The 288,358-nt window shown below is 36.8% G+C and overlaps 5 protein-coding genes and 11 non-coding genes across 16 annotated transcripts in view; 11 read left to right on the top strand and 5 right to left on the bottom strand.

The window, feature by feature from the left end:
* Positions 1-42,022: 42,022 nt before the first annotated feature.
* LOC134790075 (mid1-interacting protein 1A) lies at positions 42,023-44,058 on the bottom strand. Its single transcript, XM_063760839.1, has 2 exons — positions 43,859-44,058; positions 42,023-42,645 (listed from the first exon to the last, which is right to left on the bottom strand). Exons 1-2 carry the CDS (start codon positions 43,900-43,902, stop codon positions 42,183-42,185), a joined length of 507 nt encoding a protein of 168 aa, XP_063616909.1. The 5' UTR covers positions 43,903-44,058; the 3' UTR covers positions 42,023-42,182.
* A 30,668-nt stretch (positions 44,059-74,726) lies between these two features.
* Trnap-ugg (transfer RNA proline (anticodon UGG)) lies at positions 74,727-74,798 on the top strand. The gene has a single exon. It is a non-coding gene; the product is annotated as a tRNA-Pro (tRNA).
* A 2,567-nt stretch (positions 74,799-77,365) lies between these two features.
* On the bottom strand, positions 77,366-77,437 carry Trnap-ugg (transfer RNA proline (anticodon UGG)). Its single transcript has one exon. It is a non-coding gene; the product is annotated as a tRNA-Pro (tRNA).
* Positions 77,438-78,553: 1,116 nt separating this feature from the next.
* On the top strand, positions 78,554-78,625 carry Trnap-ugg (transfer RNA proline (anticodon UGG)). Its single transcript has one exon. It is a non-coding gene; the product is annotated as a tRNA-Pro (tRNA).
* A 141-nt stretch (positions 78,626-78,766) lies between these two features.
* Positions 78,767-78,838, top strand: Trnap-ugg (transfer RNA proline (anticodon UGG)). The gene has a single exon. It is a non-coding gene; the product is annotated as a tRNA-Pro (tRNA).
* A 141-nt stretch (positions 78,839-78,979) lies between these two features.
* Trnap-ugg (transfer RNA proline (anticodon UGG)) lies at positions 78,980-79,051 on the top strand. Its single transcript has one exon. It is a non-coding gene; the product is annotated as a tRNA-Pro (tRNA).
* A 5,641-nt stretch (positions 79,052-84,692) lies between these two features.
* Positions 84,693-84,764, bottom strand: Trnap-ugg (transfer RNA proline (anticodon UGG)). Its single transcript has one exon. It is a non-coding gene; the product is annotated as a tRNA-Pro (tRNA).
* Positions 84,765-86,077: 1,313 nt separating this feature from the next.
* Positions 86,078-86,149, top strand: Trnap-ugg (transfer RNA proline (anticodon UGG)). Its single transcript has one exon. It is a non-coding gene; the product is annotated as a tRNA-Pro (tRNA).
* A 1,365-nt stretch (positions 86,150-87,514) lies between these two features.
* Trnap-ugg (transfer RNA proline (anticodon UGG)) lies at positions 87,515-87,586 on the bottom strand. The gene has a single exon. It is a non-coding gene; the product is annotated as a tRNA-Pro (tRNA).
* A 135-nt stretch (positions 87,587-87,721) lies between these two features.
* On the top strand, positions 87,722-87,793 carry Trnap-ugg (transfer RNA proline (anticodon UGG)). The gene has a single exon. It is a non-coding gene; the product is annotated as a tRNA-Pro (tRNA).
* A 6,898-nt stretch (positions 87,794-94,691) lies between these two features.
* Positions 94,692-94,763, top strand: Trnap-cgg (transfer RNA proline (anticodon CGG)). Its single transcript has one exon. It is a non-coding gene; the product is annotated as a tRNA-Pro (tRNA).
* Positions 94,764-95,736: 973 nt separating this feature from the next.
* Trnap-cgg (transfer RNA proline (anticodon CGG)) lies at positions 95,737-95,808 on the top strand. The gene has a single exon. It is a non-coding gene; the product is annotated as a tRNA-Pro (tRNA).
* Positions 95,809-110,771: 14,963 nt separating this feature from the next.
* Positions 110,772-205,919, top strand: LOC134790165 (homeobox protein dve-1). Its single transcript, XM_063760977.1, has 6 exons — positions 110,772-111,217; positions 158,529-158,685; positions 197,796-197,984; positions 198,744-198,973; positions 203,959-204,765; positions 204,849-205,919. The coding sequence occupies exons 1-6, from the start codon at positions 111,128-111,130 to the stop codon at positions 205,506-205,508; spliced, it is 2,133 nt and encodes a 710-aa protein (XP_063617047.1). The 5' UTR covers positions 110,772-111,127; the 3' UTR covers positions 205,509-205,919.
* A 61,169-nt stretch (positions 205,920-267,088) lies between these two features.
* Positions 267,089-269,714, top strand: LOC134790067 (leucine-rich repeats and immunoglobulin-like domains protein sma-10). The gene is made up of 3 exons (XM_063760826.1): positions 267,089-267,270; positions 267,789-267,952; positions 268,117-269,714. The coding sequence occupies exons 1-3, from the start codon at positions 267,261-267,263 to the stop codon at positions 269,431-269,433; spliced, it is 1,491 nt and encodes a 496-aa protein (XP_063616896.1). The 5' UTR covers positions 267,089-267,260; the 3' UTR covers positions 269,434-269,714.
* A 1,409-nt stretch (positions 269,715-271,123) lies between these two features.
* Positions 271,124-274,541, top strand: LOC134790066 (insulin-like growth factor-binding protein complex acid labile subunit). The gene is made up of 2 exons (XM_063760825.1): positions 271,124-271,371; positions 271,467-274,541. Exons 1-2 carry the CDS (start codon positions 271,177-271,179, stop codon positions 273,552-273,554), a joined length of 2,283 nt encoding a protein of 760 aa, XP_063616895.1. The 5' UTR covers positions 271,124-271,176; the 3' UTR covers positions 273,555-274,541.
* Positions 274,542-281,254: 6,713 nt separating this feature from the next.
* Positions 281,255-288,358, bottom strand: part of LOC134790065 (protein windpipe) — a 66,717-nt gene continuing 59,613 nt past the window's right edge. Inside the window, exon 3 of the mRNA XM_063760824.1 lies at positions 281,255-284,359. Coding sequence (XP_063616894.1) covers positions 282,279-284,339 — 2,061 coding nt within the window. The 5' untranslated portion in view covers positions 284,340-284,359 and the 3' untranslated portion in view covers positions 281,255-282,278. The remainder of the gene's footprint in view (positions 284,360-288,358) is intronic.

Raw genomic sequence — 288,358 nt, 5'->3', positions numbered from 1 at the left:
TTTAATGTGTCAGATGTCTACGGACTATGGACTGAGTTAATACTGTTAATAGTGCAGTTATCTTCGGCTGTTATCTATCGAATGTTGTGACTACTTTGAAATTAGCTCTCAATTGTTTTAATAAAAATCCGAACGATCACTTTTAAGTACGTGCTTTAATATTCTTGTTACATTGCTAATCGGGCAAAAGGTAAGAACCCTGTAACCTTGTATTGAGTTAATTGGCTCTGTTAGGAAGGTATTGTGGCTCAGCTCATATAAGCGAAGAAATGACCACGACAGATGCTATAAATATAGCAGACAGAGGAAATTTCAACCTCGCACCCAACGCCCATAATTTAGGAGACGCATTGATAATGTCAGTATTACGCCATTATGAACATTGAGCTAAATATATTTAGATATTATAAATACAATGCAAGTAGCTATTTATAGTGACCAAAGTTTAACAGGTTTCTTGAATATATATTATTCATTATTTAATCTTACAATGACAAACATATCGCACTACGCAATATGTATAATCTAGCTTTCAATGAAACAACGTCAAAAATACTACCGTATATATCGAACATATAGGCTAATGTGGCTGGATAACCAGTGTCACTTTTAATAACTAGACTCGGGAGCAAAGAAACGGAATACTTCACGTGTTTGACTTCTCCGTTCAATAATATAATAATAATATAACTTATTGAATAACAATAACTTTAATTTGGTGTTTTAGTTCCTGATTTGCTTCGCATACATCTTTAGTAACCTAACCTAAATCGATTGACGTGCTAGAACGACAAATGCATATCAACACAAACGCGACCTACAGTTTTTATTTCTGAAAGTCTAATTACATGGTCGTTAAGGAAAACTTTACGATAACAAAGGCTAATTATACACTTGGTATTCTTAAGCAAACGCAAGAAATGTATGAAAGTATTACAATACTTAAAGCCTTTTGTGTTCGTAGCTACTTAATGGGCATAATGGTATTCATTGAATGCCAATAGAGTGGACGGTGGTGAAGGGTTAAGAATTTGACCCCCCGTGAAGAAAACAGACGTTAATTATTCAATCAATGCAAAGTATTGTGAGGTGTGATTACGAGTACAATATTATTTAGATAGCTAATGAATTTTCATTTAGTAACAGATGTCAATTGATGTCGGAAAGCGTACCATGACCTGAGATAACATTAAGACAACCGAGATAAATTTAAAAAAGAGACTTTAGATTCTATTATATGTTGCTTTTTTCGTGTATACTTAAATTTAAGGGCATGAAAATATGACCCCGAGCGGTCGAACAAAGTTACTCCAGGAAATGTCGACGCAAAAGATACACTTACTCTTTTACTTTACGATTTGGTGGTTTATTTTCAACTTTTCTTAAGTGTATCTAAATTATCGTACCTACCTACAGTCTTCCGTATAACTTGTTTAAACAGTCACAGGTTATTTTTACCTGCAATTAAAACAAAACTGACCGCCATGAATGCAATCCGGAAATCTTTATAATTGTCAACACAATTGGAATTGGCATAGATGGTATCACAATAGTCTCTCCGGAACGTGACCGTATTGTGTCAGATTCGTCCGATGTGCTGCTTTAGCAGAATATTGTCATTATGTAACGACTGATTATTTGATGTCAGTAATATCTACACATATTTCTCCTTATTACAATGAATTAAAGTGCAACAGTGTAGGCATATCTTTGACCTAAACTGATCAATGAACAGTTACGACATTTTTCTAGTGAGAAACGAGTTGATGGGTGCAAAAAATCCGTTAAGTTTAACGTTGATCGTCGAGTGCAAACTGTATCGAGGTCACGCTGTAACTAAATTTATAAAGCATTTTGGCTCGCCTGTGAGTTTGTAACTAGTATAACTTGTCCCTGAAGTACGTGCAATCTCTACTCAGACTTATAGTAGTCCGTCTGTATGGAATGATGAATAATCGTTGTGAATAACTGACCAGGCTGTTGAGGAACCAGACTGCATTTGACTGCCGGAAGGTAAGCAGGTAGTGTTTTTTTTTTTATAATTAGCAGTACCTATGCATAACGGGATGTTGAAGGAGACTTCGATGGTTCACCTTTGCATGAACCATGCGTACCTGCATTTATGCATGTATGAATGTAAACCCGTTATTGTACTGTAAGACAGGTTAAAACAGGTAGGTATAGGTTATTTATATGGCATATACACGGTGTAACATGAGGAAACCGAATAATTTTAACAGCGTATTCCTGAACATATTTAGAGACAAAAATGTCCTATAAACTTTTTTGAAATTCGCCTAGTTTCAGAGATAATATTAATTAAAAAAAAACAGTTTTAATTGTAACATAGTGTAAAAGGCCTTATTGATGGTGATGTTGCTGCTATGGGACGTAGTCTAAATAACTAAAATATCCTTAATGATAGATGTCAAAAAGTGACAAGTGATTTTGCAAAAAGTAGGTTTTACGGAAAAAAAATGTAAATATCAATTTTAAGTGACAAGTTTACCAATAATATTTATTTTTATGTACAAATACATTCAAAAAATTGAAAAAACAAAAAAAAAAAATTTCTATTTTTTGGCGAAATTGACCTAATCTTATTACATTTGTTCCTTCTTTTGACCTCAGAAATGCGTGGTTAAAATTATTTGGTTTCCTCATGTTACACCGTGTATTTACTGAATAATTAACTTAAAACTGGTTTAAATAATATTTTTCTTCTTTGGGCAAATTTAAAACCTGCATCCTGCATAAGGATGTCATAATTATGTGAAATGTATTATCTAGATTAGTTATCCAGTTGTTAAGATGGAGTAGTCACAGTTTGCGTTAAAGTGGATAAAAAACATACTTCTACCTATACAAAATATTGACTAAAATCTCATCCGAGTCAAAAGGTGTCGAGGATATTACCGACTGGACCAACCGGCTTCTGCTACTTCTCCCACACTTTTCATTTCAACGCCTCCCAAGATATACCACTAGGAAGCTCAGTGCCCGCTAACCGCTAATCCTAAAATTTGGTGTTGATACTATTTTTTACGAAAATGGCTGCCATCTGACCTTCTTATTGGAGGGAAAACCAGCACCTCTTCACTTTCGGCACAATTTGAAAAGGTTAAAGTCATCTTGGAAAATCCAAGTTCCTGCGGTACAGAACTTGATTGGAATGTTGTTTCTCGAAACATGTTATTGGTCAATCAATCACTGCGATTAACATGTTGGACATCTAACAAAACCAGTCTTATAGCAAAAAAGTCCGTTGCGTGCTAAATATAGAGATGGGAGATGGTTAAACCAGTCTCGGCAATCTAAAATTTGCAAAGTCCGACGCGAACTTGCTCAATGATTCATTGCCTCATGCCATGCCTCAGCTGGCTGATTTTAACATTTGAGAGCTTTAAGAAATTTAAAAATCTACCCTCACATTAGCCCTTTTATGATGATGTGCAAATATAACTACAGTATCACGTGATAGTCGTGGTGAACATACAGTAATACCCTTAGCGACAGTTGTGATTATCCTACCGAAAACGAAAGACTCCACAATCCGTGGAATCCTTCCGAGGTTTTCTTGAAAGTTTACATTATGAAGATCTTGTAAAGAGGAGTATTGAGGTTCAGGTGACGTCCTAGCAGCGGTCTCAGAAAGTTTACTCTAATATCTCGCCGCTAAACGGGTCGCCAGAGTCCAGCTTGTTAGCTATCGCGTTCAGAATACAGAAAAAATCGACTGAAATTGGCTGCTGTTGGGCTTCGGACTGCCAAAGGAGTGTTTTGTTTTTTTACTCACGCAGTGGGGTATCTCCAAATCTAATGACACGAAATTCGTATGTGTATATAGCCTGTACAGGACGTGTATAGGACGGAATTCTAAATATTAAAAATGGCACCTTAAACTTAAACATACAGTGTTGATAACAAGTCATAAGATCAAGGGCACGCGATAAGAACTCGTAAGCACTATATTGATTCCTTTGTGCGATAACAACATGCCTTACCCTTGACATCGAAGATTTAATCAAATCAGAGAAGCTAAATTCCCTTCAATGGGTTCCCCGCATATACATAATCGGTTTGCTTTCTTTCTCTTTCTTTAACCCTTAAGTAGGTGTGTATTTATTTATTAATATCTATTTATTGTTTCTAATAAAAAAAATTCGCCAAGATGTAAAAAGAAATAATGTGTCGTGTGCAAAAAACTAATAAAACATTTTTTGCTCTTTATGACCTCAGGCATGCGTGGTTAAAATCTGTCGGGTTTTACCAGCCCACGGTGTTTAGAATTAAAGTAGAGGGAATCCGGGCAACAAACCACCATGGACATTCGCAATAAATAGTAGATTGTACAACAAGGGCATAAAGTGACCCCATTTTTCCCGAGGCAATTTTTTGGTCTGAGCGAAGCGAAGACCAAAATAGTAGACGAGGGTAAAAATGGACATTTATGCCCTTGTTGTACACTCTGCTTTTCACTTCGATTGCGAGGAAAATATACAAAAAATCAAATATTTTAGGTTTATTTTAACGTATTTATTCAAGACTAAAGAAAATTGTTCTTGGGCCGGTCGGAGGCGTGGGGCACGCCGATCGGGAGAGCGCCGGTCGGGGGCGCGCCGGCAGGGCTGGCGGTTTGTATGGCAGAATTTGGACTTTATTGCTAAGTCAATAAGGGTCGTAATATATGATTTTACTTTATGCTCTAGAGCATAAAATGCGATTTTATGTCGTCTACGCACGACATAAAGGTGCACTTTTTGAGCACGAGAAGTGAAAACAATTTTTTTTTCTACTTTCTCACCTGGACCACCTGGGTCGGTTCCCCTGACCAAAAACGATTGTAATTAAACTGTTTCTATAATTGTGATTATTTAAATTCCATAGGCGTATAACTATTTATATTTTCATATGCTAAACATGTATTACGTAACGCGAATCTCACGGCCACAATCGAGGCAAATAGTGTGTTTGTATCACGGCGAGCCTGTTTACATTTTGGCGACACGTAATCCTTGTTACTTAATCAAGGTAAATGAATTACGATTTTAAGGTAATTGCTAACACAAATACTTACTAAGTCATATTACATCGGAAGAAAAGATGCAAAAAATACGGGCAGCTGACGCAAAATCGAAATTGTGCTTTGCCAAATTTTAGCCTGGTATACATATACCTACTCGTAAATAAGTATAAAAACCCAAAAAAGCTGGTATATAAGTTAGTCTTTTTATCAAGCAGATACAACTGCGAGGGATACTACAATTTTTTATATAGTTAAAAGCGCCTTTAAAATCAAGCGTGTAAATAAAACTGTTTGCGAGACATAAGCACGAGAATTTAACTAAATATCTCTTGCTAGTCTAGCATACATAAACATAAATTTAAACTGTATTTTATAAGCAATATGATATAACTAGCATAAATTCCCCCTATTACCACTTGCAGCTCTACTCATAAATATATTTTCTATGCGCAAATAGAATATAATGATTAAGTATTCCACTTACATGGAAAATTACATACACAGCCTTTAAACAAAGACTTCAGAAAAAAGATCGCAGATAATTATGCCTATTAACAACACAATAACGTAGTCAGTCGTTGTTTTGTTCTCGATATACTACATCTGAATGCAAATGACGGAATATCGATAGAATTAAAATATTTTGGCAGTGGGTTGCTGGGGTCACGTCTAGAGGCCGAAAATCAACTTCTGCATGTTGTTTTGCACTTGGTACATCGTCTAATTTGTTTATAATCGTTAATAACAAAAATACGCAGTTCCACAGTCCAGTCCAAAATAAACAATCTGCCGGCAGCCAAGGTTACAATCGCTATCGCTTCGACAACGAAACGTTTTGTGTCTCTCTATCATTCTTCCACATTAACTAGTGCGACAGTGACAGCACGTGACAGTTGCGTTTCGATCGCTACGGAGCGTAAGCGATTGGCATGTTGGCTACGCGGCCAGGGCAGATTTCAAAAAAATTAAGTTGACCCAAAGCCTTGTTATTTCTACTTGGAGCTCAACATAATTAGAAAAATATTTAGACACATATTTACATATTTTAGTGGAACTTTAATTTGGACCATAGTTACCTAAGTTTACCTACTGAATTTTCATCAAAATGTCATAGACCATTAGAACCTATACTACCTAAGGATTGGTTGGCTGTACCACTACGGATAGTAATGAGTAACAAAGATAAGGAACCTTATCTACCTATCAACAGAGCGAGTCTTTCGCAATTGTGATAAAACGGAAAGACAATGTTGTCCACGTGTTTGACTGCGTACAGTATGACTAAGAGGGCATCCTTTGTTATTTACACAAATATATTTAATTCCCAGTATTCCTTTGAAATATGTAGGTATACATACTCAAACCGCAAGGCACGCCCCTTCGTCTTTCACTAGAGTTTGCGCGGAAAGAGAAGAGTCGTGGAATGTATGGGACTGGGGCCTAAAACATTCCACGACTCTTTTGTTTCCGAACACTAATTACGTGTCATGTTGCTTAACAGAAATTCTACAAATTCCTAATTACCATTAGTAAATTGTTAGTTCGATTCATAGGCTAAATATTGCGAATAACAATATAGTTCAATTAATGCTATTAACAGAACATTAGTGGATATCATCAAACACAATGAGAAATTAATGTTTAATTCAAAGGAAAATTTACTGGGAAGATCCCTATACAAGAGGTGATCAACATTTGGGTCGATTAATTAACTGTATAAATAAAATCTGAAATATTCCATTAATTATTCTCGTTGTTAATGATGATAGAAACGTTGACATGACCTGGCAGGGGTCATGTCACAATATCGCCCGCTTCAGCTTTTACTTTCTGACATTCTTTGTATTAGTGCTTTGGAGTCCAGTCTATAACCTAAATTTGTACCTATAGTTGGGTGGCAAAAAACACAAATATTAGGTACTATTTGTCGTTCATTGAGGAGACCCTTAAGGCGCAGGCCTTTGTTGCAAGACGTTTTTCCTCTAAAACGTTGCTTTCTTTTGCCGTAAAAAACGGCAATGAGCATTATTGAATCACGAAATACTTTACATAAGCGATAGGGATTCGCTAATGTGACAGTGTCCATACTGTGGAGTCTACTGACTTTACCGACATGCGCCGGCGTCGTGCACTATTGCTGAACGCCTATTCTCAATGGCTGCGCTTACGCGGGCGTGTCGAGCTCTTGGGTTCACCAGTGTAATGTGGCCATTAAGTCTAGACAATTGTAGCGTAGTAAAATAGCGCTCTTATACTGGTTTGCCTGAACGGATAGTTGACCCGTGTACATCAAGTGAATGGAATAACGCTTCTGATTGGACACCATTATCTGCGCATGACACTATCACACTACATACCCATTACGAAATATTTACAACCAGAACTACTCATGCGTGGCTAATAACTCAATGAATATGTACATTGTAGTTTATCTGGTATTTACTGCCTATTAGGACATTTAACGTTAATGATAGGTTAAATGAGGTCATCGGAACTTAATAGGTAAAGGAAAGTGTACGGGTCAACTGGCACGAATTGTTTACGTGACTTCTAATGACTAATGACAAAACGAACGACGAACGATCCTGAACCTTTGGTTAATATTAAAGAAATTGTAGCTACTTTCTCAATGTAGGTATAAGAAGTTATGTTATGACGCAGGTATGGCAAAAAAATGTAGCTATAGGTACATAATATTATTACATGTACTAAATGTAACCAACCAACAACACTAATTCCAAAAATAATGACACATGTGAATTAGAATATCTATCAAAACATGTTACTTAAATCTTTTCCCATTGTTTTGTCATTTGTGACCTTTATGTTTATACCTACAAATACCTCAGGTTTCAAACTTGTTTGTTTTGTTAAATTAGTAAAAGGGAGGTATACCTATACAAAATTATGTTACTTTAAATATCTCTCATACTGTACAAATACATTCCCTTCAAAACGCGATTAACAAATTGTAGAATAGTCCATATTACTAAACTATATTTGTTTTTTTTTTACTCCACCAGCCCAAGTCAAAAGGACCACCTATTAGCTCTACTATTGTTTGTCTGATTGCCTGATTGGACTAGACTAAAACTAAGTGTCAAACAGGAGTACCTACTTTATAAGGTAGGTATTTTAAACCTGCTACCATGACACGTGTAGCCATGAACTCCGGGTTTTGCATATAATACACGCATGTTGCTATTACACACCTGTAGATATACAAACTGGGTAATAAATAATGATTTATTCCTATAGGTATATCGAGATTCTAGTTTGTCATGCGACCATCGATTAAATGAATAATTTTATTGTTTAGAGGTAGACTACAGACGGAACAAGCTAATTTTACAGAGGCAATTTTTTATGAAAATATTACGTTTATTTGATGGCAATTTTACACTTTTATACCGCGTAATCACCCAACAGGACAAGAATATGCCAACTAGGTACCTACCTAATTAGGGTGCGTAACGATCCATATAACAACTTTTGATATATTTTTAGTCGATATAACGATTGAGGGACATAATGGACTTTTGCTATAACAATACATGGTATATTCTTAGAGAGTCTAACTATCGTCAAGTATAATGAACTTCTAATATAACAACTTCTAATCTAACATTAACAGCGTATAACGTATATGTGATATAATTATGTTCGATATAACGCTCAGTTGGCATAATGTAGTACTGGTATAATTTGTAATATTTACTACTATTATAACAACCTACGTATTCGAACTTAAGGCAGGTCTCAGTTAGGTACGACGACGAGCGAAGCGAGGAGGAGTGTTAGGTAGAACTGCGACCCTACAGCGCGCGAGCCAAGCGAGCGAAGCGAGCGTGCCGCGGTAGCGGCTGGCGAAGCGCCAGGACCGACTTTTTTATTACTTTACTTTTTTTACAAACCTCAACTTATTTTTATACATTAGAATACATTATACCATAAATACTTATAACAAATATTCATTATATCCAGTAAACGTTATATCGAATAACTTTTATATAGATTAAGCATTATACCCCATGAAAATAGTTATTTTGTTGTTATATCAAAAGTTCATTATACCGCTTAAGTGATTATACACCATGAAATTATATCAAAAGTTGTTATATCTTTTGAAAATATATCAAAAATTGTTATACGGATCATTACACACCCACCTAATTACCTACCTATGGTCCAAAATAAACTCGAAAATCTTTGTTCAGGTGTAAATATTATAAGATTTATAAGGGTTTCGCAGATCTAAGGCAAAATATTTCTACAAAAGGAACTAAAGGAAGAATAAACTCAGGCGACAACAAAAATAAGATTGGTATTGATACTTAATTACGTTTTGAATGAATGAATGAATGAAATTAATTTATTCCAGAAATAATCCATATGTATTGTGATTGGTTGTGGGCCATAGTTGTACCTAGTACGGACTAATAGTGTTACCTACTGTAAACTTTAGGGTTGTTTCACACGTACCACAACCACACGACAACCACAACCACACCACAACCACAACACGTGGTCGGGCGCATATTTTGTATGTTTAATGAATAATTAGTACAATTCACACGTAACCACAACCACAACACGTGGTCGGGCGCATATTTTGTATGTTTAATGAATAGTACAATTCACACGTAACCACTGCTTGACCACATTTTAACGTTGCGACGTGGTGTGGTTGTGATACGTGTGAAACAACCCTTACCGGTCAGCTGATTCGTACCACCCGTTGAGAACCCCTGGTGTAGGGTAAGTTCATGTCTAGAAAGGTACCGCGTCAGAACTTAATTTTAAATCTTTGTTTCTTTATGATTTTTATATTGTTCTTGTTTCCGTTGTTAAAAATATAATATTAATTAGGCTCGCCTAATTTATATTATACCGTTACAGTTTGATTTGGAGCCGTAGCCAAAATTATAATTATAGTCTGGCAAGCAATTTGAGTCAATACAAAACAAAGGTATGGAAGTTTGTATACCTACTCAGCATGCAAATGCATAATACCTATAATATAGGTCCTTATGATATAGGACCTATATATACATTGCTGGCATGTGACAAAAAACATGCAACGCCTCCTACAGCTTGGCAAAAAAGAGAGAAATTAAAAAGTGGCAGTGTCGTCCCGTTTTCATAAATAAATTGGTTTGAAAGGGACGACACTACAGTGTTGCCACTTTTTAATTTCTACTCTTTTTTGCCAAGCTGTAAGTTCGTTTTATTTTGCTTATATGTAAGTATATAGGTATATGTAGGTACCTAGGTAGGTATATGAATAAATAAAATGAACAGGAGCACGATTCGGATTTAATTTCTTGTTTTAATATTATTATGGATTTGATTTGTCAGCTGTCAGTGGGGTCCAAAAACAAAATGTATACTTAGGGCATAGTGAAAATTCCGTCTGGCCACTTAGAAAAAAAAGTCTTCTCATTTATCAGAATCCAGAAACTTTCAGTATGGCCCACGTATCACATTCAATTAGGGATATTTGTAGCTAGGTCAGGCTCTCCGAAACATGTCGCGCGAGTGGCTTAAAACAAGTGAGTCTAAACCGTAAAATGATTCAATGTTAGTATGTCTCACAACTATTTAAATTCGATATTTGTATACTACTCTGACTTGACTTTTAATTTGAATAATCTGTTGACGTCTGAGTTCATGCCCTGTATTCATTCATTTATTCGCAACTTTCGAGAAAAAGCAAAGAACAATAGATCAAGTAAATAAAATCACGAAACTATTTATTTACAAATTTTATTCGACAAAATAACCTTTGCAGTTTGCACCGAAATTTACTACGCCTCGGGCGACATAATAGGTATACCTACCTTAATATTTCTATTACGTTAAAATAAATTAAAACTAAAGACCTGGGAATAGAATGTAATGTTATACGAGTAGGTAATTAACTAATTAGGTATGTAGGTACCAACTTCTTATCTATTGGCCTACCACCATAAACGGAGATGTGATGCGTAAAATTCATTAAAAAATATTGCACATAATGCATTCATAATTTCACATAATGCAATAGCCACTTAGGGCCAGTTGCACCAGCCACAGTTAACAGACTGATCAGCGTGACACAGCAGAGATTTAACTGAAACTTCACAAACAATAAAATTTAGCGAACGCTTTAATGGTGACAGACCGGTTAAAAAAGATGCAACCGACCCTTTAGTTACGCGCGCCCGATGCCAAGTACTTACTTAATGCCAAGTACGCCAAGTAGATCAGGGATGTAAGTAGTAGTCCTTAATTTTCATTTTCATTTCTCAAAGTTAAATTTCAATATTTATTTCTCTCGATAAACATTAAAAGAATCTCTCAATCTGCCGATACAGAAACTTCGGTCAAACACTACCGAAAAGCAGACAGGCGCGATTGAAACGTTCGGCAGTTATTCGGACGAAACCGAACGTTCAGCTGAAACATGATTTTTATTCCGAAACCGTAACTTCGGTTGGACACTAGCAAGATTCACAAAAGAGATGTCATCAGAATTAAAGCAAATACCTAAAATAGTTTTCAGTGCAAACTGTAGTTAATACTGTATCTCATGCATATTCCATTTTTTATTGGGACAAAGGCACAATGCATGCACTAAGTACAATGTAGGCCGCATAATAACACTATTGGTATTGATTATCTGGGGATCAAGGAGCAATATGATTTTATGTATTTAGGTGTGTTATAAGAAGTCTATAGAAACAGTTTTAATGTTTGCTAAAGGTAATTAACTAATTACTTACCTATACATTATCAATAATTCGAATTCATAGTGGTTAACTTTTTGTCAACTTCTTAAGCAGGGTTTAACACTTACCCGACATTTTCAAGCTTTCCGTAATTTTTATTTCATTGGCACATTTCTTATTTAACAAAATTGACATTATAGGTATATCTGTCATGAACCGTTTCTCCTTGTAATTTTCTAATGAATTGATAAAAAGGATAGCCTAGAATACACAAATTCCAGTAAGTTTTATCATTTCAAGGATCATGATTCCGTAAACATCAATGAATTACGTTCACGATCAATGCCATTACTTAGATTATGTGCTTATCAGTTATCAGTGATGGCACTGATGGCACGTCAAAGAAATCGGATACGGCTAATTAAACTTCTTTATTAATTTTGGATTGAGTATAAACGTCTGAAACAATACCACAATGCTTAGAAATAAAGTGGAAAAAGTGTCTCGAGCGATAGGTACTCAAGTCGCGAGACTACCGAGACTTGGCAGTTAATATTGACTGCAAATATTTCCACCATATCCTTCATAATTAGGGTGTAATGTGTAATGCACCTAAGGAGAGTTCTTTCAGCTAGACAAGTATGTGATGTGGGTGCCTATACTAAGGTCTGTTTCACAGTCTGAGAAAGGTATTGGATGATTATGGAAGCTTTTGACACAATGTGAACGCTCGATTATATGGTCGATTTCAAAACGAAAGAAATTCAACTATATTTTTTTCACAATTGATTTCAAATTCTGCCAATGTTTTTGTATGGTGTTCCACAGGCAAAACTTTCGCCGAAGGTGATTACAATTAAAATTGACTATTTACTAAATAGTGCGAGTTATGATGATACTGATAATTGACTGGTAGAGAACGCCATTAGGCATTAAGTAAGTATTTTTTTTGTATTTTGTATTGTGCAATAAAGTTTAAAGAAAATATGTAACAGTGCCTTTATTATTAAATAAGAATGATCCCAAATGAAATAAAAACAAAAACACTGTCTGCTTATATTAATGGAATACGTCAGTCGATATTTTTTGCCATGCAAAACTTTCAACAGGTTAAAAACTGGTTGGACACAGTGCCGATTTGCGTCACAATTTTTTAGTTGTTTATCTTCGTAACCGGTATATTTCTTTATAAACTTCAAATCTACTTACACAAAATTATAGAATCGATAGGAAAATGTTAATTACTTAAATGATTTATTGTATTACGTACAAACGCTGCTTTTTGGACGTGTTTCAACTTTTCGATTTTAGATGACCTTTTGTAGGTAGGTACATCAGGTATGACGTAAACAGTTCGACTAAATTAACATAAATAAGAAATTCAGCATAGCAAATATTAAAAGTGATAAATAAACCCTTTTACATATAGGTATATCACATATGAGTCTTTCTTATTTATTCCATATGTATTTTATAATACAATGATGCACTAAGTTAGTAAGTTAATTGAAAAATACTATGAAGTAAGTGTTCATCGTATAATAAAATACGATGAAGTAGAGCATTTAATAACCGGAGTCGCCTTTAAGAGCTTACCCCTCTGCCGAAAACCTTGCACAATTGTGCCAACTTTTGTATGGACTGAAGTTTATCTGACATGGCTATTTGTACGTTACGCACAAATCAAGTAGAAATAGCCATACATTTGACATGCCCCTCCCCCGCAAAAATCGGCAGATGGTCCGTTCGACTATTTACTTCTCTATCGTTTAAATATGCACGAGCATTAGAATGCAGATACTTAGCAAAATTTTGATTTTCGATGTTCGCGTTCACTTACGTTTCCAAAGTCACTATCAACGCCGGATAAAATTGCATCTTTTGCCCGCTGAATCATTAGCTAAATATGGACGACGGCGATTATTTCAGTGGGTAATTCGTTAAAAAAATATAAAACCAGTTACGAGTTCATAATATGAATGATTTAGGAATACCTACTCGAGTGACGAGAATTTTATTAAAAAGTTGTGATGGTTCAAGGTAGTCCGGCAGCAATACTTCTCGTGTTTTGATTAGGTAAAACAAGTAGGTATTACGATTATATTAGAGCGTTATATAACAATTTTAACATGTAAACATACCAAAATAATTCAAAACCGAAAACAAAAGTTTAACATTAATAACTATTAAAACCAATTATATTTATCCTATAAAATGAATAATAGTACTATTGAAACAGTATTACTTCACAAAACATCCTGTTTCAATAGTTATACATAATATACAGACGTCATTCATGCTTTTGTTTGGACTTTTCCATCGCAACGGTCCATATTTCCATAAACAAATACATTGTTATTTTCAAGTAAGTACCTTCCTTTTAATTAATGATTAACTATTTTTGACTCAATGACGCAAAGCCCATCAAAATAATAAGAGGTACAAATAGGAACTTTTTTTGCGGCAACTCGAAACTGATTGTGATTAATAATGAGGATAGAAACAGAATTTCATCAAATCTCCGGCGGACGAAGAAAGAATATATTTTTCACGTCAGCAGCTCGAACAAGGGTACTTTGCTTCTTAAAAACAGTGAGCAAAATGCGATTTTGCTCACTGAGTGAGACAAAATGACAGTCAAGTGACCTTTATAGTCAAATGTCATTTCAACATGCGGGGTCTAATACAAGTTCGAAATACTTGGGTTCTATTATCTCTGTCCCTTTCACACTGTTAGCAAAAAGAAACACAAAAAAAAGTTCAAATGTCATTCAACGGTATATTGACGGTTTATATAGCTGGTTTGTTACTGCCCACCGTTGTATGGGGACCTTGCACTTTGAGACTATGCGCTGAAACTTGGCACAGTTGATTCGTAGCTGGTCTTGAGCAGATACAGACCGGGAGCCGTCGAGAGCCACCTCTCATTTAGTGGGGGGGGAGGGGGAAAGTTCGACGCTGTCGCGCTTCACTTGGAGCAACATTTCTCTAAAACTTTACCTATTAGGGCATGTAATATATCATTTTCGGATAAATAAAGGATGAGGAATCTAGTTTTAGAACAAAAACAATGCACTTTCTAACAAAAAAAAGCATAAAGTAGAAAAAACTAAAAAACGTATTTTTGATTTTTTCTTAATTACCAATTTTTTTTTAAAGTGTACCAGGAATCTGAAAACAAAAAATACAGTCGTAAAGCTACACTTATTACGTTTAAGAAAATATATATTTTAATATACAAAACTGTTGATAAATGGGAGATAAAAAATAATATTAAGCGTGGGTCAGAGTGATCTCAATACAAAATATTATGAATGTGGGAAAGTTCCTTATAATTTGTTCTACAATCGTTTATTTTTACTTGTTTTTCGTAATTAACTCGTAAACGGTGCCCACAGCAAAAAAATATCTTTTATGTAAATAATCTATTTCAGATTTCTTATAAAATAAGTACTACTCTTTTTCGCTACCATCAATATTAAAAAAAATATTGAAGGGAGAAAATAAATACTTAGGTCCCCTTTTTTAGTCATTCGTAAATAACTCGTAAACGATGGCCAATAGCAAAAAAATTTTTAGTACATGAATAATTTACATAAAATTTCCTACAAAAAAGGTCATTCAAACTTTTTCGCTAGGATCAATATTAAAAACGATATTAAAGAGAGAAAATAAATTCTAAGGCCCCCTTTTTAAATATTGATCCTAGCTAAAAAGTTTGAATAACCTTTTTTGTAGGAAATTTTATGCTAATTATTCATGTGTTAAAATATTGTTTGCTATTGGCCATCCTTTACGAGTTATTTACGAATGACTAAAAAAGGGGACCTTAGTATTTATTTTCTTCCTTCAATATTTTTTTTAATATTGATCTTAGCGAAAAAAAGTAGCACTTATTTTATAAGAAATCTGAAACAGATTATTTACGTAAAAGATATTTTTTTTGCTGTGGGCTACCGTTTACGAGTTATTTACGAAAAACTAAAAAAATAAACGATTGTAGAACAAATTATAAGTAACTTTCCCACATTAATAATATTTTGTATTGAGATCACTCTGGCCCACGCTTAATATTATTTTTTATCTCCCATGTAACAACAGTTTAAACTATATATTTTCTTAAACGTAATAAGTGTAGCTTTACAACTATATTTTTTGTTTTCAGATTCCTACTACACTTTAAAAAAAAATTGGTAACTATGAAAAAATCCAAGATACGTTTTTTTGTCTTTTCTACTTTATGTTTTTTTTTGTTAGAAAGTGCATTGTTATGGTTCCAAAAAAAAATTTTTTTACTATAGTTGACAAATAGACACGTATCCGTAATTCTGACCTTATCTTACCTACAATGATTTTTTTACAAAAAAAAGTTGTCGATTGAAGTGTCCATTCCATATTATTTTACTGAAATGTATTATTACGTTTTGTTTTTGTGTTCGATTGCGGTTTTTTTAAGTTTTCTAGTAGGTATGTTCTCACTGCTCCCGTGAAAATGTTGTGTACTACACGAGGTCAAAGTTATTTACATCTCGTGCGCTTTTGAGTCCCTTACTACGCTCAAGATTCTATATTATAGAATCTTTCGCTTGCACGGGACTCAAAATAAGCACTCGAAGAAATATCAAACTTTGATCTCTTGGTGTACAAATAACTAATCCACTCACATGCTTTATGCAACTGTAGTTGCACGCTGCCACCCTTATTTTATCATAATAATAGAGGTCACTGAAAAATATCAATCATGTGAGTGGTTAATGTATAAAGTAATATAAATGTAAGTTTATTATAGTTATTTATCGCTATATGTTTTGTTTTAAGTTATTACCTATTCTGTTTTTTTTTGTTTATATTCCTGCAGCGTGCGCCCACTACTGTTTCTGTTTTAGCATGATGGTTGACTGGTTGCCTTTAGGAATTAAGTGCCATTTGTACTTTATTTGTTATATTATGCCATAAAGTTTAAATTAATAAATATGTTAGATATCCAAATTTAAGTGTCTTATTTTTTCATGTAGGTAATACGAATGCATGCGAACCATTATTTTCAGCAGCAAAATAATGTATGCTCATTAAAGCTTCGTGCATTTGGATTTACATTTTTGAACTAAGGAAAGCTGGAAAGTTTATTTAATTACATAATACTATCCATTATGAATGTATACCTAGTAATTATTACTTTTCACCTATGTTTTCTCTGATGAATACTGCTTTGTTTTTAACACCATCGTCACTGTCTACACGTAACGGGTTAGATTTTATAATAAGTGAGACACGAAATTAATAAGTACTTGTTTACTTACTTATATGTTAGCATGAACAAGCGGGTTCTAACCAATATATTTTCATCTAATTCAAGGAAGCAATAAAATGGAAGAAAGGCCCACATGAGGCGTAAATTGGTATTAGTTAGGTGTATTTTATGTTTCCGAATACACTCCCAGGTGTTCATCTCATCAACTCTAAATATACATGAACCGGATTATTTGAGGCATAACGGGCACATCATCCTTAGTGAGTGGATTCCTAATTAATTCCACAAACTCGTATTTAACTGGTTTCCGAAAACGATGGTAACCGGACCAGCAACCGGTTGTCTGCGGCGCACCTACAGGCGAACTAACAAAACTCAGCATGACAATTGCAATGTCAAAGTGTTCTGTCATCATTAATATCAAATTTTTATAAAACAACATGTTGTTTATAATGACACTGACAACGTAGGGGAGGTAGGGGACCATTGGGCAGTCGGGAGGTTCGGGAACCCCCTTGTAAAACGTCCCGCGGCGGTAGCACGGTCGCATTTTTATCGCTTGTCACTATGCCTGTCACGTCCTAACAAGTATGTAAGTACGAAAGTGGCGGACATATATTTCAATTTCAATTTCAATTTCAATTTATTAACGCAAAATGCAATTTTACAGGACTAGCCTAAGTCATTACATTTCTTATACCTAAGTTCAATTATAAATAATACTAATAATAAAAAAATAAAACAAAACGATTACATACAGATCATGTCATACAATAGATCGAATTTAAACATTTAAATCATTTGGTTAGTAACTCGCATATTTTCAAACAATCTTTCTCAATAATCTATATACTCTGTATCTTTAGGTACTTAAATAAAAGTAAACAAATAATTTTTACATTTACGGGTAGTTATAAGATTTATTGGTTAACAAACCAAATACAACACCGCCTGGATCTGTCACTGAACAACCTGATTATTAACCTACATTATTTGATCGTCTAATTTTTCATCTACCCCCAATTGGCTTAAGAAGCCATTTGAGGGTAGATTTTGTTTACTTTTAATTCAAATAACTAAAGATACAGAGTATAGTTATAACCTTTAATGTTTATGGTATACAAATTTAGAATGCCAGTTTACCTCTCTACAAAGTTACCCGTCACTTGAGTAAAGGCGAACGGGTCAAAATAACCCGATGCTTAAAATGCTGCACGTTATTATTTTTGCATACATAATTACCTTAATTTTGGTACCGGTATGAACTATGATCTGAAGCGAACCTACTCGTATTCATTTTATAAGGTCTTATTGGGTATGTTCACTATTGAAGCTCCAGGGACACAAGTTTTTTGACAGATGAAAGTCTTTAAATTATATGAATATATCGCTAATTCTCTTTTTTATCACTTCGAGCGCGCTAATCGCTTTTTAGGGTTCCGTACCCAATGGGTAAAACGGGACCCTATTACTAAGACTCCGCTGTCCGTCCGTCCGTCCGTCAGTTGAAATTTTTACAGATGATGTATTTCTATTGCCGCTATAACAACATATACTAAAAACAGAATAAAATAAATATTTAAGTGGGGCTCCCATACAAGTGATTTTTGACCGAAGTTAAGCAACGTCGGGCGGGGTCAGTACTTGGATGGGTGACCGTTTTTTGCATGATGGTACGGAACCCTTCGTGCGCGAGTCCGACTCGCACTTGCCCGGTTTTTTTTAATTTCATATAGTTTGCACATAATAACACATTCACTGCCAACGTTTTCCTAGCGCTAACACATGGCCGATCCCAGCGTTTTCCCGCTTTGTAGAGGAACCCGGCACTCAATGTGTTAAGCAATTATTATTACTATAAACTAAATAATCCCGTTTTCACAGGTAAGCTTTCAAAGCTCGTTGTCTCGTGTATTAGCCACTGCAATGTTTGTATCAGCGATTTTTGCGATGCCGTTTTTGCCAACTCGTCATTTTTGGCATTCAAAAATAAAATATAAGTAAAATATAAACAAAACGCATCAACGCGGGCGCTGGGCAGTTTCCGCGTATCGGCCTTCGCGGTTTGCGCAAGCGCGCGAGTTGCCTGCGCCGGCGCTCCCGCCTTGCCGTTTGACACACTTCAAGAATCGAGACTTCAACACAGCATGCTGCATGGTGTAATTTTTTAGCCCAGTTGAGATTTTACAACGCTTACTATTACAGAACACTTTCACGTTTATTAATGGACTTGTTGTCCGCTATTGTATAATTAAGTTTTTCGACAGAGACTGGCTAAAGTTTATATAAACAACTAACTACGTTAGTTTTTGGAACTACCCGCACTTGGTTTCGTTTATTCACTTGAACGTTTTGTTTACTGGGATAGAGATGTCAGATATTGTTGTAGATGTATGGATTAAGTATAGATCTATTATAATAAACCCTGTAAGTATTACTTTGTAGATCTACATATACAATAGAACTAATCATCATATAATATGAATTCTTATAGATTGACATGCCTGCAATTTATAATGTAATCTGTATTAAGAAATAAATAAATCTATCTATCTATCTACAAAGGCACAGAGGTTCCGTCACACATAAATATTATAATATCATCTATAATAGATCTATTTATGCAGCTTTCGTGAGTGGATCTCTGGTTCGATATACGCCTGTGAAATCTCAGAATCGACTACTTAATTTTGCGAAATAAAGTTGTACTTACCGATATAACGTAGGTTGGCGTTAATTGATTGTTTTCCGCTTCGAGTTTTGTTGACACTAATGAATACGTCATTAAGGTTCAAAAGTTCAATACCCGGAGCTTCACCCCTCAGAAACGGTTTGCATAACCAGCCAATCGAAACAATTAGGGTATTTTTACATATTACCTATTGAATTAAGAACGAATTGTTCAGTCAATCACAAAACGAAAAAAATCGCCTTAGCATTTGTACAAGTAATGTACTTATATTTGAATTAGGTACTTTTTATAAAGATTTGAACACTTACCTACTTTATGTGTTTCAATTAATCAAAATACCAATGCTAAATTTAAAATCATTTTACCTACTTTCTTTGGTCAATTTACTTAAATAACAGCTCCCTAACATACTCATACTGATAAATATGTACCATACATATAGAGTCTGTGCGGAAAGAGAAGAGTCGTGGAATGTATGGGGCCCATACATTCCACGACTCCTCTCTTTCCGAACAGACTCTACATACGTTGGCAGATAGGTATCTTCTTCCATCCATACGCCAGTCGTATATTTTTATTAATACATATTATTATTTTATTGCGATCTGCATCAGGTAATAATAGTAAAATTATTTGCTATTTGTATGCGTCTTTGTTAATATTCATGTCTCATAAAGCAAAAAATCTATTTAAATTTTAAATAGATTCTTGATGTCAAACCCGTTACGGTACGAATGCCCTACCAAGTACTTAGGCTGTGACGTGAAATGACGTCTGCATAAGGCTTCGCGAACCTTCCAACCCCGCCAACATATCTGCGGTATTATCATACAATATTATGCTCTATATCGTTGAGTTACAGGTTTGTGTGTGTTGCAGGTTAAGATGGCAGGCTGTCGATGACGATGCCGGTCGCAACGCATGCGTGGTAAGACTTGCTTCAACTGCGCAACTCGTGCAGTTCTTCTGATTCTAGGAGCTTCCACTGTTTTCTTGTTTTAAGGCTGGTTACTACAGAAATGCGAATGAATCAGGCGATAAAAGTCGTTAGTTAGGTCTTTGTCATAAGGGCTCTCAATCTGCGGGGAATTTTCCATGAATTCCGTGGATGACCGGTGCGTGGCGTCTGCATCTCGTTCGACACTTTTGTTGTCCAGTTGGTATCTGTGGCGAACATATAAATTGCAGCGTTATTAAATATCGAAGTTAAGTAGGCGCTACATAAGTTACTACTAACATCAAAATTCAAAAAAGCTTCGTTTTTTACTGAACAGTAAAATATAGATTATTGATATAATTACCTACTGAATAAAGGTTAACAACTGACAAAAAAACTAGCGGTAACAAGAGACCCTCGGATCCGTATTGTTAAGAACCTTTTAAGCTGATTTTGACACTAATTTGGTTGTATTGTTTTTTTTTTTGGCTATTTTCTTAAATAACTTCTAAACTATTTATTTTAAAATTACAAAAAAATATATTTGAGATTCTCAAAATGAGCTCTTTCATTTGATATGTAACACGATATAGTTTAAAAAACTTTTTTTTTACAAACAAAACAAAACAGTACTTATTTAAAATTTTCTCATTTACCCCCCAAAAGTGGCCTCCATGTTTAAAATTCATTTTCATCCCAGCAGCTCGAACAAGGGTACTTTGCTTCTTAAAAACAGTGAGCAAAATGCGATTTTGCTCACTGAGTGAGACAAAATGACATTCAAGTGACCTTTATAGTCAAATGTCATTTCAACATGCGGAGTCTAATACAAGTTCGAAATACTTCGGTTCTATTATTTCTGCCCCTTTCACACTGTTAGCAAAAAGAAACAGACAAAAAAAAGTTAAAACGACATTCAACGGTATATTGAGGGTTTATAATAGACCCCCGAAAACTTCAGACCGCATCGTTCCAAACCACGTACGAGTAGGTTTGAATTCTTAATAATTAATTAATAAAAATAAAGTTTAAGATTTGATAAAAACTGATAAATAATAATATTTTAGGTATTTTTGTACAATTAAAATAATGAACTCAAAAATACACAGATTATCAAGCAAAATTAATTATTCTACTTTTAAGACTTTCTACTATAGTTGACAAATATGTAGTACGTATCCGCAATTCGGACCGTACCTTACGTAGTTTACAAAAAAAAAGTTGCCAATTGAAGTGTCAGTTGATGTTCGTTATTTCCATATTATTTTACTGAAATTATTCTCTTTATTTATTTCTCATCTTAAGTTAGGTTATTTATAATATATGAATATAAAAGTAAAATATAAAAACACTTACAAAACAATAAAAATTAATATAAACACATTATAAAAAACCTAACCTAGGGTGCCGCCAGCAGCGGGGCAAGGCCCAAGCTACCGGTGGTCAGGCAGGGCTGCAGAGAGAGGAACCGGCGGACTATCCGCGCCGTGTCCAAGATCACCGCCTTCTGCATCTGACCCTTGATCCAACCACCTAGCGAGAGTCTGTCAAGGTGTTGGCGAGACTCTTCGCTATTAGACCGTTTACTGAAACGACTATCGGGACAATGATCGTCGAATCAACATCCCACATGGTGGTTATCTCGTGAGCCAAGTCTAGGTACTTACTGGATTTGTCCTTCTCGGCTTTCACGAGATTCTCATCATGGGGGATGGTGATGTCAACGAGCACGGCCCGACGTTGCGATCGATCTATTAGAATCACAATGTCAGGCTTATTGGCTACAATAGTCCTGTCAGTGATGATAGATCGATCCCAATAGAGCGTGGCACGACCATTCTCGAGAACAGGCGCAGCAGGTAAGTACTTGTGGTATGGTACTTCGCGGTCCACAAGGCCGTATAGAAGAGCAAGTTGCTGGTGAATAATCCTGGCTACGAGATTATGTATGTGCAAGTACTCGCCGTTAGCAAGATGAGAACAACCGGAAATGATATGCCTGAGTGACTCTCCGGGACGGCGACATGCCCGACAAATGTCGACCGTAATACCGTCCTTACTGAAATTTATTATTAGGTTTTGTTTTTGTGTTCGATTGCGGTAATTAAACTTAATTGTTAGTATATCTTAAGAAAACTTGAGTGCATAGGTATTAAGTGACGAAGAAGGATTACATTTTTCAAGTTGTCTAATAGGTATGTTCTCACTGTCCGTCTTTGGGTCACGAATTATACATTTGTGTACTAAATTTCAACTTTATTGGTCCAGTACTTTTGGAGAAAATGGGCTGTGACAGACGGACAGACAGACAGGAAAACAGACGCACGAGTGAACCTATAAGGGTTCCGTTTTTTCCTTTTGAGGTACGGAACCCTAAAAAACAATACGTCACAAGATTGCGTAACTGCCTCTAAGCTAATGTGGTGAAATAGCCGCGGCCTGTGACAATCCGGTCTAGCCTCGCCTATCTCTGGCAGTCTCACCTTGAACCTGAATTACGTTATTCTTGTGTAACTAGGGAGCCCAGTTACTTAAGAATGAATCGCTTCCCACACTGCAGTAACAAGGTAATAACCTAGAGTCAAGAATGCCATTAATAAGCGCTTGTAGCATTCCACTAACCCTGGGTTAACCGGTTAAACCTGGAGTTATCGTGGTTACCAGTACACTGTGACACTGAGTTAACAGTTTAACCGGTTAATCCAGGGTTAGTGGGATGGTGCAAGTGGCGTTAAGAAGAATAGTATCGAACTCAAACCGGATCGCAAAGCAAAGTGTGTTGCTCTAGCGGTTTATACAAACCTTATAATTAATACCTATGTTTGTTCTGGATGTTTTGACATTAACAACTCTGACGTGGACAGAACGGCGACTCGTTGGAGGTGAACATGTGACCACTTTGCTTTAGAGAAGATTTATCATTTATGACTGTCTGAATTTACCTGAAGTAAATATGCCCTTTATACAAAATACCGACAGACATGACTCTGCCAAAATAGAGTTCGGCATTGTGGCAGTCTACGGTAAAGATGGCGGAGTCTCACCAATTACGATTACCAAAGAGAATAGAGTGTAATGGAGGGTTATTGTCATAGTAAATTTTGTAGTCACAGTAAATTGGCTGCCATCTTTCGATTTTCCGAGGCACGTTTTTTTCTTAGACTTTACTTATTTGATCTTATTATTACATATATATAATTATTCATATCATGTCATATTCCTACATATATACACAATAATATATAATGGATATCCAACTTAATTTGCCTCACTACATTACGCATAGGTAGGTATACTAGCTGATACACCCGCTGAACACCCGTGTCACGGTCGAGGTGATGCAACTGATGCAAGCGTCGTAACATCTGTATCAATTTAAACAGCAATTATCCCACTAAATACCTACGATCTTATTCGTTAGTCGTCTGACTTTAATTGAAATTGTTATTACATTGATATTGGCAATGACAAGCGTAAAACCAGTGGTGACGAAAAAGAGTTTAATAAGATAAACCCGGTATTAACTCCTTAAGTTGCGAGTGGGACTTAGGTACTTACTAATACTGTCGTCTATAAAGGTAGGTAACTTCCATTTTAAGCAATTATCATGCCTTTAAAATGTCGCATGGTTATATACAGCGACAACAGTTCTTATGGCAATAAGTACTGCCTTTGTACTTCAGTAAATATCTAGCCGATCAAATCTTTCAGTTGTTACAATCTCTGTGTACAAAGATAAATAATTTTTTTTTTTGGAGGTAATAAATGATACTGTAGTGGTTTCTGCCTATACTACATACAGTGACAGCGGCCTCTGGTCACCCTAAGTAGATACCTAACCTACGTACCTACATCAAAAGTATTTAGTTGAAAAGTTACCGTCATCTTGCGATGACGTTCTCATATTTACGTTTTATGTTAGAATAGAAGGCTTTGGCAGGAGCAAACCGATTACAATGTGACCTTTGCCGTACAATTTCAACTTGTTTCCTTGTGGCTAGGCACATGACTGGTGTGATATATTACAAACGATTATCAAACATGGATGAGTCGAACGTTCATATGATAGGTAGAGTTTGTGCGAAAAGAGAAGAGTCGTGGAATATAAGGGAACCAATACATTCTATGAGTCTTCTCTTTCCGCATAGACTCTAATACCAACGAACCTAGTCTACCCAGTCTACTGCGATAATCGAAATTAGTAAATCTTTCTTCCCTCGTTCGTAAATAATTTTTTGGCCATTTTTAGGGTTCCGTACCCAAAGGGTAAAACGAGACCAAGACTCCGCTGTCCGTCCGTCTGTCACCAGGCTGTATCTCGTGAGCTGTGATAGTAGACACAGGTAGACAGCTGAAATTTTCACAGGTGATGTATTTCTGTTGCCGCTATAACAACAAATACTAAAAACAGAATAAAATAAGGATTTAAGTGGGGCTCCCATACAACAAACGTGATTTTTGACCGAAGTTAAGCAACGTCGGGCGGGGTCAGTACTTGGATGGGTGACCGTTTTTATAAATAATGGTACGGAACCCTTCGTGTGCGAGTCCGACTCGCACTTGGCCGGTTTTTTATTCACAGTTGTTTCAAAATGTCCCAATATGTCAGTGCCGGTTTGCCACGTTTTGATTGAAAAACAGCCACAAATAGCTTTAAAAAAATGTAATAATGACATTGATGACAATCTCAATGTTCTTTGTATTTTGCATCAAAACATATGACGAAATCGTATCTGTTTATTGCTGCGAGGCTCTCGTTAGAAGTGCAGTGCAGCAGCCAAAGTTGATTACTCTTTAGCACCACCCAGGGGACACGTGCAGGGTATCTAAGGTAATCTTCCTGCGGACGCGAGTAATCGTTGTCCCCCTTGCCATACGATTAAATAAATCAAAACATATTAAAAATTAATAATAAAATAGCTGAATTGGAGATAATTAATGAAGAAAGCAATGTAAAGCCAGATATATTGTGTTTTACTGAAACATTTCTTAAATGCGATGATGCTGAATTGACAAAAATAGGTGGTTATACTATGGCATCTCACTTCTCTAGAAAATGTAAAGAGAGAGGGGGTTCTATAATATATGTAAAGAATAATCTTAAATATAATAAAATAAACTGGATCAATGAAATATCAGTTGAAAACCACTGGTTTACTAACGAATGGGCCAAAAACGTTTCCCAAAGTATCACATCCCAAACTATGTTTCCCAAATTATCATTTCCCAAAAAAATGTTTGGCAAAAAAACTTATCGCAATTTTTCAGTTAGCAATAGTCTTTTTTGGCAAGTTATTGCTTAGCAAATAATTACTTGGACAAGTTTCATTTTACCAAGTATTATTTAGTCAAATGTATCATTATTATCATTAAGCATAACATATTGCATGGCATACAATTTACATACCAATGGATATTTATTTTTGCTTTTATTTGAAATACTTAATCCCGACCTTGGTTTTTTTATCATTTTGGTTATGTTTTACGCATACGGATGTGATTAGTTGAACCATAAACATTATAATTTTTAAGAAAAAAACCGATTTCTATGGGGGCCGGTGAAAGATTATTGTAGATGGTGCACTAGGTATGTAGAAAAAGAGGTAAAACCACCCACTTTTTTAGTAGCATTTCGTTTCTGTAAAGGTCGTAGTTCTAGCCTAACCTAACCCACTTCTCTGATAGCAGTTCGGTTCTGAGAGGATCGCAGTTCTAACCTAATCAAACCCACTTTTCTAGTAGCAATTCGTTTCTGTAAGGCTCGCAGTTCTAACCTAACCTAACCCACTTTTGTTCGGTTCTGTGAGGATCGCAGTTCAAACCTAACCTAACCCACTTAACGGCTTTTTTGGAATATAAATATTAGCCAATAAAAAACGTTTGCTAAATATTTTTTTGTCCTAACAACATTAGACAAAGTAAAATCATGCCAAGTGATAATTTGACCAAATAAATTATATGCGAAGTGTAACATTGCTAAAGGTTCCTTTGGGAAATGAAACTATTGCGATAAGTTTGTTGGGAAGTGACATTTGGCGAAAGGTATTTGGCCCAAACGAAAGTACACCAAAACCACTTTGAAGCATGTGGAATCTCAATTCCCGATTTGAATTACATTATAATATGTATTTACAGAACACCCTGTAGCAACTTTACGTTTTTAGAAAAATTAGACTCGATACTTTGTAAAATATTTAACAAGGACAAAAATTCTGTAAAAAAAAATATTGTTGCCGGAGATTTTAATGTAGACCTTTTAAAAGCATCTAATAAAAGAAAACATTTTCAGGACCTGTTAGAAATATATAAATTGCATTTTGAAATAAAGGATCCCACAAGAATAACATTAAGTACCCAGACGTGTATTGATAATTTCATTACAAATATAAAAAACTGTCAAACCCAAATTATAAATAATGGACTTTCTGACCACACAGCGCAAAAAATTAATATAAAATGTAAAAGGAAAACCTATATCAATAAAGCAAAATTTAAACTACTTAGAGACTACTATGAAGAAAACATAAAAAAAATTATATCATGCATTTCAATTCTACAATATGAAGAAGTTTTTAATACTAAAGATGCAAATGTAGCTTATAAAAGTTTTATAGATGAATTTAGTCTTTACTATAATCTTTGTTTTCCTACTGTAAGACTAAGGATTAAACCAAGCGTTTTTTAATATGTGGAAAACAAAAGGGATATCTATTTCATGCAAAAATAAAAGAAAAACTTACCTTGACTTACACAAACAAAAAAACAACCCTAATTTAAAAGAATACTATAAAATGTACAGAATTATATTGAAAAAAGTAATTAACAGATCTAAACGAAACAGCAATATTAAATATATACACCGCAGCGAAAACAAATGTAAAGCAACCTGGACACTCATAAACAGTATTACTAATAATCAAACAGACCCCAAAAATATAGAGGAAATAAAATGCAACAACCTTAAAATTACTGATCCATCGGAAATCGCAAATGCCTTCAATGATATGTACGTTCAAATGAATTTCGATGCTGACTTTAATAGCAATAATTATAATCATTTTACAGAAAATGTAACTTCATCTATATTCTTGTCACTGTAACCGAAGAAGAAGTAGGAACAATCATTAGTACTCTGAAAAACAAGAACAGCACGGGACATGATCAAATTACAATACAAATTATAAAACGTAGCGCTCCTTATATTCTGAAACCTTTAGTATATATAATTAACCTGTCTCTCGAGTATGGCATATTTCCCGATAGTCTAAAAAAAGCAGTAATAATTCCAGTCTTTAAACAGAGAGACGCAACAGATTCTAAAAATTACCGCCCTATCGCTCTACTACCAAACTTCTCCAAAATTTATGAAAAAGTTATTTACACGAAGTTGATGTCTTTTTTCGACAAAAATAATATTATTGATGATGCTCAATGTGGATTTAGGAAGTATTTGTCAACTGCTCATGCTCTAATGAAAATAATGAAAGGCGTGGGAAACGAAATCGATGAAAAATCTCCTGCAGTAGTGCTCCTACTAGATATGTCTAAGGCATTTGATTGTGTAGACTACCAAACATTACTTAACATACTTGAGAAGGTGGGCATAAGAGGTATTGCGCACAAACTTATTAAGTCTTATTTGCTGATCGGAGTACCACTGTTTTTTCTCATTTATATTAATCAATTCTCTAGAATAAATCCGCATCTCAGCACACTTTATGCAGATGACGCTTTTGTACTGATATTGGGAAAGGGACTAAGCAGATCTGAACACGAGGCAACGATAAATAAGACCCTAGAAATAATTATACATTGGCTTTCAACGTTTAATCTTAAAATAAATCTCTCTAAAACTAAATATATCCAATTCAGACCTCAACAAGCTAAACCAATTCAGCTGAATATTAATTACGAAGGTACCCAAATTGAAGAAGTTTCATCATACAAATTTCTGGGCGTCGTAATTGATAGTCATCTGAATTGGAAACAACACATTGAGATGGTTAATAGTAAAATAAGAAAATTCTGTTATGGACTGCAAGTACTTGTAAATGTATCAACCACAAAAACTGCGACTTTAGCATACTATGGTTATATCTATTGCATTCTAAACTATGGTATCATTTACTGGGGAAACTCTGTAAATGCCTCATCGACTTTCATCCTACAAAAGAGATGTGTTAGAATTATTTTTGGATTGAGAGACGACGATTCATGTCGGAATATATTCAAGACCCAAGGTTTACTAACCCTAACTAGTATTTACATTTTGCAATGCTGTATTTTTATCAAAAACAACGCCTCTGAATTTCATGTTAAACAAACAAACAGGCCTGTTAGAAATAAGTATTTGCTCAACTTACAAGTTCCTGACTCAAAGTTGAGAATGGTACGTAAAGGGATGTATTACACTAGTATTAAAATATACAATCATTTGCCAAACTACATTAAAATGATGTCAGCAACAACATTTAAAACTACATTAAAGAACATACTCATAAAAGCAAGTTTTTATAATCTAAATGAATATTTTGATTATAATTTTAACGATCTCATGTAATAATTAATGTTCCTCTAATCTAAATGTAAAAATGCTAGATATTATTATAGGTATTATTCAGTACTGAAGAGATGAAGGAGATGAACCTATTGCATGCTCTGGCGGGTAGATTATGTGTTCTGATAAACATTGTAACATCTTTACTTTACTTTACTATTGTAAATGTACCATAATCTTGCAATAAAGACATTTTTGATTTTGATTTCATTTTGATTGGAACTTTTTGAAAATGCAAACGATTTGGGTTAAAACATAATATAAGAAAAAATAGGGCCTATTTTAGATTTAAGCTCGTTATTAATTTAGTAGCACCACTGTATAAAAAACAAAAACAATAAAAATATTGTTAGGTACATATTAGTAGGCGAAGCCCTTAAATTTACTGGATAGCTTGAAGGTTCGACTTTATAAGCGATAGTTATAAGACGTGGTTGGATGACTTGGAAGGTAAGTCACTGACGCAGAGACACCTATTTCGTAAATGCACGGCATTAGAATAAACAATGCAATTACTGGCATTACATTATGTCAAGGAAAATGGTAGCGTCGTCGTACAAAAGTCGCTCTACATAGAGTAAGTTTAGTACGATCTACTCGTAGTCATAGAGGTAGAGACATCTGACATATTCTGTAAGTTACAAAATAAACGTAGCTTAATCATGTTCACCCATTACCCAAGCTTCACTCCGGGCAACGATGCAGATGGGCGAAGATCTAGAGGCCTGGAGAGCAGTGATAGGAAGAATACCCCATAGGAGTCACGTCCCTCAGACATGAGGTCACGACCATGAAGAAGAATGTTCACCCACGCCTACCCATTGTCATTTGACTGAATTCACGATCCAAATTAACAGCGTCGAGAGCACCAAATTGATGGTCACCGACAAAATAAATTCGTCCGGTTATTTAAGGATACGTATTAAAAAAATTACAAACTGCCGTATCTGTTTGTCCTTCATGATATTGCATAGAAACAACGAGCTCGCATTGCGTCTAAAACACGTACGAGTATACACAGGACAGTTTATTAACACCATGGCACATATTAAGTATTTTTAGGGAGTAGGAACTTAGCTCCATTTTTCAGAACTTAACTAATATGCCCCAGCATGATATTATTAGGTCAGGTATTGATAGAAAAATTGTGGGTCATCCATTCAAAAGATAAGACTTTCACTAATCTTTGTTCGTAATGAGTTGTACGTGCCTATTTAAAGGAAGGAATGAAATAAATCTAGTTAAATTAGTGTTTTATCCTTAAACGGTAATGCCATTCATCTTTATTTTAACCCGGAAGATCGGTCGTCTCCTGCGCGCATTATATAAATAAAAATGCATGGAACTGAAATAGCTGCGCTATATTTAGATTGCGTTCATCTAGCTATTCTAGCTAGATTATAAGTAGTGTGCTCTAAAGAGTTGAATGCCAGTAGCTATGGTAATTTTAATGGGGGTCGACATAATGTCGGCGGCCGATCGTGGGATCGGGCATATCGTGAAATTCCTAGGCATATCGTGAAACGTGAAAATCTTTGACTCGTTCCCTGAGTCGACGGAACCCCGCTACGCGGGGCTCCTTTTTCTGGGCAGTTTGCCCTTCGGGCATCTGAAGCAACCTAACGAACCTATCCTACCTATATATTGGTTCAATGTGACTATCGTCAAAACATTACACAGGAACATTACGATCTGCCTGATCTTACGATCGGCCGCCGACAGATGACACACCACTAAAATTGAAGTAAAGCTTGTCGTAAAAACTGTTTTATGTCCAAGGAGGGGTCGAAGCGCTTGTATTATTCGCCATTTAAGTTTTTGTTCTGTACTACGCTACGAGTAAACAACAACAAAGTACGTATGGAGTTAGGTAGTTACACAAACAATAGGGGGTTATTATACCTAAACCTAAGTTGCCGAAGTCTGAGGTCAGTAGGTTATTCTTCATTTCTCTCAAATCTCTGAAAAGAACACCTGTTCATTTTAAAACAAAATAGTGAACATTTAAAAGGAATGGAAAAGTTCAAGTGAGAACATGAAAGATAAAGTCCAAAGATCAAGTGGAACGTGCTTAAAGCAGTGTCAATCTTGAGTAAATGTTTACATTTTTCTTTAACCAGTTTGACGCAAATGGTCGGTTTTGCATTAAGAATTTGCATCATATCGGTCAACATATATGATCCGAGAGCAAACAGAATGAGTTTTTGCGAATTATGACGACAGTATGACGAGGCATGTTTTAGAGGCGTGTTTACCTGGTCGTGGTCAATACGTAAAAACTGTTAAGTATTTTTTCTAACGTCATTATCTATGCCACTGAGGAAAATATTTTTAAAATTGTAGGTACTCTTGACTTGTTATGTGTGAATCAAAGGGTCAATCCACTGTATGAGTGGGCGTAGCCCGTTTGGGTATGGATTCTTAATCAAATTCCTTATAGTAAATAGTAGATCTGTTTACGAGTATTCTGTACGAAGACTACGAAGTAGAAGAAGAATTTAAGTTACATTAGTTACTAGTTTATATTTATTCAGGGTAATTTATATTGGTAATTTTAATAACAAAACTTCTGTGAGACACAGACATATTAAATATATTAAGAACGGGTCACTCACGTATTTTAGGTCGAAAAACGCTCGACATGTTTCACTCCGTACAGAGGAGTGTAATAGGTACGTGAGTGACCCGTTCTTAATATATTTAATTTATATTGGTAATTTAGAGTTTTGAGAACAAAAATCTCTATCTAACTCATTTATTAACCCTGCATGTAAATACGGACAATCGATACAATCGAATGAAGATGTTGACGTTTTTTCATTGCCCATAACGAGTACTAACGCTGTCGATGAACAAATAGAAATAAAGGGCTGGGCTATGACCATTGTTTCCTAGTTTTTAAGGGGCTACCCCACGCCAATGACCTTCGATCTGAATCCCTTAGTTTTCTAATGTTTTTTGTAGCTTATTATATTAACAGCAACGGCTTTAAGCAATACTTATATAGTATCCCATATTTACTTCAAAGTTCATTGTCTTCGAGATATTTGGCATCAAAGTTGAACAATTTTAGGCTAAAAAACTGGTTTTCCGGCCATAACTTTTGTGTTAATTAGTTTAAAATTAAAACCCTGGACACGTTTTTCGAGACGTCAAAGATGAATCCAAATATGTAGATTTCGTACATGTAAGATCTTTCACTGCAAACTAAGATACGAAAAAAGTGTTATTTTAGACAATGTTTAAAAAATTCATAAAAAAATAAGTATTCATTTTTTTCAAAATCCGGTGGACAAAACCGGAGATAAAAGATTGAAAAACCGATAGCCGTTTTTCGTCTTATAATTCTATCTGTAGTGCAAAAAAAGGAGATACGATTCAAAACTTGTCAAAATTCGATGAAAACCTCGGGTAGCCACTTAAACAAATTCCTTTGAATCGAGGTTAATTATTATAATAGGGTAGGGTGGTCTAAGACTGTGCGGTCGATAAGAATGCGCATACGTCATAACTTAGATTCAAAGTGAAGTTCGTGGCTAACTTCGAAGTTGTTTTGAAGTGTAATGGCACTTGTTATTGCTCCAGGAATTAATTTAGTTTCCTGTGAAAAGACGACACTCTAGGTGAGTTTGAAGTATTTATCACATGATGATCTTATTTTTCTTCAATTTAAATGTATTGTCACTAAATAGTTTTAAGTAAATTAAAAGATGAGATCTTGAATTTGCATCGCGTATGCGATTGCGCGTTTGAATGGGAGTCGCTAGTTCACGTCATTTTGCATAGGTGGCGTTACTAGTATGCTTTAGTGAAAATGAAGGAATGTGTAAGAATGCGCATGGTACAACCGTGTAAAAATGCGCGCGCAGTCTTGCACATCCATTTCCACATGAATGTGAAAAATGGCTCAGAAATAACCCAGCAAGAACTATAACTGTATTCCAAATGTGTAAAACCTTCACACCAGCTTGTCTCAAAGCTGCAAACCCCACGTGTGAAGCTGAAAGTTTTAAAACTACAGGAATATCGCCTTATAATCCTGAGGTATTCACTGAAGCTGATTTATTGGCTAAATCTGTAACCGATATTATAGAACGATATAACGAGGCTAATTTTGCTGAAGGCAAAGAGACACATCAAGCGCAATCTACAAGCCAAGATATGTTGTTGTAAATCATGTCGACCCTCTTGGATATGCCCGTGATGTGGCGAGATCTGTAAAGATCCTATTACTGAAGACTGGATCGCGTGCATTGCTTGTAATGAATGGTGGCATAAACAATGCACAGCGTACACGGGTGCAGCCGCCTTTGCTTGTGACTTATGTAAATAATTAAAGCCTTTTGGGTATCGCGCATTCTTACCCTACCCACGCAGTCTTACACATCTTGCTGCGCATTCTTACAACACAGGTAGTGTAAGAATGCGCATTTCTCATTTTTCAATTATGCTCTAATATACCAAGATTGGTTGATCTCATCTACAAATAGTGTTTAAAATCATGTTGTCTTGTTATTCGGGAAGAAAATAACAAAAGTTGGTTTCATTTATACCGTTTGTTTTTATTTTATCACGACTCAAACCTTAAGTGCGCAGTCTTAGACCACCCTACCCTACCTAGTGTACCTACGAAGTCGTCCCGCCGTTATGAATTCAGTCAACAGGTACTGGATTACGTAAGTAACTGTCACTGTATTACTGTAAGTTACAGTCTGTAACTAGTTCATTGAAACCAGAAAAATAAATATGTGCCTTTACATATTTATTTTTCTGGTTTCAATGAACGGAGTTAGATCTACATAAACTTTATTCCTATAGTATAAGTACTACAATTGTACCTACTTAGATGTGGACCTGTCAAATAAATATGTGCAGATAGTTCCTGGGTTCTTGATACCTTTACAAAGATAATGATATTGAAAGAAGACCTCTCCTTCACTGTATAATAATATGTACATAACATAGCAGCGGATAACCCGTTTACAAAAGGTGACGGTTTTCGACCTAGGTTCCGCCTAGTTATATACCCAGCCTATATAGGCAGGGGTCGGCGGGTCGCCCTTGTTTCGTGACCTCATTTAATTAAATTGTGTTACGAGGTGATATGATATCAATTCAGTACTGGGTCTACATTAATTAATAGTTTATGACTTGATAATTACTGACCTGAGACCTCACCATAAAGAGTCCCCAACCATACAAATGAAAAAAAAAACAAAATTTGCCACTGACATTTGAACCTATAGTGTAGGCATTAGGCAACAGAGTTTGCATTTGCATTGTTGGAAAATTGAACGAAACAAAGCTAAAGCGACTCTGTCCCTATTGAATATGATTTAAATTTCATCGAACTGATGACTTCTTACTATAGGTAGGACCTTGGGCTTTAGGAGGATAAAGAACAAACAAACTAATAACAACTATAATTAAAATTTAAAACGGGGTGTTAACCAATATCAATGAACGATCATCTGCTCTTTTCTCCCTAGAACAGGGTTTCTCAAACAGTGGGGCTCCAGATTTACCCCCTTATTCATAAAACTTAACAAGGCTCAATTAGTTGAAATTTATGTACTCTCCTTTTTAACCCCTAGGGGGGCGTAGTGTTTTAGCATAACGTTGGGTGACGCACATAAGGTAAAAGGTTGGGAACCCCTGCCCTAGAACGTGCGTAACTGGCAGTTATTCCGTAAAAAGTAGTGGAATGGTAGCTTAAAAAAATTAGTACTTAACGACAAGACATTATTCAAGTAGTTGCCACAATTCCTACAAGCGGTACTTATAGTGCATCAGTAATCACGAGATAGTTGATTGAGCGCGCACGAAGGACTTCTTATCGCTTTTATCTCGGCAAGATAGCGCGGGTTTCATTGCAGCACCCAGCCCCCCGGTAAAATACACGATAACCCAATAAAGCAACACATTTTGCGGTTATTTCACGACGACGATATATTTATGTAGGAAAGTGTGGAGATGTGGACCTGTCAAATAAATAGGTATACGTGCAGATTGTTCCCGGGTTCTTGATATCTTTACAAAGACAACGATATTGAAGGAAGACCTCTCCTTCACTTTAATTTGAGCTAGATTTCAAACAGTTAGCCCCGGTTCTAAGGTAAACGTACTGGTGCTCGACGCGGTCCCAGTATACATGTCATCTTGAAACTTAAGTCATTGTCAAAAGAGGTGACAGCAATGTGTCATCTATTGGGCATTAGCTTGTCGAGCACTAGTACGTACGTACGTACCTTACCCCAGCATTTCTTTATTTACGAATTTTATGATTATGTGGTGTGTTGTGGATCATGTGGGTGTATAACCGGAAATTACTTTTCAACTTCTTATCATTTAACACTGTCACGCGATCTCGAAGTATGTAGATGATCATTTCAGCAGTGGCTAACTCTTAGAAGAACTATTATATAACCTGTGCTCTCAGTCCAATCACCACCTACACTGAAGCCAAGCAATGTTCGAGCTATTACCGCAAGGCCAGTTCACTTCCAGTCTGCGCGCTCGGGCCATTGAAAATTAAATGGATGTAGTTGCCTGCGATGCGATATTCGTTTCTGGAAAATTCGCAACGCTTCACGTGAAATTAGGGCATCTAAGTAACACGTCTATCCATTTCATATCGTTTAATTATGATTTAGCGCTTGACGGCATCAGCAGAATGGCGGATTACAGAATTTTTAGAGTTACTAATGTAATAGATGTTGCTGTTGAATGCTGATGACTGCTAGGAGATTAAAGTATCGAAAAAACAACTTATACTATATTATAAATATATAGGTACCTACATGAATTCGTGAATCCAGTTATCTTTACATTATTTGTGTTTTTATGTGGGGTCCCTTTGTTTCCCATAAAGTTTTAAGTCATAATGTATTGTTTGTCATATTATCGTTAGTCATAAAACTGACACCGTTAACTTTTCAGGATTTTCGTAAGGTTATTCTATAGATATGTTAGGTTAGGTTAGGTTTGTTTTATGGCAATCCTGAAAAGTTACGCGTTTCTGAGAAAAACCAATTATGACTAACGAAAATTCGGATAAACAATACATTATGACTTAAAACTATTTGGGAAACAATAGAGACCCGTTTTATGTTTCTTATACTTCAATAACTACAATGGGCGTCGTCATGCACTAATTTAATGAAATTAGATCTCACCCTCGCTTGCGATATCGCGTAGGTAACCACAAGACTTGTGTGTACCGATTTGTAACTAAGAATATCTCACAAACAATCAGATAACGTTTGAAATTTGAATGAAATGGTAATGAATAGCAAAAATTGTTGCCGAGTCTTGCACACAAGGTAGTTACTATTACAAATAGTTTTCCTGCTGTGCATTTTTAAACATCTTTCTTAATTTATTATTATCGTATGTACCTACTTACAAGTTTTAACTTGTTTTGTACAAATGTTTACAAACAAACCATGAAATTGCAAAAATATTCTCCTTTTCCTTTCCTTGTCTTTATTTTATTAGGAGCGGCTGAATCACGATTTGGCGTCCTGCCTCATTGGGCAAATGAGGCACGGAAAATTCTGAGAAATTGTATTAAACATTTGAATTTGAATCATTCCTGATACTCCCACGGCAATACAATGTGCTGAAAGGAAAAAATACGTTTGGAGAAGCTCTTCTCTAATCTCTCTGAAAATGTATGAAGTGCTCAAAGTGCTGGCTGAAAAGCTTTGAAATGGCGACCACGAAACCCGTGTGCGTGGTTAGATCTCCTAAACCAAGGTCCAACGAATGACCCAAAGGGGCGTTGACATTAGGCGAAAAGCCGGGTATCGTAGTCGGAAATGTTTATTTTCCGCTCAGATTGGTTCAAGAACCTTATGTTAATGGAGTGGGCAATAACCATCTTTCAGTCCTTTGTTTGGAAAATGCTCGTGATATTTGACCGCAATAGAGAGGTACTATTAAGACTAGCTGTGGAGGAAGCAACTAAAGCACAACCAGCAATCATATTATTGCAAATGTAAATGCGCCGAGTGATCGATACTTTGATAAGTGGTTTCCTCGTCGGCCATTGGCCTGCGTCATTGAACAACCTACGAGTATGGGTAGATTGGGTATATCACTAACAACGAGGTAAGTTAATATGTTTCAACCACATGTAAGGGGTTTTTTCATCGTACGATTTGGTTGTTACACATTTATGTGTTCACAGGAAAATGTAGCATTAACAGTTAATACAAAAATATGAGCAGGTACCTACTCGTATTACGTAAATGCAAACAATATCCCTATTGTTTCTACAAAAAATTAAATGCTTAGAGTAAGTAACGGATGCGTCAAATAAATAAAAATGTTACGAAAACAACTAGGAATCATGTTTTTTGGATAGGTAAGTACTGCACATTTTAAACTTAGTTCTTTTTGTTTGGAGATTTTTTTTACTGAATCCTACACCACCTTTGTCTGTGCTGACCTGTTTAAGCATAAAGCATAAGTTGTTGTTTGGTTGTTGCTTTTTTAATCCTAAGTACACATATTGGTCAAACATTTGCTCCAATCCAGTCTGCTATGTAAGGGCTATGTTGGAGTAGGTACATAGAGCGAATAAGGTATAGATTCTTCTAATACCTACAGTGTTCCCTCTGCCTCGACCCGATTAATAACTGATCAAACTGGGTTAAGTCTTGTTCTCATTAAAATTATATTATAAAAAAATCGATTGATTAAATTTTAGTTACGTACTTACTTTTCCCACTTATTGTCGAACTATCGGATGAACCCAAAGATTTCTGGTGAACTAATGTAATGCTCTACTTACCTACCTAATCGTCTTATGTGTATTTCACACGTTACGAGGTACATAATAGCCAAGCAATAGGATTATGGTTATGTATAACTTATCGCGCTCACCGGTTACACTAACCTAGACTGTTGAGCCGTCAGACCGAGGAAATCGCTAAGAAAACCAGCAAGAGTGAACCGCGATTCTGCATAGTTGTTGTGAATACTGAGATCGGTAACACTGGCTCAGATCATTCAGTAAGCAATGTGAACAGGGTTGCAGTCGCCTGCGGAGTTCTCATCGATTTCTAGACCGTCCCGTTTTAGTTCACGGTCACAACCCTAAGTATGCGTAGACTTCTGCACGCGAATTACCTTTTTAACTCTAACTTACTAGAACATAAACTCCTATGGAATAATGGTGTACAAGCCGGGGTTACATAAAGCGTCCAGACTGTTCTTTGAACTATTGTTTTTTTTTCTGAATTTTATTATCTAATGACGCTTGTTTCACTTGTTTGTGGAATGCAATGGCTGGAACGTCACTTAAGTTTGCGTCATAACTTGGTATGGTAGGTATGCCTAGCCTTAATCCTATAGTAAACAAGTAGGTATCTAACTAGATGTAGATACTTAAGCCAAGCACTGACGAGGTAGACGTTGATAGTGATAGACGTTGCTCCATTAATAAAAGTTTCAACATCTTTATGTACTTACTGTGTAGATTTCAATCCCTATTCTCTCAACAACCTTACCTAATTCATAATCATTTCTCACTTTGATTAATACATAAATCATATTGCAACAAGTTTACAGCGCACTTTCCTACAAGTAAATTCAATCAAATAATACCTACTTGCAGGCAAATAAAAATAGGTACTGTGTGATCTGTACTTAATCAATTTGTTAAGAGTTGGTTAAGAGCAACTGATGGAATGACAGATTCGATTGAGTAAATCATTTAAGTAAAAAATTGACGACCGGTCTGGTCTATTGGGTAGTGACCCTACCTATGAAGCCGATGGTCCCGGGTTCGAATCCTGGTAAGGGCATTTATTTGTATGATGATACAGATATTTGTTCCTGAGTCATGGTTGTTTTCTATGTATTTAAGTATTTATATATTATATATATCTATCGTTGTCTGAGTACCCATAACACAAGCTCTCTTGAGCTTACCGTGGGGCTTAGTCAATTTGTGTAAAAAAAATGTCCTATAATATTTATATTTATTTTAAAAATAAAAAAGCTTTTCATTTCTCAACATCGTTACACAAAAAATATGATAATTTACAAAATAAATAAAGATAAAAAGAATGTATGAGAACCCCTTTTTTATAGGGTGTAGGCCTCCTCCAAGGTTTTCCAGAGCTCCCTGTCTAAGCTGCCATGTCGTTATCCAGTTTGGGCCAGCGACCGCCGCGCTGGTCAAAGTAAATCATTACGTAACTCTAATTGACTCATCCGTCAGATAGTATCTTATCGAATTCGATTAGATGTGGCTATAGGTAGGTACTTGACCTCGGAATACTATTATAAGACATTTCCCATATTGACTTCTAAATTATCTTTGCTATTTTATAGGCAAAACCGTTAACAGGTTTGACTTCCTTATCGATTTAACAAGTATTTATCAGTATGCTTGGTTTTTATTTGTCTCTAGATACCGTATCTTCATATTATATCATATTGTATAGATGTGGTGTCATTGTAACATCAATGTTTTACTTATCTTCTATCTTCTTCTTATAAAGGTACTCTACATGATGTGACCCTGGCCTCTAGGCAGACAAAGAAAATCCGTGAAAAATGTTTCCATTCATATAGCTTATACCTACATACCTATTTGGTTTAAGTACCAAATAACCGTTGTTCCGCAGGTCAGGTGTAAGGTTGGTTACTTACGACTATGTTTACCTACTCGTAATAAGTTTAAGGTGATTTTTTAGTCGTGAACAGTAACATTTCTATACCTAAACATACAGACTATAACGCGGAGCGCTAAATCAAATGACAATGAATTAGGTCCTTCATTAATTACCAATTGAAAAAAAATATCCCTGCTTATCAACATTCATGGTCGCCCTACTACAGTTCGTTTTTTTTAGCATTAGAAAGAAGGTAAGCGATCTTGACATGTCTTTTAATTGAAAAACGCTTTTAAAATCAATTACTTATGAAAGCAGAAGAGTATATGATCGTATTAGATTCATAATTGTTACATATTTGCCGTGATTTTTAAAACGTGTTTTTCAACTAAAATACATCAAGATCGTTTACCTTTTTTCGAATGCTAAAAAAACGAACTATAGTCACGTGATTGAATTGCAATGTGAACAACGTAATGTTAAACTTTCGAGTATGAAATTTGTCAATAGGTATTACTTTTATTAACCTTTAGGTACTGTACTACATATACCTACCTATACTGCCGACAACGGAGTAAGTACCTTTGGCAGGTGGTGGTACATGTGCCTCTATCACTACCTAATCGATCATTTATTGACAATTCTGTTAACAATGGCTTAATAATTTGTTTATAACTTTGATAAACTGGCAGACATTAATAGACAATCAAATCTACATTTTATCAGATTTGTAATCAGTTAAATTTAATAGGTATGGCAATGGCAGATACCAACTTATGGTCGACAATTATTATTTGTATAAAACATTGACTCAGGAACAACTTTTTGTTAGGTTAGTAGGTACTATTCTAGGCATAAGCTTAGTTATTCTGTGGCATAAGTCCCACATTTTCATATCCCATATAATTAATACCTACTTACGTAAATACTAATTTTTAAAGTAACGCCCTTTTAGATTTTATTATGTTATTTGGATCACTGTCATTTTTACACGTGGAGGGTAAATGGATCGTAAAGCCACAGTTACCTAGATAAGATTACCACCTAATCAGAATCATGCTGCGCCGAGCATAATGCTCACAATACCTAGTAACCTTTATTATCGCTTTTATTACCATTCTTGATACTTTCATTGGAAACATAAAGGAACAATTTCTCCGTAGGTATGTCCTTAAAGGCCTGTGCACACCGGCTTGCGTGTGCGTGACGTGCGCTAAAATGTTGGAGCCGCACACGTCACGCAAGCGGTGTGTCGCCTCTCATAAGAATCTGTATACTACAACGCCGCACGCGCACGTGCACGTCACGCACACGCAGCCGGTGTGCACATGCCTAGTCTTTATCAGTTAGGTAGTTCCTGTTTACCTCATAGATAAACAGTATAGCACTAAGTCCACCATTTGTAGGTACTTTTCGTCTTCATTATGTTAGAAGCAAGTTAAATTCAGGCTGAGGGAGATATATCTCCTACATATGTCACTTTAATCATGTGATCTAGGTTTAACGAGTAGAGACTGCCAAGTGCCAGGTAAGTAGCTTGGGTTCGACGACGGTGCCGCCCTTCCACATATCGATTGAAACCCCTTTTCAACCCTAAATTTTTCAATTTATATTTTACCTATGTATTATTATTACTTAAATAAATGTATGTATGTCCAAAAAAAGCCTGACCTTTGATTTTCATTTTGGAACTTGCAGCCTGATGATAAAGGATTCAAAAATACATGTCTATAGTTCGTTTTATTTAGCATTAGAAAGAACTTGAAAGAAGGTAAGCAATCTTGACATGTCTTTTAATTGAAAAACGCTTTTTAAAAATCAGTAACTATTACTTATGAAAGCAGAAGAATATAAATGATCGTATTAGATTCATAATTGTTACATATTTGCCGTAACTTATTTTTAAAATGTGTTTTTCAATTAAAAGACACATCAAGATTGTTTACCTTATTTCTAATGCCAAATAAAACGAACTATAACTATGGATATAAGTAGCTGCTCGGTGCTGTAGATGTGGTATAAATGTCATAATCATAACTCTCCTAGGTAGGTACCTACTTAAGAAATACCTATGTTAAAACCGATTTCAAAAGAAATTATCAACAAATGCCTAGTACTATTTACAACATAAATATGTTAAAAAGCTACCTAGTTTTACTATGGAAATGCAAAATTATCAAAGGTTTAGTGTTTAGTAGGAGACGCTGAAAAAACTAAAGAATAATGAAAATTAATATTTATTAAATAATAACCTCGTTAACTTACTGAGATTCCCAAACACGTCCAGCCCTTTAACCTATATTTACAGTTCGGGCCGCTTAATACTATATTTACATCACGTTCGGGGCAGGCTTCGGATCACAGGAGAATGCTTGTTGGGTCTATACAGGTGCTCCTACTTCCTCCTGATATGACCTCGTTAGGTGATGAGCAGCGGCTGTGAGTGCGCGCAGAGAGCGGCGGAGACCACGAAGGTGGCGCCTGCAGGCGGCGGCAGCACGGACAGCGGACTCCCTCTCATCCTCTCCTTCAATGCCGGAGTCACCGGCAGCACTCGAAGCATCACTCTCTGTGTCACTCACATCCGACACTCTCCTCAGCGGCTGCTCTGGCTCCTCGCTATCCCCCGCAGACCACAGCAACTCAGTCTTCAGGTCATTCAGCATAGCGAACATGCTGAATGGGTCATCATCCCCTTCTTGTGGCAGATTCATGAGACGGCTGGGAATCAGCACTGTGTCATCCATGGTGTTTACCATTTTGACAAACTTCTCCATGTCATTGAGGATACTCTGTTTAGAGAACTCAGTACCATCATGACGAGCAATTCTTCGCAGGCTGTTCCTGTAACAATAGGAAAAAGATATTAGTTAACTGTTTATTTGACACATTATTCCTGTTCAGTTGAGCTGCATTATTTTTCAGGCTACCTTACATGTGTATAAAAATGCAATTGAGTTAATATCTATTTTACAGATAAATAAGTAAGTAACTATAATTATTCGTTCATACTAAAAATTTAATTATTTCAAACCTAGTCTTTTATAGGATTGGAATGATACTACCTTCATGATACTAACTTCTATCTTCATTTTATTTATGAAAAATATGAATAAGTAGGTAATGCATGTAGATATCTTGACAAGACAATAATAGGTAGGTACAATGTAATAGACTATTCACACATTAAATGTGACTGAATACAGGTTAATAGGAGGAAATACTTTTGAAATAACATTCACAAAATGTATGATCCATGATACTATTGCCAGCTAACCATTCATAACATAATGAGCTTAAATAGTATACGCCCTAAAATAATTATTTGATGATTATTACAGAAAAAAGGGTAGGTAAGTCCTATCTTGTTACTAGCCACATAACGTTGTATGGGTTCAATATCTAAATTGAAGTTGATTTAGCCATCAATTGAATTTAATTAGATAGAAACCATCCATTCAGTGCCGGTGTGAGAGAGAGTTCGCGTTGTGTTGTAACTATGCGAGCGGTGTAGCATTATTATTAGTTTACTCCTATGATGTTGCTTAGTCATTAGTAATAGTAAAAGTCAAATCATATTCGAAAGGTAGGTCGCCTCTCTGTGCTATTTAGATTCGCTTCGACCATGGTGATCTTATACATGCATATGCAACGATTATGCCACTAATATTTTGTCTGAGTCACGGCTGGAGCGACGCGCATGCTCAAAAGCATTTAGGAATTCCCGGATAACCTCATTCACGGTCATAATGATTTAACCGTTGAAACATTAGGTAACACATCGATTTGATCAATACTAGCTACTCATCATTTAAAATCACGGTCATATTGTGTTTTAGAAATAGCAATGCCATGAGTAATGGTGTCATGATGTTGCGTTGGGTTTGTAATGATTTTAAACCATGGTCAATTTGTGCTGGTTCTCTAAATAGGCGACATCGACGCTCCACATAACACAAGTCATTTGGGACACGGGAATGCAACACTCGCACACTGGTACTATTTGGGATAGGGACCCGGGTGGTACCCGAACAATCGGCCATTAAAGACCACGTACCTGCTGTTTTCCAATTTAGTAGAAATATCGGTGTTGAAAGACATATTGTTGTGTTATTTAACCGTTTTAAATATCACTGAGCACACACTCTTCAAATAATGCTGTCACCACAAAATTGACGTTTTTAATCACGACACGAAACACTCGAATGTAAAGCGGCCGTACGCTTCCACGACAGTAGACGATTTGCTAAAAGAGGAGGGGAGCGCTCGGAATTTATACGAGACGCGTCGTACGATGCGGGGAATTAAACTTTGTATTTATTTATCACTACGGAGGAATACTACATAGTTGATAGATATTTAACAAGCCGTAGAGTGCGTATCAATAATAACACGAGTTTAATTCATGATATTGACCAAAATATTTATAATTTCATTAGCCGTATCGTACAAAAAATTGAACTACAGCCAAACGAAACGTCACAACCCACCCGAGTCACACCACATTTGCGGGCACTGTGATTGGTCGGTTCAAACCCGAAGCATTTTTTATTGGCCGGTTCAAATTATTTTATGCGCGGTATTATTTGAAAACTTTGTTTTCTGCATGGTATAATAAACTCCGACTGGTACTCTCTTCCCGTCTTTACGTGGTTCGAAACGTTCGCTAGGAAACAGGTCTAACCTCCAGAATGCGCACCCGAAAAACCGAAATGTAGGTATAGATCCGCTGGCCGAATATTCGGCCAAACAACTATCCGTTGCATCTCTAGAGAAGACCATGTTTTATTGGACTATGGTTTTCTGGAGGTTTTTTATCATGAAATTATTTGAGTACTTACCTATTATGAATAATTATCCTTCTCATTTAAACAATAAGTACCATTCCTGTTTTACAAAATAACCCAGATTATATACCAAAATATATACTTACATGGAGAAGTATACTTGGTCAAGCAGATCTTGTCAGTAGAAAAAGGCGGCAAATTTGAAAAATGTAGGCGCGAAGGGATATCGTCTCATAGAAAATTTGAATTTCGCGCCTTTTTCTACTGACAAGATTTGCTTGACCGTCTATATTTTTAATTTTTTTTTATTTTCTAGACCGTTAAGAATCGACCCCTGATTTTTTTTTCAGTGAGGTCGACAAAGGTCTTGAAATGTTTCGTACCTACGTACGGTGCATTGTATGTAAATTTTTCTATTGAGGTTTATGTATTATCAACTTGATAGGTGAAAAATTACTTCAGTACGATTATAATTACGATCGTCACCGGTCGTTAATGGCGTGTATTTTCGTACTTTATTTGCCTTCCCCACTGCAACACTTGTTCGTAACAAAAGTACATAATAATTTGATGAATAAAAGTTTTAAAAAAGTTATATGTAGGTACCTATTTGTTTATATAGCGTGTCAAAAATAGATTCTGATGTAAATGGCTCTGGTCTAGATAGTTATCTATAAGTATATACTTACCTATCCTATACCAATGAGAGTTGCCTGCTGAATCACACGCTATCAAGAAATTTCTTAGGGTAAAGACCGCAGACGCAGAATTATAAAATTTCTCTGCATTTACCAAACTATGATGATGAGTGTTTCTTTTACTTTTTGCCATTTTTATACATTGTGAACTTTTTGTGTTATTTCTACTCAGAATCACGAGTTCTTTCGATCCTAATAAGATAAAAAAAAACCGGGCAAGTGCGAGTCGGACTCGCGCACGAAGGGTTCCGTACCATAATGCAAAAAAAAAAACAAAAAAAAAAGCAAAAAAAAAAACGGTCACCCATCCAAATACTGACCACTCCCGACGTTGCTTAACTTTGGTCAAAAATCACGTTTGTTGTATGGGAGCCCCATTTAAATCTTTATTATCGCAATCTGCAAATTTTGGTATCGGATGAATTCACTTAGCACAGATGTAATAAGTATACGTAAAGCTAAGCTAATTGAGCCCGGTAGACATCCGCCGTCCCCTGGCAGGTAGGCAGGGGGGAGGGGGGCAGTCAAAGTTATTATTTGCATGGTATAATAATATACTCCGCCTGGTACTCTATTCCGAGATTCGCGTATGACCTAACTGACACGGGCCTACGTCATCATGCTGTTTACAGGTTCTCAAACTTTAAAATGTGGGAGAATTTTAACCAACGGTGAAAATTATGTTAACGGCATTAATTTTAAGTTATTCATGTAGAAACATAGTAAAATAAAACAAATCTAATGTATTAAATTAAACTTTATTTATCTATACAAGACAAACGTTTGAAAAACTAATTCACAGTTACACATTAATTACCAAGCTTACGGCGTGAAAAGTTTGGAAAACACTGCGACTGCTGACACTGAGCGAGAAGGAAATAACAATTAACACGCGTTCGACAAGGATGACGGTCAGGGCATGAAGTTATCTAGATCCGAATTGTCAAATGTGACAGCGCTATCCTGTGTTGTCAGTAGTGTAAACAGAATTACCCGAACGTCTGAAATTTCTGTCGTGAATCGGAAGATATTGCTAACGAATAATTAAAACCGGGCAAGTGCGAGTCGTACTCGCGCACGAAAGGTTCCGTACCATAATGCAAAAAAAAAAAACGAAAAAAAAAGCAAAAAAAACACGGTCACCCATCCAAGTACTGACCACTCCCGACGTTGCTTAACTTTGGTCAAAAATCACGTTTGTTGTATGGGAGCCCCATTTAAATCTTTATTTTATTCTGTTTTTAGTATTTGTTGTTATAGCGGCAACAGAAATACATCATCTGTGAAAATTTCAACTGTCTAGCTATCACGGTTCGTGAGATACAGCCTGGTGACAGACGGACGGACGGACGGACGGACGGACGGACGGACGGACAGCGAAGTCTTAGTAATAGGGTCCCGTTTTACCCTTTGGGTACGGAACCCTAAAAATGACGTGTTATTGTAAAATTTAAGATAGAATACATATAAATGAAAATTATAAAATTATAAAGAAATATTTTAACTTATTAACGATAGGTATAATGTACCCATGTAACATGTTATGTTGAAATAAAGTGGCAATGTTATTGTGACGTAGGCCCGTGTCACTCTGGGAATAGAAGACCATGTTTTATTAGACCATGATTATTTGTAATGGATTCAAGCTTTCAACTCCTTTTTAACGCCATTAGAGGATGAATTTTTAGAAACGCTGAAATTACTTTTCTTGCATTCTAATAATATGCGCATATAAAAAGTTTCAAGCCCCACACTCGAAAAAAAATTTGATCTCCATACAAATTTTCTACCCAAAAATGCTGAAATTAGTTTTCTTGTATTTCAATAATATATCTATTACTTAATAGCTTAAAATAAAACATGAACCCCATAGCTTAAAATAAAACATGAACCCCATACAAACTTTCATCTCCTTTTTAACCCCCTTAGGGGTTGAATTTTTCAAAATCGCTTCTTATCTCTTGTACACATTATAAATGTAATCTGGTGTGTAAATTTCAACTTTCTAGCATTTGTAGTTTCGGCTGATAATAGTAATAGTTGAATAACAAAAATTGCAAACCGATTTTGACTTGTTCGTCAATATTTTTATTTTTGTCTACTAAACTGTACATTAAATGTCTCAAAAATTAATTCCTCATGCCCGATTTACCTGGAAATGATACCAAACTCGAGGTGGTAGGTAAATAGAAGCTGATATGCGGCGTGTAACTTTGGATGCCCCCCTGCCTACCTACCAGGGGGTGGCGGATGGCTACCGGGCTGGATTGGCTTAGCTTTACGTATACTACATCTGTGCCAAGTGAAAAAGTTTGAAAAAATGTATGGAAATTTTAAGACACAAAAGGTCACTATATATAAAAATGGAAAATAATAAAAGAAACGCTCTGATATGTCATTTCCGTCAGTAGAAATGTAGGCTCGAAGGGTTGTCCTCCCATAGAAAATATGAATTAGGCGCCTTTTTTACTGATAAGTGGGTTTGCCAGAGTATAGACGAAGTTGTTCCTAAATTCCTGATCACGCTATCAAGATTATGCTAAGCATAATTTAATAATAACCCCAGTCTTTTATTACTGAAGGGCATTAAAGTCCCGTGTTTGTGGGTTGACTCATAAAAGTTTTGCTTGTATACTCCATACGGGTGATAGGTACGGGACGGACGGGGCAGTGCCAATCTCTGGGGGTGTGCCGAGAGCAGCCGCCAGGTCGCACTTTAGCGATATAAGACCGCCGATTCACATTTTTATATTCTTTTAACTATTTTTTTTTAAGTTTATGATTTGTACCGATTGTTTTTATATGTGCAATAAATACTATTTTTATGTTATGTTTGTAAGAATCTTGAATATCGGTTTAAAACCTCTTCATTCTCATAAATAGTAAGTAGGTATTACAGTTTATAATTTACAATTAAAATAGGTATTTATTAAAATAATAAATTTATACTTTTGTATGCAATTTTTGTTTAGTTGAATTAATGACTTAGTACGGTGTAGTGTAGGTAGATTAGATATAAACCACGCTGTTAAAATTTGACCTGACCTAACCTGAGAGAACATGGCGGTGGCACTAATAAAATAAGAAATAGGTAGGCATTGTAGGTAGGTAGCTACGTTCTACAGACCCGGCGGTTGAAGGTTGTAAAAACCTGTTCCGAGATTTTCCGACGGGGCACCCCCTTATTTTGTTACATTTATTATGTTGATAAAATACCTATGCCAAGTTTTGTAACATAATCTCATTTACACCACTGTTTAATGTTAAATTAAATAAAAAAAAAAACATTTTTTTTTAGATTTTTATCAAGCCGTTGTTTTTGCGTTATTTGAACATGTGATTTATAAGTTTGAAGAAGAAAATAATTTATATTTCTTTTTTTTTAATTTTATATGTATAAACATAATAGTAACAAAATATAGAGGTGCCGCTTCTTCTGGCTAGAGTTTGAATTTTTCCCATATAAACGTGAACCACCATAAGTCTGCGACCTTATATCATAAAAGTCTGATATCATGGTGACAACGATTCTATATCACCCATCATTTCCCTTTATGAAAATCTCATGAAGGCTCAGAAGGACAAGTCCATTAAGTACCTTAAGGTTAATTTAAGCTTTTTTTATTCTTATATATTTTTTAGTTTGGCTACTTCTGCAATCCAAGTTTTGCGCTTATTAGTTTTGACATATACACACGATACAACTTGATACAACTCAGGCATATAAGTACATAATTAAATTGACTGTTAACATGATAAATATGATATGTCGTGACTACAACTGAGATGAAAACTGGGTTGATTTCCAAGAACAATAATATTATTATTTAGATCCAGTATCACATGTTCTCATTACGCATCGAGATGAAACTATCCATGGAAACATGTAGGTTTCATCAGCTCTAGTTGTCAAGTCAACATGTTTTCGCCGGTTAGGTTATCTGCACGCTGTTTTCTATTAAATCATGTCACTTAAGTAATATACACCAGAGACAAATCATTAAAGACTGATTGGCTCCATATTAAGTAGACTTGGTGATAAGTTACAAACAATAAAATGGTTTGTTACTGCCTGTCCTGGACCCTTGGTGCTAGGTTACTGCAGCTGCTTCTTATTTTATTGCCTACATCGACATTACGTATTATAACATTTATAACGACCAATATGTAACCGATTAGCCGATCCTTTATTAGCTTAAAAGTACTATACCTACCTACGGTGTTCTATATGAGCCGATACGTGATGTATGACGCGCGGTGGCGCCATCCAACAACAAAGACGAGGAACTTACCTTAACCTTAAAGCCATTGACTGTCTTTATTATTTATTTGTTTCAATATCTACGTATTATAACAAGTATAACGACACTGACACGCCTCCGATCTGTATATACGAACTTCATATTATATCCTATTGGATTTGTACAAACTTAGCGATGCTGCTGGAAAATTGCATAACAATATTTTATCTTGTACTAATCCTAGGAAAAGTACTATTAAAACGCATAATTTACATGCATGAGCAAATTTGTAAAACAACATTCTGTGTACCTACTAATGTGACCGTCATCGTCACCTCGGGTCCGGTGGCAGTTTGTTTTTATCAGCCAAAGTAATTTCCGTCAATCGTCATAATAGTTCTGAGGAGTGACGTTAATCATCTGTTTGTTGCAGTAAATATACAGACACACCCATTTTCACCCGAATATTATTGCTTGTAGATATTAGTGTGTTCCACTGTGTTTTAGGATCAAAACTGAGTAAGGTAAACGTGTCCCAGTGCTCGACGCGCCAATGCCCAATACATGACACCTTTAATAAGAATGATGTAACTTCAAAGCACATAATTAGTTAATGAGGTACCTCTTTAATATTTTCCGTGCTTCAAAGATGACTTGGACGGATAGGTGGTAGTTTTTGGTAGAATTCTTATATTTTGCAGTTTTTCTGTTTTATTTCATTTAATTTTCATTTTCATTAATGTCTTTATAGTGTGGCCGTCAACCTACAATAGACAAATATCGATCTAGGTATATATAAGTAGGTACATTGTAATATAAGACTAATGGCAAAGATAAGTGTGATTGGTATACGTGACAATGAGCCATGTTATTATTGATTATATATAGGTATTTACATATTTCTATTTATACATATCGTAGTTAGTTGCTAACACAACTTTATCATCTTTTAATACCTTGTTGTTTATGATAAGTAGGTACTTTTAATATTTTTATCAATCAACATAACAACTACCTACATTTAAGTAAGTATATCCTTGTTTTGATTAGTTGTACGGATATATACATACATGGGAATGTAGGTACCTACCTAATAGACATCGTATCACTAATAGAAGAACAAAATCAGGAGAGGGGGGGGGGGGGGGGGGGGGGGTTCCCAAGTAACATTTTAGTCCTATAATTTTAGTTTTTATCGCTAAAAGCTTGTATAGACGTCGTATTAAGGTTTCAGAGGTGACCACCTGTCGTATAAAAGCGCTTGGCAACACCTTTTTGCTCTATAGGCTTATACAGCTAATATATTCTATAAGCAATTGATGTAAAGGTTTATTTCATCATTTTATAGAGCCGTTATAGGCGTGTACTATAACAGGTTCAAATATAACCACTATAGAGCAATATTACTGTATAATAGTATTTGGAATCACTTTTATGCAACTAATTTGCGCTATTAAGGTTCCCTGCCAAGCCGCTATAGTTTTGTGTTTTAACAGTGACAAAAACCCAACTATACAACGATTTTAGGATATAGTGGCTTTAGAGATCACTGCTATAGTACATAATACTTTAGTAGTTTGCGCTATTAAGGTTCCCTGCTAGCCGCTATAGTTTTGTGTTCTAACAGTGACAAAAACCCAGCTATACAACGATTTCAGAATATAGTGGCTTTAGAGATCACTGCTATAGTACATAATACTTTAGGAGTCATATGAACACTATTATAGAACTGTTTTGCTCTATAGTAGCGTTTTTGGGACATATTTATAGCGTTAAGAAGCGCTTTAGTAGTTTTTAAATCCCTATTATATCTCATCGCTGTAAACGTCACAATGACTCTTTTATATCACAAAACTGTTGTATAGTGGTTTTGTTTTTTCTTTTAAAAGACAACAGCGTTATAGTTGAGTTTTTGTCTTTTATAAACCGAGTTAGATACATAAAGGTAGAAAACGACTACTTGTAAATGATAAATTTGATCTGTAATGGCTACTTATATATCTTGCTTATATAAGTTCAGGCCTAAGCCACATAATGTGGTTCCGTACAAAATATTTTTATATTTTAATGAATTGATAAAAAAGACCCCAGTGATATTAGTGACTGTAGGTGAGATTTATCATCAATGATTTAAAACAAGCATAAAATCGTGACGGTTTAGATATTTATCGACATCCATTAATAGCACATTTTTTTTACCAATCACACTGAAAAAGAAAACAACAGTAATGACTACATCTAAATTAAAAAAACATCCTATATCTTTCTAAAGAGTTTGTAGGTGTAACTGGGTCACAGCAAAATTCTTTTGGAACCCTAATTTTAATCATGATGGCGGTGAATATTTCGTCGTAAGTTCTATAGTTAGCCTATAAAAGCGTCGGATTTACTTCTTGGCTGTATAGTAGTAACTATGGTGAATATCATAATATTTTATTAAATTATTTTATTAAAAACATAAATAAATCGAGGGGGCATTTAAAATTCCTCATTAAACTAATACTATTCTAACAGTAAAACTTCCGTCCCATAAACTTTTTACACTAAGGACCGAATTATTCGACATCTAAATGGCGCATATTAATATAAAGTCTTTACTTATCACCATTTTACTTAGTACCGTTTTTGTGAAGTAAACACACAACAAAACCACTCACAACAGTTGATGGAAAACTTGATAGCAAATTTCGTAGTAAAGGAACTATGAATTCTACAATAGTATAAAAAAGCACTATAATACAATTTCAAATACTACTATAGTATAAAACAAGCACTATAATGGAATCTCAAATGCCACTATAGTATAAATTAACACTATATTGGCGTTACTGACAACAAATTAGCACAAAAGTGATCATCACATCACTTTTATAGACCTAAAACGTCACGACTGACACTGCTACAGGTCTACTATATCACTGAATGGCACATAAGATGCGCCATTTCGGCTTTATACAATCTTCTTTGGTCTTTTATAGGACCTTAGGTGGTATTTGGGAAACGTTCTATCGACTACTATAGAACCACAAATTGTTACTTGGGTTATCCGTAACCTTTACCAATGTTGACTGAATTTAGCTGGTTTGTTACTGCACACCGTTGTATGGGGACCTTGCACTTTGAGACTATGCGCTGAAACTTGGCACAGTTGATTGTTAGCTGGTCTTGAGCAGAAACAGACCGGGAGCCGTCGAGATCCACCTCTCATTTAGTGAGGGGGGGAGGGGGGAAGTTCGACGCTGCCGCGCTTCACTTGGAGCAATATTTCTCTAAAACTATACCTATTAGGGCATGTAATATATCATTTTCGGATAAATTAAAGATGAGGAATCTAGTTTTGGAACAAAAACAATGCACTTTCTAACAAAAAAAAAAGCATAAAGTAGAAAAGACTAAAAAACATATTTTTGATTTTTTCATAATTACCAATTTTTTTTTTAAAGTGTAACAGGAATCTGAAAACAAAAAATACACTCGTAAAGCTACACTTATTACGTTTAAGAAAATATATAGTTTATTGTACAAAACTGTTGATAAATGGGAGATAAAAAATAATAATAAGCGTGGGTCAGAGTGATCTCAATACAAAATATTATGAATGTGGGAAAGTTATTTATAATTTGTTTTACAATCGATTATTTTTCTTGTTTTTCGTAAATAACTCGTAAACGGTAGCCCACAGCAAAAAAATATATTTTATGTAAATAATCTGTTTCAGATTTCTTATAAAATAAGTGCTACTTTTTTTCGCTACCATCAATATTAAAAAAATATATTGAAGGGAGAAAATAAATACTTAGGTCTCCTTTTTTAGTAATTCGTAAATAACTCGTAAACGATGGCCAATAGCAGAAAATGTTTTATTACATGAATAATTTACATAAAATTTCCAACAAAAAAGGTTATTCAAACTTTTTCGCTAGGGTCAATATTTAAAAAGAGGACCTTAGAATTTATTTTCTCTCTTTAATATCGTTTTTAATATTGACCCTAGCGAAAAAGTTTAAATAACCTTTTTTGTAGGAAATTTTATGTAAATTATTCATGTATAAAAATTTTTGTGCTATTGGCCATCGTTTACGAGTTATTTACGAATGACTAAAAAAGGGGACCTTACAATTTATTTTCTCCCTTCAATTTTTTTTTAAATATTCATCCTAGCGAAAAAAAGTAGCACTTATTTTATAAGAAATCTGAAACAGATTATTTACGTAACAGATATTTTTTTGCTGTGGGCTACCGTTTACGAGTTATTTATGAAAAACTAAAAAAAATAAACGATTGTAGAACAAGTAATAAGTAACTTTCCCACCTTAATAATATTTTGTATTGAGATCACTCTGACCCACGCTTAATATTATTTTTTATCTCCCATTTATCAACAGTTTTGTATAATAAACTATATATTTTCTTAAACGTAATAAGTGTATCTTTACAACTATATTTTTTGTTTTCAGATTCCTGCTACACTTTAAAAAAAAATTGGTAATTATGAAAAATTCAAAAACACATTTTTTAGTCTTTTATACTTTATGCTTTTTTTTTGTCAGAAAGTGCATTGTTTTTGTTCCAAAACTAGATTTCTCATCCTTAATTTATCCGAAAATGATATATCACATGCCCTGATAGGTATAGTTTTAGAGAAATGTTGCTCCAAGTAGCAGGAGATCTAAGGTCCCGTTTTCTAAGGGGACCTTGCATTTTGGAGACAAAGCAAACCGCTTGGAACAGGTGTTCCTGGGGGTGACCTGAGCTGATTAAGCCCGGTTGCCAAGAGGTTCCCCCCAGTAGGTGGGCAGGGGAGGGGGGGTAAAAGTGCCTCCGGCGCGCCTCACTCTAAGCTTTATATCTGCATACATCTCGCAACTATATCAAGTTTGGTGTCATTTTCGTATAATTCGAGGATGAAGAATTCATTTCTGTGACTAAATTTTCACTCACCCATAAAAAAATTCGAAAAATTCAAAATTCAAAAAAAATCTTTAGATTTTTTTTTTCGAAAATCCTCTACAAAATGTATACTATGAGGATTTGCTCTAGAAAAATAATACCTGTGAATAGCCCAGTTCTCCTACTATACAGAATAGTAAACTTGTCAAACATTTTTTTTCATAACTCTGTTAAAAAAAATGTTTTGTGTCGCGCGGCGTACTTGCATTGTAAGAGTGGTATGCAACGTTTAGGATTTTTAAGTATGTTTAGATGATTTCTGATAAGTTGTTATTCTTCTGGTGGTAGATTACATTAATAAATTACTTCTGGACGTGATATATATACAAATATAAATTAAATATATAAATAAAGATGTTGGGAAAACTTTCGCTAATAGAGTTAAGTATTATAAATGTGATAAAATTAACATAGGAGATGTTTGACAAAAAATGCGGGTTAAAATAAGATATTATATTGTTCGTAATTGCCATTACATGCCCATGGGACTGTGCATTTTAGGTTTTTTTTAACGCAGTTGCACCTCCCTGCGCATTTTGTTTTGCAGCGGCAACAAATAAGCTCTAAACAAGCAGCAGCCGCCGCAGGTAGGCTTGTCCATATGGGCTCCCAATAACCTTGTTGTTTGGACCAGCCCCAGTCAGCAGGGCATGGTGGCTGTTGCTGAGGGGCTATAATCTGTCCCCAAACATAGACCAAATCGCGCCGTGCGCCAAAAACCGCCGTGTCGCCGAAATAACTTTCAACCAGGTTGACAAGGTGCAGAAAACCCTAGAGGCAAAGCAAACCGCTCTATGTGCGTTCCCTGATGTTGAAGGTGCTTTTGACAATACGCCCACAGAGACCATACTCAATGGTATGAAATCAAAGGGAGTAGACGAAACCACCAGATGGGTACATAGCATGCTCTCAAACAGAGTAGCCACTCTGACCATCAATACTATATATAGAGCATGAATTTTATACCACTAAAGGGTGCCTACAAGGAGGCGTTTTATCCCCACTATTATGGACCCTAGCAGTGGACCAACTTCTTGCAATCATGTCAGGCCAAGACTTTGATACACAAGGATATGCCGACGACCTTGTAGTCATCGTCAAAGGCCCTTGCCTCAACACAATATCCAACCTAATGCAAGGAGCTCTAAACACAATATTCAAATGGTGTAGAGAAAATGACTTGTCCATTAATCCGAGCAAGACTGTAATAGCCATTTAACCATTCACAAGGAAACGGAAGCTCGATAAACTCACAAAACCAAGACTTAATGGACAAATAATACCGTTCTCGGCAGAGGTCAAGTATCTAGGGGTCACCTTTGACCAAAAGTTAACTTGGAACCCTCACCTGAGAAACATTATACAAAAAGTGAAAATGGCCATGTGGTCATGCTGTCGAATGGCAGGAGCAAGATGGGGCTTAAGATCCAAATTGCTATGTGGTTATACACAGCGGTAGTGAGGCCAATTGTCACCTACGCCTCCGCAGTCTGGTGTAACAAAACCAGCCAAAAGACAGCAATAGACACTCTAAACAGCCTGCAACGCACGGCTTGTTTAACAGTAACAGGCGCCTACTCCTCGACACCGGGAGCGGCCCTAGATGCACTGCTGGACATCATACCACTGCACTTGCAGGTGCAAAAGGAGGCCAAGCAGTGCGTCTACAGAATATGCACGCTAAACAGGCCAAAATGGCGCTCTCAGGCATTAACCAATCTAAAGGCCTGGGTTTTTGCGAATAGAGCCCTTAGCATGCCCACTGATGACGCTCACACCGAATGTCATCTCACCAAACTGTACACAGTAGAAAAACCTCCTAGAGACAAATGGATCAACAACCAAATGTACGTCGAAGAGGGAAGCCACATCTGGTATACAGATGCTTCCAAGAAAGGCAATGATGTAGGATGTGGGATCTATGGTGAGAGATCTAAGCTCAGAGCTAGCGTCAGCATGGGCACATTGGCCTCAATCTTCCAGGCAGAAGTCTTCGCCGTCAACAAATGTGCGGAGATCAACCTGGATAGAAACCTAAGACACCAGCTTATCTACACAATATCCAACCTAATGCAAGGAGCTCTAAACACAATATTCAAATGGTGTAGAGAAAATGACTTGTCCATTAATCCGAGCAAGACTGTAATAGCCATTTAACCATTCACAAGGAAACGGAAGCTCGATAAACTCACAAAACCAAGACTTAATGGACAAATAATACCGTTCTCGGCAGAGGTCAAGTATCTAGGGGTCACCTTTGACCAAAAGTTAACTTGGAACCCTCACCTGAGAAACATTATACAAAAAGTGAAAATGGCCATGTGGTCATGCTGTCGAATGGCAGGAGCAAGATGGGGCTTAAGATCCAAATTGCTATGTGGTTATACACAGCGGTAGTGAGGCCAATTGTCACCTACGCCTCCGCAGTCTGGTGTAACAAAACCAGCCAAAAGACAGCAATAGACACTCTAAACAGCCTGCAACGCACGGCTTGTTTAACAGTAACAGGCGCCTACTCCTCGACACCGGGAGCGGCCCTAGATGCACTGCTGGACATCATACCACTGCACTTGCAGGTGCAAAAGGAGGCCAAGCAGTGCGTCTACAGAATATGCACGCTAAACAGGCCAAAATGGCGCTCTCAGGCATTAACCAATCTAAAGGCCTGGGTTTTTGCGAATAGAGCCCTTAGCATGCCCACTGATGACGCTCACACCGAATGTCATCTCACCAAACTGTACACAGTAGAAAAACCTCCTAGAGACAAATGGATCAACAACCAAATGTACGTCGAAGAGGGAAGCCACATCTGGTATACAGATGCTTCCAAGAAAGGCAATGATGTAGGATGTGGGATCTATGGTGAGAGATCTAAGCTCAGAGCTAGCGTCAGCATGGGCACATTGGCCTCAATCTTCCAGGCAGAAGTCTTCGCCGTCAACAAATGTGCGGAGATCAACCTGGATAGAAACCTAAGACACCAGCTTATCTACATCAACTCAGACAGCCAGGCTGCTCCGCTGGCACTAGAATCCCTTGAGTCAAACTCAAAACTAGTCCAGAACTGTAAAACAAACCTAAATGCACTGGTTTACTCCAACAAAGTTACACTTAGATGGGTACCAGGGCACTCCGACATTAACGAAAACGAAGAAGCGGACGAACTTGCTAGAAAGGGCGCAGACACACCCCTGGTCGGCCCAGAACCCTTCTGTGGAAGCACAAAACAAGATGCATATTCTCTGCTCAGCAACTTAGAAAAACGAGAGCAATCGATTGGTGGAAGTTCGTTAAAGGACAATAACACTCGAAAGCTCTGATCAAAGGGTTCAACAGCAAAACTGCTAAGGAGCTTTTAAGACTCAAAAGGCACAAAACCTGCGCGGTGACCAGAATACTGACTGGACACTGCAAGTTGAACAAACATATATGTTTCAAATTGGCAAGAAACAAGATGCGACATGCAGGTTCTGTCAGGAGTCAGAGGAGACTGCAATGCACATTCTCTGTTCTTGTGGACTACTAATGTCAAAAAGAAGTACCTACCTAGGGCGACACGTAGTGCAACCCTATGAGGTACAAAACATTACGGCCCAAAGAATCTGGAACTTTCTGGATGCAACGGGCATTAGTAATGAACTTAAAGGGCTGTCACAATAAATCAATGCTGGTCAATGCGACACTCAAAGGCCCACAACACCACAATAATAATAATAATGTCCCGCGGGGGCAGCTTGTGGTGAGCTGACGGTGAGTGACGACACCGCGGACCCCTATTCCAGAGGGCCCTGTCATCTGGCCCTCGCCTCTGTGCTTGCCTTGATTGGCCGGCCAGAATGGAGTCGCAAGAGCGGGACCTATGCTCCAGGTTGGAAGTGTAAAATGTCATAACGCCGGCGGCCTGCTGAATGGATTACCGGGATCTGGCTACCGCAGACTCACCTCTCGACAACCTCACAGCCACTCCAAAGTGTTGCCCTGTTGTCGCACTGTGCGTGCGGCCATTGCGGGGCCCACTCAATGAGTTGGCGAGTCACCACCTGTCATTTACAATTTTGAGACTGATTGTCACGGCAGGTGTCCGCTAGTCTCTCCCATAGCCCATTATCCAGTCCATCCAACTTTCAAATCTATAGCCCATGACCTTAGTTCCCATCGCAGCACAAAAGTGCTGCACTGTAATAGTCTTTGCACCTGGCGGGGACCATCTCCGGATGTATCACATTGTGCGTTCGGGGATAGTATCCACCACATGTATCACTTGCTTTTAGATTAACGTGCCTTAAAGGGCCTCTGCGCTGTTGGCTTCGTCCCCACGTACGCCTCCCAAAGGTCCGGGACCCCATGGTCCCGAGATATGGAAAAGACATGCAAATAATAATGTTAATTTTATCACATTTATAATACTTAACTCTGTTGGCGAAAGTTTTCCCAACATCTTTATTTATATATTTAATTTATATTTGTATATATATCACTTCCAGAAGTAATTTATTAATTTAATCTACAACCAGAAGAATAACAACTTATCAGAAATCATCTAAACATACTTAAAAATCCTAAACGCTGCATACCGCTCTTACAATGCAGGTACGCCGCGCGACACAAAACATTTTTTTTTAACAGAGTTATGAAACAAAATGTTTGACAATGTTTACTATTCTGTATAGTAGGATAACTGGGCTATTTACAGGTATTTTTTTTCTAGAGCAAATCCTCATAGTTAAAATTTTTTAGAGGATTTACGAAAAAAAAAATTAAAAGATTTTTTTTTAATTTTGAATTTCTCGAATATTTTGTATGGGTGAGTGAAAATTTAGTCACAGAACTGAATTCTTCATCCTCGAATTACACGAAAAAGACACCAAACTTGATATAGCTGCGAGATGTATGCAGATATAAAGCTTAGAGTGAGGCGCGCCGGAGGCACTTTTACCCCCCCTCCCCTGCCCACCTGCTGGGGGGAACCTCTTGGCAACCGGGCTTAATCAGCTCAGATCACCCCCAGGAACACCTGTTCCAAGCGGTTTGCTTTGTCTCCAAAATGCAAGGTGGTGGACCTTAGATCTCCTGCTAAAGTGAAGCGCGGCGGCGTCGAACTTCCCCCCTCCCCCCCACTAAATGAGACGTGGTTCTCGATGTCTACCGGTCTGTTTCTGCTCAAGACCAGCTAACAATCAACTGTGCCAAGTTTCAGCGCATAGTCACAAAGTGCAAGGTGTCGTGCACTAACAAACCAGGTAATTTTATGAAAGTACCCATTAAAGTAGGTAGGTGTAGGTGTGTTTATGTTAGTCATGTTAGTGTTATTTAAGTACATATGTATTTCGTTTCAAAATAAAGAGTGAAGTATCACAAATTTTATGCTTAATTGGATCTTCATCTAGTTCGAAAGTTGGGGAATCAATTTTGATCCGAGTTTACATTGCTGATATCGTAAAAAAAATCCTACCTACTTGGAAAGTAAAACTTGCTAGTAACGTCGAAATGCATCACTTTAAAGCCGCTTTAAAGGTAAACAATGAGTCACTTTCAGGTTTCAGTGCATGAGATATGAAAAGCTTTCTTAGAGGGATTTGAGATGAAGGTTACACATTTTAAATTTAATTTATAATATAAATTGTGATACCGCGTAACACAATTGTTACCTACGTGTTTCTTAAGTGCAAATATCTACTTACACACCGTTCCCCTGAATATTAATGAGGAATATAAAAATATTTTGGATTTGTGATCTCGTGACCCTTGTGTGACGCAAATTATTTAAGTAGGTACTTACAAATAACAGCAGCACGTTATGAAAAATCATTTCGACATAACACGAAGACACCTTTAACCTATGTGCCAAGTGACTTTTCAGCAATGTAGAAATTATTAATGTAATCCATATGCGAGTAAGTACCTACACCTAAACCTACCTACTCGTACTTTAACTTTATTTTTTTCGACTACAGCAAAGTCGAAAAAATGGTTTCGAGTTACGAGTATGATTTTAGCAGTTTACGTCCTTTTACCATTATCTCTAATAGCTTAATAAAAAGAGACATGTCTGCGACAGATACTTTTGAATACGAACTTAGAAATGTACCTCTATTTAGAAAAGTATTCCAGCAGGAAAGACAAATACCGTTAGTGCCGGCTATTGATGCTTGACTGCACCTTTTCGTACCTAGGACGCAACATTTAAACTATTCCTAGGTCGTATTATGACATGTATTGTACTGTTGTGAATAGGCAGGAATCCATTCGCAGTATCTCGTATACGTTCATGCCTATGAACAATCGCATTCAACTGAATTCGATGAAGGCTGAATTGTTTGTCCATACCATGAATTCATATTGAATATCTACCACGAATGCCTTATAGCTGTCTGGTTTGAATATTTCTTTGTATGGACTGATGTACATAATTGCAATACGCGTTGCACAGCCTAAGGATCTTATTGGAGAAAAGAAGAGAAATAAAAAAAATACGTTTATCAGGATCTCGAAATGGAATTCGACAGGATTACCACGGCAATTAATGTGGCAATCATTGTGGTCACAAAACGTCCCAGAATACTACATAAAGATCGTAACTCACATGTACTTACGGCAATGCCACCATCAAAGGTACGATGCCCAGCAAGATTCAGCGATGAATTTGAGGTAGCAGTATTATTGTACATCAAGGGTTAGCGCTGGGTCCATTGCTTTTCAACACTTTGATGGAGCACGTCACAGCAAAATTTTCAGAAAGAGCCACCTTGGGACCTACTCTTTGCGGGCGATGTGGTCCCATAAGAGATATAAATTCGCACGTTCGAGAGAGGTAAATTCGTACAATCCTTCAGTAATAAAAGCATAAGGTATCTGGTAGGTATACTTTTTACTGAACATTTTTCGCCGCCAGCTCAAACCGAAAAGTGCACTATTGCAGGTAGGTACTGGCTTCTTCCCTGAAGGACATAATGTCGTTTCCACCATGGGGTTATGAATCGCAAAATAAATTAGAATTAAACAGGTTCTGTTAGGCTTCATTTGCGATTGATAATTCTCTATATAAGTTAATGTATACAGTTTAAATGGGTTGAACATTTGATTACTTTGCTACAGAACAATATTATTGTTTGTAAGAAATTAGTCATACATAAGGTATACAATAAAATATTAAGTTATAATAAGACATATTCGCTTACATATATTTGAAATGACCAGTTGTTAAAATATAGACAACTGTTATAATATTTACCAGAAAGACCAGTCCCACTAATAAGATTTTCATGTAAAATGATGCCAAGACGTATTAAACCATAAAGGAAGAACTCACGTTAGACCCGGCCGTGTCCGGGCCTGAGCCTGAGCTTCCGGCTCTTACTTTTCTATGAACTGACAGGCGACGCGTGATGCTGTCCATAGAAAACGATGCACCGGAAGCTCCGGGTCAAACACGGCCCGGTCTAACGTGACTCATCCTTAAGGCTCGCACTGTCAAAAAGTTATCAGATCTCTTGTAAAGCCAAGCTGCTAACTCTTCAAGCCCTAACTTCAAGAAAACGACGAATCGCTTCGAGAAAATGTAGGTAGTGAGTGCCCTTGCGCTTCGCTTTGTCGTCTTGGCGGGGGCACTACCGTACCCTCAGATGGAGTTTCGAGGTCATTACTTACGCATTTACTGCAATAAATAATTAAATAATTTAATTTCTATTTATGTAACATTACATTACAACGTTGCCTGTACATCTGGAGGTACATTGTACAATCCTTCAATAAATAAATTCGCTACTTACTTCAGCACAATACCTACATTCTTCTCTTTTCGCATATACTCTACTTTATTTTATTTATGGTATCACCCATCCATATAAATGAAATCAACATACACCAGATTAAACTAAACTACTAAGTAATCCCTGATAAAAGTTCAGAGCATTACATACAATAAACTAGGTTTTTCTGGTAACTTGTAAACAGCCAGTTATGAAAACCGGTTTTGTTTTTAAAAGAGTTGTGATTTGTGAGTGTGAGTAGATCGTACCTAAGTACCAGCTACTAATTAACTGCTATTTATGTAACATTGTGTTTAATTAATAAACACAAACTTACAGATGTCCACTGTACATCCGTATACAGTACTTTAGTCCTTCAGTAAAGTTGTAGGTCTGTATGTTATCCTATAGGTATCCACACCTTTCCAAGTTTCCACACCGTATCCCTCGTAATTGTCACAGCTGCTATTAACTTTTTATTTATAAGACTTAATCGTAGGTATATCGACCGGGATATGAGCCGGGAATATCGGGAGCTCGAAAACAATACAAAAGGTAAAGGATGGGCTCATATCTCGGTCGATATAAGTCTAGTGAAACTAACCGTGAATCGTTTAAAACTGTTTTTATTTATAAGTTTTAATAAGACTGGAGTTGTAGTCACGACATAACAATATCGTATAATATAATGACAGGGAGTTTTTGAAACTAGGTAGTATTCTTACAAAATGTGAACAGTAACTAGTAAGTACATTTTTCATTTCATATAGGTACGATCAATAAAAATACAACACTGCGTCATTATCATCATCATCATTAATAAAAATACAACACTGCGTCATCATCATCATCATCATTATTCTGCTCTTTTCCCAACTTCATTTGGGGCGGGCCTTCTTGTGCATCTGCGACAATCTGTCCCGTGTTGTCAACGGTGGGATGTTTTGCATTTTCAGCCGTGGCAGCATAATGGTTACATTTTTATCACCTGTCACTATGCCCGTCACTTTCGCACTTACATACTTGTTAGAACGATAAAAATGCGACCGTGCTACCGCCGCAGGACAGCCGACTTTTGACAGTGGACCACCAGGAAGCCGGAGGTCTGCCCCATGATCTTTGCTTGGTGGTGATGTTGAGCACCCTACCCGCTGTGGGACTTCGTGTCAAATTATCACGCCAGTATTTGTTATTTATTATTGAATAATTTAAATTTTAAAATAAAAGACCACCAATTTGCAGTCCCTGATTTATAACAATATTTTCTATTAGTAGCGCCATCTTGTATTACTTTTAAAATAATACAGACGTGTTCTTCTGTTCTTGTTTGGAACATTGTCAACAGATGGCATGCAAAATCACTTCAGCTTTGCTTTAAGCGCCATCTATTGAAAATGTTTCCCACCCCACCTTAACCAGCACCTTAGAGGCATAAAAGATACCTAACAATACCAACAGATGGCGTTAGTAGGCATTTATGTGCTACGTTATTGGGGATTTGTAATTGGTTTGTCTGTACGTTTTTGTGTCCTAAATCCTAAATTACTGAACGAACTTTAGTTTGTTAATTTTGTTATATCCGTATCCGTCCGTATGTCGCACGTCGCACGCATTGATGTTGGAACATTGTTTATGGATGATAGATATTTGGAATAAAGTACAAAGTACTCAGGTACCATTAAACTTTTATCGAAGCCTAACAGTAGTAACACTCTTTTCACCACACCAGCTCGGCAACGATTACTTTGCACTTCAAAAACTGATAGCAAAGTTGCATTTTATTCACATGTGATGTGAGGCAAAATAATCAAATGCAAATTTTGAGTTGTTTTCTTATGTTTGCTGGTAGAATTGACTTTTAAATGATGATTTTGGATGATAAATATTTAATAACATTCATTTGGATTTGATTTGGTTTGATATTGTTTGATATTTTACATTTAATATTTGCTTCGGGTTGGTGTGGTGAAAAATTTTGTGTTTCACTCGGGGGCAAATTTTGTTTAACCCTCGTGTTTTGAAACCCTCGCAACGCTCAAGATTTCATTTTTCCAACCACTCGCTACGCTCGTGGTTCAATTTTGGAAGCTTTCGCTTGCTCGGATATCAATATTAGCACGAGCGGTTAAACAACAACTTTGCCCCCTTAATTTTAAAACAAATAACTATTTCTTCAACCAGAAATTAACTGAAGTTGGTACTTTGTAACTTTCTGACACTTTTCATATATCCACTCTCTTGCTTTTGGTAGCTCTAATAGTATATAGAAACCAGTTGTGATCCTTAGTTCTAAGAAGATAGAGGCCAGTGAAAACTGCGGAAATAAACTTGTTTAGCACTTTCTATCACTTTTACAAAGTGCAAATATGAAGCAAGCAAGGAAAGTTATGATTTTTCCCTTCTTTTGTCGGCATTGACCTAATTTTCTAAATTCAAATTTCTGGGTAAAGTCACCTGGAATTGTCACGTTTGGAAAAGCATACAAAAACTGACATTAATAATTATTTCTTAAACAAATGTACGTAATTGTCAGTCTTTTTTATAATCAGGGAGCTTAAACAAACATATTAATATGTAACTGTCAATATTTTTATAGGGTTCTCGTAAATTGACCTGTAGGTACAGGTCTCAGGTCTCAGGCTTTATGCATCAGGCTAACCAATCAGTTTAGACAACACCACAAATATTAGTTATATCTATCAAGCAAAAATATACCTTTTGTGATTGACTTAAGGAGCTCGCCGTGTGATTTACTTTCGTGGTTTGACGTAGCTCATCCTAACCTAGCCTGTACGACTGCCGGCAAAGTTTGTCCACCCCATCGAGCACACTCAGTCCTGTGGCCGGTAATCAAATTGGTGCGGATAGTTTAATATGGAAGCTGTAACAGGCGACTAGCAAACGATAAATAACATGTAAAAAGATTGAAACTTGCTAAGATAAAACACTAAAAGCATGTTAGAGTCCGTCTAAACTAACGACTAACTCATGAATAAGATTTCTTTCCTTTTCTTTCGGGTTTATAAATCTATACACCCAAATGGGATGCAATCCGGAAAATCATAAAATTCATAAAATGTCTATTAAACTAAGAAGCACCTTATACTCTGGCAGAACTCAAAGGCGTCTTTGGCACGCGTTGCATCCTTGGCAAGTAAGTAGGTATAGTGTCGCTAAAGCTTTCTTCTTGTCTTATAGAAATTTATGATTTTCGAATTGCATTTGAAATCTTTTTTTGGATAATTATATTCAAATATGTTATACCTATGTGGGACACTATGTTTTTATTCTTAATTCGCCTGTCCTGCAGGGTAAAAAATACAAAATCAAATTTGATTCCTTTTATAAAAGAAAGACTCCGTCTCCATAACACGTTGCCGAGTGGATACTGCGGCGATTCCAGTCAGGATGAACGAGAGCAAACAAAAGCGCTTTGATTCGAGCTCTCCACATTAACGGCTTTAATCAAATTAATTAATTACCTCGGTGCGACGCTGTTTGCTGACGGATAAGTGGAGGACTTTTTAGTGGAGTACCAGAAATGTGAGTTTTTAAATTGCATGCTGTGATTTTTTTATGAATAATCCAATTGACAATACGGACAAGGAAATCGATTTGTGTACCATTTCTACTACGTTACTCGAAATATTACTGGTACTTAAACATCATATGATTTTACGTAAGTACATTGTTTAGAAAAACGCATTACGAGTCCGTTGCAAAAGTTGCTAAGCAAGTAAATGTTCAAAAATAACTGAACTCAACCTTATTGTTAAGAGAATAAGAGCGTCTGTACGCTACGTACTTTTGCTGGTGACTGTAGTATGAATCGGGGTTCAGTTCAGAGTATGACTTACGATGTGGGCGTTGGTGGTTGATAGATTGTTACTTAATACATATCATATGTAACATAGGTGATAAATTTTATTATCTACTTACACATGAAAACTGTAACAAGATTAAATTAAGACGTTGAAAAGAATAAGTCCACAAAATTATACAAAATCATCAATAGCTATTCAGCTAAAAATATATAGAAGTACTCTGCGCGTGTCTGTCAACGCAAGCCCCTGATAATACTACTCCTCGGTACGAAGTGAAACATGTCGAGCGTTTTTCAACTTAAAATACGTGAGTAACACGTTTTTAATATATTAAATAAACATACCTACCTATTACGAGTGCGAAGAGAGTGCGAAACTGCCAGAGGCCCAGAGAGCAGCCTTGCAAGAGTAGCATAAATATTTGCCGCTAGTGTATAAACGTTATCAGAAGGAGAAAACGGAATAATAATAGAGTAAATTAATTATTCCACCCCGAGGGCCGCGCAATATCGGAGCCCTGTAAGACGCCTTAAATTCCTTAAACCCAGCTAAAATGAAATCGCTTCTCCAAGAAAAAGGGTTTCGGTTTTAATGCCCATCACAAAATAAATGCTCAAAGACAATAATGTGGGATTCGCTGCGAGATATAAATTCCGAATAAAAATACAGTCGGCCGAGTAGAACGGCGCGGGTAGGGCTGTGCGCGTATGTATCGAGTGTTTTGCTTTTCTCAAACCGCCTCGGGGTTGGTCTGTGCCCCCGAGGCAAAAAGAGGGGTGTTTTGCGATTGACACCAATGTCTGTCTGTGTGTCTGTCTGGCATCGTAGCTCTCAAACGAATGGACCGATTTCGTGCGGGTTTTTTACGCGTAGGTATATACAGTTTGAAAAGTATCAGTTCTTTTTTAAACTGATTGATGTAAGGCATTTTTGGCATAACATGGTTTAAAATATTATGATTAGCGTAGGGGATTTTTAAATTTATTAGTTATTAGTGTTACAATCTCAGTATTATTAACGGACGGGCGTCAGACCGTCAACAACTCCTGAGGATGCCTCGTAGAGAGGCGAAACACGTGTCGAGGATTATTCTTTTGGTGGTGGTTTGTTATATTTATTTGCGTATTTATTTTTGCGGTGGGAGGGTGGGAATATTAATTGCATGTAAAAATACGCAAGTAAGTATAACGGGTTAGCACTGATTGACTAGCACGTTATCTTTTCACGGATTAGCAAAGTAATATTTTCGTTTTAATTATTAACGGAACGTAATCAGTAGATGAAAATAATTAGAAAATTAGACAGTTGAAATTCTTACACAATAAATAAAAAAAAATAAAAGGGTAAAGAAATATAAAAAATACTAGGTACCAGGTTTCCCGATATTTATATAAAGGCCCCTGTACACAATGGGCCAGCGCCGGCCAGTCCAAGTGACGCAGCCATGCGGTAGAATGAGATAGCAATATCACTTGCTCCATATAACGCATAAATGCGTCCCCCAGACATCGTCAGAAATCGTTAGAGCCGTTTCCGAGATCCCCCAAATATATATATATATATATATATATATATATATATATATATATATATATATATATATATATACAAGCATTGTTCGCTTAAAGGTATAAGCTGAAAACACTTTCACTGTCACACTGTGTGTGGAACCCCTCTATTCAAAACTCACTGCCCGATTCGAACTTTAAGATACGTTAGTTAATAGATCTAGACACGATATGGATTAGATGTGTTAGTGTCAAAAGTGACGCTTTTGGTTGAAGAAACGTCACATTTGACACTGACATATCTAATCCATATCTTTTCTAGATCTGTCAACTGACGTATCTTAAAGTTCGATACGGGCCGTAAGACTTGCTCTTGGTCAGTATTTCCGTTGGTCCGTACTCGCCTTAATCTTAATTAGCCGCTTAATCCAGGATAAACGGGCCGTTTTAATGCTTTGAACCTTTTTGCCCTGAAGAACCGCGCAATCATCTGCCTGTTTAATATTTACGTATATGAATATTAGATTATAATGAAAAGGGTTACATTTAATAGCCCGCTCACGCTGGCCCATGCTGGCCTTAACAGATCAAAAAACACTTCGAAGTAAAAGTTAAGTAGACTAAAATACTCGTTAAAACAGCTACAGATTAACCTACATTTTTCTTTGTCTCTATTTAAGGGGCTATTCATAAATTACGTCATTTCAAATTAGGGGGGGGGGGGGGGTCTGGACATCGGATGACGGTAGCATGACGTAGGAGGAAACGGGGTCATTTGAAGCATGATTTTTGGATGATTTTAGGGGGGGGGGGGGGGGGGTCAAAAATCGTCAAAAATCGATGACGTAATTTATGGACAGCCCCTGTAAGAATTTTATATTACTACAAAAGAATGTAAAAAGTAAAGTGTAAGATTTTTAATCATGGGATCTATCGACATAGTTTTACGGTGTTGTGCACTTGAATGGCCTCTGGCACATCCCTAGCGCAGGGCTTCCCGCGAAAGAGTTGCGACCCGCATAAACGTTAAGACCGGATCAACAAATAAATGAACCGCTCGATCGCTTTTACAAAATAACGCAATTCCCTACAATACCTACTCCGACGTTATTATCGGAAATTTGTCCTTTGTTCGGCCTCTTTGTCTTAGATTCGCCTTCTATCTCCTTATTGTTTGCGAAAATACTCTCAAATCTTACTTTCCGTATCTACTTACATAGGATTATACTTAATGATTGACTTCTGTTATTGACTGTGCGATGATACTGAAATAAAACATACTGAAAGCCTCGGGGAATATCGAAGAGGTTGTATTGTAGGTTTTTAGGGTTCCGTACCCAAATTACTAAGACTCCGCTGTCCGTCCGTCCGTCCGTCTGTCACCAGGCTGTATCTCGTGATCTGTGATAGCTAGACATCTGAAATTTTCACAGATGATGTATTTCTGTTGCCGCTATAACAACAAATACTAAAAACAGAATAAAATAAAGATTTAAGTTTGACCGAAGTTAAGCAACGTCGGGCGGGGTCAGTACTTGGATGGGTGACCGTTTTTATAGATAATGGTACGGAACCCTTCGTGTGCGAGGCCGACTCGCACTTGCCCGGTTTTTTTGTTTTGCTATAGTAGGTGCCTTGGAGCAATACATATGCAAGACAAATGCAAATTTGATTTATCAAAATTAAGATTGATGATAAAATATACAATAGAAAAAGATACCTTTTTTTATATGCCTTTTTTAATTAATAGAAACTTATTTGAATTCAAACAGCGGGCGCCCACGGGTGGGAAAACTCGAATTTTCATCATACATATAAATAGTAACTAATTTGTGTGTTTTTTTAAGGAGTAGGAAATCATTTATTTACAAACAAGATACATATATACAGTGGTATAACTAAAATAAATTAATAACTAGCTTCTAATCTAAAATAGGCCCTTGACCCTTGAGGCATTGTACCAAGGATGCTGGCGGCATTTCTTCGCTGTATCGCAATGCTGATACGTTGTGCGAGGTAACCGCCAGCTCTTCGGTCACCAGTTAGGTACGTCAACCAGACGCTTCCCGATTTCTACGAACAACTTATGCGCGCTGGGACCCCATGGACCTAGAGTTTCAACTCCAAATGGTACTCTCTATCGAGGCTATTATATTTGTTACGTTTTTTAATTGTGATATTGTATTTCTCGTTTAGGATTTTAGAAGGTACGCTATGATGTATTGAAAAATAGGTAATCACATATTTATGATCTCGACTGTACGCAGTACACACGCTCGTTTCGTAAGTAAATTATTCAAGCGCGCAATTTCTTTCCTCGAGTAACCAATGAAATGTGAATCAGCGTATTTATCAGTACTCGTGAGTATAATTTGATTCGAAATTAAAATAAAGTAAATCAGTGAGAACCGACACGTGGCCGGAGCGGCGAGACGCGAAAAAATACCGATTCGCTCCCGAATACTTGAACATTGTTGACACAGCTAAGTACCACCACGCCTCGCTTCATTTGCATTTCTCTTAATCTCCGTTATGAATAAAGAAAAATTCTTGGCGATGTTTTTAAGCGCCCCGGCGGCCTTAGCGCCCTAATGAAGAGCAGTGGCGGGATTAAGCCGGCCCGCGCACTTTCACGACATTACACTTTTAATTTGAACGAATCTTATTATTTTCTTTTGTTGATTTAAGCCCCCGGCCGGGAGACGGGTCGAGACGTGACCTGCAGTGGAAAAATGCGATTGCCATCTAAAGCCAACCGTTTAAATGAACGAGATTGGAGCTTAAAAAGTATAATGGACGAGGGGGTAGAGAGGCGCGCGGGGGCGATCCCGGGGGCGCAAGATGGCCGATTTGCGATTGAGATGAGACGCCCCCCCTCCCCGCGCCCGCCCCGCACAGATCAAGCCATATAATTAAGTCGTCAGTTTCATAAGTATTCAGCTCTACCTACCCCGTGTCAGTAAGTAGGTACAGTTATTAAATGTCTACTTCTCCTCTACTTATAAAGTCAAGTTGTCTCGCATGGAATTGATTTGCTGCTCGTCCTCTGTAATGCTTGAGAAACCCACGCATATTGGAGGTCATTCAATTATGTTACTATACAGATTTATGACGAACAGAATGTTAAAACATTTTATTTAGCGTATTGTAGATGCAATACTGCTCAGGAGGTTTTAATATAAAATTACACACGAAAAAATAACATATATGTAATTATCATTAAATTATATTGATCAAATATTAAAATCCTGCCTAAGTACAATACCTAACTATAATTTCAACGCAAAACCAGTAAAATCACTACCTATCAAAATAGTAATCCAAGTTCTACGCCGCTACGAGCACTCGTAGCATGCGTCGTAGCAACATACACGAAAGAGCAATGAAACGGGTCACTTTGTAAGAAAATAACCATAAACAGGTTATGTTTTCATTGACTCTGAGTGTAAGTTCAAATGATTTTTCAAAGAAACAGGTAACATAATTATAGTTAGTTTTTTTTAGCATTATTGCATTAGAAAGAACTTGAAAGAAGGTAAGCGATCTTGACATGTCTTTTAATTGAAAAACGCGTTTTAAAAATCAGTAACTATTACTTATAAAAGCAGAAGAATATAAGTCATCGTATTAGATTCATAATTGTTACATATTTGCCGTAACTTATTTTTAAAAGGTGTTTTTCAATTAAAAGACACATCAAGATTGCTTACCTTATTTCTAATGCTAAAAAAAAACGAACTATAGGACAATGAAATGTTATCTGTAATATTACTTTAGGTGTGAAGTCATTTGCCATAGTTCCAAACAAGATGAACTTACACACACTGAAACATCTAAAATTAATTAGTGTACATATCTCTGATTGGCTTTTGATCAGTTGTTTGAATGACTAGGCTTCATACTTGGGCAAATTCCTTTTACCGTATTTTTCCGTACAATAAATAATATTATGCCTATATTTTTCGTATGACTTGAGCAAGCTTGGTGCTCGGATGTTGACTAGATACTTTAAAAGTCGAGCTTGCAATATCAACACTTTTTATACCTAGGCAAAGCTTGATCCAACGTCTGCGTTTAAGTATTCATAGTAAAATTCCAAGTCTTACACGAGCACCACTCTTCGTCTAGCAAGGAGTGCTTTACTTAACCTTTCCACTTCCTTAACGGCTTAAAACGAAAAATTATCCAATGGATAGCACACTCTATGCCTCGCGTTTTAAGGTTTCAATTTCTTTGCATTTTCGTGGTTTGTTGTGTTGATTGTGTAGGAGGTTGGTAAGGCTAGCTCGGAGATGACAAACCTGATCTGGTCACGTAATGAAAAATGACAAAACTCCTCGCTATCTCGGCGGGGCTTAGGCTGGATCGGCCAATGGGGGCTTACCTTCGGGAGGTGGGAGTTGCAATACCTACTACGTTCAGGAAAAACTGCTTTACTTTTGGCACATTATGTGCGAAAACTAATTTGAAATAAAAATAATTACACATATACTTTGGAAACAGGACGCTTGGTTCGAAAGATTGAAGGACGCTTGGTAACTACAAAAAAGATCATAACTACTACTAGCAATTAAATTGGAATTGTGCACTTACATTCAAGCAAGAATCATAGTCAGAGCATCAAGTCACCTTACTGATTACACTCAGTAATTTCTTGATTTAAAAACTATTGCACCAAAACAGGGCACGACCGGGATTTGAACTCGGGACCTCTCACACCCAAAGCGAGAATCGTATGATTCGCTAGACCCTCAAGCCGCTTGTAAGACTTTTTTAAAAACCTACTTTCCTAAAAAAACGTTTATTCTCTTAAACACTTTAATAAATAAAATATCGCGTCATATTATTTGTTAAACCGATCAAAATATAAAGATGTGAACCTTTTGGAAGTACGAGGCATGATGGTCTAGCGCTAGCGGTGTGTTTCTCGCTTTGGGTGTGAGAGGTCCCGGGTTCAAATCCCGGTCGTGCCCGTTTTTAACATAAAACATACTGAATTAGCCACATACGTTATTCATAAATTATGTATATAGGACTTAAAAGAAGTGTTAAAACTGGAAAAAATACATTTTAACCCACCTGCGTACACAAATAAAATTGTGATCTATCTGGCAATATCCGACGTAATAATAAAATTAAAATGCTAAAGTTAAAATGTGCAAGATGCGTTAGTCGTCTCTTAATCTTCACTAGGAACAATTGCAAAGAACATTACATCAATATATGTACTGAATAATCCAACTTCAGTAAACTTTAACTTTAGGTCTTAAGGTACTGTGGCGGCAAAAACGCGGATTGGCGAAGACGAAACAAAACGTAATAAAGCATTTCCTTTGAAGAGTTCTAGGAATAAGGAAAAGTTGAGTATCGGAGGGGGTGCGACCGCAACCCCACCTGGCGCCCAAAAAATATGCCATAAATGAGGGGCCGCTTCAGCCGCGATATTTCAGCCATACTTCCAAACCTATAATCCCTTATAATCACCTTTACAAAGCAAAGATTAAAAACGATTCTCGCGCCCGCCCGCCCGCTTTATATGCGCGGCAGCGAGAAGTAAGATTAAATCATTATTTTTCTTAAGCTGCTCCCGTTTTTTCCACTCTAGACGAAGTTTTTTGCTAGGACTTTTGATGCGCGCGATCAAAGACTTGTGTTCAAATTTACATAACATTCTTAAATAAATCGGGGGGAGGTAGGGACCCAATTTAGCGGGACGTGATCAATGTATTTTTTAATGCCAATTCGAAGATTGCCGCTTAAGTACCCCTAATTATTTATTCTGCGGATTAAAATGGAGTTTTTTTTATGGCTGCATTAGCCAGATTTGTAAATGTTGTACTCGTAGCAACGCTTGATGAATAACACCTGAAAATGACACTTGTGTCATTGTAATTATTTTATAATTTTATAAATGTGAGGGATTTCAGTAAAAAAAGGTTTTTTTCTGCAATTTCATATATGATTCATCACCTACTCTAGATATCTTCATCGTTCTAATAATTATGTATTATAAATCAATTTGATGTGTATGTTTATCTACGTAGGTATGTATGATAATTTTTTTTAATAAATACAAATAATAATTGTCTTAGTGTGCACCTAATTAACACTAACGACTTGACTGTCAATGCCATACTTAGTCCGCTAAATACTAAGTTCTTATGATTTATCAACAGAGAAGTTTCGTCTGATAGCCTAATTAAAATTTTCATAACTTTGCAGTTAACAATCGGCTTGAGTACGAATGTTATAATTAAGAAGCATTCATTAAGAATTTATTCTTTAATTTACACGTAAGATGTTGCAGCAAAAAGTAAATAATTAATTAAGTTGTGTTGTTAAGAAAAAATAACTTAATATTTAACGATCCCATTAATGACTTCAAATTGAATTGACAAAAACACGAGGCCAAAATTATAATTTACATTCCGATTTCAAAAATCATATCATTTTGATATTATTCGCCCGTGCGTCTCACTTGCGTCACAGAATAAATAATAGTACTAGGTACAGAAGACTCACTCTCTAACAAAACGCGTCTGTTACGATCAGCACAGATATGGCCGCTAGGTGGCGACAGCGCCACGCGCGGCTTATGGCTTTCCCCAAAATTGGGGCGGAACGGATGTACTTTTAGCTACCTGTAGCAAAGCGACTCGCGAAGTGAGCCACGCCTGCTTACGTCAAGACATGTCCAAACAACGGACTACGACTTAGGGCATTTTTTTTTATCAATAAGCTTTAGTGTTTTTATTAAGTTGTAAGAATGTTATTAAATAAATGTTTAATACCAAACAAGTATGACATCACTTTGATATCGGAATGCAATTTCGAATTGGCCTCCAGAGCAAGACCGGGATTTGAAGCCGGGATCTCTCGTACACACAGTCTGAGTCATACTGCTAGCCTACCATGCCTCCAAATGCGGGTATAAAAATTATAACTTCAAAATTAATAAACAATAACAGGACGCGACCGGGATTTGAACCCGGGACCTCTCACACCCAAAGCGAGATTCATACCGCCACCTGAATTGCTTCATTAAAAGCCTATTTAGATCATATTAAAAACACTTGGACAAACATTTTTCTGTATAAAGTTATAGTAAAATTGTCATATAATATCCGTGATGTTCTAAATACAAGGTTTTTATGGTAGTTTTAGCACGAGGCATGATGGTCTAGCGGTATGATTCTCGCTTTGGGTGTGAGAGGTCCCGGGTTCAAATCCCGGTCGTGCCCAGTTTTAAAATAAAAAAAATACCTAATTAGCCTCAATCAGAATTTGTCACCATCACCGAATCTATAGACATTCATGTTAAATTTACTTAGAAATGTAGCGTATTATATGCCATAATTATATAATCTGCGTCCAATTTATTCAAGCCAGAAAGGTCCCCACCATAAAACCATACCCACATGATACTCGTATTCATAGACAAATACATGAATCGAATTAATATTTACTACCCAATTAATAAAGAAGACGACATGCTATGTTATTTGTAGATCTGAAAGTAAAATAATATCACATTAATTTACACAAAATTTGTACGTAACAATTTGTCTTATACCAAAGTACCCACCTGTTACGGCGTATAGGAATCCACTTATGTTTGTTCGGGATCTAACTTATCTAACTTAAGCCGCACTTCGTATTTAGTTAAACCTAAGCGGCGCTAAGTTCTTGTTTGCTTGTGCCAAGTGGCAGTTTGATTGTTTTAGACCCAGAGGTGATATTCTGAAGGTTACTGAGCACAATCGAGAATAAATGGTTAGTAAAACCAACTTAAATGCGCTCTCCGATTAGGCATAGTTGATACAGATCTCGCGGTCAAACTTACAGTGGTTTTTGTCGAGGAGCACCTGGTATGCAATTGGAAAGATATCTCAGGTAGCTGAGCCCGTGTGAAATATGTCGCTACTTAGTGTTAAAGCCTAGTTAAACTCGACAGTTTTACTATGTATTTACATGTGAGATAAGTTGCTGTAGATATTTGTATGTAAGCATTATTGTAATTTGTTGTTGAGCATACGTTTAAAAGAAAAAGGTTTTTAAATACTCCAGCGGTTTAAGAAAAGTTAACCTTATAATATAATAAAATATGAATCGTGTTATTCCTTAAGACCTTAAAATCCTTAAGTTTATTGATGTTTATAAAAATAATACTACATCAAGTGACATACTATTGATACGAATATAGATTGTAATATATTTTCTTAATTGTTTTTTGCCTAATAATCATTATCATAATATTCATTTTGATTTCAATTCAATAATATCACTAATATGTCGTCGCGTAAGTATTTGTACCTACTCGTATAGAGTCTTGCACTGCGATCACGCAATACCTATTTGTTTGCATCACTTTTCATAAGTGCTGTATGTCACCGTATCGATTTTGGCGAGGCATCAGCGTAATAAAACGAAAGCGGCGCCGCCGTAAAACTTAAAGGCTACATTAGTCCCAGCAGAGTTTTAATTTACGAAGTTACAGGCAACCACGTCGATTGCCAATAAGTAAATACGGAGGCAAAGTCGGTGTATTTAACTTAATTTTTGAGCTTCCAGTGGGGTTAATTGAGAGCGGCGCAGCGGAATGTTCGTCACAAAAGAAGCACTTAAATGAATGAGGAACGAACACTCGGGCGGCTCAAAATAAACTTATCTGTGTTGGGCAAGGGTTGGAATCATTTAGAGGCAAGGTAATTGTCAGGTGGGCCGGGTGAAGCGGGAGCTAATTCGATCAGGCCTCACTGTTCCGCTAATAGGGTTATTTGCCGAGTTTTTGAACGCACAGGAAGCTCGCGTCGCGTCTCGCATGCCGTTACGTAACCAACCTAATTATGTCTGAGTACATTTTTGCTCCAGTAATCCTGTTAGCTCGACTGAGCAATTTAGGAAATATTCAAATAATTGTGAGATTTTGTTTTGGTACCTAAAATAATTCCGATTCGGTCCGTGAATAACTACCATCGACTGACCGAGTCTCCAATAAGAAAGACTTCCATTAAAAGGATCATATAATATAGGTATATATATGTACCTCAATGTATGTATGTATACATTTAGGTACTGTACTCTTATCAAAACATCTTTCCGGAATGAAATATGTATCATAAAAATTTCTTAACGTTCCTATAAAAATCTGCTAAATTTTATAAGGTGACTCTTGACCTACCTACCTAAGTCGATCATCTATGATTTAGGATTCACATTGCTTTAATGTCATAATATTTCATTTTTTCACCGCACGATGCACTAACAGAATTAAAATAAATATAAAATAGGTACCACATTTGCATGTATGGTCTCAACTTCGACCTATTTACCACCGCTGACTACCTATCTATAAAATCAGCAGGTTTATCTCGCAAATGTAGCTCACGTCAGTTTCTTGCCAACAAAGGCTGTCCCAAGTTTATCGACAACTAGGTATCGGCGTCGATATCGGTCTATTGTAGAGCTGGCCGTTCCGGGCCGTATTGTGTTCACGCTGGATTGGCAGCGGCGAGTTGGCGGCGACCCTTCACACCTCAAGTCTAAACGTCTAAATACGCTTACATGAGCAACTATAACGCAGCAGTGAGCAACTAAGACGTATGTTCACGGTGTAATCTGGTACAATAGCGAACACCGTAAAATATAAATCCTGAAACGTAAGCTAGCTTTTGGCTGGCTGTCGTGAAATACGTGAGATTCGGTATCCGGTTATAAAAACGAAAACTTAAGTATAAGCATTACATTTTTAGAAGGCATGAATAAGATAATTATGTAGGTAATGCGTAATAAAATTGAAGTACAAAAAGGGCACGACCGGGATTTGAACCCGGGACCTCTCACACCCAAAGCGAGAATCATACCGCTAGACCATCATGCCGCGCTTGTAAAGTTACCTAATAACTCTACATTTCTTCGGACGTATACATATATTATAAGACACCTAAATAAACAAATGTGGAACATCACGTATCACGTCATATTCTCTTTTATATTTTTGAACAAATCTTGGCAATTTTCATCTCATCTTCATTATTGGTGGTGGGTGAATTAACATACTAAATCTGTGTCCTTCATCAATCAGAGGCGACTTCTTTTAAAGGGCTTCATAAGCCCTCACTTTCATCTGTCCCTCTGCAATAATAATAACCTGTCACGGAACGCTTTAATTATTGTTTTAAAATGAACGATAAAAAATAATGAACGATTTTTGAAAAAATATATGACTTAAAAACTAAACGCTAAAATTATGGTCCCTAAATATTCAATAACTAAGCTAATAAATAGGTTACAATGAATTATTAAGCATAAGTTAGTAGACTCACAAACATTTCCTTAAACATTTTCTGATCTAAATATTAGTAACTGGAACGTGTCTTTTTGTGATAGTTCAATAGTTATAGCAAAGAGAATAGATAGTATAGAGGGGTCCTGTCATAGTAAATTTTGTAGTCACAGTAAATTTACTGCCATCTATCGACACACGACTATAACTCAAAATGAAAACATATAAAACTATCGAAAAAAATTATATATATGGATAAATGATTTTATTATTTTTATATCATTTTGACCCATGTTCATTCACTGATACATATGTGTTAAAATTGTTAAATATGAAACGGTGTCGTCAACGCCATCTAGCCGACCATAGACCAAAGGTCTGTGCGCCATCTATCCGAGAATGACATTTTTCTTGATTTCCGAGGCACGTTTTTTTCTTAGACTTTATTCATCTTATACGGAGTTACATATGTCTTTGGTTATAGTTAAGATAGTTATAGTTTGATGAACACCAAAAACAGAACACAATCTGGATTTGAACCCTTACGCACCTACCTAACTAGATCAAACATTGTGCCTCGTGCTTAATAAAGTCCTCAGTAATTTCCTCTTGATGTTGAATTGTTCAGCAATCTATATTATTCGATATAAATATGTTTATTCAAGTGTTTCAGTTCTCAGGAAAGTGGGCTTTTGAGGAAGCCTTTCGAGCGGCATGATGGTCTAGCGGTATGATTCTCGCTTTGGGTGTGAGAGGTCCCGGGTTCAAATCCCGGTCGTACCCTCTTTTTAAGGTGAAGTATTGTTAATTAGCTTCATCATCTTGAATTTGAATTGTTTAGTAATCTACATGACGTGATATCAATATGTTTATTCAAGTGTTACAGTTCTCAGGAAAGTGGGCTTTTGAGGAAGCCTTTCGAGCGGCATGATGGTCTAGCGGTATGATTCTCGCTTTGGGTGTGAGAGGTCCCGGGTTCAAATCCCGGTCGTGCCCTCTTTTTAAGGTGAAGTATTGTTAATTAGCTTCATCATCTTGAATTTGAATTGTTTAGTAATCTATATGACGTGATATCAATATGTTTATTCAAGTGTTTCAGTTCTCAGGAAAGTGGGCTTTTGAGGAAGCCTTTCGAGCGGCATGATGGTCTAGCGGTATGATTCTCGCTTTGGGTGTGAGAGGTCCCGGGTTCAAATCCCGGTCGTGCCCTGTTTTTACCATCGACAATATTTCTTTTATATTTGTTCTTGACCTTTAGGCCAAGCGCGCACCACGATTTTAATTTTTGCGACACGATTTTAGAATCGCGTTGTAATATATCGCAGAAAATTCACTGCGCGCACTGCGATGAAAAAGTCGACGATTTGTTCATTCTCAACATGGATTTCGTACCAGTCGTTTGTCATGAAACGTGTCTTTAATATGCGATCGCCGTATAACTTTGAGTATTTATACCACAAAGGTGATCTCCTTCTATTTCCATAATTAAATGGTCAACGTCTAGCGTCTCAGACTCTCGATGAGACTCCATCGGAGAAGCAGGTTCCGACATGTTGAGGCTTGGAGAGCGAAGTGCCGACTGAGGTCCGGGGTGCGATTTTATTATCGCAGTGCGCGCAGGGCCATACAACTCCGTATGCTGCAATTCACTTTGCGACAATCGCGTCGCGAGCAGTCGCGGAAAAATGTGACAAATCACAATTTTAAAATAGCTGCGATTTTTTTGTCGCATATGCGCGCACTGCCATATAAACACATACGTTACATTTCTGCGACTAAATTATCGCGCGACAAAAAGTCGTGGTGCGCGCTTGGCCTTAATGGTTATTTTCATCTAACTTCAAAACTGTACAATAGATAAATTAGACCGAAATAATTAGTATTTTATCAATAATGGTACATTGATGCCTTGACTTATTAATAGGTATATAGTTTTGTACTAAAATAAACTTACCCGTCGTATTAAATTAATTTTGGCCAACCGTTTTTATGCTATTTCCCGAGTTGAACTACGTTTCGTTTTATTCATTTTGATGCTTACATATTCTTATTTATAACACGATAACACGGAAATAATTATAAAGAAAGACAGGTGTTGCCACTTTGTTTCGCCTTAAATTCCATTTAATTTAATTTAATTTCTACAATTTTATGTACTTACCACTGTAAGTGTAGTATAATATGACGCACTATCTAATGATGTAACTTCTTGAAATTATCTATAAAAACGAAATTATAAACGAACGTTACAATTACTGCCCGAGCGTTTAACATCGCTGCGACTACTGAATCCATTTGGGAAGGTTCGTTTAAATTTATGTACCACTGTAAGTGTAGTATAATATGACGCACTATTTAATGATGTAACTATCTACAATTTTATGTACCACTGTAAGTGTAGTATAATATGACGCACTATCTAATGATGTAACTTCTTGAAATTTTATATAAAAACGAAATTATAAACGAACGTTACAATTACTGCCCGAGCGTTTAACATCACTGCGACTACTGAATCCATTTGGGAAGGGTCGTTTAAATTTCTCCGTTCGTTGTGGTCGCTCATTTATGTAGTTTTAATTCCGCTATTCCTTAGTTCAGAGCCGGGATCTTATTTCATTAGCCGGCCGCGAGCGCGATGCCATTTAGCTCGCAAGCTGTATTGTTGGCAGCGGGCGTGGCGTATGAGTGGAGCGGTTCGCGGAAAAGCGCGATTACAAAATAAGCGCGCAATAAGAGCGTATATACAGAGTGGCCAAAAAATTCCCGTTGCCAAGGAGGTTTTGGGATTATACTGAGCAACTTTTATTATGGGACCAACCCCGAGATCGCGGAAAAAAAAATTGGCTGTTTCATACCTACATTTTGGCTGATTCATTTTCTATCGGAGGGTAAATTTTTTTTCGCGATCTGGGGGTTGGTCCCATGGTAAAAGTTGCTCAGTATAATACCTAAACCTCCCTGGCAACGGCAATTCACTTATTTTTTGGCCACCCTGTATAATTAGTAATTGTATTGATCAAATATGTTAATAAGGAGCATATTTCGATATTTTAATGGATGCAGGATGCCTGCCAATACTCCCGAAGAAGATCCTACTAAATGATTTGCTCTGATCGTTTTATTAATTATGTAACTTTTTTGTATTTCTTTAAAAATGTCAGATGAAATTAAAGTTGTTTCTTAAGGTTTAGATGTATGTAATTAATGTAATATAAAAATTAACTATATGAAATATTAAAATGATAACTTCAAACTAAAATATCCAATTATGAAACAATAAGGTTCAGTTTTATCAGCATGCTCCACTCGTTACTGTAAGCCGACCTTTACCGTTTTGGTACCAAGTTACGTCGTAATAGCACAGTTAATAGAATACTTGCCTTGATCTGTCCATTTTTATGTTGAGATGCCACAGCAGAAGCTTCTTGTTGCTTTCGAAATTCTTCGTTTTAGTCAATTCAAGAAAAATAAAATGAAAACTTTATCGACAAAAATCTCATGAATCAATACAGATTTTTTATAGGTACCAAATTATGTATCATATCATAATCACGCCATTGCCCACTTGTTTCCGTGAAAATGTGTACCTATACATATACATTCTTAGGTATCCATAAAGGCTTCGACCGCAGGCCGTGAAATAAGTTACTATAAATTTATAGTAAACTTATTTTTATTAGGTACCCAATTCTTTATACAAAAACTATTTTAGTCGGAATCGGAATAACGTTTATAACAATAACTAGGTAGAATCAACTGTGTTGACAATGCATTTACGTTTCTCGCAATGCAAATATGTACATATATACATATTTTTAAATTATTGATATTTTCCTCATCAAGGCACGGAAAAAGGAGGCTTAAGAAACCATTGTGCCGCAGACCCACTGTCAGTCCTGATTGATATCACTTTAATTATATTTTTAATGTCAACAATCCATTAATCTTCGTGGTTATGAAATTGAATAAGAAAGAAGTGCTTTTGAATTCCATTAATTGTTTTGTGTGTCACTTAATTCTGTGTGCAAACAATGATGCTTTCAAAACATTTCGGCAAAATGGATCGACAATGTGCACAAAAATATGAATCGAATGGTTATTTAAATAAATAAAAAGATTTGTTTAATGTAAACGCGCATAGTTCTATAACGATAATATTTATTTTATTACCGTAAACCGGGGTTACTTTGATTTGCGGGTCGACTTTGATAGCAACTTCTCTCCGCTACTAAAGTCCTTGTTTTAACGAGTTGAAAAATAACTTCGCAGCTATTTTTTCTTTATTGGCAACACTGATAGTTGTTTCATCGCGCAGTATGCGGATGCGAGTGTACTATTATTATTTCGTCTAGAAAAAAAATATTGATGGAGAGTACGCTTTTCTTCCTGGTTTTATTGGTTGAAAAACTTTGACTGTATTTGTGTCAATAATAAATACATGTAATTTTATAGTCTCTTAGGTTAATCCGTGTTTATTCGCGAGTTTATAAAAAAATACCTGAAATCGACAACCTCCACATGCGCACGTAGCCAGGGAATCCATGGGTCGGGGTGTCTTTGATCACTTATACGTGGTGAGATTGATCAAAAGATTAAAGCAACACCATGAATTATTTTGACAGTTTACGATTTTTTTACGTATTTTTTTAATAGTTATATAATAAATAGGTATCGTTTGAGTCAGTGGAAGAGGTAGAGGTTGTAGGATTGTAAGTTTGTGTGTAGGTAGGAGTTGATTACCAAATTTACTGAACGGAAAAGCTTGCAATTCAAAAATGTGTTGTCTTAGCGATTTGTTATCGCACTTATGCGATGATAAGTTAAATTCCTACGTTATTTATAGTAAATAATCTAATAAGCGCTTAATTTGTATCAATTAGTATGATATCAAAGTAACCCCACACCTTAAAAATATAAATAACTTAAAAAGTACTTGACCGATTTTATTTTTTTATTTTTTACGGGCTTTTTAGCGGGTCTACTTTAGATTGTCAGCAAAAAAATTAGTGGTTTCAAAGTAACCCCATTCTCAATATAACTTTGATCGCGTTGTTTTTATTTATTTCCGAAAAAAATATAAGTCCTAATTTTTTTTTATTTGGCAGGCAGAAAGAAGAGAAAAAACCGATTATTATATTTTTATTTCATATTTTTACGTATATTTGGATTGTCAAAAAATGGCGCCAAACTCTAAAATTGATCAAAGTAACCCCGGTTTACGGTACCTAACTTAAACGCGTTCCATTGCAAAGTTTCTGTTAGCTGGACTAATTTTTATTTCATTCTTTCTTTCATTTTAAATTTTATTTTCGATTCTGATTGTAATTCAAAATTAAATAAAAAACTGAACCAACATCGCAAAGTACCTAAATGAAGCCAACAAGGTTAATTAAAATTCTAAATCAAGTACAAGTTAAAAGTGCCATAGGAATCCCTTAAGAAGAGTGTGATTATTTCCATGGAGTGAAGTTGACTTAAGAATTGCAAAGAAGGCTTTGCCGGGCAGGAGCACAATACAGAAGAATGGGAGCTACAACCCGGCTGCGGCGGGTCGCTAGCACGATACCTGTTTTTTTTTAATACTGTAAAAATATTTTTTTAGGTTTATGTTTTATACATGTACAAATTTTATATATATACTCATGAACAAATTTAGAGGAATACAAAAAAAAGGTTTAATTACTGGATTACAGCACCTAAAGTAATTTCAAGATTAGTAATTAAACTTTTTATTTTGCGTTCCTGTAAATTTGTCCATGAGTGTTTTACGACTACTTTTTTTTATGCATATTCGCTTGATTATAGTACATTTATTGTGAAGAAAAGAATCCGTATCCTTTAAAAAAAAAATGTCCTTTATCGCGTTACGACTTACTCGTAACACCGAAAATATTGATTAACATTTTGTCTGCTCTAAAGTGTAATGTGCCAAGGCTGATACGTGAAATTTTCGATTCGTTTTCTGTTAAGGGAACTTTAGTTTAGGTAATCGTTTGACCATTGAACAATATCACTAGTAAAGTTCCAGCTGTAGCTAATTTGAATGATGATTTATACCTATTAGGTACTTATTATTAAGCTTTGGCGAAAATAGCTAAGATTACATAGATAAATAAATTGTTATTTCAATCCTTAATAAAATATAATCTGTAAATATTATTACCCTTTCACATTTCTTGCGCATAACACAATAAACAAGCAAACAGCATAAGACACTCAGCATGCTAGCGCTATCACACAACGACCAACGCCTACGCCCCCAGAAATTTACGATTGTAAATAGGGCATTCCGTTTATTTACTTATGACCAAGTAATTCGGTGAATCCGTATAATTACCGACATTAAGATGATTCTCGCTCCCTCCAACAACGAACTCGCCTGATGCTGAACATTTAAATGTCCGGAGCGAGTTTTAAAGTTGCGGTTATAAATTTGCTCTGTCTGTTTCGGGAGATTAGAATTTTGCCAAGTGAATAAATTGGTTTTTGAAAGCGTTACGGCGGGCGTGACCTCTTGACCGAAGTTGGGCTACGATGAATACACCTGTCGCCAGGAAGTATTACGTCTATAGCAGTACTTCATGAGATACACAGTAAAAAAAAATTGTACTCCCTACCAGAATTACTTTTCTCAGCCGTAGTTTATTAGCGGCTTTTTTATATCTACAATAAATGCGACTTGGAAGATGTGATAACGCAGCAAATAATTTAGATTTGGAACCACGCAAACGTCATAGTCAGTGAGAAAAGCTTTTTAAAAAAAATGTCATAAGTACATGAAGAGTTGTTGGGGTCAAATTGATGAATAACGGATGTGGCTAATTAAGTTTATTTTATGTTTAAAACAGGGCACGACCGGGATTTGAACCCGGGACCTCTCACACCCAAAGCGAGAATCATACCGCTAGACCATCATGCCGCGTAATTGAGGCTCTATAAATGTTTATTAAAACTTGGAACTGTTCTACATATAAATTATTTAAACAGTTGTTTGAATTGTTCTTCAGTGTGTGACATTATTAAGTAAATACAACTGAGAACATACCTAATATATTATATAAACCTATTCTACTTATAATTGAACCAATTCAGAGTTTTTTGTACATTTTTTATCATTGCCGGATTGTCTATACAATCAAATCAAGATAATTAAACAACTATAATCACTGTGTTGTAAATAACGCATGATATAAATTATTAAGAGCAGTAGAGTACGCAAATTTTTAGCTAAAAAAGGCTACTTATCTGTATAAATAATAGATTGTATTATTGTAGTGAGTGTGTGTTATTTCCATATATACTCCATCGTACTTAGATAGTTTTCATGCGCGAAATAGTCGCACCATTCGAAACGTACTTAATGATTACCAGATTCCATCAAAACCTCTTCAGAAGTCATTACTCTCTATTAGCCGACCTTATGAAAAAACCGCAACTGATATCAAAGCATTTAATCAGGTAAAGTGCGTTCCAAACGAGTGGGGGCCAATAATAAACCCAATCGACATCTGGGCCCATTGAGAGAGGTTTGGTTATTAAATTATCTGTGGGGACGGTATATTAATCGTGGTATATCTATTGGAGATGACAAAATGAGATGGGCAGGGTTGCCTCGACTTTGAACAGAAAGGTTTTTATTGCAAATATTTCTATTTTGTGGCTAGACCCTGAAATGAGTTTATTATTTACAATTATTAACTTCCACTAAGCGGGAGGAGTCAAAGAAAATATACTTAGGAAAGGAATCTTACTTAGGTCTCAATTCTCATAGTAGTTTTAGTAAACATAAGAGCACCTTTAAACTTAAAATAAAAATCGAAATGGCACCGTGAATCTCGTCCATTACAGAATCAGAAGAAATATTAATTGTTTATATACTCTTTGTTGGTCACAAAGCAACAAAACAGGGCACGACCGGGATTTGAACCCGGGACCTCTCACAACCAAAGCGAGAATCATACCGCTAGACCATCATGTCACATGTAAGGTTTTCCAAAAACCTACTATGTCGAAAATATTAAGTTTAAATCACTTGAACCAACAACTATGCACAATAGGCTTTAACACATTTAGTGCCAGTGACTCCCTAGGGGAGTTCACTGTTCGTAGGCGCTTTTCGCTACATACGGTTTTTCCCGTGTTATCGGCTACGCTCGTAGCGCGTAGCTCGGGCTGGCACTGAATGTGTTAACCGTTACGAAATATTTAACCAAAATGAAGGCTCAAGAAAGAGGCATGATGGTCTAGCGGTATGATTCTCGCTTTGGGTGTGAGAGGTCCCGGGTTCAAATCCCGGTCGTGCCCTGTTTTTATCAATTAAACGTAATCTAATTAGGTGCAAAAACACACGTACAATAAAAATATGTACGTTTATGGATGCATTGAGCATATTAGCAAGCATCTCTAAAAAAAAACTGGGTGAGTGCCTTTATTATATTAGATTAATGTTATTTGATACTTTGATTTTTGTTTGAAGAAACGTCATTTTGACACTGACATATCTATTCCATATCGTATCTAGTGGAAATATTTGACGTACTTTTCTATCTTAAAGTTGGAATCGGGCCGTTTATAAAATGGTAGGAACGTAAGTATTTCAAAAAGAGCAAGAACACAATAAAAAGACTTTACCTATACCGTTAAACCGTTATACCGTTAAAAATCAATTTGAATAAGTTCTCTCATGTTATTGAAATAAAAAGATAAATATTTGAGATATTTGTTCCTGAGTCATGGATGTTTTCTATGTACTTACATATCATTTATATCGTTGTCTGTATACCCACAACACAGGCCTTCTTGAGCTTACCGTGGGGCTTAGTCAATTTGTGAAAAAGTTTCGTATACTTAATAATTATTTATTTATTCATTTGAAATTATTTTAAATTTATGATGATTTTTTTCAGTGTTTATATAATTATTTAGCATTTATCACTTAAAATAATATTTATTAGAAAAGGTATTGATAGTAAGTACCTATTCGCGTTTTTATTACAAACGTAAGTTCACTTGTCGATTTCGTTTCCTAAAAAAAATCGAAGCCCCATCCCTCTGTTTGCCCTCGATTGATAGGAACCGTCGTGGTCTGAGGCAAATGTACCGGCTAATGATTTGCTAACGACGATATTTATAATTTAATGCGTCCCAGCCACAGATTATTTCCTTTGAAGGGCCGATCAAGATCTGTGACTGGGTTCTTACGAGTTTTCGTTTCAATGTTAAAAAAAAGTATTTGCGGAATAACGATGTGTTTTAGACACTTACAAGACTGTGAATTGTCGCTATTATGCTTTTTAACTTTCAATTGAGTGTTATTGAATATCTAGTGACATCAATGGAGAGCAATCATAGTTAACAGTGATACCTGGGTTATATAAATTATTGTTTAATAATAATTTAGCATTAATAGGTAACTCGTAATATTTACCTTATTACATTGAAAAGTATGTATTAAAATTTTACTATTAGGTATTTAGCAAAATTAGTGAGACTAGTGGTTACAATCGAAGAGTATTAATAGTTAGAAATACATATTTTATGTTAAACATTTAGTATTTGTTAATTACTAAAATTTATGTTAAATATAAATAACTATTTATCCTATATGTAAGACAGCGATATAATACTTATATATTATGCGGGTCAATATCGGTTAGGTACAGCAAAACAGGGCACGACCGGGATTTGAACCCAGAACCTCTCACACCCAAAGCGAGAATCATACCGCTAGACCATCATGCCATATATGTGAGAGCTTACCAAAAACATAGCGAATCGTTAACAGCCATCAAAATAATGGCCACCTGGTTAAACAAATGAACACATCACGTAATCAACTTTGTTTCATGAAGGTTTTTAAGGAAACCTTCTTCAGGTGGCATGATGGTCTAGCGGTATGATTCTCGCTTTGGGTGTGAGAGGTCCCGGGTTCAAATCCCGGTCGTGCCCTGTTTTTGTCTTTTTGGTGGCTTATGATACAACAATAATAAGGGATATATACGGGAACATAATACATTTTTTTAATAAGATAGGTACATGAGTGTATTTAAAATTGATATACTTATTTATTAAATTTTAGAATTAATTTAGTATCACGGCCAAAGGACCAAAGTAAAGACTTATCCTTAAGATCCTTACTATAGCTTTGTGGCCAATAAAATTTTGTAACCCCGTCTGCTATTCTAAGCGTTTCGGTTTTATTCTTATTACTAATAGAGTAGAGCTTAAAGAAATTCCGTTTAAGTATTTCCAATTTGTAGTTATTGCTGCTCGTGACGCGAATTTATTCTAAAATTTCAGTCGCGTATTTACCACACATAAAATACGTTAGATTCACTCCTACATCTTCATAGCGTGGTATCTGAATATTATACGCGGGCACAGCTGCGCCTCGCTTCTGAAGCTCGCTTTGGAAAATAATAAAGTTCCTTTTAAACGCAATTCGTATGTGAAGTACAACGAATGAGGCGTAATAAAACGTATTAGGAAAAATGTATTGCAAATAGAAGAAGGCTTAAGTGAGTATATTACAGAAATTACGCCTACATCGTGTTCGGCTGGTGGTTTTCCTTCTGCGTCAGAGTTTTTGGAGTAAGTAAACTTAAGATATTTTTAGGGCTATTGAGTAAAATTATATATTTTACACGTGTCATGTGAAACTTGGTGGAAAATAATCAAATCATGCGTTAATAATTGAAACTTGTACTTTTATAATCTTTGACAGATTTTTTTTTGTTTGCCCACTTGAGATACCACCAGAGTGCAGCACTAATTTGTTTAGTAAATCATAGAGGCCTTAAACAGTTATTTGACAAGTTTTCACTATGACATTGATGCATCAAGGCGGTTTGATTACAGGTGGCCTACCGCGAAACGCGAAAATCGAAATTCTTTATCTGCCTCTTTATCGATCGAATAAGCAAGAGTGATAGAGGCAGAAACCGAACATTCGATTGTCGTGTTTCACGGTAGGCCATGTGATTGACTTAGTGACGCATGATGTGTCATTGATGATGTCAATGAGGTTTGTTTACTGTATGTGCTAGTGGTGCCACCTACGCACAGGTTTGCCTAATATTCCCTATTGACGTCTAGCATTTGTAATACAATACTCTAGGGTCAGTCTAAACTAGGAGCCGGATTCAGTAATAACAATTTGTTACATTTTGGAGCTTATTGATGCATGCGAATTGAAATGAAAGTCGTGCGTGAGGTGCGCAACTGCGCGTCAATCACCAAGACGATCGTCCAGGTCATATCAAAACCACTTTAAATAAATAAGAAATTGTTAAATTAGAATCGAAGATAAAGATTTACCCCCTTATTCATAAACGCGCTACAAACCTCAATTAGCTAATAATCTTTTGTCCTTACCTGTCATTTTGACTTATGTCTTTGTAAGAAAGGGATAAAAAATAATTTAACTATATCAGGCCCGTAAAGTTTTATGAATAAGAGGGATAATTATTTGCAAAAATGTAGTGGTAAACATAGTTGGACAATAATTTGAAGTGCGTACATTTTACTTCAAGAAGCATGGAAATTTAGCTTATTGACTAGGTGCTATACCTGGTCCAAGCTCACTCTGCAAAGCTGTTATGCTACTTGCAAAGGGACTGCGTGGAAGTGTCACCACCAAAAACGTCAAATTCCTTCGGAAATATGACGTTGATAAAAACATACTCTGCGCCTCGTAATCGGAACAAAGCTTAGTCGGACTACAACTCTAGTAATGGATTTTCCTACAATAACTTTTAGAACATGCCTTTACGGTAAAATATCTAAAATATATTTACCAACACTTACTAATGTAAAGTCTTATGAATGATGACAAAACTATTATCTATACATCTATCTATCTATGTCTATCTATCTATACATATAATAAAGCTGAAGAGGGTCGAAAGTCTGTACATGGAAGATATTTGAAAAAAAAGTTGGCTGGGGATACTTAGAATCGATAACAGAACACGTTCCAACAGTTTTTAGAATTTTTGTCTGTTTATCTGTTTATCTGTTTATCTGTTTGTCTGTTTATTTGAACGCGCATCACGTGAAAGCGGCTGAACGGATTTTGATGAAAACTTTACTAATCTGTCGAGAACATCCCCGGCCTGGTTATAGGCTATAAAAATTCAACCCCTTAAGGGGGGGCGGGGGGGTTGTAGCCACAACACTCGATTGAGTTAAGTTTGCCCCTGAATCTTATGGCGCTACTTAGGAAGGAGGGGCAAACTTTTTCAAATATGTGCTACCACTATAGAGTACCCTGGTAAACTAACAGATGGCGCTGAATTTAATACGTTGTGACACGAATAAGCCACCGAGGAAGGGTTTTGCCAAATTAACTCTAGAAGAGGGGGTACGGATATCAACAAATTTAATTGAATAATTGTGTTGATTTAATAATACAACAAAATTAAACGACAATAAATTAATTGCCACACATTGCACAGTGCCATCTTTTGGGGGAACTGAGTAAACATTAAGTAATCAAGAAAACTAAAAATGAGTTTACATAGTTACGTAGTGGTGAAATAGACACACATATCGACACGCGTATAATTGCATAATTATTTAAAATTATTAATTTTCTCCGTCATGAATTATACCTAATCGTAATTATGTCGCATCCATATCAAATCCATAGTCGTACTTTGGTCATACGTATTAAGCACTTAATAATGACCACGAAGGTGGGTACTTTGAAAAAAAAAAACATTGACCTCTGTCATTTGCAGTGCCGGATTAACCCTTTTAAGCAAAATAAGCACTTGCTTAGGACACCACGTCTATTAGGGGGCACCAAAACCGTAGGCAAAAAAACGCGCAGGCTGCATCAGCATTGCAGCGGTCGTGGAGTAGGTACGTACATGAAACTTTTATACGTGTACCTACAAGTACCCATCTAATAACGAAGGGTCAAGTAAGAGAGTGAGGGTACGTAAGAACCTCCAACGTAGGCTTTCGATTTGACCTTACGCGGAGGCCCTTAAAGTCATGGAAAAAATCTTGCTTTCGGGCTTGCGGCCAGCCGATATTTTCGACATAGGTTACCGATTTTATAGCGAATTTTGCTCTCTTGAACGCCAGATTTGTCGGCCAAGCCGAGTTGCTCCTTAGCCGCGTTCCTGAGACCTAACTATCAAAGTGTTATAAGGGGCCCCGTGAAAGCCGAAAACTTAGCGCTTTTGAGTGAAGCCAAAGAGCGAGCAGTAGGTATAGAAGAGTCGTGATTACATGCATAGATTCGATTTCAAGCCACTCTTTTGCAGTTCGGCGTTAGGTCTTATGCGAGGCCTTCTGCCTTCGGCAAAGTTGACCTTCTGCCTTAATTATACTTGGGCGTGGATCCAAATCCAAGCTTTCCTCTTTCACAGCTGGGCCTTCTGCCTTGCTCACACTTCGCCAATTCAATTCACTTGGTCAATTCCAAGCTCTGCTTTCTTGCATCTTTTCTGTATGAAAACAACCTCGCTGAGACCCATAAATATCGAGCCCCATGCGAAGCTAGGCTGATAGAAAACTGTCCCATCCCTTATCTGTATGAAATCCTGTCTTCCCGCCTGGTTGGGACTAAAAGTAAAAATGTACAACTGTCTAACAAATTGCGTTTTTTATATCGAAAATTTTTCGCGCTCGCTTCGCTCGCGTTTTCAATAACTTTCTGAGATGTCATAAAGGTGACATTCGGATGGCGACTGCAGCAGCATTAGATACTCTGTTGCATCGTTACTGCTGCAGCACTGTCAATTTGCGTGATAAAATAATGTGACTGATTTCAATACTAAAAGTAAAAATGTACAACTGTCTCTCAAATTGCTTTTTATATCGAAAAATTTTCGGGCTCGCTTCGCTCGCGTTTTCAATTACATTTTAAGATATGATAAAGGTAACATTCGTGTGGCGACTGCAGCAGCATTAGGTATTCTGTTGCAACGTTACTGCTGCGGCACTGTCAATTTACGTGATTTAATGATGTGACTGATTTCAATACTAAAAATAAAAATGTACAACTCTCTCTCAAATTGCGTTTTTATATAGAAAAATGTTTCGCGCTCGCTTCGCTCGCGTTTTCGATAACATTCTAAGATATGATAAAGGTGACATTCGGGTGGCGACTGCAGCAGCATTAGGTACTCTGTTGCAACGTTACTGCTGATGCGGCACTGTCAATTTTCGTGATAAAATGATGTGACTGATTTCATTTCTCAGCTGTAATGCGGCAATGAACGTCACTCAATGTACCAAAAAAATTCAATGTAATCTTAATGACCTAGGGAGAGGGGGCACCATGGTCTAGAAATGCTTAGGGCATCAAAATATCTTAATCCGGCACTGGTCGTTTGCGGAGTCAAACGATTTGGGACTCGCATTTTATACGCATTACCAGGCATGCCTTCCCGAAAAAAATCGAATCATTCGCGACAGTCTCGCAACGCATTGAGTTTACAAGGGGCACGTGGTCTTCCTCAGGAGTCTGTAGGAGACCACGGTGACTGGCGCTCTAGCCAGGCAGGTCGCATCGCATTCGCTCGCGCGCGTATACTCGTACCTTACTGTATCGTCTGATATAAGTACACCTACTACTCTGTTGTTTAAATCACGTGTAAATAAAATTTGAATAAGGGCGAATAAACTATTGATTTTGGAGTGTAGTTTTATTTAGTGGTACCTATTGTAAAATATTTTATCTGGACTACAGTCCTCTAAAATTCATAAATTTTATGAAAAACTCTACAGTCAACACGAAGAAATGAACCAAATAGACTCTTCTTCAAAAGGCACGAGTCGTACCTCTCCAGTTCAGAAATTCACGGAATCTGAAGTTTTAAAACAAATAACAAAGCTCAAGTCAGAAAAAAGCTCAGGACCTGATGGGATCTCCAACGAAAGTATTAAGTTCGCAAAGACTCTACTCTTAACACCTATAACACTACTATGGAATAAAATACTAGACGAAGAAGTAGTTCCGCAGTCATGGACAGAATCAGAAATCGTACTGTTGTATAAAAAAGGCGACCCAAAGGATATTGGAAATTACCGTCTTATAAGTCTTATGTCCTGTCTCTACAAGTTATTTTCTTCAAGCCTCTTAGGAAGAATATCATCGGACATTGACTCTCACCAACCCATCGAGCAAGCCGGTTTTAGGAGCGGGTTTAGTACAGTAGACCACATACAAGTAGTAGACCTAATAATTGAAAAATACTCGGAATTTCGTACACCATTGTATATAGGTTTCGTTGATTACAAAAAAGCTTTCGACTCCATATCTCATAGCAGCATTTGGACGGCATTACGAACACAAAATATCAATGAAAAATATATAAACATTTTAAAAAATATATATATAGCAACTGTTCGAGCCGGGTTAGACTAGACAGATTAGGAACAGAGTTTAAAATAAACAGAGGCGTGAGACAAGGGGACCCGATTTCCCCTAAACTCTTTATAGCCGTGCTACAACATATAATGGCGAACTTACCATGGTCAAAACGAGGCATCAATATAAAGGGAAAAGTTTTAAGTAACTTAAGGTTCGCTGATGACATTATACTGTTTGCAGAAAGCCCTTTACAATTAAGCACCATGATAAACGACCTTAATGAAGCCAGTATAAAAATTGGACTAGAAATGAACCTTGAAAAAACGAAAGTTATGACGAATTCACACACTGTACCAATTTTAGTAAATAATATACCTCTTGAGTTCGTCGAGAGCTACGTATATCTGGGAAAACAAATCTCTTTCAGCAAAGATAGAAACTCTACGGAGGTCGACCGAAGAATAGCAATCAGCTGGAAGAAATACTGGGCAAATAAAGAAATTTTTAAATCGCAACTCCCTCTGCCTACCAAAAAAATAGTGATGGATTCGGAAATACTACCATGCCTCACCTATGGTTGCCAAACTTGGACGTTCGATTACACAACCAAACAAAAAATACAAACTACGCAGAGGCGAATGGAGAGAAGCCTACTAGGCATAAAATTAAAGGACAGAGTGAGGAATGATGATATTAGAAGAAAAACAAAAATTACAGACGCTTTAACATTCTCACTCCAGAGAAAGTGGAAATGGGCAGGACACGTTGCCAGATATAGAGACGACAGATGGACCATACGAACAGTAAAGTGGTCTGGGCCGCAGGGCTCAAGAGGCAAAGGCCGACCACGTGGCAGATGGTCAGACGAGCTAGTAGAAACGGCGGGTCCAAAATGGCTAGAGACAGCCCAAAATAGAGAGGAGTGGAATTCCTTGGGGGAGGCTTTTACCCGAAAGGGGCCCACATATCTTTTAAGTTAATTTCTAAGTTATCTTTTACTTTACTGTTATATATCTATTTTGTTTGAAGTATGTGTGGTAGAAATAAAGCTTTTTTATTTATATTATTTATTTATTTACAGTCCTCTAGCGTATCCATCTGTCAACTTTACTTCAAGTTCCGCCTCCAGGGGAGAGGGAGAGAAATTAGGATTAGATATTAGCCGCTTACAGACACAGACCGAATTCCACGCGGGCGGAGCCGCGGGCACAGCTAGTTAGAGATAATATTAGAGAAGACATACCTCGCAGTTGATCGTTGAACGTTAATGAATGATTAGCATCTTGTATTGTAAGGTACCTGTAGGTAGTAGCTGAGTTCTTACTTGCTTAAGTAAACCTCATAATTGTAAATTCAAATTCATCCTTAGGTATAAACAAAATTCATACAACGTGCGACGTGTGACATTTTAAAACATGCTTTGTTTCCGCATGATTGATTACTTTTCCAATATGTATACAAGTGTTATTCAACGAGCAAGTATAATTGACTAGATCGAATTAATAGCAGATCTTAAGTGGCATGATGGTCTAGAGGTATGATTCTCGCTTCGGGTGCGAGAGGTCCCGGGTTCGATTCCCGGTCGTGCCCCGTTTTTTATTGTAATGGATATATATATATATATATATATATATATATATATATATATATATATATAATGTTGGTTTATATAAATGTATATATAGGTAATGTTGGTTTCTTATCGTAACTGTATAAAATCTTCCTCAAGTGGCATGACGTGACAAGGCGTCAGTAGCGTCCTGATGATTGAGATATAATTTTGGCATCGGGTGCGAGAGGTCCCGGGTTCAACTTCAGGTCGTGCCTTCGTATCATTTTTTCATAGGCATCTTTGATATCTCCGTAACGTCACTAAGTTAGGACATTGTCCTCAGTGAGACGCGTTACTGGAATGTCGACTGCTACATCAAGTGAAATTGTTATTTTTTTAAATAATATAAACGCCGTGATTTCATGATTATAACAAAAACGCTCTGCAGCAGCTGGAATATTTTGGACTTGCTTGAGACTTTTTAATTTATGGGAATGCAGCTATTTGCTAAAGTGCGACAAGGTCAATGGAAAAGATCGTCTATAAGGGAAGACCATTTACAAGCTCTTTCATCGCTTTTGACTCTTGCGTTTGTACACAATACACAATCCATACTCTACTTACAGAAGGTCGGTAGAGTAGAAGGAGTGAAGCTCTTCCTTTCTGACTGTGTCCGAGCGACAACGAATACGAGAGTTCTTGCCCTACGACGATATTCCCCGCAATAAATTTATGCATTACCTATATCGGCGGTCTTCCCCACATCGGTCTTAAGTGTCTCTTAGTTTGGCCTAGAGCTGCGTCTCTCACTAGATCACTGCATCTTACAAGTATCAATCCAGCCTTAGCTATATCATAAATTTTAACAAAGGAAAGTGACATTATTTATCAGTAACGGTAAAACTATTGCTTTGTTTTTGCGTGAATAATTACTTCCTTACATTATTTATACAGTTGTTATTCGATAAGCAAAAATAATTGACTAGATCTAATTAATAGCAGATCCTAAGTGGCATGATGGTCTAGAGGTATGATTCTCGCTTCGGGTGCGAGAGGTCCCGGGTTCGATTCCCGGTCGTGCCCCGTTTTTGTTTTTTTATTAAACTTATATTATAAAAAAAAACAAAACCAATTTGCCACAACTAACCTGCTGTGGCACAATGGATGTGTGGCGTTAATATCCAGGGAGGAAAATGGGAACTACGTGTTTGGAGAAGCGGTCACGTCCCCTTTCGTCTTAAGGACCACAACGGCTGGGACCGTTACCTTACCTTACCTTAAATGTGTAAGTACGAGAAAAGCAGTGAGCGGACCACATTAGACAATAAAATTGAAGACATTATTATACATATTTCTTCTATTAAAGGCACAAATGTATGCGAATTTTATTGGCACATGCATTTCATACTTAGAAAGTTAATTGATTCTTATGCGGCTTATATGGTAATGAAGTATGTAGATTAGCAGATTATTAATCAGTGTAAACTTATTCATGCTCGTTTTTTACTTAAAACGCATGTTAGCTCCTTACGGAGCGATCTTGTTATACATATTATACTTACTTTGTAATAAGTGCGGGATATCGATGTTTTGCATATTACAATACCTACAAAAATATGGTTGCCTGTAAAGTCGGTTTACGGACGATAATTTTGCGTGATAACGTCATAAGAAAACATTGATGAAAAATTGCATACTTTGGCCGTAACATTACCATGGAGATCTGTCCACAATGTGACACTTTTTCGTGCGTGCTACCGGTGTTCATCGATTTATAAGACGTTATCATGTCAAAAAATAGTAGTTGCTTAAAGAACCGAAGATTTTGCTTTGATTTAGATTTTGAAATATTACTACATATTATGACCAAAGTATGCAATCATAGTTAACATTATGGTCATGTTTTTTGTCCGTTTGGGTGTATCATGTGTATGCTATTCAATTGCGCGAAACACAGCTAAACGAATTTTGATGTATTGCACCATATTTAAATAAATAGTTTGTCGATATTTTCGTTTAATCGGAAATTTAGAGGTGGTACGATTATACATGGGGACAATATGACCTACTCTGCAGTTTTCATTTTGTGGTGGTTTTATAACTAATTTTAAACTGTATCAACTTTAAATCATTTTATTTAATTGTCAACCGAAAATCAAAGATAATTATAGAAGTAAGTATATTATTTTAATATAACACATTTAAACCAAAGTGATCTTGATGTTTTTCTTAGAACCAAGGGCGTTAAGTAAACATGCAATAATTTCACGTTTCGAGATATTCGCGTGTCTGTTTGTATGGAGGCAAGAAATAGCACCTTATAAACTCTAATGTACTATCTACTTATTTCAATTCAGAGCAATTTAAATCCTACTGCCTGTTCTTAGAGTCTAAAATGACTGTAATGTTGGTATCATGTACAGCTTTTTGTATACGTTATGAAATGGCGGGGTCAACAATAACAGAGGATGCACAAACAGCAAGTCATAACTATTGTAGGTGTTGCATAGAATATCAAAATATTCAGAATTGGCGCTACTTATAGAACTGAACAAGGTTTAGGTACTTTGATACAACCTTAATGTTATCAGTGATCTGCATTAGTAAGTAAATAGGTAATATTTATTTAAACTTAAATACTAACATGAACATTGCCTAGAACAAATAATTTTTTGCCGATATAACTGCACGTTCATCTACGTCTACATTTGCATGTCTCTCCTTAATTGTAAGCACAAAGTAGCATATTGACATTTTTTTTTATTTGTCTGACGACAACTTACCAGTAGTTATTCTGCAACTGTCAACAACCACAGTAGGTACATATTCTGTGTTAGTCTAATCTATATTTAAACTTGTACGTAAAGTTTAGAATTAACAGAATAAAATTGGCTATCTACCTATATTTAAACTTGTAAAGTTTAGAATTAGCAGAATAAGATTGGCTAAAGTCCTTTGAAATACTTAGATTTAAGTATTAATATGTTACTAACACGTTCTGGACTTTGTTCAAAATAAATAATTTATGATTTCGAATTGAATGCTCACTTTTAGATCCAATAAAGTCAGAACGTTCTTCAAAAATGTGTAACAGCCTATTTTTTTATCGGTTACTGATAATTTAACATGTACTTATACATTTTTTGATATCCTGCCATATCTAAACATTCTTTTGGCTATTGCTTACCTGTAAGGGCAGGTATTCATGCGGGGCGAATTTCCCGGAATCCGGCGATGATCCGGCGCATTCGACAATGCTCGAGCATCTCCATTATCCTGCCACATTCAAAACTGCACCTTATCTCGTACTAACAAGGTATAAATTTACCCGGAATGGTTATAGGCGGTTAAGGTGTTTTGTAGTTGTCGAGCTTCATAGTTGCCTCGATAAGATTGATCGAGTGGGCTAAAGAGAACACAGATTATCTGGGTACGGGGTAAAAAATCAGTGACTTGTCAAATTCGTCGCATTCTAAACTACGGATTGACCGCCGATCTTTCGGTCTCGGTTCGTATAAATGGATTTTATGGGATAGAAAATTGGAATTTATTGGTTTTAGTATTTTTGTTCGTTTCGTTGGGGTGTTAGTTAAAGGATTAGATTAATAAACGAGATTCAGCAGCAGTATAGAATAGCTGGTCATTGAATTGAAAAATATGTCTTACGTATAATTGAACTATGTAGGTTAATCCTTAAACAGGTTGTGTATCTATAAGTACCACATAGCAAATGATTTTTTTTTGGCGAGCTGAGTAAATACAACGACCGCCAAATGTCATTGCCGTAAAGTCTATTAAGTGGGTGATATCGGAACGTAAAAAAATTACAGGTGTCAAAACAAATTTCTTTGAAAATTTAGTTGTCAAATTCAAATCGAGAAAAAATGGCAGTATTTGTACGCCTCTCCCGCTGTATAAGTTCGCTACGCCCAAAAAAAGTACTGTAAGTATTTTGTTTTGTATTTTTATGGTAGATTATTAGATAATGTATGTGTAGTAAGTCATAACTTACCTTAGTTATTGTTTTCTGATAAAATATTCGATCTAAAAGTTTGTGGTTCGTATGAAACCTCTGCCCGTCTGGGGCACGTTCGAGTGGTTTATAAGTGGCCTCTGCCCTGCAGGGAGTTTACATGACATTTAAGGGTAAGATTAATTACTATGAATGAACCCTCATAGTACAAAAGTAATATATTTTCCTTTGGTTTATAAATTAAATATTTATTCATTTAAATAATTAAATATTACGAGCCACGACATCCATGCGAGCCAAGAAAGTGTTGGCAATTAGTGCATTTTGTGACGCAAGTGTAAATGTGATGTGCACATGACTTGTCCTTAAAACTACTCTGTATGGCTAACAAGGCAGTGGCCATATAAGGACCACGTAGCACCATTGCTCACGAGCAGTGGGCATATAAAAACCACCGGGTTTTTTTTTATTGAATTAGGGATAATAAAAAAAAATCAAGAAATTACTATTCTTTTTAAGCTATTACCTACCCGAATCAGTAATCAAAAGTAAAAAATGCGTCAGGCCTGTTTATGGTTAAAAAAATATACATATTACACTCGAGAACTCGAGAGCACTGAAAACGTGCAACTTTATTAGAAAATGTCCTTAGATGAGACAAGCAATCACATTTTAATAAAATCTTGAAAAATAATTATAATATAATAATTAAATATTATAATTTAAGGCAGTTTTGCATGTTTCTGTGAGTGTTCGCATTAGGTGATGGCAATAGGTACTGCTAATTTACAATTACAGTTGTAATTTTTATAATAATTAGGGAACTATTCGAGTGGTACTTTGGTCATATTATCCATAGCTAACAAAAAAAATGTAAGACAACCTAATGCTGTAAATTAAAAAAAAAACAAAAGAATGCAGGTAAAGATTGCCATCTCATACCTAAGCGGCCTAAATCTATTGTTTAATTTATTGGATTTGGAGAAAACAAACATAAATAAGTTGTAAACAGCGTACTCTTAGTCGGGGTTAGTAGCTTTCACTAAAGTAACCGACGACGAAAGGTAGAACCGCTCCTTTACATCAGTAAGTAATAGGATTTGGCTCAAGCTATAAACAAACTGATTTAATGTAACTAGAACACTTGTAAGTAGGTATTATCCTTACTAGTAACTAACAAACAATGTCATTAAATCTTGCAGTCGATTTTAACCTAAGTACTTTTAATAGCCGTATTGATTGACAATACAATAATCTGGCACCATCAAGCTGATCTGATGATGGAGCCATAAGATAAACAGTGGAACTCGACTTTGGGCTTATATGTTTGTTTTCACGAGTTCAATATTTTGGGGTACTTATTAAGAACAGTGACTAAATAAATGTGTGTTTAAAAATGTTTTTTTTACCAGAAACTTATTTCTCCTTAATCACACATTGATGATGGTGAATGACAGATTTAGTAGCATTTTAGGAATCGGTACCTACCGTACCAGTACCTATTTATTTTTCTTATTTAGGTTGTACTGAAATTGAACATATAGGTACTCGTATCATAAATATGATAATGAAATCACTTGTCGTGGTAAAACTTTAATTACTAAGTAAATTTTATTATTATAACCAAATTTATTAGGATCTACAAGTACCTACAATCTACAATCATATACGAAATTGCCAAATCTCATGATTTGAAATAAGAATTAAAATATCTAAGTAATCAGGCTTTATGGAAAGCCTCAAATCAAGGGCCACCATTACTGACGTTCCATTAATTTTAATCTCAAAATCCTTACGTTGATCAGCGATTTGCAACTGCCCAAGCGGCTGTCATTTTGCCGCATAAAAACATTTCGAATAACTTTCAACCTTATGAATGTTATATTTGGTACGAATATTTCTTGAGGTTCGATTGATTGTATGAATATCCTTTTGTGTAATGCGATAGAAATCCGTATCTGTCCGTTTTTGTGTGACTAAGGTTTATTGATGATTATAGGATTACGATGCGTTTGAGGCGGCGTGTTTTGGTGACTTCTTAACTGGCTTGGCTGTTGTGTTTTATATTCTATTAGGTAAGAATTTAATAGAGGGCTAAAAAGTAGCAAAATTATTTCCACTTGTGGTTGTTGTTTTGGGACAACGTCGTTACTAAAAATCTCCAAAATATTGTTGATTAAGAGCACCTTCGTAGTGGGCAAATTATTCCCTTTGTATGATTCTATTTTTTCTGATTATTGAGACATATTACTGATGCGCTGGTACTGATGATTTCCTTCCCTCCAAAGCTTCTCCTTTCCGTTCCATTTTTAAACGTTTACGAATAATACCTAACATATAGACACATCTCAGACAAGACTTCCAACTTCCAAGACACATCCGATCGCGCGAAGTGAAGAGAAAGAACCAGAAAAGCAGACCCACAATCAGATGGCAATAATAATGCTACGGAGAGAGAGAGAGAGAGCCGTTTAAACAAGATACAAAAAGTGATTCTACGCAATTTCATCCTTTACAAAATTTCAGTATCTATTAATGCCTTTATTCTTAATACTACGTCTAGACAAAGTTAAACCTCTTAACATATTCTGAAGAGTACATGTGTAGGTTACTTGATAAACTGATAATCTTTTATATAGGTACCTTATACCTACAAAAGTATCAAAGGCAGAGTAAAAATAGAGTTTTAATTAAATGATTTTACACCATTGATGATTGACTGACGATATAACAAATTATACACTTAAACCTTCCTCAAGAATTACTCTATCGATAGGTGATGGAAACCTTATGAAATTCCGTTCAGTGTTTTTTGAGTTTATCGCAAACAAACATACACACATACAGACGTGACGGGGAACTTTGTTTTATAAGGTGTAGTGATATTATAAAACCTTTCTATCTGAATTGAATGAACGGTATTATAGGTATAGGTACCGTAAAACGGGGTGAGTTGGGTGAAATTTGACTTTCAAACCTCGATAAAATTTTATTTTTACATGTGAAAACTGAATGGTGTATATAATAAGTGGTTCGGACGTTTGTATTTTATTTTGGGTAGTTCCATTTCATAACTTTGACGATAAAGAGGAAAACCCACCTCACCCCGTAGTGCCTCGTATTTGGGGTGAGAGGGTTTTTCATACAAAGGTGATTTTGGAAGATTGTTGGATCGATTTTTTTTTAATATGCGTATTACTATAGCCCCATTTTAAATTGGAATACATTATTTTTGTAGCAGTAGCCTTAAAATCCCTTCTCACCCCCCTCTCAAACCTTCTCTCCCCATTCATAACCCAACTCTCCCCGCGAAACCTACTCACCCCGTTTTACGGTAGTAGGTACCTCTACAGGCACGTGTAAGCAACTCTCTCTAACAACCTCGTATTCATACAGCTAAACTTTACCATCTTACTACAAATTAATAGACAAATTCGCATGTTAAAGGAATTAATCTCCATCGCTTTACGGAGGAGATAACAAATTCATATCGGGGAGGTCCGCCCGCCACCCCCCATTGTCTTAGTTCTAGCGGCACAAAGTACAGGTTCGAAGCTGAGATAACCTAAATTATTCAATTTATGAAAATAAGGATACGTAGAATATGTATTAACCTCTTTATTATTATTTGTATCTCCTTAGATAACACGGGCCTATAAATCTCGGTCTTTTGATAGGCTTGCGTGGGGATATAGATCCAACACGTAGATGCTCTTTGGAGAGCTTTAATGTCATGTAGAACGCCTGCTGGAACCCGTTCACAGGCGCAACAATAGACACCCATGAACCGGTCTCAGCAGGCATTGGGACTATTGTAGAAAAAGTGAACAGTATGCCGGTCTATGGATTGATGTTTGGGTGGACAATGAGACTGGGCTATTGTAAAAGAGGTCCGGACACCTGCCATAACAATGTTAACACCGTCATGGAGGCAGGCGGTGACTCGCCGCTGACTAGATGCTACTACTAGGGCCCCTGAAACTGCCGTCGTAAAGACGACCAGGAGCAACACCGGTGTGAGCGGCTCAGGGGTGTCGAGAGGTGTGCGCCGCTTTCTACCCAGTGGCTGTTACCAGCCACTGTGCCAACTCGCGTCTTATGCATCTTTCACTTCCACCCCTGGAGCATATAGCTCTAGCGACTCCTCTCTGGACGGCCAATGAAGGCAAGCCAGAGCTGAGAGTCTTGCGGGTCCCCTTGGGGTCCACTCCGACCGACGAAGACACGCCGGAGACGGAGACCCTGACCGACTCTCGGGAGCACTCGGGTCCGTGGGGTCGTTACTCCCCAACAGCTCGCCACAAGCTGCCCTGTTATTATTATTTATATTATTATGAGCCTGTTGTGACCCACTGCTGGGCAAAGGCCTCCCCCCTCTTCTTCCACTCGTCCCGGTTTTGAGCTACATCTGGCCAGTCTCTCAAAAAGGAGTCCAAGTTATCCCGCCATCGCCGACGAGGTATGCCGGATCCCCGGTGTAACCTCTTATTTAAAATTTATTGCTATTGGCGGTCTTAATGCTAAATGGCATTATCGACCAGTCAATTAAAAAAACCGGCCAAGTGCGAATCGGACTCGCGCACGAAGGATTTCGTACATTATTCAGTCATTGGCTCAGTTTCTATGTGTAATAAAACAAGTAAACGTGTTTGATTATTTCGTAATTAAGTACTTACTTATAATAACAATTAGTAACAACGTATTCATACTATAGATATAAAACGCATTAAGAACATAAAATGCTGCCAAACTGCCCGTTTTATCAAGATATTGCATGATGATGTGACGTCAGCGTCATCCATCAGAAAAAAGCTGTGTTCTGTTTCATAACTCATCCTTCTTAAAAATAAACAATTCAATCTATACCACGCGCCACCAATACAAGGTTGTTCTCGCAACTCGCAAGTGCCTAACTATCTACGTATAGCAACAATTGACGCTCGCACGAAAAGATAATACTTGTAAGGTGTGTTCTAATTATAAAATTCTTACAAACAAAAGGCGATCTATGATTACGCGAACACGCGTATCTCGCTCGTGGCAAAGCGGTCGAGTCCGAGCTGTCACCTGTGCGATGACGTCACGCCGCTTATCTGTGCGCGCCGGATCTCCTCTCGGATAGATAAGCGCACAATGAGCGCGCCACCATCGACCGGTGGGCGTGGCGCGGCCCCGCCCCCAGACAGAGAGGGCCTAATCTCGGATAACGGATAACCCTAACACACCCGCGGGGAGGTGTGCGAATGTCAACGCCTAGCCGCCTATTGGTATGGATTAGGATATAAGGATGAGCGGTTATGTGAGGAAGGCCGTATCCGAACTTCAGGAGGCTACATAACGGAGCCGAAGTAAATCCTTGAAGATTCAGCCTTAAAACTTCCTACCCTTCGCTCTATAGCTTCATGGTAGAGATGCCACTGGCATTGAATTGTACCTCATTATGTATTGTGTGTTAAAGGGAAATTTAAATTATATTTATTTATTTAAAGTTTATTGGATAAAACATAATGTGTTTCAAATTGTGGAATACTATTTCGTATCTAGATCAGAACTACTCTATATTATTCGTAAAATTTACAACAACTTGTATCTACATCTTTGTATCACCTCAGTATTGATCTCTATTTATGAAGATTTATTGTATTGCTTTTATGAATCCATTTAGGTACATTCACATGCATCACACTTCGAATAGCTTTCTCTATTCTATTTCTTGCTTAAGATTCACTTCGATATGTACTTACCTCTCTATTCCACGCACCTTATTCAACTTCAGACCTTACGCATCCGTTATTAAGGTTGAGTTTAAATTGGAAGTGGAATAGAACAAAACCGTAACAAGATTGACGGAAATGGCGTCTCCTTGAAACAAATTAAGGATGAATTGGAGACAAAAGATCGTCTCGTGGTTCGCGTATCGCTTGGCGAAGTAAGTACGAATCGGATTGGTTTAAAGGTTTTACGTTAAGGCTTAGGTTACACTGTTACTGTGGTTAATATTCTTAATATTAGGAATTATTAATTTTAAATTACTTGACAGTAGGTTTAAACATCAATAGTAGCAGATAGAAATACAGCAAAAGTAATGACGCCAAGGGTGACGATTTTATTTATAGTGTTATGGTTTCTGTTCTCTTTTGTAGTTCAGTTCAATATGTCTCTAAAAGGTTTAAAACAGGACTAATCCCAATAAGGCCTAGTTTACCCTCTGGGTTGGAAGGTCAGATGTCAGTCGCTTTCGTAAAAACTAGTGCCGACGCCAATTCTTGGGATTAGTTGCCAAGCGGACCCCAGGCTCCCATGGGCTGTGGCAAAATGCCGGGACAACGCGAGGAAGATGATGTCTCTAAAAAGTTTCTGACTCAATTTATACTCTGAAGCACAAATGATATGAGCGAGTTACAAATGATGTAAACTCCCACATTAGCGCCTCGTAAAGCGTTTTAAACTATTATTCTCAATCAGCAGATTGCTTAGAGGAGCGCTGTATGCGATAATTGGACTATTCAAGGATATCAGCTCGTAACACGAACTATTTACGTCTTTAATGGCGTTTTATAATTGTTTTTTGTTTTTTTTGCTAGCCTATTATGGTGTCCTACTGCTGGGTCAAGGCCACCCTGTCTTCCACGACTCCCGACATAGCGTCTGCTCTGTCCAGGCCGCGTAGCCAAGATGCCAATCGCTTACGCTCCGTAGCGATCGAAACGCAACTGTCACTGACACCCTAATATGTAAGGGTGATAAAGAGACATAATGCTTTTCGTTGTCGAAGCGATAGCGATTGTAAACTTGGCTAGGCCGGCAGTTACTGAGAAAGGTGTCTATTAGGTCTTCCCGCCATCTCCGTCTGGGCCTGCCGCGTTCGCGCCCTTCTTCTGGCATCCACTTGGTAGCTACACTAGCCCATCTGTCTGGATGCATGCGGCAGACGTGACCGCCCCAGTCTCATTTGAGCCTAGCAGTCGTCTCATGGACTGGAAAACCAAATAAAACATTATTCATTCGAAAACCTCTGTTCGTTCATTGGAATAACAATTAAAGGTAGAAAAGTGGGTTGGTTTGCAGAAAGGGTTCAGTATTTGGATGCTTATAATAAAACGCCTTTTTTATATTTGTTTAAGATATTAGCTATCTTAAATAGTTATTTGTACAACAAGAGATCAAAGTTTGATATTTCTTCGAGTGCTTATTTTGAGTCCCGTGCAAGCGAAAGATTCTATAATAGATTCACGAGCGTAGCGAGTGAATCTAATTTAGAATCTTGAGCGTAGTAAGGGATTCAAAAGCGCACGAGTTGTAAATAACTTTGATCTCGTGTAGTACACAAAATTTTTCACCCTAAGCAGTGAGAACATACCTAGAGGGACAGAGATAATAGAACCCAAGTATATCGAACTTGTATTAGACCCCGCATGTTGAAATGACATTTGACTATAAAGGTCACTTGAATGTCATTTTGTCTCACTCAGTGAGCAAAATCGCATTTTGTTCACTAAGTGTGTCTCACTCAGTGAGCAAAATGCGATTTTGCTCACTGAGTGAGACAAAATGACTCAGTGAGCAAAATCGCATTTTGCTCACTGTTTTTAAGAAGCAAAGTACCCTTGTTCGAGCTGCTGAGGTGAAAAATATATTAACGCACCTTCAGATTAACCACTGACTATGACTAACAGAACTGCTGTTTGACTATATTAGGTCACTATTTGATGTCGTTCCTTTCTTCACGGTTAAAACGTTATTTTATAATTGGATTTAAATACATGTGATGATTTAGTGTATTGTTGTTGCTGTAAGTATTTGCATCTTGTTCATTACCTAACTGACTATAGTGTGTGAGAGTAGGACACTGACTTCTGTAACACAGGTTTTTACTAAGCTCAAGTCAGGGCTTTAAAACTTATTTCTAATCGTAATACTAAAAAAAATACTAATATACATACCTACTAAAGTTAGATCAAGAAAAGTGCAGCGATTTTGATAGTCTACGCAGTGCAAGTGTTATTTGCACGTCATAATTTGACGTTAGACGTTTAAAATGACACACTGCCTGGGCTATCAAAATCGCTGCAGACTTTTCTCGATCTGACTCTACATTATTTTGTTGCAATTTAGAAAATGGCAAATATGTAAGCACTTTCTACTGTACCTAGGCACAGTACGCGAGATGACGTGTTGACGTGGTAAGCGTTGCAGGAGCGTAAGTGTTGTTAAAGTACGAAGTGCTTCTGGTTTTCTAGATATTTGCCATTTTCAAAATTATTCCGCTTTCGAAGTTACTCCAATGCACCTTAATAAAGTACACAAATGATCCATCAACTGTGTAGAATTAATCAATTAAATATGCAAATCAATCAAACATATGACTTACTACCTTCTGCGCGCGACTTCGTCTACGTGGGATGATGATGTTGATGACAAAAAGTATCCTTCCTTCTTTGCTTTTCTTTGGGCTTCAATTTATCTCCATATCAAATTTCATCTAAATTGGTTCAGCGGTTTACGCGTGAAGAGGTAACAGAGAGACAGACAAAGTTACTTTCGCATTTTATAATATTAAGTAGGGATATATGTAACTGTTTAGTTAAAGAATACCGGCCAATTGCGAGTCGGACTCGCGCACGAAGAATCCCGTCCCATTACGCAAAAAACGGCAGAAAAATCATGTTTGTTGTATGGGAGCCCCACTTAAATATTTATTTTATTTTGTTTTTAGTATTTTGTTATAGCGGCCAAATTTACATCATCTGTGAAAATTTCAACTGTCTAGCTATCACGGTTCATCAGAAACAGCCTGGTGACAGACAGACGAACAGTGGAGTCTTAGTAATAGGGTCCCGTTTTTACCCTTTGCCCTAAAATATTTTACCCATCTGTTTCAATGTTTGCCACAGAGACAGAAGAAGATATACTTACGACACATATGAAGACTCGGGCAGTAGTCTTTAGCACCTTTGTTTTAAATCTAGTTCTGAGTAAATTAGGAACCCGTGGCGCTAAAAAGATAAAAGATTTGGTCACGGCGTTAAGTGGTAACAGTTAGAGTATGTGCATGTTCGATTCACACAGTTAAGTGACTAGTCTTAAACCTTAATACAAAGGCCTAAGGTTCATCGAAGGTCAGCTAAATGTGTTGCTGTTAGTTCATTTAACACGTCACATACAATAATAGAGTGACTGTATGTTTCTAATGTTTCTCTCCATTCCACTAACACTTTATAGAAAATAAACTATTCTCTTCTATTCTATCCCGTTATTTTCGTCACTTTCGTCAGTTCAAATAATTCCGCGTATCCAATAATTAGTTAAGTACGCTAGTAATTTGGTACAATGGTCAGATTAATTATCACTCTGGTGTAATTTTATTACTGAAATATTATTTTAGTACCGAGCTAAATAAAGGTATGAAAATTTACTAAAAACAGGAAAGATTTTTTCAAAACCAGTCGATAGATGAACGTAGGTAGTAAACAAGGTGATAAATAGTATTCCTCGCATCTCGCATCATTGCAGTTTTCGGGTTGGATACTAAACGAGCGCAAAGTCTAGTTGGCAATCTATTCGATTTATATATGTATTACGAGTAGGTAGAGAAAATTTGAGAAAATGCCTCCCCAATTATTTATGAAACGTCCATTTTGTACTTCTTACGAGTTTGTGCTTTGGCAAAGCATTGTGCATTGTTAAGGGTCCTGTATTTATTAACACTAATATTCATTCTATTTAGTTCTTGTTTTATTTTGAAAAACTCGTGATTGTTTTGGTATTCCGCCCAAAAAAGGAAAATGGAACAATTACTTATTGAATCAGCTCTGTCTCCACCTGTCCGTCTGCTACAAACGTTTTCATTTCATTTACTTATTGGTATGTAAATATTTTCTGCCTGATAATTTAAATATGCTCATGAGCCTTTAGTAAAGCTATAAACAAAAATGGAAACGATAAACAATATTCCGATGAAGCGGGCTTGTCATTGTTCGTCCTATTTCTAGGTCGCCGTTTATTGATCTCGGCAAATCTTCTAAGCACACAGCTTTGCACGAGTTAGTACCTAAGTCCTGTCTAATTTTATTCCGTTTAGTGTGATCAAAACTAGATATAGACCCGTTGACCTTTTTGGTAGACTGGTTTTAACCCAATTTTAGAACCTTTTCAAGCCGCGCAAATAAATACAAATATATATTTGGGTACCTACAGACGCCGTTTACGACGTCCATAGAATGGCCTATTTTTACCCTCACGGGGGTAAATACCCCCATTTTAATTTTCATGAATTAAATTGTCTTGACCTCATTGGTTAGTTATGGTTATTTTTTATTCTCTAAGTAGAATTAAGGTTGTAAATGCTGGTCAAATTTTATTGTACTTGTTTTTTGAGTTTTCGCTGTTCATTGCGAGTCCAACCCCTAGGCTCGCTTGCTGCCCGATTCAGATTTAATAATTTGTTATGGGATTGAATTGGTTTTGATACGACTTTGAAAATCGCTCACGCTCATTGGTGCATGCGAAATGAAGTAAAAGTCGTGCTTAAGATGCGAATTTAATTTATTTTTAAGGAGCGAGAAAAGTGGCGCTGTCTTGTGTCGGAGGCCAAGTCTCATTTTGGGTCACGGAACTCACGGAGCCAACGGAGTAAGTAGAAAAGTATTATAATTCAATGTTTTGTGCAATAGTATCTTTACTGTCCCGTGTGTTAATGTACCTAATTTCTATTACTTTCAGACTGTTAAGAATATCTAGTCTACAAACAGCAAGATAACAATGCCCATTATCTTGTTGTTTTTAGTCTTCTTTTTAATTATTAGGTAATAAATAAAGATCTATGTATACAGTAAAGATCAACGAGAACGTGCTACTTTATATTGATTCCATACAAAGTGATATACTTACCTAGGTTTATTGCTATTGAGCATAATTTAAAAATGGGTGATGGAATCTCAAACTACATGTTTTCATGAAACGAGTCTTCGCTATGTCAGACTATTTTTTTAATAATGTGATTTTTACGTTTTAGAAAAAAAAAAACGCAACAAACACTTGTTATTATAACAGTTTAAGTGTTTTATGTTGGTTAGTACCTACGTTTGCAAACTCAACGTCGTTGACAGGTGAAGTTGTTTTTATATCTCATGGTAACCCCTTATGCATTGTATCATCAATATGTATTTTTTTTTTTAAACCCACTGCCGTATCCAATGCAGCGTTATGTTGTCATCATTTGGACAGGACTACAACCATGACAACGTTTTTTATTATGATCTACTTATTAAACAATGGCTTAACTAAATATGTAAAATCTTCATGAGGTTCAAAGCAATCATCAATCCCTTAGAATTTCATTGGGATACCTACTTAAACTGATTTTTTTTTTCATTTTATTATAAAAAGAATTAAAATACCAAATCAGCTGTTTACACGAAGCCCTAACGCTCACATTAAACGTAATAACATCCTTCCTCAATTTTAAACCGCAATTATTTTTCAAAATCATGAAAAATTAACTCTGGCGATAACGACCACGTACTATATTAACGTGAAACCGTGACAATTTTTCCTATCCCGGCCGCCATCTTGAATTATCTAATGAATAAAAATGCTTCCTAGTTCCCGGGATGTTGCAATTAGTCGCCTTAAAAGAAAATTAACGCATTGATTTATTTTATTTGGCCGATGGAGCTAAATTAGGTGGTTTAGTGGGAATTGATGTTTGGGTCGGATTTTATGACTTTTATAAAATATTTTCATTGAGTTTCCAGTGTTTGTTTAATTACTCCCAGTACTCCCACGGCAGAAGAGGTTGATAGAGTTGATCCTAACTACTTTTAAGTGGCATACTAACTCAGTAGGTCAAAAGTAGGCTAGCTATCTAAAACAAATAAATTACGTTTTATTATTAAGCGTCAAAATACTGAACACTAATTCTACACACTGACTCACTTTTCTACCTTTAATTGTTCTACCAATGAAAGAAGAAATATTTCTATTAAATACTGATTTATTTTGTTTCCCAGTCCATCATTTAAAATGAAACGCTACATTAAAGACGTCTAAACAGTAGATAACAAAAAACGCAACCATTATAGCACGTCCGAGCAATCAAAAGAGAGGCGATAATCTGATGCAGATAACGCCGGTTCCACCGTACGTAACAAATTAAGCGGTACGTATCTGCGAATTACAAGTGTAAATAATGCTGCCGCCCATCCACCACCGTGGGCCGGGCTTTGCTGCGAAAAAAAAGAAACTCGTTAAAAATAGCGGCTTAAAAAAGAAAAGCGCTGAAACGGGAAGCTCGGGTGGTATCGGTTTTTCGCGCGGGCGGTTCGCTGGGCGGGGCCGAGCAGCAGTAGCGCGCCGGCGGTCGGCCAGAGTGCACGCGCGTACGTCCAGTGAATTATCGGCATGTCGATGTCGTCGTGAATCGTAAAGATGGACTTTCAAAGTGCTATGGAGACTTTTGCTGAGGCATGGGCTGCGGCCAACACGGTGAAGACGGAGGCGGCCAATGAATTGGCGCAGGTCAGTTTTTTTTTATTTTTGCATATTATTATGTAAATAGAGAGAGAAAAAAAATAACATATTCTTGAAAGGCTATAAGGAAAATTTATCTACTCGTAAATTTTATATAGGTAATTAATTTATTGTGATAAAGTAATTTAATAACAAAATAAACAAATATTTATTTTATTTTAACATTGTATAATCTAACATTTAATTGTAGGTATTTCATGGGTATCATATACATATTATAATTATATTTTTTATTATGAAAACAAACCTATGCATCTTTGTATGCTGATTGACTTCGTCATATTTAAGACACAATAATATTAAGGTATCAACAATCACTTCAAGTTCATCAAGATAAGAAAATTTGCATTTAATAATGCGACACAATAATAATTATTAATAATTGTAACAATGTTAGTCACATGTGGCAGAGGGAAGGTCAGAGTGGATCATAATTATAAGAACCTAATTTTGATAAGATGCCCTGATAAATTGGGATTGATTTAAACAAACACTTCAAAAACGATAAAATATTGTTTTTCTAACCTTTTCATAACTATTTGCTTTGTATATATTGCAGAGTGTTTGTTATATGTATAATTACATAATTTTTTTATTTCAACCTATCCGTTTAAATCTTTTATCATCCACGAATAATTTAACGTGACAATATTTCATTGCATTTTTATAACGTCAGTAAGTATCTAATTATCAACATTATCTTTTCTAATCAAATCTTAATCTAACTATAAAGCTAATCACCTCAATACGCATGTTTTTAAGTAGGTAGTATTTATTCTAATAAGCAATGTGAAAAAAGTAACATTTTAAAAATCACAATTTAATACTTAATCTTAATTAGGATATAGGAGCCAATCATACCGATAACGTATTAACCGAACGAAAGCATATTTTACTCATAACATGTCAAATAATCGATAATTTTCGTATACGTAAATGTAGAGTCCCAAACGTCATTTTTTCTATGTAATACGTGTATCAGTCAAAAAAACTTATATAAAAATCATGATAACTTACTTTAAATAAGTTTTTTTTATATTTGCCAATAGTTTATTACGCTTCTAAAAATATTGAAATGTCGTCATATTTTTGACTTACGAGTAAGACTAGACATTAATTATATAGGATTTATTGGTATCTACAACTAAAACAACCATAAAATGAAGTAGGTAGGTTAAATGAAAACAAGGTGAGTGAAAGAATGTTCTGAGCATATTTTACTACTTAAATTAATAAGGGCTGGACTGGGAATTGGATAACATTTATGTGATGATGATGAAGATATATTATTTTAATGTTAGAGATTATTTGTTAAAAAAAGTTATTAAAACAACATTTTAACAACAGCTAAATAAATTATTGACAAATAATGAAAAGAAATATGTGTTATTCCGATAAAATAATATTTATACCTTTACATGGAGATGTAGAGGCAGAGAGAGGGAACCCCACTAGTCTGAGAGTTAAAAAACAGTAGCCGTCTGAATAATTGTTAACTATTAATGTAGCATTTCATTGTAATTCGTTAATATTCAAGGCATTCTGGCGCTAAAATGCTAAGTAAATTTAATTAAAGTAATGCGATTGTTGAAAATAAGATACCTATCAATTGGATAACCTGCTACTGAAATGGAATTTCTATAATGGTTTCCTTAGCCGCACTATCAAATCTAATAGCAGATTATTGAGTAACGTAATCGAAATTTAAGTGTTAACCATATTATCTACTGGTTTTAATGCGGTTTTATTTGCTAATATGAATGGACTAATTTATATTAAGACTATCATAAATTTAACTATATCTTAGAAACAAGATTAAGTAGGTATAAAGTATTTGGCACCTTTAATTATATTAAAGTACAACTGCTGCAAATTTCATTCAACGATTTAGTTTAAAGAAACTGTAAATTAAACTAGTGAATATGATGCCAAAATCTGCGCACATATTTACCGTCAGTATTTGAACATTTTCCATTATAGTCCGTTTTTATTAACTATGAAGTACTTGCCGATAGGAAATAGTATGTATGGGACGCTCATTTGTTTTTTGGCAAATTTTTTGCACAAGAAGATAATAAAATGTCTGTGGCATAGTACTTTATAGTTAAATAAACAGACTATACTACGATATTGGTATAAAGTAAACTCGTTTTTGTTTTAACTATGAAAACATTCTGTTTAAATGCGCTTAGATATCAGGCCCGTCATACACTTGAAATTACAATAGAATTCAAATTACTGATTATGGGGACGGATAATCGAGAAATGTGCAACTTGAAGATACGTTGAACGCCAACAATCGTTGAAATGAATAATCAATACCCCAGTGTTCCACAAAGCAAAAACCCGGAGCAGTAATTGCTAACGTATGTTAGTTTATTGCTTGAGAATTGCAACTTGGTATGGAGCCGTAACAAGGTGATACTTAGCATATAATTATGGGTCTTTTTACTGAGGCGATAAGCACATGCAGGTTCAAAGGGTGCTTGATGATCTGGATAGCTTGAATTGAAGAGTTGTCTTTATGGAAAATGTGACAGTTGTAGGCCTTGACTTGAAAAGACGTTAAACCGTTGTCAATAAATAGTATTATAGAAAAAAAAAACATTATAAATGTTGACTGTCGATACAAAAAGTATGAAATCGCCCGGTGCCGGTATAGTCTGTTTCTGGACATGATAGAAAATTGAACTGCAGATACGAAGTACTGATTCGATTTGAATATTCATCGTGTATTTTAAAACTTGCTCAATTGTATAAGAAGCAGATAGGTATAAGAAGACCATAGGGTCATGAGCACGATTCTGATTATCATTTCTTGTTCTGAAACTTTTATGGATTTGATCTATCAGCTAATAATATGCCTACTTAAAAATATACTATTCTTATCTTATCTTTATCTTTAGTTGTCAGTAGTGTCAAACTCCATATCTAAAATCAACCAGCAGAAAAGCAAATTAATCCTTAAAAAAATAGTATGAAAACGTGCCAAAAAAACAGTGTAAATTTGATTATTATTAGATACGCGGGAAATCGCATTATGGTGTGGATGGGATTATGAAATCCCAGATACGGTTGTCAGTGGCAGAATTATCGATAGATTGTAAATCATTTCGATAATAGTATCGATGAAATCAGTGCCCCTGTTTACAAATATCCGCCGGTGAGTTAATCCATTATCGCGGATTATTGTTCGAGCGATAACTCCATTACGTTCGTTGATAGCGCGGCTCCGTCGCTGCAACTATTCCATTTTCTTAGATTACTCGTAAAGAGAGAATAATGAGTCTATATTTTGCTTTCTTTCCTGTTGATGGAATTTATAATTTTAAAGAGCAACGTACCTACAAAGGTTTATATTGTTTTATTAAATATTTTGGTATTATAACAACAGATCGCTTAGCGTCACATCACTTGCGTTGTCGCGCGCTACTCCGTATTTGAAGTCACGCTTGACACATAGAGTCGGTGACAACGCAAGTCATGCTAAGTACAAAGGTGCAGTAAACCTTAATATTTGCACCTTCACTTTGTTTGACCGATGATATAGATTTTTCAGGATCAGAAATAAATGCTGGTACAGTCTGCGTCAAATAGATAGAGACGGCCGAAGTGGCCAAATATATCGTGACACACCTTTGTTACCATTTATAAATTAGGAAGTGTTCCGATATATTTGACCACTTTGGTCGACATTATCTGATGCTGACTGTACTATGTAAATATTGCTGGCCAGTACTGAACAATTAGTTATTAGAGTAGGTACAAGAAAAACAAACGCCATCCACTAGCTTTAAAATTAATGTCATTTTTAACATAAAAGTTACCTATTATACGAGTAAATAATAATAAGTAGGTAAAGGTATAATTGAAAATATTAATTCGAGCATAAAATTCGATAATGTAAATAAAACTACGCGTAGTACCTCGATAAAGGTAAATACCTAAACTTTACCTAAACTATTAGAAGATAAAATATAGCTCAATTAAGTAACAATTTAAGAGTTAATTTCGATATTTTAATAATTATAATTTAATGTTAAAACAGTGCTATTATTTTATTAAAAAGGTACAGAATAGGTACACTGGTATTTATTATTTAACAGTAAAGTTACTAACCGCTAAATATTCAAGAGATCCAAATGCACTGGCGTATAACGTTACACATCAGATTAATTTTGGATGATGACTTCGACATTTTTCACCGACAAAAAGTATAGCGCAATTCCGCCCAGATGTAGAAAGTGGCTCGTGCGCGCACCGGACAAAAAATGACAGGTTATAGTAGTCAAATAATCCGTGCAATTGCACACGTACTGAACTGGATGTCAGGTGAAATACGGCGTGGTTTAATTTTGGTCCGGTGGCGGACAATAGGTGGGTCGTACCTCATTATAGCTTAGGCTGCGGTCGTTTTCTAACCATACCGCGGTCTAGCATGAGTTGCGTTCTCGCGCGCGATTTCATACATCAAGTAGGCCAAGAAAGGTACGCTCGGCTAGTATGGCGGAATGGAAATAATTAGTAATAGCTGAAATTTTCGGTGTATGGGACAGATAATAAATCTAGTGATTACGTCGACACATAATCCAAATAAATATATTACATTTAGGTATTTAAAAAAAAAATTAAAAATATAAAAAATCACAGAAAGTTTGTAAAAAATATTAATAACATTTTTTAAATTTATACTCATAGAGAAATATTTGCTTTATGACATTAAGCATGAATCACACAAAAAATAATTCTGTATCCTACATTTAAAGTAAGTAACCTACGGTTATTATTAAATTCAGTATATTTCCGTCCTCAAAAATGGTAATAGGCTATTTTTTCTCTCATTATTTCCAAATTACAATAAGTACAAGCGTTGCAATTTAATCGTACACTAAATAATACCGTATGGGAGGTTTTATGGGGTTGTGCATTAATTGCCTGGTTAAAAATGGTAATAGATCAATATCATATGGGATTTTTATTATGAGTTCTCCTTCATCGAATACTGTAAAAATCGGCTTGAAATATGATTCGTAACACAAAAAACCATCAAAAACGTTATCGTTGCTTTAAAGTTGCCGCGCACGAGCCAGCGAGCTAACGCGATTGGTCGTTGCATGGAGCGGGGGGACGGAACGATGAAACTTCCATCGCCCCGAGCGCGAATATTTAAAAAAGTATTTAGTATATTTACTATTTACTCGGTCAAAACATATGTACCAGTGAACGTAAAAAATATGGGAGACTAGATTCGAACTAATTATCAGCTTTAATCTGGGCAAGAGTGCTGTAAATAAGAAAGTAAATTTTACGTAATTGCAGGCTTTCCGTCTTTGCGTGCGCGTTAAATTTAATACAATAATAGGCCAATTATATAGGGCTATTATACTGACACACACCCAATTTGATAGCAGAAAAAGACGCGAAATTAAAATTTTCTTAGGGAAATCAAATCTTCGCGCCTATAAGTTTAAACTTTAGGTTTCAATAGCGGTCATTTAAGTACCACCCCTCACCACTAAAATGTAATTATCAAAAACGACAGTTGCTAATGTTCCCCAAAGTAAGCATTTCTAGTTAATGCTGCAATACAGTGGTACCGGGCACCTTGCGACGCAAGGCCGAGCAGGAATCGCAAACCTTAAAATATTTGCACTAATTAATTGAGTTAGGATTTTGTTAGTACTCTTTAATTGAATAGCAAAAAATATAAGTTATGCATTAGAAATACCGTTTTTATTCGATTTTTAATTAAGTAATCATTGTTAAACTTATTTTTACCGTGTGGTGTCGGTTAAAATTTCACTAGTAACATCATTTGGCGACTAGGGCAATAAAAGTCGACACCACAACCAACAAATTAACAAACAACAATAACCAACAAATTAACAAACAACAAAATTTTGCAGTAATATTCCAAAACTCGACTGAACGCAAGCGCACCGAACCGTGTCGCTCCCCTGACGCGACTCAGTGTCATAAAACGTAAGGCCGTGGTATTAACGACAGCGGATAGCTGAGCGGCGAGCGGTGACTGCAGGCGGCAATAAGGTGTTCAGTTAATGTTTTTATAATTTGAAATGACTTCGTTTCCATGTAGAAATAACCAAACAGACTTTAGAAGCATTTAATATTTTATTTGTGGCCGTATAAATTATGTTTTATTGGTAAATTAACTACAATTATTCATATTTGTGGATAAAACAATATACATACTATAATTAATACTAAATTAACATTAAATAAATACATTATTTATGACATAAAAATACATTGCGCGTATTTAACTACTTAGCACTGTTTAATTACGATACTTGCAAGCAAGTAGTAAAGTATATGGCTCCATCCTATCCTGTACCACGATATACAAGCGATAACATTTTTGCGACAGTTTTGTATAGATAATGGATTTGTCGCTAGAAAATTACGATATCGAGATAAAAGTCAGGTGTCTGAGCGCTATTGAAACCTAACGCTATACATGTTTTAAATTTGCCGCGCTTTTTCTAGTCAAGCTGAATGTGTTTCACTATAGAATAGTAATCGAATTGGTTCAGATTTAACGTTTAATGCATATAAATAACATAATTAGTAAATAACATAATTAGTAAATAACATAATTTTGGACTAAGTACATTATACATACCTACATGACATCAGGCTATGGTTTGGCGCACCGTGACCCTGAACGGCGCGGTAATGTGTTACGGCTGTTAAGTGAAGTCCAGACGGGATGATCAAATCGACCGATTTGATCAGAAATGAAATTGGGGTCAATCTCCAAATTAAGCAACAATTAAACAACTGTACCGATATTTGGAACCTCAGAATAATATACCCGGCCGGATACCGGATAGTAACTTTGCTTGATTTCAGAGTAAACAAATTGGATTTAAGAAACAGTCACGGTCATATTGTACATTACTCGTTTATTATTTCAAAACAATTTAAACATCCACTCACTTGCACGCGTAGGTACCTACTCATTTCGAACATAGAAATGAGTCCGCGCCAACGTTCACCACGAAACAGGTTAAAACCTGCACAATGCGCACCTAAAAACCGAAATGTAGGTATTGTTAAATTTAGTTTGTAGTTAATTAGTTTTTTGGTGTAAGTGTATGAACCAAGGTCTGAAATAAATGATTTTTTATTTTTTTTATTGTTCCGCCGGCCGAAGATTCGGCGGTCGGATACCGAATATTTGGCCGACGGTCGGGCCGAATATCCGGTATCCGACCAAACAACTATCCATTGCATTTCTAATTGAGAGTGGCAACACTATCGTAGGTCGTATTGCCCTTTTCTAGCATATACGTCCCTCGCTCCTACACTCCCACCACACAGGCAGGTTGCTTTGTCAGTTATACAAGGCAAATTTTCAAGTCATTGGCATGCTGTTTTTCCATCTGGAAGGTCGTGAAGCTAAACTGCTGGTGAGTTTGTGAATTTGTACCTCAGTTTAGCTGACTATATTGAAATAGTTATTTATTTTACAAGGGGGCAAAGTTGTTGTTTAAGCGCTCGTGCTAATATTGCTACTTGAGCAAGTAAAACATTCGAAACATGGAATCTTGAGCGTTGCGAGGGTTTCAAAGCACGAGGGTTAAACAAAATTTGCCCCAAGTGAAACACAAAATGTTTCACCACACCAACCCGAAGCAAATATTAAATGTAAAAATATCATACAAAATCAAATACAAATGAATTTTATTAAATATTTATGATTTAAAAGTCAATTCTACCAGCAAACATAAGAAAACAACTCAAAATTTGCATTTGATTCCTTTGCCTCACTTGTGAATAAAATGAAACTTTGCTCTCAGTCTTTGAAGTGCAAAGTAAGCCTTTCCGAGCTGGTGTGAAATAAATAATTAAAATTTTCACGCCACTGTTCGGAAATGTGGCAATAGATGGTCTAAAACCAAGCTGGAAAGTAGGCAATAGCTGTAGCACTTGAACCACCACTACTACACTCGCGTGCAAAAGTATTGCATCACTTTGCATTTTTTCGTCCGCACCCAATATCTTTGTAATTCTATACCCGATTCTGAAAATGTTGGTATCAACTGAAAGCTTATAATGTAACGCATTAGAAAAATGGTAAATTCAATGAAATTTCGAATCTGAAGACTATAAAAAAATCATAAAACTGAAAGTAGTCGCATAATGCTCCAAAAATAAATCCGGAAACTTGAGAATAAAAGTCATTTTTTTAATACAATATCGTTTATTATTATTAAATTAATACTTGGTATTGCCACCTACAGGCCTCCTTTCACAAACCAAGTGGTTTTTCATAGACGTAATTAATTTTCTAATGTGATCATGAGGAATAGCGTCCCACTCCTCCAGCAAGGCTCCCTTCAACTCCTCAACATTGACCAGGGCAGGATTCCGCTTTCGAACCCTCCTTTTTAGGTAGTCCCACACGTGTTCAATGGGGTTAAGGTCCGGGCTCATCGCTGGCCAGTCCATTGTGTCGATGCCCACTTCGAGAAGGTAGGCTGCGGTGGCCCTAGCGGTATGACACGGGACATTATCCTGCATTAGGATGAACCCCTCATCAAAAATACCGGCATAAGGAACAACATGTTCCTCCAGGATATCAGTGATGTACTTGGCAGCGGTCAATCCACTGTCACGGCCCCCGCCAGGCACGAAAACCAGTTCTGTCCGCCCGTCGTAGGAAATGCCGCCCCAGAACATTACGGATCCACCGCCATAGGCGACCCTTTCGGAGAAGAAACATTGAGCGAACTGTTCTTCTGGCCTTCTGTAGACTCTTCCTTTTCGGTCACATCCATTCAAACACATTCTGCACTCTTTCAAGAAGAGAACTGGGGTTCATTGCTCAATGGTCCAGTCCTTGTGATTTTCAGTAAACTCTCTTTAGGCTGTACGGTGTCGCCCCAGCAATCTGGGCACCGCTGCGGGCCTCCTGGGTGTCAAGTTCGCTTTCTCAAGTCTTCTTCTTATTGTCTACTCACTGGCAGCCACTCCTCGTACCTCACGCAGACGCTGCTGGATGGCAATGCTGGTCTGGTGTCGATCTCGGAGAGATGTTGTGACAAAGAAGCGGTCGTCCCTCTCTGATGTACACTCTCTGCGGCCGCTTCTTGGTCTTGAAGTAAAGGATCCAGTCCCCTGGAACCTCTGGTAAACTCTGCAAACTGCAGATTGGCTTAAATTCAGCTCGGCAGCTACTGAACGTTGGCTACGCCCCGCTTGCAGGGGCTGGATGATTTGGCGGACTTCAGCTTCAGTGGTTTCCATTTTTCCAGGTCTTTTTCACGGGAAAATACGCGGAGATATGTAACGATCGACTTCTGATAAGTGACTGATAACAACCCCTTCTCTATCCCCGTTTTATAAGGGTCAAGGGTAACGCAACTCGTGCGCGTGATAACGTGAAACCGCTCACAAATCGGGAAAATGCCGATAATTTGAAAAATACTGGGCCGATTTCCATGTTTTTTTACTTTTCGTAAAGCTAAAACTTCAAGGAACATGATTACATTAAAATAATTTAGAGAAATTAACCAGTTTACAAATATATTGGATGCGGACGAAAAAATGCAAAGTGATGCAATACTTTTGCACGCGAGTGTACAATGTTTCATTATTATCATCATCTGTCATTGGTGACAGTTCGCTACAGCAATAAGTATAATTTAAAACATAAAAATCAATAAAAGGTCTTTTTTGGCGCAACTTTTTCCTTCAAAAATAAATTTAGGTTATTTATAGGACCAATTTCTTGTTTAAAAAAAAACGAAATGTCAAACTATTCATTCATTCAGTCAGTTCATTCGATTCACGCTTAAGGCGTTTTTTACTTTTGTAGCTGTTTGTGGTTTTTTTAGCAAAAACGCTTCTAAGTTTAGAGTCCGTTTGAAGCAAACAACATAAAAACGCGTCTTAAATGTGATAAAAAAGAAAAAAGGCGGGATCGGAAAATTCTCACTGAATTGGATAGTACTATAAAATATAAGAAACACGTATCTACGCTCGCTATAAAAATGAGTTCTTCTAGTGAAGAAAATGATATTCTTACGCTGACGCCTACCGAAATTCAAGAGACAGCACAGGCAGTGGCTAGTAATTTGCTACCAGAGAAATCGCGGGCTAGTACTTATAGTTATCCAAATGTTTCCTTATTTCCTCGCAGTAGTCGTGAAAAGCACTATGTAATGCCTCGGCCGGAAACGCTAAAGATGGAGTCGTATTATTCGAGGGCCTCCACCAACGTGTCGGCCCTCAAACTCACTCGTCCATCTGTTAGCGGTTTTCCGTCCTCTCCTACAATGTACTATAGTTGTCCGTTAAATTATCTAGCAAATAAAAACGATCCGGAATAGTGATGTGAAAGTGCAAGAGGATATTAGAAAGAGAGATGCCTAAGAGTAGCATACCATAATGAATACATGTGTCTTAGCTGTATATTGTATTGTTATAAATAATGTTAAAAATGCTTTATGTTGTTAATGTGTTCCAAATTGTGCTGCTTTGGCATTAGCTGTAAGGTGCAATTTGTTATTTGAATTAATAAATAAATACAATAAATGTTAATTTTACAAAATGTACCTATCAAATTGTATACTTTACTAAATATCTCTCTCCTCACAGGTGTTACAATAAAGGGTGTACGTACTACATTATTAATTAAACACTCATAATATAATTATATTACATACACATAATAAGTATATCATAGGATATGTATAATCACATTGGTTTGGCGTCTTCCCACCACCAGGCGATAACAAACATGTTTCAATATTATTCTTAGGTTCCGAATATCGGTACAGCTGTTTAATGACAGCATTTACACAAAAATAAAACGCTAATTAAATAACTTATCATATTCGGAACTACAGATGCAACGGATAGTTGTTTGGCCGCATACAGGATACGGGAGGTACGGCCTGACCATAGGCCGAATATTCAGTATTCAGCCGCCGAATATTCGGCCGGCGGAAATATTCAGGTTTTTCAGGTGCGCATTGTGGAAGTTTTGGCCTGTTTCGTAATGAACTTTCGCGCGGTATATAGGTCTATCACTAGGTACGAAATTAGTGCGCGAGCTAGTGAATGGAACGTTTAAATTGTTTTAAAATAATAATCGAGTACGATTATATTCCGATATCAAGCATAGTTATTTAGTACCCTTATTTTAGTATCCGGTATCCGTCCGGATATTAAAATAAGGGCGAGATAGGATACCGGATAGTAACCGAATATCCGGTGCATCTCTATTCGGAACCTAAATTTTTAATCCTGCATGGTGCAAATATGTATTGAGACAATGACTTGAAAATTTGTCTTGTATAACTGACAAAGCAACCTGCCTGTGTGGTAGGAGTGTGGGGTAGAGAGGGAGGTATATGCTAGAAAAAGACAATACGACCTAGGGGCTGTCCATACATGACGTCATCTATTTTTGACGATTTTTGTCGCCCCCCCCCCCCCCCCATAAAATCATCAAAAAATCATGCTTCGAATGACACCGTTTCCACCTGCGTCATGCTACCATCATCCGATGTCCAGACCCCCCCCCCCCAAATTTGAAATGACTTAAATGTATGAATAGCCCCCTACGACAGTGTTGCCACTCTCAATATTATTTATTCTTAGGTTCCGAATATGGTAAGTTATTTAATTAGCGTTTTATTTTTGTGTAAAACGCTGTCATTTTAAAGCCGTACTTTTCGCCTTATTGCAAAGGAGTAAGGTGCAAAAGTGTAAACATATATTTCACGTCGACTCTTATTATACTATGTTATACTTATTATGGAACTTACTATGTTATACTTATTATGGAACGTAAACTATGAATTGAAAGAGCACGAAATAGTCAATATAATACGTTTGTTGAAAAAAAAAGTCTACAGACGCTTAGGCGCGAAGGGTTATTGTCTCATAGAAAATTTGAATTTCGCGCCTTTTTCTACTGACAAAGTTGTTGGATAGACGTTAATATCAAATTAAAGAGTGGGCCTACACACTTCGCTGTGACAGAATGTGAAAGTGTCACCAAAACTGTCAAATGACTACGATAATAAGTATTCCTTTTATAATGCCACTCCACACTATGCCATTCTGAAATTAAATAAGAACGATAGATAGTCATGCGCAATTTTTATTTTTGTAGTGGGTCATAATTGACGTATATAATTACGAATATAATTTGAACATCAACCAATAATATTGGATATGATATCAGTTATTTTTAATCAGCTATCATTCACGCGCGCGTTTATTTTGCTCAGACTTGGCCGCACAAATATTTGGTGCGAGCGAGACACCCGCGCACGTTCGAATTGGCCTGTCACTTGTAGCAACTTGTAGGTAAGTACATACTTACCTACATACTATCCACGCGTCCTTGGCACGAACTCCCGCCACCGCCCGCATTGAAACTGTCCCCGCGCGCCGCAAGGAAATGTAATCCTTAGCATTAGCGCAAAGAGTTCAAATTTGGTAGTTTCATTTAGCGAATTTGATAAAATGCACATATTTATTACATTGACCATATTTTTGTGTGATTATGTATTGAATATCACTTTGAACGTTATCAGAACAAAGTCTGCAAGAAATTATATCTATAACCATTTTTTCTAGCATGTTTAAGGCGTAAATATATATACAAGTGATACAAATAATATTGATGTCGGATTCTCGGATAAATAGCTTAATGAGGTAGTTTTATGGTAATTCAATCAAAGACCTAATTATTACTTTTTTTTTATATCAAGTCACGACGTATATCCGTGAGGCCCCGCCATTTATTGAATGAGTTATTTTCCGTGTTAATATTTTGACTGATTCCATTGTCGACTCATTATAAATATTATTTTCGTCACGTTTACGAACTAAAAATACTATTACTATTTTTAACAAACAAGAACGGCTCTTTTTTTTAACTATTTTTTTTTACCTACTTCCGGACAGAAAGTTTTTTGGATTCGAAAATAAAGTATCTTAAAATGATCTAAAGAACAGGAATAAAAAAAAAATTGCCTATTACTAATTAATGTTTAACGTAAGCGTATCTTTACTGGAGTAAAGCGCGACTTCAGGTCCACTCGCGCGCGAGAACGCAAGTTATGCTAGACCGCCTGGCGTGGCTCACTCCGCGAATTCGTTGCGTCGCTACAAGTACATGTGGCCCACACCAGTTTTGGTGTCTAGCAGTAGTAGTAACCGCGCACCGCTACTGAATGGACGCCTGCTCGCGCTTGCGCCACCTTGCGGTCATAACTGTCGTAATAGACGCGTTTTTTTAGAGAGTGAACCTTCTGTACCTAGTAGGTACTATTATTTATTCTGTGGTATGTGCGTGCGTGGTATCCGCCATTACAGAACAACGAGAGATTCATTCCGAATTTTACAATAAGGTGTCATCCCTATCCTTCAATCTCAGTTCATCCCTTTTGCACTGATACAGGCGGTATGAATTGTGATTGTAGAACGTATTTTTTTTAAACTGATGAATATGCCCCATGTCTGTAATACTTTCACAAGTTCCATATTTGAATTTTACCATAAATTTCGTTTTAGATAGGTATGTACCTACTTTACTTTTAATATGAATCATCAACAGTATTTAATAAAAGTATCTTCTTCATAGTTTTTGATAGAATATGAAAAACCTATAAGTGATAATTACTTCATGATAATATAGATAGTAATGTAGCTGAAAAGAAAGTTCGTTTGTCTCCAACAATAAAATACTTCATAATTCATATATTATGTTGACTCTAAACAACAAAAATAAAATCCATCTGCAATGAATCGATCAATATTTGGATGTACATCTATTTTTTGTTGGGTAGTTGTGTTAGCCACGGGTAGGCACGCGTCGGCACCCGCTCACTAATGGGCCCCATCGCGGATAATGCCGCGACACCGTTACCTTTCTCAAATCACGTCCACTATTGTGATATCCAATCGTCCAGAAATGAGATTGCGGCTAACAAGTTATTTACATTGACGTTTTAATATAGACACCCGAAAAAACTTTTTAAAAAGGTAATTATACATTATAATGCCAATGCAATAGCCACCGTGCGCCGGCGTGCTTTGTGACGCAGCTTAACCTCCGAGATTAATTTCGCGGCACAATGAGCGAGACTGTAACAACACGTGTGATACTGATAGATATCGATTGCGATATTGTTTGTTAATTCAAAAGTTTCGAAAGCGAGTCGATTAGCAGCTTCTGGGCCGGCGAGATAGGATCTCAAGACGTTTTTTGTTGAAAAAATGATTAATAATGGGGTTCGGAGCGAACGGATAAGTAGAGATTGAAGGAGCGGGGTCTGTGACCGGGCGAGCGAAAAGCCGCGAGGCTGCATTGCGCGGGAGCAGCCAAAAACTAACCATAAATTACTGGCTACTTGCAGCGCCTGCGCCACGACGACATGCGCGTTTTTTCGCCGCTGATCCTGTTACAGCTTCCATTTCTCACGAATGTCCGATCATATGGGCACACCATTAAGAAATTGTTTGGAATATTTAATGACCTGCACATAAAATATAAGTAGCATCCGATCGCATATTCGGGCGTAATGCACTGAGTTTTAAGTTTGAGCCGTCGTTATCATTATCACATTAAATTATATTAAGTATACTTTCCCCATATTTTCATAAAATTTGAGATAAGGAGCGGGATAAAGAACGGGCGAGGAATTTTGGTAGCCGTGGGCTCGGCAGGGCCGGACTGCTGCTAAATACATTTAGTCAACCAATTAGATCAATTAAATAATCGATATGAATAATTTGTCGACTATTCGTCGCGAGTTTATAACCTGACGCTACGCGTTTGCAAGATCATCAGTGATATAATTATGTTAATTGGGTTGATTGAACTATACCTACTATACTTAGGTACTTTTATTCATAATTACCTGCGACATTTAATCACTTCAGGCCAAAAAGACAAAGTAACAAGTCAATCAAATCGTATCAGTTTTTTTATGTCAATTTCGTCGAACAAGTGGAATTAACTACAATGTTGCAACAACATGGTAACGGGGATCATTATGAAAGTAATTATTGAACATTGTTACAACATCGTGCTCTGATATATTTATTCAGTCCTCATGGGATTGGTCAACCGTTTGAAGAGACGAAAAGTCGAGATAGTCCGAGTCCAGTGCCTAAATACAAGAAAAAGTGATGAAATTAAAATCAATTAGCAAAAAATTGCGATGCCTTGTTTGACAAGAAATAATAGCTCCTTATCGTCGACTCTATAATAATACAAAAATAATACACTTAACATCGAGTACTTAAATATTCATCATATTCGATACATCAGACAAAGACGGGCCTTTCTCCAAAGGAAGGCGACGCACCAACTCTAGCGATTACCTGCTTTTTTGCCCCCCTCATTATGCAGATTCTGGCGAAAAAGGAATAAATTTAATAACACGCGTTCGTGCTCATGCGTTATCGAAGCACTTGCTGATAATCTGCTCCGGCGCAATTATAGACGGCGGAGAGCGGCGCACGACACGACGCGTTTCAAATTCAATTCCATTTTTAATTTTCGCAATTTCAACGTGTTTTGAAATACGCTACTTAAAATATTTGTTACTTAATCTATTGAAAATGAAAGGCTTACTATAATTGGATTGCGTTCTTGTTTTGTCAACAATGGATACTGTGTCTAAATTGAAATTAAATTCCGGTGCGAGATTGATTAGATTTGTAGGCCACTAAGTTATCACGTCACTGTAAGGTGATGATTTGTGTTATCAGAGATATTCCTAGAGATGCTAATATCGCGTATGATAAAGGTATTGAAAATGCATGTCAAACGTAGGGCTGCCATCTCTAACTCGGACAAAGACTTTAAAAAAACCCGGACATTTGGCGTAAATCGCATGTTTTCTCCGGACGTGTATTTATACGGTTTTTACCTACTTTGTACACAATAATGCCGATAATAATTAAATTCAATAAGGTGTTTCGTCACATAAAAAGTGTCCAGATTTTCCCTTTACACTTTTTGAAAACCTCCAAATGGCCTCCAAACTAGGACAAATCCGGGGAAACCCGGACGGATGGCAGCCCTAGTCAAACGTGGTAGCTAGATGGGATGTATTTAAGCGTAAACCGAAATGTATGAATTGTTTTTATGGATATTAACGGTTTAACGGATGCATTATGTGTCCAATGCGGGTGTAACGTTTGTTCTTCACCTGGTTAAATAGCTAGATAGTTGCCGCGCTTTTTATACTTTTACAACCTACCTTGTGTACTTTTGCTTAGCGTCTTTCCCGTACCTACTTGAGTTGTTTAGTGAAACAACTTCCTTCCCACTTCAACTTCTAACGAACCTCCCATGTATAGTAAAATCTTCCACTTCTAACGATCCTCCCATGTATACTTAGTAATATCTGAGATGTAGAATGTTACAATATATTGTGAAACTCTATCATTGGTGCTAAATATAGTACGTGTGCCTATGTTTACAGAAATTGTCCGTTTGATGTACCAATACCTTTAAATACTTGTACCATAGGCGCAAAGTTGTGGCTTATTATGTAGCTGGTAACTGGGATAGGCGGTATGAAAGGGTTTCCCATTCATACCTTTCATATTGACGGTAAATGTTTTATATAGATTCAATAAGACTATTCGTGAATTATTACTATATCCAGATGAAACTAAAGATCTCTGTTTTCCTGCCTTCCATACCACAATTGTCTGAAGCAAGCTGGGTATTTTAAGAGGTAGTAGCGAGGCGTCAATAAAATCGATTTGTGCCGGCTTCTGTATTTTATGATTTCTGTCATTTAGAGTTTAGCGAAACGTACATATACTTATTTTGTTTGAGCTTAAGTTTGTCGAGCTTTTCTTTAAAGACAGTTTAGATTTCACTTACCCAAACTATCCTAAAATACTGAGCACCCTACAGATGTTCCTCAGTAATCTTGCTCGCGTAGTTAAACCCTCTTATATGATTAAGACGAGCGGGAATGCATGTCTCCGCCTGCGGTACCCTAATAAGGATAATCCTCACACCTGGGCCAATTAATAATGGACGGTAATGTTTTGCTAAGTAATCTTGAGATGCGATATTGGGTGTAATTGGGAATGTGCTGTGCTGTGATTGGGGGAGACGGTGTCTGGGTGATATGTGCAATTAATATTTATGTTTAATGCTGATTTAACCCTATAATGCCAATTGAAGACTTATAACAAGGTAAATCTACGTATGTTAACGCAAATCTGTATACCTACTAAAAATAGTAGATGAGATATGTTTTGAACTAAAACGAAGATAATACGAGTATATTTTCCCACTGGAATCTTAGCTTAACTTCAAACCACATCACGCAGCACGATAATCATGCCAAAAACTCAACAGTAGCAAATGCCAATTCAATGCTCATCGCATAAAAAAGGGTATAAAATAAAAATGTTCGCGACTCCAGAAACGCGGACACGTAGCAAACAAAGCAGGTATCACTCCTAACCATGCACCTTGTGAATCGAAGATTTATACAACTAACCAGCGTATATAAATGCACCTTCTATTACGCATTGTACTTATATCCAGGTCGCGTTATACTAGCATCCATTATCTCTACTTGTCCGTAAGCAATGGGAATACAGCCAAGCCTGTACGTTAGCGGGGGCAGGGGTACTCAAGTGGCGGATCAAGTCGAAATCAGCCAAAAACTGGCCCCCGTGTCTTAGCCTTGAATGGCTTAGCCCTCTGGACACGAGCAAATAGCTGACGTGGCCCGCGGGCGGCCGCGCCCTGCATACACAATGCGGGAGCAATGGGCCAGCAATGGCATGGAGTGGCCAAGAACAGCATAAACGACTGAAAATTGTTTCATAACACATATAAGTACATGTGATACAGGATGCGTATAGTACATTATTGTCGAGGCTCGGAAGTAGCTACTTGCAGGCTGAGGATTCGTTTTAAACGGACGACCTTGGGAGTCCGTTTAATTGAATCCGAAGCCAGCAAGTAGCCTTCCAGCCGAGTCATATATAGTGCTTTTCTCAAAAATGGTGCAAGAAATATAAATATCATAGAAATATTTTACAAAAGCAACTTTCTTACGTATATATTTTCACAGAAAAAAGTAGAAACAATTGAAAAAATTAGCTTTGCCGCCTTTTTATTTTTTTAATAAAAAAATAGAAGTGTATTTTTCTGCCGAAAATACGCCAACCTATTTGAGACAGCTAAATAGTCGCGGTACTAATCATCTGTTTGGCTGTTTAATGGGCCTGTGCCTTCATTTGATATGGCCATTTCAACTTTTAAAAAGTTTGGAACTCGACAAATAATGGAATTTGTATGCAACATTGCAGTCCCAAAATCGAGACTGCAATGTTTTTAACTTTTTAATTTTTGACTGACCATAAACTACGCGCTTCGCAACCTATTTTTTAAACGGCAAAGTCGACTTTGCCGTCCATTTTTGAGAAAAATATTTTTGTTTATTAGAACTGTATCCTCATATTCGACTTCTAGGTGTTATATATATTATAATATATATATTATAATATATATAATATTATAATATTATAATATAATATATATTGAATATTATCGTTACAATAACACTATGCTGAAAAGTTTTAACGCTATATTATATTATATTTGGTTTTAGGTCTGCCTTTTATTTTTCTGTTTTGTAATATTATGATCTGTTGAAGCATAAGTAAACAGTTTAGTTAGCTAAATTTGTATCACAAATAATATAAACTGTAAGAAGAGTAAAGTATATAAACTCTTTACTGTTAGGTATACCTACATGTATATGTGTCGACTAAATTATCTGAAGTCGTAAAATTGGCAGCCTTTCTAATTCTATTTCCAGAATAGGAAAACATATTGCTTTGTCATGGAGTAGTTTCCATGTAGCCTTGTGGCCTAGCAAATAAGTAGTTCTTTCATAACTTTAAAATCCTTCATGTGTGTAAATATCGTTGACATTGATTAGAGTCTGTTACGTAGGTCTCGAGTCAGAAGAGCGTAATTTTTTTGATGGTTGATAACATTGATACAGCGCTGCGATTTAAAACAAAAATATCAGTAGTCACGATGTTGTGGTGATGGTTGTGGTATGGTTGTCTATTGTAGACTTCTGCTATAAATATACAAACGCATATTTTTGTGAATTTCCTGGTGTGTTATTTAGGTAAAATCTGTATTATAAGAACGCTATCAGTGCTTACTGCTTAGGCTTTGCTCGCGTGCTATTCAGTCTGCGTTGTTTCCATTTCCTCCCTAATAGAATGTGAATTTAAAATAATAAAGTAGCCAATGTTCTTACCTAAAACTTTATATTTTTTGTCAAATTCCTTCAAAATGTATCCGCTTTGAGCTAAAAAGTTTGATAACAGTATGACTATTTAACTAAGTACATATCTACAACCAATATTTATTTAAAAAACGGGGTTTAAAAACCCAGTTTAGGATATCAAAAAGTTCAAAAAGCTCCACCGATCGACTCCACACCCGCCATAGCCGACTCAGTAATGGAGTATTTCGTATTTGCTTCACTTTTTACTTTTTGCCGGTTCGATTACGCGAACGCGATGGCCCGTCATTCCGGGCGAAATTCGGGAGCGTCTACCCGTCCAGCCTCCAGATATTAATTATCGATTGACGATAAAGTATGCGTAAATATTGCGTGATTATAAACTTTTTTCATTATACGTCGACATGATATCGTTACTCAGTGGTTAGGATCAAGTAATTTTAGAAATTTGCCGCAATTGAGAGTGAATTGAAGTTACGTGCAGGAAATGATTTAGTTTTTCAGATATATCCTTTATAACTGTCTTGCAGATCTAGTTTACCCTCTGGGCTGGAAGGTCAGATAGCAGTTGCTTTCGTAATAAACGGTAATAGTTAATAACTAGTGTCTACGCCAATTTTCGGGATTAATTGCCAAGCGGATCCCAGGCTCCCATGAACCGTGACAGAATGCCGGGATAGCGCGAGGAAGATGGTCTTGTAGATCACCATCAATTTTATTTTTATAGTTTAAGATTAACATAGTAAAAAACAAAAAAAAATAAATAAAAATAGGTTGGTAGGTACTTGAACAAGAGAAATTGAACAAAATGTTTGAAAAAATACAAATTTGAAAAAAAACAACAACAATTACAAACCAACCGCAATAAGATAACGATCGTGGCGACATCGCGCGGCACAATAGGGTTAATTGGTAAAAACCTCGCAGCGTCAGCTGTCGCGGCGCCGGCGCAGCCTACTCGGCACCCCACTTTAATCCGCGCGACTACTGGCTCTTTGAACACTGGCACTACCTAGTACAATCAGCATCAGTAGAATTCTGTCTTTGCATTACAGAAAGAGAGAGATTTAAATCTTCTCGAGGCAGAGGTGTATTAGGGTTGGAGCCGGTATAGCTTTATTTGACGTTCATAAGCGCATTGTAATATGCCTACTTGAATAAACTATTTTTTATCTTTTATCGTATCTTTATCTTTAGAGATAAATGTCTATGTGTAAAACGATTATCGTATATGGTAGATATTTTAATGCAAATTGTAGCGATATGTCTCTAGTACCTTTTTTAGCAAGCCTTTTCAATAGTCGTAAAAGCTGTTTCAGTTAGATTGTAAAACAAGAAAATACGTTCTAGTGAGTTTCTATTTATCACTAAGCTCAATATATTTAATATTTCAGGAGGTGTATTTAGCAATCGTTTTTGCGGTTTAATTTAGCTAGTAGGTAGTATGATGCAGTAGAGTTTTTTCTGTCGTTTAAGTTATCTATAAATACAACATTCATAGAACATTCCTAAAATACATACTCATTAAAAATTTAGTAACTTAAGAACTAAGTGCATCTTAGATGCTACTGCATATTACGACATAAAACGGTCTACCTACACCCTATACCTTTGCCGATGAACATTGGCGTGAATGTGCAAAATTTAAATTCTTTCCCATGTCCACAGTTTTCGCTGCCGCTACCGAGTGCGTATTGTGCCTAAAACAAAGAGTTCCGTAGCACCACTCGAGCTTAATTTTCGAGTGCGGGTTAGTGTTTGAATTGGTTTTAATCGTGGGATAAACAATGGGGTGAGTGCATTGGTGCGCGTCGACACGCCCTATGCATGTGTGCGCTCCTTTTTTACAGTGCCCTGTTGAGTTTAGCCCTAAATTGCTATCGAATTCATTGTACACGGTCAAGTTCGAAGCTTTCGTTATTCGGATTTCAATTGGGAGTTTGACAAAAGAGATCACGATTTTTATAAAGAACGTGACGATATCATTTAAGTTGTTAACCTATAAGCCGTGAGATTACATTTATCTATTATGTTTGCTATCCACACCAAACCATCGACCTCTGCTCCAAAATTAAATATGAATGCACTAAATTATCGTCGGTATATTGTACTAAAACTAACCCGCCATTAATCTGTATCACGGCAATAGATTGTATCAATACTCGTCAGTTATTCAAAGGAAAAAAAAGTATAGTTAATTATTGCCTTAAAAGGGCAGAGTTATAAAACAATAGTAACGGGTTAATGTAAGTAGATACTAGTAATACTGATTTCCTAGGCGCCTCGTTCAGTGCAACTGTGTAGAACCAATGAACTACTACGCTTTGCATACTCTCAAACCAACAATTACAGTTACCGCATGCAACTTTGCATAATTAGATAATCATTTGAATATCGAAAAAAATACATTAATAATAAGTTGGTAGTATGAGAACAAGTTGTCGTTAGGGTGGGGGTGAGTGATGCGAAACGCGTGAGCAATCATTGCGATCGCCCGCGTACTGACGGAAACACCCACACTAACACAGCTGTTAAAGCTGGCTAAAGGTTATATTTGGATTGTGACTTCAGTGGCTTTGTTGCTGCAGCGTTGCGCTAACGGGAAATGAAGATCACAGTGTCCACTTTCATGGCATTGTGTTTCTGCAGTCGCCGTATTACAGCCGCTACAAGAGCGTTTATAATGTTTTTCAAACTCGAAGGGTAGGATGACACCTGTCATCTCCATATAATTTACAACCTAAAAACGCCAAATCTCGCAAAATTGTATTTAAATGACAGGTGTCATCCTACCCTTCGAGTTTCAAAATATTATAATCCGCCACTCATTTTATTAAAAAGATTAACAGCGATATTGCCCGTTTCCAGCTGCTACAACGCTGCATCAGCAATGCTTGGAGTTGCAATCAGAATGTAAACTAAACGCTTAAAGAGGAACGCGATCAGGAATAAAAATCTAAAGTATATTATTATCAATAATTAATTTCATAAACCTAAAGGGACACACTACAAATTAGTATTTGTGACATCATTTGGACTATTTTGTCTACCCGTCGACTTTTCTTTTGAGTTTAAAATATAAGTGATAGAAAACATGAAAATCATAATTTAGGGAATTAGTATCAAGGAGATATCTCAAAAGAATAATAGAAAATAATCCAGGCAATACAGTTTCTTGGCCGTTCTTTGCTCCAGACTTCCTTAAACTACTATGTTGCACATAATTGAGTCTGTGTACACGGTTCACACACATGCACATCCGTAATCCCTAGTAAACACACCCACGATAAATATTAATACGGCATTAAAGATTCATTTACTATGCAACTGCGTTTATCAATTTTTTCCAACGCATTCCTGTAATGGAACAGTAATAATGCATACCAAATTACCACGTACGTAAACTAGCTCATATCAACTTTTTCTTGTATGTTTACGACTCGATATCTCCGTTTTATAAATTCAACGCTTTCGATAACCATCTGTACGAATTTTAATCATACAAATGAAACAAAGGCGCGCGGATATATAATGTGTGTATGTCATGTCACGCACACCACAGAGATAATTTTTCGAACGTTAATATCCTTTCGTGAAGGAAGTTGCGGGCTCATACTTTAAATACTTAACGATGTTTGAATGCACGCCATTCGTACTAAGGCGCATCAAAAATAATTCTCTTGAAACGTAAAAATACGCCTCGCAAAAAATATGGTTTGCATCAGTTTCTACTGAGAACGACACGTTCACGCGAAAGTGTTTAAAGCGTCACGATGCGTGAGCAGCAGGAGCGATAAGCTCACGAAAATATTATCTGCAGTAAACAAAAAATAAAACTAATTAACGTGCGTTAGAAATCGTATACGCACGCATCGGAATTAAGCAATTAATGCACCGCCTCCGGTATCAACCGACGATCGCAGAACTCTCATCGAACAAAACAATCAAAGCTCTACTGTGAAAACAGTAGCAGCGCGATTATTATAATTTGCGGGTAGTTGGGAAACTCGTCACAGTCGCGCGACTTGTTTATCGATTTATCGGCGGATGCGTCCGCGATTACCATCGCTCCAGGTAACCGTTACAGTGCAAGTTTTTCGCGAGAAAAAAAGCACAATTATAATAATGATCGCCCTAGTATGGGATACCAGCACTTGTTTATGCAAATTATTTTACTAATTAAGAAGGAAAATATTTTCAATGTTGTATGCGTGTTGGGAAAAAACAACGTGGCCGGTGATTCTTGATGGGGGCGCTGTCACTTGCAGCGTATGCGCTGATCTATTGATTGTTAGGTATAATGCTGTTTTTGTGATGATCCATAGAAAGTATGGCATTACTTTCACCGATTGGTATCGTTTGTAAAAAGCTACTTCCCGCGTGAGACGTCGATCAATGATCACTAACAACGTACCTATATCGCTCGCTAAATCTTGTACTATGGTGTCTATGGTGTAGTTAAAATAAAATTCATTCCGTTACGCACTTTAGGTTCGTTGTTTGTCGACGAGGGCATTTTAAAGCGGCTTAAAGAAGAATAGAGGGCCGGGAAGTAAAGTAAAGGGTTCCTTTCTTACGGGGTTATCGCCGGCTTAATCTTAGAGAGCAAATTAGGATTAATTGAACTTTTTCCTTTTAATTCTGAGGGTCTTTGTACTCATGCGTAATTTGTTCAACATGTCATTCCGGGAGTGACATAGAGCGGCTATTTCGAAACGAGGAAACGGTTTTTAATGACGGAGCATGAGATTATGACATGTAAATAAGTGATTTATTAACAATCGTAAACAGAATAATCATCACTTCACCGCTTTATCCTTGCAGCTGATTAAATAACAAAAGATCCATTTAAAGTGCAACATTAGATAAGATAATAATAGCCATTAATATGTACTTAGCTGGCTACTGGTTTAAGTGATTAACATTCAAAGATGGCTCACGGAATGTGATGCCGGGTAATTAGTAAATGTCCGAGAGTTGGAATCAAGATTGTACTCGTTACACGCATTAATTTATTCTAACCGGGAATGCCGTATGAAGATGTATGCGGAAGGATCATCTGCGATTTGCTCCAATGATCATCTTGGATTTGCTTAGGTCGACGAGAGCACACATTTCTACTGATTTAATGTGCAGACTACGTCTAAGATTATACACGTGTGCGCCGTAGTGATATTATATACTCGATTTAAATGCGAATAAATTTAATTATTGCCAAACTTTTACGTTCTGACTGCAACAATATGTTAAACATATATTCCCTTGATTGACAACTTAAAATACTATTGCACCATCTCTATGTCACTCCGCTTCCCAGAGAGTGCGTACGAATTAAGGGGTGAGGGGTTGCTTAGGTATCTATAACCCGATGGCGGTTACAACCTCTCAGGTGTGACGCGGCGGAAGCCCACTATCATTAACCTACCCACATATATGCGTGCTCAAACGCACGCACCCTCACACAAACAAAAGCTGTATGCACACGGCCGCTGCGGATATGTGTGCGCGTACGCGTTAGGGGACGGATTATGCGAATGCCTTTTTTATTACATTCCTTTAAACGGTTACGCAATGAATTATAATTGGCTAGTTTCCTTCAGTCGACTGTTGTAAAAAGACAATAAAACTGTGATAATTTACAATGCACAGGAGTTAATGAGCGTCAAACTATCCTTTTGTTTTAAGATCCAGTGAATAATAAATTATTATTGAAGGCGCTACATTTAAGTATAGAAAAATGTTTACTATTTTCCCTGCTGAAAAATTCGTTACTGTATTTATTAATAGTAAAATTATTTAAGTACTTACAATATATGTTCAGTCAATGAGAATAGTACCAATTCCCTTTAATTTTACGTAATTATTGATTATTTAAGTAAACTTAAAATGTGTCACATAAGTTCTGAATAAAAATACATAGGTAACTTATCATAAGTTGTTTCATGTACATGTTCCATAAAATCGAGTAATTGAATAAAGAACAAAACATTTATAGTTCCACTCTGTATGGACACTCGCTACGCCGGGTGCGCTGGTCGGTACGCTAAATATTAAAATTACGTCGTTCCATTCCAATACATGATCGTCAACGCAACGGCGCGTTTTTGCATTGTCATTTTATCCTTATTTTAACGCGTTACGCAATAAAATTACTAGTTAGTAGTCTTGGAGCAGCTTTTGTTTATTCTTGAGTAGGGTTCCGTAGCAACGAGCTTTAGGTTACAAGTGTGTTAAACACGCCGCGAGTAAGGCGTTTCTAATCTACACGGTTAAATAAACAAGATTAGTACTTATTAATCGCGCCCGACATCAAACTTTGGCTCTGCAAGTGTTCTCAATATATGAAAGAAATGTGATTTTTGCAAATGGTAATTTTTCTTTCTTTTTCAACATATTTTCGTCCACTGTCAGGAAAGTCAATAAAAATTAATAGTCAATTTTTAACGTTGCAATGCAATACGTAAATACATCATAATTAATACAAACTCCCTCCCATACAATTGTATGGTGGTGGCTAGGTTCGTTTGACTCTTAATATAGTAAAGTGACACAGAACCCTCGGTACGTGAGGCCGATTCTGTTAATTAGCTAGCCCTTTATTTATTTATTTATATGAGCCTAGAGTGTCCAACTGCTGGGCAAAGGCCTCCCTCCTCCCTTTCCACGTATCCCGGTTTTGACCCTTAATAATTGTATATGTTTTATTTTGTGTTCATTATAAGCAGTTGAGCATGATTTCAATTCACTATTATCATAGGAATTACATCAAATAAATTGTAAGTAAAATATAATAATTTTAGCATCAAAAAACTTCAGTTTTAGCTTCAAAAAGTAAACATTATGCGTGTTTCAACTGAATGTGAAGATTATCCTAAAGGTATACAATGTTTCATTAATAAGTTCCTCAGCAACTTACTTCACTTACTTATGCTTGTATTGTACAAAATAGTGTTGATTGCCTCCTTAGTTTATTAGCACACTTTATCCGCCGTATTACAAGATTCATAACATGCATGCTGACATCCTAACAGGTGAATAAAAGCATGTAAAAACGGCACCCGTCCATTACATCAACAAGGTGTTCGTGCAGTAATTATCCATTGATATCGCAAGCGATATCTATGTAATTACGCTTTTTAACTCACTCTAATTTTCACTTACGCACAAATAGATACTTATTACGTCACTCTTTTTTGTCGACTGACGCGGTGGTTAAGTAACTCTTGAACTACTGGAGTTTATCTGAGTATCTGTATTTAGTTATTTGGTAATGACAAAAAAGATATCTAGATAATAGTTATACATGTATTGTCTTTATAATTATCTTAAGATTACTTTTACCTCTATCATATTTAAGTAAGTTTCTTAAAAAAATATGGTTGTCTGTAAAGTCGGTTTACGGACGATAATTTTGCGTGATAACGTCATAAGAAAACATTACCATTAGATTACGTAACGTTAGCATGGAGATCCGTCCACAACGTTACCATGGAGATTTGTCTACAACGTGACACTTTTTCGTGCATGCTACCGGTGTTCATCAATTTATAAGACGTTATCACGTCAAAAAAAGATAATACTGGTGATTTCATAGCCTCAAATCTTAATTGAAATGCCTAATAACTGCAAAGTAAAACATGACAGTTTAATCGGTCCCCTTGACTCTAGGTAATCTAAGAAATAAGTCCACACGCAATCAAATTAGGATATACAATTATACAAGCAATGTGATCTAAGTGCTTATCTGTGATTGAGGTTAGAGAGTGTAACATCGTCAGCATTTGTATTCTATTTTATTGCTTTTATACTAAGTACCTATTTGACTTGGTAAAATGAAAATGAAAATGAAATATGTCTTTATAGCATGATTATTGTACATTCACACAGCAGTGATAATTTTACAATACTTACATATGTTTGCTTTTAAGAAAACGATTTATAACCTGCCCATTTAACAAGTAAAAGTTTCATCTGCGTTATAAAATGATACGAAACGATAAAAGAAATATTTTTACATATCCAGAAACGAAAATTAAACACTGTCGTTTTTATACAACCATACGTTTTTTATATATTTTATTACATGCTACATATTTTTATAAACGTTCTTATATTTAATAAATACATAATTGTGTATTATGGTTTTCAATTCAAAGTACCCCCCGGCACGACCTAGCCTGCCTAGCTTACGTGACGTCACGAGCATGGTTAACAGATAGCATAAGTGCTATATTTAGAATCTCAGCGACTCATTAATCTACGGGTTAGTGGTGTAGTGGTGTAGCCCACATCGGCAATTGACTCCGTAACCCCGCTTTGGTCACGGCACGGAATTTAGATAGATTAGCGAGAGCGTACGTCATTAATAGGAATTGTGCCACTTGAAAATAAAAGTATGATTTTATTTCGAAGGTTTTTGAGAGTTCTCTTTGTTGATTGTCCGGGAATTTGAGAACCGGGATTTCCCAGGAGTATGCCCTAAACTTGACGTTATTTAAAAATGCGATACCAAAACAAAATATATTATAATATACATACAGCCAGCTGCAAAAGTACATACCCACTTCCTGAATGGTATAAAATAGGTATGTACTTTTGTAGCTCGCTGTACGCACTAAGTATTATTAAATAGGTAGTTAATGTGTTTTATGTGCGAGTTATTTAAGATGCATTCAGACTTATATAGGGTTAAGAATATCCAGCTATATTTTTTTTATGAATACGTAATTACAATTAGATGCTTCGAATTACCATAGTACGCATCATTAAGCACTTCAGTAGTCGTTTAGTCAATAAAAACACGGCTTAATATACGGTTACAAACACATATGGGACTAACTATAATAATATATTATATTAATGAATAAGTAGAGAAGTTTTCATTGAATTTTATTATTTGAGCGCAATTTAAAAGCTGTAGCGTCAGAGTGATGCAAATATTCTAATCCCAGAAAAAGATATTTTATCAGTTTGAACGTTTTGCGCACTAGGGATGTTCAAACTGATAAACAAGACCACGTGCGGGTAGTTCGAAAAACTCGCGCGGCTAGAAGATGTTGATGTCTACTTGAGCCAGTCTTCTCCGAGACCACGGGGACAACGCCGTCCTCGAAACGTCGGAGGTAAATCTTAAAACTTAATTGCGCGATTAAGTCCCGTTGTGTAGTTTGATAATGTTTAATAATCGTGAAAGTTTAAATCAGTGTTTTTTAAATGGATATAGTTAATATGAAAAAATAATACACATGAGATAGGTACCTATCTTTTAATTTAAAACTTATTACTGTCGACAAATGGGGTGAGACTCTAGTCGAGTTTTTCTTTAGGACAACGAACTAAATGCGTTATGTTCAGGAGTTTCCACCAGGCAAATACTTCTGGTTCCGGAATTATTATTGTTCCGGTACTATTTATTGTATAGAAAAATAGTAGCGCGGGAGTCACCACCACCATTATGTAATGTGAAGCCAATTATTATTTACAAGTATTATTAAGATATTGTACATATCAGTCGTTCACCGTTCACTACTCGGCAAACTCTTCCACCACTCTATCTCTGATTTTGGCCCACAGCTCGCTCGGCATGCGGCAGGCGTGACCACTCGAAATTTAAAAATCAGCCCGGTACAGTGTATTCTTGGCCGATTTCTAAGCTACATCGCGTTGTGTTATATAGTGTTGGTGTCATGACTAATCTCTGATAACTTGGCCCAACCTCCATGTAAATAATTAATTATATGCACGGTGTAGGTGTCGCAAAAACTTTTAAGTACTTGCTTTTCTTTTAATGGTACACGACGTTAAATTATGGAACTATAAAGGTTATGTATTAGACATTTTTTATTGTTGGCTCTGGAATTATTTTACATAATTAGTTATCAATAAGTTTTTTCTCAATTAAAAGTAAATAAATGGTAGGTGTGTAAAACTGAAACCCCTGTTAGTTATTAATACCTATTCTGTATTTTTGAATCTTAGGTAACTAAAATTTACGAGTTTAAAGAGTCAAATGCCGACAGTTAATTTATTACAAAAAAAATCGCATTGGAAAGACCAATAAAGCAAGGTAAATGTAGACACATTTTCCCTGACAATAGGTTTCTGTTGTTTATTGCATTATCTATTTGCGGGTATAGATTACTGGCCGTGGTCCAGCTATCACCGGATGCGATAGGGTAATAGCTGATACAGCCGCTATCGAGCGGGATGGGAACGGGCACCCATACCCTACGGTGACGTGTGAACACATGTATCCTCACAAGGCATCGCCATAAGCACAAATTCGAATCGAGTTATGCAGAGCTGTGCAGGTTGCGCTTTTATCGAATGCGTTAACGTTTTAAGTGTGGAAGAGCAAGAGAGTGACAAATGACACGATAGGTGATAAAAATGCAACCATGCTATAGAATACGCTCATAGATTTCAAATCATACGAATTATTATAAACTAAAAAAAAATCTAGTGTTTTAGGATATGTATGTATATGTAAGAATGGAGGAAAAAAATTGATGACTTTGCACAATTTTTACAAAGTTTTTACATCACATCAATAGTTTCTGTGCTTCTATATAAAAATATCACTATTTATATTTTGCGAAACGGTTGATTTACCCATAAAAGCCTCTTGCCATGTTCTAAGTATATTTGTTAATTATTTTTCCTTTTGTAAAAAATATTCTAGTCCCTTTTTGTATTTAAATTATTTAAACACTTTTGCAAACAATTACGCTAACGAGATTTACCTACCTATGTATCATATCATAAGTGGTTTTGACCAGTTATAGTATTTGCATAAAAAGTATTTCACTTGCATATTCGCAGAGTTAATTAGTGAAGTAGTTTGATCTTGATATTTAAAATAGGCATAGGCGAATTATATTGATTAAATTAGTGATCTTTCAAAATATGTAATTGATGTGTATTTGGAGGATTAATTTTTATAGTGATAGACATATTAAGTATGTGTATATGTACATACACTTTTCTACCAAAGTTCAGTTGACCCTTCAGTGTCGGCTCTTTTCAACAACTTTTGTGTGGCTTCTGTATATATACATAGGTACTTTCATTAATTGATGTTGTACCCTATCAATTTTATCTTTTAGCAGATTAAGGAAAAATTATATTCCTTGACTTCTATTCTTAGAGTTGCTAGCTGATGCAATTATCTAACAGTCAATACAATACAATAACTGTACAGTATTTACTTCAAGGATACAATCTATCTCGACGCTAGTAATTAACTCTGAAAACTTCATCAATCATTTAATCACAGTCCTGTCGCATATCAAAATAACTAACAAACAAACGGAACTTTCTTCAAATCAATACAAGGGGCATCAGTAGGCACAGATGCCTTATCGCCTATCAAAGCTCGTAATAAAGTTCAACGCTCAAAGTGCATAATCGTAATAATCGTCGGCCGGAGCCAAATGTCATCGACCCACTTATCTCATCCGCTATCCCTTTTACAATTACAACAACAAATGAGTAAGAGCTGCACCGATATGCGTACACGCATCGATACTGCAGGGAATAAAATCCTGTGTGAATGAACTCTAATCTCTGTTTTGTGACCAGAGATGCACCAGAACGGAATATTAGCTGAAGCTGTGTCGCGCCGATAAAGCGTCTAGCGTAGGACATCGTGAACCATTGTAAGGGTCATCGATGTGTTAGATACTTAAGATTTGAATAATATACTTGTTACAAATTATTGATACTTTATTACAGTGATATCATACGTATATTTATCAATCTACGGCGAAGGAAAACATCGTGAGTCATTGGTCTAACCAAAAATTCCGTTTTGTCATTTTGGTTGAAAAAACACTTGGCAGTCACTTAAACTTGGAGTTAGGTAGCCCAACGCACCCCGATTCTACTTTACGATGTAAACACGAAAACTCCAAGATGAGCATGAGTTAACAATTAAAATAAAATACATATATCTTTCTAAAAAGTTGTAACTAGGTAACTTAAAAGGGCAATATGCCTTAGTATAGGCTTTTTTTAATTCATTATCTCGCTCTTAGAGTTTATAGTTTGGGTAAACTAATGTCTAACTTAAAATATAAATTAAGATTTACGAGCCAACTTACACTTGCATTATATCTACGTGACAAAAAGAGATGCAGCAAAAAATGACTCCGTACTTCCAAGCATAATCCCATTCCGTGTTTTGGAAACAGGTACAAGATCTATTCAACCGCGGTCTTCGCATTCCCGTTAAGGTGATGATCCTATTCGTAACAATATCATTTACAACGGTTTAACTGACGTAATGGTATAAACAAAGAGGCTGCGTTGGGAAACCAGATTTATTGTTTAAAGTCATAAATGGCAGGTAAGGGCTACCTCAGATACAAGAAAGATTCACTTAATTGCCTTAACAGAAATCCCTGTTTAAAGTTCCGACTCTTGTGGATCTTTGGAGGAATACGTGGCGATGCTGTGTTCATCTCGTTCTGAAATTTATAGCTAGTTAAATTATCTATACGTCCGGTCGTTTAATACTTTCTGTCGTCTAGTTTACTGATAATATTTTGTTTCGTTTCGTTTCTTTGACTTCATAATTAATAAGTAAAACGGTAGCGGAAAATAACGTACCACTAAAGTTTCTTATGATAAAATCTGTTAACTTATTTTTGAACTACACGTTTTCTTATTATCATTTGATTATTTTTCATGATCTCTAAAATAAAAAGAGTATTAAATATTTTTGCGTATTAGGTTGCACGTACAGCTACACTTCATTTGCTAACATCTTTAAATGCTATCTCTGCTCTCATGTAACTTGTATTCGAATCTCTACTGCTTTAGAAGTCAACTGTAGGTATTTAGTAGGTTAGAATTCAAACTAATCGTAACGTATTAATCTGTAACTAGTAAATATTTAAGTTGTAAATTTCTACATAGTGTACATTTACAACAACTCATTGAAAGGCAGACGCTTGCCCATATCAACACCGAATACAATCTGTATGCACTTTACTTAGAAACAGGACTGACGAATAATAAGTGCATTGTGGGACCATATATGTACCGGGAGATTAGTGAGGGGAATACTTAACATCGACATTGCAATTGCACTGTGCGTTTTATTACCGATATTTATACAAAATTAATTATGGGCTCCAAATTTCTTGAATGGCGACCACGTACTCGTACAGGCAAACACATTATGGATAATGCCTCCCTCAATGTTGACCGACTATCAGGGGGCCAAGGGTCAAGCCAAAATGACAATTCTTTGGGCTACGACAACGAAACTCTTTCTGTCTCTCTATCACTCTTCCATATTAGTGCGATAGAGAGACACAAATGCAAACGATTGTCACCTTGTCCCCAAGGGGGCCCCAGAGCCCAGAGAGAAAGTAGAGTCCGCTGGCTGATTTAATTGGCACGCCTGTATGTAAAATTCGGTTTTTAGTTGATACTTAATCACAATGCGTGTTGCATCATAATGATACGTCCCTCTTTTCTTTGGTCTGAGAATGCCACTGTGCACTGTGCCACTGTGTATATTTGTAATTTTTTGCATTTACTTAGGTCAATAAAACATACTTATTTAAAAAAGAAGCAATTGACAGTTCTAAATCTGCAATACACCTATTAAAACCTCATCTCGCCTGCCATTGATACCAGAGTCCTTATCGAAGGTCCTGATCGAGGTCAACGACATCGGCGCATCGGCGCGGCGTCGGCGCGTGCGGACTTCCGACGCGACGGATTTGCCGGAATCGGCGCGGGCGCTTCAAACGCGACTGCGAAATTCGGACGCGCGCGCGTGAATCCATTTGAATATTTTTTCGGTGCCGACATGAGAACGGACCTGACAACCGACAACACAGATATAGCATCTAAGTCATTCGAAGTCGGTCAGTACGGTAGAAACACAATAATAATTAGCAGGATCGTGTTTTTCTGAAATAAAAGATCTTCTTTACTTACAAAACATAATATTAATTGGCACGATCGTATTTTTCCGAATTTAAAGGACGGAGTAGACCTTGTTTCCTTCCACGCTATGATCGTAGGCACTTATTTTTAATATGTATCTACAATATTACAATATCCGACGAGCCTTTCCTCTGTGAGTCACTTACATATACGATAGGTTAGATTTGTTTAGCATTGATAATTGAACTATACTAAACATTGACAACGTTATATTCTGATTCAAATAGCGCTACATGCGATGTCTGTTAAGATAAATGTCTGTGGACAGCACAATTTCGCTCTTTAAAGGTAAACAATCTGACTTACACAACTCAAACATTTTTATGACGCATAATCTCATCGTGTAATAGCACGAAATAAACTTTTTTCATCTGTCAGCAAATTCAGATGCTGCCTGTCGAAATTAAAGCGCAAATTATTAATTATATTTCTCTCAAAGAGCTACAATTTAATTACGGAAAAATGTCGCCGCATAATTACGTATTTTTTCGCTCGGATTCACTGTATCCAAGTTTCGGCGATACTGGCCCACACGGGTGTTCTTGCTACTTACATCTCACGTTTTTGAGTAGCCGTAATATTTAAATTGCCGACATAGCTCCTGCGGGCATACCTTGCATGGGAATGCGCGCCGGCGGTCCTCAAAACCAGCTTTTACCGAATACGTACACAGTTGTCCAAATGCATCGTGTTAGCGCTCCTTGTCTAACGCGTGTGCCACTGGTAGTAAAGAGTGAGAGAGATTTTGATGGAAAGCAGAGACAAGTAAATCGTTAAGACTGTTAGCCTCCATTCTTCGGCGGCGCTAACTACCTACTTTGTGTAGCGACTAGCCTTCACCCATGTACACCTACTTGTACATGCCTGACAAAATATCTAATTCAAACTAATCGTAACGTATTAATCTGTAAATTTCTACATAGTGTACATTTACAACAACTCATTGAAAGGCAGACGCTTGCCCATATCAACACCGAATACAATCTGTATGCACTTTACTTAGAAACAGGACTGACGAATAATAAGTGCATTGTGGGACCATATATGTACCGGGAGATTAGTGAGGGGAATACTTAACATCGACATTGCAATTGCACTGTGCGTTTTATTACCGATATTTATACAAAATTAATTATGGGCTCCAAATTTCTTGAATGGCGACTACGTACTCGTACAGGCAAACACATTATGGATAATGCCTCCCTCAATGTTGACCGACTATCAGGGGGCCAAGGGTCAAGCCAAAATGACAATTCTTTGGGCTACGACAACGAAACTCTTTCTGTCTCTCTATCACTCTTCCATATTAGTGCGATAGAGAGACACAAATGCAAACGATTGTCATCTTGGCCCCAAGGGGGCCCCGGAGCCCATAACATACATACATCACTAAAGCTACACTAAGGTACCTACTTCTACAGTGACTTCTGATCCGAAAGTTTATCTCAGAACCACCAACATGTAAAACCCAGAATAATAATCGGGTCAGTCCAGCGTGTAGTAATGGAGCGCTACCGCGGCTATCATTGCGTTGATGAATATATGTAGAATATCTTCCATGTGGTCATCTCAGAGTGGTTATGTAAGGTAAACGTACTGGTGCTCGACGCGGTTCCAGTACTGTCATCTTGAAACTTAAGTCATTGTCAATAGAGGTAACAGCAAGGTGTCATCTATTGGGCATTAGCATATCGAGCACTAGTACGTTTACCTTTAATCTACTCGTAATCCTCGTCTTCGTTAATTGGCTTCAGCATTGTTTTAGCAACTAACGTCACCTTGGCAGCAGTAAAATCTGTCAGTCTCTATTATTTACTCGTCTAATGGAAGGAAAGCAGATTGTTACGTCAGCAAATGCATCCCGCCTAAAATTTTTGCATGGATGCGTTGCGCATGCGAAAACATAGGCTGCGCCGGCGGCGGCAGCCGCGCACGTACATGTACCTGCGATGTATATCAATCGAGGAGGAAGTTTTGTTAACAATATCTAATGTGCTTCGCGATTGTCTTGCGGCCCCATTAATGACTTTTTTCATGCATTTCCAAAGTACTTTGTAAGGTTACAAGACCATTGTTTACATATTCATAACTTTATCGTTACTTATAGGTACCATAGATAAATGAAGTGTGATAGACATATGGACGCATACATTATGTAATGATAATGGCATTTGAACTACATGGCGTTACATGGTAATCGCTCGTTTTATGTTGTTAAGTACATCATATATGTGCATGTATTTTTTATATACTTACAGACAATTTTAAGAATAAAATATATGAATATGAATATAGAGTAGTAAATCTGGTGAAGAGAACAAGAGAACATTGGATCAACCAAAATAAATATTTTGTGTATACTAATAATGTCGTATTCATTTTTACTGCCAGGTTAAATATATTCGGGGCTATTTTATGTTTGTCTGCCTACTTACTTAATGATGTTACTAGAGTCTGTTCGGAAAGAGAAGAGTCGTGAAATGTATTGGGCCCCATACATTTCACGACTCTTCTCTTTTCACACAAACTCTACCAAATGTAACTATTGTAACCATACAATGCCATCTAGTTTACCTGTCAAAACCGCCTTTATTATTGAGCTATTATTGCGCCTTATTGAGCTTACCGTGGGACTAGATTTATCTGTGTAAAATTGTCCTATGATATTTATTTATCTTATCTTTTTTTATTCCTTCACTTTGAGCGTTTAGTCTAATCTCTACATATACATGTATGTTACTTTAGTTCATGATAATATCTAGGTAGATAATAGGCATAGGAAAACTACTTGGCTCGTACCTATTGGTGGTAGATATCTGTGTGCAAGTGGTTTAACTAGGTTATTATTAGAGATGCACCGGATAATCGGTTTCTATCCGGTATCCGGCCTTTATTTTAATATCCGGCCGGATACCGGATAGTATATTTGCTTAATTTCGGAGTACACACAAATTGGATTTAAGAAACAGTCACAGTCATAATCGTAGGAACTCGTTTATTATTTTAAAACAATTTAAACATTCCACTACTTTTGCACGCGCACTCATTTCGAATCTAGAAATGAGTTCGCGCGAACGTTCTCTACGTAATAAGTAAAAACCTACACAATTCGCACCTGAAAAACCGAAATGTAGGTATAGTTCCGCCGGCCGGATACCGAATATTCGGCCGGTAGTCAGGCCGAACATCCGGTATCCGGCCAAACTATCCGTCGCATCTCTAGTTATTATTCCATTTAAATCGTGTGCTACTTGAGTTTTAATTAGTGATAATCAACGCTTAATAATCGCATTGATCTATCAAAGGTTTATTGTTGAAGTGGAAATATCTCGAGTGGTTTATATCATTTTAACGATCTGATTCCGCGAAGATACCAAATCTTAGGCTAAATAGGTAAATTAATAACATTTTAATATGAGCAATTTAACTTTGATTTAATTATGTCGTTTAAGCAACTGGTTTAGATATGCAAAGTACTGAGTTATGCCGACAAATTAATAACCAAATCAATATTGCGATGTATTGTGTTAGGTATGTTAATTATCATTATGACGGTTATCACTCATTGCTGCGCATAAATGGCCCAATTTTTATTTTGTTGTGGTTTTTTCATTTTTGACAGATTTTGGTAAAATTTGGTGAAGATAGTCACTAGACTTATATCGACCGGGATATGAACCGTGATTATCTACCTTTCGCTCCTATTAGGGAGTTCGAAAATAATATAAACGGTACCGAATCACGGTTCATATCCTGCCGGCGTATTATGGATAGCTTTATCCATCTTTAGCCACGTGATAAAATAGCTGTCACTTTTGAACACCGTGGGATAGAAAGTGACGGACACCGTTTTATCACGCTGTCACGTAGATAAGAACGACCATCATATCCGTACTGGTCGATATAAGTCTAGTGAAACTAACCGTGAATCATTCAAAACTGAATAGATAACTAAGTATAGTTCCTTATTCTGTACAACATTAGCGCAATTCCACCGTAATATGTCCTACAAACTACAAAATCTGCCACTGTGTTACCTACGAAAATTCCATACGTTAAATTTAGGTAGGTACATACATTTGTTATGTCCCAATTAGGGATTTCGTGTTTATTCCGACCAGAACGTGGAACTCTTCAAACCTACCAAATTATTTATATCAAAATCTGACAAAATAAATAAAACCGTCAGAAAAATAAAAATCGGCCTAAATAGGTATATTATTATGATTCTTCTAGTATTTTACACTTCTCGAGCCTGAACTGTTTCAGAATCAGATCATTTATTTGCTTTTCACGTGCAAATACAGTTATAAAATATACTTAATAGTACTAGTTTTATTTAGAAATAACTCTACCAAATTCTCTTCTTAGAGCAAGTAAAATAAATATCTTTACGCTTTAGAACCTTATTACCAACAAATAGAGCGCAAAAATGTATACATATTTCTGATTTAACCTGTACGTGGCGTTTATACAGTTAGCTATCACTTTAAACAACATCGGAACAAAAATGCACAGTTCGACATGCGTCAAACGATAAAACACGTTCAGATTATCCACAAATCAGATACGGATACGATAAAGAGGTAATTCTCGTGTTATCAGGATTAAACCGATTACGCAGATTTAGTTCGACATTATCGCTGGCGGACTCTTTTGTGGCACCGATTGAAGAGATTGTAGGGATTTACAGTGTTTATCGATTATTCGGTATTATAATAATCTATCGACTATTAATATCTCGGTGTTATTATCTTTATTATTTGCTTACTATAGGCGTATACATGATCTTGGTGAAATTCATTTTCTTAGGGAATTTCATTTCTTCCGTTTGTGACGTAAAAGCAAAATCATCATTGTCCTAGATAGATTTTTAGGTTTCACACGCATATACATATAGTTAGGTATAAGTATACGGGTAGGTACCTACTATTACATGTACGCGGTCGCTCAGATAAGTATTTATGTTTTGCCTTAACACGCTTTCTTTACAAGTAGCTATAATTGAACGAACGAATCAGATCGAATTGTTCAGACTAAAACAAAACAGAGCAATATTTGCCTAGCTGTGGTAAGTTACGCAGTAACGGTTCCCAGCATAAACGGATACAGACGCATGTCCCAAACAAATTGAACCTTACACAGATAGTAATAAGGCCTCTTAATTGCTCTAGATAAAATCGTGTGTGAGAGATCTCTGATTGCTCACACGTTAGCGAAAGCCGAGTAAATTAAGTTAGCACTTGAACCTAAAAACCATTTGTTTCAAATTTGTTGAATGCTCGACAAGCAAGCCTGTGTTTATCCCGTCCAAAATAGTGCAAATGTACACTAATTACGGTTTTGTGGCGGGTCCGTGTTAATATGTTGCTCATACCGTTCTAAATTCGACTAAACCGAATTCACTTGTCATGGGCAATTGGTCGCTGTCTTATCCGGGAATTTTCCGTGTCTTAATTATTGAACTTGGATTTTAGAAAACTAAATTGCCCTGCATTTGCTAGCTCGTTGTCCAGACATGATGCAAAGGGGTTTAGTCTTTTATTGAAATGTTTCATAGATCAGTATAAGAATAGTTTGATACTGATAGAAATTAGTCCGTCTGTTTTACTACAAATTCAACTCCATCGTGCATTTAATAATTAGATATCTAATTTATTTTATAACCACATGCTCGAACATGTCTTAATGACGTGTTCATGTTGGACGTGTCTTAATGTAATAGATAAATTAATTCAACATTTTGTGACATTGCAGATATAAAATGAGTGATATGTAAGTATCGTAAATAAACCACCAGACCACATCCTGCGCAAATATTGGTTTTGATACAATAGTGTGAGAATTAGGTGAATTATTGGTTATTACAAAGAGTGTTATCAGTTTTTATATAGGTAGGTATTCTATTATCACCGTAGACTTTATTTCTAATTGGTAAGCAAAAGTAACTACCTAATAGTATGTACTAATAGAGTTCCTACATATATACTACCTTAGTACTGGTAAATTAATCGATTTATACAATACAATATAATAAGGTTACCTATATCTACGGAGACACAAGTTCTAGCGCCATAAATCGTGTACTTAACCTTTGGAAAAAATAAGAACAATTTATGATAAACCGATTAGGTACCTACCAAAAAGGTAGGACGTAGGTAATTCCAATTTGACTGACATGATATAGAAAACGTCAATGACGCTATCAAACTCTTTTAAAAACATACCTATCTTTACTAGTATGTAACCACAGTAAAACCTTTTAATCTCGAGGTATTTCGGATCCCTGCTAACCAAAGTTTGGATAAGGATAAGGGTACACTGGCGGCCGCCTGGATTACGCTCAATCCTGGCTGCCGAGCGGTAGTCATTGTCAACATGGCCTAAAGGTGCTTACGTTCATGTGTGACAAGTAGGGAAGGGAGGGCACGTGATTAACAGTACCTGTTTTTGGTTTAAAACGCCAATAAAATTCTAATATTTCCTCGAGAAGTTAAATACCAGATATGATACGCGCAGCTAAAAATCTATTCATTTCATCCCATCTGTTTAAAATTTTAATAACAAAACTTCCGTGAGACACAGACATATTAACCGTCACCGTCAACGCAAGCTTCTGATGATACTCCTCGGTCGGTACGGAGTGAAACATGTCGAGCGTTTTTCGACTTAAAATACGTGAGTGACCCGTTCTTAATATTTAATACATCTGTTTAGAAACCGAAATCCTTAAAAAATTGTCTTGGAGGCAGGCATTATTATTATTAAGAGGTCATTTTGTCCCACTGATGGGACCTCCCCCTTCGACTCGTCTTAGTTATTGCATAAACAATGAAAATATTCCATGTAACAAAATACTCCGTTCTGTTTAAGGTATACACAGTAATATAGGTAAATTCAAAACATCACTCTCGGTCGCCATTCTAATACTAGGTTAAAATTAGTTGGCAATTACCGTATCCAAAATCCAATTGCTACCAATAATATCCGCTAATCAAGAAGATAAAGAGTAGTGATTTACGTTCGTTTACAACAGAAAGGTCACGTCCGTGGCACTGGGCCAGTGACGACCGCGGCCCAGTGCTGGAGATAAAGCGTTACTGTATAAAAACTGCGACGAAACGAATAATAAATCCCGTAAAATTTTGGATACACACGGTTACGTGGGCAGCCAAGCAAAATACTGTTATAATTTGCTTTGTTATTGCCGTATCTTGCGTACTTTGCCACAGTGACGATCAATATGACATTGACAGCCGCTAGGGATCTCGTACTATTGTCACTGTGACAAGGTACAGACATCCTTTCACACCTTTGGTATACGTAATATACCTATACCTACAATATTTATGTAATCAACCTGTTCACATACAATTTTAAGTATACGTGATATGCGAATTCTGTAGTCGATGCCTTGTAGACTAATATGGATTAAAAAAAATTGTGACACTTATATGCAAAAAAATCGAATAGACGTAATAAAATTGTTTATTTAAATATTACTGTGACAATGACTTTCACCATATCGTATATGACTGAAGTCCTTAAACGTTTAATATGCCGCTTGAAGTGTTGGCTCATTGCCATATGCAACTGATAAGATTCTGACGATTGTTTATCTTGGAATTTATTGATACGTACGAATTTACTTAATCGCTGGGGTAAGCTATAATGCATTATTATTTAAAGACATCCCAATAATATATACCATTATTTATAAATTATTCGGATGTCTTGGACTTACATATTAGCAGTCTATTTCAAATTTACGCAATTCTCCAACCATTAAACGACGCAGTTAATATTTATATGGTTGGAGAATTGCGTAAATATGAACTAGACTGCTAATATATAAGTCCAAGGGTCAAAAACCGTCATTTCTGTGGACATTATAAACTGTAATTTACTACAGCTAACGATTTGGATATTTTTTTTTAAACCTTCATCATACAAATTTAGAAAAAAGTGCATGCATAAGTATAAAGTACGAAAATTAGGCTTTAAATTCCATTCATTTTATGATGTCTACAGGAAATACACAAAACCTTAATTCATACTAAAAAAATGTTTGACCCACGGGTAAGATCTCAATAGTAATTTATATTTTATTCGCTGTTTTAACAATATATATCGTCACAAAAAAATCATTGAATAATAAATAAAAAACAAGTTTTAATATGCAATCCTTAAGGGTTAAAACACAGATTTAAGAGTATACGGTTCAGGAAAAAAATGCATGAAATTAGTAGAAAGGTATGCAGAAACCATGATTTCGATATTTTAAATTTCGTATAGGTTCAATGTTTGACATTGTTCGCAGCTGTATGTAACTACGTTAATTCAACTGGGTACTGGACGCCTTATCTCAATTCTTGCGCGTGTAAGAATTATCTTTATTTTTTCGCATGTCACATACGTACTAGAATAAATATTATATTTAACTATCGCGTATCGCCAGAGTTTTATGGCTATAAGTTATTGCCTTAATGAGAAGAAGGCAAATTGCGATATTGTAAATAATGGTTGTAGGTATACCTACCTATATCTCCGGTGGTTAATCATTGTATGATTTCGAAATTATCGTTGAATCTTAAATTTATTATCTTGATAACATTAAGATTAAGTGCAGTGAACGAGCATGATTTATTTTTTCTACGAATTTCGTTAAATAACTTAATCGTGCAAAGATTGGCAAGAAGAGATATGCTCTTTCATAAACTTTCTGTGTAAATGTTATTTCAAGGAACATTTAAACTTGTTTTACATTATTTGGTGTTGTAAACTTATTCAACATTACTTACCATGCCATGTTGGCTAATATTGGTTTGAAAAACAGTGATTTCTACCATTTGACTTTTGACAAACAAGTTAACGGTACTAATTTACTGGTTTTATCCGTATAGCTATGTACAAAAACTAATACTCGCTACACACATTGAATGCTCCAGTTACGCGTAAAAACGCATTTAGATGATGACACAAATTGACTGATGAAAGGTCACAGCCCTTGGGATGTAAGCGACAACAGTTTTTTTGTCAAAAGTCGGGCTGTTTGGTTGGGAAGTATGGTTGTTTGTTACGGAAAAAGACACGCCTATCAAATAATACCTACTCATATATGATTTTTTGTCTGTTATGCGGTTTAATTATCTTGCTTATACCAAACGTATCTCCTCTGCACGTCAGCCTTATCAGATAGCTGTCAGATTGGGCAAAGCAAACTCACAAATTTGTGTAAGCAGTGTCCGCTAATCTCATAAGCGCTTAATTTACCGAGTTTCACGGGAAATCAGGACGAGACGTGGGAGATTAACACATTTAACACTATCTATTCGTAACTTAGCAGATTGCTTTAGCTTGAATTTTATTTAATAGACGCTCTTCGAATACTAGGAATTAGGTAACTATGTACATAAAAGTAAAAGGAGTTGGTTTGCACTAAGGCGCAACCCTACATCGTTCTTGACATTGAAATTCTTATAACATGTTCATCATATCTCGCCATACCTGCACGCTTAGTAGTAGTAGGTATCTAAATATAGGTACTTACTAATTAAACATTTTAAAACCTCCTACGCAATCATGTAAAAAAATTCCATCATTTTAGAAAAGAGCTGATACTCTTCAAACTTTATCAATCTTCATCAATCACAGAACCATCGCAAGGAAATTCGCTTGCACTTAAACAAACCGCGTCGACATCGATCCATCCGTTTGAGAGCTACAGTGCCATAGGCAGACACACAGACAGACGGTGACGTCACCCCCCCCCTTTTACCCCTCTTTTTGCGTCAGGGGTTAAAAATGTCATCGCTTTTAGTAAAATCATAAAATGTTCTAATGTCATAGGTGAAATTGTCACTTTTGAAACTACTGGTGTTGAAAACAAAGGTTCTCGACTATATTTACGTGTACTATTCGCAAATGTTGCTTGCCAAACCCCCATTTAATTCGTCCTATTGCGACATTTCCGAGATCCTCGGAAAAACCTGCGCGCATTTCGTTGACAGCTCAAGAATTAAAAGATAAGCTCACATGACGCGCAAATACAAGATGTTTCTAACGCTATCTCGTTCAAATAAGCGGGCGTAAATTAATCAGGGCTCAGCGATAGACAACATGGCTAATGCCATAGCAAATGTTACTATCGTGAGGTTTCGAGCCTTGTTTGTATGTCACCGTTACAAGTGGCTGCTGTTTTCAAAACAGATTACTATGTAGAAATATTTTTAATTTCAGTACTTTCCTATTTATACTTTTAATCGGACTGTTAATCGGCGATATTGATTTCTAAATGTATAATTATGTTCATCACCTATTATGGCATAAAATATAAAATTTGACAGCTTTTCCTTTATAAAAAAACATGGTTTATATCTTTGCAAAACAAACGGAATCGCAAAAAAAAACATTATTAATTAATTGATTTGTGAAACAATTTAAAAATACTGCGAATCAAGAATAGGTTTAATCATGATAGGCATTGATTTAGGCTTATAGTTGAAGTTATTTATTATAAATCAGGTACTTACTTATTTTTCTCTAATAAACGTTACAGACGCCAAACAAAAATATCAGTAACTAATGACCCAATTCACACGAATTTTAAACAAACAGAAGATTAGGAACTGACATTATTTGGCCAGACCGGTCATTCTGGTTCAGAAGCAAACAATACTTAATCGATAAACAAGTTCCCGCTTTAAGTGAACTATATGCTAATGACTTGCATTTATTAATGAGACGCCAGGAATTAATTATTTGCTTACGTCCTTATTTTTTAATGATGGCTTAATGTATGACGTAGGTACATTGTTGAGGAAACTAGTAAGAGAGAGGACCTTGCAGATCACGATATCCATGAATATGATAAGAACATAAAACTATTTTGAAGAAATGATACAGAATTTTCCGCAAAAACACAGAACATATCTGTAAAGGGGCCCACTGATTACCAGTACGCCGGACGATATCAGCCTGTCAGTGAAACGCACAATTTGACAGCTCCGAACAACTGACAGGCTGATATCGTCCGGCGAACTGGTAATCTGTGGGCTCCTTAAGATGTACTCGTACACTATTTATAAATTATAACGTCATTTAATTTTCTTCTAATTAAACTTATGTAACTGCGTCCGGGGTTAAGCCAAATATGCAGAAACTTTTATTTTTATTAAGGTGCTTTTGGTTTTCCATTTCACCATTGTTGCCAACTATAGATACCCAATTTAAACTACAATTACAATGTAACATTTCTTTGACAACTATATACAGCATCCCAATATCCTTAAACATAAACAAACACAAAACGTTTCATTCAAACAAATTACAAGTTCGGCGAACAGATCCATTGTAATTGTACCATCTCGCCGTGATTGCAGCAAGAGTTAACACATAATACATTACAGTTTGTGTCACAACACAATCAGGCTGCGAGGACGAATCAGGCGCCGAGCTGCGTAATCTGGGTTAACTGGGGTTAAACGGCATCACAAATTCCAATACGATATTAGACGTATCTGTGGCGCGAATCGACGGCGTGTGCGCTTTATTGATATTCGTCCGCGCTTCATGATATTCCATATATAATATATAAAAAAGTTTTATTCATGTAATGATTATAGAATAAGAAGAAAAACTCAAACTATCAAACATGGAACATTCTCTACCAGTGAACCTGTCACAAACATTTACTTTACATTAAACTTGTGCACATTCAAAATCTATGCATGAACATACTTACGGCCTGATTCATACTTTAAGATACGTCACAAACTTACTAAAGATACGTTATGGATCGGATATGTCAGTTTCTGACATACACGGAAATGCCGTATCTTTGGCAAACTTTTGACGTATGAGTTTAAAAAATATACATGATATTCGATCGTCATCATTCCTACATTATATCAATCTTCCCATTACCTAAGCTTATAAAAATAATAGTAATGAATGAACATTTTTCACGTACTTTTTAATTTATAGGTGTAATGCGTCAACATATTTTATATCTTGAGTCTTAATTAGTATGTTCATGATGATATATTCTCATATTTTGTCCCAAAGACAACCACAGCCTGGACCTGGACAAAACCTTCAGCAAGAATCTTTTGCAAGAAGCGTTTGAACATTACCACAACGTACATAACGTAAACTTAATTCAACATGTCCATTTGACTTTTTTCAGTCGTAGTTCGCCAATTTAAACCCCACACACGCCATAAACAAGTCAGCATCGCATTAACCTTATTAAAGGACTTTCACAGATTCGCCATTACGTCCGTCGTTCAGGCACAATGAACATAATCAGTCCGAACGTATCGACTGACGCAATACCCCAAGTGTCCAATTTGAATCTCGACTCGCTTTAAGTGGTTCGACTTTTCTTAGATTAGAGAATCACATTTGATATTTTACTGTAGTTTTTTTTATTGTTGTAATAAAATGTACTATCCCAACATTTTATACAGAAAATTTGAATTGAATTATTATAATAACGTTTGCAATAAGTACAAATTTTTCCCATTTTACAGAAAATTATATTGCAAGTTCCTTGACTTCTCGACTGTTTTTGACATTAGGAAGACGAGTCTGAATATTGCACATTTTTAATACATAGTAACATTTAGCAAATTTAATTTTATTCAAATTAAATTAAAAGAAAGCTAACAATTAAATAAATTTAATACTTAAGTGAATATATTAATTATATGTATTTTCAAATAAATAAATTGTATTTGTGTCTATTCTGAAGCAATAGATATTCAAATTAATATAAATTTTAAAATTATCAAGCAATGTAATACATGAAATAGTTCGCATGTTCAAAATAGTAAGCTAGATAAGAAATGCATGGTAAAAAATATATATATATATGTAACTAGATACTAAGTAGCAGAATTAAAGGCTATTTGAAATTGAAATTGAAACATTTAGTAACATAAGAAAGTTTGGGTCCATTTAAGTTAACTTTGTGTCATTATATTAAACGTCATACGTAGCCACGCATTATAAGTAGGTATACCTACTTATAAGGCTTTGTATGACGTGTTCTGACGTGAACCGTCATAACGAGCTATTTTAAGCGCAGTTATCAATTGAGTGATAATCAAAATGGAAATACCAAATCTACTCGATATTTCCCGTGATTAACTGCGTGACAAAATTTAGTTAATAACAAGGTGGTTTTATCAATACGGTTCTTGGTCGTGTCTTTCTTAAAATATAAGTGACAAGTTGTATCACGATATTAGGACATTAACATTAACTTTTGTAACTATTAGCACCTATCAGGTACAGTCAAGTGTAAAAATATGGGCGCCTATAAGTTAATTATGTCCCATAGTTCTTAATTCGCTGACACTTACTTTTGAGTATGATGTGTGCATCCATATTTTTACACTTGACTGTAGGCACCTACTTAACTTTGTATCTATTTGTTATTTTGTGTAGATATATAAGCACTTTTATACCTACTGTGCATCGAAATCCGATACCGTTATGTTGCGGAAATATGACCATGTATACCTAAACGCATGCTTACACATTTTGTGCACGTCTTTCTGCCTTGCACCCAGCATGCATACACAAACATTGCACAAATGCATGCAAGTATACCGTACAATCGCTGAACTATTTCTGAACTTGCAAGTTCTAGCTTCGGTCTAGACTTTTTCTCAGGAAATACGTGGATTAAATAATAATTGGGAGTGCAGTATTTGGATAATTATGGCGTTTCTAGGCAAATAGAAGGCCTTACGGTTTCTACCACTACTGTTATTAGAATTGCTTTTAGGAAATGATAGGTATGTGGTTCGTACACGTTGTGGTTCTTTTAACATACAATGTAAGGGTATACCGGCGTTTAAAAGATATTGTGATTATTTTTGTTTGTTGGTGTTGCTCCAATCTCACCTATGTAGCGCTAACCTTTATTAGAGCTCCGCACAAAACTGTTCGCGGAGCTCTTATGGGATCACTTCGGTCTTGAAAATCGGTTAAATGCGTTTTTCTCAAAGACCGTTTTTTTATTTTAGAATCTGACATCAGAGCTTCGGCGCAGCAAGACGCCGCCGAGACGGTCACCTGAAGAACGCGCGCGCCCACCGTCGGCGCCAGCACACCACGAGCGCCACGCGCCGCTCTCGCCCAAGAAAGAGGCCTTCAACAATCTGCTCAACAAGGGTATCTCCGGTAAGTGTTTAATCTGACTGTCGGCACTGCAAGACGCCTTTTGTGTACAAACGCCACGTGCTGCTGTAGCACAAGCAGGAAGCTTTCATCAACTAGTCAACAAGGGCATCACGTCAGTAAGATGTCGCCGCGGAACATGAACTCGCCGGCGCACCATAAGCGCCACGCGCAGCTCTCGCCGAAGAACAACCTGCTTCCTCTTAAAATCCTATGGCTCATATATAGACGTCTTTGTAACGTGGAGTTTTACTTTTTTATGAAACTGCCGTGTTAAGTTTTCCAACATTTCATTTTCGATGGAGATTTTCTTCTCATTGACAGGAAAAATTCATATCACCTTCTTCATCGATGTACTATGAACGGTCTACTAATACTCCAAATAACGATTTTATTAACTTAACCATTTTTAGTGTTCCGTGCAAAACTTTGTTCACGGAACACTTATAAATGGGATCACTTCGGTCTTGCAAATCAGTTATTTATTTTTGAATTAGGTAAATATAGGTACCATCAACGATTAAGTCACGAAATCCATACCCGGTCCAACATGTTTACAATAATGAAGAGCTGACTCCCTGTTCTTTGAAATAGAAGAGATACAGCCAGTCACAAATATAATTAATATATACTTAAACATCATACCAACGAAATAAGGTCGATTATTCTATAAATATTAATACCCAACTGCAAGCGTATAATATCCGTTATAACACCGCTTATTCGCCGTCACGCGCCGGCCGGACCCTTTGTCTGCATCCTGACTGTGATTCCCACCGATTAGTATAAACCAGGATAAGTCTGAACCTCGATCGCGCATAGCTATCACAGATCAGAGGGCTTAAGTTAAGCTGGTTAATTTCGGATGTACGCTTGGAAGAATTCCCCAGCTCATCTTCGCCTAATCTGATGCCATAATTGATTCACTGATATCTTTTAACTTAACCGCCGTGGTTCCAAAATGACGCAAGACGTATACTTTTCTGTGGTATACACGCCCTATGTTCTACGGATCGGGTATTTGTAGAGATTCCTACAGCAACGATGTGCTGGTTGTACTGTTGAGTCGTAAAAGTTTAACGGTCTTTCAATATTAATTAAATATATATTTAGTTCTAAAATGACAATACATTACTAAATGACAGTACTTGGCTTATCTTGGTTTGAATTACCACAACATGTTATAGGGCTGTAAAGGGTCAGTGTGTTTTGTTGTTCATGGAATTGTTGTTAGTAGATATAGTCACTATTCGGTGAAGTAAAACAACGTAAGAAAACCAGAACGGATATGATGGTCATTTTTGTCTACGTGACAGCGTGATAAAACGGTGTCCGTTTCTTTCTATCCCGCAGAGTTAAAAAGTGAAAGTTATTTTATCACGTGGATAAATGTGGATAAAGCGATCCATAATACGCATGCAGGCAAGTCTAAATAAGGCATAGTAATACCTTGGAATTATTTGAAACAATGATAAGGTCAGATCACAGGGCAACCAATTTCGTAAAAACAAGTGCCCGCGCCGATACTAGACCAGGAGGAGGATTGGTTACATGATAAAATTACTTAATTACACGTATTAAAGGATGAATTCGTATTTAACGGATCAAAATTTCATCGAACATTCAAAGGATTCTTAAATTTAACTAATCTTTAAATTATTTCAAATTGGTGTTAAGTTTTTTCTGCAAAAATGTTACAATTCTAATCGTAATAAGTTCAATTTTATAGTAACGCGTCATTCCCCCACAATTGTTCTCTAGTTCTTTATTCCCTACGCAATAATTTTCTATTCATACTCCTCTCTTTATAAAGCATAATCTTTAAATCTCTGCCATCGTACGTCCTTGTCTTGGCCGTGTACAAATCCCCTTCCCTCTCTTTCCTGTTCTTTTACCCCTTAAATCTAATCCGGGACATCCCGTCTGCCCGTAAGGCGAGCTCAATGCATTAAGCCGCGTACACACGTACACAGACACATACTATGATTAGTGATGTGCCTTTTTCGAAAATATTACATGTCATACATTCGGGAATAATCTGATTTGATTCAAGGGAATAAAGCAGATACAAAAAACAAAACAGAAAAATTGCCTGCTAATATATTTAATTATCTATATTTCAAATGTATACAAATACTCAAAGGTTTCGCCGCTTAACGTTAAGACATGGGAGGTTTTTTTATAACACGTTGCATGGTAGCCAATATGCCTATGGACGATACATAGCTACCACATGAGCGTTGCCGACACTATAATAACCTCCTAAGGGATTATTCCGCGTCCCGTCACTAACTACCATAGACAATAATTGATGTATGGAGCTAATCAGAAAGTGCATACCTACTAGGGCTCGGTTAATCGCAAAAGCCGAAATCGTACAAGAGTTGTGTAAAGGGGGTGAGTTCAGGATTTTAGTGCCCTTGGTTTATTCAAATCGCGGTTTGTAATTTCATATTGAATAGAAATAACAATTTAGATATTTTAATATCTATACCATAACATGAGCTATCGTGTAACATTAAGGAAAAAGGAAAAATTACGCAACCAACTATATAATTATTGGCATCTTAATTTATGACCTTAACACATTCAGGGCCAAGAACCCGACAGTCGGGTACACTGTTCGTAGCGACTACGCGCTACATACGGCGAAAACGTGGCTACGCGCTATGAGCGTAACCCGTAGCACTTAGTGGCAATGAATGTGTTAATATAAAATGTCAAACAAGCGTCCAAAACTTCAAAAGCTACAGTTAAATGTTTTGGAACACAATTTTTCGAGGTTGGTTCCATATTCAATGAGAGATAACATGTTCTGACAGCTTGCATATATATAAATATATGTAGTATGATTATTTTTTTTTATTTTTTTCCCTAGCCTACTTTGGTGTCCCACTGCTGGGCAAAGGCCTCCCCTCGTATTTTCCACTCGACCCTGTCATCGGCATTTTCCCACCATTTGGGGTAGATCGAATGCGTCCAAGTCGTCCCGCCATCTCCTTTTCGGTCTGCCTAAACTCCGGCCTGCACCGTCTATTGTGTTCCGTGGTGTAGTATGATAACACCTAATAAACACCTTGTGCAGAAAATCGGGGAACCAAGGTTTTTTATATATTTTTCCATAAATTTGAGTTATAATTGTGATTAAGTTGTATCCTTAGATTAGACATCGGCAATCCGCAATCTTCAAAGATCTAATCAAAAAGGAAGTATCGATCAATATAAAAAATATGTCTTGTAATAAAAATTAAACGTCAGGATAAGTTAATATAAAGAAAACCTATAACAAAAGCTAAATCTGACGTGTAGTTGACGTCAAAGATATCGAAACATTTATGGACCCTAATGCATTGTAATAAGCCGAAAAATGTATACATATCTTTGGCGTCGACCGTCTCAAAGGCGGTGGCGAGTTAATGCCTAATGCCTCTAATCGGGCGTTATTAATCATTATTAATTCCGAGCGAGGATGTCATTTCAACCGGTTACTGCAAGCGAGTCTAGAACTCCGGCGCACCAGTGTAAGAACGATCTCGGATTCAAATAGTTATTACGGTTCTTAAGGTCAACTTACACTGGATTGACCAATAACATGAGCAGCCAATGAAAACGCGGGGCTCTGAAGCCGAGCATCGACGAGCGATTAGCGATTGCACAATGCCCGCCGGATTACGCCGACGTCCGCGATATAAATCTTTTTGTCAATTCGTACCTGGGTAGCGTCAGAAGAGCAGTCCAGCGGGCTCAGCACGGTTCCATTTTTATCGACTATCACTATGCGCGTCCCTTTCGCACTTACATACTTGTTAGAACGTGACAGGCATGGTGACAAGGGATAAAAACGCGACCGTGCTAAGCCGCCAGGTGGCCTATTATGGTTGTGATTATATCAGTGATATATCGCTTTTTTATAATGTGATTGATGTCTTATACACAGCGGTAAATTATGCAAATTAGTCAAAATTTAGGTAAGTAGCGAGTTTATATAAGTCATTGACAAACAACAGACATCGTAACGATCATGTTATCATGCAGATGTATTGAACTGAAATAAGTTAAGCATTTCAAATTACACCACTAAAGATTACCGTTTAAGTAACATAGATCTAACATAGATAACAGCAAAATAAACAAGCAACTAAACTTTAATTCGTTTAACATGATATTATTTAAGTGTTTTAAGTATGTATCACAAGTAGGTATATAAGGTGCTACTTTGTTAGTTGCAGATATTTATACAGCTGATAGTACTTTGTTCCTGGAGTATATTTAAGTATGAAACATTATAGCCTTTACGATGTTTTTTGGAGGAAACTGAAAAACTAATTTGCTACGTAAAAACACCCTGTTAATGTGATTATTAAATGTGAACTCATTGAACAGATTCTAGTACCTATTTTACCTTGCACCTAACTGTCTGGCCACTTTATCCTAATAACCTTTTGCAGTTTTCCTTATAATTTTTTTTTCGGTAAATTAAAACAAAAGAAAAATTAATTAAATATTCTTAATTTCTATTTAAAGTTAATTGTTTTAAAGTAAAGTATCACCTGTTAAAATATCTGCAACTAATAAAGTAGCACTTTATATATCTAACATTATGTTAAAGTAAAACTTTACTCATTATAAGCATTTAGAAATCGAGCGATTGATACGTAAATATTCGTACAACTATCAATGCAGAGCTTTACAGTGTTTTATAAAACAGCAAAATCAATCAAATAAAATGCCAAGAGCCAGCGTTTTAAAAAATAATCTCGTTTATAATCTCATTTTAATATAATATTCATTAAACTGGTATAATAATCTATAGCCATTATCTTGAATCAAAATGTCGATGAATATATTTGCGGTAACGTGACGTTAAATTTATCTGCCGACGCTACTGGATTCGAATAAGCCGGTTTTATATAGATAAGCCGATTTATGTTTTTTATTGTGTCGTATTATAATTATTATTTATTCTGTATGTAAGATACAGCGTACCTTTATTGCTAAAATCAACGGTAGTTTCTAATGTTTGAATGTAAATTACATATTATCTTATAGATCTATGTGTTTATGCCAGACGATGGCCAATTAAAAAACAATATCTTGTCTTCAATTTATATACTGTAAATACATTATTTATCTAAGCCGATTTCTTAACTAATAAATCAAATTAAAGTGGTGGTCTTAGATTTGTCGTTGAATCGGTTGATTAAAATTCGTATTTTATTTCCTAGCAATATTTACTTAATTTAATCATATTCAATTATTATAGGTAAGGTCAGTGAGGGCAAAAATAGAAGCATCGCAGGTCAAAATTAATACAAAATATGTTCTTCAAACAATGCTATAGTTGAACAACATTATAGGCAAATTTAAAAATAAAACCGAATACATTATAAATGCAAGAATACTTACAGGCAGGTCTAATTTGCTGATTCCATTCTTTGATCCTTTTTTTTTTATAAACTGATCGGCGATAGATCCTACAAGGTAAACGTACTAGTGCTCGACATGCTAATCTATTAACCTCTATTGACAATGACTTAAGTTTCAAGATGACATGCACTGGGACCGCGTCGAGCACCAGTACGTTTACCTTAGTCACACCTGATGGAAAGTGAAGACAGAGCCTAAGATTTAGCTCACCGGTTCAGCAATAGCATATTCAATTCACTTTTGCTTTAAAAAGACGCCTGTAAAAGCTTGTTTTTCACTTTAAACCATTTTTTTATCTATTTACACCAGCTCAATGTTTTATCTCGGTGTTATGAACGGTATTAACTTTCCTATGTAATCGTCATCCATGCATATTTCAGAGATCTTTTTTGATTCTCAGACATAAATCTTTCTCAAAAAATCAAAACTTAACGCTAAAGGAACTTACAGATAAACCAAAAATATACGTATATACGCTCCAAAAACGTAGTAAATTTCGTCACATCGTGTAGCAGCGGGTGCAGTAGCTTTATCTCCGGGCGACACGAGGCTGATCCATCCGGATCATCCGGATGAGCGCGATCCCGCAGGTCGTGTGTGCGAGGCTTTATCTCGCTAGTGTTGGGAGTCGGACTTGGTGTTTTTGGAAGTGATTTGTTATCATTTCTAGTAGATTTTTTACTTCAAATAGTGTTAAAAATACTAACAGAAGGAATAAAGCGAAAGCTAATAAAAAAAAAATCCATTTTTAGTAAATAAATAAATATTTTAGCATGTCACAACGAAAGAGTAATTGGAGTAATAAGAGATTAGCATAGGTACTTTAAATCTCGGGAATAGTTTGTAAAAGACTGCAAGGAATACATTTTAAATACACGTTAATTATATACCACGCCTATGGGAACGACCTGACGGGTTCATCGTCAAAAAATTACAAAAAAGACAGTTTTATTTTTTGGTTACTGATACTGCACTACCAATTCGCTACTTTTAAAATCGTGCATCTATATTTCAGTCCGGAAGAACCGTTCGCAACTTCCGGAAGAGTGCGTGTTGCGGTCCGTGTGTGCACAGCTTTACTGTTTAAAAAAACCAAACGCAAATGCATACTGAAGATCAAACCTCAAACTTTTGTCAACGTTAAATACAGTTTAACTATGTTTTTATTACGCAAGTATAAACGATAGCTTCCATACAAATGTGATATCCTTGGGGGTAACCCGGTAAACAAACTTCGACATTTAATTTAGACGGCGCGCGAACTTGCATGCGATTTTAGTTACATTGCCGCCTGTTGGTTACGTCCAATTCAACCGACCGTCCAAAAACCGCAATGTAATGAAACTCGCATCCGAGTTCTCGCATCGTCTAAATGAGCCCATAATCTCCATCACTCTACTATGCAAGAGTGACAGAGATAACTAAAGGCGATCTTCAAAACTTTGATATTCTCGGCAGCCTTGAATGGCCATAAATGTATGTAAGCACTTACTTAAAACAAATGAAGTTATATTTTGGATAAAGGCGGTGACGCTGTCTGTAAAGCCAGTTTTGGAAGCCAGGTCCTGAGGGCCTTAACATTAGGATCTGGGTAAAGGCATTTATTTGTGTAATGAGAAAGGATATTTGCTCATGAGTTACGTCAGTCAGTCGGTAATTTGTGTAAGATGTCCATTTTTTTTCCAACTATCAAGCGGCACCTTGATTAAAAAATAGACTACAAACAATGATTATGTGTGATTGTAGTTTATTCGTAAATAATCAACTATAAACTAAATCGCACTATTATAACATACATACATACATAGATTTATAATAATATATGTGCGTCTTGTGGGACGGCCGCAGGACGAGGTCCTAATCCGCTCGGTATAATCCGGCTCGAGAATCATCCCGATATAGCCGTGTAGTATGTAGGTACACTTTACCAGGGATACGTATAAATAGGTAGCGAAATTACGTAGACCGATTAACATAATCAGGAATACCTGTTGCGACCAGGGTCTGGTAAACAAATGGAAAACCGGCTGAAATAAGTACAAATAAGTAAAATATAAATAGGTATAACAAAGAAAGAATGACAAATGTCTCCTGTGGCCTGTGGGTAAGGTTGAATTTGAACCAGTGTCTTCAGCTCTCATGGCTAATAAATTACCGTAAAACGGGGTGAGTAGGTTTCGCGGGGAGAGATGGGTTATGAATGGGGAGAGAAGGTTTGAGAGGGGGGTGAGAAGGGATTTTAAGGCTACTGCTACAAAAATAATGTATTCCAATTTAAAATGGGGCTATAGTAATACGCATAATAAAAAAAATTCACAGATTTCGTGCCTCACACGACTATCGAGCACATTGGAAATGAATCTACGGAATTCGAAAAAATATTGTCGCTGAGCGACGAGAAAGTCTGGATAAGGAAAAATTTACAAAATAAAACTACAACGTTGAATGATAATTATTTTATTCTTAGACTAACACAAGTATCCTGGACATAACGCATGTGAACAAACAAATTGCAAAATTTCCACACGCGTATCCAAGTTTGAATAATTGTCGCCGTGGCGCATAAGTATAGGTACATATTTCATTTTTCGATTAATAAGCAGGATATATTAATGTTCAAAGTACAAGAAAATTATTACACGGCAAATCCGTAGTCAACTCGAGAAGTGGTGATCGGCAGCGGCCCATTTGCTGCAAGATATGAAATTTTCTTGATAGCAGTTTGACGCGACGAGAGATGACCATAACAGCGTTTGTCTATGTTGCACCAAACCTGAGTTCCAATAGGTACTACCAGGGTTCAGCATCAGCTATCTTGGGTAATGCTCTACCATGTGCTCATCATGACGAATCGGGTGTCCAAAACAGCGTGTGCCTATATGTTGCACCAAACCTGAGTTCCGCTAGGTACAACCAGGGTTCAGCATCAGCTCTATCTTGGGTACTACTGTCCTAAGTGCTCATCAAGACGAGTCGGATGACCAAAACAGCGTGTGCCTATGTTGCAACAAACCTGAGTTCCTTTAGGTACAGCCAGGGTTCAGCATCAGCTCTATCTTGGTTACTACTCTCCTAAGTGCTCATCGAGACGAGTCCGATGACCAAAACAGCGTGTGCTTATGTTGTATTAAACTCGAGCTCGAAATTTTCTTGATAGCAGTTTGACGCGACGAGAGATGACCATAACAGCGTTTGTCTATGTTGCACCAAACCTGAGTTCCAATAGGTACTGCCAGGGTTCAGCATCAGCTATCTGCTAGCAGCCGCCAAGAACATGCTGAGGTGAGACCATTTCATTTAAGTTTTTATTTAGTGTTTCCCCCCTCTCCCTCTCCCTCTCCCTCTCCCTCTCCCTCTCCCTCTCCCTCTCCCTCTCCCTCTCCCTCTCCCTCTCCCTCTCCCTCTCCCTCTCCCTCTCCCTCTCCCTCTCCCTCTCCCTCTCCCTCTCCCTCTCCCTCTCCCTCTCCCTCTCCCTCTCCCTCTCCCTCTCCCTCTCCCTCTCCCTCTCCCTCTCCCTCTCCCTCTCCCTCTCCCTCTACCTCTACCTCTACCTCTACCTCTACCTCTACCTCTACCTCTACCTCTACCTCTACCTCTACCTCTGCCTCTATCTCTATTTCCACCACCACAAGAATGCATAGATTGTCGAATAGTGCTGATTTTTTGACTATTTTAAGGTTAGGCTACAGGGCAAACCCTTAACCCGATCGTCTTTGTTTTAGGCTCAAATTGTAGCTGACTAAATTGTCCAGAGCCGTTTTTCTCAAATTTTTGATATCATTCTTCGTTTCCAAATTATCGAGCACCAAAATCAAAAATTCGGAAAAAATTGAATTTTATTTTCACTATTTCGACCATAACTTTTTTTGTTTTTGAATTTCTCGAATAATTATTTTTGCACCTTACAGCTCTCGTGATTATGCGTCTTTTGAGCTTATTTTTTAATATCATATCTTCACAACTTTCCGAGATATAAGGGGATCGCACTTTTTCGTGAAATCGGACCGTATACTGGAGCGAACGAAAAGACATTTCCAATGTCAAAAATCGATCCAACAATCTTCCAAAATCACCTTTGTATGAAAAACCCTCTCACCCCAAATACGAGGCACTATTACGGGGTGAGGTGGGTTTTCCTCTTTATCGTCAAAGTTATGAAATGGAACTACCCAAAATAAAATACAAACTAAAATACAAACGTCCGAACCACTTATTATATACACCATTCAGTTTTCACATGTAAAAATAAAATTTTATCGAGGTTTGAAAGTCAAATTTCACCCAACTCACCCCATTTTACGGTACATATTATAGGATTGGATCATAAATACATGTCAAACAAACTTAAGAAGTGTAATTTAGTAACATCATACCTGATATCTTTGTATGAGACAAGCACTGATCATAAATAGGTTAAATGTCTATACAAATGAGTTCAAAAAATAGGACAACATGCACATTATTTTCGTTCATGTAACTGTTTTCTGCATGAATATACAAAGTTTTTTTTATACAGTTAAGTTACTTGAGATTCTAAAAAAACTACCATTAAAGTCACACCTATTAGTTTAAAATCGTTCACTGTAAAGTATCCTTAGAGCATTGTCTTCATATGAAAACGTAGTTTGGCAACAGAGAGCGCTGTACCGAGCACACACAGAGCTAAGTAGAGCGCTTGATCCGGATGAGAGAAGATTAGGGTGCCCACCGGCCGATCTCCGTGGAGATTACCCGCAAGGATTTGAGGGAATAACTTGCCGAGGATTTGTCTTGTAATAATAGACTGGACATATATATATGTAAGTATTAGTAGATGCATGTAGTGCCAATGTCTTAGCAATAAAATGTTGAAGTCTGTGTGACATCAATCGATCCTAGAATAAAATTCATCATGGAATATTGTAGATATTCGCGATATTGAATCGTATGCCTATCGGTTAAAGTTAAGATTTATGTTGTCAATCAATGATCATAGTTTGGATGCTTCCCTGAAATTATGTATATCGTAAATTTATTATAAAAACAATAAAAAAAAAAAATAAAAAAAAAATGCATTTATTTCAGACAAACATGGTCCATATTTTGTTAGTACATCTTAACAATTTAAAAACTTATAGCTACGGTTAAAAAAACCCAACCCTTTCTTCTTACGACGCTTAAAGTAAATGCATACATTGCGTACTAGTGTTACCATGGCTGCCATTCCAACGGTTACATATAATTTATCGCTCGATACAAGCAATATTAAAGCTCTAAGTTTACGTATAGCTGCAGTCGAAGCGATGTTATAATAAGTTTGTCCGCGAGCATGACTCCTACCATGCAGGCAAGATAAACAAGTCCGGCAATCCTCTACAACTTAAATCGTCCACAATACTAACAGTATCATTAAACACACACGTTTTTTCTTCTGTTACCTCAAACTCCCAGAGGCACAGGTATACGTATACCGACACTGTAAGCCTAATCTTGACAAATGGTGCAGATCATCCACCGCACCGGTGGTGTGTGACCCGGCCGGATTGATTTTCGGAGTTACGCTGGTGTTCGCTGTGAACCGGACACAAATCGCACAATGCATGGATAACTTTAGGCAGTGATTCTACTACACTTAGATTTCCGTTTTCCGACTGGAAAAATGTTTGCCTTCCACAAAAAAATTGGCGCCATCTTTAGGGCGACTTGACAGTCTTTTAATTTAACAATCTGGCCAAATTACTATTTTTAAAGAGTTGCTAGCAGTTTGCACTATATTTTTTTCCTAAAAAAATCATTTGGGTCTGGCCAGCATGTCTATAGGTATTTAGTTGCACGACTTGCACGGTTATGTAGAGCCGCCTGGAAAAGGCGAACATTTTTTTGCTCCTTATTTTCATTTGCGTTAGTTTTCAGAAAATTTCTCATGTTTATCAATCAAATAATCTTACTAGGTAAGCTTATTTTTTTATTGTTTATTTACCTACAAAATTAAATCCCTAATAAATATACTAATACTTCATGTTAAGGAGATCATTAATAAAATTAAGTAACTTTGACTACATTGAATTACTGGTCCTACGTCTACTACGTCCAACTCGCGCTTGGCATCTTTTTTATCGATTGATCAGAGGATCAGCTGATTGCATCTCTCTGTTGGTGCCGGCGGATTAACTCACACAAACGCACCGTACACACACAACTCACGCGCATATAGTGGTAGGTTTGATACGTAACAAAATTAATGTCAAGCACAAAAGAATGATCATAAGGATTTGCATTATGATACACACACATATGCACTAAGCCGTGTGCGTGAGTGTGCGTTTGACTAAATGTTTGTATTTGGAAGAAGATATTAATGTTAATATGTATGAAATGTTTTTAAGCTCTATATGATTGTGAATGTGATATTGTTAATGACAGCAAATCTGGAAATGTTTAAATTAATCCTTGTGAGGAGGCTATTTATTATGTTTCACAATTTTTGACATGTGAGGTTTTTTTAATTCGTATTGAATTGAAATACTTACCTACCTAATAACAGTTATTTGTTATTTGTGACACTAAGGGCCAAGACCAATTTTAAATACCTATAGAGGTAGGAGGTAGGTACAGTTTGTTTAATATGTTATATATTACTCTCTGTGCATTATGCCAGCACTTATTTGTACTTACCTACTATATTGTTATGAGCAATATGCAGCTAATTTGTCAACTCATTATCTAATCTGGATAATTTTGTAAAGTTAAATGCCACTGCATGAGCAGAGATTACTTTTCTCAGGACGGTTGCCAAATTTAAATCAAATTATGATTAAACCTTTAAAAATAAGTCGAACGATAAATTATTTAGTGCCAGTATTAAAAAATAAATTAATCCAACTTCCCTTTCTGCACAAATGCTTATAAATACAAAAATAAAGTAGCTTTTTTAACAAAATCCTTATTAAAAGCATATCGCGAAGTATTTAGTCGCCAAAGAAAAACCGACTCTCATGTGAGTTGATAAAGTTGTGATTTGCTTGTATGTGTAGTTTGTTTGTGTGCGTTAAGCCGAGTGCATGCCTCAAATTGGGCTGAACTTGAGGAGATAATCTCACGGTGATTGATGAGGTGTCCCCCCCCCCAACCCTCGCCGCACGCACCCCCCCGCCGTCGGCACTTGCATCGCCAACAGATTTAAGATCATGTTAGATTGGTGTACGGCAAGGTACAGTCAGCAACAGAAGTTGCTAAGCGGGCGAGGTGTTCAAAATTACCTTGACACGCTCTTATTCTCTTAACAATAAAGTCGCGTCAAGATAATTTCGAACACCTGGCCCGCATAGCAACTTCTGCTGCTGACTGTACGGCCGCGTTCACAAACTTCTTTACAAGCCATCGTTCCAAGAATATATTTACACGACCTTATTGTCAGTGTCTTAGAGGCGTGCAAATATATTTTTGGAGCGTAGGCTCGTAAAAATGTTTATGAACTCGTGTACAGTCGAGTTCATAAACATAAAATAAATCAACATCAAATGGGAATGCAGTCCTTGTGTTTCACATGTGATGAAACTAGTTTACTTCCCTCTTATTTTATACTGAAAACACTTAATTTAATTATTATACTTGTTTAAAAACTTTTTTGAAAGTAATCGCAGCTTTTGTGACTTCCTTTACACAAGATAAAAAAAAATATTAGTAAACAACTTAGGGAAAATATACATTATTTATATTTTAAATCCAACAAAATACTATTTTTAACTTGGTCCTCTATAAATATTCACTAGTCTTATTAATAAAATTTTCGGCTTAAAACTAAAATAAAGGGAACGTTATGTTATGATCCTATATTTAATATATGATGTTAATTCATATATGAAAATAATTTTATAACAAATTCAACATCTATTTTACCCTATAGATCTAAAAATCTAAATATCATTTGATATTTACCAGTCGCTTTTCGGTGAAGGAAAACATCGTGAGGAAACCGGACTAATCCCAATAAGGCCTAGTTTACCCTCTGGGTTGGACGGTCAGATGGCAGTCGCTTTTGTAAAAACTAGTGCCTACGTCAATTCTTGGGATTAGTTGTCAAGTGGTCCCCAGGCTCCCATGAGCCGTGGCCAAATGCCGGGATAACGCGAGGAAAAAGGAAGGATATAAAAATCGTCAGTGTGTGTATTTTACAACGAACCGAAACCACTGTTATTCCAACTCAGACGGAGCTATAGATAGGTACGTAGTCGGGTCTAATCCAGCCTGCGGACATCTATGGCGGTAATCCGGCTCATCCCGACTCCCGACCCATCCTAAGACTGGAGGGTACGGCGCTACTATATGTTGTGTGGCGTGCGCTTATAACAACTGAGCCAAAATTCTAAACCAAACGGTTGGTGTTTACTTAAGGAACTGTTTCTCAAAGACCGTAATTCTAAGTGAGAGAAATGAATATCGATATTTGATTAATCCTGTACCGATATTAAAATCCCGTATAAATAGCTCTAAGAGCCATTGTAAAGTTAATGTGAGATCTTAATCCTAATGGCTTATTTTAGTTTAATTACATTAGTGAATTTAATAAGCACTAGAAGTATTGTGAGGTTGAAAATAATATCAACACAAGTGATGCCGTAAACTTAGCCTTTCACTTGTAAATTAATGACATGAAATAAATACATTATAGTTGTCAGTTGGAGCTACAAATATATTTAAAGTATTTTTTTATTCACCAACATTTTACAAGCTGTATAAAGAACGTTTTATTGTAGAAGTAGAACGTTGTAGACATCTTTGCAAAACATTACTACATAAGTATAGAAATGAACCCTTTCAAAACATCCCGTAAATCAAATACAAAGCTACCAGTATAAGTATAAGCGCAGCTAATAAAATCGTTCAATAAAACCATTGTTTCAAGCGGTAAAAACCATAGAAGTGAAGCAAAGGGTCTCTAATCGTCGGGGACCCCGTCTGGCGGGCTTAAGGGGCCGCCCTTAACAAAATCTTAATCCTCACAAAGGGTTAGGAATATTATCTTGCTACGCTCGCAAGAAACCCCCTGGCTTCCTTTATGAAATATGGCCGCATGGGCTCGATATTTTATAAATATCGTTGTTTTGGATCGTAAAGTAATTTAGTAGATTACAAAAGGCGAGTGATGTGAAAAGTGTCGGTTAACCTTTTAATGTGCAGCTACGATGTCTGAATTTATTCATTAAAAAGGAAAATACCGCCATGTGCCACTTACTCCAAATTGATGTCCAAACGACTTAAACTTTTCAAAGTCGGTTGAAATCATAACGTTATTTTATATATTTTTTCTGCAGTGTCACAGTCATAATATTGTGCCTAGTGTTGCCACAGGTATATTATACGCTAGATTAAGAAATCCTTTCTATGATTGCTTTCGCACATGTCAAAACAGCTCAGCAGAAACTAATTATATGTATTTACTACAGGGCTAGCTCGACACACTTGCCAAGTGTAGGCCACTGTTAGAATCCTATCCAACGAGACCTGTATAGCATAACAACTTTGTGTAAACCAGAAATCAGATATATACTGGTTGGATCCAGGTAGAAATTGCATCAAAGCTTGTGGCGAAAGGTGTACGAGTAATACTAATCAGCGCGATTAAATTTTCTATTTCGGACAATCAAACACACGCAGCCCAAGTTTCCCCCCTTCAACCCTTCCAATAGCATACCAACCAGAGACGAAACGAAGACCAAATCTTCGCGGTCTTCGGATACGCATAGTTTTATGAATCTGGAGGTCGGGTTACACTGTTTGGACTTACAAGTCTTCTCGCCGTCGCTCGCGTAGTGAATGCGAACACACAGACTGCAGCTGTCCACATCCCTATTCTGATGTCATCTTAATCCGTCGACGTGTTGCAGAAACATAAATTTAGCTTCGATCGCGGGCTGCACTAATCGCGGCTCAAGTGTGGACGCTCCTTAATGTATGCTTGCACTTTAGGGTTTTCACTTTTCACGTTTTATAATAACGTCGTACAATTCTATTTCCATTGCGTATAACGTCGGCTTACTTCGGAGTATGTTTAATGCCACGACGCGAAGTGTAATTATTGAGTTGATGAGATATGATCAACCAAGATTTTAACTTAATCCTACTTTTTAAAGGATGTGCCAGTTATGGAACTGCAACGCGCAATAAGTGACGTTCGCAGGCGCGATTATGAATGTTTAATCTGTCACTCATTGTATCAAGGATGCGGCGGCGGCATCGACACCGCATCAGTAATGTCGCAACGGTAATGCAGCTGCAGTTGACATCCGAATGTAACCTTAAAAGTTGCAACTGTTCATAGAGACATTAACCAGTTACCAGACGTAGGTACGCTTATTTGCCACCGACATAAGCTGGTATTGACAAAAAACCTATTCTATTACCTTACGTAAAATGCATATAAAAACATACCTATTCATATCGATTTTTTTTGAAGACCAACGAACCCAAATATAACGGTGCAATGCAAGTGCAATGAGTTAGCAAAAAATATAGCAATAACATTCACTCGTCGTCGCGACGAATCCCAAACAAATATTATAATTAGCTCCAAATACAACCTCAGTCCAAAAGGGGACCGTGACAAACTGTCTGCGTTTTTCCGTTACGCTGGCAGGGGGTTGTCTTGAACTATACGATTAGCTCTCTGGATGCTCTGAGGGTATACCGCCAACATCGAAAAATTGAAAAAGATTTTCTGCTTCTTTGTCGCTCGAATATGCAAGAGAAGATAGAGAAGCCTATAATGATTTTCGATATTTCGATGTTGGCGATAGGCCTTCTGAGCATTGTAGCGGCTGATATTCGGCGAGTGTGGTGAGGTGACGCGGATGACAAGTTAACAAACCTGAGAATTGAAAGAGTGCACTGAGATTACTATGAAATGGAATCATTTTTTTTTATATGATTCCCTTCTGATATTCTTTTTAACAAGCACCTTCGCTTACAGGTCTTTGTGTAGACATTTAATACTTACTTGTTCCGGTTTTCTATTTTTAAAATATTTTGCCAAATAAGCACGTTATAGACTCTCTATATTTTGAAGGAAGAACTAACGGCTAAATATTTTTCATGATCTGCCATGCAGATATACTAAAGGCAGTATTTTTAACCGGCACTGTAATCCGTGTCGCTCTCAACCCTAGCACTACCACATCCACACATCGTCCGTTGTATCTCCTGAGATCTGATAAGATTCAAATAAGGGATTAGAGCGGGACGCGGCGAGGATTTGCGCGTAACACCTGCGAGTGCGAAAGGGACACGCGAGGGATTATCTCGACGGACCGCGCCAAGTGGCCGTGTAAACGTATAGATGTGGACGTTTGTTTTGTCCAAAAAGCGGGGATTAGTTTGAAATCCAAGTATAATCGATGTAATTTATTCAGTGAGTCATCGGGTTGTTGATCGGTTGGCTGTTTTATACCGGGCTTGAGTAATACAAGCTACTGAAATAACGTCATTTAAACTGTTAATAAAATATATATTAAATAATAAACTGTAATTCATTGAGACGTAATGCTGCTAATGCGTAAAAAAGTATAAATTTTTTAATCAGATGTTACTAATTGTCAGTATAAAAACTATTTTTTGCCAGTAACGCCCGACCGATGATACTTAGGTACTTAATAAAAATAACCGAAGATGTGGTAGAGGTTTTGCCTGAAGCATTTTTAGTCATTGTTGATTTATTGGCCCAATTCATTGAAATAGCGGACTAAATGCCAAAAAAATTAAGAGTACAAGATGACTCACGTTAGACCGGGCCGTGTCCGGGCCGGAGCTTCCGGCGCTTACTTTTCTATGACATGACAGGCGAACACGTGATGCTTTCCATAGAAAACGATGCGCCGGAAGCTCCGGGCCGGACACGGCCCGGTCTAACGTGAGTCATCCTTAGTACCTTGTTAGTGAAAATAAACTTTATGCTGGTCATTTTAGTAAATCATAATAAGTTTTGCAATAACATCCACATATCAAATTCTAACTCGTGAAAACCAGCAAAATCTTACGTAAATACCTCGACATAGATAAAATAAAATATTTTTAACTGTATTTTTCCATTACATCCACAAAAAGGTTACACGCGGAGTTAAGTAGGATATGTGTATTTTTAGGGCCCGGGATTACGGTAAGGCGGGATAGGCTAAATCCCGGTATCCCGGATTGCCACATGGCGGCCTTTTTCAGGATTTTCCCGCGCTTATCCCTGTTCGTTTTACGATCATTCATGTATTAACGTCTGAAATAAATTTACCAACCTTCTGTAGAGTATATCCATGAATAATTACTTTTTTGTTAAAGGAATTATTTTGGTTTAATTTGCGGACTCGTTTTTTGTATACCATCACATCTACCTACTTCTTATAATTATAACATGTAGCTTTTTATATATCTTTTTAGGGTTCCGTACCCAAAGGTTAAAAACGGGACCCTATTATTAGGGCCCGACTCGCACTTGGCCGGTTTTTTCTTGATATGTATTGATTAGTCTGATTTCCCGCATTAGGTCACTGTTTCTCGTTGTTTATAGTTAAGTCACAACGCAAAAAAAAGCGTAAGGGATCAATTCCATACCTATATTACAATTATAACATATTCATAACTAGATAAATCCTCAATATGCCATAAAATGCTATTTTTATATATATTTACATTTCGACCTGTGATTGAAACCAGCCAATCCTCCAATTCTATACATCTCATTTTTTTCTAAGCCGTCCGCTAATAGTCTCGTATATGCATTAAAAAGTATCGAGCTCAATCACAACCTTTTTCTTTTTTGTTCCTAAGTAATCCGCCGGCTTATCTTCAGCTTGCAGTAGAAGCTACCAAAGATGACATTCCTATCGCTTACCGCGCACGTGGTCAAGGGCTCAAGAAAACCAGTATAAGTGCATTATTCGTTTACGCACAGCCCAATACGGATCTCGAGGTCCGTTCACAACTGAATTTCCCGAGACCCCGACTCGTCGCGCTCGCGTTGTAACTGGGAATATGCAACCAAATCGTCGTGTACAACTGCGCATGGCGAAATAGTCTTTACTTTGTGGTATTAGGGATTATTATTGAGGAATGGGTTTAGATTAAGCATGGGTTGAATGGTGGCAGTCAATGAACCTCAGGGTGAAACCGCGACCTACGGTTAGGGTAGCAACGTTGACGGTAAGGCGCACGATTTATTTCTTTTACTTTATCCATGTGGTTTTAATTTTGAACTTTGTTCATAAATGTCCCTATATTTTTTCGGATTAATGTAATGAATGTAATGATAACTTTGATATAAGGTATAATATAGGTACAAACGGCTTGTAGTATGAGTGGATTTAACGCTTAGGTACCTACTTACGCGAGAAAATCTAGGTATACTTTCAGTGTACTCGCTTCTTATTTTTTACTTCTAACATTTACAATAACGAAGTAATTTATGTAGATTTGTTTGTAAAAGTATGTATTTTTAACATTACGTAGCTACGTTCAATGACAAAAAACATACATTTTCTTATTATGTAACTCATATTTATAGACGAGACGACGACGACGACTCGAAATAAATTCGCGATAGACTCGTAATAAGACCAAAACGCGAAAGTTTTAAATATTATACATTTTCTTAACTGAATCACACCTACCCGGGACCTACTAGTATAAGATTCAGGTTCAGCGTATGTAACTCGTAAAATAAAACGATGAAAGCGACTTCAGCAAGCATAGGATTTGCTCAATTCTCCACAAAAATAAATTCCAGTGAACTTTGACTCATTATCCACGTATTATTTATATCGTATTCATTTTCCCGTTAATCCACAAAAAAGTTTGCGTGCTCACGGGTCCCTGCGTTTAAGCGATTATTTTAATCGCTTAAAGCACATTTCTTTTGTTGAACCCCACTCGTGATACCCTTATCCGCTGTGACAAAAGCCGATATATGTATACTTTGTCCAATTCACGGGTTTTGATTCGTATAAATTATCCGAAATGAGTGGCGATATCAGCATGTCGGTAAAATGTATGGCAATTTTCTTAACTGTTTATTTATCTCAGATTTCTCATCTAAAACAAATGACATAAAAATGACTCTACCATATTTAACACATTTACGCCAGGTACCTCAGTGCTAGTTTATTAAGAAAATAAATTAATACTGTATTATTAAGACATAAAAATTTCAATTTAAATAAAAATAAATTTCTATAATTTGTATTAATAAGCAATGTAGTTTTTACTTCAATATTAATCTAGGTCAGATTCGGACTCAAATGAAATAAATTTCAATATTAACTTCCACTGTCATCATCAGCGAAATTTACTAATAGAATTATCCGATTACGCGAGTACCGAGTCGTGGATTTTTGTCCGGCAGCTCGTTACGTTGGATATAAATATTATATTCCGGATAAAGGCCCACGTCATCCCGACCGGACTACAAAAGATAAGCCCGACCCGATTAAGTGTCGTTTTTTGTATATATGTATACATTTATCGTTTTATTACAATGGAATAAAGTGCAAAATTGTACGAATATGTGGCGTCGTGCGTAAAAGGAGTAGTTACGGATAGTATTATTTTGCTGTGATATTACGTTGCCCTGTCCGGGTGCAAATAAAAATATTAACAAACGATTTCCGATTCTTATGTTAAAAACTTTAAGTACTACCGCCTGACCTCATTCCGTCAAACTGAGTATTTCTGAACAGATTATTTACATACAAAACTTTTATATACTCAACCATTCGGTTATACGCTGTACAGTCAGCAGTAGTAGTAGGCAAGCTAAGCGGGTGAGGTGAAGTGACTTACAGACGCCCTTTATTCCCGTAAAAATAAAGTTCTGTAAAATTAACTTTGTCCGCATAGCAACATCTGCTGCTGACTATATGAGTTTTCCGGTAATTAAGCAAAAAGTTCGCAATTTGCCAATGAAGCACTCGAAGAAACGTATTGACGTTATTCAGATCAAACGACAGCACTAACACCTTTTCCTCACCAAATATTTTGTTTTGTTTACCGCCTGTTTGATGTATGCCCCCATCACGACAAGACTTATCCAATAAGGTTAATGCTCCCCCTAAACGTGTGTGATACATTAGATAAATTATCTGTACCAGTGATATTAATATACAGCTGCATTGAGCGTGTTGGTTTCAATAACAAGGGTAAGAGTAGTTATGCAAAGGAAAAAGAAATGCTTTTGCAGATATAAGGTACATAAGTATTAATTAAACCAGCTAAGTTTATCGTAACTCATAATATAAATACATCTTCAAGTTTAAAAAAGAAACTGTAATACACACTAACAAAACTCTGTCACTACATATACAAAACTCTGTCACTTTCTTTTGAAAAAATACATTATCTTGAGTAAAACTCGATATGTAAAATCAAAACCACATCACAAAAATGACTAAACCTTACTCAATTTCATTAGAAACACGAGAATATAATACTAACTAAGCGCCTTATCTTTCTTATTAGAGACATCCCAATAGTGATCATCCGGCGTTTATGACGTCAGGAAACCCAGCAATGCAAAAACGAAACTTGTCGAACATTAGTGTAGTATGATTGTATGTCGTATGAAAGGCTGCCCGTAAAGCCGGCCCGGCACTCGTTCCGCTCGTGCGCTCGCTTAAGCCAGATTTCAATAGAGTATAATCTCGTCCTAATGAATCTCCAATCCGGATTACCAAGGGCCCCTATAATGGTTGAATGACGTCCACTGCAAACGAGCGGGGCTTAGTTTAGAAAAACTTTGATTAGTCTACAGATTTTGTGGTCCGATTGGCCGGTCGTTGTGGTTTGAAAGCGATTGCCTAAAATAAAGAATCTAGTTCGGGAAATGCTTTTTAGGGTTCCGTACCCAAAGGGTAAAACGGGACCCTATTACTAAGACTTCGCTGTCCGTCCGTCCGTCCGTCCGTCCGTCCGTCCGTCCGTCCGTCCGTCCGTCCGTCCGTCTGTCACCAGGCTGTATCTCACGAACCGTGATAGCTAGACAGTTGAAATTTTCACAGATGATGTATTTCTGTTGCCGCTATAACAACAAATACTAAAAACAGAATAAAATAAAGATTTAAATGGGGCTCCCATACAACAAACGTGATTTTTGACCAAAGTTAAGCAACGTCGGGAGTGGTCAGTACTTGGATGGGTGACCGTTTTTTTTTTGCTTTTTTTTTGTTTTTTTTTTTATATGGTACGGAACCCTTCGTGCGCGAGTCCGACTCGCACTTGTTTACTTCAGGTTAGTTATGTTTTACGTTAAACGTCAATGTAATCAAAGTAACGTCCAGGAACATCCATTTCGTACACAATTAAGTCTTAATGCGGACGTCTGATTCCATCCAATAAATTGTTAGGAGCGCGCCACACTAGGCTAATCCCATTGGCGGGCATTAGAACGGCTTTGTGTGGACAGATCGCACGCCGAAATTACCTAGCAATTGGTAGCCGAGCCGAATTGCCTGCGGGCTCAGCCTAAATCGGCTGCAGACACTTTTATTGCCCCGGCGAAATCCCGCTGACCCGAACTCGAGCCGATCCCGGCCGCTTTATCCCGGGCCCGCTTAATCCCGGATTTGACGTCGCTTAATCCCGACTCGTGTAGGATATCGCGTCGACACAGGCGCTCCCGTACCGCACTCGTGTCTACTCTTATATTGATTTCGGATTTTATCGTGCAACACATCTTCAATGGACTCGCAAAAAATGACGCAGGTAACACTCCCGTTACGGGCGGATTATCTCTGCACTTCAGAGACCCACTCCCAACGTAAAATAATACACTTTATTCTGATTGAATAATTCAATCGTGGCAAAAGTAATCCATAACTATCACCGTGACACAGGCCTACGCGACGTGAAATGCATCGCTTTCGGATATTTGAGCTCAATGATATAAAATTGTATGGAAAAAATGAGCAGATTAATTTGTATTTTCATTGGATGCGTTATGCGAAAAATTGAGCGGCCGGGAAGCAAATGAAAATGATTGCCTCGTATTAATATTTTCGTGGATTGTCATTTATAAAATGCACCGCAAAAATTCAATTGATTACTATAACAAGCTTCAACTTACTCGTGTTATCATCAAATTGAAATGAATGGCATTCTCTTTGCGAAATAATTTTAAATAATTTAGAAAGTCACAATACTCACAATGCTTATAATAAATGCTAGTAAATATGAGTACCTCTGATCGGATTTGGCGAAATACATAATTATATTTCGCGTTTAGAAGCTGAAATTATAACTGATGGCAAAGTGAATAGTCGCTTATTTCCCAATTTAATGAGGATTACAGTTCTGGTGCATTTAAAGCACTTCGCACGGTTAAAATTAATTACTAAATCGGGTCTGTCTGCGATTCATTTCAAAGCCTAACGTGCATAGAGAATTAGAAGCGGGGTGAGTGATTCAGTACGAGGCTTGGCCTATGTCATTTACTGTGAATTAATACGTGCTATTATTCATACACGGCGTTACGTATAGTTTTATAAATGTTTGTAAATAGTTACTAAATTTGTTGTGTCGATTGTAATTGGAAAAGAAAGAACAAGTTAGCTTTACAAATTAAGTGTGACAGTAAATACACTCATTATATTTTAGCCCCAAATAAGCAAATGAGGGTTCTATCGTCAATTCAAATGAGTATCCGAAATCACTAATGACCGCACACAGCCACAACTAAACATTAGGACAATTTAGGCGATAATGCCACTAAGCCCGCGTTCACACTAGCAGGAATTACTGCCACTGTTAATTAGTCGTGTGGCTGCGGCCTAACGCGGGCTTTTAACTTTTCAAATGCATTCATTAACTGCACTAAGTGCATTGATTGAGAAATTTCATCATTTCCCGCTACTAATTTAGGTTTAGCGGATTAATTATTTAGCTAAAGCTGTAATTTTAATCCTGGCTTTGTTAATGTTATTCCAAACTAATTGCAAATTCATTAGTACGTTTCAAATAGTAATGTGATTTTAAGGTATGCGCTTGTAGTCATCCAAAAGGCTATGTAAATGGTAATAAAACAACATAAAATAAAAAAAATTGTAAAGTAAATTGTAAAAAAAAAGTCTTTACCTATCCTAAATCTTTATGTGAATAGGTAACGTAGGATTAACCCCTGTTCTCACGGCCTGATATTTCGCGCTTCTTTGAAGTACCTACAACCAAAGTTTAAGTTACCAATACGACTAAGAACTATACATATTTAAGATAATTTAATATTAAAATATTTTATTTAGACTTGTAGTTTTTTAATTAATTTTAGATACCTTTTTTTTAGATGAATAATAGAAATATTTTTATTAAAAAAAAAACAAAAAGATTTTTTTAATGGTCTGTGTTTTTCTCTTGTAGCTGGGCCTCAATTTACAAGCTCATGAGGTAAATTTATTATTTCCATTATTCTAGTGGCTCTGATGATCAATGGTCTATATTTAACGTACTCGTGTTATAGACATACATGACATAACTGGCATATTTCAATAGTTGTACACAGCGGGTTAGGGAAGCCCCACCGGCGAGCAACAAGCGTCTTGCGGCGGGGATCCGGGATTAGGCCAGCTTTACCTACCTATAGCACTGAGAATAATGGGAGAAAACTGGTTACGTTTTACTAGGTTTCATTCTAATAATTTCAAGGAATATTGTGCTAAAAAACTGAACGTATCAGTTTAAAATCTTGTAACCTGCGTATTATAAATATTATAGTCGTATGAATAATATTTACAGCAAACAACCCTACTGTACGAGTATATTAAATCGATGGAAGTTTATGAAACCCGTAAGATTTTGAATTTAAATATGAATGCCACGCGGTTTACGCTACGGCGTAGCGGGTCTACGTAACCGAACGTAGCAGCTATGTGAGAATCTAAATACTCTTCGTTCTATATCGCGGCATATAGAAATGCGGGGAAACTGAGTTTTATACGTGAGTAAATATTATAAAATTTATATAAGTTGAAATAATTATTCCTTTCCATATTTTTGCATGTTTTGAGTGTAAAAGTGTGCATAATTTAGTATTAATTAATTTAGCATATAGTTGTGTTCTTTTACAGTTTTAATATATTTTTACGCGAACTAAATGCCATGAAAGATCAAGGTCGAGATATCCAAAGTAACCTAGGCGTAAAACATAAATTACTGCTCGATTCGAAGTTTAAGATAGGTCAATTTATAGATCTAGAAACGATATGAATTGGATGTGTCAGTGTCAAAAGTGACGTTTTTGTTTGAAGAAACGTCACATTTGACACTGAAATATCGTTTCTAGATCTATTAACTGACGTATCTTAAAGTTCGAATCGGGCCGTTAATCTAGCAGGCTAGGTATAAAACATATCTTAACGCGTATTTCAATTTACGTCGAATGAAGCAATTTCATTGTTTACTATTTTCCTGTGCTCATCTGTGGATATTCTATATATTTTACTTGCTCTATTCAGATTCGGTAAACATTGTAAGACGCCACCGGCTTAGCAGTGTTCGAATGGTCGGTATCCTCTTAAGACAGTCCAGCCGCCTGCGTAAACCGCCGCAGGATTTACTTAACCATTCGCATAGATGCAGATTAATTATTAATGGACGACCCACCGGCAGATTCGTCCCAGACGCTCTCCGATTTCTCTATGCAAACTACTCGTCTTAACGCTAAATTAGCCTTCAAACTAAAATATTTACAAATGCTTCGTACAGCCGCAGCATTAAGGTCGTCTTTGGCTTGCTTGAATTATTTAAAGGTCCTTTGTCTTGGTTGTCCGGTAAATATAGGGGTTTGCGATGACCACCTTGTCATGGGCGAGCTTTACTCCAAATCTACGTTGCATCTTTGGCGCTTAATCGCTTAAGCTCGCCCGCCTAGACTGCCGGACCCAATAATGAATATCTATAAATTGTTAGTTGCATGTATACTTGCGCATCGAAAGTGGTGTTAGGTTAGAAACCTAATTAATTTTGGTATTGCACGTGTGTTCATAATCTGGTCGTTGGGCATGCAATACGATACCTAGTCGTGTTATTATGGCTATGAAGTTAAAAACCGAAAATTAAAGTTTTAATTTAGTTGATACTCACTAGTATTATGCCCCGTCTTTACATATTATTATGGATTTGCTTGACAATGACTAAGCGTTGACCACAAATAGATACTTAACTATGTAATTAATTGTTTTCTAAAATTAAGATCAAAAATGAAAGACTAGTAAAAAGACGAACTTCGGCTCAAGTTTTGCTTTTAGAAGGCTAATAATTTAGATTTTAATTTAATTAACGTAGAATATGTATATTTGTAAATAATGACATCATAAATATAAAAGCCTTTTTTTCTCGCCAGATTATGACGTAGCTATCTTGTTCTCTATCAATAAGGTTCTGATCAATTTTCCGTTGTACAATGATTTAACCATCATGACTTCTTGACTAATAAAATAATCTTAATGTTACTAAAAGTAATCTTAATTTTTGGCTTTCTATATCTTAATGTATTTAAAATTGTTATATCTCATCTCACAGTTTACTGGTGACAAATCGAATTTGCTTCCTGATCCTAAGCCGCGCATTTTCTTACTTAGTATTACCACGTATTACCAAGTGAATGTGAGCGACGTTAGTCTTCCCCCATATCAAGTTATGCGTAGGTACATGTCGTTATAATCCTTAAGGCGTAGCAAAGCACATAATGTGAGGAACCTTCTTAACCTAACAGGATTATCGGCGGAGGCAGTTTCAGGGCCGGATCACACATTACTGGCGCGGCTAAGGCACAGATTTTATTACACAAATGAGATTAATGTTTAAACGCACTGCGTGTTATGTTGAGTAGGCTTCGCAAATACACCTACACGTTTCGATGCTAATACTACTTAGACAATGGATTTGTTTTAATGAATATTTGACATCAAAGAGGAAGGAAGGAAAGGAAGGTGTGTCACACATAGAGGAGAGATTTTTTGTGTCTAGTTTTGCCAGTTTTTCACTTAACACAAAAAAAATTGGTGAAAGGAGTGCCTTATATAAATAAATAAATAATTAGTGGATTTATGTAATCATAAGTAAAGTACAAATAATTATTATTATTGTAAATGACATAGCACGTGCAAAATTAATTCATAACCCATGACAAATAAAATTAGGTTATCGCCACACACAAACACTCAACAAACACATGAGCGACGTATCCGGCGACGTGAAACATGTTTGAACTCGCGGGGCGTGTCAATTAAAACGAAAACAAACGTCTCTTCAAAAAGGCCATTTGTAACGCTCAGACAATCGCAGCCGCGGGCGAAACTGACAAACGACGGAGCGATAGCGACGTCTAAACCGCGCTTTTGAACTTCTTTGACGAGTCGATAAGGTGGAGAGTACACGGAGAGTAGCGCCATGTTTTAGTAAAGCGAGAGCGTATGACAGTTTGATGTGATACCTGCAGGTTTTCTGATTCAATGATCGGTTACTGGCATTGCATTACTCTGATATTGACAGTAACTTAATTAAATAGTTATTTATGTACTTCAGTAGGCCTAGCATATCTCGCCCGCGAGATAGACTACCCGTCTTTTTCTAACTGTAGTAATTAAAGAGGGACGGGCCAATCATGTACTAACCCGGCTGTATAAAATATATGAGCAAAACATTTGTTCTCATCACGCAAATGATTTTGTCAGAATTTGACTAGGCTAAACCGGCGGTCAAAATCTGTATCCTGCTTGAAAAGTGTTTCGGCCTGATTCTAATTTTAATAAACGTCAAACATTACGATCAGTGCCCTGTTTATCAAAAGCTTGTAACTTGTACATAATACATGTGGAAGTCCCTTTCTGACAAAAGCTGTCAAAAAGGGACTTCCACTTGTATTACAAGTTACAAGCTTTCGATAAACAGGGTACAGGCCGTTTCTTACTTGTAGACTATAAATATCCCTGTAATCAAACTTATTTCATTCACAAAATAGTTAACCCTAACGTTGATAATTTGGACGATTCACGGCTTCAAGAGGCTCAATTGCGCAACAAGGAGAGACTCTAGCGCCCTTCATGTGCTCCGCACCTAACCCGCGCCTTTGAAATTCTTTGACGAGTCGATAAGCGCTCTCTAACGCTCGATCCTCACCCGACTTTGAATCGAATACTCTTACTAATAAAGGCGATACAGCTTTTCAACACAGAGAGACTTGTAGGGGGTTGTTTACAATGGCTGTTTAGCAAGTTTTGTAACTCGTAAGTGGGTGAATGTGTTAGATCGATGCGACATCGGTGTGAATGCGGACTCAGATAATGGTGACGTTTCCTTGGAGCTTTTAATTACACGGGTCGGTGTTGATTTTAATTAGCTGTTACACGGAGTTAGGTTATAATAACTGGGTTGTCATTTGTTTAAGATTCTGATAGATTATGGGGAATTATTCGGTTTGATTAAGCCATGTAGGTAGATTGAATGAAATTAGCACCCTACACACTAGGTATTACTACTTACCTATTACACTGAGTAATATATAATAAAATGTACATATTTTCTATGAGTGTTTAAGCAATATTATACTTTCCGAGTAGGTAATTTTTTTATTATTAATAATTATTATATGTTAAGCTTTATATGTAAATAATCATAGAAAATCTCAGGCTAAAATAATTTAGTAAAAATGGAAATGCACAAAATTCGTAATAGTACATTACGAATGTACTATTACGAATTTTGTGCATACAAATATATATGATACAAGTGCGAAAAGAAGGAAATTCTAGACGAGTGGCGATAAATTGAAACACGATCGAAGGGAGTGTTTTAAATCGACACCTTTTCGCTCGTGTATTGTACAACGTTTTACAGTACATATGGCCCTTTAAATTTTTGACAGGCACGTATTGTCCTTAATCCTGCCCTAAGGCGGTAAAGTAACACCATATATACTGTAAAGTATTTTAAATCGTTACTTTAAAACCTAAAAGCTGTACAAAACAAATTGAAATATATATGCAAAGACGTCAACACTGTGTCGTTTCATTCGTTCATGTTCATTATGTCGACGTTATGTAGAACATTTGACGGGTGGGGTTTATTAATTAAAACCGACGGCACGCCCTTTGACAGCTGTAACGTCTTAACAATTATTGTTATCGTTATCTCGCCCTATTGTGGCTTGTTAAACGGGGATGGCTATAACGCGACTTGCGCGATTGTTGCGTTTCCAATGGTTTATCGTGTTGTTTATTCATTCAAAATGTTACGTAGATATTGTAATGTTGTGCTGAAATTGTCCAAGATAAGAGATTTATAATATAAGGAATTTGTACAACACCCTCATCAGTTCTTTGAATTAGACTGATACCACACCTGATAGGTACAAATTTGTGATGTAACCCCATGTTGATAAGTTGCACAAGCCGTGCGTTAAATGTAAGGGGCAATACATTTCCCATTATATTAAATACCTACTGTTGCAATTGTTATTTAAAAAAATGTTTAGTGCTTTTTTTCTGCCAGAGACAAAAATAAACATGTTTAAGTATATTTTTTTTTCAAAATTTACGTTTTACCACTAATCAGGAATAAAGTAACATTATGGATATTAATTCCTTTAAAAAAAAATTTTACTTCAATCTTTCAAAGTATTGAAGTACTAAAATTTAATTTTAAATTCAAACTAAAACTCCCGTTTAAGTACAGGTTTAAAACGAAGAATAAGGAAAGACGCTAGGTTTTATGCCTAAGCCCTAGCAGCTAAGACCTAGAGTCAGGTTACCTTCCGAGACGGTCAGTTGATACCTACATGGCTTAACCTATTTGTATAGAGCTCAGTTGTTAGGTTACGCGGCGTAGAGATTAGTTTCCTGTGTTTATTTCTGTTTTACAGTTATTTTACTTTTTAATGACTGATTTAGTGTAGTCGATTTTAACTAGACTAGCCAGTTGGCTTTTGATAGCTTCTCCCTGCGAAGAAGATGGTCCTCGGTTTGATCTTTCGTTAAGGGCATCAATTTTAGCGATTAACATAAATATTTATTTTAGATACAGATGCTTTCTTCGTTAAGTATAAAGTATGTCTTCTACTGTGGGGCCTTAAATGCAGGGTTCGATTCTACTAGCTAAACTGAGCTACTTTTATTATGGGATCAACTTTGAAAACGCGAAAAATTTTTTGACTGTTAATTTTGCTGACTGTCTTAGTGTAGACGATTTTGACATTTTGGCCGATCTACATATGATCGGCCAAAATGTATGAAACAGAATAAAAAATGAAATGTATGAATATTACTTACTTAGTTACTCCTCTGGCGCAGCAACCCAAAGTGTGTCTTGGTCTCCAACACAACGAACAATTAATATTAAGAAAAGTAATTTTATGGTAAACATAATTCAACTAATCAATTGCACGATAAACCATGGACTCCAAATTAAATTAACTGGCTAACTCAATTTTACATCAATGTACATATTAGTTTCAGGAGAGGAAATAGCGCAAAATATCTATAAATACTTTACTCTTTACAAAGTAAGTCCAAACTGCCCTAAAAATACTGAAAATCCTTCTACAATACACTTCTTTCTTATTGCACGTAAACAAAACATAATTCAGAATTGAAATCAAGTTAGCCAGTGGACAGTGGCCGTGGCTAACCTACGGCTGCTCGTTAATCCCCTTACCTCCAACTTTCACCTGGCTGCCGGGCTAATGCCGTCCAAACAATGGAAACACGGACAAGACAGTCTTACCTGCTTAATTGAGATATATTGAGTTAACGTTTACGTTTATGCAAGGTTTTATGATGTGCTGTAAAATGCAGGTAGTAAGGTACAGTAGCGTTTAAAGTGAAGTCAAAAAGCAGGATGGCAAGAAAAGTAGCTAACCCCACGAAGGCAAGGCCCCCACGAGTCCATTACCAAAACAAGATTGTAACAATTTTTAATGTTTTCTTGAAGTACCTACTCGTACTAAGTAGTTGCTTTTAAAAAATAGGCTTATTTCATGATTGCAACGACTTCATGACTTAAATTAAAAGTAATATTAGTATCAAAATAATGATTTAAATGCAAATAGGCAATCCCACCGAAACATCATATATATAAAGTTGAAAAACCAGAACGGGATAAAAAACGAGGGAAGAAGCGAGATGGCGCCTTACAAATTTCTAAAAAAGTTTTTGACACGTTTCTCAAATACGACGCACGTATGATAAGAAAAAACTGTTCTAATCTATTATCTAAGTATGAGAATATAACTAGAGCATAAAAACTATCGCTTTCGATGCGTATTTAATTTACAATAAGCAAAAGAAATTTTCATAACATTCTTCATTTTACGACTATCGGCTACTTTCGGAAACTCTCGGTTGGTTTCGTTTCGAACTTCAAATAACCAAAATTGTGTTTGTTATGTTGGTATGCAGTGATTTCGGCCTTTTTTACTCGAAGTAAAATAAAAAGTGCTGTCAACCTCAACCTTTTACCTTAGTTTATGCCCGTACGAGTGACATGCCATATAATGACTGATAATGACTTATCAATATCAATAGTAATTTGTATTTTGTTGTTTTAAATTTCTTTTTGAGTTATATTATTCAGATTTACTTTCACCGCTTCGGCAAACAAATTCGTCCGGGGACCGGGCTGCCGAGATGGGCCAAAAATACAAAGTTGATAGCAAGTTATAATGTAGGTAGATAAAATTTAAGTGCATGTTCAGATATTTTTGAGCGAAACGACCTGGTGAAAATCTGAAAATAAGCCAACGTACAGTCAGCAGTCGACCAAATATCGTAATATAACTCTGTTGCTATAGAAATAAGGATGTGTTCCGATATACTGGCGGAATACTGAGAGACAAAAGTGGCTAAGCTTACATTGGCTCGGACATTTAGAGAGAATGGGAGAGGATCGTGCCGTGACGAGAGCGTACTTGGGACAACGAAATGGGAGACGCCCAATTGGACGTCATAGGTACCTACCGCTGGAACGACGTAGCTGCTCGAGATCTGCTTATCCTCGGCCATGGGGACTGGCGAGAGCTATCGCAAGACCGAGAAACATGGTGTGTTTTGTTTTGTCTTTTCTCGGAGGCCAGGATTCACATAACCGTAGTAAGTAATGTTAGTATTCAGAAAGGGAAATGGGGAGTACGTACGTTTGTACCAAAAGGCGATTTATGGGCGGTGGTCGTCCATATTCGTCTTAAGGCGGATATTAATCTAATGAACGTTTTTGCAATTAGGCTTATAAAAATAAATAATAATTTTATGTTGAAACGAGTTTTAAATAAATAACTACGTAGATGAAAAAGTATAATTTTGCCTTTTATCAAATCACATAATTTTTTTCAGATATTTTGCGTATTAAGTTATCCAAATAACGGGTACAAATAAGAAATCCCTATCACCGTTATGAACCCTGGCAGGGTTGACACACTCTTTATTTCATTTACGCGAGCGGAGCTGCGGGCCCGTCTAGTTTTTATATAAAATGTTGCCAAGCCCAAACGAAACCATAGGCTCGCACTGTCAAAAAGTTATCAGATCTCATAGACCCAACCTTTTAACTCTACAAGCCTCCACAAACTCTACACCTTAGTCAAAGTATGTGCCTTGGCCTGTGGTAATAGATTCTCTCTTAAATAATAAATAGCAAGACGTAAGTATGGCTGATTGATTAACTAAAATGCTATTATTCCGGGAATTGGCAAAATAATATGTTTCTTTTCATTTGTAAAAATCCTGTAAGTTTGAATCAGTATTGACAATTTATGATAACTTTAAGACTCGTAGCCCAACCTAAACACGCATGTTGACCGTGTGATCGGCTTGACAATAGCGTGTGGATTTGCGTGTTTGCTAAATAGGTATTCGTGAGCGATGATCTAGTTAGATCGGTGCGTGACGGATGCTGAAACCTAGCAAATTCCACAGCGACATTAAACCTATTCGATTATGTGTCATGTGAGGTAATGGCGAGTAATTATATGAAACCATGAGAACTGCTGGGCCAAGGTCTCTAATTGAATTCTGAAAAGCTTTAAAAATATACTTTAATCTACGTCAGTGGAAGATCAATTAAAGAAGGTAAAACGCTTAGAGCGATAATCGCCGAAGAAGACGATGATAATTCAAATGATGCGTAGCAAGGCGTGATGTTCAAACGTGTCATCTTCAAACAATTTATAACCTTAAAACGCAAATTCTTGCAAAATTGTACTGAAACGACATCTGTCATCCTAGCCATGTCGTTATGAAAATACTGTAAGTAACAGAGACTGTTACTGTATTTGTAGTTTGTAGTTTGTAGTTTGTAGTACTGTAATATTTCAAATAGGCAACACTATTTCTGAAAAGTCAAATTTTTTTTTGTTGCGAATAAAAACTTCAGCATTTACGAATAAGCTCCCCTGTTGCTGGCATTACGTGAAAATAAATTACATATTGTATAATCTCGGTACATGCGATAACATCTGTTAAGGCGTTAATAATTAGGTAGCGACTTGGCTGCTCATATAATTCGAGACGTAATAGCCGTGTAACGATGGTAAAAGAAGCTCATTAAGAGCATATTAAGGAGTGCCAGAGTCAGCGTGAAGCAGATCAAAACTCTAAACACAGATTATGCGTGCTTGCTGGCTGTTAAAACTTTTTTTAAAGAATGTAGCTATTTACATAAATAAACAATATAATTAATTTTTCTGGAGCTACATGTCAACACAGAATAGGTCATCTTTGATACACACAGCATGTATGTACTTCTTTGATTGGATAGATTTTTGAAAAACTTATCCTTTACATTTCCTGAAATGGCGGAATATGAGTAGGGGCGCGATTCGGGAAATGATTTAGAGATTCACTAGATATGAAATAGTAAAGATATGTGACGTTCCACGGCAAAAGGTACCTTATGGCGGCTGGCGCTTACGCTATTATTAACGCCGCTCCAATATTCAGCCGGGGCAATGATACCTTTTGCGGTTGTCTATTGTTTGTCCGAAAATTATATAAAATAATACTCATATGCCCGAATTTTATTTGCCCGAATTTCATTTGCCCGAATTGTTTGTATACCATAAAAATTATGTGACATACTCTTTGTTTACCCGATTATTAGATTCCAGAACGTACGAGTGCCATAAGTGTTGTTGTCCATATTATTAATTGTAATAATATTATTTAATAGAATATTTAACCTCACCTAACCCACTTTTCCTTTTAAGGGTCGCAGTTCAAACCTAACCTAACCCATTTTTCTAGTAGCATTTGGTTTCTGTAAGGGTCGCAATTCAAACCTAACCTAACCCACTTTTCTGATAGCATTTCTTTTCTGTAAGGGTCGCAGTTCAAACCTAACCTAACCTACTTTTCTAGTAGCAATTATTTTCTGTATGGGTCGCAGTTCAAACCTAACCTAACCCACTTTTCCAGTAGCATTACTTTTCTGTAAGGGTCGCAGTTCAAACCTAACCTAACCCATTTTTCTAGTAGCATTTGGTTTCTGTAAAAAAATTATATTATGGCTAGTGATAATTATGGCTTACAATGATGATGACAAATGATATTATTGAAATTAATTTTATGGGAAACAAAGTTTCTGGCACGTGACTAATATAGTAAACAATAAGTATTGCATATGTAATCATGGGAAACAATATAATGGCTGTTGACTATTATGGCAAATGAAATTATGGCGAATGAAATTCTGGCAAGTGGGTGTATACGACCTTTTGCCGTGGAACGTCACATATCTTTACTATTTCATATCTAGAGAATCTCTAATTCATTTCCCGAATCGCGCCGTAGGTATTAAACTCGTGGAGTTATTTCTCTAGAATCTAGATGAAGACGCCAATTTTAAAGGTTGACTTGTTTATAAAATTTAGCACCTCTCATTTCATGAATTATACATAATATTATTCACACCGATCTGTCGAACACATTGTATGGAGATTCGGTGCACATTACATTTCGTCAACTACCTATAACTTCTATATTAAGATTTATTCCACCAATCATTTATTTACGATACCTACGGCAGCAACAGAAACTGATTTAACATTTCCTTTATGTAAAGAGCTTTCCATCGAAAGCTGCCAAATTAAGCTCATTCTATTCTGGAGAAGTTAGCTTCGGATGAGACTTTTAGCAGAATACTTATGCTAACTCCACGTTAAGTACACACGTCTCACAGTTCATTGTTAATTCCCTAAGATTGGTTCAAGTCGCTGGAAGGGACTAGCTTCCGGCTTATGTAAATTTATGTAACACTTTGGAGGTATGTTTCTAAAATGAAAATACAAGAATCTATTTTAAAATGATTACTTTTTTATTCCCCACAGCAGTTTTTTTGGAGTCAATAAATGCTAATTTGCTGATGTAGTACTAACAGTGGACTCTAACCCCCTTATTAATAAAATTGAGCAAACCTCTGTTAAATTTCGTTCCTTTCTAACAAATAGAAGTGTCAAATTAACAGATAAGGACAAACGATTATCAACGGCTTGTTACATTTGGCAGGCGTTTAGGAATAACGCCATATTTTTGTTTTTTTTTTATAATATAGGACATTCTTAAGGCCCCAGTACACAATGGGCCATCGCCGGCCACTCCAAGGGACGCAGCCATGCGGTAGAATGAGATAGCAATATCACTTGCTCCCTCTAACGCATAAATGCGTCCCTTGAAGTGGCCGGCGATGGCCCATTGTGTACTGGGGCCTTTACACAGATTGACTAAGTCCCACAGTAAGCTCAAGAAGGCTTGTGTTGTGGGTACTCAGACAACGATATATATAATATATAAATACTTAAATACATAGAAAACAACCATGACTCAGGAACAAATATCTGTGTGATCGCACAAATAAATGTCCTTAATGGGATTCGAACCCAGGACCATCGGCTTCACAGGTAGGGTCACTACCCACAAAGCCAGACCGGTCGTCATGTATTATAGTTCACGAATTATCTGTGACCAGTGTGGGTGATGGTACAGATTTGAAATTGGTACTAGTTTTTGTTAAAGCGAAAGCCAGAGTTCGGATCGAAACAACTATCTCTGTCACTCTAATTACGCCTTGAATGAAGTTAAAGAAAAAGATGAAATTTGTGTCCACTTAACCCTCCCGGGGGGCCAGGTAGGCCCTCTGACTCATCAAGATGTGAAACTAAGCTTTGTTACAATTAGCCAGTCGCGATATTTTCTTTCAACAAAAATGTGTGATCTCTCTTTTAGGCGGAAAAAAGAGGCAAGCCATGCCGCTTCCAGAGCTTTTATTGACGAAAGCGTTTTAGGGCGGAAGCTCGCGAAAGCCCCAGCGAAAGGCGGTGATTTGATTCCGTACATATCTGTTTAAGCTCCATCTAGCCCGCTCCTGAGTTCATACGTTACTTTAACGTTGATGGACTTAGACGTACGCGTTGCACTAAGGCAAGTTTAGTTAACGGGTACTGAGGGGCTACCGCGAAAACCGAAATTCGCAAATTGCGGGGATCTTACTCTTTTACTCCAATGAAGGCGTAATTAGAGTGACAGAGAAAAATGCCCGCAATTGACGATTTTCGGTATTGGCGGTAGCCCTACTGGATGGCTTTTCGAGCTAGATAGGAAACGAATAAAAATGTGTTATTTAAATAAAAAAAGCGATCATAAAAAAAGAAATTAAGTTTTACTAACCCAAACTTTTAAACGAGGTTTTCAATTTTTTCCGTCAGAAACAAAAAAAAATGTAGAATCTATTAAAGTCGTTTTAAAAGATGGCTTGGAAGATCTTGTTCTTGTCATGTCGTAAATCCTACCGTAATATCCTCAAATACTGTAACATTTGTAGGTATGTGGTTGTATTTGAGGGATGTGGAACACAGTGTGCCGCACACTGGTAGTCAGACCACATCCCTTTGTAAAGAGTAATTATGATTCCTATGCTGCCTATTTTCATACAATACGCGGGATTCTAAGAGCTCAACCCGTAAATGGCTGAAAACATTAATTTTTCACCGGATTGTTGATAAGAATCTCGCGGTTGTAAGTAGGTACAGATTTAAGCACTGCATGCTACATACGAGTACCTACCTACTACAGCGTATTACGCGAGCTATAAGATAATTGTATACTTTATCTTAAAAATTTACAAAGATAGCCTTCTTGTGTGCATTTTTAAACAATAATATACTATGCATAATTACAATGTTATTATGCACGGTTTGAAAACAATTTAATTGCCTTTGAAAAATTTAAGTGTAGGTATGTATTCTACATTTTAAATGAGTTTATAAGGTGTAAAGCGTATTAAAGTGACAAGTAGTCTTAGAGGTAACTTCTATATAAAACCATTACGAACGTCAACTTTTCAAGAAAATAACAATCTATGCTGATGCCAATGCGATTTATATTATTAGTCATTTCTCTTTAAGTAAGTGCAAATGCTTGCCATACCGTAAACTACTTTGCCAGAGTTTCTTCGCCTTCGCGTATAATTTGGACACCCACAAACTTGCTCAGAGTAATTTTCATACACAAGCGGTCGCCACATATCTGCTGCTCTGTCGCTAAGTAGGTAGCTAAGTACGAAGATTTCGTAAATCTTTACTTAGGTTCCGCGCATTAAAGAGTGCGCATACATGATATCTTCTAAAATTATATGCAGGCCCCTTTTTCTAGGACATACATTATACAAATTTTCTCTTTCACATGCATTTAATCGAAATCTGTTCGTTTTTGAAACTATTGGCGAAGATTTTTAAGCCTCTATATTTTTCTACTTAAAAATTTTACTAAGCTCCCTTAAACACTCGCAGTTTTATGAAGCCATATTAATGTCATGGTAATATTATAAGATAATTAGGTATCGTTCTATCGTGACCCAAATATAATAGTTATTGGCTTTAAATATATACGGTTGGATTGAACAAATGATGATGCATCATGACTAGCTCTATTGAAACGGACACCTATAATTGATTTGCAAGGTTCTAGTGACACACATGAACTATAATTATTAGCTGTTATAACTGGTCGAGAAATTATTTAATTCTAAATGTTAATGAAATCAAAACAACGATGATATTTCACTGGCTACCTGCGAAAACGGCCAACTTAATCACCTATATTATAAAGTTAGTTAATACTGGTGAGCTCAGACCACCAGTTTCATATCCAAGGGATTTAACTGACCAAAGGACAGTCCCGAGCGGCGGGCGGTCCGCGACTAAACCTCAACTAATCCAAGCTCCATATTAAACCGTAGGTGCTAACCTGTGTGCCCTCGCCAGTCGCCATATCACCCCCTTATTGCGCCCCCCTAAAGAACTTGATAGCGAAAACTATTGAAAGTTACTTTGCGCGATTAACCGCACCGAAATTTCGCTTATTTTACAGGTAAGCCGACACAAGTTTAGGCCGTCGCACTATAGGTGTTATTAAGAGATTATTGTGTTATGAAATTTATAATTTCCCTTTAGGAGACGCGTTTTGTTGAACCCGATTTCAGGATGGTATTATGTAAATTCAATAACTGTGCGGGCTTAAGCGACGGCCTTTGTTTTCAATTTGAACTATGTATTTACATGTGCCGGGTTGGTAATATACTTATGTTAAACAATGATTCGATACCACTAAAACGGCAAAGTAAAGGCTTTGATTAAAAATTCTGTGAATGTTTATCCTCTGCTATTAAAATAAGAATATTGGAGACGTCTAGGAGGAATAGAACGCTGAAAGCCTTCAATAAGGCTTCTTGCAGCACTTAGACGGCGCAGTAAAAAAGCGCATCGAGGCGGCAAAAACTATTTAATAACGCGCTAAAGAGGAATCCACGGTACAAAGAAAGACGGTAAAAGCATCGGTCTTCACAAAGCGATCACTCGGCGCCGAGGCTCGAAACATGCAAAGGATTAATTATTATTTTAACATTTCTCTTGCGTTTCGTCCGTCCTTTTTTGCGTCCGCGCAACTTAAAGGCAAGAAAGTTGCTAAATAATTAAGTCGCCTTCTTAACGACAGTATTTCGACGTCTACCTAAGTAGCCGATTTTTCATGGGGAGGAAGTTTTTCCTTAATATTTTGTGCCCAGCAGACTGTTTTATGCCGAGCGACATTAAGTCGTACGCGGCGGTGATCGGATTTTGTTCAGACTAGAATGAATCGATAGTTACATCTACGTATTTTTTTTATAAATATATACCTACACGTGTATGGAACTTACTGTAAATAGCTGACATAGTGTTAGTTTCATAAAAGCAGTGTGTTTTGTTTTATAAAATTAATTTGCTTACATTATATTTTATAAATGATTAGGTACATATACAGGGTCATTTTTGGACCGTTAGCCATATTGTGCGAGGTGATTAGGTAGGTCATACTGACCAACTTTTTCTATGGGACCATCCCCGAAATCCCAAAAAAAAATTTGGCCTTCCCATAGAAAACGTCGACATCCACTCGACCAAAATCTTTGAAACGACCAAAAAAAAAATTTGTAATTTCGGAGTTGGTCCCATAGAAAAAGTTGTTCAGTATGGCCCACCTAATCACCTCGCACAATATGGCTAACGGTCCAAAAATGACCCTATATACCTTGATAAAAGACTATTTACATCCGAGTTAAGGTTTTAAATAAAAACACACTGCGCTTATCGTCTAACACTCGTAGAAACTCCACATTTTCACAGACACTGCCTTAACAAAATTAACCAATCACTTTGTTCTCAGGTAAAACGCTGCCAGTCCATTGCGTGGTGGAGGCGGTGTCGTCGCTGGAGGAGGGCGCGTGGCGGCGGCGGTCAGTGGTGGAGACCGACAGCTACGTCATCATCCCCGCCGCCACGGCGTTCCACGAGCTAGTGCCGGCGGCCATGATGAGGCTGGGGTACCCGCACGAGCTCGCCGCCTCGGCCAAAGGTAATCATCCAAGATCAACAGTCTTTGACTTGGAAGGTTCCGCGTTTTCCGGGCGGGGCGTGAGCGGCGCGTGAGCGTTTTATATGTAAAAGCGGCGCGCCCCGCTCACGCTCCGCCCGGAAAACGCGCCTGTGTGACGAAGCCTTAATTTATCAGAAATTTAACCTCAAGTTTGGCTCTGTTTTGGACTTGTAGCATAACATCAAGGTCTGTTACTAACGATGAGAAAATAACGGTGAAATGCAGATTTATCAATCGCTTTCCATCAACGTCGATGATGATGTTATGATGCTCCTCGTGTATTGAGCAAGCAAATCATTAATTAAGCTTGTATAATTTAAAAAAAAAAAAAAAAAAAATATTTAAGAAAAAATATTGTTATTGGAGGATTTAATATATTATATTTTTATTTTATTATGTACTTGTTGCTGGTATTTTTTTGTCTGTTGGTTGTCCTAGGTCTCTCATTGCATTTCAAAACACTTACATACTCAAATGTGTAAATTTATTTATCCACTGCCTAAAGGTTGTCTGGAAAATATCTCTTTTTTGCGATAAAGTCGCATGTTGTTCACCTCTACTTGTGTTGCTGTTTTTTCTGCTTTACTTTCTTCTATTGAGGTGTGTAATAAAGAGTATTTAATTTGTTTTCTATTGTAAGTACCTAATTTTTCAAAAGTATATTAAGTAAACATCAAATCGTGCCATGAGGGCTGCAGCAGTCCTTTGAACCTGTTTAACCAGCTGTCTTCCACCCAGGTTCAGTGGTAATCAACAATTGGAAGCCATTACCATTCGAGCGCATCTCCGACGGACCCCTGGCCACGGTCGGCGAGGTCTTGGGAGAGCTGACCACAGTGGCGACGCTCCGTATACAGCTGCTGCGGGCGCGGCAGACTCCGCTGCAAGATATCAAGGACAAGCTGCTTAGACTACTGCTGGTGCAGAGCAGGCCGCTCTTGATGTCTTCTGGTTGCCCTTTGGATGAGGTAAGTTTTATAAAAGCTTTACAAATATGATAGACAGGCAGTGCTAGATTGCAGAGAAAGGATGTCCTACATTCTGCAAATAACATTTCAAATGTTTATCTTAATATATTTGTATGTAGGTACTCATTGCGGATTTAGTATTTAGAATAGTAATGGATGACTCGCGTTAGACCGGGCCGTGTCCGACCCGGAGCTTCCGGCCCATCGTTTTCTATGGAAAGCATCACGTAATCGCCGGTCATATCATAGAAAAGTAACCGCCGGAAGCACCGGCCCGGACACGGTCTAACGTGAGTCATCCTTTACTCATGCTCGTAGGTATATACGGTTCAAGTTTTTCAAGGACTGACCCTTGTTATAATCTAATAATGTTACGCTTATAAGTAAAATAAGAATAAAAATATTTTCGAAACAGATTAATTGAATTAATAAGAATATTGAGATATAGGTAGGTATATTGTGAGTATCTAACAATACACGGTTAATATAACAAACGATTTCTACAACAAACGTACTCCTCATCGTTATTAACCTATCCCTCCGAATTGAAACTTCGTATTTCCATACAAATCCCGCTTTGTATTCGCCAAAAACACCTGTCAAACCAAATTACGTCAACCGATCCGCATTAAAATCATCCCGATCTTCGGTGACAAAGCGATCGCGCCCGACTGGGTTAAACCAACACTCACAATGCTCGTTGGCAATGTTCTTTAAAGCCTGATTGTTACCCCGACCCCGGAACCTTACCCCCTTATTAGGGGTAGTACTATTGTTTACAATGTTTTACAGCAATACTTGCAAAACAATAACACGATGTGTTGTTTGTTACCAAAATTAGCTGTCTGAGGTAAATGCTGTGCTTTAAATATTATCAGTTCAGATTAAAGTTTTAACATATTTATTATTTGCGCCAATAAAGTAAATTATACAAAGATTCGAGATGTAGATGTAACATAGGCCCAATTCGAGCAATGCTTATAAGATGTCATAGCGATACGATACCGATCTCTCGGTGTCAAAAGTGACGTTTTTGGTTGAAGAAATGTCACTTTTGACATTGACAGATAGGTATCGTATCGCTATGACATTTTATAAGCATTTCGAATTAGGCCGTCTGTCTAAAACAATGTACAAGATTTGATTTCCATAATTGGTATTAGTACTTACAAGGTCAGATTCAGAACTTCATGAAAAACTAACTTTTATGCATTGTTGCAAAGTTCTTTGCCGATTCTTAATTATTTTAGCATAACGTATCCAATTTTTTAGTACCTAATTAATCTTGCCCTTCATTCAGTCAAACAAATATCGAAAACGGCTCAAGCCAAGATTCTTGATACCAAACCGATAAGCACTTCTTCGTTTCAAGTTTCTGCTGTCAATTTAAAAGGCAGGGCTCACGAGGGCGATGGAGACAGATTATCAAACTCTCTGTTAAGTAGGCGAGCGTACAATTTGGTAGGTCGTTATAATTTGCGAGGTTACTCTTAAGTCCACTAATAAGGATGATCACTCGAGGGAGGAATTAAGGAAGCATTTGTTTTGATGTTCGCGAACATTCCGCGGGTGTACAAAAGGAGAACACGGTTTATGCGAATTTTGATGTCATGATAATGAGGTACCTTAGCTACGCCTTATTAGGAGATTTAATCTTAAACATACTTTACTCGGAGTATTTATTCTTATACATACTTTATTTGATGTACCTAAACATTATTTTATCGACATTTTTTATAATAGTGTGTGTGTAGGTATGCCATCGACAATACATTTAAAAATTATACGAAACAATATATTTTCCAACTACTATTACATTTAAAATAATCGAACTTAATGGCAATTTCTTCCTTACTTTCACATAGTCCTAAGGATTTTTTTAAGCCCCAATAGAATTACTTATAACATAATCAAGCGATACCACATAACATTATAAGCACGTTTAATTTTAAACACATCATGTTATGTTACATATATGTACACAGACACTAAAATGAAAAACATATTCATAAACAGATTCTTATAAATTGACATTAATGTAATTTGTACTGTAATCATATGTTGTGAAATAAATAAATCTAATCTAATCTAATCATATCAATAATAGCATCCATTTTATTAACCGAACCTATATCACTTTAAAAAGGTCTAAAGTATTAACGTGCCCACGTGTCTGTGTAAGTGAATTTACAGCCTAAATAACCTCAAAAGATATACGTAGAGCAATTTGTCGTAGCGATGAGCACCTGCCTCACACGGGATCTTCATACATAATAAATTTAATTGAATCTCAGACTCATCCGCGCCTCGTGCAGCTTTATTATATTTTCTAAATATCCATGTTGCGAACGGGTTAGGGGGTGGAGGGGCCCTCGTCTTACCAACTTGAGCCGGCGAAAGAGGGTTAAAAGGAGTTTTAGATGTACGAACGCTTTTGATCTTATTAATACCATAAAATAATGCTTTATAATCTTATTAAACACGAGGTTAGCGCTCGACGCGCCCTCCTCCGGGCTTAACCGCTCGCGATTTCAATATAGCTATTCCATTGACACAGTCAAGTGGCCCATTTAGATTATATGACTTTCGACGAAAACGTTGCTCAAGAGGATAGGCATTTGAATGACTCTCTCTGCTAAAAATTTAAATATCATCTCATCGTGAATTGTGTTGCAATTTTTTTAAACTATGTTCCAAACTATTCAAGTTCCAGGCAATTCAGTTACATGAAAATGTTTCCCAGTAAACTGGCTAGATTTACCTTGTGATAGACACTCTGAGGAAGTTAAGCAAAAATCAGCCAACAAGTTTGCTAAATATCTCGAGGTCGGTACAAATGAGTCAAAGGTATCCCTAACTGGGCTAGATAATCAAAGACTCCGAAGTTAGTCAGTAGCTAAACGCGAGATGAACTCGGCTCTACGATATTATGGTAATTTATAGCATGGAAATTTGTGCCACATCGATTTCAACTTCCAACAAAGTTTTGGACGCTTAAGGAATATTTTACCCAAAGGGTTTTAAAACAGACGGGTCTATAGGGGATCAATTTTCACCTATAAATCTTCTAAGGCTTTATTTTCGAACTAATTTTAAAAAAGAATTTCGTTCTGGGTAAAATTTTAAAGTAATACAGATTCAACGAATAAAATCGCATGTTACACGTGTAGATAAACTAAAGTGATATGAGATAAGAGTAAGCCTATTGTGTTATAACCTGTACTAGTACATCAAGAAATGTTGACTGTCAACCGAATTACGTATTAGTCGGATTAGTTATGACAGAGTTATCGCAGAGACGCCAGTTCTCGTAAATCTTACGAGTTGAAGACAATATCTGAAAGCAAATATCGTTGTACTATTTAAAAATATAAAACAAAGAGGCGGATTAACGTATCACTCGGGCTGTGCTAATGCCTTGCTTGACATGATTTACAATCTAAATGTGATACCTGCGTTAATTTAACATTTGATTTAGCATACAGATCATTTACTTATTAGACAGAGCATTAAGTATATACTTCGTAATACTACTATTAGAGAACCGACGACGCATAAATTGGCATTAGCGCTCCCATATTTTTCCCATTTCAGTAGGTACGTCCTGCACGGAGACTATGGGTCGTGTTCTACGTGACAGCGTGATAAAAACTGTCTCTGTTTCTTTCAATCACGTCGTGTTATAAAGTGACACTTATTTTATCACGTGGATAAAGCCATCCATAATAGGCTACATTCTGGGCTACGATGGTCGGCTCTTTATCATTTGTCACCATGCCTGTCACGTTTTAACAAATATGTAAGTGCGAAAGTGACGCCTGGCATGACAGGTGATAAAAATGCGACCATGATACCGCTTCTAGTTAACAACCTATGTTACAAACATCAACAATAATAAAATTGAGTTCTGGGCTACATTTTTAAGATATAATTTAGCAATGAGGGCTGCTGGGTAGTCCTTTGCAAGTATTAGAGCTTATGTGTTATGTGCTGAGGTGTGATGACCGTGATATTCAGATCATATTAAGAATCTCATGATACAGAGTCTAATAGTTTAATGATTTGGCGCTAGCAGCGCGCGACTCGCCCGCGGCTGACAAGTCGCTTGACGACGTAATCACCAGCATTGTTCTATGTAATCTCGCGATACCGGCAAATCTCACTTGCATAACTGTCGAGCTGTGTAAACTCCGCGACGGTATAATCTGGCAAGTTCTCCATGATTGACTACTTGCGATTAAAACCTGTCTAAATAAATGCTCGCGTTATCTTTAAATAAATAGTTGTGAAATATAAATGTGGAGTAGAATGGAATTATTTTCAGGGGGCACTGAAACTCGTTCGTAACACTTGCTAAATATTACATCATACTGAAACAGAAATGTAATATGAAGTTTGACGCTTAAGTGGTAAACCATTTTTCAATTCGTTCGTATTCGTTTGTATGTATTTCTTTTTCAGTCACTTTGACAATGACATAGATTAAACTACTTGTCTTGTTAAGTTATATATGGAGTACTATTTTGTAAGCATTTAGCGGCATTCTCGATGTGTTGTCGGATCGAGTTACAGTCGAAATATTTTAGTAGAAGCACTTAGTCCGCGGCGTGTCGGCACCTCGTTGAAGGCTCAGTGGGTGGATACTAATTGCCAAGACGCCCTTTGCTCATTGTTTTAGAGCAGGCCATGATTGAAGTTTCGGCGGCGGCCGCGGAGTGATGCCTCTAACCACAGCGCAAACAGCGCTGCGCCGGCCACTTGCGCATGACATACACATTAACAGCCGACCTAATATTTTCATAATCTAATGGCGATGTTCTGTGAAACAATACTCCGTGTTTGCACGAACAATTATCTGTATCTGCTGCTGTTTAGACTGACCTCTTTAGAATCCTCTTAAATTGTTTGCCGAACGCCGTTTCTGTTTGCCGTTCTCGAGACAAGCTGATTGAATGAGAGTTTAATTTCGGTGTCTTTTGTTGCAGGTGACGTTAGCTCAAATATGTAGGGGCCAAGACAAGCCGCCCGGGCCTCACAACTTCCATGAGCCATCGGAAGAGATGCGTAGAAAGTTTGAATCCTGGTGGAGTGCCCAGGTGTCTCCACGACCGCCACCATTCAGCCCTCGACGGTATCCTTCTCCGGGGCCTAAAAATCGCTCACCCACACTCGCGATGCCTGATCACTTGCATCCAGCACTACAAACCGTTCAAAGCCAATATCCAACACAGAAAACTCGAATGCGAACAAGTTTCGACCCAGAATTAGAGTTACCCAAGCTGCAACGCTGGTTTTCAGAGAACCAACACCCTACTAGACAGCAAATACAACAGTATGTCCGGGAACTTAATAACTTGGAGTCGAGACGTGGCAGAAAACCTCTTGACGTTAACAACGTCGTGTACTGGTTCAAAAATGCGAGAGCAGCACAAAAACGTGCTGAATTGCGTAACATCGGTGGTATTGGTTGCCATCTCAACGGCTTCAGTAGTAGAAGCCACAGTCCGAGTAACGGTTCTTTGATGGCTGGAGGTGATGGGTACCCACATGATCATAACTCTATGAAAAGTCCATTGCAACTATCAGGGAGTCCTGGCCGATACCCCATGTCAGTCATGTCTGAGGACAACTTATCCAATGCTGGATCTGATTTGGATGATGAAGGTGGTGACGTGAATCCAGATGACCGACCAGAAAGCCCAGAAGCGCCACTTTCCCTGATTACTACAAAAAAGAATAATGGCACCGAAGAGCATGATAAAGAGTCACCAAAACCTCCGGATATAATTAAGGTAAATAGGTACATTATACGTCTAGAACTATTTAAATATTTTTTAACGAATGGTATATCTAACGTGCGTTTTAATTGTTACAGGTGCACGACATTAAACAAGAACCACGAGACCTAAGTAAACCTGACCAAGAACACTCACCGCACCGTTCACCGGCGAAGAACAGCGATAGTTCGCATAATAACAACAACAATGATGAAGAAAACGGAGTGGTTGACGACCACGACAACGCTTCCGATGACGACGTCGTCCAGGAGCGTCATTACCGGCCTTCCTCCCCACACCTCGACCGCTTACCCTTTCCCATGGTGCCGAATCACCCTATGTTTGGACATGGAATCATGTACATGAGTCAATACATGACGGGGTTTCCAGGTGTTGGTGGGGTTCCCGGTGAAGGCGCTAGCGGTCTGAATCTCGCCCTTGCCGGCGCTTCAGATGAGCGGCGAAAACGCAACCGCACATTCATAGACCCAGTCTCCGAGGTACCAGTCCTTGAGCAGTGGTTCTCAATGAACACTCATCCTTCGCACAATCTCATATTGAAGTACACGGAAGAGTTGAACAGAATGCCTTACAGGCAGAAGTTTCCGAGGCTGGAATCGAAGAACGTGCAATTTTGGTTTAAGAATCGCCGGGCGAAGTGCAAGAGGTTGAAGATGTCTCTGTACGAGCCTTCTTCGCCTTCGCACTATACACATCCAGGGCATCCTCACGCCCTTGCTGAACGTAAAATGGTCTGAACACTGCGCATATTAACTTAAAGCAGCAAAGTACCTTAGTGTTGTGATTCCAGCTAACAAGTTATAATTACGTAGAAGGTAGACGAGAGAAGTGATTCCATTAAAAATTGAATGACAGTGTATAATCAGAAAGACTGAGTTCACTTGAATTGTCTATGGTGTCGAGTGCCATGTTAGTATTTAATGGTAGTGACGTCAGGTGGCCGTTTTATAATAGCATGCAATCTGTAAAACAAGGAAGTCTTTCTTTCTAACAAATATAGTTCAAAGAGAGTAGGTACCTACCATGTGTTTTATAGGTTACTGACGTTTATAATTAGACCCCCAGGTAATCCGTGCTGGTGGTTAATGTACTCTGTTGAAACGCTAAAGAGTAGGCATAGGCACGTATAAAGTTAAATTACCTATTGATGTAAACAACTTGCAATTCTAATAAGTTTCGTAGTGCTTGTTTCTAATAAGTTTCGTAGTGCTTGTACATAGCTAGTTGTACAAAACAAAAAGCGGCAATTAGTAAACGAATCTCAAATATAGTATGGTACTTAAATGATTGTACCTACATCAACTGTCAACCTAAAGGTATGTACAGCTTTTTTAATTAGTTTGTATCTCAATTCTATTTAATTTATAATTAAACTAAGTAAAATATCGAATATAGTTAATCAACAATGAATACTCTCATCATAACTCCGATTAAACCAAACTTTAGGTGTATTGTAGACGAAATTGTAAGAATGGTATTCAATGTTATTCTTATCGTGTAAATTTATTGTAAAATAAATGGATGTGTCATTTAGATTAGATTACGTACCTAGGTTTATTATAAACTTATTGCACATAGAAGTTTTAACGAAACTAAAGTTTCGCTAATATCGACCTTGGTTGGTCGAGCAGATTTGATGTTCCTAGACTTAGTATGGTCGTAACAACTTTCTTTAGCTTCTCTATCTTCACACTAAGAAGCCAGAATGTATTAATCATCACTACCTATATTATTTATATTTCACACTGCATAGAGGGCTAAAATGATTCTAGAAAAATCTTGAACAGATTTTCTAGTCATTGAACGTTGTCAGGTATCGCTCATATTAAATTGATCATTAATTTTCATGCTTCCTCAATCCAAAGATTGGTTAAGTATGTTTGTATTATGAATATGTAAGAAGAACATAACAATAAGTATAGTCAGCTCACAAATAATAGTTATTTGCTCTTATTCAAGATCACGTATTGTATACCGACCTGTCACAAATGTTTTTGCCCGATATTAAAGGGGCCACTGATTAACAGTCCGCCGAACGCTATCGGCCTGTCAGTTGTTCGGAACTGTCATAATTTTGTTCTAACTGACAGGCCGATACCGTCCGGCGAACTGTTAATCAGTGGGCCCCTTTAGAGCTAGCGTGGTCTACGCACGACATTAATTGTTTATGATCGGTTCAAACAATTTTATCCTTGCTAAACGAAAAAGGACGTGGAAAATACCTACTACCTATAAATTGTGGACAAAGTGTACTATAATTACCAACTTAGGTACAAAGAGTATCGGCCCGATTCAAACTTTAATATACGTCAATTAATAGATCTAGAAACGATATTGATTAGATATGTCAGTGTCAAATGTGAGTTTTATTCAAACAAATACGTCAATTTTGACACTGACAAATCTAATCCATATATTTTCTAGATCTATTAATTGACGTATCTTAAAGTTCAAATCCGGCAGTATCAAGTTTTTTGATTACTTTTTTGAAATCGTGATAAGACCTACATTTTTTTTAATCTAGTTAAGTACTTGTGTAAAAAAATGTTTTTGCAACATCATACTACTTTAATTTTCGTTATTAGATATTTCCTCACATAATCTGTAGGTAAAACATACGTTCTAACTATTAATTCCATCTTCGATAAATTCTTACTCTGTCCACACACTACAGTATTTTACAACCAGCAATAAGACTTGTTCCAAATACATAGTACTTTAATAATAAGTATTGAATCGCCAAATAGACTACAATAAACAATATTACAGTATTTACGCATTTATTGATGGAGGCTGTATTAAGAAATGTTTTTGACCTACACCACTATTGTTTTATAGTTTTTAGATATTATGTATACTGCATTAATTGTAATATTTTACTGTGGTTATAAAGTAAAATAGGTTCTTATGAAAAATGAGGAACTTACATGGGTACCTACCTACGGGACATAGGTAAGGATAATTTTCGGTTATTCAATAATCTTGTTAATCCCAAATTTTCTTTTCCCCTCGGATTTTTTTGTGAATAACCTAGATACGTTTGTCAGCGTTATCTGTTCGATTTAAAGAATATAAACTTGAAGGACTATCGGGGGTGTATTTACTCTTAGTCGACTGTCAAATTCGGCAGTAAACAGAGTTATTCTAAATACGTCGTTGCCGACTGTCGGCAAAAGTAACAGCGGAGTAAACTCGGCCGTGGTGTTACAATAAATGCAGTATGCAGTAACTACAACGCTACAGACGAACTGTTTTGTTATTTCAATGTTATATGCTTGTTTAGTGAAGCTGTGATGAACTCCCAAATATTGTAAATATTTTATTAATGTTTCTAAGGTTGATATTGTAAACTATGTCACTAGGCTCTCGCGAACTAAGTAGCATTTATTGTTTAGTTAACGAAGATATTGACTAAATGTTTATTCCACTCAATTTAAATACGGAAAATCAATTGATTATAATTATTACAATATAAAGGACGTTCTTTTATTTTCACAACCCAATAGGTAATTAAAAATTAAAATCAGTCTGATAATGGCGGGAGACCCACCATAGAACGTTTTCGCATCGTGTCATAGCGTTAGACCCGTTAAGGACACATTTTAAGTTTCGTAGTTGGAAATCTTCATCTTACTTAGGTATTGTATATCGTTCAACTGTCTAATAATAATTGTTGTACCACAGCCAATTGTGTAACATTGTGTAGAAAAATATTTTGGGTCAAACATTTGAAACACCTGATTGTAAACCGAGGTCCTTTCCCATACAACTATATTAACAGCACCTCATCAAGAACAGTACGGTTACCATCAGTTTGTCACTGACATAAACGCCGTCGAGAACGTAATTTACTTTCTATACATCCCGTTTGCACTAATATGCGAGTGCGAGCGAGATGTATAGAAAGTAAATTACGTTCTCGACGGCGTTTATGTCAGTGACAAACTGATGGTAACCGTACAGTTATCCAAACCGCTACTACGCACAAGTCGCATCACTCGCAACCCAAACCCATTTCCTAATTGATAAGTATAATAACTAACTTCATAGGCTTCGACCGCGCGTCAATACTCAATAGTATCTCCAAAACGGACTACGGAACCGGACGAGTGGACCCAAATCACCTGTCAGGTGTAAGTCTTGTAATCGGCAGATCTGCAGACATCTTTGTCGAGTTTTCGATCTTCAGTCTAGTTCGACGACCGGCTGGCCATTTTGGCGGTCTGAGTTACGCCTGTCTATGGTTACTTGGTAAGTTACTAGTTGAATAAGTACCGTATAACACAAGTTACAAGTTGGGTAAGGGGCTGTGATAAAATGAATAAGTAGGTAAGTATAATTAGGGGAAAAACAAAACAGTCTAAAGTACGAGTAGTTTCAATAGATTAGAATGTACCTTTGATTACATAATCTAACTCCCTATACTCTGTTTGCGCAGTAATACACTACTAACTTTAATTCTTACACTAGCAAGGTCGCAATTAAAGGTCTTACAAAAATGTTGCACTAAGTCAAATAGCACTTGAATGAAGAAACCGGGAAACACTGATACTTATTCCTTACTTATAGTTGAGTTAAAAACAAGCAAAGTGCATCGTACAACGTACCGATGCCTTCAGAGAAGGATTAAACCAATTAGAGAGATTCCAGTTCCTTCTAGTAACAATTCTTTGATCGCTTACACTCGTCAGAGATTCTTATACCCTTGAGCGCTTTCGATTTTAAGAGCTGTGCCAATTTACTTTTGTACATTCTTCTTGGCGTTCAGGGTCTCACAGGCTCTTAAAGGAAAAGTGCAGCTGGATATAGTATGTAACCTACTATTTAAGAGCCACAAGAACATAGCTGCCACCATACTATAGAATTAATCAAAGTTACCTACTCATTTTGAAACGACTATGTCGGGCATTAGCGTAACTTCGATTGTATGGTGGCGGCGTAGGTTTTGTTTTCAATATTTAAACTATAGTCTGTATCTTTAGGTATTTAAAAAAGAGTAAACAAAATCTAACCTCAAATGGCTTCTTAAGCCAGTCGAGGGTAGATGAACATTACATGATCAAATAATGTAGGTTAAAGTCAGGTCTTTCAGTGACAGATCCAGGTGGTTTTGTATTTGGTTGGTTAATCAACAAATGTTATAACTACCCGAAAGTGTACAAATTATTTGTTTACTTTTATTTGAGTAAGTACCTAAAGATACACAGTAGGTATAAGTGTGAGTAATCCGAATACCTACTGCAAAATGATTTTATAAATAAAACCGGGCAAGTGCGAGTCGGACTCGCGCACGAAGGGTTCCGTACCATAATGCAAAAAAAAAAACGAAAAAAAAAGCAAAAAAAAAACGGTCACCCATCCAAGTACTGACCACTCCCGACGTTGCTTAACTTTGGTCAAAAATCACGTTTGTTGTGTGGGAGCCCCATTTAAATCTTTCTTTTATTCTGTTTTTAGTATTTGTTGTTATAGCGGCAACAGAAATACATCATCTGTGAAAATTTCAACTGTCTAGCTATCACGGTTCGTGAGATACAGCCTGGTGACAGACAGACGGACGGACGGACGGACGGACGGACGGACAGCGAAGTCTTAGTAATAGGGTCCCGTTTTACCCTTTGGGTACGGAACCCTAAAAACGATTATAGTGCAGTGAAGCAAGGTTATAACTATGAATACATTTCTTTAACTGTATCCAATCAATAAGTTGAGAAACTGTAGTACCAACTCCTACGTACGTATTTACAGTAGGTGTAAACTGTAAAAATATAGGTGCACAAATCATCTCAAAAATATGTCCCATATCTCTTATGTCAGCGAATTAAAAACTATGGGACATATTTTTGAATAAGTTGGCTACACCCATTTAAGTATGTTTACAGTTGACCTGACTGTACTTTTTGTTAGACGGAGGGTGTTCAGTATTAAAACTATATTATAACTATCGGAATGAAAGGAATGCTGGCTTTCCCGAAAGAAAAAAATGTCAATTATGTCAGTGTCGGAGTGTCACTACAATCAATAGACCTACGCAAAAAATGTGCCTTAATTATTTACTTTGATTATTTATTTAGTACTTACATAGTTTTCGACTCAGGCAAGGTCTATAATACTATTAAATTACCTATAATCTGACTTACTTACTGATACTAAAATTAAAATATACAATATATTTTAGGCTACAAAATAAAACGGCGTGGCCTCGTAGCTAATAGTGATAGACTGATAGTGGTTTCTGGTTTGTGGTGGTGGTTGTAGCGGTCGGTAGTGTAGTAATGTAATTACCTAAACGGGAAAGATAAGTATGTTAAGTGATGTGAAATACAGAAACCGACGATGGAGCACGACGGAGATCGAGGAGCGATGTTACTGCCGCGGTAAGTTCAAGTAAGTACCTATATACTTTTTATCATAATACTCATCGAGACATTTTTATTTAAGAGATAATATAATATACTCACACAACACCAAACTTACAATAAAAAGTAACCCAAAATTAAAACTACCCACAAAACTAAAACTAAACCTAAAAAAGGAAAAAGAAAACAACCTAAAAATCTATATCTAAAGAAGGCCCCTGGGGCATAGTGCCAAGGATGCTGGCAGCATTTCCTCGCTGAACCGTAACGCTTATTCGTTGAGTGAGGAAGCTGCCAGTTCTTTTGCCCCAGTGACCTCAAGACATTTTACATTTATAATATTCGATTTAAGAGATGCTTAAATAAAAAAAAAGCAAGGCATTGATACATACACCATATAAATGAAAATACAAATTATTTATAAATATAGGTAATGAAAATAGTACCTATGTATGTATACCTACGCCTTAGATGAAATTTGACCGCTGAAACTTAATAGGTGGCTATAAATATTTGCTATGATAAAATACTTAGGCGTTTTAGAATAACCATAGTCTAATAAAACATGGTCTTCTATTCCCAGAGTGACACAGGCCTACGTCACAACAACATGGCCGCTATATATAGCGCTATCGCATATTATCATATAGCGCTGTCGCATGATGACGTAGGCTTGTGTCAGTTAGGTGACCTAGAAAAGACAGGAATGGAGTACCAGGCGGAGTATATTATTATACCATGAGAATAATTTAGTCTTTATGTTAATAGGATAAGATAAGAAATTTACCACTAAAAATTAATAAACCTTTCCGATATATATACATAGAATTTATACAAACCAAATAAAAAATGGCCGCTCATTTTACGTGCACATTACGTAACAAATTTGCATAATACTTTTGTTTTTAAATTTCCTTTGAAATCGCTTTTGGTAACTTTTCTTATTCTAACCTCATTTTCTCAGCTCAATTAACAGCGTACCTAGTGTAAAAATAATGTTGTCATGTTAATATCAGTTAGGGCATTAAGTTTTAATCTAAACAAAGTGCCGGCGGGGAAAGCCGCGCATTTATGTTAGTTAACCGTGGATTATGGCGTACGTAATAAAGCAATTTATTATGGAGTGAGACGACGGTGGCCATCTCCGCGGGTTGATAAAGCTATTACCGTCTAACGTGTAATGTTTAAGGAGTTTGTAGTCGCCGACACGCTGTGCAGATCAGGATCTCGACAACTCAAATAAAACTTCGATTCGTAGTTAGCTAAAATAATTTTCCCAAAAGGTACCTACCTACTGGTTAACAAGGGTAAAATTGCCAAAACGGCCAAGTGCAGAATGTGGGTGGGTGATCGTACGAAGGTTGTATTTAACAATAATTATGTGCTAGCGATTATAAACTTAGGTATTTCTTTGGCAGCGACAAAGCGTATGTGAAGCGCTGCTATATATATATATTGGTACTATATGTAGAATAAGCCCCCGAATACTAGCCCGGCGGCTACGTTTAGATACTGCACTATAGTTTTATACGGATAAAAAATTGCAGTCTTGTTGATTTAGCGAATTGATTGGCAGTTTTTGGGTTTAAGTAAACTTTTCGTGCCACGTTTCTTGCACATTTTCTTATGAGGATATCTTTGTGCGAAGGGACTGGAATAGGTTTGTGCACCGAGCAAAAAGGAAACAAGGTCAAAAAAAATATTTTTGCATGATGAGCGCCAATTAGTAAAATATATCCATATGGTTAATATTAAAATTATCATTTCTACAAAAAAGACGCCCGTTTTCCTGAACGTTGTTGACCCAATAGTAACATTTCTAGTCCTTGTTGAATAGTGGCAGTAGGTATCACAGTTGAAGGTGCCTATTTAATATATTATATTTGTGGTCCTAAATATTTTATGTTTTATTTTATTAATAGGTCATTTAGCATAATTTATAAGCTAGTAGTAGTAAAGCATTATTGACCACCTGACAAGTTTATGTCAGCATTTGTAAAATTTCCTTTACTATATTGCTGCTATCATCAATCACGAAGCACTCTTTAAGGTTCCACCATTCTGAACCAAACACGTGTCATGAAATGAAATGCGGCCGCGCACTGAAAGTAACAGAGATCGCAATCTACAGAGAAAATCCGTGTATAAGAACACACCAATTTACAAAGCTTCCTATAAGTAAATTATTCGCATTTTTCTTAGGTCCACTGTACTATGCTTGTACTGTATCTGCTGTAGCTGTTTGTGTTTGTACCAGGTTCAGCAAGTTCCACGTCCAGCCGTAAGACTTGCCGTCCTACAATAAAACTCTTAAGCCCCATTGCCTAGCGGGAAAGGTTTACTCGAGCAACTTAATTCACCGTAATATCGTTGTCTAGAGCCAAGCGCTTGCCGCTGCCGAGAGCGGCGAATGTTCGCTACAATGTTGTTCGCCTACATATTGGATCAAGAAAGTGGGAGACTTAATTTTACTTTGTTTTTACGCCATTTAGTTAGGTAATCAAACTGCATGAGTATTTACCGATGTAAACTATTAGGTCATTACCTATGAAATTGGCGTTTTGTTCGGAGAATTTCAACGAAACACGAATTTCCATACAATTAATTTTGCGGATATTTTTTTGATGGCTAATTCAAACCAAACAAAATTTTTCCAGTAATTTTTGACACCTTTAAGGTATGTTTTCAATATCTCCATTTCTTGAAAATTGGTACCATTAGAAAAATATAAGTAATTTTAATACTCGAACCGACAGCACATGAAAAGACCTATTTTCAAGGCTTAATTCTGAACACTTAACAATAAAAAATAACAATTAATTGCTGTCAAGCAGTTTGGCGAAATCATATTGTAGTTTTATTGTAATTGTGTATGTACTTTTGTAAAAAAAAAAAAAACTAGGATCAGACTTATATCTATGAACAAAAACGCCAATTTCATAGGTAAGGACCTAATATTTATATAAGAATAAGCGTTGAACAGAAAAATCAATTATTTACCACACATGTATAAAAATAGAAACACTATCTACATTACATTTCTACTAAAAAGAAAGTTTGAAATTCCGTGCTCGAATTATCTCACCCTGCCTGCTCACCTGACTCCGCCCGGGTGGTGGGAATCGTAAATTAAAGTTTATTAGTATTTAACCATATCCGTAATTATTTTCAAGTATATTTATATTTTATTTTATTTCTTCTTCTTCTTCTTCGTTACACTCTTGACAGAGTGGTCGTGGCCATTATGTAGACTTTTGAGCGACTTGTTTAACGACACGTCGTCATTCCTCCCGTAGAGCTGCTTTCCGTGAGCATTCGCTTACTGTATTTTATTTTTTTACCCGCCCGGATATCAACTGCTCACTATTCATATACAATTTTTATACCGATTACTACTGTGATAAGTTAAAGGAAATAATTCATCCGCTCTGCATTTTGACAAAGAGTTCAAACGATAGAACTAGTTTTCTTTCATTCTCTATATTGTGCAAAATTTTCTCTGAAACATAAACATAGAACGGTAATTATTAATCTGAAAAAACCCGAAAGATCGTAAGCTCGGCGATCGGTCCGGCGCGGACCCCTCTCCAGAGCCTATCTGCCATCCACCGGCCTTAGTTATGATATAACAAGGAGCCGGCTAAGCCAAGACTTACGGCAGATTTTATTAATTGACATGATGTTTTTACCCCCGCTGTAAACAAACATTGCTTCTACAACATTATGAGCAGTTTACAAAACAGCATTTTATTTTAATTAATTAAAATAAAATAAAAAATATTTAGAATCTGAATCTACTGTAAATATAAAATGTGACAGGAACTGTGAATCTATAATGTGGGATACGGAGTATCTCTGAAAATGTTAAGATTGTAACTCAAGACACAGGAATTGTGATGGTAGAGTAGAGTCCTAAGAAAATACGAGTAGAGTAAATTAATTAATTAATGGACATTTTCAGAAAAGTCACACTGTTTCATTACTCTTACGTAATAAGGAGTAAATAGGGCCATATACATTATGCGTTCAGAATGATCGTTTCTTCAAATTGCTTCACTCCATCGCTTTTTCTGACACCTGTATCTGTATATTTATACGGATTCAATTAGGAGATTATATATAATCAAGCTTTCCAAGATCTTGAAACAAACATTGATTTAGAAACGTGTATAACGAGAAAAAATGCAATGTAGCACGAACGAAAATTTGGCCACTTTCTTAATAACTACCCCATCTTGAGGTCATAACTCAGGGTTGATCCTTCATTGACTTAAGAAGATGAACCTCCCGGATATGTTGGTTTCATTTTCGCTACGGTAATAACTGTACGTGCACATTTGAAAAATTCTACATCGCATTACTTGTGTCCTTCTCATTTTTATTTTTCATAAGAAATGAATGAATGTAAATTTTACCTACTTCTAGTAGACATTGCCTAGTATTTTGACAAAAACATGGACATTTTACAGCGAAAAGAAAAAGCGATAATTTCACGAGAAAATACTTTTGGGATTCGCCCTGGGAAAAGCATAATTTATTTATTTAACCATTTTTGCACAAAATAAGTAATTAGTGGACTTAATACCTCATAGCATTCTCCACCAGTCGATTACAGGGCTACGAGTAAATAGACGTAAAAATGCAAATAAAATATTTATTTTAACTATCAGCTGTAAAACGTAATGAAACAGCCATACCTACTTGAATAAATATAAGTAATAGATAGATAAACCATTTATTCGCCTGCCACAATACACACATATTGACAAAAATAAAAATAAAATACAGAACAAGAATATAAGGTAGGTTTGCTGTGTGCGTTGCAGCAAAACAAAGGGTTCTGGCTCAGTCATAAACTTCACTCTTTTTTTTTTTTTTTTTTTTTTTTTTTTAACTTTTTAAAACATTTATTTACATAAAATATATATACAGTGGTACTACTAAACGAAATTAATAACTAGCTTAAATCTAAAATAGGCCCTTGAGGCATTGTACCAAGGATGCTGGCGGCATTTCCTCGCTGTATCGCAATGCTGATACGTTGTGCGAGGTAGCCGCCAGCTCTTCGGTCACCAGTTACGTCAACCAGACGCTTCGCGATTTCTGCGAACAACTTATGCGCGCTGGGACCCCATGGACCTAGAGTTTCAACACCAAATGGTACAAAATGGTACTCTCTACCGAGGCTCTTATATTTGTTACGTTTTAGAATTTCGGCGCTTTCCGCCGCTCCGCCCGCTTTTACAGTAGTCCGTTGGAGGTGGGACGGTGCCAGTGTGTCTACGCAGGTAGCATCCCACACCAACATCCGTCCCAAGCTCCAAGGAACTAAGGACACTTCATCGGGCCTCTTGCCATCATCTCTGATAATGCCAGTCGGCTCAAGAAGAGCAGGCACATTGATGGTGGCAAGAGACCGACGGACTATGTCATTAAGCGACGCATGTCTCGAAAAACGGCCTGCACTTTTTTGACAAGATAATCCGTGGTGTCCCAGTCGGTCCACGTCCGTGCCACAAGAGCATATGTGTGGCGTACACACCGAAATCCCGAGTCGCAAACCAGTCGCCAGTCTAAGGGAGGCCGGATCCAAGAAAGTACCAGTATTGGGCGAAGGATGGGCATGTAGCCAGTAACCGGCTTCCCGGGCTCCGACCGCCAAAAGCCTCGCGCGGTCTGGACCTGTACAGTTGTTTAGGAGAGTATTGTAAGTTAAATCACAGTAAACATTATCCCAACTCCTTTGTGAATTTGGGTTGTCTGGAAATTGTTTGCCTGGGCAAGCTATTTTAAAAGCATTTTTGGCGTCCTCAAAGCCCGCAATCTCACAGTTTGTGGGCAAAGCCCTTAAGATATTTCCTATGAGACCAGACGTGCTATGAGTGGACGCCAAAAAGGCTGGGGAAGCCACACTGGAAATTTTGCGAATTCCTAAACCTCCAAACCGAATGGGGAGGGACGCTTGAGACCAGGAAGGCTCACTTAGCTGAATGTTTAGAATCGTCTCTAAACTAATTTTGATCAAATCATCTATGGGCGACAATAAATTTTGATGTTTCCAGAAAGGACAACAGCGGAGCACATACGTAAATTTAGGGACAAAAAGGCAGAATTTAAGAATCACAAGAGCATAATGAGGGCTAATTTCGAGTAAGCGATCCGTGTGACTTTTGAATTTAGTTATGGAGTTAGAAATATAATCGGAAAAAGATTCTTCGAATATAGGAGAACCCAGAAGGCAAAGAGAATACTTGTCTACTGATTTGATATTGGGAGTCAGATCGTCAAATTTGGGTTGTAAGTTGGTCAAAGTACAAGAAGATTTTTGAATAAAGAGTTCGCATTTACTGAAATTCAGTTCTAAAGCAATATTTTCGAAACTACTCTTAATAAAAGACAAATCAGAGAGTACAGTATTCACGTCACCTCCTAGGGTTCCGTCATCTAAGTACCACACATTGAATTTTGATTTTAAATTTTTGATAATTGGATTTATAGCCAAACTAAAAATTGCTGGCCCGAGAGGGTCACCCTGCTGACAGCCAACCTCGGAAGATAATTCATGTGACTTGTACATTAATTTAGATGAGTCTGAATAGCAAAAGAAAAGGTAATTGTATAGTTCCGGAATTTTTTCCTTAACTTCTGTCAGCAAGGTGTCTCTACTAACCGAATTAAAAGCATTTTTAACGTCAATTTTGACAACAATTTCGCAATCATCGAGTGAAAGGTAGGTCCTTAGGGCATGGACGGCTGCCTCGCACCCACCTTTCGTGCCGAAACCTAGCTGTATTGGTTCAAAAAGGGATTGTAATTTTGATCTAATGTGTCTAACCGCAATTTTTGAAGCCAGACGTCGTAAAGTTGACCCCACCGCAATGGGTCTCACCCCTCCGTCCTTTTTGGTTAGGGCGATCAGGTTTGCCCCGTATAGAATCGGGACGATATTAGTGTTAATTTTGCCTGAAAACATAAAATTTATTAATTTAGTAAGGGAACAGACAAGCTGCTCACCTGCGTCGCCCACGGAATGAGAAATAAGATCTTTCAAATGTTGGGGCGAGATCCCATCCAGGCCGGCCGCCGAACCGGCTTTGAAAGAAAATATGGCGTCAATAACGTCTTTGCCTTCGATTTGGAGGCAGGCCTGGTCAGCTGTAGGTGGGGCAAACGAGTGTGGTACTGAAGGAGCCGGGGGATGTTTAGATCGTAAGGCCGAGAGGGTATCGGGAGTATCTGGCGATAGCACGTCGTTTGTGAAAAGAAGACGAGCGGCACCTTTAAGATCGCCGTCGCTAATTTTGCTTTCAATTAATTTAGTTCTATTGAAAGTGGATGAGCTACATCCAGAAGGTCGAGAAATGTGTGGAGTTGTGTTCGAAACGCAATTGTTTTTAATTTTTTGTGTTAAAGAAATTGTCTTATCCTTCTTGGCATGAAGGGTTTTGAATGAGAAAAGGAAAAGATTATGCCAATCATCAATTTGATTATTTTCCACACATTTTGTAAGTAGGCCTGAAAGGTGTTTAGCGACTGTGATCCTGGCGCCGCGCGGAACTCTTTTAATAACGGGCACATTATTTTTAAGTTCGCTAAGGTGTAAATGGAAAGGGATAGAATTTGGATGGTCAGAAAGGGGGGTGGTCAAAAGGGATGGGCCTAAATTTAGACCGGCGTCATTTTGGCTGAAACAAAGACGGTGTTTTTTGGAAATATGAATATTGAGGCCTCTCTGCGTTTTAAAAGAGTTATCGCATTGTACACAATTAAAATTTGGATATGGCGTGCCATCGCCTGATTGAGTTGCGGCATGCATCCACTTACCGGAACTACACAGCAGTAATTAAAGCACAAAAAACTTAAAGATAAAATAACAAGATTCACTAGAAATACAATATATAGTTCGTTGTAGACGTTGACATCGGCCGTCAGGGCGACACGACGTAGCCGTGCAAGACCGCAACGTCTGAAACAAAAAGATATGTTATTATTTGTTCAGTACTGGGCCTGCCCACACTATTGCACAGTAATCTGGTGTTTTTTGATAAAATAAACAGTTTTAGGCATCTAGAGCCATGTATAATTTGAAAAATAAGCCAAAAATATCGCTGTGCAAAGTGACAGACAGAAGGTTGACAGTTTTTTTTTTTTTTTTTTTTTTAATAATAATTATATACTACATATCGTCGCTATACTTACTCAACCTCATATCTGCAACAATCATTTGATGGTAATGTCACTTTTCTTTCATTCGGAATACGGGTGTTTTTGTCATCAAATGAGTGTTGCAGATACCAGGTTGAGTAAGTATAGCGGCGATATTTCCTTCACGCCTAATAATTATATAATTGATTTTCTAAAAAAATACTTTGTTACCGTGAGTTCTGCGCGTAATCAAATGTTTAATTAAAGTTCAAATATTGCGCCTGAATTTGCCCTGAAGAATCGGTGCTCGTATTGTGTACGCGGCGCGTCGTTTTTTCGACTGGCGGCCGGTGTAATCTCAAATCTCCCGCCGCCAATTTATTTTCATTAGCGATCATCCTCGGTTAATTTTATTCCCTACTTACCCCGGGAAGATCGGGAGACTCCGGGACATTTATAAGGAGTGCGCTTCTTTATAATTTATTTGCGTACGTACTAAAATTAAGACCCAAAGTGGTATTTAAATCAGGGACTGAATACCGGTATATTTTGTCATACAAAATAACCGGTATTCAATTTCGGTATCTCGGTTTTTTATGTATATTTTTGCATTTAATTTAGCTAATCTGATCAATCATTATCCTTACCTAAATACTATTCTATAATATCTAAGAAATATTGTGATGGCTTTGAGATATTTAGATTTTTAATTTTTTAGTTATACCGGTAACGGTCCCTGATTTAAATTGGAAGTAAGAGAAAGCATTTTTCATTTATCTACATAAACATACATACGTATACTACATACGTAGTTTTTATATACTTAACGATAATAAGGGCCACTTGCACTATCCCACTAATCCGGGGTTAAGTTTGTGTGAGTGGGATGATTTCCTTTTATGGCTAAGTATTGTGGTTGAGTGGTGAAGAAGGTCTTAACCCATTAACTCCGTCATTTGTACAATTTTATACAGTAAAATTGTAGCTTAAAAAAAATAGTATGCGCATACCGAGCATACATTTCAAAAGATTCGAATCGAGATAGTACATAAATAATTACAGTCAATTAAGGTATGTAATAATATAATTAATAAATTATAGCATTATATATTCCTAAATACAGTATGTTTCTAAAACCAACGCCAGGGCTTAAAGAACAGCTAATTGGCTACAAGATTAAGCAAATTTACCCTTAATGAGAATCTCATTTATTTTCGACAGATATCGACACTTTTATAAGAATCCTGGTTATAAAAGATATATAGTGCCACCTTCTCATCGTTCTATAAGCTGTTTAAGTCTTGGCGTTGGTTTTAGGTACTTACACCCGATGTGTATTATAGAAAGTCTGTTTCCTTATGTCCCAGCCGCTCGCGTTTCTATCCTGAGCCATAGTATCTTAATTCATTTCCACAGGATAATATTATTTTTTTACTCCCTCTCGATGTTGAACCGCTTTTTATTTTTTTATTCATCGCGTCAACCGTCAATTGTCAAGGGGTCCAAAATTAACTGCGATTTTTTTAAATGAGCAATTTTTAGGATATCCACTTGGGTTAGTCAAGCTTTTTATTTGATTTTCGGATAATTCAAGAGATAAACGATCGTTGCTAAGTTTTTAAAGGGGTATTAAATAGTTAATACTCAACCTGCTATCAAACCAGATATAATTGGTTTAACAATGAGAACTGTGTTGCAGAAATAATTAGTCTTGATAAACATAACAAATAATATATAGCGACAACTGAAACTACGAAAACAGTATGGAAATCTCCATAAATATAAAAGTTATTTTTACTAACCAGATTTTAATTTTATTGAAAACATTAAGCTTTTCAACATATTTGAAGTTAAGCAGGACAGACCCCGGCCATAATGCAACGAGGTTTTCGTTTCTAATCTTTGCTCGAATTAATTTGTCGCGGCAAAATTAACGCATGGCTACCCCGCCCGCCCTGACATCTCGCTGAATCGTTAGTGCATCTACCGCTTACTTATATAGAGCTGGCGGTCTAGCATGAGTTGCGTTCTCGCGCGAGAGTCCATACTTGAAGTCGCGCTAGATGTATGGAGAGCGCAACTCATGCTAGACCGCCTGGTAGCCACAAAGTTGCTACTCGTTGGATGGTGGTCGGACAAATTTTGAGAAGACCGTGTGGTGACCCCAGGGAACTATCTTTCTAGTGTTAAATAGATAGCATTTTGTAGTCACACTATTTTGTTTCAACTCTAATTTTTGTATGACGGTAAAAATTACTTAAATACTTTGTTTAGCGTCCCTCGGTAAGATGTATAGTTTCATTATCAAGTGATACCCTTAATCACAAATTCCAATATTGAAATCTACAAACTCAAAACTGGCCAGTAGGTACACATTCTGCTGTCGGTATGAAAACGCACCTACTTGTAACTGACCATGTGTCTTGATCGACGCTGTTGAGCGATTTAAAGAGACAGATTTTGTAATTATGAAGATGTGTATGTACATAATCACCAATATCGCCACGATGTAGTTCTACAATCAGCATTCGTGCAACATTCTTAGAGGCACATATACATACATTCACACATTCACACACAAATTCACATTCATTTTACATTCTTCCGCCACCAATCAAAATGTTTTATAGTCATATTATAGTTTGTGGAGATCAAATAATTTTTTTTATATAAATAAATAAAATAATAGCTAATACAGTGGCGGTAATATCTTCTCTGTATGAGCGTATACCGGTGATTGCGCCATCGTGTGCTCTCGCGGCCTCAGGTGAAAAGATCCCACGCTTACCCGCCGTCTGCCTAGCATCGCTCTATCTGTTTACTCTTCCTACCACTAATACTGGCGAAAATTTTGGCACTTATGACATGGACACGTAAGTATGTCTAATCAGATTCTAACTAGATATGTTTTAATTTAGCTACTGTTGATGAGTATAGTTGTTTTAAGGCTCAATCAATCATCGTCTAGCCTAGCCGGCCAATGGACTATAATCCAAAAATTTGATAAGAAATATGTTTTCCTCTTTTTAGGGTTCCGTACCCAAAGGGTAAAACGGGACCCTATTAGTAAGACTCCGCTGTCCGGCCGTCCGTCCGTCCGTCCGTCCGTCTGTCTGTCACCAGGCTGTATCTCACGAACCGTGATAGACAGTTGAAATTTTCACAGATGTATTTCTGTTGCCGCTATAACAACAAATACTAAAAACAGAATAAAATAAAGTTTTAAGTGGGGCTCCCATACAACAAACGTGATTTTTGACCGAAGTTAAGCAACGTCGGGCGGGGTCAGTACTTGGATGGGTGACCGTTATTATAGATAATGGTACGGAACCCTTCGTTTGCGAGTGCGACTCGCACTTGGCCGGTTTTTTAATATTGATTGCATCTGTTTTTTTCATTTGGTAGCCTTTATGCTCATTATTATCTTAACCTGAGAGCTAAAATGGATAAATTCCTAAATCTCATTTTATGGACTGCAGTAAAAAAAGTATATAACAAGGACTAGGTAGGACTGACCTTACTAAAGTCCGTACCAGCTTGTCTTAATATAAGAGCGATGATATGTTCCAAAACAATATAAGCTATAAGCTCACCACTCTCATAAAGTGCGCAATCAGAGACTTTTTCGCTTTATTATCTTAACCTGAGAGCTAAAATGGATAAATTCTTAAATCTCATTTTATGGACCGCAATAAAAAAATATAACAAAACTTTAATGCTCAAGTAAAGACAAAGCATCAAGCGAATTAATTAGTGACGGTATATAAAAACAATTACGTCTCTAAACGGCGTTTAATGTCCTAAGGGCAAGCTTATTATCAACGTTCAGAGGAATCACCGTAAATGGCTTAGTCATTTTATGTGACCTTGGTCACATAAATATAAATCCATTCCGATCACTTACAAAACATTTCGATAAAACAAAATATACTCTGAGAACAATAGGGTTCCCAAATCTCTGAACCACAGAAAAACATCACCCCAAGCACCACCGAAGTGTCAGCCGTGACACGATTATCGCAACTCACTCGAGTATCTGTTGTGCCAACCCTCGATTTAATTTGTTATTCCATTAAATTATACTTTTATTCTTTTAATTTTTACAACTTTCTTGACTCTCTTCTTTTGTTTAAAGGATCCGAGAGACGTTTCCGTTGCACTCGGCAGTTGTTTTCGTTTCCGAGCAGTACTTAGCCCGGTGTGCAAGAGGAAGCCGATTTAATCTTTTAAAATTGAATTCAGAATTGTTTTGTTTCGCGGGGTATTTGTTTTTTACGGTGTGCTTTAGATTACTATTTAACGTTGATGAAATTGGCCGCCAAAATTAAATTGTAATATAATGAAAATTTTATTGTACATTATTAAGATCATTATTTATACCTAATTAGTAATTAGGTATAAATAATGATCTTAATAATTAGTAATTAATTAGTAAGGGTAATTAGTAATTACCCTTACCCATAGAATCTGGTTGTGTTCTATAAACCATTCCAGGCGTCTCGCAAGCATTGTGTGGAATATCTTAGTTTTTTTTATATCGAGTAACATCTGAATGAATTGAAATTGATACTCTGTAATGTAGAGGCCTAACGGAGCCGACATATCTCATTGATAAAGGCTTCTTTTAAAAAATGTAGATTAAAAAGAAACCCTGTGTGGGTAACACAGGGCACCTATCAAAAAATACCCTGGTTAAGTTTTCATTCTCAAATCTACAATTTATAGATGTATAAATCAGGAGGTAAATTGGGTAAATAATATTCCTGACACAATATTAATGCTTACGAATATAGTTTAAAATGTAAAAAACAATATAAATCTATAAACTAAACTAAAATCGCGATATCTTAAAGACGCCTTATGACGATTACAAAAATACTTGTCTACCCCAGCATGCAATAACAGAAGTAAAGCGGAGATGAAAGAAAATAAAACATATTCAGCCATTAGAGATCTAACGCTCGGTTTATGCGAGAGATAACGCGCAAATGTTATTCAGATTCAATCTTTAAATGTATTCAGATCCAATCTTTATACGAAGACGTAAACTGAATCGGGTCGTAAACAGTAAAGTGATAGCGTTGTGGCTTTTTATAATCTATTTGACGATTATAAAGTGTTTCTGTCTTCGCTAAAGTGATAACTTATAGGTAGATATGTAGGTATATTTTGACCTTAGAAGTGAACAGCGCCAAAGTAACAACTACCATTTTATTATGGTTATCGTCGCGATTGCATAATGGCTGCTGCAGTTAAAGCAAAATATCTACACAATGTCACGCACGTGATATTTGACTTTATATATACAGTTATAAAGAGACGGTATGCATATCATGCCTACATACTCGTACAATTCGTACCAAAAAAATATTACACTGATTAAATTTTTATTTTTAGGGATTTACTGGGACTTTCTATAAATTTATATACGTAGAAATAATTATTACAGTAATCTAAATACCTCGTAGAACCCAACTACGCCACGCCTGGATCTTAGAATCCAAGAGAGAAAGATGTAATGCAGATGTACTACTAAATACTACTAAATTAAATACAGTACATACATCGAATATTCCTTCAAAATAAATCGCTCGTTCAGAACGTTTTTCTATAAACAGTAAAGGATACAGAAGCATTTAACTTGAACATAAGTTTATTTACGATGATGCGATTTCTCGTTAAATTTTAACAAAGTTGTCTTGCCTTTGTTGAGTAGATACGACGTTGTAAAATACTATATCTACGAGAAAATTCAATAAAAAGCTAAAAGCCAATCTTATCTCAGCGAGAGGAAATTAAGAAACAGCGGCGGGCATCTGACACGGGCGCTCCGCAGATCTGTCTGTAGTGATGGCCGATTATCGACATATTTTTCTTCAAATACTTGTCGTAGGTACACTAATGTGGTTTTTTCACCGACTAGATTCGAGTGGCCGAATAAAACAGAGACAAAACAAATAAAGCACTGAAACTGAAACTGAAAGATTAGAAATAAGAAAAGAAATAAAGTTTTTTTTATTTATTTTTTATAACTAACTTGGACTCCTTTTTGAGAGACTGGCCAGATATAGCACTTAACAGAGACAAGTGGAAAAAGAGGGGGGAGGCCTTTGCCCAGCAGTGGGACACAGTGGGCTCTGAATAATAATAATTTCATATATTTTGTAGGCAAATTACACAGATCAAATATCGAGCTAAATTACACAGGCCGGATATCGAGCTAATTTTGCTAGTTAGTTTTGTGTTTTTTGACAGGGGACATAAAAAGTGCCTCTTAAAAAAACTTATAACGTATATTGTAGCCAAGTTATTTGTGCTCAGATATTTATCTGTTGTGTATACAGTGGCTTACAATCATTATTAATGTATAACAGGTAGATATAAATTCCTTAATGTAATGAACTAAAGTATATATATACAAACCTCATGCTGAAATATATAAATAATAATGTGTACAGTCGACGTCAAAGATATGTTTACACTTTTGCACCTTACTCGTTTGTAATAAGGCGAAAAGTTAACATTATTAGTTATATATTTCAGCATGAGGTTTGTATATATATACTTTAGTTAATTACATTAAGGAATTTATATCTACCTGTAATACATTAATAATTATTGTAAGCCATACTGTCAGTCTACCAAAGCATCGTACGCTACATCGACATCACTAAACATTTTTAAAAGATAGAGTGTTGAATGAGACACGCCGGGCTTCGACGTACAACCGCTGAAATAATTCCAGCGTCACCGGGAGGCGGAAACGCAGCCTTATCTCGCGCGAAATACCCACTTGTTCCATTTTTAAACAACTCGTCTTTATTTGTGTTTACACCCCGCCAGGGGGGACTTTACCACATGAATAGACACCGTCTAATGGGACTTTCAGTTCCTAAGTCATCATTTTTACAATAACTGAAGATAAGTAAGGTCGAGGATAAAAATCGGGCAAGTGCGAGTCGGACTCGCGCACGAAGGGTTCCGTACCATATAAAAAAAAAAAACAAAAAAAAAAGCAAAAAAAAAACGGTCACCCATCCAAGTACTGACCACTCCCGACGTTGCTTAACTTTGGTCAAAAATTACGTTTGTTGTATGGGAGCCCCATTTAAATATTTATTTTATTCTGTTTTTAGTATTTGTTGTTATAGCGGCAACAGAAATACATCATCTGTGAAAATTTCAACTGTCTAGCTATCACGGTTCGTGAGATACAGCCTGGTGACAGACGGACGGACGGACGGACGGACGGACGGACGGACGGACGGACGGACGGACGGACAGCGAAGTCTTAGTAATAGGGTCCCGTTTTACCCTTTGGGTACGGAACCCTAATAAACAAGGAAAATGTGTGTTTACTTTGGGGAATATGAAAGACGCTTGATGACGAGTAAATGTGGCAACATTGTTATGCGTTATACTTTACCTTGGTTGTGATGAAAAGAGTTTCCTTATACTAAGCGTTATTTAACTACGCTTAAATTTAATGTGTCTGAAAAGTTATTTTTTTCATGGGGACAAAGATCTATATTAAGAAATAACTTTCTATAAAAATAGATACTTACCTATTTATTTTGAATTTTTGAGCATAATACAATTAACCCAACCGAAACATGAATTTCCATTTCGCTCTAAGTATCATTCGTAGCAGCTGGTATTGGCCATGGCAGTTTTGTAGCGAATTGGCTATGGTGCGGAGTGGTGGGGGAATAGCGATGAACGTGGCAAAAATGAGTTTTTTTTTTCATATATGTAGGTAGTTTGACTTCTGTCAACTCTCAAATAATTTATGTCCCATGGCCGTCAGGCAAGCGGCACTATCATGCACAGAACTACGATAGAATAGAAGGGGTATATCGTGGTTGTGCGTAAAGACTACTTATACTACGTGCAAATGCGACGCACTTAACTTGAGATTACTATCATAATATTCATAATTTAGGTTAGAGTCTGTTCGGAAAGAGAAGAGTCGTAGAATGAATGGAGACCAATACATTCCACGACTCTTCTCTTTCCGAACAGACTCTATTAGTAGTCTCAAAATGAAAACATATTTCAATACTAACTATAAGAAGTAAGGTACATACTCTCATGTATTTTACCTTAATATTTTTGAGAACAATTTTCGCTTCCAAAGCTATCCAGCCTTAGCCAATTTCAATAGATAAAACGGACCATAACTCACCTGTATTCCTCTTCTGGGTACAGTTTATCCGTTATCTGGGCCACAATGCGTTACCTTAACAATATCATTACTGGGGCTATTCAACATTTTTATTATTGCGGTACTATTGTCTTATGGCGCGACGGTGGCAGATAACGTGGGGGCATACTGCTGACACGACTGTTGAGCTCTGAGCAAAGGGAATAAGCAAAAAAAAATCTTAGTCGCAGCAAAATCAAATTCTTTCTGGTATTCGATTAGACATTTTCAAAAGGTGACACTAATAATTTGTATCATATTTTTTAAAACAAATATATGTATTTATCTTTAGACAGATTTTGTTAATTGTATAAAAGTATCTATCACCTACTACTTATTTATCATCATATCGGCAAGTATTTTTATATTTTTTTAGTTGTTATTGTTACCTTATTAATACCAATTTGGAGAACTGAACCTTTTAGACTACTTGTTTATTAATTAAATTCATAAATTTCATAATACGTAAATTTTTAAGGTAAACGCCTAGGAAATAATATTGCGCCCAGAATGCAGTGGCGGGCGTTCATAGAACTCGATTCCTACCGGCATGACCAATTTGCAAAAATTGAACGAATTGTCCTAGATAATATAGAAGAAAAAGTCTCTTCGTGGGCAACTGGGCCCACAGGAAATTCATCCAGCGGGCTCATTGACCCTTGTCGATTTTTTCCGTGGGTAAGTCGGACCGAGTCACCCAGCCAAACTAGCTCCGGCTTGCCCAACAGTTGCGTTTGACGCCCTGCCACAGCCAGACAGTAATGGCGTTATTCATAAATGCGTTACAAGCGTAATTAGCCATGAATCGTTTCTCTTTATCTGTCATTTCGACTTATGTATTTCTAAGAAAGGGATAAAACATCATTTAACTAATTGAAGCTTATAGAATTATATGAATAAGGGGGTTTGACATTTGCACTACATCCTTGGTATCCGTGTGTCAGCCTCGTAACTCGCAACCGAGATACGTTGCAGATTTATGTTGGTAATGTTTGTTGTTTCACCTCGCGAATAATGCGGTCCCGAGATTTATGAATAAGCCCCGCTGTTTAGGCGCGTGATTGGTGGTGATAAAACAAGAGGTGACAAATTGGCGCGGTCGGTAGGATTTCTTAATCTTACCTCCGGTTGTAATTGCTTTGTATGTATCTTGATTAAGGCATGCTCATGGCACTGGTTTTGTATAAATCCCGGGAAATTCGTAAAATAAGTAACTTATTACCTGGAGAATAATTGAATCTTAATTTTAAACTGTTGTGAGACATACCTACTAACATTGAATAATTTTACGGTACGAGTGACTTAATATAAGTGAGTCTAAACCGTAAAATTATTCAATAATTGAATCTTACTTCTGTTACTAGTGCTCGAAGCTTTTTTGTATGTAATGTACAAAATCATATCAATTCGATTTTTCTCAATATTGAATTTGGTTGCAATTTTTTGTAGGTATGTATAGGTAGGTACTGTTGTTTGTCTTGTCTCTTGACTTATCAGTGTTTTTTTCACACACATGTCCTTATTTGTACCTTATTATAGTTAGTTAGAAAGATTATATATTAGTACAACGGTTTTTAAATAACTAAATGAGCGTTGAAAAACCTTATAAGAAGCTGATGTATGGTCAAGATTGCAATCATTGTAACATTTGTAACAATAAAAGGCTGCCTTCTTTCGATCAAATCTATTTGCATCAAAATTCTTGTCTTTCAAGTCCTTTTACATCGGCGATACATAAGCAAAGCCAGGTCACCGTATTATCCAAATCATTAAAAACAAAATAATAATATCATGTCCATAACAACAGCCAAACAACCAGCACCGTACTCGATAACTATTACGCTGCCTTATGCAAATACTTGCCCGGGGTGCGCGCGGAAGATACCATTAATCATTATCTAAATTAATTTCGAACGTTTTACAAAACCTCCTCTTAGTTTCTTAAAGTCACAATAAAGAGGATCTTCGCGGCGGGGCCATAACTCATCTGTACTGTAAGATTACTGATCTTTAATCCCCCTCCCGCCTTCAGTTAGATTTACGAGCCGGGGAATTATGGCGGAGACATAGTCAATGAAAAAAGTTTGCATGTGGGGTTTGGATTAGGGAAAGGTTTTCTTTCAATGATTTTCTTTTGATTTATTATGTGTTTTAAGATTTAGATAGGGAAGGGGAAATTGGTTTCACACTTCAGGGTCAAGTAAGTACTGCTGATGTTGCATACAGACTGCCTCTGCTATGAATTATAGTTTGACAGTGTATTTTAATCAGTTTATAATAGCGTAGAAATTAAAATCGTATTTTCATAGAGCTGTTTATTCTGTTACAAGTATAGATAACACATATACTTACCTTCCTTTTTGCTGACGATTACTCTATTATTACGCAGACAAAAAATCTAGCTTGTGCATAGGTACCTACTCAATTTTATCAAATCCCTACTGGTGAAAAACTAAACGAAACTGCATTGCATATCTGTACTTTTAAACATTTATTTCGCTAGATCCCCATTTGCAAGTCCCGTTTAGTTAAAAATAATTTGCAAAAACCGTGAAATAGACGAAGAATTCAATATATGTTAGTTGATAATTGAGCTAATGTACAAATGTCATAAATTATGCCGTTTTATAAAAGAATAACAACAAATAATTGGATAATTGAAGGAAAGCACCAAAAAATCAAGTTAGCGGTAAATACATTATGTAGCGTTGTTCGAGAATAAATCACAATCTCGCCGTGAGATAACCCCATAAATTTATTAATCTTTAATATCCAAGTTGGAAAAATACGCAAATATGTACAGTTTGCGAGTTAGCTGAAGGAATATTTATAGCTGCAACTTTATTTAATATCAGTGGAGCCGTATTCTGCAGCCCAACTTTTAAGCTGAACGCTGATATTGCTTCTAAGCGCTAAAACAACGCATATTGTTGGTTTGAATTAGCCATCAAAAAAGTTGGCCGTATTCATACAATAAAAACTAGTCGAATTGGAAAATCGCCAACTTTGCAATTTTATCAGTTGGTAGGTATAATCATCATACGTTTAAGTATAGGTATTACACTGATTTAAATTTTCACGATTTTTAAACATTATTAAATTGCACAACGGGACTTAATCGCGTATTTAAGTTTTACCTCCGACGTTTCCGTTGTGCAATTTAATAAAGTATAGGTATTGTCTATTAAAAAATGAGCAGAATATACAGATGAGAAGGGGTAAGGCGAACATCGGGGCAAGAAGAACACTTGATTACACATCACAGCGTTTATTACTAACGCTTGAATTTAAACACTTGTGCTTAAAAAATATACATAAAGTGAGGTGTTTATTTTGATACCATGTATGGTATCGTAATAGTGTTCGTTTTGCTCCAAGCAAAATAAACACATCCCACTTAATCTATATATTTTAAGCACAAGTGTTTAAATTCAAGCGTTCGTAATAATAAGCGTTGTGATGTGTAATTGAAATTGTAAAAAATTCTAATTTTATTATTGAATAACAAATGAATTGCCGCTAAACTTGTACCCAAGGATCGAAAGGCACACAATACGCTTTATCTCCGCCGTAAGTTTCAAAATATCTCGCTGAACTTTCCAACAAAGGTGTAATTGAAAGATCGGAAATTCCCAAGCAAGCACATATTTCAAAAGCGCTCCTCTTGCCCGGATAATATAAGAAGATAGAGGACAGAGTCGGATATAAAATATGGGGTCCTTTCATGAATCTTATTAAGATATCCTCCGAAAATAGAAAAGGATGCCAACACAGGGGATACTAGGAGGTTAGAAAAGGACAAACGTTTATTGCTCGGTTTACATATTAAAATAATACAGACGCGCGGTTAAAGAGGTGCGAGTCACGGGGATATTTATCGTCGCTATGAATATGATTTTCTTTAAGAAGTGGATATAGTTCCCATAAGAGGTATTAGTGTCAAATGGCCCGTGTGATGTTACGGCGAGGTACTATTCTGCTATGAAATATTGGTGAAACATACCATTTGAGATCCGTGTTTTTGTTACGTTGTGTATAAAATTGTTCGTGATTAATTAATAACCATGGATTGTGAAATACTTTTTCAATATCTGTAGGTAATATAGATTATAACTTTTAATTTTTGACACTTAATGATTTTTTAATTTTTGTGTGTTGACTAAACTTTAGACTATTACCTATTATTAATACACTGATGTTTTTTGTAAGTTAAAAACAAAAGTGTGATACGTTAATTGATAATTTGATACCTACAAGGTTTATGCATGTTGTTATATTTTTCGCGACACCGCTTAGATGTAGCTAAATGGATCTTATAATAATCAGCCTACCCTACACTCATAATTCACGCAAGTTTCTTTCAGAAGTGCAGCACAGCGCTATCTCACATGCAAAACAACTTCGGATACATCGGTTACCGAAAACCGATAATAAACTTGCACGGCGCTCCCGGCGTTTTGCTTATAAAACGGAATTTAAATTTCTTAAACTTATAGAATATTAAAGGGCCGACCACACCGAAATTTAAAGCAGGATATATGCAGTGACATATCTAGTTTTTGCTATAGATGTTTTCTCCATACAATTTATAACTTAAAAATGCCAAATGTCTCAAAATTGTATTGAATTGACACCTATCATCGTGCTTTTCCAGTTTGACAAATATTATATGTAGTGCTCCGTACAAAACTTTCTTCTGGAGCACTTTGGTCTAGCAAATCGATTAATTGCGTTTTCTTTTCTTAAGGCCACTCTTTTTGTAAAATATTTGTTTTAATGGCCGAGACTTTTAAATTAACTATAAGTTGAAAGAAAAATGTCTAATTTTCATCTCTGATAATTTTCTGATAATCTACCTGTTGGTGCTGGTATTTGTCGAAAAAACTCACTAGGATGTTTTTATCATTCAACTCGTCAAGGTTTCTGAAATTTAAATGATTGGCTCGTAAATTGGGTTTAAAAATATGAAAAATGTTTAAGCTCTAGTTTCCTAGGATAGCGGTGCCGTCATATAGCGGCCATCTCCATACAAAATACTACTCATCCTTATTTAGCCGTATTATTTTGTATGGAGACGTTCGCTATATGACGGAACCGCTATCCTAGAAAAACCGAGCTTTACTGCATTTTGATGGAAAGTATTTAAATTCGCACATATCACATAAGTACGCACCGTGTTAAATGTACGACACAATGTCAATGAGGTTAACAATCGCCTTAACAATGAGTCAAAATCATTGTAAATAAGCACCGGTGTGGCCGTTCTCTTAATCTGGCGTCTTCTTTGAGTATTTAGTAACTGGAGACGCCATGGCTGTCATTTTCTCTACAAAACAGTCTGCCGATTTTTGTGGGAGAGGGACACGTCAAATGTATGGCTATTTGTACATGATTTGTACGTAGCGTTCAAATAGCCATGTCAGATAAACGTCAGTCCATACAAAAGTTTGCACAATTGTGCAACGTTTTCGGCAGAGGGGTAAACTCTTAAAGGCGACTCCGGTTATTAAATGCTCTAAGGTCGTCTTGCAACAAATTAGTATTGAAATCAGTCAGTGACAACGGCGGGTGCAATCAAACTTTAACTGTTAGGTTCAAGCGCAGTTACGGCGAGCTTTAATAGCTACTTTTAAGGCACATTTCGGACTTTTGGGTGGTAGATTAATCGTCAAGAATTAAATTCAAGGATCAGTAATTAAAATGTCGTTTGACTTATCGATTGGCGCACATAATATAAATGAAATCTCAGTCCGATTATTTTCCGTAGGTACAGTCAAATGTAAAAATATGGGTGCACACATCATACTGTAAAATATGTCCCATAGTTCTTATGTCAGCGAATTAAGAACTATGGGACATATTTTTGTGTAAGTTATATGCACCCATATTTTTACACTTGACTGTACTACAGTCACCTGCAATAATATGTTACTCTGCGAAGGCCGCAAAAATATCTGACACGATCTTATTTGTAGAGCCACAAGAGCGTGTCACATATTTTTGCGGCCTTGGAAGAGTAACATATTACTGCAGGTGACTGTACCTTCATTGCTTATATTATATGTACTGATTTAGATTATGTATCTTTACTTAGGTTTTTACCTAGCCGTCCGTCATAACATATTATCTTAAGACGAAAATGGTGGGCCGCTTGAAAACGCTCTAATTGATCAGCAAGAAACATATACAATAAGGCATATTCAAATTAAATTAAATAAAATTATTACCCATTTAATAATTTGATTTTCGTACTGCCAATACCATCTATCCTCTTAATTAATGTTTCACCATTAGTGTGCAACTAATGTTGTTGTGCATTAACAGACTTGTCAGTCATAACATATAACTAATTTGCATATAATTATGTTCAATATTTTATAATTTATCATAAAATAATATAAAAGGTAGACTTGCAGACTTGATATTAATGACAAGTACAAGACAAAGTATCTGATAAACATATACTACTATCTACATATTCTACACACCCGTATTTCATTATAGTTATATTTAAAATAAAACGAATAAATAAAGTCCCAAAGTATGGCTACCCTACGTGCCATGCCTATCCGACATACTACCACTCGATTAATCTAAGTTAATAATAATTAAAGTATACAGTGTGTGTCTGACCATGGGGCTTTAAATCCAGGGCTCGATTCTACTCGCTAAACTGAGCTACTTTTACTATGGCACCAACCCCGAAATCCCGATAAAATTTTTTACTTTTCATACATTTTGGCTGATCAGATGTCGACGTTTTCTATGGAAAAGCCAAAATAAAATCCCCGATTTGAGAGCTGGTCCCATAGTAAAAGTAGCTCAGTTTATAGCGAGTAAAATCAAGCCCTGGATTTAAAGCCCCATGGTCAGACACACCATGTAGATATCAGGAGGCGTATTCAAATTGTAATAACAGGTTATGTTTTTGATTTAGATATGATCTGTCAGTCTCAAAAGTGACTGAAGTTTCTGGATGACGTTTTCTTCATAAATGGTGTGTCAGATATTATGCAACCAAACAGTAAATTATTAACTCGAAATCATTTAAACCTATTTTATTTTAAAAGTAAAGTGTTAACTCGAAATAATAAACCACAATCAAGCATAAAAATGGGATAATAAATAAAATATTAATAAGGAAGTAAGATGTACTAGTAAGGAAGATGTAAAACATTGTTTTTTTATTATAAATTTGTAATCACCCGTAGGTATACGTTTTTAATGGGTAGTTTGAACTTGATAGTTCAATGCTCAAGAGACAGCAATTTTTCACATAAAATACCTCTAAACTAAATTGTCATTTAAAAATTAAAATACCGCTTCACATGCAAAAAACCCTCACCTAAAGACGCTCTTATCATTCAATTCCTCGATTCCAAGGGGCGATATGCAAAAATTACCCGTCTCGTTTATCCCCACATAAATAACATTAGCTGAGGGAGATAGCGTGTTTGTAATTACGTATAAATAATAATTCACGCTCGTAGATTACGGTTACGGATGATTCACGGTTACGGTACGGCTTGATTGAGGGGAGGCTTTCTGATTTTTTTACTTGATTAGCTGCGTAATAGTGTCATATCATACATATGTATAATATCATACATGTTACCGTGTGGTATGGAAGATAAAGCCTATATAGGGTCATTCTATGAGAATATGTCTGCGGTTGCATCTAATTGACACAACTCTTTTCATACATTTTGTATGGATCGCGGCAATTAGACCTTAAATATTTTTTGAGAATGACCCTATTATAGTTCGATTTCTTTAGCATTAGCAAAAAGGTAAACAATCTTGAGTCTTTGTATTGAAAAACACTTTTGAAAAATAAGTCACGGCAAATAATTATGTAACAATTATGAATCATATACGATTATTTAGATTCTTTTGCTTTCATAAGTAATAGTTACTGATTTTTAAAAAGTATTTTTCAAATAAAAGATACCACAAGATCGCGTAGTCTTTTTCTAATGCTAAAAAAACGAACTATAACAAATAATTTAAGCTAATTTGACAAACATTATTGGAACGTTATAAAACAGGTCAAATTTCAGGGAAATTAGTTACATTCTAATGGCAATATGTGTTATTATAACATAAATTTAGACGTAGGCGTTTTCATGTTCATTAACGCATGATGTTTATCTATTAATGATCAATGCAAAATTTCTGGATCGTTGTTGTTAAAACGAATGTCAAGGAATATTTAAAAGTATATAAACAAAATACCAACACAAAGAAACTTTATTTATGTGTTATAAATAATTATAAGTTACTCTAATCGTACATTTTTGTCACTTATATTAGGTCCTTACCTATGAAATTGGCGTTTTTGTTCATAGATATAAGTCTGATCCTAGTTTTTTTTTTTTTACAAAAGTACATACACAATTACAATAAAACTACAGTGCACTCAATAAACAACGATTTTACATACAATTAATTGTTATTTTTTATTGTTAAGTGTTCAGAATTAAGCCTTGAAAATAGGTCTTTTCATGTGCTGTCGGTTCGAGTATTAAAATTACTTATATTTTTCTAATGGTACCAATTTTCAAGAAATGGAGATATTGAAAACATACCTTAAAGGTGTCAAAAATTACTGGAAAAAATTTGTTTGGTTTGAATTAGCCATCAAAAAAATATCCGCAAAATTAATTGTATGGAAATTCGTGTTTCGTTGAAATTCTCCGGACAAAACGCCAATTTCATAGGTAATGACCTAATATTACTTATTTTAGCACATACTTTCAATATTATCATCCCCAATTCAATTCCAACGCTTATCAAACTCAATTTTAAAGTTTTCACGCATGGTTCCTTAATACACTTCCTATCCACAAAGTAAATGTGCAAACAATATAAATATTCATTAAAATTACAGCGCGCTTGCATAAACCGCTCCTCTGAAGGCAACGTAAGAAGCACATGAATATGACTTTCTTAGAATAAACCTTCTTTTTCCAAGTGATATAAGTGTGGGATTCGCTTGCGTGCGTTGGATAACTTAAGTCATTTCTTAATATTAGGTATTCTTTAGCGTAACGTAAGCTCAAAGGTGGCATATGAAGGGAAATTTCTATTTCTTATCCTCGGCAATGAGCATAATCAAAGAGATACGGGGAAATATTGCCAACATTATTCATGTCGGGCTTTTGTCATGCTTAAAGATTTATTTAAAAAGTGTTGTCAGGTTGTCACCCTCGTAATGAGGTTCAACTTAATGATGATCCTGATGATGCTGATATTGTTTTAGAAATCATAAATCAGAAATGTTTATATGCTTTAAATGTTACGGGCAAAGTACTTAAACCTATTATTACCCAAGCCTTTTGGGTAAAGCCCGAAAATTAAATCAATTTTATTTTTTAACACATTCAATATCACTAAGTGCTACGGGTTACGCTCGTAGCGCGTAGCCACGGTTTCGTCGTATGTAGCGCGTAGTCGCTACGAACAGTGTACCCGACAGTCGGGTTCTTGGTGTTGAATGTGTTAAGTATTCGGCGTTTACCCGTATACATCTAGGTCTACCCAAAACTGGGAGGGTAATGTCAGAAGTGATGATGCAACACCTAATATTACCCAGCCAGTGTTGGGTAGACCTAGATGTGTACGAGTAAACTCCGAATACAGATTACTTAAATGTTGTTAAAAATTTCGGATTTTACCAAAAAGGCTCGGGTAATACTATATAGTTATATCAGAGTAAGCTTGAGTTTAATGAACCTTCTAACATTACCCGTAACATATACATATAATAGATACTTAGTTTGGCGGCAGTGGATCGATACAAAATCAGCCTATTTACTAGTTTTCATTAATGCCTAAAAAGCCTTTAAAAAAATGTTTCTAAATCTAAATTATAGTGGCTAATATAATACGGATATATTTATATCGTTTCTTCTATTTATTCTCCTTTTAGCGATGGCCAGGATTTAAATAAAAATATTAAAAACAAATCGACTTATTTATTTTAAATTACACAATTATGATCCTTAACATTAAAACTACTCTCAATAATTAATAACTAAAATACACAGAAATCTAAAAAATGTACAGAATTGACAAAGGCTTCCCTAAACAACCCTTACTCCACGTTGCTGGTGCAGAAAAAGAGACCGGTCTGAGGTGTGCTCCCCGCTTATAAAGGCTTGTGAGAGGGGTGGTGGTGGTGACGTAGCATGACGTCGCACGCAATTGTCATCTGTCTCCTTTTACGGCCTCTCCTGACACGTGGTCGCCCTCGACCACATGGTCGTCTAGGCTCCTGCGCTTTAGCGTCACGAACGTCATTGTCGCCGTTATCTATAAGTCTGGCGAAGCTCTCTATTGTGTGAGTGGCAGATGGTAGGTGGCGGCTCGTGTGTTCTACGGCTTGGCTCTCCTTGATGTTAGGTTCAGGAGGTGCGGCGCTAGTAGTTGGACCCGGCTGACTCATCGGCAGGTGGGCTGACAGATTCAGTGCTTGAGTCAAAGATCGTGCCAGGTGCAGTGTCCTCGTCACCTGGAATTGATAACAAAATAAATTAAAAGACAGTCCATTGATCAACTTGAAAGACAGAGGCACCTAGTTTGCATGTCTGTCACATAAAAGGATAGAGGCACCTAGTTTGCTTATCCAATAATACTGTCTCCTTATGGGTAGAGGCACAAAGTTATAGCTTAACCCTTATATTTTAAATATTTTAATACACGGACAGAGGCACCAAGTTAGCGTATCCTTAAACAACCAAACACGGACAGAGGCACCAAGTTAGCGTATCCTTAAACAACCAAACACGGACAGAGGCACCAAGTTAGCGTATCCTTAAACAACCAAACACGGACAGAGGCACCAAGTTAGCGTATCCTTAAACAACCAAACACGGACAGAGGCACCAAGTTAGCGTATCCTTAAACAACCAAACACGGACAGAGGCACCAAGTTAGCGTATCCTTAAACAACCATACACGGACAGAGGCACCAAGTTAGCGTGTCTGTCTATGTAGCATCAAATACAGAGGCACCTTGTTTGCATGTACAGCTACATAGAATGCAATTTCATTTACTCACTGTCAAAGAAGGCGGCACATGACTCTGGGGTCCATTCTTCGCGCCAAATAAACAAACGCTCAGCTGCAGTTTTGTGTTTTGCCGTAGGAGCTGGGCCACCAGTCGCAGGTTGTAGCGACAGTGTGGATCACACACTCCCGTGACGTGGTAAGGTCCACGCACCCGGAGTTGAGCTTGCCAGTCATCTGCGAAGTTTTAATTATAAAAACCATCTTATTTAAATATTCGCTTCAGACGATTTTTAGTTAGTGACCTCCACGAAGCATGTTATGTAGCAACTACAGTATCGCTCCACTTGTCCATTTTCACCGTGCAATTGAGGAGTTATACAATGTATGCTAGGCCCTATACTCTTAACATAACCCTAAAACAATATCCAAACGTACTTATTAGGAAAACAATTTTGTATACTTAAATCGACATACTTTAACAATGCTATTGTCAAAATAAATCAAATTAGAGTCGTCTTTAGTCATTAGGCAAACAATATTTGAAATGCATAGACTATTAATGAAACGCATTTAAAACCTTTCGAGTCAGGCAGTATGATGTAAACAAATCAAACGATGCGCTATGTATGTTATTATTTAAAAAAAGTGCATAATTCAGGAAACCATCGTAACTGAATATTCGGGCATGTATTGCCAGAAATAACAGACTAGCCCAAGAATTGTCGTATTTGACGTACGTTTGTAGTACATTGAGAGTCAATCAAGGATTTTTCCCTCGGCCTAACCTGACGTGATTTTATTATTCGCTGATGTACATATGTGCGTTATAAGGGCCATACAAGACCTTTAGGTATTCAAAATCGCTATCCAATGCTATCTGATGGAAGCTAGTGGCCATATCCAAACAAAGTATCTACAAGCTTTTACCAAGACGGTGTGATCCTCGATCAGAGGCAGTGGAAAGCGATCTTTCACCGTAATGGCATTCAACGCACGGTAATCAACGCACGTATGGTCTTTTCCGTCGCGTCTTTACTGTTTTTAGCGCGCTAGCGTACTGTGACTGACTTGTGAATAATAACTAGATAGATCACGAACTGTCACGCGCACTATCAAATTCTCGTCGATAGACATTTTGTATGGTCTATAAATTAATAGGAATGTTACTTGTCAATTCAATCTACATCCCGTCTGTAACAGTCGTATCAACCAAAACTCAACCAAACGGTCGTTACAGTTATAAATAATTGCGAAAATTTCTCATAACCTCACCCGGTAAGCGGACTATTGATCGGTAGTGGATTACTGAATTGTACACGTAACATACGTCCATTTTACCGTTAGTATTTGAAAAAGGAAATAACGTAATGTTTACCATTCAAGCCAGAAGATATGCTATACTCAGTTGCCAATCAAAACAATTGTCCCAATTATCACGGGCACACTAGTATTATACTCAGGGGAACACATAAATAGATAAAACATTCAAAGCGTAATCACAAAGTTCAACTAGGAATGTTGCACCACCAGTGCTAACGATATTGCTGCCAATACCGCGCAAAACTTGAAAGTGTATTCGAAATATTTAAGCACGGATATACTGATTAAATAAAAGCGAGAGTCACTGTCATTACTGTCAAACAAAATATCCGTAGGTATGCCTTGTATTACCGCCGTCGTAATATCACTCGTCCGAACTACCCGTTAATTCTGGACAAAAATTTAACATGGTTTTAATTTCGTGATTCGGATCGCTTCTTAGCAAAGCACACAGTGTCGTCATGACCCGGTTTTTTACAAAACGAGCAAACGTTCGCAGTGGTATTAGACGAAGTGTCAGAAGGCTTTTTCTGGTCCTCAACCTGTTTAAATCGTTTAGGGCAAAATCGTTGCAGGTGGCCTATTTCAAAACATGAATAACATTTTAATTCACGATTGGGCGTATTAAAATTATTACCGCGTTTTAGGTTATTTGATTCAATTTGCCTACTGCGTGATTGGCGTGTGGATGATTGAGCAATGTTTAAATTAGGTTTTGTATAAATAGAAAGAAACTCGACAAGATCTCTAGGCAATAGTTGAGCGTTAGTCGCGGCAGCCCGAATCTGAGCATCAGTTATACCTCGTATAACAATAGCAACCGTTAACTCGTCGCTTAAACCTTTTACTATGTTCAATCTTAGTAACGAACGTCTTGCATATTCTGCATACGTGGTATAACTGTCGGAATTTGTAGACATGACGCTAAATAAAATATTAGCAACATCGATTCTTCGCGAGCACAACGGTTTAAATTCGAATTTAAAGTTCGTCCACGAACGATCGTTGGTAACCCACTCGTTAAGCCAACTACGAGCGTCCCCTTTCAAACAGTTAGCTATCCTAGAAAGGCACTCATTGTCATCCCAACGATTGATATCACGTGCTCTTTCAACCTCTTCACACCAAGAATCGATGTCATGCAAACTTGGATCAAAATTTGAAATGTAGTAATGGTTAGATCTTACTTTAGTTAATGCGGTAAGGGCCCCAATGAGACGGTCAGTAGCATCAGGTGCTGCTGAAGAACTCCCATTTGGTTCGCCGACGGTGCTAGCACTTGCCCCGGGTGTCAACGACGGAGCCTGCGGGCTGGATCCGGGAGCAGCGATGTCCAGGCGGCTGGCCGCGTCCACGTGGCTGGCGTCCGGCTCCACGTGGCTGGTGGCGCCATTGGCCGGGCTCGGGACCACCGGCGCGCTGCCCTCGAGGGCGTGAAGGCGCGCCAATATATCGCCAAGCTGCTCTTCGAGGCCGTCCGTTCCTGGAACTGATTGATTATTCTGCCTACTCCTACCCCTATTACGAGTGGATCTTTCGGCCATTGTTAATTTATAAAAAGATTTAAATCAATGTTCGCTGCTAATCAAAAACTACGATAGGCGATAGGCACTATCCCATTTCTGATTTTAGCGATGGCCAGGATTTAAATAAAAATATTAAAAACAAATCGACTTATTTATTTTAAATTACACAATTATGATCCTTAACATTAAAACTACTCTCAATAATTAATAACTAAAATACACAGAAATCTAAAAAATGTACAGAATTGACAAAGGCTTCCCTAAACAACCCTTACTCCACGTTGCTGGTGCAGAAAAAGAGACCGGTCTGAGGTGTGCTCCCCGCTTATAAAGGCTTGTGAGAGGGGTGGTGGTGGTGACGTAGCATGACGTCGCACGCAATTGTCATCTGTCTCCTTTTACTCCTTTAATAACCTAAAATCTCCCTGAAGATACAAAGACGTTCAAATCCATTGCCTAATGGGCGCATAAATCAGATCTTAATGCAGGCAATAATTAAAAATCTCATAGGTGCCTCGCCTCTGCAACACACTTAATCGTTACCCCATTTGATACATTGCCTTATAGCCTACCTCATCCCGCGTTGGAACCTTTACACATTCAACCCGTGCACACTTCCATTCCGCTTCCATACGAAAATCTTACGCGTCTGAGTTACACAAGGTTCCAAGACGCCAGCGTAGATAGGAGTATTAGGAAGCGTTTACACGGGCGGCACGTAGAGTAATAAATAATATAGTAATCAGTGCGATTCCTTACATCCCGGCCTTATTATGAGAACCTACATTCACCATTCGCTAATGCCACGGCTTACTAGCACATGTGGGACGAAAGATTCGGAGAATTTATTGTACTTCGGCTTACGAATCATAAATAAGGGCTAATTAGAATTGTCTTGAGAATACGCCGGGAGAATGGGAATGGCTTATCGTTGGTGTTTTCTAGTCCAGCGGCGGTAGCACGGTCGCATTTTTATCGCTTGTCACCATGCCTGTCACGCTCTAACAGGTAAGTGCGAAAGTGACAGGCACAGTGACAGGCGATAAAAATGGAACCATACTGCGCCCGCAGTTCTCAGTTGAGGCAAACGATAAATAGAGATAGACCAAGACAAGTCTGCAACGATTTTGATAGCACACGCAGTGCAAGTGTAATTTATACGTCATAATTTCATAGAAGTTTGACGTTTAAAATAATACTTGCCGTGCGTTTGCTATCAAAATTGTTGCAGACTTATCTTGGTCTGACTCTAGCAACTACTGCATATAGACATATCAGGGATTAGGAAGAATCTAATGACAGTAGTTACACACAACATATTTTTTTAACTACTAACTACTTAACTAACTTTAATTTATAAATAGTTTAAGTTAAGACTTATCCTTTAATTTGGTAAATTTAAGACAAGCTTTTGTTTCAGTTTATTCATTCTTTAAATGCATTCAGCTTCAGCGTCCAATTTATTGAAACCAGAGACGCATGGGTGTGGCCTGTAACATGAGCAAATAATTAAAACATAGATTGTACTCCTCAAACGGGGACACTTTTGTTCAACAACTTTTAAAAATTATGAAGTATTTAGACTCGCTATTTTTCATACAAAATAAATATTATCTTCAATGGAACACGCCATATCATTGTGATTGACGTTGCTTGTCACGCCTTAAACATAACAAAATTCGCAATACATTGCGTCTTAGAATAAATTTTAAAGTGTATTAAAAATCAAACAACAAGTTATTTTTAAAAGTCGCTGAACAAATGTTGGTCAGTATGAGGAGTACAGCCTACAGTTTAATTTTTTGCTCATATTACAGGCCACACCCGGTATAATTGCAAACAATCTGGTATCTAACTGTACTTGTAATAATGAAACATAATTGGGTAAAGTACCTTAGATGATATATACAAACTTTTCATTAAAATATTTAGACAAATCAATCACAGACCATACGATGCTACCGGGGTACCTAATGATTCTCCGAGAAACTTTTAGCAGCTAGTTTCTGCTAGTCAATATTAATGCCAAATGAACATTCGACCTATTGAGTTTCGACCAATGGTTTCTCGGGTAATTATGACAGTTACTAAATAACCAAATAATAAACCAAATTTCGAATGTGAAGGCAATCTGACTATTAATACAAACCATTCAAAGAGTCTGCAACAACAGTTCAGGTTAGGTGCCTAAACATGTTTGTAATGTACGTGTTAACCATTATTTATTACCTATCTTAAATATATATGTAAAACCTAAGTAAGGTGCGAGCTTAAAATTCAGACACGTGTACCTACTTCACGTGATTTTCCCTTTACCATAAGATGCTAAATGTCAAAAAAATCTGTCAAGTACCTAAAATATTCCGTATAATATATAAGTTTGTTCCGTGAAGCTCATTGGTACGGATTTGGGCACGTGTATGTTATTGAAAAAAGATTTATTTCTGAAACTTCGGCGTACTTTTACAAGTCACTTGTCACATGACATGCAGCTATGACATCTCAAGGCAAAAGCTGTTATTTTGTCGATTGTTACTAAGGGACTATTTTAATTGCTCGTTATTCCAGTATCGCCTTACAATCGACAAAGTGGTAACTTTTGGTTGAGAGCGGTACAATTGTTTAATTATTTATTTAACCTAAGTTAGCTCATATCGCGCGGCACGCACGCCGATAATTCGGCAAATTATAAAGTTATAACAAGTTGAGAAATAAATCTTTAATGCTATACGCACTCGCGGTTTGCAGGCGTTAGCTAGGGCTGCCAACACAACACCAAAAAATATTTAAATTAATCGACTTATTTTTTATTAGTTAGTTTGTATAGTTAATCTGGATAATATTTAAACTAAATACTACATTGGACCAGTTAACCAAACTTTAGTGAAACAGATAGTTTTTAAATGTTAAACTTTATCACTGATAAGTGGTGGCAACTGTATTGGTTTATGAAGTATGTATAGACATTAGTTATAAGAAACATGTACCGCTTGTGCCCAAATAAACATTAAAACATATCATTCGAATATTTTATCTACTGGATAGCGATCACCTCTCCATCATCCAACAATGTCCTATGATCTTGATCAGCTCCTGGGCCTTGATCGAATCAGAAGTTAGGCTTTCTTAAACGTAAGAAAGGGTGTCATCGGGTAGGGACGGCGGTTCCCATAAAAACCTTTATACCTTGGTGGTTAACAAGTCTACGATCAATGTCTCTGTCTCTTAAATAACTTGAATATATTTATAAATACGGTTTTAATATGGTATTTAAAATACCATATTAAAACCAAACCAATCGGTTAATATTAGGAGTGACTTCAGCTCTTACGCTCATTTAAACTTTTCAGAGCGACTTTTTTCTAGTTGTTGCCTAATATAATCACTTTCCTTTTATTCAATCTCGAATCACCAACTGTCCCACAGAAAAATAAAACTTCACAATTTAAAATATATCTCTTTCGCCGTTTATTAAGCTTAGATTAATAACCTATCTCGCCCGTGATAAAGCATCCCTCGGCGCCGCATAAGTGGCAAGGTAAAGAATGGAAAGTAAAGTTGGCGTAATAAAGTAATAAATTAATTGACGCCGAGTTCTGTGAGCGTGCGTGCGGGATCCGCCAAGTTTTGACTATTAATTTGGGTCTTAGCGTATACAGACGAGTGTTTACGCTAAGAATGTGTGTGTTATTGGTGTACAAGTAATTTAAGGCCTCGGGAAATATTAGGCGAGCTTAGCTGGAGATGTTTTCAGAAATGGATGCGTTTCTTTCGCTATGGTAATTAAATAAGATTGGAGTAAAAGTAACATTTAATAAGTAGTTTAGATACTCGAGTTATTATTTTTGCTGAATAGTATTAAAAGGTACTTAGAATAATCTAAAATACAAAATAAATAAATGACTGTGTTTAAAGGAAAAGTGGAGAAAGAAGTGGTAGGTAAATATATTGAAGTTATTCGATGATTATTCAAACATGCTGTGGCGATGGCGTACAGTCACCTGGAATAGTATGTTACTATTCGAAGGCCGCAAAAATATGTGACAAGCTATTATGGCTCTACAAATAAGATCGTGTCAGCTATTTTTGCGGCCTTTGTTGTGTAACATAATATTGCAGTTGACTGTACATATGCATATTCTCATGACTGAGGCAGGAGTAAGGTAAGGTCACATATACCGGGTGTGGCCTGTAACATGAGCAAAAAATTAAACTGTAGGCTGTACTCCTCATACTGACCAACATTTGTTCAGCGACTTTTAAAAATAACTTGGGGTTTGATTTTTAATACACTTTAAAGTTTATTCTAAGACGCAATGTATTGCGAATTTTGTTATGTTTAAGGCATGACAAGCAACGTCAATCACAATGATATGGCGTGGCGATGGCGTCCATTGAAAATAATATTTATTTTGTATGAAAAATAGGGAGTCTAAATACTTCATAATTTTTAAAAGTTGTAGAACAAAAGTGTCACCGTTTGAGGAGTACAATCTATGTTTTAATTATTTGCTCGTGTTACAGGCCACACCGTGTATACGTCCGCACATATACATACCTATAGATATGTGGGTGTAAATTTCAGCAGCTCATTACAAATACATTGGTCAATTATATTGGACATGTGTTAAGGCACGACAACTTCTTTAAAACCATCATAGAAGGCAAGATAAAAGGAAAGAGTGGCAGGGGCAGACCAAGACGTAGCTATGTAGACCAAATAAAAGAAAAAGCTGGTGTCGTGTCGTATCAAGAGGTCAAGGATATGGCATATGAGAGGGAGAAAAGGAAAATACTCCACCGACAAGAGGATACCTCTTAAATTGAAGAAGAAGAAGATTACAAATGGGTAACATTTTTTAATATATTACTTATAAAAATTAACCCTTTGGCATTTTGCAGACGTGCCCCTTAGGTGATTACCATAAATAAACTAATGTGACATCTAAATATCGAGCAACCCCCTCGGGCACAAACTACGCCATTTACGTCTGATTGATTCGACAATAATGACATCTATGCAAAGTTTTCGCGCCTAAACGACTACTTTACGAAATTTTACGCGTTACATTATAATACTGGGAGCCAATAAATTCAGATACGATTATTTTGGCTCATATATTTAACAAGTTTGTTTTATGCGAAGTAAATCCTATAATTGATATATGTTTTAACTTTGTCTCAATGGCGTATAGGATGAACTTTTATTCAATGTACTAATTTATAATTCTATGACCTTGTACCTAGACAATATCTAAGTTAATGGTATTATAAAAAACTAAAAATAAATAGGCTACGATGAATGATTATTGTGTAAAGATTAAGGTCATATATAAACCATAAACGTAAAGGACTATCACCGAAAAATTTTTTTAACGGAATGAAACAAAAATCGAACAATTGCGCGATCACGAAAAGTTTGTCCGCACGTGGCTTGGGGCTTAAAACGTTTTAAGTACATAAAATAATGTTGAAAAACAAAATAAAGGAAAACAAGCAGAGTGTGCTCAAAAACGAACGAAAATATAAAGTTAGTTGATTAGGAAATATTTTTCAGCAACGTGCGTGCTTGGACAGAACATAAATAAAGAATTATAGATACCAAAGTAAATATATTATTACGAACATTAAGCATTAAATTCCATTAAATATTTATACGACTTTCGACAATAGTCTAAAAGCAAAAACATCACAAGCAAATAAAAACACTGTGTTCAAAAACAAACGAATGTCTAAAGATACTAGATTAGGAAAAGTCTTTCAAAATAACCCCTACAAACTAGTACACTAAATATGTTTATGTTCAAAAGTGCAACAACAAAAACAATAGTCGTAATAAAACTTTAAGAGAAAAATAAAAATTCAATTCAAATCACAAATCCAAAGTTAGTAATAGATTAAGTAAAAAGTATTTTTCAGTTCGTGGCTTTAAAACAAATAATTTTATATTAAAAGTATAACAACAATAATCGGACAACAAAACAGTTAAATATAACATTGTGATCAAAACCAAAGAATACCGATAGTTATAAGTTAGTTGATAAGAAAATGTGTTTCAGCCCTTGACCGGTGAGAAAACTAGACTTTTCATAGATATTTTTAAAACATTGATTTAAAAAAACAGATGAAAATAAAACAGTGCGCTTTTAAATACGAACGAATATAATAAGTTAGTTGTTTAGGAAAAGCTTTTCAGCAGCGTTGTCGGTAAGCGGAGAGAGTTTTTTTCCAATGTTTTACGACAATAGTCTAATACCGAAAACGTCACATTTTTTTGGCTAAAATAGCAATATATTCGTGTATCCAAAGTTAGTCGATTAGAAGTTTTTCAGCACGTGGTCGGTGGGCGGATCGGGGCGCGGCTCATCCCCCACCTGTTGCTGATCCGGATATAACTGGATGAGGCGGGATTGTCGCGGATTCGGCCGATCCGGCACGCCTAGCCCGCCCACATGGCTTAGGCGTCTTGAGACGTTTTATAGCCAACGTAAAGAATGTACACTTTCGTATGTATTATATTCGTATTTTCATCTGACTTGCAGAAAAAATATATCCAATATAATGTTTTTGTTTAACTGTATGCTTGCATTGTCAAGTAAATCCCTCATAGTTTAACCGCGTTTTGTCTGTATTCCGTCTGGCTGTCTGTCCGTGGATAATTTTTAATAAAAAGCTACAGTTTGCCATGGGTCTGAGTTATCAATTATACAGACAATTTTTTTTAGTAAAATGTTGTCGATGGATAGGTCTTTTGAAAAGGATAGGAGTCTTAAAATATTGCCTCTTTCGAGTTTTCACAAGTTACTATTATACCTAGTATACCTAAATTATTTTTGACTGAGCCATAAACCAAGACAAACATAACTATAACCGAAACGTATTTATCGCCCATCTGTAAAGTGGTACGGCACAATGTACTAATTATATCAGCATCTGAAAGCCCCTAACCAGCCCCTTAACAGTTTTCCACGGTATAGGGGCATTAGTGCATTTCCCGGTAATGCCTCTAAAGACGGTTGCCGCACGATGACCAAGGAGCTGGCCCGGTTGCACAGGCGACTTTAGCGTTGGTAACTAATTACCTAGTTTAGTTTGTCAGCCTTTGCCTACGATTCATCCGTGTAGAACTTTAAACTATACCTTCTTAGTAACTGTTCACCTCCAGTACTTCCATTTGGAGTTAAAGAACGATTTCATAATAAAGAAATCTACCAGGCGTATTGACTTCTACTTTATACACTTTTAACATTGAGGCATCAAGGGTGAACTTTTCGGCTTGGGCATGGGAAGTGAAAAAGTTCACCTAATATCAGCTCAATTATAACACAAATGTGTGTACTCGTAATTATCAATGATTATATACTTCAGTGAGGACAGTCTCTAGACCTGTTCTTGTTTATCATTGCTCATTGATACTGTTCTTACCAGAACGTACCAGAACAGTACAAAAATGTACCCAGAACCAACGCGCTCAACTGACCATCGGTGGACATTATACTAATGTGTTTACAATACCTGCTCTTTACGAATTGTTAATTAACAGTGTGAAAACAAAACAAACACAATAATTTTAAGGCGAATTTCAACCTCCAGTCACTCCCGTACAACCGGTATTCTCGGGCTAATTTCGAAGTATCGGCCAGCAAAGTGCCTCCCGGAGCATCTTGTGTCCGCACGTACTCTGCAATCGGCGATCTTGGACCAACTTCGGGTCACCACTCTGGCCGGAACTTAATTTCAGTACATACAGTTAGTTGGTATTATATTGAGAACTTATCAAGGAGATGGAGCTATTTCATACCTATATACATTATACATGACTACAAAATATGTATAATGTATATTCTAATATTAAGGGACTTCATACCCTCATTTGTTGTCCTATTTTCAGTGGCGTTCTAGTCATTACTTTCACTGAATTATATATTATGAAAAAAGTAATTGTACCATATAAAAAATCCTCAATTCAAGCCTCATTGCCGCTTTATAGTTAAAAAAAAAAAAGATGGAGCGCTAGAGGATGGTACTCGTAATTTATTGCTTATAATATCTGATTGTGCCTAACAAAAGGTTAAAGCTTTAATTGACACGTATAATAACTTATGAGATTGATATTAAATTTAGTCAACAAATTCACCACGTTTTATTTTAATATTAATCTCCTTAATTTTTTTCATTATTTTATTCTACAGGTCTTGTATCACTACGAGTATAGTCGATGCTACAAAAGTATCAATCTATCAATTAACTAACTCGCACCAAGACCCAACCTCTATTCTCAAACCAAAGCATCAATATCTCCTAATTGCCAAATATCGTCTAGAAGGGATCGTCTCCACTAAACCGTTAAAAGGACTACTAAGTGCAGGATCGGGGGTCGATTCCCCGTTTTGTAATTCGATTCAGTGCCAATTAGGAATTTAGTTGTCGTCGGACGACTTGCGCCGTCTTATAGATGAACTGTTCGAGTGTTCTCATTGTTTTTCTCGAGACGATTTCTTGAACGAACCAGTATTATGTAACCTTTTCATCCGTAACAATAATATGTAGTCGTAGAGGGTTCTTATCCTGGTTACTAAGGAATCAACTAGCCCGCGAGCGGTGACAGTAGAAATGACGTCTTTACACGGGGGTAGGAAGTGTATAGATGTGACCACGGGGCTTTCAAAGATGTCTCTAATAAGATGAAGCTTGGAAGGGTTAAGCAATTTAGAAAGCGAGAAGTGGTTCTTACTATGGAAGCTGGTTAGTTGAATGCCTATATCAATAAAACAGTGAAAATAAAAGTGTTTATATATATAATATGTATATCGAAGAAGTGGCGGAGCGGGATCTAAACGCGACAGGTATACATATAATATATAATTGCAGTGTAAAAGCTCGCATTTTACCAAGTTGCGATTCGTAAAAATGTGCGACTACTGATTGACATAAAACAAACACAGGTGAATTGATAACCTCTTCCTTTTGTTTTTTTGAGGTAGGTTAAAATGCCAGTCAAACTATACCTATACCTGCTTTTGTGCTGTGTGCTGTTTTATTGTTGAAATTTAAACATGGATGGTCGGACATAGCCAGTATACTGTGGCAGCGGCCTATGTAGCGGCGGATACAACGGAGGTGATAACGGCACAATATCCTAAAATGGCGGCTGGTTCGGAAATGAGTTCCAGAAAGATGCACCTACAAATTCACAGTGCATTGCCTACATGAAAGGCCGTATCTTGTACTTTACTGGAAATTATTTGATATACTACTTCAGACTTATATTATGTTACTACAATTTGATTTGAGTATTATGGTTTAGAAAGTTGTACCTACCTACCTAATACAAACGTTGTTCAAATTATTTTAATTTATGCCACCTGTAATTGAGCTCACGTCACCATTTTTGGCCCATTCGCAGTTCGCACACATGAATGTAAAACCAAATCTGCTTTAAACACTGCAAACAAAAACTTATTCAAATCATTAGTCGACTGTATGTAGATGTATGTAGGCATGGTACGACATTAAAGTATAGGTAAGAAAAAGAAAAGAAGCCTGAAAAGAAGTAAGGTTATAGGGTTACGCGGATTGACTACAATCCGCGTAACCCTATAACCTAACTTATTTCTAACCGCATGCCTAAAGTTCTATAAATTAATTTCTGTTATATAGCACCCCTACATTCAAAAATATGTCAAAATAAACATCGACCCTCACAAACTGCCAGGCGGTTGCGTAATCAGCAACATTGCAAGCCATTTGACACTGGTACAGTCGCCGAATAAATATGGATCTTTTAAGAGCGCTCTTACAAGAAAAGTCGAAATAATGCAAAATTGATGATACTAGTCGACGAAATTCAGGACTTTGCGCTCATTATTAGAAACAATGAGTACTTGTTCCAGTAAAAGCGTCTTCTTATCTTTATAAATATCGTTGTAAATATTAGAAAAAGGACTTATTAAATTAGTAATGATTTTTTTTCTGATGGTCGTTTCCGAAAAACCCCGTGAAGCACTGAATGGCGAGCTCTTATTTGGAAATGTTGAGAATTTTACTCTGCTAAACCTGGCTATTTTGTATTACTAATACCCTGTACTTTAGGCATATCAAACTATATTTTTCCTACATACCTTTGAGAAAGAGAAAATCAAAGTAAAACGAACTCGATTTTCTCTCCGAAACAAGTGTCAATTCCTACGAAAATCTACTTAATATCGAAGTCATTTTCATACTCAAGCAATCTGCAACGTTTGCTTATACTGTTGGTATACATTAGTGTTTATGAAATTCTACTATAATTTTTTGGCAATTTTTTGAAAACTACTCTATATTACCGATGACGCGCGCTGCGCCAGCTCAGTGCCGCGGCAGAGCTTGTAGAGGCAGGACGTGTGTCGGTCGGCTCCGCACATTTTCAACGGCGACGACGAGGTTTTTTATCATTGTGTGCGGCGGGCGCCGTGTAAAACGCTATACTGTGTGCGTGTAAACCGCAACGAGAGACTTTGATCCTAGCACTGTTTTTATAGTATTATAATTTATAATATAAACAACCGGACAGGATTAAAAATATTTGAAACGACCTGACATTCTATATGTATTTATTTGACTCAAGATAGTACTCAGGGTCTGATGATGGAGCCGGAAGGTGGTCACCGGTACCAATCAACCATGCAACTAAACCACTTCGTGTTTAGGCTCGTTTTATTCGTCTCAACAAGATCTTTGACTTAAGATAGTACTCAGGGTCTGATGATGGAGCCGGAAGGTGGTCACCGGTACCAATCAACCATGCAACTAAACCACTTCGTGTTTGGGCTCGTTTGATTCGTCTCAACAAGATCTTTGGCACAAGATAATACTCAGGGTCTGATGATGGAGCCGGAAGGTGGTCACCGGTACCAATCAACCATGCAACTAAACCACTTCGTGTTTAGGCTCGTTTGATTCGTCTCAACAAGATCTTTGACACAAGATAGTACTCAGGGTCTGATGATGGAGCCGGCAGGTGGTCACCGGTACCAATCAACCATGCCACTAAACCACTTCGTGTTTAGGCTCGTTTTATTCGTTTCTATAAGATCTTTGACACAAGATAGTACTCAGGGTCTGATGTTGGAGCCGGAAGGTGGTCACCGGTACCAATCAACCATGCAACTAAACCACTTCGTGTTTGGGCTCGTTTGATTTGTCGCAACAAGATCTTTGACACAAGGTAGTACTGAGGGTCTGATGATGGATCCGGAAGGTGGTGATCGGTACCAATCAACCATGCAACTAAACCACTTCGTGTTTGGCTTCGTTCGATTCGTCGCAACAAGATCTTTGACACAAGTTAGTACTCAGGGTCTGATGATGGAGCTGGACTCCACCCACGGGTACCAGTCTACCCTGTAACTGAACCACTTCGTGTTTGGGCTCGTTTGATTTGTCGCAACAAGATCTTTGACACAAGGTAGTACTGAGGGTCTGATGATGGATCCGGAAGGTGGTCACCGGTACCAATCAACCATGCAACTAAACCACTTCGTGTTTGGCTTCGTTCGATTCGTCGCAACAAGATCTTTGACACAAGTTAGTACTCAGGGTCTGATGATGGAGCTGGACTGTGGCCACGGGTACCAGTCTACCATGTAACTGAACCACTTCGTGTTTGGGCTCGTTTGATTCGTCGCAATAAGATGTTTGACACAAGATACTACTCAGGGTCTGATGATGATAGACAGGTACCCGTCGCCACCTTCATCATCTTGTTGAGATGAATAAAACGTGCCTAAACACGAAATGGTTTAGTTGCATGGTTGATTGGTACCGGTGACCACCTCCCGGCTCCAACATCAGATCCTGAGTACTATCTTGTGTCAAAAATCTTGTTGAAACGAATAAAACAAGCCTAAACACGAAGTGGTTTAGTTGCATGGTTGATTGGTACCGGTGACCACCTTCCAGCTCCATCATCAGACTCTGAGTATCACCTAGTGTCAAAGATCTTGTTGAGACGAATCAAACGATCCTAAACACGATGTGGTTTAGTTGCATGGTTGATTGGTAATGGTACCTTCCAGCTCCATCATCAGACCCTGCCCTAGTAGCATTTTCGTTGGGGCCCACGGTGCCAACGGTAGGGAAAACGTTGGGATGAGGTTCGTTCCGTAGCCAACATTAATTTTGTATTGGCCCACCATCGCATTTACCAACATTCGCTGTGGCACAGATGCCCAACAATGGGCCTTTGTGTATTTTGGTACCGTTGGCTAAACAACGATAATATTCGTTGGCCCAATGATGACATATATCGCATTTACCAACATTGGCAGTGGCAGTGATGCCCAACAATGGGCCTTAGTGTATTTTGCTACCGTTCGCTAAACAACGATAACATTCGTTGGCCCAATGTTGACGAATACCGCATTTACCAACATTGGCTGTGGCACGGATGCCCAACAATGGGCCTTTGTGTATTTTGGTAACGTTGGCTAGTCAAGGATATCATCCGATGGCCCAATGATGACAAATATCGCATTTACTAACATTGGCTGTGGCACTGATACCCAACAATGGGCCTTTGTTTATTTTGGTAACGTTGGCTAATCGACGATATCATCCGATGGCCCAATGACGACAAATATCGCATTTACCAACATTGGCTGTAGCATTGATGCCCAACAATGGGCCTTTGTGTATTTTGGTAACGTTGGCTAATCAACGATATCATCCGATGGCCCAATGATGACAAAAATCGTATTTACCAACATTGGCTGTGGCACTGATGCCCAACAATGGGCCTTTGTTTATTTTGGTAACGTTGGCTAATCAACGATATCATCCGATGGCCCAATGACGACAAATATCACATTTACCAACATTGGCTGTAGCATTGTTGCCCAACAACGGGCCTTTGTTAATTTGGTAACGTTGGCTAATCAACGATATCATCCGATGGCCCAATGACGACAAATATCGCATTTACCAACATTGACTGTAGCATTGATGCCCAACAATGGGCCTTTGAGTATTTTGCTACCGTTCGCTAAACAACGATAACATTCGTTGGCCCAATGGTGACGAATACCGCATTTACCAACATTGGCTGTGGCACGGATGCCCAACAATGGGCCTTTGTGTATTTTGGTAACGTTGGCTAGTCAAAGATATCATCCGATGGCCCAATGATGACAAATATCGTATTTACCAACATTGGCTGTGGCACTGACGCCTAACAATGGGCCTTTGTGTATTTTGGTACCGGTGGCTAAACAACGATAACATTCGTTGGCCCAGTGAGCACAAATATCGCATTTACCAACATTGGCTGTGGTACTGATGCCCAACAATACCAGTTGAGTTTGCTTGTGGCGTCACTAGATGGCGTTACTGTCTCCAAACATCGAAGTTATAGTTATTTTCTCGAGTATTCCGGATATAATCATAATATTTTTTTAAAGTAACTTATAAATCTAATAGCTATAACTATAAAATTTATACATAAATTTAAAAAATTGTATTTTACCAACATTTTCTCAATTTAAATCTCAAAAAACATAAATCTCGCTTACGAAGTTTCGAAGTGCGGTTAGTATATATACAAATTAGAGTGTATAGTATTTAAGTGTACTTGCTTCGGCAGTACATATACTAAAATTGGAACGATACAGAGAAGATTAACAACAACTGCTGCCTAGCCTTAGGGCCTTCATGTGGATACAACCAATGCCTACCGTAGTGTAATTGTAATATTTATCAGCAAAGGCCCAACGTCGTATTACACAACCACTTACTTAACGTAGGGTAACTGTAGGACTCGTAAACAAAAGCCCACTACATAATTAGACTGTAGGCACACTATAAATTACACAACTATTTACCTACGGTAGTATTGTAAGAATCCTACACAAGGCCCAACGTTAAAGTTACAATGTTGGCCCTTTGTGGGGCAAGCTGTGTTGGGCCTTCAACCTGGTGCACGACTACCTACCGACCTACCTGACTTGAAATAGAAGCACAACGAAAAAATTGCCCTTTTTTATTTTTTTGCAGTTGGCCCTACAGCAAGCCATACGGCCAAATGTAACAATTAACCAACCATCAAACAAATGTGTATAGGCCCAACCACGGCCCAACCAAAACCACCACCGTTGAATAATTGTATGATTTATTTAAATAGGCCCAACGAAAAAATTACTCTAATGGCCCTCTGTTGGGAATCTTCGGGAGGGCCTTTGTCGAGGGCCCTCCAGCAAATCGTACGGCCAAATGTAACAATTAACCAACCATCGAACAAATGTGTATAGGCCCAACCACGGCCCAACCAAAACCACCACCGTTGAATAATTGTATGATTTATTTAAATAGGCCCAACGAAAAAATTACTCTTATGGCCCTCTGTTGGGAATCTTCGGGAGGGCCTTTGTCGAGGGCCCTCCAGCAAATCGTACGGCCAAATATAACGGTTGCCCAACTAATACGTAAACAAAGGCCCAACAAAATCCCTACAAGAAAATGCTATTAGGGTGAGTACTGTCTTGTGTCAAAGATCTTGTTGAGACGAATCAAACGAGCCCAAACACGAAGTTGTTTAGTTACATGATAGACTGGTACCCGTGGCCACCTTCCAGCTCCATCATCAGACCCTGTGTATCTTCAGTGTCAAAGATCTTGTTGAGACGAATCAAACGAGCCTAATCATGTTACTACATGGTTGATTGGTATCCGTGACCACCTTAATCATCATCAGACCCTCAGTACCAGTTCGTTTTTAAACCCTCGTTGATACAAACTTTACATCCTATAGGTACCAAATGCAATGACGAAACATGTAAATAAGCGAGTAGGTACCTATAATTTCTTTCGAGTAATATACCTTCATAAGTACGAGTATGGGGCTATTCATAAATTACGTCGTTTCAAATGGGAGGAGTGGGGGGGGGGTCTGGACATCGGATGATGGTAACATGACGTAGGAGGAAACAGATTCATCCGAAGCTTGATTTTTGGATGATTTGAGGGGTGGGGGGGGGGGGTCAAAAATCGTCAAAAAAGATGACGTAATTTATGAACAGCCCCTATGTACATTTGCACTGCATTTAGTATTTTCGTACTTACCAAATAACAGTTTTAGAACTTTAAAAGTTAAGTACAGTTAGTGTTGTTATGGTTGATTTCAATATGCTTCGCGAAGGATCAAGAATGTTTAATCCATCATTGTAGTGCGAGTGTGGTAGAAGGGATCGGCGTACTGAGCTCGCACGGCCTGCCGCAGCGCGTAAAATACCTAAACTCGCTCAACGCCGAAATGTAATAGCGCTCTTAAAGCGCTTGCCTGGCAGATGGAGCGGCGCCAATTACAGACGTTATTTAGCTGACTGTACTAAAATGGCCGGCCTGGGGTGTTGGGCAAATTTGCAACCAGATAAGGAGTTCGTTAAGCACAATGGCCGGAGAGTCTGTTAAAAAATGTGGTTTCAGGGTACAATTAATGACCATCCTTGAGTTTTTAAAATACCTATGTAGCAAAAAATCGCGGGGTGCTTTAAAGAAGACGCGTTGCCTAATTTTGGATATGTCATCTGACGTTTCTGTTGCATACGTTCTTTGTTTTGTTATACAAAAATTAAGTACCTATATGATCTGCACTGTTCACTAAATACATGACATCCAGAGGTAATTTATCATCTCACCTAGCAAAAACCCCATTGCTTTATTAAAAGTAGTGTATATGACGAGCCATATTTCGGCTAATTTCAATGCGATTGATGAATGTAAGCCAAACTGAAAAAAAAATTACATTTTTTCACCCTACTTTGATAATAAAATTACGTATTTAGCGGGATATTTCGTTGAATATCTACAGTGAATTCTGTATAAGCTATGATCAGTACCCATTAAGGCTGACGATAGTGCGGTCTTGATAGTGTTTGTTAACTATACACACGGATACACATCAGACAATTTTTCTCTAGTCTTTAGTTAAAAAATAATTAAATCTCTGCCACCACTTTATTTCATTGCCAGTTACAGTTTTGCCACTAGAAAGAATTTAATAGAGAGTTATTAACTTTATTTAAAATGAGCATTTTTCGCTATGTCTATGTTTCGCTTTTATCGAATTGAAATTTGAACATTGTCATAGTGACATTAAGTCGAATTTCAACTATCTTGGAAATGTAACATAGAACCCTGTAATATTGGGCCAGCGAGGTGTTATTCGTCCACTATGTTGGACATCTAGACAGGTTGTCCAGTTGTGGCGAGTTGTGGCACTGGTAGTGTGCGGAGTGTTTAGGTCGCGCACGATAGTTACTACGAAAGAGGTTATTCGTCCTATTTGTTGGATATTCAGCTCAGAGTAGACCAGGCGACCTAGCCAAGAAGACAAATTGTACATAGACAAACGCCGAACGAAAAGTTAAAATGTATCGGGATGACAGATGCTACATAAGGTCACGAGATTATTCGGCGTTTTCTATCGATGATTGTCTGACTTGGCCTCTAGTTGTACCACTGGTGGTGTGGCGATAGCTTATTACCTACACCACCACGATAGAGTCCACTTCGTTGAACATACGGGCAGGCCGTGTGTCGAGTTGTGGCACTGGTAATGTGCGCGGTAGTTTATGTCGCATGCGATAGTAACCACATCAGAGGTTATTCGTCCACTATATTGGACATTCAGCCCAGGGCAGGCTAGGTGTCCAGTACCAATGGTAGTGTGGCGGTCGTTTATTACACCACCACGACAGAGTTCACTTTATCCACATCCGGGCAGTCCGTGTGTCGAGTTGTGGCACTGGTAATGTGCGCGGTAGTTTATGTCGCGCGCGATAGTAACCACGACAGAGGTTATTCGTTCGCTAATGTACCCACAGCTGCATCTCGTTTGCATTCTGTAATACAGACGGCTTCTGCATTCTGACGCTGAGGAAGATAAGGTTTTAATATAAATGCGCTGCAATATATAATGGGGTGTGTAAATATTTCGTATTTCAGTGCTTATAATGCATTTGAAAAGTTTTTGAAACGAATTTGTTGCCTGTTCATTGCGATGCTGCTGTAAAACGAGATAATTAAATAAAACATTTGAATATCTAAGAAGCATTATAACAAGCATCTTTTACATGTCGGGATTAATTACAAGAATAACTACCACCATATAGAATAGAATAGAATAGAATAATATTTATTTGAAAAAACGTTAAGAATATGTGAGTAAGTATGTGACGATAATTACCTACACCACCATTAACTTGTTTCATGACACGGTCAACGAAATTTTGAAAAATTTTGGTTGATTATAATATAATGTTTGAAGTTCTCTCTAACTCGTAGTCCCATCAATACTTACAGTCAAAAAGGTTATTTTTATCGAGACATTTATATTAAAATTTGACGTTCCCTGCATTTGCAGCATTATTGCTTCTGTATTGCGGTATTTGCGGTGCAACATACTGCGGTGACTGCATTGCTGCAGCAAATATCAAAATCAATGTTGATGCCCCGATTTTTGACATTTGCGACAGCAATATTGCGCCGCAATATTGCAGCAGTGACGCTGGTGCAGTCTGGGCTATAGCCGCGAAAATCGAAGTACGCAATTTGCGGGCATCTTTCTCTATCACTCTAATTACGCCTTCATTGGAGTAAAAGAGAAAGATCCCCTCAATTTGCGAATTTCGGTGTTCGCGGCTGGCTCTCAAAATCCGACTGTTACTTATATAATTAGAAATAGCAATTTGTCGTTTATGCCTGTAAATATACTACTTTTTATGAGTTAAGATAACATTTATTTTCATGGTTCTTCAACCCTTCTCTTGAATAGTTTCATGAAACAATACTTTAATATCAAAATGTTTGTAAACTGCTGTTATTTTAGTATTGCTAAATCGGAATCTACTGTACTATAATTTTATCATATATTACACATGGTATAATAATATACTCCGCCTGGTACTCCATTCCGAGATTCGCGTATGACCTAACTGACACGCGCCTACGTCATCATGCTGTTTACAGGTTCTCAAACTTTGAAATGTGGGAGAATTTTAACCAACGGTGTAAATTATTTTAACGGCATTAATTTTAAGTTATTCATGTAGAAACATAGTAAAATAAAACAAATCTAATGTATTAAATTAAACTTTATTTATCTATACAAGACAAACGTTTAAAAAACTAATTCACAGTTACACATTAATTACCAAGCTTACGACGTGAAAAGTTTGGAAAACACTGCGACTGCTGACACTGAGCGAGAAGGAAATAACAATTAACACGCGTTCGACAAGGATGACGGTCAGGGCATGAAGTTATCTAGATCCGAATTGTCAAATGTCCACAGCGCTATCCTGTGTTGCCAGTAGTATAAACAGAATTACCCGAAAGTCTGAAATTTCTTTCGTGAATCGGAAGATATTGCTAACGAGTAATTAAAAATGACGTGTTATTGTAAAATTTAAGCTAAAATACATATAAATGAAAATTATAAAATTATAAAGAAATATTTTAATTTATTAACCATAGGTATAATGTACCCATGTAACATGTTATGTTGAAATAAAGTGGCAATGTTGTTGTGACGTAATCGCGTGTCACTCTGGGAATGGAAGACCATGTTTTATTAGACCATGATATTACACCTCTTTCTTTCTGTCTTTTTTTTATAGTAATTCAATCTAGGTATGTACCAATAAAGCTGTTTGTTTGGTTTGTTTAGTTCAAAGATTTTCGTTCAACATTATCGGGCGGTATTGTACCGGTACAGAAGTAGCTGAGACATATCTCAGATTCACAAAGAGAAATAGGTAGCCGCGAGCGCGGGCGGCGACACCGCTCACACTATTTTCATTTCGTGTAGTGCCACATTTAATTTTACTGAAATTCTAACATAGCTTTGCAAAAATGTCAACTTTATTCCGCCTCAGCCGTGTTCGTTACACTCGGATGCCTCGCTTCTTCATTTTCTGGAATGTTCCACAGTTTTGAGACGGGCTTTTGAGAAACTATAACTTTATGAAAACTTACCGAAGCTCCGAAGTAAGACGTGGCTTCTAGCGAAAATTTACCAAAGTGTATTTAATTTTAGTTATGACTTCTTTCTTAGCTTCGCGACGAACGAGTCGAGTCGGAGGAATAATTATACTTGCCCAGTTTTATTTATCTTCCTCCCATGTTGTTTTGCAGCGTCTACGCGTTTCGTGTTTTTCGTTTACTTCTCAAAAATGAGGTCTTATACTTATTTTCCAGCAAAATAATAATAGTCTGGAAAAAAATGCTTATCACAAGCCTTACATAATCAATAAATTAGAATATATTCGAACTTACAGAAATCATCGGAATATTCACTAACAAATTACTCAAAGTAGGTAAATTATTAATTGATACGTGCATTGAAATATGTCTATTACTATATAGTAGATAGTATATTTATTATTCTAAGGGCCACTTGCACCATCCCACTAACCCGGGGTTAAGCGATTAAACCGTTAACTCAGTGTCAAATTGTACTGGTAACCATGGTAACTCCAGGTTTAACGGGTTAGCCACGGGTTATTGGAATGGTACAAGTGACGCTAAATGTAATTGTACATATAGTAAGTTGAAAATAACTTTTACCAGTTGTTATTTAACTTGGTCACAAACAATGAAAAATTAATAATTATTTGTTTTACAAGGGGCCAAAGTTGTTGGTTGGGGCTTGCTCGTGCTAATATTGATACACGAGCAAGCGAAAGATTGTAGAATTCGAAAAATGGAATCTTGAGCATTGCGAGGGCTTCAAACCTTAAACAATTTACCCCCAAGTGAAACACAACATTTTTCACCACACCAACCCGAAGAAAATATTAACTGTTAATACCAAACAAAATCAAACCAAATCAAATCCAAATGAATGTTATTAAATATTTATCATTCAAACTTGTCATTTAAAAGTCAATTCTACCAGCAAACATAAAAAACAACTCAAAATTTGCATTTGATCACTTTGCCTCACATGTGAATAAAATGCAACTTTGCTATCAGTTTTTGAATAATCAAGAGAGCCTTTACCAGTTGGTGTGGTGAAATAGTTATTTACGATATAAGTGCGGAAAAGAGGAAATTCGAATGCGAATTACCTATTCGCACGTGTATCGTACAACGTTTTACAGTACATATGGCCCTTTAAACTTTTGACATACGCACAAAAAGTGCTAATGTACGCACTAGTGCGGGAAAATAGGACCATATGTACTGTAAAAGGCTTTTCATATCAAACACCAAAACGGATGATTTTCCGAATACATTGCAAAGCCTAGCGTTATAGCCCATCGCAAACGATCGTAAGGCTATACGCTGTAAAAGGCTGAGCCCCCGGAGAGGCAAGGCCGCTCCAATAGCACTCATTGGAGGAATAAGCCTGTTTCCCGACGACGGGGTTTAGATGCGCGACTCAATGCTGTTTTATTCTGCTACCATCAATACTTAAAATGCTTGTGAACGGTTTAGTGATGTAGGTGGTATCGATAAAAAGTATTGATAACATTTATGATATTACACTTCCTTCTTTAATACTTGAATTACTTTAATAATTGTAACAACCAAAAGCTGATGCTTTTAAGAGAAAAATATATTTGTTTTTTTGTAATTTTTTTAGCTTTGTGCATTAGCACCATTTTTACGAATTCAATGTATTACTTAGTTCGGCGAGTTCTCTGTACGAACTGAGCCTACGAAGGCGCTTTTCGCTACATACGTTTTCCCGTTTTCCCGGCTACGCTCGTAACGTGTAGCTCGGCACTGAATGTATTAAGATAAATTTTCTTCGGCGGACGCTCTGCTTTTGCTGTGGAATGAGCTCCCTGTCGAGGTTTTTTACTACAGTATGGGGTTCTCCAAAAAAGGAGTGTACAGGTTTCTAAAGGGTTGTCAACGCGTATTTAACACCCCTGGAGTTGCAGGCACCCGTAGGCTACGGTGACCGCTTACTATCCGGCGTGCCCTATGTTTGTTTGCCACCGACCTAGTATAAAATCAAGCTACGATAGTCTTGAAACAGATTACAAAAAATAAAATAAAACATTCGTATTTAAATATTTAAATTCGTTATCACACTTATTGGTCAAAATCTATCGACACGACCCCATGCCTTATATAAAAGGATTTGACATTTGAGGCCGGGAGGGCGGAGTAGCGGATTCAGACGGAGACAAAGTCGCTTCCAAATACTTCTTTGATAATGGCAAATATTGAACTGATATTCAAATATAAAGAGACTATTTGGTTGAGTATCGACGTTAGTGATTTGCTTGCGATTTGAATGAATTAAGAATGCCTTCGTTTAATGCGGGCTCGCCAAAAACACTGACTGTTACTGTATTTTTTTAATACTTAAATAGCATCATAGATAAGCAATAAGTTAAAGTCGGACCAAAACTTATAGATTTTGCAATGACAAAGAATATTTTCTTAAATTTATTTATTTGTTTATTTTAGATTGTGTGCGGTTTAACTACAACTGACTAAACGCATAGTTTTTTTAACATCCATTAAACATTCTATCAGATAGAAAAACAGAAACTTTAATTGCTTCATACATGTTAATTGGCTGTCATACATGTTAAGTACAAGATTTAATACAAGATAACGATTTTTTTTAATTTTTTTACATCTGTTTCTCATAACAACTAACCTAACCTAACACCTAAATCCTGACATCTGTTGGATGAAAATATTACAAAATTTCGTAAAATGCTTAACGATTATATCCAATAGCATTTAAAAGGAAAAGTACTTAGGTAGGTACCGATCCGCAAAAAAACAAGAGATGACATCAAAACATCGCAAAAAATAATCCATCGGTCAATTGATAGCAGTTCTGAGCAAACGAAAAGTCACAACAAATTGGCATTTCCGAAGGGTCAAACAGCTTAACTTATCAACAATTACGGCCGAGGGCAAATCCCAAAGTGAGCACAAATAATACGGTTCTCCTTACGTATCATATTTCCTTGATCCGGGGGTATTAGGCTCCGGAAGGGTCAGCAGAGTCGTAATTCTTATGTTTCCGTGACGTATTGATATGAGTAGGAGGTTTTATTTGCTAGCATTTTTGATGAAGATCCCGGTAACCCAGAAAACTAGTTCTGTTTTTGTTTTATCGATTTGTTACTATGTAGCAAAGAGAATTTGAAATAGAGAGTTACTGTCATGGTAAATTATGTAGCTACAGTACATTTACTGCCATCTTTCGACAGAAGATTAAAACTGTTAGAACGCCATTTGACTTTGATCATTATTCTTTCACTGATATGTATGTATTAAGTTGTTAAATATTAATATTATCGCCATCTACTCGAGGTTATGGCGCCATGGCTCGAAAAGATTGCACCATACCTCTGGCCTAGTGTCGAGTAGATGGCGTTAATATTAATATTTAAAAAATGCTAATGTATAATTTTTGTTATATATTTATGTAAGTACCTATATTTTGTGGCAATTTTTTTTTTCAGACATTTAAAATAAAGTTTAGTTTTACTTATTCAACCTTTATAAGGTCAGGTGGGGTAAAAATAAGACTATAGTTTTTAACACTAAAAATAATATTAAGTATATTTAATTCCTATTCCATTGAAAAAGAAGTCTACACACAAGGCTTCTTTTTAAACGGAATAGGAATGAAGTAACTACAATAAGTTTTTGAGTGTTAAAAACGTAGTCTTATATTTACCCCAACTGACCCTAATATGTAATTGTCCCGTTTGCCTGTAGCTGGTGAAAAATGTTAACTGAAAGAAAATGTGGCGTATCTATTTGGACTCGCAATACATAATAGAAATAGCCATTACCTATCCTGCATGGAACGTCGCTGTATCCCAAAACTAGCAGCAAATTGCCGGATTCAGTTGCCAAATATATATCAAAATGGACGTTAGAATCCCAAATCTTTAACAAAGTAGCCGGGGCTCTCTAAGTCTAAGTAAGTGGCGTTCGGCGGGCGAAGATTTGCCGGACCGCCTCTAATGGGCCTTATCCTTATTTATAGAGCATGATATAGGTGCAATACACATTTTAAACTTGCGAGTTAAAGACATTTTCGGTTGTCTCACGGTACTTGAATGGTCTTAGTTTTCTGTAGGAATAGGTAATTAATTTAGCGGTTTAGATGTACCTACGAGTAGATAGATACTCTAAAATTTGTTGTCCAAACAATGTTAAGGATCTTTATTTCTAGTTTATCGGAATAATCTAGTTTAATGTAGTATTTAGTTTGGAATAACTAAAAACGTACATGGTATAAAAACCTAATATCTGGGAGACCGAGCTTTGCTCGGAAAACATATACAAACTCAAAAATGCACGTTTTACCAGAGATAAGACCTAGGTAAATCGATATATTGCCCGGAAAACCCCCATATAGCAAATTTCATCGAAATCGTTAGAGCCGTTTCCAAGATCCCCGAAATATATATATATATCTATATATATATATATATATATATATATATATATATATATATATATATATAAATAAACAAGAATTGCTCGTTTAAAGGTATTATAGAGTAAAGAAAATTTTTTGTATCAACTTATTAAGAAAAAGACAAACGAAATTTCTGCTCATACTTTAAACTACTTTTCCAAGTAAGTACCCAAGCACGATAAGTGCTAATTCAAGAGTTCGACAAATTTACTTGACCCTTCCGATATTTTAATCGTAATAGCTTATCAAGTAGAATCCTCCCTACAACTTTGATTTCAAGGGGTGCAAATCTACCGCAAATGAGTTCAGACAGCCGTGAACGCCGAACGAGACGTTTTTGCGCTAGCGACACCTGGCGGGCTTAATCCTGAGGCACTTAGGATTTTGGGAAGCGTGACGGCTGCCTAGCTGTTTTATAAGACGTATGTCATGAAAATCTTACATATAAGTCGACACTGCCTTTCTCTGCAATGTATTGATATATATTTTACTCGGGAAATCTCACTCTCTTTTGATCTACGTGAAAATAAATGTAAGTCTGTGAATTTTTAAATCAATTTTGTTAAAAATGGTATTAAATGACGCGACATTATGCGACGCGAGATGTAGGTATAGTTATATAAGTACTTACTTATTACCAATGACCTTATTTACTTACATCTATGCTTATTACTACTAAGTTCCTAAATTTATTTATAGGTTCAGCGTAGTTCAGCTCAAGCGTGTATCGAGTAAGAACCCGGACATAAAGTTTATTATCGTTGTAAAAATTTGATATACAAAATTAGAATATTATCTCCATTTCGATCTTACTTGGCGACATTGGATTAGTCAACGTTTTGAGATTAAAATGTTTAAAACTGGCACCGAACATTTCTTCAGAATGGGCGACAACCTGATACCTAATCAGTGATAAGAAATGTCGATAACGATACGATGCCCCTGTAAAGGCTGATTTTAAAATGATGTTTGGTGAAATTCTCTTTTATTTTTAATACTGCATCGGTGGCAAACAAGCATACGGCTCGCCTGATGGTAAGCAGTCACCGTAGCCTACTGCAACTCCAGAGGTGTTACATGCGCGTTGCCGACCTTTTCAAAACCTGTACACTCCTTTTTTGCTTTTTTGAAGAACCCCACACCGTAGACCCTCGGGAAAACCTCGGAAGGTGAGCTTATTCCACAGCCGGAGCGTCCGCGGGAGGAAATTCCGTTTAAATCGCACAGTACGCGACCATTTAGGTTCTAGGGAGTGAGGATGAACACCCTGCCGACGGCCAGCGCGGTGCGGTGATAGAAAGCGGGCGTGGGCATCATGTCAAACAATTCTTCAGAACACAGCCCATTGTGCAAGCGGCAAACTCAAGGAGGCAAATCTTACTTCTAGATAAACACAGGTACCTAATATATGGAATAGACCGTTATTTAAATATATGTAGTTATTGTAGTCGATCGTGAAGCTTATTCAGATTGCAATAACGGGTTATGAATTTGATCTGGAATAGACCGTTATATTTTAGGCTGTTAACAATGTATTTTTACCATCCAGTTATATGATCCTCTCGGAAATAATAATAAAAAAAATACAAACTGAAAAGCGTTCTTTCTTCACGAACTACTGGTACTTAATAACCGAAAACTAATATACATCTAAGAAATGACGTCATCCATTGATAGCTGAAGAAAATTGAGAGCAAGTACATTCATCATCTTCCTGGCGCTGTCCCGGCTTTTCGCCACGAATCATGTCATAGGTGGGTGGTAAGTAACTAATACCAAGGATGGCGTAGGTACTAGTTTTTACGAAAGCGGCTACCATTTGGCCTCCCAAGTCCCAACCCAGAGGGGAAACTAGGACTTATTGCGATTAGAACGGTCCTCACGATATTTTCCTTCACCGAAAAGCGACTTGTAAATGTTAAATGATACATCGTAGGTACGTTCCGAAAAACTTATCGGTACTTAGGTTTTAAACTAGCGATCTCCGGATTAAAAATCGCACGCCCTTACCGCTAGTCCACTCGTGCCAACGCTTGAACCTTCCAAGTCTTCCAACCACTTACTAACATACGAACGCTCTAAGAACATACTAAATTATTTTCTATGAAAATATTTTAATTTGTGTTTTTTACAAGTACTATTTTCGTTTATAACCAACTGAACGCTTGAGAGCAAGAAAATTGCAAATATAAATACCCCCTGTATGTTGTTATCCTATACATAGATTAGTTAAGACGCACCTACAAACTAGAATGGTCACGGTTATGCTTAGTCAAATTGTACTTTTAAAATTAAACAATTGCACCACTGTTTACGAACGTTAAAACTGCAATTTACCGATTTAATAACTGAATTCTTCATCTGTTCATAAGTAATATCGGTGCATGGTAGATATAGAGCATAGAGAACATAGATAATGCCTTGAGTGAAGTGAATGGAGTGAAATATTTTGACAATGTGATTATAAAACAACCCTGATGAAATCAGGTAAGAATTTTTTTGATAATTTTTGACCATTACCTAAGTACCTGCTATAAGTATCTACATTTTAAGGTTTTTTAAGGCTATATTTTGACTGTAATTTTAAAAGAGTATGGACATTAAATTTCACTTTGGTCAGCTGGTTTACCGATCTTGTTTTTGATTTACATAAAACATCAATTTGTTCTTATTATTTCACAAGTTATATATTTTTTTAGTTTCAATGTATTTGTTACCAGGGTCAAGAAAGCAGAAGAGAATTTAAATGACCGACCCAGTAAAATGCATCATTCATTACCCTCGGAATTATCGCTACTAATATTACGAGTTTAGGAAAATAACTCTGACCGTCCGTCTGTTACATCTTCATGTTTAAACCGCTGAACCGATTTAGATGAAATTTAGTATGAAGATAGTTTCGGGCCCGGGGAACTACAGTTTAGTTTTATCAAACATTATCATCATTTCACTCAGACAAAGTCGCGGGCAGAATCTAGTAAATAATAACGTTTTTATAATTGCAGATGTATCAGCAGTGGCCTTGTGGTGGCTGCTACCGACCATATGGGCCGGCGTCTTAAGAGATACCGAGGACGAACCATGCCGGAGCTACTCTCTTAACAACTTGATTTATCTCGACTGCTCTGACAGAGACCTCACAGAATTGTCAGAAAATTTAAACTACGATGTACGAACCCATTAGTAACTCCTGTTCATATTCAACCTGAATAATATTTTCTATTTGCTTACATACCTATATCTAACCACAAATACACATTTACAAATTTGAACTTATGTTATGTATATGTAGTACTAATCGAAAATATATTAATTTCACTTTTTTTGTTACAGGCCCAGGTTTTACTTCTCTCGAATAATAATTTCGAAAGTTTTCCTAGCCAACTTGAAATGTTTTCTTACGCAGAAAAAATAGACTTGTCAGGAAATCGACTGAGTCGCCCTCTGCCAACATTTTTATTGAATATGCCAAACTTGCAGACCCTCAACCTATCTGACAACAACTATGAAATCTGGATAAGTGAAATGCCGAACAGCAATATAGAATATTTGGACTTATCCAAGAACAAGATTACCCAAATTCATGACGATTCCTTTAAAGAAATGACTGGTCTGCATCATCTTGATTTATCAGAAAACAGAATTGCTGACCTACAACCAACATTATTTTCTGGAGCAACCAATTTGCTCACTCTCAGTTTATCCAGAAATTCCTTTACAAATGTTCCCGCATTCCAATCGCCTTCATTAAGAAGCCTTCATCTAAGTAACTGTCTAATAGGTAATCTTAACGTCAATTCCCTTACCGAAATGACAACTTTACTAGAAATTGACCTGTCTTTGAACCAAATTGAGAGCGTGCCGGACAATTTCCAGTCTCACACTTTGCAGAAATTAGATTTAAGCTATAACGAGATTTCGTCGCTTACTGGCCGCACCTTCTCGGCATTACCAAACCTCGCGGTATTGGACTTGAGAGGCAACGAGTTTAAAAAGGTTTGGTCGTCTGCATACTTCTCCTCAAACCCGTATTTGAGGGAAATATATGTAAAAGGAAACCGTTGGAGCTGTGAAGGATTTGGCGTAAACTTGCTTCTTACATATGAGTACTTGACAAGGGAGCCAGCCAAGGTTGTAGACCCAGCTTCTTCGTTGATATGTTACTCGCCATCTAATGTGACACAATTAACATGGCAGAGGGCTTACATTGAGACGTGGCACCGAGATGGGACGTCGGATGAATCGTATATGTTCATGGCTGTGATGGTTGGAGTAATCATTGGTGTATTAATTACGTCATTCATATGTCGAGGACTGATGTCTCTTAACAAACCGGAGCCGCCAAGACCACCGCCCACTGAAACTGCGGCTCTAAATGGCATCAGCGTGACACCTCAGCCGCGTGTCGAGACCTTGGTAATGAGGGTTCCCCTTCACGACGAAGATCTCCCTCCTTCCTACGATGAAGCGCTTCTGATGCCGCGATTGAACTCATCCTTTCATTCTCTACCTGACTTTGTGGACGAAGTCGAAGAGCCAATAGAGCGTAGACACCGCAGGTCTATGTCTATTGGAGACCTTACGGAATCTAGACCTAGAATGAGTGACAGACGCTCAGTAAGACACACCGTTCAAATTCGTATTAACTAATAACTGACTAGGTATATCCATATTTCATAAGTTAAGTTAAATTATAAACATGTTTTCTTTAATAATGTATAATTTTATTATACATTGAAGTATAATAATGTCCATAACAATGTAGCATAAAATTATACTTTTAATTCGTGTACTAGTGGCGACATCTATTTAGACATTGCGGACATGATTTAATCAATAAATGAGCCGAGAATGAAGGTATCGTGAGTTAGACGCTACTACAAAATAGGATACATTCTGATTCTTACTCATACTACTAGATGGCGCTGTTTAATATAGAAATTAAAATGTAGTGCAATGGATATTATATTGTAGAAAACAATCAATACCTAGTGATTTTATTTCGGTAAATTTCGTTATCGATTTAAATTGCAATGCGATGAATTTGTCTATAAGTTTATGTAAAGTAATTTATTATTAAAAATTAATAATTTATTAAACATGAATAAATCTTAATGTACCTACCATAATGATTTATTTTTCATTCTATATTTAACCAGAAACTGGCCATTCTTCCAATTATGGCCAGATTAGACTTACTTGCGATTCCTTATCTCTTTATCAATGATAACACGTCATGGATCTAGCTCATACTATGGAATCACCTGCTCAGCAGCACACGTGTTATGTACGAAATATTAAAATAATTAAAAGGAAGGGAAGGAAAGAGCATTTTAAAGAATATAAAATAATCACTTAGTGACCATCATCTGCCTTATTTCCATGTGTTTGTGATAAATAATCGCTGTGAAATTTTTGCACTGAAGTGTTGTATGACTAATCTTTCCTAAAAGGGTGTGGAACAGTGCACAGATGAAATAAGTGGGAAAATAAGCATATTGATTTTATTGTGAAAATGTTTTATTTATTGGAAAGGCGAAATAAAAGAAAATAACCGGCTTAATTCGATATAACATTTTGGTAAGTTATATTATTATTTAACTAACCTATTTATAAAGGAAACCCCTGCAGGCATGACATCTTTTATAATTAGTCTTGAAGGTGTGTTAAAAGTTTTTTTGTAATCGATGTTATTGTTGAATAAACTTTGATTTATTCGGTCCAAAATATCTGGTTTTAGTTTGAATAACTTAAATTTGATGTCAATGTGGCAGTGTTCAATAAATATATGTATAGGTATTTATTAAGTATGGATAATTTACGAAAATTAAATAAATAAATATCCTAGTTTTTTTTTGATTTTTTATCGTAGCTTGACAATTATAAGGATGACAACCGGAACTGCAAAATTGAACTTTAATACTTCAAGTAACCAAAAATGTGTGATTTACAGGAAACGGTGTAAAGCCTTCGACTTGTGATGAGCACAAGTACATGGGTCGTTGTTAACTATGCAATCATATGCTCAAGAGTTGGTTCACGGTTCTGATAACGGTATGTAACACGACCCAAATTTACCAACTTATCCTACAAACTCGCTTATATCAATAGCTGATAACAAAGATAATATTGTTGTGTATAGTCTTGCTATTTATTTTCTTTTTTTGCGGCTGCTGATATATTCATAATAATTAGTAGTTAAGTCCGATCACAAACTAGAGTGAACAGTTTTGGTCAACTGTACGTGACAAGAAATTTGATTGAAAAAAAAATATACCACGCAGGTGTTCATAGATCGACTTTATTATTGGAGCCTAATACTAACCAGTTCTTTAATTACTTAATAAATTAAGATTATTTCTGAATCATTTTAGATAGGAATGTCATAACACGATGAATCATCAACTCGTACTTGTGGCAGCATGTGTTCTGCTGCCTTTGCTGACACGAAGTTCGAGTACCTTCCTGGATTTTGATGGCAGAAATTCGAATGATTTGTGTTTTATCTGCACTTGCAATGATGATAGAACTACTATCGACTGTTCTAGAAGAGGACTCACTGAAATACCGGACGGATCTGGTGACATGGTATGTAAATATTTTGATTAAATGCAGACAAATGTGAACAATTTTATTCAATTTTATCTATATTTTCTAATTAATCGTTTCATTAATATTTTCAGGTACAGAAACTGAATATTTCAAAGAATGAAATATCGGTTTTTCCTACAAGTCTAAGCAGATTTTATAACTTGGTTACCCTTGATATCAGTTCGAATCAGCTGAGAGATTTGCCAGAAAATGCGTTTCATAATCTTACAAAATTAGAATCGCTAAATTTATCCAGCAATGAATTCGAAGAATGGTTTAACTTGAACCCAAATGACTTCATCAAACAGGCAGTGAACTTGAAAATATTGGATTTATCGCATAATAAATTTAGGAAACTCGGAAATTTGGCCAATCAAGAATTATTGATAAGTTCTTCATTGGAAACATTAGTCTTGAACGATTGTGAAATCGAATCCATACACGGCAGATCTCCATTGAGTGGACTTGACAACCTTAGAGTGCTAAAATTGAACAACAATCCTTTGTTAAGAATTCAAGGCATGGTATCAACTACTTTGAAAAGTCTTTACCTGAGTAATTGCCTACTCACTACGATTGGTCATAACGATCTGTTATACTTACCATCTTTAATATATTTGAGATTATCACGAAACTTTAGATTAGATCTATCAACAGCTAGCACAAATTTGTTTTCAGATTCCATTAGATACTTAGATATTTCATATTGTAACATTCTGCAGCCCAGCCTACAGGGATTCCCTAATTTAAGAAAAGTTTTAATCAATCACAATATGATTAGGTACTTACGAAGTAATGAATTCATAAATAATAGTAAGCTCGAACATTTGGACTTGTCGTATAATAATATTGGGTCGCTAAGTTCGGACACCTTCAAAGGACTCAGCATATTGAAATATTTGGACTTATCGTGGAATGAAATTGCGAATGTACCTGAAGATAGTTTATTAGATATGCCAGCACTGACGTACATAAATCTTTCGAGAAATTATCTGACAAGAGTTGGACATTTGAGATCTCTATCCTTGAACACGGTGGACATGAGTCAATGCGAAATTACTACCATAGGAAAGGATTCCTTTGAAGGCTTACAATCACTAGTCGATATTAATCTCTCTCGCAACTTATTGTCACATATTCCTGATAGTATTTCGTCAAATACACTCCAATATTTAAATTTGAACTACAATCGAATGAGTACCATAAGCAACTACACATTTTTTATGTTACCAAGGTTAACGGGATTAGGTGTTATTGGAAATAGATTCACTGTTATTTGGAACAGGGATTATTTCCAGTCAAATCCTTATTTAGAGCGGTTGGATCTTAGTGACAATATGTGGCGCTGTGATTGCAGTGATGATAACATGTATGATTTTTTCGAGTTTGTAACCTTGGAGCCTAATAAAAAAGAGGAATCTTATAATTTAATCTGTAATAGTCCGGCCAGCGTTATTGGACGGACTTGGTTGGAAGCATGCTACTATACATGGAATCCCACCGAAAAAGGGTCTAGTCCGGATAACGTCATCTGGTTTATTATTGTTATGATTATAGGTTTAGCTTTGTGTCTTATCTTAGTTAATGCTATCAAACGATCTATGAAACGTCGTATGGCGTCCATACAAGCTGAGCGGGAAAGACAAGTGGAAGAAGCAAGAGAGAGGCTAAGACAGCTGCGGATGAGAGCGGAGCAGGAGGCACTTTGCAATGCTCCGGACCCTCGGGACTTGGTCGCCCCACCATCATATGACGAAGCTCTCTCAATGCCAAAATTAAACGCGTCTTGTCGTTCTCTTTGCGAAGTTGGAACTGAGAAAAGTAAAAGGAAGAGAGGGCGCAGAAAAACAAAATCAAGCGGAGACTTGCTCGAAGAGACTGAACGAAATGGAGATGTGACAATTCTGAATGATTTGGGTCGTAGTCAGACACCTGACAACAGTCGCAGGCGTAGTCGACGCAGGCGACCAGCTAGGTACGGTAGTCATGAAATAACTGAACTAGAACATTCACCCGGGGCTCGGCGCCGACGTATGTCCGCGTTCGGCGGTGACGGTGCCGACGGTGACACAGAAGACAGTATCACTGTAGAAGTGGAAGCAGATGTGGAGAGGCCCCTGCGACCTAGAAACCGAAGTCATTCTATTGACGACGACGAACCAAGGGAGAGTAATTTTTAAAATGTCCTAGTAGTATAATTGTTATTTAAATTATATACATATTAAGTTACAAATAACACTAAAGGCAAGAGTACCTGAAATATTTGTCATTTTTCTGCAGAGACATAGGATGTTTTATGTCTAAAAACGTAAAAAAACCTGGTTCTTCCGTAGAAAACATTCACATTTTAATATAATTTAAAATTTATGACACCACCGATTTTTGTTGCCATGACTTAATACGGTTGTTTGAATGATCGGTACAAATTATATTTCGTCACATACCTACACATTCATGTCGCAGAGTACCTATGGCTAAGTTAGCACCTTATTTATTTTAGTAGTTTTATTTTATTTTATTTATTAAGTACAGCATCGTAGTTATACAGTACTTAGATACATAAAAAATATCTAGACCTCCGACAATATCTAACCTCTATCCATAATATCCACCTGTAATATGAAGTCACCATAATAATTATGAAGGGTACTCTTGCCTTAGTTGTAAACCAGTGTTATTGAATTAAGTAAGACAAAAGGGGACGAAGTGATCGCTTCTCCATACAAATTTAATCTTCCCCGTTTTCCTTTCTGGGTTTAAGAAAATATTTTGACGCAACTTGGTAGGTACATATAATCCACAAGTGTGCCCTTTCGTTAGATTTTTTTTATGAGAGTTTGGAGCTTTAAAAAATTACTATGGACTTTATTTTTCGCTCCTAACACTTATACCAAAAAGAATAGATAGTAAGTTATATGTATCTCTGCTTATACTTAATACATAGTTATAATCCCGTAATCAAAAAACTGATAAAAGTCAAACGAAAGGGCATAGCTATGGTTAATATACCTACAGTAAAAAAAATTGTAATTGTGTAAAGATATTGTCCTTAATGTACTTAAGTACATTCCATATTATTTTTTGGAAGGAAAATGGAGCTTACGTTTATATGGAGAAAGTTTGTTCGTCCACTATACTCTTAAGACTTTTTTGCAGCAGTGATTATCCTACCGAAGGTATTTAATTATACCTACTGTTTTTATTAAACTACGACGCTATTTCATTTGTACACCACACCTACCACATTCATTTTATCTTAAAACATTATCCTGTTGTCATCAAATTCTTCTTCACTTATTTTAACGCCATCTATCCACCACTTTGGAAACCACTTACTTTACTTTTTTTGCATTAAAGTACCTATTCTTCGTGCCTGCAGCGCCATCTATCGAAGTTATTGTCCACCGATAAACCTTACATTTAGTAATAGATGTCGCTAGTCAACAACTTAAAAATTTGAATTTCTAGATTTGAAGTTGCATGCAATAAAATGGTGTGGTTTGCAACAACCTTGCCTAGCACATTGCTGTGTACTACGAAACGGTGGGCGTTTCGGTTCTATTTAATTGTAAGTGATCTAGCTCTTAGCTTAGCAAGATTTCGATTCGTTTAAGAGTAAAAAAATAAGTAATTTTCTACTAGGTCCTATTCATTTAATGCATAATTTTGTTTGTGTCAGGTTTGCTACTTACAACTTTTACGATTTGAACTGTACGGGGCACGTATTTTACAAAGTACATAATTTACCTAATTTATAAATTGCGTTTTTTATTCGTCCGCGAGGCGCACTGGGATAACTTTCGAAAGCGGGGTAATTTTTAAAAGTGGCACATATCTATAAAACCAGAAGCAGTTCGTAGCAACAATTACCCTACTGCAATACTTTATAGTCTGTTCGAGGTACGGAAAACGGTGAAAAATATTGATAATACTCCTAAAAATACGTGTGATACCTCAATAGATTCGTAATGATGTCTAGAAAAATGTATTCGAAGCGTGTCAATGAAGAAGGAATTTCGAGAAAATTTTGTTCATTAAGAATTGCCTAACTTGTTGAAAAAATAACTTTAAGATAAATTTATACAAGTATTACATTTGTTGACATATTTTAAATACACCATATTTTTTCATTGAACATTTAATACCTTTAAAATTATATTTAATGTTACGTAATCGCTTTTTCACGCCGCGCGCGTTTCCCGAATATGAGGCGCGGAGGGCTGTGTTCAGCGTTGAAAAAGAAGTATAAATAGTGGAAATACAGTTCTGCAAGTATGGAATGTTTGATTGAAAATATCCTCCTCTTTTATAATATTAATTTTGGTTTCTTAAATATTAATACTTTTTGAGATATTTGGGAAATAAGACATATCTACTTTTTTCTCCCTTTTTTTGTTAATAACTTTTGTAATTTTTTGTGTGCTAATACACGCTTCGAATACATTTTTCTAGACATCATTACGAATCTAATGAGGTATCACACGTATTTTTAGGAGTATTATCTATATTTTTCACCGTTTTCCGGCCGTACCTCGAACAGACTATTAGGATTAGGTACCTTCTAGCGTACATCTGGCGAAAATCAAAGTTCGCAAATTGCAGGCATCTTTCTCTGCCGTTCTAATTACGCTTTCATTGGAGTAAATGAGAAAGATGCCCGCAATTTGCGAATTTCGATTTTCGCAGGAGGCTCTCAGTAGCGTAGCGTGCATCTAGCGTAGGTACTGTTGCTGTGTTGCTACAGTAAAAGGTTCTTTAAGTTTAGTGGATATTTGCCATTTTCGAAAATATTCCTCTTTCGAAGTAACCCAAATGAACTTTGCTCGTTTGTTTCATATTTATAGGCATTTCTTATAAAAACTACCCACTACTTACATAGCTAAGGGTAATATTTCACCAACCAATTTCTTTGTCTAATGTGTATTTCCCATATAACCATTCCAGTCGCAGAATCACAAAGTGGTAACTAAATGTCAGATGTGTCGTAACAGAGTCCACACAATGTGTCTAGAATTGTTTTGAAACAAAGTGTCGTCGCCGTGTCTACACTTTTCCGTAACAAGGTGTCGACACATTTGTGTGCACTTTGCGTGCGGTTTGCGACTAAATCTGACAGCAAATTTGTGACAGCAAATGTCAATATAAAATACCTCTTGAAAACCAAGGTTTGTCAAACTACTATTAGTGTCTCGTGTGCTCGTAATTCTAGTAAGTCATCATGGGCAATGCAAATGATAATAATCGACCGAAACCATATAAACACCCAACACCCGTCAACCTTTTACAGAAAAGTTTTTAAAGAAATTCAATAAGCTACTTAGGTCAGGCAACGAATGCTCCAAAAGTTGTAGAGGGAAATGCTCGGAACACAATTTTTGACTCCGTAACTCGGTTTGACAAGTTAGGAGGTGAACATATCAAAAGTCCCCGGCCGTAGCCCTTGAGCGGGGGGGGAGAGAGGGGGCTTTGAAGGTCCCATTTTCCCGTTTTTCGATTATATCTCGGAAACTATGCATCTCAGCGACATGGCCACTTATACAAAATGAAAGTTTATTTAATTTGTTACAAGTTTATTCAGTCAATTTTTTCGATATGTTGAATAGTTTTTGAGATATCCGCTCTTGAAAGTTTATTTAGGGCTCTCAATTTTAATTTGATATATCTATATCAGTGAAGGTGCTAGGCCGTGTTTGGTATCGTTTTCGTATAAATCTGGGGTGCTGAATCCATTTAAGATATCACATTGACACCATTCCACAAAATAAAAATAAATCTTTTTAGGGTTCCGTACCTCAAAAGGAAAAAACGGAACCCTTATAGGATCACTCGTGCGTCTGTATGTATGTCCGTCTGAATACACAAAATAGTTCTTTACATATAGATGACAGGAAAACCTATTAGAAATGTGCAGTCAAGCGCGAGTCGGACTTAATGTACGGAACCCTTAATACGCGAGTCCGACTCGCACTTGGCCGGTTTTTTTGAAACTCTTCTTGACGCTTAACCGCTGAACCGATTTCGTTGAAATTTGGTATAGAAATAGTTTGCGTCCCGGAACAGGACATAGGATAGATCTTATAACCAAAATCATCTTTTGAAGGTGTGAAAAGTGGCGTGGAAATTTGTACGGGAAATCAATAACCGCTGAACCGATTTATATGAAATTTGGGATGGTCTACATCTTTGATTTAGTTAAAAATGATGAAAAAACATGACTTCAAACCTAAACTTAAACAGTATTCTTCAAGAAGTCAATTCTGAATTCCCCCCTACACCTCATTTCACACCTTTAAAGGATGATTTTTGAGATAACTTATTATATCCTGTCTCGGGATTCAAAATATATGTGTACCAAATTTAAATTAAAACTGTTCAGCAGTTTAAGCGTGAAGAGGAGTTTAAAAGAAAGTATTTTAATAAGTTTATATGTTTTTACTTCGGAATGGTGTCAATGTGATACCTTAACTAAATTTGGTACTGCGAATTTATACGAAAACGATACCAAACATGGCCTCGTAGCTTTACTGTTGTAGAAGTCAAAATAAAATTGAGAGCCCTAAATTCTTATTACTTGGCCAAACTTGTGTAGAAGGAAAAGGTAAAATAAAAGTCTTCGGCAGGAATATAAGACACAAATATATTTTTTTTTGCGTTACTATTTCATTCATCAAATATAAACATACCTTGATTATACTATTCTAGTGAGATCCTCATAGATAAACAAAAACATTTACTTAAAAAATTACAAGGTCGAAATGTCACGGAACTTGTGAGAGTAATATGTGAAAAATATAAACTTTTATGACAAAAAAAATCTGGACACAATTTAAGAATCACCCAATTGCGTCGAGGAATCATCTGTATTTTTGCTTGTTTCATTACCTCCTCGCTTCTTTTTTGTCCTTTGTATTCTGTAGCAATTTGTTAGATCTGAAAATAAAGATAACTTGCGTCGTCACGGATGTCGATTTATAGGTTTTAGGGAGTGCAGAATTCGAAAACGATGATCATTTTATAATCCAAGATGGCGGCTACGTATTTTGTCATAAAAGTGGAATCCAAAATAGTCATCATTTTCGAAATCTGCGCCCCCAGAAACCTATAAAACGACATCCATGACGACTTTTATGACATAGTGCATGGCCGCCATCTTGGAATCCAAAATAGTCATCATTTTCGAAATCTGCGCCCCCTAAAACCTATAAAACGATATCCATGACGACTTTTATGACATAGTGCATTGCCGCCATTTTTAAATTGAAAATGTTATCATTTTCGAAATCTGCGCCCCCCAAAACCTATAAAACGACACCCATGACGACTTTTATGACATAGTGCATGGCCGCCATTTTGGATTCCAAAATGGTCATCATTTTCGAAAGCGGGGCCCCCTAAAACCTATAAAACGACATACATGACGACTTTTATGACATAGTGCATGGCCGCCATCTTGGAATCCAAAATGGTCATCATTTTCGAAATCTGCGCCCTCTAAAACCTATAAAACGACACCCATGACGACTTTTATGACATAGTGCATGGCCGCCATTTTGGAATCCAAAATGGTTATCATTTTCTAAATCTGCGCCCCCCCAAAACCTATAAAACGACACCCATGACGACTTTTATGACATAGTGCATGGCCGCCATTTTGGAATCCAAAATGGTTATCATTTTCTAAATCTGCGCCCCCCAAAACCTATAAAACGACACCCATGACGACTTTTATGAGATAGTGCATGGCCGCCATTTTGGATTCCAAAATGGTTATCATTTTCGAAAGCGGGGCCCCCTAAAACCTATAAAACGACATACATGACGACTTTTATGACATAGTGCATGGCCGCCATCTTGGAATCCAAAATGGTCATCATTTTCGAAATCTGCGCCCTCTAAAACCTATAAAACGACACCCATGACGACTTTTATGACATAGTGCATGGCCGCCATTTTGGAATCCAAAATGGTTATCATTTTCTAAATTTGCGCCCCCCAAAACCTATAAAACGACACCCATGACGACTTTTATGACATAGTGCATGGCCGCCATTTTGGAATCCAAAATGGTTATCATTTTCTAAATCTGCGCCCCCCAAACCTATAAAACGACACCCATGACGACTTTTATGACATAGTGCATGGCCGCCATTTTGGATTCCAAAATGGTCATCATTTTCGAAAGCGGGGCCCCCTAAAACCTATAAAACGACATACATGACGACTTTTATGACATAGTGCATGGCCGCCATCTTGGAATCCAAAATGGTCATCATTTTCGAAATCTGCGCCCTCTAAAACCTATAAAACGACACCCATGACGACTTTTATGACATAGTGCATGGCCGCCATTTTGGAATCCAAAATGGTTATCATTTTCTAAATCTGCGCCCCCCAAAATTTATAAAACGACACCCATGACGACTTTTATGACATAGTGCATGGCCGCCATTTTGGATTCCAAAATGGTCATCATTTTCAAAATTGGGGCCCCCTAAAACGTATAAAACGACATCCATGACGACTTTTATGACACAGTGCATGGCCGCCATTTCGGATTCCAAAATGATCATTATTTTCGAAATCGGCACTCCCTAAAACCTATATATCGACACCCATCTCGACTTTTATGACAAAGTGTTTTGCTACCATCTGCATGCAAGACATTTCTATTATTTTTACGTACAAAAATGGCCCCCTGTCAACTTTCAATCGAGATTTAATCGATAATTTATTCGATTAATATTCAGATTAATTCAATTTCAATCTATGTTAGGTCGACTAAACTAATCGCGATTAAAATTTGAGAATTAACTTTTTTTATTCCATTAATTAGTCGAATAAACAGTTAATCGATTAATGCCAATCTCTGACCACGGCATTTTTACACTTTGAGAATATCTGAAAACAAATCAACACAAGGAGCCATTTTGCAAATCCAGTAACTTTGTTATTACTTTTGACAGCGCGTGTCATGTGTCAACACAGAGTCGACACAAAGTCGAAACATTGCAACTACTTTGTGACTGCAATATTTCTCAGCCTTAAACCATATTTATACATCATAATTAACAAGTTTGGTAGTATGTAAAGCGTTATTTCTGTTATTTAAGTATAGTATACGCATCGAAGTACTAAAAATGCTTCAAATAATATAGTTATGAACACAGGCACTGAGAAGTAAACAATTTCATTTCCGGCTAAACTACAACAATGTGGTGGCGCGTTGATTATATTACACTTAGTTTATCAAATCACTCGAGCAGTTTAATTCCCCATAATAATTTAAGTCATATTGTAATATAAATGCAAACAATATATAATTACGTCTTGTAATCCGTTTAAGAGATGGCGTATTAATGTCACTTATTTTTATTTAAGTATTTTTCCATCTGACAGTTTCCATTTGACAGGAACAAAATGAACGAATGAACGAATGATTTTGGCATAAAGTAGTCGCAAACCCGAAACAATGTGTGCACACGGCGACCACACTTTATGTCACTTTGTGTCATGTGTCGACCCTTCCCCATTTCTGGTAACTGTGTCGACACGGCGACGACTCTGCGACTGGAATTGTGACCGAAACAGACGGTGTCGACACAAGATGTGTCAACACCGCGTCGTAACGGCGACTGGAAATGGTTGTATGGGTTGCGTCTCAGACTTCGCTTAGTGAGAAAGTGAGACGCGATGCACATTAGAACACAAAATTGGACAGGTGGAAAGCACGGCTGTGAGCAGCATTTCCCCACAAAATGTCAATGCTCGGTCCGACCATGGTCATGACCTCATGACAAATTCCTTTTCTAGATACGATCATCACTAACTTTACTAAAAATTCTTATTGCGGCAAGATAGGTACATAAGTGAAACGACAAAGTCTTGACCAACTGTTTATATCATTTGTATTGATTACTTTAAAATACATAATTTTTTTCCTTAACGATCTACTTTATTGTTTTGTTCATTCATTTATAAAAAAAACTTATATGAAACCAAAATTTCAAAGTAATTGGGTAAATGTCAACAATATACAAGCTCAATGATGGAAAATAAGTGATCAATATACAGAAATCATGAAATGGAAATTTAAATAGGCGTATACATATAAAATAGTATAGATTACTAAAATTATTGGTATCACATTCTTAAACACTAAACTCAAAAGCATAACTTAGAGGAACTTACGTTTAGCCAGACCGATAAAGAATAAATCTCTAATAAGAAGACAGTTGATAAAACATAGCCAGCTCAAATATTCATAGGGGCCCAATTCGACCCGAGAAAGTGACAAAGGGAAAGTCGTTAACATATCACTAGTTTTGTTATAGGTATGTGGCAAATTGTTAAAATTCGCAATTCTTTAGCCACCTTCTCGATGTCAATTGATCCCGGATTGTTACTTGTCGCTGTAATAGCTCGGTATTTTCTGGAAAAATAAGTACACAACCATTGAAATTACAATTCAAAAATTGTACTCAAGGTACACATGTGCTTGAAATATCTAAGCCATATAACACTGTATGTCTGTGCATACAGTTTTGGTTTGAAACGTAGATTTCTACAAGACCATTATAAACATACAACTAAACGACATTTACAGCTATCATGAACATGGCAACATTTTTACACGTACAAAAATATTTTACTTATTGCTCAATATACTCTCATAAATATATTTATACCACTATCAAAGTTTAAAATAAAGGCACTGTCGACTACAAACACACTTTGGCAGCAGAGTTTCTAGACTTAACTCACACACGCACCGACATTTTCAAATGCTTCAACGTGATAATCCCAACGAATATCCACACAATAAAATCACAGAATTTTGCCATTAGTGAAGTGTTTGCTGATTGACACTCTATTACACCAAGTGTTCTACTAACCGAAACCAATTTTCAAGTGGTTGACTTGCGTGTGCTGTCGTCCAAGGACGGAGTTATGATGATGTCGCCGGCGTTAGACCGACTCCTCGTGACGAGTACTGGAGTTTTCGGCTTCGGCGTCTCAGTCATCTTGATTCGCACTCGACCCATGTCGGGGGAATACACTGGAACGTATTCGCGAGACGGCGATAAGAAATCGGACTCTGTGTTCTGATCACCATTCAGTAGGAGTTGTGACAAATCCATGTCAGTATTACCATTTAAATGAGGTGCTTCGTTGTCATTGATAGGCACAAAAACATCTTCACTTGATAAAGAGTGAGTGTCTTTTTTAGAATCAGGGGATGCTGGAGTAGACTGGAAAGATTCGTTCTGTTTAGGCTCCTCAGATAAGTTATTATCTTTTGAACTGCTTTTGTTTTGATTAGTGTCTCTTGGACTATCGGTTCTAACACCATTGTTATCTCCATGTTTAATGCCATTACCAATATCTCCGTTTTCGCTCTTTTTTGGGTAGCTTTCATGAGTAGGTACGAGCTCATATTTACCATTAACTTTCCTTTCAATGGGAGGTTCTAATACTGCCGGTTTACCTAGTAATGACTTATTCATATCGACCATTTCTTTGGAAGCATTTTCGATGTCTCTTTTTTGCTGTCGTAAAAGTCGCCTATCCCTGCGTTTTCTCATTTGACCTTTGATTATAGCAAATCCTATGAGCCCCACTAATAGGATGACAATAATTGCAATGCATACATATGTACCAGTTTTATGAGGTGCAGGATTTTCTTCAGACGACGTTTCCTGAACTTCCGCCGGAGTTATTCTAATTTGTTCGGACACTGTTGTGTCCCGAGTAATTGGCGTGATTGCGGGTTTTTCAGTCGATGGTTCATCAGTTTTGAGATGCCAATCAGACCCTCCTGCGTACAAAGTGGGTGGTTCAACCAATGGAAACTCTGTTGTGGTGTTATTTAATTCATCGTTAAATAATGGCGTGACTGGAGTTGGATGAAAGTCTTCATAATTAGGTGGTATAGTGGATGTTGAAGTACTTTCATTGTCATAATCGCTATCGAAAGGCATAAAACCAGAACCCTCGCCAGATCCTTCCCTCGGGTCATCGGTAGTTTGTATTTCAGCATTTAAATCCTCTGCGTGCTTGTGCATAATGATTTCAGAGTCAGTCGCAGTTTCCACATCTCCCGAACCCTCAGTTCCGATATAGTCTGAATGAGATACCGTAGACATATGCCCCACTTTTAAAAATTGTTGATTATCGTCGTCCTCTGCTTGAGCTTCGCCATGTATTACATTGCCATCATCTAAATCACTAGAAGCGACTAAAGGCATAGATTTCAATTCCGTAGTCTCTTCGCCAATTCTTACGGCATGAACTGGAGGTTGATCACCCATCATCATATCTAAGGGATCTGTTTCAATTTTTATTTTACATATGTCTTTTGCTTTCAGTTCTAACCATGACCTGCTTTTAAGTTTTCCGGGAGAAGCGCATTTTACGGCATCTATATGAACATTTAAGGCCAGTAAACGATCTCGTGCTTTGATATTATCACAGGTACAATCAAGCGGGTTGCCGTCCAATTCTAAATGCTCTAAGCTAGCTAAATGACCAATATTGTTAGGCACATCTCGTAACAGATTGTTAGTTAAATCTAAAGAACTGACACTAGTCGGAAGATGCGCAAGTGAAAACCTGTCTATTCTATTGTTAGCCAAATTAAGATGAACTAATTTCTTCGCATTGTTCAAAAACTTGCTAACTTCTGTTATACCATTAGTCGATAGATCCAGCGTGACGACTTCGGTTAATCGGTCGAGTTCCCGGGAGATTTTGGTGATGTTGTTGTGTGACAGATCTAGGATGTTGATGTTGTGATGTTTCTGGCGGAGAGTGAACTTGTATAGTTCGGCGAGGTTGCTGCAGGCGGCGCGGTGGAGGCCGTCGCGGGTGGTTGTGCAGATGCAGTCGCCTGGACAGACGGAGGACAGGACCGGCGCGAGCAGCACCGACATCGCCAGCAGGCTCGCCCATGCACGGAGTATACTCATTTTGCTTATAGACTCTGCACCTGGAATATAAAGAAAACAAAAAACAATTAATAAAAGTCTCGAAATGTTCCCAATCATTAAGAAACTAAGTTTTCATTTTCGTTTCGAAAGTATTAGGAAGTAGTACATAGCTACTCGACTATTTCGGGTAACAACGGAAATGGTGTTGCAGATCATTAAATCAACATTGACGATGACAAATTGTGCCTACTTATAACGCAGCTGTTTCATAACGGCGTGAAACGGTTCCAAAGCTCGTGAATTTCGCGATAATCTAAATTATCCAATGTCACTGTACGTTTAACGCTAATCTGTTGCGGTCATGAACGGTATAACGTTTCAGCCGCAGACGCTCATAAACCTCCCACTAGATAAACTAATCGATACCAATTATTCACAACAGTTCGTAGTAATGGAATAAATCGCAACATCCGATATTTCCATCTAAATATAGTGGCTAGTAGATAACTGCGGTCCCCCGCAGTCTATTGCCTGTCAACTCCACCTCTTCAATTAGTGCAACTGCAGTTCAGCCGGCAATTTGAATCTAGGCGTTTCCTTTCATTCATAGCAGCATCATTTCAAATTAAACGTTCATAAAGCCCACTACAAATCCACTAGGCGATAAATTTCCCGTAACACATTGGCACTTCGGCAGTAATGTGAAACAAAATTGCGCGACATTTTTATACACAAGTCTGCCTTCAATTGCACAAGCATTCTATAAAGCACAAGTGTGAAGCAAATAGGGCCACATACTCGTAATATTGTTCCAGTTTATTTGCTAAGTTCCTTCTAGTCTGCGTCGTCAACATTTACAACAGTTACAACATTTACGTTATACCTCAATGAATGAGTTACAGAAGAGCACGTTCCACACAATGTTCCGGAATTCGCTATTATACATAAATCTATTTCTAGTGGTTTTAAGCGTTCTATTTCTGTTAGCAATAAACATCGGTGCACTTGGCCGCCGGCTAAAATGGCTCAATGTTAGACGGGCGGCAGGAAGCGGGCGGTTAAACGCTTGTGCGAATGCCCACGCCTGCAGCGGAACTCTACAGGGGGCATGGATGATTTATGCTGCCGAGGTGACATACGAGTCCAGGGTGCTGCGCACATTGGAATCAGAGACAGGTTAATGGCAGATGTAGGTACTCTAACCAAAGACGTAGATGTGTTTATCAATAATCATATGTGCTACCTAAAGGTTGTTTGGAAGACATCACCTGTGTGTTCCGTCTGTTGTTTGTATTTTCAAGTTTATTAATTTGTTTATACTACTTTATTTTACTAGGGTGAGCATTTTAAATAAACACAGAAATATAAACGTATTAATTATAATCAGGATAGCCTAATTTTAGAGGATACGACAATATTTTACGCCGTTGCGTTGAAACTTGAGATGTAGAATTTTGCAACTATGATAGCATTGGTGGACATTAAACGTGGCAATTCGCGTAAAATTGTCGCAAGATTACGCCAAATGTGACATCATGCGCAAACGCCGCTCGCAAGTCATGAGGCAAGAGCGGTTGTAAACACAATACTACCCACACAATTGAACCAAAAGGATGGGTGAGTCGACCGTTTGTATTGACTAATCTGTAAAAAAATGCATTTGGACGACGAAATTAACACTTTTGACGCCTACTGTTCGAACAATGAAATCAGGAGAAACATATAGATACATACATTTATTCCCGGGAAACTAATCATAGTTGGTTTATTTACTCTCTGCTTACAAGCAGATGCCCTTTGGATCAATAGTATTAACATACCTAATACAACTGCCCCACTACCGACAACCGTATGCTGGGATTTTCGGAAATGTATTCATTTGTTTACCGTATTCTCGCGCGTTAATTCCAAGTTCAAACAACAACTACCACTTACGTTTGTTATATGTACATATATGTGGCGGTGCAGCATAATTGGGATTCAAATATAAATCTTTTAATAGTACAATTTATGCGCCTTTAGACAAAAAATCTTTTAATCTTAAAACCAACATCATCATCAACATATCTCATCATCATATTTCATTCATTCATCATGAACAACAAAATAAAACAAAGATCTGTAAAATCTATACATATTTGAAATGCTTTGCGTCTCAAGTAAGCGTCTTGAAATACGACTTGTACTAACTTCAAATCTTGTATACTATGTACAAATATGTGCATGTCGCGTAAGATTAGATCTCATCTAGGTGGATGAAATCACAACTAGGTATGACGCAAGTTCGCAGAAAGGTGAATCTGAGAGGTAAAATCAACAAGCAAGGAACACGAAAGCATCCAATCCTGCACAACATGAGGTGGACTCATGTATATATACCTAATTTAGTTAATAGTGACGTTTGTATTCATAGGTATTAACCACATATTTCATGACATATTTGGCTTTACATGCCTGGCTCAAGATTGCCATGGGAGATAGTAGATAGATTCAGCTTAAGGAAACTGATTTATGTAAGCAAAATGAGAAGTTACCATAACATGAAATTTTGGTGATTGGGTACTCTGTTTTTGGAACCAGTTATACCAGTTTAACCACATGAATGACATTGAAGATAGCAAAATGTAGCCATCTCTGTTCGTTGCCATACAGCTAATATTTATGACAGCTCACCACCTATATCTAGTGCTATAAGTTACTAACTAGTGAGTATTCCCACAGCTCATGAACTAAACCGAAACATAAGGTAACCTTCATACGTTTAACGAGATTACTTGTTATTTGGCCTTTCCTGTCTCTCGATCCCCCAGCAGCCCCAACACGCACGTACAAATTGCAATACAAACGCAAATAAGAAGATTGGATGCTATTTTTAACATCAGTTATTCGAACCTTGAATGAACTTGACTGCCTGTTAGGAATTGGTTTAAACGTACCTGTGCAGTGGTTATTTTCGTAGGCCTACGGGTATTATGTTTGATACTGAACAGTGCATTTTATCTTAGCGTGAACTGGTGAATTTATGCGAATTATAATAAACAATTCCAGTAGCCTGCTAATGCGAGCAAAGGAATGAAAAATTAGTGGTTTCTAATTTCAGCGCAGCTCTAACCAACCCAGTTTGGTGAAAATTTACGATATGATACCTACGTTGATTATAAAAAGATTATACAATTTTACTCAAGTTGTCAGGCATTTTACTTTGCTCCGATACCGAAATATGAAAGCGAAAGGATTTTTACATAATGAAGAAACTGCATGAGTCACCAAGGCCGGTGGACATGCAATGCAACAGACTCGCTGCCTCGCTGGCCGTGATCCCTCGCATGGGACGCTACAACTTAATAACAGTGTTTTTGAAGCTGCGTCATTTATTAAAGTCATTTTCGTAAATAACAAACAGAAACACAATGTTTGCGTTGATCGACGATGGGTGACAAAATATTAACAAGTATTATATAAGCAAATTGCTACGTTATTACCAATGTTATTTATTGACAAAGATTTTTTTGCGTAAACAATAAATACTGTGTTTACATTAGCTGATGATTGGCTTAAAACTGGCAAAACATTTTTCCTTACGTCATGATCACATCTTATGTACCTAAACATAGTTTTAGGTTTCTCATTATTGTAGGTACATTGTTTAGAATAAGTATCGATTGGTGACTGAAAAAAAAATCGCGTGCTACTAACATGCGATGTTTTAATGCAGCACGTTGCAGTAAAAATATAGGTACTTCGCTTTTTAAGCGACCATCAATAAAATTTCATCTTTTACGAAATGTTCCTCCGGTCATGGGATATCTAGAACAGAACGTAGATACTGTTCCAGGTACACGTACCTAATGTTGCCATCGAAAGATTACTACGTAACAAAATGTTTTCCAGTACCAAGCCTAAAGTAGTTTAGGTATTAACTATACTTACTACTTCTACACTACTTATGCACATTTGTGTATAATAAAGGGTTTGTGCACAAATCACGCGAGGTACGATAGGGGGTGGGGGGTCACGAAAAAATCACGATAGATCACGTTGGGGGAGGGGGGGTATAA

The sequence above is a fragment of the Cydia splendana genome, chromosome 4, assembly GCF_910591565.1.
Source record: "Cydia splendana chromosome 4, ilCydSple1.2, whole genome shotgun sequence".
Lineage (NCBI taxonomy): Eukaryota > Metazoa > Arthropoda > Insecta > Lepidoptera > Tortricidae > Cydia > Cydia splendana.
The sequence above is the reverse complement of the archived record's forward strand: the minus strand, read 5'-3'. Positions and strand labels throughout refer to the sequence as shown.

Excerpts from the sequence above, each read along its gene's own strand:
- LOC134790075 (XM_063760839.1), bottom strand. The coding sequence starts at position 43,902 with ATGTCTTTCAACACCGATATTTCTACTAAATTGGAAAACAGCAG. Across the intron at positions 42,646-43,858 it reads ACTAAATTGGAAAACAGCAG|GAACAGCCTGCGAAGAATTG; the intron begins GTACGTGGTCTT and ends CTATTGTTACAG.
- LOC134790066 (XM_063760825.1), top strand. The coding sequence starts at position 271,177 with ATGAATCATCAACTCGTACTTGTGGCAGCATGTGTTCTGCTGCCTTTG. Across the intron at positions 271,372-271,466 it reads CGGACGGATCTGGTGACATG|GTACAGAAACTGAATATTTC; the intron begins GTATGTAAATAT and ends TAATATTTTCAG.
- LOC134790067 (XM_063760826.1), top strand. Across the intron at positions 267,953-268,116 it reads CAGAAAATTTAAACTACGAT|GCCCAGGTTTTACTTCTCTC; the intron begins GTACGAACCCAT and ends TTTTTGTTACAG.
- LOC134790165 (XM_063760977.1), top strand. The coding sequence starts at position 111,128 with ATGGACTTTCAAAGTGCTATGGAGACTTTTGCTGAGGCATGGGCTGCG. Across the intron at positions 111,218-158,528 it reads CGGCCAATGAATTGGCGCAG|AATCTGACATCAGAGCTTCG; the intron begins GTCAGTTTTTTT and ends TTTTTATTTTAG. Across the intron at positions 198,974-203,958 it reads CTGGTTGCCCTTTGGATGAG|GTGACGTTAGCTCAAATATG; the intron begins GTAAGTTTTATA and ends CTTTTGTTGCAG.